Source organism: Pan troglodytes, chromosome 12 (genome assembly GCF_028858775.2).
Source record: "Pan troglodytes isolate AG18354 chromosome 12, NHGRI_mPanTro3-v2.0_pri, whole genome shotgun sequence".
NCBI lineage: Eukaryota > Metazoa > Chordata > Mammalia > Primates > Hominidae > Pan > Pan troglodytes.
This window is the reverse complement of record NC_072410.2, coordinates 30,458,341-30,746,698: the sequence shown is the minus strand read 5'-3', so window position 1 is coordinate 30,746,698 and position 288,358 is coordinate 30,458,341.

Here is a 288,358-nt window from a genome sequence, read left to right as displayed (position 1 = left end):
CCTGTGGTGGAAAAGGAAATATCTTCCCGTAGAAACTAGATAGAAGCATTCTCAGAAACTACTTTGGGATGATTGCATTCAAGTCACAGAGTGGAACATTCCCTTTGACAGAGCAGTTTGGAAACTCTCTTTTTGTAGAATCTGCAAGTGGAGATATGGACCGCTTGGAGGCCCATGGTAGTAAAGGAAATAACTTCATGTAAAACCTAGACAGTAGCATTCTCAGAACCTTCTTCGAGATGTTTGCATTCAACTCACAGTGTTGAACCATTCTTTGATAGTTCAGGTTTGAAACACTCTTTTTGTAGAAACTGCAAGTGGATAATTTGACCCCTCTGAGGATTTCGTTGGAAACGGGAAAAACCGCACCTCACTACACTGAAGCATTCTCAGAACTTTCTTCGTGATGTTTGTATTCAACTCACAGTGTTGAACCTTTCTTTGATAGTTCAGGTTTGAAACACTCTTTTTGTAGAAACTGCAAGTGGATACTTGGACCTCTCTGAGGATTTCGTTGGAAACGGGATAATTTCAGCTAACTAAACAGAAGCAGTCTCAGAATCTTCTTTGTGATGCTTGCGTTCAAATCCCAGATTTGAACCTTCCTTGGAAAGTTCAGGGTTGAAACACTCTTTTTGTAGAAACTGCAAGTGGATATTTGGACCTCTCTGAGGATTTCGTTGGAAACGGGATAAACCGCACCTCACTAAACAGAAGCATTCTCAGAACTTTCTTCGTGATGTTTGCATTCAACTCACAGTGTTGAACCTTTCTTTGATAGTTCAGGTTTGAAACACTCTTTTTGTAGAAACTGCAAGTGGATATTTGGACCTCTTTGAGGACTCTCGTAGTAAAGGAAATAACTTCATATAAAAACAAGACAGAAGCATTCTCAGAAAATTCTTTGGGATCATTGAGTTGAAGTCACAGAGCTGAACATTCCTTTGGATGGAGCGGGTTTGAAACACACTTTTTGTAGCATCTGCAAGTGGATATTTGGACCTCTCTGAGGATTTCGTTGGAAACGGGATAAACCGCACCTCACTAAACAGAAGCATTCTCAGAACTTTCTTCGTGATGTTTGCATTCAACTCACAGTGTTGAACCTTTCTTTGATAGTTCAGGTTTGAAACACTCTTTTTGTAGAAACTGCAAGTGGATATTTGGACCTGTTTGAGGACTCTCGTAGTAAAGGAAATAACTTCATATAAAAACAAGACAGAAGCATTCTCAGAAAATTCTTTGGGATCATTGAGTTGAAGTCACAGAGCTGAACATTCCTTTGGATGGAGCGGGTTTGAAACACACTTTTTGTAGCATCTGCAAGTGGATATTTGGACCTGTCTGAGGATTTCGTTGGAAACGGGATAACTGCACCTCACTAAACGGAAGCATTCTCAGAAACTTCTTTGTGATGTTTGCGTTCAAATCCCAGAGTTGAACCTTCCTTTGACAGTTCAGGTTTGAAACACTCTTTTTGTAGGATCTGCAAGTGGATATTTGGACCACTCTGTGGCCTTCGTTCGAAACGCGTATATCGTCACTTAAAATCTAGACGGAAGCCTTCTCAGAAACTTCTCTGTGATGATTGCATTCAACTCACAGAGCTGAACACTCCTATGGAGACAGCAGTTTTGAAACTCTCTTTCTGTGGAATCTGCAAGTGGATATGTGGACCTCTTTGAAGATTTCTTTGGAAACGGGAATATCTTCACATAAAAACTAAACAGAAGCATTCTCTGAAACTTCTCTGTGATGTTGGTGTTCAACTCACAGAGTTTCACACTGCTTTTCATAGAGCAGTTCTGAAACATTCTTTTCGTAGTGTCTGCAAGTGGACATTTGGAGAGCTTTCAGGCATGTGGTGGAAAACGAATTATCGTCACATAGAAACCAGAGAGAAGCATTGTCAGAAACTTCTTTGTGATGATTGCATTCACCTCACAGAGTTGAAGGTTCCTTTTCAAACAGCAGTTTCCAAACACTCTTTCTGTGGAATCTGCAAGTGGATATTTGGACCGCTTTGAAGATTTCGTTGGAAACGGGATACTCTTCACAGAAAAGCTAAACAGAAGCATTCTCAGAAACTTCTTTGTGATGTTTGCATTCAACTCACAGAGTTGAACTTTCCTTATGAGAGGGAAGCTTTGAAACACTCTTTTTCTAGAATCTGCAAGTGGACATTTGGAGGGCTTTGAGGCCTGTGGTGGAAAAGGAAATATCTTCCCGTAGAAACTAGATAGAAGCATTCTCAGAAACTACTTTGGGATGATTGCATTCAAGTCACAGAGTGGAACATTCCCTTTGACAGAGCAGTTTGGAAACTCTCTTTTTGTAGAATCTGCAAGTGGAGATATGGACCGCTTGGAGGCCCATGGTAGTAAAGGAAATAACTTCATGTAAAACCTAGACAGTAGCATTCTCAGAACCTTCTTCGAGATGTTTGCATTCAACTCACAGTGTTGAACCATTCTTTGATAGTTCAGGTTTGAAACACTCTTTTTGTAGAAACTGCAAGTGGATAATTTGACCCCTCTGAGGATTTCGTTGGAAACGGGAAAAACCGCACCTCACTAAACTGAAGCATTCTCAGAACTTTCTTCGTGATGTTTGTATTCAACTCACAGTGTTGAACCTTTCTTTGATAGTTCAGGTTTGAAACACTCTTTGTGTAGAAACTGCAAGTGGATATTTGGACCTCTCTGAGGATTTCGTTGGAAACGGGATAATTTCAGCTAACTAAACAGAAGCAGTCTCAGAATCTTCTTTGTGATGCTTGCGTTCAAATCCCAGATTTGAACCTTCCTTGGAAAGTTCAGGGTTGAAACACTCTTTTTGTAAAAACTGCAAGTGGATATTTGGACCTCTCTGAGGATTTCGTTGGAAACGGGATAAACCGCACCTCACTAAACAGAAGCATTCTCAGAACTTTCTTCGTGATGTTTGCATTCAACTCACAGTGTTGAACCTTTCTTTGATAGTTCAGGTTTGAAACACTCTTTTTGTAGAAACTGCAAGTGGATATTTGGACCTCTTTGAGGACTCTCGTAGTAAAGGAAATAACTTCATATAAAAACAAGACAGAAGCATTCTCAGAAAATTCTTTGGGATCATTGAGTTGAACTCACAGAGCTGAACATTCCTTTGGATGGAGCGGGTTTGAAACACACTTTTTGTAGCATCTGCAAGTGGATATTTGGACCTCTCTGAGGATTTCGTTGGAAACGGGATAAACCGCACCTCACTAAACAGAAGCATTCTCAGAACTTTCTTCGTGATGTTTGCATTCAACTCACAGTGTTGAACCTTTCTTTGATAGTTCAGGTTTGAAACACTCTTTTTGTAGAAACTGCAAGTGGATATTTGGACCTCTTTGAGGACTCTCGTAGTAAAGGAAATAACTTCATATAAAAACAAGACAGAAGCATTCTCAGAAAATTCTTTGGGATCATTGAGTTGAAGTCACAGAGCTGAACATTCCTTTGGATGGAGCGGGTTTGAAACACACTTTTTGTAGCATCTGCAAGTGGATATTTGGACCTGTCTGAGGATTTCGTTGGAAACGGGATAACTGCACCTACCTAAACGGAAGCATTCTCAGAAACTTCTTTGTGATGTTTGCGTTCAAATCCCAGAGTTGAACCTTCCTTTGACAGTTCAGGTTTGAAACACTCTTTTTGTAGGATCTGCAAGTGGATATTTGGACCACTCTGTGGCCTTCGTTCGAAACGCGTATATCGTCACTTAAAATCTAGACGGAAGCCTTCTCAGAAACTTCTCTGTGATGATTGCATTCAACTCACAGAGCTGAACACTCCTATGGAGACAGCAGTTTTGAAACTCTCTTTCTGTGGAATCTGCAAGTGGATATGTGGACCTCTTTGAAGATTTCTTTGGAAACGGGAATATCTTCACATAAAAACTAAACAGAAGCATTCTCTGAAACTTCTCTGTGATGTTGGTGTTCAACTCACAGAGTTTCACACTGCTTTTCATAGAGCAGTTCTGAAACATTCTTTTCGTAGTGTCTGCAAGTGGACATTTGGAGAGCTTTCAGGCATGTGGTGGAAAACGAATTATCGTCACATAGAAACCAGAGAGAAGCATTGTCAGAAACTTCTTTGTGATGATTGCATTCACCTCACAGAGTTGAAGGTTCCTTTTCAAACAGCAGTTTCCAAACACTCTTTCTGTGGAATCTGCAAGTGGATATTTGGACCGCTTTGAAGATTTCGTTGGAAACGGGATACTCTTCACAGAAAAGCTAAACAGAAGCATTCTCAGAAACTTCTTTGTGATGTTTGCATTCAACTCACAGAGTTGAACTTTCCTTATGAGAGGGAAGCTTTGAAACACTCTTTTTCTAGAATCTGCAAGTGGACATTTGGAGGGCTTTGAGGCCTGTGGTGGAAAAGGAAATATCTTCCCGTAGAAACTAGATAGAAGCATTCTCAGAAACTACTTTGGGATGATTGCATTCAAGTCACAGAGTGGAACATTCCCTTTGACAGAGCAGTTTGGAAACTCTCTTTTTGTAGAATCTGCAAGTGGAGATATGGACCGCTTGGAGGCCCATGGTAGTAAAGGAAATAACTTCATGTAAAACCTAGACAGTAGCATTCTCAGAACCTTCTTCGAGATGTTTGCATTCAACTCACAGTGTTGAACCATTCTTTGATAGTTCAGGTTTGAAACACTCTTTTTGTAGAAACTGCAAGTGGATAATTTGACCCCTCTGAGGATTTCGTTGGAAACGGGAAAAACCGCACCTCACTACACTGAAGCATTCTCAGAACTTTCTTCGTGATGTTTGTATTCAACTCACAGTGTTGAACCTTTCTTTGATAGTTCAGGTTTGAAACACTCTTTTTGTAGAAACTGCAAGTGGATATTTGGACCTCTCTGAGGATTTCGTTGGAAACGGGATAATTTCAGCTAACTAAACAGAAGCAGTCTCAGAATCTTCTTTGTGATGCTTGCGTTCAAATCCCAGATTTGAACCTTCCTTGGAAAGTTCAGGGTTGAAACACTCTTTTTGTAGAAACTGCAAGTGGATATTTGGACCTCTCTGAGGATTTCGTTGGAAACGGGATAAACCGCACCTCACTAAACAGAAGCATTCTCAGAACTTTCTTCGTGATGTTTGCATTCAACTCACAGTGTTGAACCTTTCTTTGATAGTTCAGGTTTGAAACACTCTTTTTGTAGAAACTGCAAGTGGATATTTGGACCTCTTTGAGGACTCTCGTAGTAAAGGAAATAACTTCATATAAAAACAAGACAGAAGCATTCTCAGAAAATTCTTTGGGATCATTGAGTTGAAGTCACAGAGCTGAACATTCCTTTGGATGGAGCGGGTTTGAAACACACTTTTTGTAGCATCTGCAAGTGGATATTTGGACCTGTCTGAGGATTTCGTTGGAAACGGGATAACTGCACCTAACTAAACGGAAGCATTCTCAGAAACTTCTTTGTGATGTTTGCGTTCAAATCCCAGAGTTGAACCTTCCTTTGACAGTTCAGGTTTGAAACACTCTTTTTGTAGGATCTGCAAGTGGATATTTGGACCACTCTGTGGCCTTCGTTCGAAACGCGTATATCGTCACTTAAAATCTAGACGGAAGCCTTCTCAGAAACTTCTCTGTGATGATTGCATTCAACTCACAGAGCTGAACACTCCTATGGAGACAGCACTTTTGAAACTCTCTTTCTGTGGAATCTGCAAGTGGATATGTGGACCTCTTTGAAGATTTCTTTGGAAACGGGAATATCTTCACATAAAAACTAAACAGAAGCATTCTCTGAAACTTCTCTGTGATGTTGGTGTTCAACTCACAGAGTTTCACACTGCTTTTCATAGAGCAGTTCTGAAACATTCTTTTCGTAGTGTCTGCAAGTGGACATTTGGAGAGCTTTCAGGCATGTGGTGGAAAACGAATTATCGTCACATAGAAACCAGAGAGAAGCATTGTCAGAAACTTCTTTGTGATGATTGCATTCACCTCACAGAGTTGAAGGTTCCTTTTCAAACAGCAGTTTCCAAACACTCTTTCTGTGGAATCTGCAAGTGGATATTTGGACCGCTTTGAAGATTTCGTTGGAAACGGGATACTCTTCACAGAAAAGCTAAACAGAAGCATTCTCAGAAACTTCTTTGTGATGTTTGCATTCAACTCACAGAGTTGAACTTTCCTTATGAGAGGGAAGCTTTGAAACACTCTTTTTCTAGAATCTGCAAGTGGACATTTGGAGGGCTTTGAGGCCTGTGGTGGAAAAGGAAATATCTTCCCGTAGAAACTAGATAGAAGCATTCTCAGAAACTACTTTGGGATGATTGCATTCAAGTCACAGAGTGGAACATTCCCTTTGACAGAGCAGTTTGGAAACTCTCTTTTTGTAGAATCTGCAAGTGGAGATATGGACCGCTTGGAGGCCCATGGTAGTAAAGGAAATAACTTCATGTAAAACCTAGACAGTAGCATTCTCAGAACCTTCTTCGAGATGTTTGCATTCAACTCACAGTGTTGAACCATTCTTTGATAGTTCAGGTTTGAAACACTCTTTTTGTAGAAACTGCAAGTGGATAATTTGACCCCTCTGAGGATTTCGTTGGAAACGGGAAAAACCGCACCTCACTAAACTGAAGCATTCTCAGAACTTTCTTCGTGATGTTTGTATTCAACTCACAGTGTTGAACCTTTCTTTGATAGTTCAGGTTTGAAACACTCTTTTTGTAGAAACTGCAAGTGGATATTTGGACCTCTCTGAGGATTTCGTTGGAAACGGGATAATTTCAGCTAACTAAACAGAAGCAGTCTCAGAATCTTCTTTGTGATGCTTGCGTTCAAATCCCAGATTTGAACCTTCCTTGGAAAGTTCAGGGTTGAAACACTCTTTTTGTAGAAACTGCAAGTGGATATTTGGACCTCTCTGAGGATTTCGTTGGAAACGGGATAAACCGCACCTCACTAAACAGAAGCATTCTCAGAACTTTCTTCGTGATGTTTGCATTCAACTCACAGTGTTGAACCTTTCTTTGATAGTTCAGGTTTGAAACACTCTTTTTGTAGAAACTGCAAGTGGATATTTGGACCTCTTTGAGGACTCTCGTAGTAAAGGAAATAACTTCATATAAAAACAAGACAGAAGCATTCTCAGAAAATTCTTTGGGATCATTGAGTTGAAGTCACAGAGCTGAACATTCCTTTGGATGGAGCGGGTTTGAAACACACTTTTTGTAGCATCTGCAAGTGGATATTTGGACCTGTCTGAGGATTTCGTTGGAAACGGGATAACTGCACCTAACTAAACGGAAGCATTCTCAGAAACTTCTTTGTGATGTTTGCGTTCAAATCCCAGAGTTGAACCTTCCTTTGACAGTTCAGGTTTGAAACACTCTTTTTGTAGGATCTGCAAGTGGATATTTGGACCACTCTGTGGCCTTCGTTCGAAACGCGTATATCGTCACTTAAAATCTAGACGGAAGCCTTCTCAGAAACTTCTCTGTGATGATTGCATTCAACTCACAGAGCTGAACACTCCTATGGAGACAGCACTTTTGAAACTCTCTTTCTGTGGAATCTGCAAGTGGATATGTGGACCTCTTTGAAGATTTCTTTGGAAACGGGAATATCTTCACATAAAAACTAAACAGAAGCATTCTCTGAAACTTCTCTGTGATGTTGGTGTTCAACTCACAGAGTTTCACACTGCTTTTCATAGAGCAGTTCTGAAACATTCTTTTCGTAGTGTCTGCAAGTGGACATTTGGAGAGCTTTCAGGCATGTGGTGGAAAACGAATTATCGTCACATAGAAACCAGAGAGAAGCATTGTCAGAAACTTCTTTGTGATGATTGCATTCACCTCACAGAGTTGAAGGTTCCTTTTCAAACAGCAGTTTCCAAACACTCTTTCTGTGGAATCTGCAAGTGGATATTTGGACCGCTTTGAAGATTTCGTTGGAAACGGGATACTCTTCACAGAAAAGCTAAACAGAAGCATTCTCAGAAACTTCTTTGTGATGTTTGCATTCAACTCACAGAGTTGAACTTTCCTTATGAGAGGGAAGCTTTGAAACACTCTTTTTCTAGAATCTGCAAGTGGACATTTGGAGGGCTTTGAGGCCTGTGGTGGAAAAGGAAATATCTTCCCGTAGAAACTAGATAGAAGCATTCTCAGAAACTACTTTGGGATGATTGCATTCAAGTCACAGAGTGGAACATTCCCTTTGACAGAGCAGTTTGGAAACTCTCTTTTTGTAGAATCTGCAAGTGGAGATATGGACCGCTTGGAGGCCCATGGTAGTAAAGGAAATAACTTCATGTAAAAGCTAGACAGTAGCATTCTCAGAACCTTCTTCGAGATGTTTGCATTCAACTCACAGTGTTGAACCATTCTTTGATAGTTCAGGCTTGAAACACTCTTTTTGTAGAAACTGCAAGTGGATAATTTGACCCCTCTGAGGATTTCGTTGGAAACGGGAAAAACCGCACCTCACTAAACTGAAGCATTCTCAGAACTTTCTTCGTGATGTTTGTATTCAACTCACAGTGTTGAACCTTTCTTTGATAGTTCAGGTTTGAAACACTCTTTTTGTAGAAACTGCAAGTGGATATTTGGACCTCTCTGAGGATTTCGTTGGAAACGGGATAATTTCAGCTAACTAAACAGAAGCAGTCTCAGAATCTTCTTTGTGATGCTTGCGTTCAAATCCCAGATTTGAACCTTCCTTGGAAAGTTCAGGGTTGAAACACTCTTTTTGTAGAAACTGCAAGTGGATATTTGGACCTCTCTGAGGATTTCGTTGGAAACGGGATAAACCGCACCTCACTAAACAGAAGCATTCTCAGAACTTTCTTCGTGATGTTTGCATTCAACTCACAGTGTTGAACCTTTCTTTGATAGTTCAGGTTTGAAACACTCTTTTTGTAGAAACTGCAAGTGGATATTTGGACCTCTTTGAGGACTCTCGTAGTAAAGGAAATAACTTCATATAAAAACAAGACAGAAGCATTCTCAGAAAATTCTTTGGGATCATTGAGTTGAAGTCACAGAGCTGAACATTCCTTTGGATGGAGCGGGTTTGAAACACACTTTTTGTAGCATCTGCAAGTGGATATTTGGACCTCTCTGAGGATTTCGTTGGAAACGGGATAAACCGCACCTCACTAAACAGAAGCATTCTCAGAACTTTCTTCGTGATGTTTGCATTCAACTCACAGTGTTGAACCTTTCTTTGATAGTTCAGGTTTGAAACACTCTTTTTGTAGAAACTGCAAGTGGATATTTGGACCTCTTTGAGGACTCTCGTAGTAAAGGAAATAACTTCATATAAAAACAAGACAGAAGCATTCTCAGAAAATTCTTTGGGATCATTGAGTTGAAGTCACAGAGCTGAACATTCCTTTGGATGGAGCGGGTTTGAAACACACTTTTTGTAGCATCTGCAAGTGGATATTTGGACCTGTCTGAGGATTTCGTTGGAAACGGGATAACTGCACCTAACTAAACGGAAGCATTCTCAGAAACTTCTTTGTGATGTTTGCGTTCAAATCCCAGAGTTGAACCTTCCTTTGACAGTTCATGTTTGAAACACTCTTTTTGTAGGATCTGCAAGTGGATATTTGGACCACTCTGTGGCCTTCGTTCGAAACGCGTATATCGTCACTTAAAATCTAGATGGAAGCCTTCTCAGAAACTTCTCTGTGATGATTGCATTCAACTCACAGAGCTGAACACTCCTATGGAGACAGCAGTTTTGAAACTCTCTTTCTGTGGAATCTGCAAGTGGATATGTGGACCTCTTTGAAGATTTCTTTGGAAACGGGAATATCTTCACATAAAAACTAAACAGAAGCATTCTCTGAAACTTCTCTGTGATGTTGGTGTTCAACTCACAGAGTTTCACACTGCTTTTCATAGAGCAGTTCTGAAACATTCTTTTCGTAGTGTCTGCAAGTGGACATTTGGAGAGCTTTCAGGCATGTGGTGGAAAACGAATTATCGTCACATAGAAACCAGAGAGAAGCATTGTCAGAAACTTCTTTGTGATGATTGCATTCACCTCACAGAGTTGAAGGTTCCTTTTCAAACAGCAGTTTCCAAACACTCTTTCTGTGGAATCTGCAAGTGGATATTTGGACCGCTTTGAAGATTTCGTTGGAAACGGGATACTCTTCACAGAAAAGCTAAACAGAAGCATTCTCAGAAACTTCTTTGTGATGTTTGCATTCAACTCACAGAGTTGAACTTTCCTTATGAGAGGGAAGCTTTGAAACACTCTTTTTCTAGAATCTGCAAGTGGACATTTGGAGGGCTTTGAGGCCTGTGGTGGAAAAGGAAATATCTTCCCGTAGAAACTAGATAGAAGCATTCTCAGAAACTACTTTGGGATGATTGCATTCAAGTCACAGAGTGGAAAATTCCCTTTGACAGAGCAGTTTGGAAACTCTCTTTTTGTAGAATCTGCAAGTGGAGATATGGACTGCTTGGAGGCCCATGGTAGTAAAGGAAATAACTTCATGTAAAAGCTAGACAGTAGCATTCTCAGAACCTCTTCGAGATGTTTGCATTCAACTCACAGTGTTGAACCATTCTTTGATAGTTCAGGTTTGAAACACTCTTTTTGTAGAAACTGCAAGTGGATAATTTGACCCCTCTGAGGATTTCGTTGGAAACGGGAAAAACCGCACCTCACTAAACTGAAGCATTCTCAGAACTTTCTTCGTGATGTTTGTATTCAACTCACAGTGTTGAACCTTTCTTTGATAGTTCAGGTTTGAAACACTCTTTTTGTAGAAACTGCAAGTGGATATTTGGACCTCTCTGAGGATTTCGTTGGAAACGGGATAATTTCAGCTAACTAAACAGAAGCAGTCTCAGAATCTTCTTTGTGATGCTTGCGTTCAAATCCCAGATTTGAACCTTCCTTGGAAAGTTCAGGGTTGAAACACTATTTTTGTAGAAACTGCAAGTGGATATTTGGACCTCTCTGAGGATTTCGTTGGAAACGGGATAAACCGCACCTCACTAAACAGAAGCATTCTCAGAACTTTCTTCGTGATGTTTGCATTCAACTCACAGTGTTGAACCTTTCTTTGATAGTTCAGGTTTGAAACACTCTTTTTGTAGAAACTGCAAGTGGATATTTGGACCTCTTTGTGGACTCTCGTAGTAAAGGAAATAACTTCATATAAAAACAAGACAGAAGCATTCTCAGAAAATTCTTTGGGATCATTGAGTTGAAGTCACAGAGCTGAACATTCCTTTGGATGGAGCGGGTTTGAAACACACTTTTTGTAGCATCTGCAAGTGGATATTTGGACCTGTCTGAGGATTTCGTTGGAAACGGGATAACTGCACCTAACTAAACGGAAGCATTCTCAGAAACTTCTTTGTGATGTTTGCGTTCAAATCCCAGAGTTGAACCTTCCTTTGACAGTTCAGGTTTGAAACACTCTTTTTGTAGGATCTGCAAGTGGATATTTGGACCACTCTGTGGCCTTCGTTCGAAACGCGTATATCGTCACTTAAAATCTAGACGGAAGCCTTCTCAGAAACTTCTCTGTGATGATTGCATTCAACTTACAGAGCTGAACACTCCTATGGAGACAGCAGTTTTGAAACTCTCTTTCTGTGGAATCTGCAAGTGGATATGTGGACCTCTTTGAAGATTTCTTTGGAAACGGGAATATCTTCACATAAAAACTAAACAGAAGCATTCTCTGAAACTTCTCTGTGATGTTGGTGTTCAACTCACAGAGTTTCACACTGCTTTTCATAGAGCAGTTCTGAAACATTCTTTTCGTAGTGTCTGCAAGTGGACATTTGGAGAGCTTTCAGGCATGTGGTGGAAAACGAATTATCGTCACATAGAAACCAGAGAGAAGCATTGTCAGAAACTTCTTTGTGATGATTGCATTCACCTCACAGAGTTGAAGGTTCCTTTTCAAACAGCAGTTTCCAAACACTCTTTCTGTGGAATCTGCAAGTGGATATTTGGACCGCTTTGAAGATTTCGTTGGAAACGGGATACTCTTCACAGAAAAGCTAAACAGAAGCATTCTCAGAAACATCTTTGTGATGTTTGCATTCAACTCACAGAGTTGAACTTTCCTTATGAGAGGGAAGCTTTGAAACACTCTTTTTCTAGAATCTGCAAGTGGACATTTGGAGGGCTTTGAGGCCTGTGGTGGAAAAGGAAATATCTTCCCGTAGAAACTAGATAGAAGCATTCTCAGAAACTACTTTGGGATGATTGCATTCAAGTCACAGAGTGGAACATTCCCTTTGACAGAGCAGTTTGGAAACTCTCTTTTTGTAGAATCTGCAAGTGGAGATATGGACCGCTTGGAGGCCCATGGTAGTAAAGGAAATAACTTCATGTAAAAGCTAGACAGTAGCATTCTCAGAACCTTCTTCGAGATGTTTGCATTCAACTCACAGTGTTGAACCATTCTTTGATAGTTCAGGTTTGAAACACTCTTTTTGTAGAAACTGCAAGTGGATAATTTGACCCCTCTGAGGATTTCGTTGGAAACGGGAAAAACCGCACCTCACTACACTGAAGCATTCTCAGAACTTTCTTCGTGATGTTTGTATTCAACTCACAGTGTTGAACCTTTCTTTGATAGTTCAGGTTTGAAACACTCTTTTTGTAGAAACTGCAAGTGGATATTTGGACCTCTCTGAGGATTTCGTTGGAAACGGGATAATTTCAGCTAACTAAACAGAAGCAGTCTCAGAATCTTCTTTGTGATGCTTGCGTTCAAATCCCAGATTTGAACCTTCCTTGGAAAGTTCAGGGTTGAAACACTCTTTTTGTAGAAACTGCAAGTGGATATTTGGACCTCTCTGAGGATTTCGTTGGAAACGGGATAAACCGCACCTCACTAAACAGAAGCATTCTCAGAACTTTCTTCGTGATGTTTGCATTCAACTCACAGTGTTGAACCTTTCTTTGATAGTTCAGGTTTGAAACACTCTTTTTGTAGAAACTGCAAGTGGATATTTGGACCTCTTTGAGGACTCTCGTAGTAAAGGAAATAACTTCATATAAAAACAAGACAGAAGCATTCTCAGAAAATTCTTTGGGATCATTGAGTTGAACTCACAGAGCTGAACATTCCTTTGGATGGAGCGGGTTTGAAACACACTTTTTGTAGCATCTGCAAGTGGATATTTGGACCTCTCTGAGGATTTCGTTGGAAACGGGATAAACCGCACCTCACTAAACAGAAGCATTCTCAGAACTTTCTTCGTGATGTTTGCATTCAACTCACAGTGTTGAACCTTTCTTTGATAGTTCAGGTTTGAAACACTCTTTTTGTAGAAACTGCAAGTGGATATTTGGACCTGTTTGAGGACTCTCGTAGTAAAGGAAATAACTTCATATAAAAACAAGACAGAAGCATTCTCAGAAAATTCTTTGGGATCATTGAGTTGAAGTCACAGAGCTGAACATTCCTTTGGATGGAGCGGGTTTGAAACACACTTTTTGTAGCATCTGCAAGTGGATATTTGGACCTGTCTGAGGATTTCGTTGGAAACGGGATAACTGCACCTAACTAAACGGAAGCATTCTCAGAAACTTCTTTGTGATGTTTGCGTTCAAATCCCAGAGTTGAACCTTCCTTTGACAGTTCAGGTTTGAAACACTCTTTTTGTAGGATCTGCAAGTGGATATTTGGACCACTCTGTGGCCTTCGTTCGAAACGCGTATATCGTCACTTAAAATCTAGACGGAAGCCTTCTCAGAAACTTCTCTGTGATGATTGCATTCAACTTACAGAGCTGAACACTCCTATGGAGACAGCAGTTTTGAAACTCTCTTTCTGTGGAATCTGCAAGTGGATATGTGGACCTCTTTGAAGATTTCTTTGGAAACGGGAATATCTTCACATAAAAACTAAACAGAAGCATTCTCTGAAACTTCTCTGTGATGTTGGTGTTCAACTCACAGAGTTTCACACTGCTTTTCATAGAGCAGTTCTGAAACATTCTTTTCGTAGTGTCTGCAAGTGGACATTTGGAGAGCTTTCAGGCATGTGGTGGAAAACGAATTATCGTCACATAGAAACCAGAGAGAAGCATTGTCAGAAACTTCTTTGTGATGATTGCATTCACCTCACAGAGTTGAAGGTTCCTTTTCAAACAGCAGTTTCCAAACACTCTTTCTGTGGAATCTGCAAGTGGATATTTGGACCGCTTTGAAGATTTCGTTGGAAACGGGATACTTTTCACAGAAAAGCTAAACAGAAGCATTCTCAGAAACATCTTTGTGATGTTTGCATTCAACTCACAGAGTTGAACTTTCCTTATGAGAGGGAAGCTTTGAAACACTCTTTTTCTAGAATCTGCAAGTGGACATTTGGAGGGCTTTGAGGCCTGTGGTGGAAAAGGAAATATCTTCCCGTAGAAACTAGATAGAAGCATTCTCAGAAACTACTTTGGGATGATTGCATTCAAGTCACAGAGTGGAACATTCCCTTTGACACAGCAGTTTGGAAACTCTCTTTTTGTAGAATCTGCAAGTGGAGATATGGACCGCTTGGAGGCCCATGGTAGTAAAGGAAATAACTTCATGTAAAAGCTAGACAGTAGCATTCTCAGAACCTTCTTCGAGATGTTTGCATTCAACTCACAGTGTTGAACCATTCTTTGATAGTTCAGGTTTGAAACACTCTTTTTGTAGAAACTGCAAGTGGATAATTTGACCCCTCTGAGGATTTCGTTGGAAACGGGAAAAACCGCACCTCACTACACTGAAGCATTCTCAGAACTTTCTTCGTGATGTTTGTATTCAACTCACAGTGTTGAACCTTTCTTTGATAGTTCAGGTTTGAAACACTCTTTTTGTAGAAACTGCAAGTGGATATTTGGACCTCTCTGAGGATTTCGTTGGAAACGGGATAATTTCAGCTAACTAAACAGAAGCAGTCTCAGAATCTTCTTTGTGATGCTTGCGTTCAAATCCCAGATTTGAACCTTCCTTGGAAAGTTCAGGGTTGAAACACTCTTTTTGTAGAAACTGCAAGTGGATATTTGGACCTCTCTGAGGATTTCGTTGGAAACGGGATAAACCGCACCTCACTAAACAGAAGCATTCTCAGAACTTTCTTCGTGATGTTTGCATTCAACTCACAGTGTTGAACCTTTCTTTGATAGTTCAGGTTTGAAACACTCTTTTTGTAGAAACTGCAAGTGGATATTTGGACCTCTTTGAGGACTCTCGTAGTAAAGGAAATAACTTCATATAAAAACAAGACAGAAGCATTCTCAGAAAATTCTTTGGGATCATTGAGTTGAAGTCACAGAGCTGAACATTCCTTTGGATGGAGCGGGTTTGAAACACACTTTTTGTAGCATCTGCAAGTGGATATTTGGACCTGTCTGAGGATTTCGTTGGAAACGGGATAACTGCACCTAACTAAACGGAAGCATTCTCAGAAACTTCTTTGTGATGTTTGCGTTCAAATCCCAGAGTTGAACCTTCCTTTGACAGTTCAGGTTTGAAACACTCTTTTTGTAGGATCTGCAAGTGGATATTTGGACCACTCTGTGGCCTTCGTTCGAAACGCGTATATCGTCACTTAAAATCTAGACGGAAGCCTTCTCAGAAACTTCTCTGTGATGATTGCATTCAACTTACAGAGCTGAACACTCCTATGGAGACAGCAGTTTTGAAACTCTCTTTCTGTGGAATCTGCAAGTGGATATGTGGACCTCTTTGAAGATTTCTTTGGAAACGGGAATATCTTCACATAAAAACTAAACAGAAGCATTCTCTGAAACTTCTCTGTGATGTTGGTGTTCAACTCACAGAGTTTCACACTGCTTTTCATAGAGCAGTTCTGAAACATTCTTTTCGTAGTGTCTGCAAGTGGACATTTGGAGAGCTTTCAGGCATGTGGTGGAAAACGAATTATCGTCACATAGAAACCAGAGAGAAGCATTGTCAGAAACTTCTTTGTGATGATTGCATTCACCTCACAGAGTTGAAGGTTCCTTTTCAAACAGCAGTTTCCAAACACTCTTTCTGTGGAATCTGCAAGTGGATATTTGGACCGCTTTGAAGATTTCGTTGGAAACGGGATACTCTTCACAGAAAAGCTAAACAGAAGCATTCTCAGAAACATCTTTGTGATGTTTGCATTCAACTCACAGAGTTGAACTTTCCTTATGAGAGGGAAGCTTTGAAACACTCTTTTTCTAGAATCTGCAAGTGGACATTTGGAGGGCTTTGAGGCCTGTGGTGGAAAAGGAAATATCTTCCCGTAGAAACTAGATAGAAGCATTCTCAGAAACTACTTTGGGATGATTGCATTCAAGTCACAGAGTGGAACATTCCCTTTGACAGAGCAGTTTGGAAACTCTCTTTTTGTAGAATCTGCAAGTGGAGATATGGACCGCTTGGAGGCCCATGGTAGTAAAGGAAATAACTTCATGTAAAAGCTAGACAGTAGCATTCTCAGAACCTTCTTCGAGATGTTTGCATTCAACTCACAGTGTTGAACCATTCTTTGATAGTTCAGGTTTGAAACACTCTTTTTGTAGAAACTGCAAGTGGATAATTTGACCCCTCTGAGGATTTCGTTGGAAACGGGAAAAACCGCACCTCACTACACTGAAGCATTCTCAGAACTTTCTTCGTGATGTTTGTATTCAACTCACAGTGTTGAACCTTTCTTTGATAGTTCAGGTTTGAAACACTCTTTTTGTAGAAACTGCAAGTGGATATTTGGACCTCTCTGAGGATTTCGTTGGAAACGGGATAATTTCAGCTAACTAAACAGAAGCAGTCTCAGAATCTTCTTTGTGATGCTTGCGTTCAAATCCCAGATTTGAACCTTCCTTGGAAAGTTCAGGGTTGAAACACTCTTTTTGTAGAAACTGCAAGTGGATATTTGGACCTCTCTGAGGATTTCGTTGGAAACGGGATAAACCGCACCTCACTAAACAGAAGCATTCTCAGAACTTTCTTCGTGATGTTTGCATTCAACTCACAGTGTTGAACCTTTCTTTGATAGTTCAGGTTTGAAACACTCTTTTTGTAGAAACTGCAAGTGGATATTTGGACCTCTTTGAGGACTCTCGTAGTAAAGGAAATAACTTCATATAAAAACAAGACAGAAGCATTCTCAGAAAGTTCTTTGGGATCATTGAGTTGAAGTCACAGAGCTGAACATTCCTTTGGATGGAGCGGGTTTGAAACACACTTTTTGTAGCATCTGCAAGTGGATATTTGGACCTGTCTGAGGATTTCGTTGGAAACGGGATAACTGCACCTAACTAAACGGAAGCATTCTCAGAAACTTCTTTGTGATGTTTGCGTTCAAATCCCAGAGTTGAACCTTCCTTTGACAGTTCAGGTTTGAAACACTCTTTTTGTAGGATCTGCAAGTGGATATTTGGACCACTCTGTGGCCTTCGTTCGAAACGCGTATATCGTCACTTAAAATCTAGACGGAAGCCTTCTCAGAAACTTCTCTGTGATGATTGCATTCAACTTACAGAGCTGAACACTCCTATGGAGACAGCAGTTTTGAAACTCTCTTTCTGTGGAATCTGCAAGTGGATATGTGGACCTCTTTGAAGATTTCTTTGGAAACGGGAATATCTTCACATAAAAACTAAACAGAAGCATTCTCTGAAACTTCTCTGTGATGTTGGTGTTCAACTCACAGAGTTTCACACTGCTTTTCATAGAGCAGTTCTGAAACATTCTTTTCGTAGTGTCTGCAAGTGGACATTTGGAGAGCTTTCAGGCATGTGGTGGAAAACGAATTATCGTCACATAGAAACCAGAGAGAAGCATTGTCAGAAACTTCTTTGTGATGATTGCATTCACCTCACAGAGTTGAAGGTTCCTTTTCAAACAGCAGTTTCCAAACACTCTTTCTGTGGAATCTGCAAGTGGATATTTGGACCGCTTTGAAGATTTCGTTGGAAACGGGATACTCTTCACAGAAAAGCTAAACAGAAGCATTCTCAGAAACTTCTTTGTGATGTTTGCATTCAACTCACAGAGTTGAACTTTCCTTATGAGAGGGAAGCTTTGAAACACTCTTTTTCTAGAATCTGCAAGTGGACATTTGGAGGGCTTTGAGGCCTGTGGTGGAAAAGGAAATATCTTCCCCTAGAAACTAGACAGAAGCATTCTCAGAAACTACTTTGGGATGATTGCATTCAAGTCACAGAGTGGAACATTCCCTTTGACAGAGCAGTTTGGAAACTCTCTTTTTGTAGAATCTGCAAGTGGAGATATGGACCGCTTGGAGGCCCATGGTAGTAAAGGAAATAACTTCATGTAAAAGCTAGACAGTAGCATTCTCAGAACCTTCTTCGAGATGTTTGCATTCAACTCACAGTGTTGAACCATTCTTTGATAGTTCAGGTTTGAAACACTCTTTTTGTAGAAACTGCAAGTGGATAATTTGACCCCTCTGAGGATTTCGTTGGAAACGGGAAAAACCGCACCTCACTACACTGAAGCATTCTCAGAACTTTCTTCGTGATGTTTGTATTCAACTCACAGTGTTGAACCTTTCTTTGATAGTTCAGGTTTGAAACACTCTTTTTGTAGAAACTGCAAGTGGATATTTGGACCTCTCTGAGGATTTCGTTGGAAACGGGATAATTTCAGCTAACTAAACAGAAGCAGTCTCAGAATCTTCTTTGTGATGCTTGCGTTCAAATCCCAGATTTGAACCTTCCTTGGAAAGTTCAGGGTTGAAACACTCTTTTTGTAGAAACTGCAAGTGGATATTTGGACCTCTCTGAGGATTTCGTTGGAAACGGGATAAACCGCACCTCACTAAACAGAAGCATTCTCAGAACTTTCTTCGTGATGTTTGCATTCAACTCACAGTGTTGAACCTTTCTTTGATAGTTCAGGTTTGAAACACTCTTTTTGTAGAAACTGCAAGTGGATATTTGGACCTCTTTGAGGACTCTCGTAGTAAAGGAAATAACTTCATATAAAAACAAGACAGAAGCATTCTCAGAAAATTCTTTGGGATCATTGAGTTGAACTCACAGAGCTGAACATTCCTTTGGATGGAGCGGGTTTGAAACACACTTTTTGTAGCATCTGCAAGTGGATATTTGGACCTCTCTGAGGATTTCGTTGGAAACGGGATAAACCGCACCTCACTAAACAGAAGCATTCTCAGAACTTTCTTCGTGATGTTTGCATTCAACTCACAGTGTTGAACCTTTCTTTGATAGTTCAGGTTTGAAACACTCTTTTTGTAGAAACTGCAAGTGGATATTTGGACCTGTTTGAGGACTCTCGTAGTAAAGGAAATAACTTCATATAAAAACAAGACAGAAGCATTCTCAGAAAATTCTTTGGGATCATTGAGTTGAAGTCACAGAGCTGAACATTCCTTTGGATGGAGCGGGTTTGAAACACACTTTTTGTAGCATCTGCAAGTGGATATTTGGACCTGTCTGAGGATTTCGTTGGAAACGGGATAACTGCACCTAACTAAACGGAAGCATTCTCAGAAACTTCTTTGTGATGTTTGCGTTCAAATCCCAGAGTTGAACCTTCCTTTGACAGTTCAGGTTTGAAACACTCTTTTTGTAGGATCTGCAAGTGGATATTTGGACCACTCTGTGGCCTTCGTTCGAAACGCGTATATCGTCACTTAAAATCTAGACGGAAGCCTTCTCAGAAACTTCTCTGTGATGATTGCATTCAACTCACAGAGCTGAACACTCCTATGGAGACAGCAGTTTTGAAACTCTCTTTCTGTGGAATCTGCAAGTGGATATGTGGACCTCTTTGAAGATTTCTTTGGAAACGGGAATATCTTCACATAAAAACTAAACAGAAGCATTCTCTGAAACTTCTCTGTGATGTTGGTGTTCAACTCACAGAGTTTCACACTGCTTTTCATAGAGCAGTTCTGAAACATTCTTTTCGTAGTGTCTGCAAGTGGACATTTGGAGAGCTTTCAGGCATGTGGTGGAAAACGAATTATCGTCACATAGAAACCAGAGAGAAGCATTGTCAGAAACTTCTTTGTGATGATTGCATTCACCTCACAGAGTTGAAGGTTCCTTTTCAAACAGCAGTTTCCAAACACTCTTTCTGTGGAATCTGCAAGTGGATATTTGGACCGCTTTGAAGATTTCGTTGGAAACGGGATACTCTTCACAGAAAAGCTAAACAGAAGCATTCTCAGAAACTTCTTTGTGATGTTTGCATTCAACTCACAGAGTTGAACTTTCCTTATGAGAGGGAAGCTTTGAAACACTCTTTTTCTAGAATCTGCAAGTGGACATTTGGAGGGCTTTGAGGCCTGTGGTGGAAAAGGAAATATCTTCCCGTAGAAACTAGATAGAAGCATTCTCAGAAACTACTTTGGGATGATTGCATTCAAGTCACAGAGTGGAACATTCCCTTTGACAGAGCAGTTTGGAAACTCTCTTTTTGTAGAATCTGCAAGTGGAGATATGGACCGCTTGGAGGCCCATGGTAGTAAAGGAAATAACTTCATGTAAAAGCTAGACAGTACCATTCTCAGAACCTTCTTCGAGATGTTTGCATTCAACTCACAGTGTTGAACCATTCTTTGATAGTTCAGGTTTGAAACACTCTTTTTGTAGAAACTGCAAGTGGATAATTTGACCCCTCTGAGGATTTCGTTGGAAACGGGAAAAACCGCACCTCACTACACTGAAGCATTCTCAGAACTTTCTTCGTGATGTTTGTATTCAACTCACAGTGTTGAACCTTTCTTTGATAGTTCAGGTTTGAAACACTCTTTTTGTAGAAACTGCAAGTGGATATTTGGACCTCTCTGAGGATTTTGTTGGAAACGGGATAATTTCAGCTAACTAAACAGAAGCAGTCTCAGAATCTTCTTTGTGATGCTTGCGTTCAAATCCCAGATTTGAACCTTCCTTGGAAAGTTCAGGGTTGAAACACTCTTTTTGTAGAAACTGCAAGTGGATATTTGGACCTCTCTGAGGATTTCGTTGGAAACGGGATAAACCGCACCTCACTAAACAGAAGCATTCTCAGAACTTTCTTCGTGATGTTTGCATTCAACTCACAGTGTTGAACCTTTCTTTGATAGTTCAGGTTTGAAACACTCTTTTTGTAGAAACTGCAAGTGGATATTTGGACCTCTTTGAGGACTCTCGTAGTAAAGGAAATAACTTCATATAAAAACAAGACAGAAGCATTCTCAGAAAATTCTTTGGGATCATTGAGTTGAACTCACAGAGCTGAACATTCCTTTGGATGGAGCGGGTTTGAAACACACTTTTTGTAGCATCTGCAAGTGGATATTTGGACCTGTCTGAGGATTTCGTTGGAAACGGGATAACTGCACCTAACTAAACGGAAGCATTCTCAGAAACTTCTTTGTGATGTTTGCGTTCAAATCCCAGAGTTGAACCTTCCTTTGACAGTTCAGGTTTGAAACACTCTTTTTGTAGGATCTGCAAGTGGATATTTGGACCACTCTGTGGCCTTCGTTCGAAACGCGTATATCGTCACTTAAAATCTAGACGGAAGCCTTCTCAGAAACTTCTCTGTGATGATTGCGTTCAACTGACAGAGCTGAACACTCCTATGGAGACAGCAGTTTTGAAACTCTCTTTCTGTGGAATCTGCAAGTGGATATGTGGACCTCTTTGAAGATTTCTTTGGAAACGGGAATATCTTCACATAAAAACTAAACAGAAGCATTCTCTGAAACTTCTCTGTGATGTTGGTGTTCAACTCACAGAGTTTCACACTGCTTTTCATAGAGCAGTTCTGAAACATTCTTTTCGTAGTGTCTGCAAGTGGACATTTGGAGAGCTTTCAGGCATGTGGTGGAAAACGAATTATCGTCACATAGAAACCAGAGAGAAGCATTGTCAGAAACTTCTTTGTGATGATTGCATTCACCTCACAGAGTTGAAGGTTCCTTTTCAAACAGCAGTTTCCAAACACTCTTTCTGTGGAATCTGCAAGTGGATATTTGGACCGCTTTGAAGATTTCGTTGGAAACGGGATACTCTTCACAGAAAAGCTAAACAGAAGCATTCTCAGAAACTTCTTTGTGATGTTTGCATTCAACTCACAGAGTTGAACTTTCCTTATGAGAGGGAAGCTTTGAAACACTCTTTTTCTAGAATCTGCAAGTGGACATTTGGAGGGCTTTGAGGCCTGTGGTGGAAAAGGAAATATCTTCCCGTAGAAACTAGATAGAAGCATTCTCAGAAACTACTTTGGGATGATTGCATTCAAGTCACAGAGTGGAACATTCCCTTTGACAGAGCAGTTTGGAAACTCTCTTTTTGTAGAATCTGCAAGTGGAGATATGGACCGCTTGGAGGCCCATGGTAGTAAAGGAAATAACTTCATGTAAAAGCTAGACAGTAGCATTCTCAGAACCTTCTTCGAGATGTTTGCATTCAACTCACAGTGTTGAACCATTCTTTGATAGTTCAGGTTTGAAACACTCTTTTTGTAGAAACTGCAAGTGGATAATTTGACCCCTCTGAGGATTTCGTTGGAAACGGGAAAAACCGCACCTCACTACACTGAAGCATTCTCAGAACTTTCTTCGTGATGTTTGTATTCAACTCACAGTGTTGAACCTTTCTTTGATAGTTCAGGTTTGAAACACTCTTTTTGTAGAAACTGCAAGTGGATATTTGGACCTCTCTGAGGATTTTGTTGGAAACGGGATAATTTCAGCTAACTAAACAGAAGCAGTCTCAGAATCTTCTTTGTGATGCTTGCGTTCAAATCCCAGATTTGAACCTTCCTTGGAAAGTTCAGGGTTGAAACACTCTTTTTGTAGAAACTGCAAGTGGATATTTGGACCTCTCTGAGGATTTCGTTGGAAACGGGATAAACCGCACCTCACTAAACAGAAGCATTCTCAGAACTTTCTTCGTGATGTTTGCATTCAACTCACAGTGTTGAACCTTTCTTTGATAGTTCAGGTTTGAAACACTCTTTTTGTAGAAACTGCAAGTGGATATTTGGACCTCTTTGAGGACTCTCGTAGTAAAGGAAATAACTTCATATAAAAACAAGACAGAAGCATTCTCAGAAAATTCTTTGGGATCATTGAGTTGAAGTCACAGAGCTGAACATTCCTTTGGATGGAGCGGGTTTGAAACACACTTTTTGTAGCATCTGCAAGTGGATATTTGGACCTGTCTGAGGATTTCGTTGGAAACGGGATAACTGCACCTAACTAAACGGAAGCATTCTCAGAAACTTCTTTGTGATGTTTGCGTTCAAATCCCAGAGTTGAACCTTCCTTTGACAGTTCAGGTTTGAAACACTCTTTTTGTAGGATCTGCAAGTGGATATTTGGACCACTCTGTGGCCTTCGTTCGAAACGCGTATATCGTCACTTAAAATCTAGACGGAAGCCTTCTCAGAAACTTCTCTGTGATGATTGCGTTCAACTGACAGAGCTGAACACTCCTATGGAGACAGCAGTTTTGAAACTCTCTTTCTGTGGAATCTGCAAGTGGATATGTGGACCTCTTTGAAGATTTCTTTGGAAACGGGAATATCTTCACATAAAAACTAAACAGAAGCATTCTCTGAAACTTCTCTGTGATGTTGGTGTTCAACTCACAGAGTTTCACACTGCTTTTCATAGAGCAGTTCTGAAACATTCTTTTCGTAGTGTCTGCAAGTGGACATTTGGAGAGCTTTCAGGCATGTGGTGGAAAACGAATTATCGTCACATAGAAACCAGAGAGAAGCATTGTCAGAAACTTCTTTGTGATGATTGCATTCACCTCACAGAGTTGAAGGTTCCTTTTCAAACAGCAGTTTCCAAACACTCTTTCTGTGGAATCTGCAAGTGGATATTTGGACCGCTTTGAAGATTTCGTTGGAAACGGGATACTCTTCACAGAAAAGCTAAACAGAAGCATTCTCAGAAACTTCTTTGTGATGTTTGCATTCAACTCACAGAGTTGAACTTTCCTTATGAGAGGGAAGCTTTGAAACACTCTTTTTCTAGAATCTGCAAGTGGACATTTGGAGGGCTTTGAGGCCTGTGGTGGAAAAGGAAATATCTTCCCGTAGAAACTAGATAGAAGCATTCTCAGAAACTACTTTGGGATGATTGCATTCAAGTCACAGAGTGGAACATTCCCTTTGACAGAGCAGTTTGGAAACTCTCTTTTTGTAGAATCTGCAAGTGGAGATATGGACCGCTTGGAGGCCCATGGTAGTAAAGGAAATAACTTCATGTAAAAGCTAGACAGTAGCATTCTCAGAACCTTCTTCGAGATGTTTGCATTCAACTCACAGTGTTGAACCATTCTTTGATAGTTCAGGTTTGAAACACTCTTTTTGTAGAAACTGCAAGTGGATAATTTGACCCCTCTGAGGATTTCGTTGGAAACGGGAAAAACCGCACCTCACTACACTGAAGCATTCTCAGAACTTTCTTCGTGATGTTTGTATTCAACTCACAGTGTTGAACCTTTCTTTGATAGTTCAGGTTTGAAACACTCTTTTTGTAGAAACTGCAAGTGGATATTTGGACCTCTCTGAGGATTTCGTTGGAAACGGGATAATTTCAGCTAACTAAACAGAAGCAGTCTCAGAATCTTCTTTGTGATGCTTGCGTTCAAATCCCAGATTTGAACCTTCCTTGGAAAGTTCAGGGTTGAAACACTCTTTTTGTAGAAACTGCAAGTGGATATTTGGACCTCTCTGAGGATTTCGTTGGAAACGGGATAAACCGCACCTCACTAAACAGAAGCATTCTCAGAACTTTCTTCGTGATGTTTGCATTCAACTCACAGTGTTGAACCTTTCTTTGATAGTTCAGGTTTGAAACACTCTTTTTGTAGAAACTGCAAGTGGATATTTGGACCTCTTTGAGGACTCTCGTAGTAAAGGAAATAACTTCATATAAAAACAAGACAGAAGCATTCTCAGAAAATTCTTTGGGATCATTGAGTTGAACTCACAGAGCTGAACATTCCTTTGGATGGAGCGGGTTTGAAACACACTTTTTGTAGCATCTGCAAGTGGATATTTGGACCTCTCTGAGGATTTCGTTGGAAACGGGATAAACCGCACCTCACTAAACAGAAGCATTCTCAGAACTTTCTTCGTGATGTTTGCATTCAACTCACAGTGTTGAAACTTTCTTTGATAGTTCAGGTTTGAAACACTCTTTTTGTAGAAACTGCAAGTGGATATTTGGACCTGTTTGAGGACTCTCGTAGTAAAGGAAATAACTTCATATAAAAACAAGACAGAAGCATTCTCAGAAAATTCTTTGGGATCATTGAGTTGAAGTCACAGAGCTGAACATTCCTTTGGATGGAGCGGGTTTGAAACACACTTTTTGTAGCATCTGCAAGTGGATATTTGGACCTGTCTGAGGATTTCGTTGGAAACGGGATAACTGCACCTACCTAAACGGAAGCATTCTCAGAAACTTCTTTGTGATGTTTGCGTTCAAATCCCAGAGTTGAACCTTCCTTTGACAGTTCAGGTTTGAAACACTCTTTTTGTAGGATCTGCAAGTGGATATTTGGACCACTCTGTGGCCTTCGTTCGAAACGCGTATATCGTCACTTAAAATCTAGACGGAAGCCTTCTCAGAAACTTCTCTGTGATGATTGCATTCAACTCACAGAGCTGAACACTCCTATGGAGACAGCAGTTTTGAAACTCTCTTTCTGTGGAATCTGCAAGTGGATATGTGGACCTCTTTGAAGATTTCTTTGGAAACGGGAATATCTTCACATAAAAACTAAACAGAAGCATTCTCTGAAACTTCTCTGTGATGTTGGTGTTCAACTCACAGAGTTTCACACTGCTTTTCATAGAGCAGTTCTGAAACATTCTTTTCGTAGTGTCTGCAAGTGGACATTTGGAGAGCTTTCAGGTATGTGGTGGAAAACGAATTATCGTCACATAGAAACCAGAGAGAAGCATTGTCAGAAACTTCTTTGTGATGATTGCATTCACCTCACAGAGTTGAAGGTTCCTTTTCAAACAGCAGTTTCCAAACACTCTTTCTGTGGAATCTGCAAGTGGATATTTGGACCGCTTTGAAGATTTCGTTGGAAACGGGATACTCTTCACAGAAAAGCTAAACAGAAGCATTCTCAGAAACATCTTTGTGATGTCTGCATTCAACTCACAGAGTTGAACTTTCCTTATGAGAGGGAAGCTTTGAAACACTCTTTTTCTAGAATCTGCAAGTGGACATTTGGAGGGCTTTGAGGCCTGTGGTGGAAAAGGAAATATCTTCCCGTAGAAACTAGATAGAAGCATTCTCAGAAACTACTTTGGGATGATTGCATTCAAGTCACAGAGTGGAACATTCCCTTTGACAGAGCAGTTTGGAAACTCTCTTTTTGTAGAATCTGCAAGTGGAGATATGGACCGCTTGGAGGCCCATGGTAGTAAAGGAAATAACTTCATGTAAAAGCTAGACAGTAGCATTCTCAGAACCTTCTTCGAGATGTTTGCATTCAACTCACAGTGTTGAACCATTCTTTGATAGTTCAGGTTTGAAACACTCTTTTTGTAGAAACTGCAAGTGGATAATTTGACCCCTCTGAGGATTTCGTTGGAAACGGGAAAAACCGCACCTCACTACACTGAAGCATTCTCAGAACTTTCTTCGTGATGTTTGTATTCAACTCACAGTGTTGAACCTTTCTTTGATAGTTCAGGTTTGAAACACTCTTTTTGTAGAAACTGCAAGTGGATATTTGGACCTCTCTGAGGATTTCGTTGGAAACGGGATAATTTCAGCTAACTAAACAGAAGCAGTCTCAGAATCTTCTTTGTGATGCTTGCGTTCAAATCCCAGATTTGAACCTTCCTTGGAAAGTTCAGGGTTGAAACACTCTTTTTGTAGAAACTGCAAGTGGATATTTGGACCTCTCTGAGGATTTCGTTGGAAACGGGATAAACCGCACCTCACTAAACAGAAGCATTCTCAGAACTTTCTTCGTGATGTTTGCATTCAACTCACAGTGTTGAACCTTTCTTTGATAGTTCAGGTTTGAAACACTCTTTTTGTAGAAACTGCAAGTGGATATTTGGACCTCTTTGAGGACTCTCGTAGTAAAGGAAATAACTTCATATAAAAACAAGACAGAAGCATTCTCAGAAAATTCTTTGGGATCATTGAGTTGAACTCACAGAGCTGAACATTCCTTTGGATGGAGCGGGTTTGAAACACACTTTTTGTAGCATCTGCAAGTGGATATTTGGACCTCTCTGAGGATTTCGTTGGAAACGGGATAAACCGCACCTCACTAAACAGAAGCATTCTCAGAACTTTCTTCGTGATGTTTGCATTCAACTCACAGTGTTGAAACTTTCTTTGATAGTTCAGGTTTGAAACACTCTTTTTGTAGAAACTGCAAGTGGATATTTGGACCTGTTTGAGGACTCTCGTAGTAAAGGAAATAACTTCATATAAAAACAAGACAGAAGCATTCTCAGAAAATTCTTTGGGATCATTGAGTTGAAGTCACAGAGCTGAACATTCCTTTGGATGGAGCGGGTTTGAAACACACTTTTTGTAGCATCTGCAAGTGGATATTTGGACCTGTCTGAGGATTTCGTTGGAAACGGGATAACTGCACCTAACTAAACGGAAGCATTCTCAGAAACTTCTTTGTGATGTTTGCGTTCAAATCCCAGAGTTGAACCTTCCTTTGACAGTTCAGGTTTGAAACACTCTTTTTGTAGGATCTGCAAGTGGATATTTGGACCACTCTGTGGCCTTCGTTCGAAACGCGTATATCGTCACTTAAAATCTAGACGGAAGCCTTCTCAGAAACTTCTCTGTGATGATTGCGTTCAACTGACAGAGCTGAACACTCCTATGGAGACAGCAGTTTTGAAACTCTCTTTCTGTGGAATCTGCAAGTGGATATGTGGACCTCTTTGAAGATTTCTTTGGAAACGGGAATATCTTCACATAAAAACTAAACAGAAGCATTCTCTGAAAATTCTCTGTGATGTTGGTGTTCAACTCACAGAGTTTCACACTGCTTTTCATAGAGCAGTTCTGAAACATTCTTTTCGTAGTGTCTGCAAGTGGACATTTGGAGAGCTTTCAGGCATGTGGTGGAAAACGAATTATCGTCACATAGAAACCAGAGAGAAGCATTGTCAGAAACTTCTTTGTGATGATTGCATTCACCTCACAGAGTTGAAGGTTCCTTTTCAAACAGCAGTTTCCAAACACTCTTTCTGTGGAATCTGCAAGTGGATATTTGGACCGCTTTGAAGATTTCGTTGGAAACGGGATACTCTTCACAGAAAAGCTAAACAGAAGCATTCTCAGAAACTTCTTTGTGATGTTTGCATTCAACTCACAGAGTTGAACTTTCCTTATGAGAGGGAAGCTTTGAAACACTCTTTTTCTAGAATCTGCAAGTGGACATTTGGAGGGCTTTGAGGCCTGTGGTGGAAAAGGAAATATCTTCCCGTAGAAACTAGATAGAAGCATTCTCAGAAACTACTTTGGGATGATTGCATTCAAGTCACAGAGTGGAACATTCCCTTTGACAGAGCAGTTTGGAAACTCTCTTTTTGTAGAATCTGCAAGTGGAGATATGGACCGCTTGGAGGCCCATGGTAGTAAAGGAAATAACTTCATGTAAAAGCTAGACAGTAGCATTCTCAGAACCTTCTTCGAGATGTTTGCATTCAACTCACAGTGTTGAACCATTCTTTGATAGTTCAGGTTTGAAACACTCTTTTTGTAGAAACTGCAAGTGGATAATTTGACCCCTCTGAGGATTTCGTTGGAAACGGGAAAAACCGCACCTCACTACACTGAAGCATTCTCAGAACTTTCTTCGTGATGTTTGTATTCAACTCACAGTGTTGAACCTTTCTTTGATAGTTCAGGTTTGAAACACTCTTTTTGTAGAAACTGCAAGTGGATATTTGGACCTCTCTGAGGATTTCGTTGGAAACGGGATAATTTCAGCTAACTAAACAGAAGCAGTCTCAGAATCTTCTTTGTGATGCTTGCGTTCAAATCCCAGATTTGAACCTTCCTTGGAAAGTTCAGGGTTGAAACACTCTTTTTGTAGAAACTGCAAGTGGATATTTGGACCTCTCTGAGGATTTCGTTGGAAACGGGATAAACCGCACCTCACTAAACAGAAGCATTCTCAGAACTTTCTTCGTGATGTTTGCATTCAACTCACAGTGTTGAACCTTTCTTTGATAGTTCAGGTTTGAAACACTCTTTTTGTAGAAACTGCAAGTGGATATTTGGACCTCTTTGAGGACTCTCGTAGTAAAGGAAATAACTTCATATAAAAACAAGACAGAAGCATTCTCAGAAAATTCTTTGGGATCATTGAGTTGAACTCACAGAGCTGAACATTCCTTTGGATGGAGCGGGTTTGAAACACACTTTTTGTAGCATCTGCAAGTGGATATTTGGACCTCTCTGAGGATTTCGTTGGAAACGGGATAAACCGCACCTCACTAAACAGAAGCATTCTCAGAACTTTCTTCGTGATGTTTGCATTCAACTCACAGTGTTGAAACTTTCTTTGATAGTTCAGGTTTGAAACACTCTTTTTGTAGAAACTGCAAGTGGATATTTGGACCTGTTTGAGGACTCTCGTAGTAAAGGAAATAACTTCATATAAAAACAAGACAGAAGCATTCTCAGAAAATTCTTTGGGATCATTGAGTTGAAGTCACAGAGCTGAACATTCCTTTGGATGGAGCGGGTTTGAAACACACTTTTTGTAGCATCTGCAAGTGGATATTTGGACCTGTCTGAGGATTTCGTTGGAAACGGGATAACTGCACCTAACTAAACGGAAGCATTCTCAGAAACTTCTTTGTGATGTTTGCGTTCAAATCCCAGAGTTGAACCTTCCTTTGACAGTTCAGGTTTGAAACACTCTTTTTGTAGGATCTGCAAGTGGATATTTGGACCACTCTGTGGCCTTCGTTCGAAACGCGTATATCGTCACTTAAAATCTAGACGGAAGCCTTCTCAGAAACTTCTCTGTGATGATTGCGTTCAACTGACAGAGCTGAACACTCCTATGGAGACAGCAGTTTTGAAACTCTCTTTCTGTGGAATCTGCAAGTGGATATGTGGACCTCTTTGAAGATTTCTTTGGAAACGGGAATATCTTCACATAAAAACTAAACAGAAGCATTCTCTGAAAATTCTCTGTGATGTTGGTGTTCAACTCACAGAGTTTCACACTGCTTTTCATAGAGCAGTTCTGAAACATTCTTTTCGTAGTGTCTGCAAGTGGACATTTGGAGAGCTTTCAGGCATGTGGTGGAAAACGAATTATCGTCACATAGAAACCAGAGAGAAGCATTGTCAGAAACTTCTTTGTGATGATTGCATTCACCTCACAGAGTTGAAGGTTCCTTTTCAAACAGCAGTTTCCAAACACTCTTTCTGTGGAATCTGCAAGTGGATATTTGGACCGCTTTGAAGATTTCGTTGGAAACGGGATACTCTTCACAGAAAAGCTAAACAGAAGCATTCTCAGAAACTTCTTTGTGATGTTTGCATTCAACTCACAGAGTTGAACTTTCCTTATGAGAGGGAAGCTTTGAAACACTCTTTTTCTAGAATCTGCAAGTGGACATTTGGAGGGCTTTGAGGCCTGTGGTGGAAAAGGAAATATCTTCCCGTAGAAACTAGATAGAAGCATTCTCAGAAACTACTTTGGGATGATTGCATTCAAGTCACAGAGTGGAACATTCCCTTTGACAGAGCAGTTTGGAAACTCTCTTTTTGTAGAATCTGCAAGTGGAGATATGGACCGCTTGGAGGCCCATGGTAGTAAAGGAAATAACTTCATGTAAAAGCTAGACAGTAGCATTCTCAGAACCTTCTTCGAGATGTTTGCATTCAACTCACAGTGTTGAACCATTCTTTGATAGTTCAGGTTTGAAACACTCTTTTTGTAGAAACTGCAAGTGGATAATTTGACCCCTCTGAGGATTTCGTTGGAAACGGGAAAAACCGCACCTCACTACACTGAAGCATTCTCAGAACTTTCTTCGTGATGTTTGTATTCAACTCACAGTGTTGAACCTTTCTTTGATAGTTCAGGTTTGAAACACTCTTTTTGTAGAAACTGCAAGTGGATATTTGGACCTCTCTGAGGATTTCGTTGGAAACGGGATAATTTCAGCTAACTAAACAGAAGCAGTCTCAGAATCTTCTTTGTGATGCTTGCGTTCAAATCCCAGATTTGAACCTTCCTTGGAAAGTTCAGGGTTGAAACACTCTTTTTGTAGAAACTGCAAGTGGATATTTGGACCTCTCTGAGGATTTCGTTGGAAACGGGATAAACCGCACCTCACTAAACAGAAGCATTCTCAGAACTTTCTTCGTGATGTTTGCATTCAACTCACAGTGTTGAACCTTTCTTTGATAGTTCAGGTTTGAAACACTCTTTTTGTAGAAACTGCAAGTGGATATTTGGACCTCTTTGAGGACTCTCGTAGTAAAGGAAATAACTTCATATAAAAACAAGACAGAAGCATTCTCAGAAAATTCTTTGGGATCATTGAGTTGAACTCACAGAGCTGAACATTCCTTTGGATGGAGCGGGTTTGAAACACACTTTTTGTAGCATCTGCAAGTGGATATTTGGACCTCTCTGAGGATTTCGTTGGAAACGGGATAAACCGCACCTCACTAAACAGAAGCATTCTCAGAACTTTCTTCGTGATGTTTGCATTCAACTCACAGTGTTGAAACTTTCTTTGATAGTTCAGGTTTGAAACACTCTTTTTGTAGAAACTGCAAGTGGATATTTGGACCTGTTTGAGGACTCTCGTAGTAAAGGAAATAACTTCATATAAAAACAAGACAGAAGCATTCTCAGAAAATTCTTTGGGATCATTGAGTTGAAGTCACAGAGCTGAACATTCCTTTGGATGGAGCGGGTTTGAAACACACTTTTTGTAGCATCTGCAAGTGGATATTTGGACCTGTCTGAGGATTTCGTTGGAAACGGGATAACTGCACCTAACTAAACGGAAGCATTCTCAGAAACTTCTTTGTGATGTTTGCGTTCAAATCCCAGAGTTGAACCTTCCTTTGACAGTTCAGGTTTGAAACACTCTTTTTGTAGGATCTGCAAGTGGATATTTGGACCACTCTGTGGCCTTCGTTCGAAACGCGTATATCGTCACTTAAAATCTAGACGGAAGCCTTCTCAGAAACTTCTCTGTGATGATTGCATTCAACTCACAGAGCTGAACACTCCTATGGAGACAGCAGTTTTGAAACTCTCTTTCTGTGGAATCTGCAAGTGGATATGTGGACCTCTTTGAAGATTTCTTTGGAAACGGGAATATCTTCACATAAAAACTAAACAGAAGCATTCTCTGAAACTTCTCTGTGATGTTGGTGTTCAACTCACAGAGTTTCACACTGCTTTTCATAGAGCAGTTCTGAAACATTCTTTTCGTAGTGTCTGCAAGTGGACATTTGGAGAGCTTTCAGGCATGTGGTGGAAAACGAATTATCGTCACATAGAAACCAGAGAGAAGCATTGTCAGAAACTTCTTTGTGATGATTGCATTCACCTCACAGAGTTGAAGGTTCCTTTTCAAACAGCAGTTTCCAAACACTCTTTCTGTGGAATCTGCAAGTGGATATTTGGACCGCTTTGAAGATTTCGTTGGAAACGGGATACTCTTCACAGAAAAGCTAAACAGAAGCATTCTCAGAAACATCTTTGTGATGTTTGCATTCAACTCACAGAGTTGAACTTTCCTTATGAGAGGGAAGCTTTGAAACACTCTTTTTCTAGAATCTGCAAGTGGACATTTGGAGGGCTTTGAGGCCTGTGGTGGAAAAGGAAATATCTTCCCGTAGAAACTAGATAGAAGCATTCTCAGAAACTACTTTGGGATGATTGCATTCAAGTCACAGAGTGGAACATTCCCTTTGACAGAGCAGTTTGGAAACTCTCTTTTTGTAGAATCTGCAAGTGGAGATATGGACCGCTTGGAGGCCCATGGTAGTAAAGGAAATAACTTCATGTAAAAGCTAGACAGTAGCATTCTCAGAACCTTCTTCGAGATGTTTGCATTCAACTCACAGTGTTGAACCATTCTTTGATAGTTCAGGTTTGAAACACTCTTTTTGTAGAAACTGCAAGTGGATAATTTGACCCCTCTGAGGATTTCGTTGGAAACGGGAAAAACCGCACCTCACTACACTGAAGCATTCTCAGAACTTTCTTCGTGATGTTTGTATTCAACTCACAGTGTTGAACCTTTCTTTGATAGTTCAGGTTTGAAACACTCTTTTTGTAGAAACTGCAAGTGGATATTTGGACCTCTCTGAGGATTTCGTTGGAAACGGGATAATTTCAGCTAACTAAACAGAAGCAGTCTCAGAATCTTCTTTGTGATGCTTGCGTTCAAATCCCAGATTTGAACCTTCCTTGGAAAGTTCAGGGTTGAAACACTCTTTTTGTAGAAACTGCAAGTGGATATTTGGACCTCTCTGAGGATTTCGTTGGAAACGGGATAAACCGCACCTCACTAAACAGAAGCATTCTCAGAACTTTCTTCGTGATGTTTGCATTCAACTCACAGTGTTGAACCTTTCTTTGATAGTTCAGGTTTGAAACACTCTTTTTGTAGAAACTGCAAGTGGATATTTGGACCTCTTTGAGGACTCTCGTAGTAAAGGAAATAACTTCATATAAAAACAAGACAGAAGCATTCTCAGAAAATTCTTTGGGATCATTGAGTTGAACTCACAGAGCTGAACATTCCTTTGGATGGAGCGGGTTTGAAACACACTTTTTGTAGCATCTGCAAGTGGATATTTGGACCTCTCTGAGGATTTCGTTGGAAACGGGATAAACCGCACCTCACTAAACAGAAGCATTCTCAGAACTTTCTTCGTGATGTTTGCATTCAACTCACAGTGTTGAAACTTTCTTTGATAGTTCAGGTTTGAAACACTCTTTTTGTAGAAACTGCAAGTGGATATTTGGACCTGTTTGAGGACTCTCGTAGTAAAGGAAATAACTTCATATAAAAACAAGACAGAAGCATTCTCAGAAAATTCTTTGGGATCATTGAGTTGAAGTCACAGAGCTGAACATTCCTTTGGATGGAGCGGGTTTGAAACACACTTTTTGTAGCATCTGCAAGTGGATATTTGGACCTGTCTGAGGATTTCGTTGGAAACGGGATAACTGCACCTAACTAAACGGAAGCATTCTCAGAAACTTCTTTGTGATGTTTGCGTTCAAATCCCAGAGTTGAACCTTCCTTTGACAGTTCAGGTTTGAAACACTCTTTTTGTAGGATCTGCAAGTGGATATTTGGACCACTCTGTGGCCTTCGTTCGAAACGCGTATATCGTCACTTAAAATCTAGACGGAAGCCTTCTCAGAAACTTCTCTGTGATGATTGCATTCAACTCACAGAGCTGAACACTCCTATGGAGACAGCAGTTTTGAAACTCTCTTTCTGTGGAATCTGCAAGTGGATATGTGGACCTCTTTGAAGATTTCTTTGGAAACGGGAATATCTTCACATAAAAACTAAACAGAAGCATTCTCTGAAACTTCTCTGTGATGTTGGTGTTCAACTCACAGAGTTTCACACTGCTTTTCATAGAGCAGTTCTGAAACATTCTTTTCGTAGTGTCTGCAAGTGGACATTTGGAGAGCTTTCAGGCATGTGGTGGAAAACGAATTATCGTCACATAGAAACCAGAGAGAAGCATTGTCAGAAACTTCTTTGTGATGATTGCATTCACCTCACAGAGTTGAAGGTTCCTTTTCAAACAGCAGTTTCCAAACACTCTTTCTGTGGAATCTGCAAGTGGATATTTGGACCGCTTTGAAGATTTCGTTGGAAACGGGATACTCTTCACAGAAAAGCTAAACAGAAGCATTCTCAGAAACTTCTTTGTGATGTTTGCATTCAACTCACAGAGTTGAACTTTCCTTATGAGAGGGAAGCTTTGAAACACTCTTTTTCTAGAATCTGCAAGTGGACATTTGGAGGGCTTTGAGGCCTGTGGTGGAAAAGGAAATATCTTCCCGTAGAAACTAGATAGAAGCATTCTCAGAAACTACTTTGGGATGATTGCATTCAAGTCACAGAGTGGAACATTCCCTTTGACAGAGCAGTTTGGAAACTCTCTTTTTGTAGAATCTGCAAGTGGAGATATGGACCGCTTGGAGGCCCATGGTAGTAAAGGAAATAACTTCATGTAAAAGCTAGAAAGTAGCATTCTCAGAACCTTCTTCGAGATGTTTGCATTCAACTCACAGTGTTGAACCATTCTTTGATAGTTCAGGTTTGAAACACTCTTTTTGTAGAAACTGCAAGTGGATAATTTGACCCCTCTGAGGATTTCGTTGGAAACGGGAAAAACCGCACCTCACTAAACTGAAGCATTCTCAGAACTTTCTTCGTGATGTTTGTATTCAACTCACAGTGTTGAACCTTTCTTTGATAGTTCAGGTTTGAAACACTCTTTTTGTAGAAACTGCAAGTGGATATTTGGACCTCTCTGAGGATTTCGTTGGAAACGGGATAATTTCAGCTAACTAAACAGAAGCAGTCTCAGAATCTTCTTTGTGATGCTTGCGTTCAAATCCCAGATTTGAACCTTCCTTGGAAAGTTCAGGGTTGAAACACTATTTTTGTAGAAACTGCAAGTGGATATTTGGACCTCTCTGAGGATTTCGTTGGAAACGGGATAAACCGCACCTCACTAAACAGAAGCATTCTCAGAACTTTCTTCGTGATGTTTGCATTCAACTCACAGTGTTGAACCTTTCTTTGATAGTTCAGGTTTGAAACACTCTTTTTGTAGAAACTGCAAGTGGATATTTGGACCTCTTTGAGGACTCTCGTAGTAAAGGAAATAACTTCATATAAAAACAAGACAGAAGCATTCTCAGAAAATTCTTTGGGATCATTGAGTTGAAGTCACAGAGCTGAACATTCCTTTGGATGGAGCGGGTTTGAAACACACTTTTTGTAGCATCTGCAAGTGGATATTTGGACCTGTCTGAGGATTTCGTTGGAAACGGGATAACTGCACCTAACTAAACGGAAGCATTCTCTGAAACTACTTTGTGATGTTTGCGTTCAAATCCCAGAGTTGAACCTTCCTTTGACAGTTCAGGTTTGAAACACTCTTTTTGTAGGATCTGCAAGTGGATATTTGGACCACTCTGTGGCCTTCGTTCGAAACGCGTATATCGTCACTTAAAATCTAGACGGAAGCCTTCTCAGAAACTTCTCTGTGATGATTGCATTCAACTCACAGAGCTGAACACTCCTATGGAGACAGCAGTTTTGAAACTCTCTTTCTGTGGAATCTGCAAGTGGATATGTGGACCTCTTTGAAGATTTCTTTGGAAACGGGAATATCTTCACATAAAAACTAAACAGAAGCATTCTCTGAAACTTCTCTGTGATGTTGGTGTTCAACTCACAGAGTTTCACACTGCTTTTCATAGAGCAGTTCTGAAACATTCTTTTCGTAGTGTCTGCAAGTGGACATTTGGAGAGCTTTCAGGCATGTGGTGGAAAACGAATTATCGTCACATAGAAACCAGAGAGAAGCATTGTCAGAAACTTCTTTGTGATGATTGCATTCACCTCACAGAGTTGAAGGTTCCTTTTCAAACAGCAGTTTCCAAACACTCTTTCTGTGGAATCTGCAAGTGGATATTTGGACCGCTTTGAAGATTTCGTTGGAAACGGGATACTCTTCACAGAAAAGCTAAACAGAAGCATTCTCAGAAACATCTTTGTGATGTTTGCATTCAACTCACAGAGTTGAACTTTCCTTATGAGAGGGAAGCTTTGAAACACTCTTTTTCTAGAATCTGCAAGTGGACATTTGGAGGGCTTTGAGGCCTGTGGTGGAAAAGGAAATATCTTCCCGTAGAAACTAGATAGAAGCATTCTCAGAAACTACTTTGGGATGATTGCATTCAAGTCACAGAGTGGAACATTCCCTTTGACAGAGCAGTTTGGAAACTCTCTTTTTGTAGAATCTGCAAGTGGAGATATGGACCGCTTGGAGGCCCATGGTAGTAAAGGAAATAACTTCATGTAAAAGCTAGACAGTAGCATTCTCAGAACCTTCTTCGAGATGTTTGCATTCAACTCACAGTGTTGAACCATTCTTTGATAGTTCAGGTTTGAAACACTCTTTTTGTAGAAACTGCAAGTGGATAATTTGACCCCTCTGAGGATTTCGTTGGAAACGGGAAAAACCGCACCTCACTACACTGAAGCATTCTCAGAACTTTCTTCGTGATGTTTGTATTCAACTCACAGTGTTGAACCTTTCTTTGATAGTTCAGGTTTGAAACACTCTTTTTGTAGAAACTGCAAGTGGATATTTGGACCTCTCTGAGGATTTCGTTGGAAACGGGATAATTTCAGCTAACTAAACAGAAGCAGTCTCAGAATCTTCTTTGTGATGCTTGCGTTCAAATCCCAGATTTGAACCTTCCTTGGAAAGTTCAGGGTTGAAACACTCTTTTTGTAGAAACTGCAAGTGGATATTTGGACCTCTCTGAGGATTTCGTTGGAAACGGGATAAACCGCACCTCACTAAACAGAAGCATTCTCAGAACTTTCTTCGTGATGTTTGCATTCAACTCACAGTGTTGAACCTTTCTTTGATAGTTCAGGTTTGAAACACTCTTTTTGTAGAAACTGCAAGTGGATATTTGGACCTCTTTGAGGACTCTCGTAGTAAAGGAAATAACTTCATATAAAAACAAGACAGAAGCATTCTCAGAAAATTCTTTGGGATCATTGAGTTGAACTCACAGAGCTGAACATTCCTTTGGATGGAGCGGGTTTGAAACACACTTTTTGTAGCATCTGCAAGTGGATATTTGGACCTCTCTGAGGATTTCGTTGGAAACGGGATAAACCGCACCTCACTAAACAGAAGCATTCTCAGAACTTTCTTCGTGATGTTTGCATTCAACTCACAGTGTTGAAACTTTCTTTGATAGTTCAGGTTTGAAACACTCTTTTTGTAGAAACTGCAAGTGGATATTTGGACCTGTTTGAGGACTCTCGTAGTAAAGGAAATAACTTCATATAAAAACAAGACAGAAGCATTCTCAGAAAATTCTTTGGGATCATTGAGTTGAAGTCACAGAGCTGAACATTCCTTTGGATGGAGCGGGTTTGAAACACACTTTTTGTAGCATCTGCAAGTGGATATTTGGACCTGTCTGAGGATTTCGTTGGAAACGGGATAACTGCACCTAACTAAACGGAAGCATTCTCAGAAACTTCTTTGTGATGTTTGCGTTCAAATCCCAGAGTTGAACCTTCCTTTGACAGTTCAGGTTTGAAACACTCTTTTTGTAGGATCTGCAAGTGGATATTTGGACCACTCTGTGGCCTTCGTTCGAAACGCGTATATCGTCACTTAAAATCTAGACGGAAGCCTTCTCAGAAACTTCTCTGTGATGATTGCATTCAACTGACAGAGCTGAACACTCCTATGGAGACAGCAGTTTTGAAACTCTCTTTCTGTGGAATCTGCAAGTGGATATGTGGACCTCTTTGAAGATTTCTTTGGAAACGGGAATATCTTCACATAAAAACTAAACAGAAGCATTCTCTGAAACTTCTCTGTGATGTTGGTGTTCAACTCACAGAGTTTCACACTGCTTTTCATAGAGCAGTTCTGAAACATTCTTTTCGTAGTGTCTGCAAGTGGACATTTGGAGAGCTTTCAGGCATGTGGTGGAAAACGAATTATCGTCACATAGAAACCAGAGAGAAGCATTGTCAGAAACTTCTTTGTGATGATTGCATTCACCTCACAGAGTTGAAGGTTCCTTTTCAAACAGCAGTTTCCAAACACTCTTTCTGTGGAATCTGCAAGTGGATATTTGGACCGCTTTGAAGATTTCGTTGGAAACGGGATACTCTTCACAGAAAAGCTAAACAGAAGCATTCTCAGAAACTTCTTTGTGATGTTTGCATTCAACTCACAGAGTTGAACTTTCCTTATGAGAGGGAAGCTTTGAAACACTCTTTTTCTAGAATCTGCAAGTGGACATTTGGAGGGCTTTGAGGCCTGTGGTGGAAAAGGAAATATCTTCCCGTAGAAACTAGATAGAAGCATTCTCAGAAACTACTTTGGGATGATTGCATTCAAGTCACAGAGTGGAACATTCCCTTTGACAGAGCAGTTTGGAAACTCTCTTTTTGTAGAATCTGCAAGTGGAGATATGGACCGCTTGGAGGCCCATGGTAGTAAAGGAAATAACTTCATGTAAAAGCTAGACAGTAGCATTCTCAGAACCTTCTTCGAGATGTTTGCATTCAACTCACAGTGTTGAACCATTCTTTGATAGTTCAGGTTTGAAACACTCTTTTTGTAGAAACTGCAAGTGGATAATTTGACCCCTCTGAGGATTTCGTTGGAAACGGGAAAAACCGCACCTCACTACACTGAAGCATTCTCAGAACTTTCTTCGTGATGTTTGTATTCAACTCACAGTGTTGAACCTTTCTTTGATAGTTCAGGTTTGAAACACTCTTTTTGTAGAAACTGCAAGTGGATATTTGGACCTCTCTGAGGATTTCGTTGGAAACGGGATAATTTCAGCTAACTAAACAGAAGCAGTCTCAGAATCTTCTTTGTGATGCTTGCGTTCAAATCCCAGATTTGAACCTTCCTTGGAAAGTTCAGGGTTGAAACACTCTTTTTGTAGAAACTGCAAGTGGATATTTGGACCTCTCTGAGGATTTCGTTGGAAACGGGATAAACCGCACCTCACTAAACAGAAGCATTCTCAGAACTTTCTTCGTGATGTTTGCATTCAACTCACAGTGTTGAACCTTTCTTTGATAGTTCAGGTTTGAAACACTCTTTTTGTAGAAACTGCAAGTGGATATTTGGACCTCTTTGAGGACTCTCGTAGTAAAGGAAATAACTTCATATAAAAACAAGACAGAAGCATTCTCAGAAAATTCTTTGGGATCATTGAGTTGAACTCACAGAGCTGAACATTCCTTTGGATGGAGCGGGTTTGAAACACACTTTTTGTAGCATCTGCAAGTGGATATTTGGACCTCTCTGAGGATTTCGTTGGAAACGGGATAAACCGCACCTCACTAAACAGAAGCATTCTCAGAACTTTCTTCGTGATGTTTGCATTCAACTCACAGTGTTGAAACTTTCTTTGATAGTTCAGGTTTGAAACACTCTTTTTGTAGAAACTGCAAGTGGATATTTGGACCTGTTTGAGGACTCTCGTAGTAAAGGAAATAACTTCATATAAAAACAAGACAGAAGCATTCTCAGAAAATTCTTTGGGATCATTGAGTTGAAGTCACAGAGCTGAACATTCCTTTGGATGGAGCGGGTTTGAAACACACTTTTTGTAGCATCTGCAAGTGGATATTTGGACCTGTCTGAGGATTTCGTTGGAAACGGGATAACTGCACCTAACTAAACGGAAGCATTCTCAGAAACTTCTTTGTGATGTTTGCGTTCAAATCCCAGAGTTGAACCTTCCTTTGACAGTTCAGGTTTGAAACACTCTTTTTGTAGGATCTGCAAGTGGATATTTGGACCACTCTGTGGCCTTCGTTCGAAACGCGTATATCGTCACTTAAAATCTAGACGGAAGCCTTCTCAGAAACTTCTCTGTGATGATTGCATTCAACTCACAGAGCTGAACACTCCTATGGAGACAGCAGTTTTGAAACTCTCTTTCTGTGGAATCTGCAAGTGGATATGTGGACCTATTTGAAGATTTCTTTGGAAACGGGAATATCTTCACATAAAAACTAAACAGAAGCATTCTCTGAAACTTCTCTGTGATGTTGGTGTTCAACTCACAGAGTTTCACACTGCTTTTCATAGAGCAGTTCTGAAACATTCTTTTCGTAGTGTCTGCAAGTGGACATTTGGAGAGCTTTCAGGCATGTGGTGGAAAACGAATTATCGTCACATAGAAACCAGAGAGAAGCATTGTCAGAAACTTCTTTGTGATGATTGCATTCACCTCACAGAGTTGAAGGTTCCTTTTCAAACAGCAGTTTCCAAACACTCTTTCTGTGGAATCTGCAAGTGGATATTTGGACCGCTTTGAAGATTTCGTTGGAAACGGGATACTCTTCACAGAAAAGCTAAACAGAAGCATTCTCAGAAACATCTTTGTGATGTTTGCATTCAACTCACAGAGTTGAACTTTCCTTATGAGAGGGAAGCTTTGAAACACTCTTTTTCTAGAATCTGCAAGTGCAAAGTGCAAAGTGCAAAGTGGAGGGCTTTGAGGCCTGTGGTGGAAAAGGAAATATCTTCCCGTAGAAACTAGATAGAAGCATTCTCAGAAACTACTTTGGGATGATTGCATTCAAGTCACAGAGTGGAACATTCCCTTTGACAGAGCAGTTTGGAAACTCTCTTTTTGTAGAATCTGCAAGTGGAGATATGGACCGCTTGGAGGCCCATGGTAGTAAAGGAAATAACTTCATGTAAAAGCTAGAAAGTAGCATTCTCAGAACCTTCTTCGAGATGTTTGCATTCAACTCACAGTGTTGAACCATTCTTGGATAGTTCAGGTTTGAAACACTCTTTTTGTAGAAACTGCAAGTGGATAATTTGACCCCTCTGAGGATTTCGTTGGAAACGGGAAAAACCGCACCTCACTACACTGAAGCATTCTCAGAACTTTCGTCGTGATGTTTGTATTCAACTCACAGTGTTGAACCTTTCTTTGATAGTTCAGGTTTGAAACACTCTTTTTGTAGAAACTGCAAGTGGATATTTGGACCTCTCTGAGGATTTCGTTGGAAACGGGATAATTTCAGCTAACTAAACAGAAGCAGTCTCAGAATCTTCTTTGTGATGCTTGCGTTCAAATCCCAGATTTGAACCTTCCTTGGAAAGTTCAGGGTTGAAACACTCTTTTTGTAGAAACTGCAAGTGGATATTTGGACCTCTCTGAGGATTTCGTTGGAAACGGGATAAACCGCACCTCACTAAACAGAAGCATTCTCAGAACTTTCTTCGTGATGTTTGCATTCAACTCACAGTGTTGAACCTTTCTTTGATAGTTCAGGTTTGAAACACTCTTTTTGTAGAAACTGCAAGTGGATATTTGGACCTCTTTGAGGACTCTCGTAGTAAAGGAAATAACTTCATATAAAAACAAGACAGAAGCATTCTCAGAAAATTCTTTGGGATCATTGAGTTGAACTCACAGAGCTGAACATTCCTTTGGATGGAGCGGGTTTGAAACACACTTTTTGTAGCATCTGCAAGTGGATATTTGGACCTCTCTGAGGATTTCGTTGGAAACGGGATAAACCGCACCTCACTAAACAGAAGCATTCTCAGAACTTTCTTCGTGATGTTTGCATTCAACTCACAGTGTTGAAACTTTCTTTGATAGTTCAGGTTTGAAACACTCTTTTTGTAGAAACTGCAAGTGGATATTTGGACCTGTTTGAGGACTCTCGTAGTAAAGGAAATAACTTCATATAAAAACAAGACAGAAGCATTCTCAGAAAATTCTTTGGGATCATTGAGTTGAAGTCACAGAGCTGAACATTCCTTTGGATGGAGCGGGTTTGAAACACACTTTTTGTAGCATCTGCAAGTGGATATTTGGACCTGTCTGAGGATTTCGTTGGAAACGGGATAACTGCACCTAACTAAACGGAAGCATTCTCAGAAACTTCTTTGTGATGTTTGCGTTCAAATCCCAGAGTTGAACCTTCCTTTGACAGTTCAGGTTTGAAACACTCTTTTTGTAGGATCTGCAAGTGGATATTTGGACCACTCTGTGGCCTTCGTTCGAAACGCGTATATCGTCACTTAAAATCTAGACGGAAGCCTTCTCAGAAACTTCTCTGTGATGATTGCATTCAACTCACAGAGCTGAACACTCCTATGGAGACAGCAGTTTTGAAACTCTCTTTCTGTGGAATCTGCAAGTGGATATGTGGACCTCTTTGAAGATTTCTTTGGAAACGGGAATATCTTCACATAAAAACTAAACAGAAGCATTCTCTGAAACTTCTCTGTGATGTTGGTGTTCAACTCACAGAGTTTCACACTGCTTTTCATAGAGCAGTTCTGAAACATTCTTTTCGTAGTGTCTGCAAGTGGACATTTGGAGAGCTTTCAGGCATGTGGTGGAAAACGAATTATCGTCACATAGAAACGAGAGAGAAGCATTGTCAGAAACTTCTTTGTGATGATTGCATTCACCTCACAGAGTTGAAGGTTCCTTTTCAAACAGCAGTTTCCAAACACTCTTTCTGTGGAATCTGCAAGTGGATATTTGGACCGCTTTGAAGATTTCGTTGGAAACGGGATACTCTTCACAGAAAAGCTAAACAGAAGCATTCTCAGAAACTTCTTTGTGATGTTTGCATTCAACTCACAGAGTTGAACTTTTCTTATGAGAGGGAAGCTTTGAAACACTCTTTTTCTAGAATCTGCAAGTGGACATTTGGAGGGCTTTGAGGCCTGTGGTGGAAAAGGAAATATCTTCCCGTAGAAACTAGATAGAAGCATTCTCAGAAACTACTTTGGGATGATTGCATTCAAGTCACAGAGTGGAACATTCCCTTTGACAGAGCAGTTTGGAAACTCTCTTTTTGTAGAATCTGCAAGTGGAGATATGGACCGCTTGGAGGCCCATGGTAGTAAAGGAAATAACTTCATGTAAAAGCTAGACAGTAGCATTCTCAGAACCTTCTTCGAGATGTTTGCATTCAACTCACAGTGTTGAACCATTCTTTGATAGTTCAGGTTTGAAACACTCTTTTTGTAGAAACTGCAAGTGGATAATTTGACCCCTCTGAGGATTTCGTTGGAAACGGGAAAAACCGCACCTCACTAAACTGAAGCATTCTCAGAACTTTCTTCGTGATGTTTGTATTCAACTCACAGTGTTGAACCTTTCTTTGATAGTTCAGGTTTGAAACACTCTTTTTGTAGAAACTGCAAGTGGATATTTGGACCTCTCTGAGGATTTCGTTGGAAACGGGATAATTTCAGCTAACTAAACAGAAGCAGTCTCAGAATATTCTTTGTGATGCTTGCGTTCAAATCCCAGATTTGAACCTTCCTTGGAAAGTTCAGGGTTGAAACACTCTTTTTGTAGAAACTGCAAGTGGATATTTGGACCTCTCTGAGGATTTCGTTGGAAACGGGATAATTTCAGCTAACTAAACAGAAGCAGTCTCAGAATCTTCTTTGTGATGCTTGCGTTCAAATCCCAGATTTGAACCTTCCTTGGAAAGTTCAGGGTTGAAACACTCTTTTTGTAGAAACTGCAAGTGGATATTTGGACCTCTCTGAGGATTTCGTTGGAAAAGGGATAAACCGCAACTCACTAAACAGAAGCATTCTCAGAACTTTCTTCGTGATGTTTGCATTCAACTCACAGTGTTGAACCTTTCTTTGATAGTTCAGGTTTGAAACACTCTTTTTGTAGAAACTGCAAGTGGATATTTGGACCTCTTTGAGGACTCTCGTAGTAAAGGAAATAACTTCATATAAAAACAAGACAGAAGCATTCTCAGAAAATTCTTTGGGATCATTGAGTTGAAGTCACAGAGCTGAACATTCCTTTGGATGGAGCGGGTTTGAAACACACTTTTTGTAGCATCTGCAAGTGGATATTTGGACCTCTCTGAGGATTTCGTTGGAAACGGGATAAACCGCACCTCACTAAACAGAAGCATTCTCAGAACTTTCTTCGTGATGTTTGCATTCAACTCACAGTGTTGAACCTTTCTTTGATAGTTCAGGTTTGAAACACTCTTTTTGTAGAAACTGCAAGTGGATATTTGGACCTCTTTGAGGACTCTCGTAGTAAAGGAAATAACTTCATATAAAAACAAGACAGAAGCATTCTCAGAAAATTCTTTGGGATCATTGAGTTGAAGTCACAGAGCTGAACATTCCTTTGGATGGAGCGGGTTTGAAACACACTTTTTGTAGCATCTGCAAGTGGATATTTGGACCTGTCTGAGGATTTCGTTGGAAACGGGATAACTGCACCTAACTAAACGGAAGCATTCTCAGAAACTTCTTTGTGATGTTTGCGTTCAAATCCCAGAGTTGAACCTTCCTTTGACAGTTCAGGTTTGAAACACACTTTTTGTAGGATCTGCAAGTGGATATTTGGACCACTCTGTGGCCTTCGTTCGAAACGCGTATATCGTCACTTAAAATCTAGACGGAAGCCTTCTCAGAAACTTCTCTGTGATGATTGCATTCAACTCACAGAGCTGAACACTCCTATGGAGACAGCAGTTTTGAAACTCTCTTTCTGTGGAATCTGCAAGTGGATATGTGGACCTCTTTGAAGATTTCTTTGGAAACGGGAATATCTTCACATAAAAACTAAACAGAAGCATTCTCTGAAACTTCTCTGTGATGTTGGTGTTCAACTCACAGAGTTTCACACTGCTTTTCATAGAGCAGTTCTGAAACATTCTTTTCGTAGTGTCTGCAAGTGGACATTTGGAGAGCTTTCAGGCATGTGGTGGAAAACGAATTATCGTCACATAGAAACCAGAGAGAAGCATTGTCAGAAACTTCTTTGTGATGATTGCATTCACCTCACAGAGTTGAAGGTTCCTTTTCAAACAGCAGTTTCCAAACACTCTTTCTGTGGAATCTGCAAGTGGATATTTGGACCGCTTTGAAGATTTCGTTGGAAACGGGATACTCTTCACAGAAAAGCTAAACAGAAGCATTCTCAGAAACTTCTTTGTGATGTTTGCATTCAACTCACAGAGTTGAACTTTCCTTATGAGAGGGAAGCTTTGAAACACTCTTTTTCTAGAATCTGCAAGTGTGTACATTTGGAGGGCTTTGAGGCCTGTGGTGGAAAAGGAAATATCTTCCCGTAGAAACTAGATAGAAGCATTCTCAGAAACTACTTTGGGATGATTGCATTCAAGTCACAGAGTGGAACATTCCCTTTGACAGAGCAGTTTGGAAACTCTCTTTTTGTAGAATCTGCAAGTGGAGATATGGACCGCTTGGAGGCCCATGGTAGTAAAGGAAATAACTTCATGTAAAACCTAGACAGTAGCATTCTCAGAACCTTCTTCGAGATGTTTGCATTCAACTCACAGTGTTGAACCATTCTTTGATAGTTCAGGTTTGAAACACTCTTTTTGTAGAAACTGCAAGTGGATAATTTGACCCCTCTGAGGATTTCGTTGGAAACGGGAAAAACCGCACCTCACTACACTGAAGCATTCTCAGAACTTTCTTCGTGATGTTTGTATTCAACTCACAGTGTTGAACCTTTCTTTGATAGTTCAGGTTTGAAACACTCTTTTTGTAGAAACTGCAAGTGGATATTTGGACCTCTCTGAGGATTTCGTTGGAAACGGGATAATTTCAGCTAACTAAACAGAAGCAGTCTCTGAATCTTCTTTGTGATGCTTGCGTTCAAATCCCAGATTTGAACCTTCCTTGGAAAGTTCAGGGTTGAAACACTCTTTTTGTAGAAACTGCAAGTGGATATTTGGACCTCTCTGAGGATTTCGTTTTAAACGGGATAAACCGCACCTCACTAAACAGAAGCATTCTCAGAACTTTCTTCGTGATGTTTGCATTCAACTCACAGTGTTGAACCTTTCTTTGATAGTTCAGGTTTGAAACACTCTTTTTGTAGAAACTGCAAGTGGATATTTGGACCTCTTTGAGGACTCTCGTAGTAAAGGAAATAACTTCATATAAAAACAAGACAGAAGCATTCTCAGAAAATTCTTTGGGATCATTGAGTTGAACTCACAGAGCTGAACATTCCTTTGGATGGAGCGGGTTTGAAACACACTTTTTGTAGCATCTGCAAGTGGATATTTGGACCTCTCTGAGGATTTCGTTGGAAACGGGATAAACCGCACCTCACTAAACAGAAGCATTCTCAGAACTTTCTTCGTGATGTTTGCATTCAACTCACAGTGTTGAAACTTTCTTTGATAGTTCAGGTTTGAAACACTCTTTTTGTAGAAACTGCAAGTGGATATTTGGACCTGTTTGAGGACTCTCGTAGTAAAGGAAATAACTTCATATAAAAACAAGACAGAAGCATTCTCAGAAAATTCTTTGGGATCTTTGAGTTGAAGTCACTGAGCTGAACATTCCTTTGGATGGAGCGGGTTTGAAACACACTTTTTGTAGCATCTGCAAGTGGATATTTGGACCTGTCTGAGGATTTCGTTGGAAACGGGATAACTGCACCTAACTAAACGGAAGCATTCTCAGAAACTTCTTTGTGATGTTTGCGTTCAAATCCCAGAGTTGAACCTTCCTTTGACAGTTCAGGTTTGAAACACTCTTTTTGTAGGATCTGCAAGTGGATATTTGGACCACTCTGTGGCCTTCGTTCAAAACGCGTATATCGTCACTTAAAATCTAGACGGAAGCCTTCTCAGAAACTTCTCTGTGATGATTGCATTCAACTGACAGAGCTGAACACTCCTATGGAGACAGCAGTTTTGAAACTCTCTTTCTGTGGAATCTGCAAGTGGATATGTGGACCTCTTTGAAGATTTCTTTGGAAACGGGAATATCTTCACATAAAAACTAAACAGAAGCATTCTCTGAAACTTCTCTGTGATGTTGGTGTTCAACTCACAGAGTTTCACACTGCTTTTCATAGAGCAGTTCTGAAACATTCTTTTCGTAGTGTCTGCAAGTGGACATTTGGAGAGCTTTCAGGCATGTGGTGGAAAACGAATTATCGTCACATAGAAACCAGAGAGAAGCATTGTCAGAAACTTCTTTGTGATGATTGCATTCACCTCACAGAGTTGAAGGTTCCTTTTCAAACAGCAGTTTCCAAACACTCTTTCTGTGGAATCTGCAAGTGGATATTTGGACCGCTTTGAAGATTTCGTTGGAAACGGGATACTCTTCACAGAAAAGCTAAACAGAAGCATTCTCAGAAACTTCTTTGTGATGTTTGCATTCAACTCACAGAGTTGAACTTTCCTTATGAGAGGGAAGCTTTGAAACACTCTTTTTCTAGAATCTGCAAGTGCACATTTGGAGGGCTTTGAGGCCTGTGGTGGAAAAGGAAATATCTTCCCGTAGAAACTAGATAGAAGCATTCTCAGAAACTACTTTGGGATGATTGCATTCAAGTCACAGAGTGGAACATTCCCTTTGACAGAGCAGTTTGGAAACTCTCTTTTTGTAGAATCTGCAAGTGGAGATATGGACCGCTTGGAGGCCCATGGTAGTAAAGGAAATAACTTCATGTAAAAGCTAGACAGTAGCATTCTCAGAACCTTCTTCGAGATGTTTGCATTCAACTCACAGTGTTGAACCATTCTTTGATAGTTCAGGTTTGAAACACTCTTTTTGTAGAAACTGCAAGTGGATAATTTGACCCCTCTGAGGATTTCGTTGGAAACGGGAAAAACCGCACCTCACTAAACTGAAGCATTCTCAGAACTTTCTTCGTGATGTTTGTATTCAACTCACAGTGTTGAACCTTTCTTTGATAGTTCAGGTTTGAAACACTCTTTTTGTAGAAACTGCAAGTGGATATTTGGACCTCTCTGAGGATTTCGTTGGAAACGGGATAATTTCAGCTAACTAAACAGAAGCAGTCTCAGAATCTTCTTTGTGATGCTTGCGTTCAAATCCCAGATTTGAACCTTCCTTGGAAAGTTCAGGGTTGAAACACTCTTTTTGTAGAAACTGCAAGTGGATATTTGGACCTGTCTGAGGATTTCGTTGGAAACGGGATAAACCGCACCTCACTAAACAGAAGCATTCTCAGAAACTTCTTTGTGATGTTTGCATTCAAATCCCAGAGTTGAACCTTCCTTTGACAGTTCAGGTTTGAAACACTCTTTTTGTAGGATCTGCAAGTGGATATTTGGACCACTCTGTGGCCTTGGTTCGAAACGCGTATATCGTCACTTAAAATCTAGACGGAAGCCTTCTCAGAAACTTCTCTGTGATGATTGCATTCAACTCACAGAGCTGAAGACTCCTATGGAGACAGCAGTTTTGAAACTCTCTTTCTGTGGAATCTGCAAGTGGATATGTGGACCTCTTTGAAGATTTCTTTGGAAACGGGAATATCTTCACATAAAAACTAAACAGAAGCATTCTCTGAAACTTCTCTGTGATGTTGGTGTTCAACTCACAGAGTTTCACACTGCTTTTCATAAAGCAGTTCTGAAACATTCTTTTCGTAGTGTCTGCAAGTGGACATTTGGAGAGCTTTCAGGCATGTGGTGGAAAACGAATTATCGTCACATAGAAACCAGAGAGAAGCATTGTCAGAAACTTCTTTGTGATGATTGCATTCACCTCACAGAGTTGAAGGTTCCTTTTCAAACAGCAGTTTCCAAACACTCTTTCTGTGGAATCTGCAAGTGGATATTTGGACCGCTTTGAAGATTTCGTTGGAAACGGGATACTCTTCACAGAAAAGCTAAACAGAAGCATTCTCAGAAACTTCTTTGTGATGTTTGCATTCAACTCACAGAGTTGAACTTTCCTTATGAGAGGGAAGCTTTGAAACACTCTTTTTCTAGAATCTGCAAGTGGACATTTGGAGGGCTTTGAGGCCTGTGGTGGAAAAGGAAATATCTTCCCGTAGAAACTAGATAGAAGCATTCTCAGAAACTACTTTGGGATGATTGCATTCAAGTCACAGAGTGGAACATTCCCTTTGACAGAGCAGTTTGGAAACTCTCTTTTTGTAGAATCTGCAAGTGGAGATATGGACCGCTTGGAGGCCCATGGTAGTAAAGGAAATAACTTCATGTAAAACCTAGACAGTAGCATTCTCAGAACCTTCTTCGAGATGTTTGCATTCAACTCACAGTGTTGAACCATTCTTTGATAGTTCAGGTTTGAAACACTCTTTTTGTAGAAACTGCAAGTGGATAATTTGACCCCTCTGAGGATTTCGTTGGAAACGGGAAAAACCGCACCTCACTAAACTGAAGCATTCTCAGAACTTTCTTCGTGATGTTTGTATTCAACTCACAGTGTTGAACCTTTCTTTGATAGTTCAGGTTTGAAACACTCTTTTTGTAGAAACTGCAAGTGGATATTTGGACCTCTCTGAGGATTTCGTTGGAAACGGGATAATTTCAGCTAACTAAACAGAAGCAGTCTCAGAATCTTCTTTGTGATGCTTGCGTTCAAATCCCAGATTTGAACCTTCCTTGGAAAGTTCAGGGTTGAAACACTCTTTTTGTAGAAACTGCAAGTGGATATTTGGACCTCTCTGAGGATTTCGTTGGAAACGGGATAAACCGCACCTCACTAAACAGAAGAATTCTCAGAACTTTCTTCGTGATGTTTGCATTCAACTCACAGTGTTGAACCTTTCTTTGATAGTTCAGGTTTGAAACACTCTTTTTGTAGAAACTGCAAGTGGATATTTGGACCTCTTTGAGGACTCTTGTAGTAAAGGAGATAACTTCATATAAAAACAAGACAGAAGCATTCTCAGAAAATTCTTTGGGATCATTGAGTTGAAGTCACAGAGCTGAACATTCCTTTGGATGGAGCGGGTTTGAAACACACTTTTTGTAGCATCTGCAAGTGGATATTTGGACCTGTCTGAGGATTTCGTTGGAAACGGGATAACTGCACCTAACTAAACGGAAGCATTCTCAGAAACTTCTTTGTGATGTTTGCGTTCAAATCCCAGAGTTGAACCTTCCTTTGACAGTTCAGGTTTGAAACACTCTTTTTGTAGGATCTGCAAGTGGATATTTGGACCACTCTGTGGCCTTCGTTCGAAACGCGTATATCGTCACTTAAAATCTAGACGGAAGCCTTCTCAGAAACTTCTCTGTGATGATTGCATTCAACTGACAGAGCTGAACACTCCTATGGAGACAGCAGTTTTGAAACTCTCCTTCTGTGGAATCTGCAAGTGGATATGTGGACCTCTTTGAAGATTTCTTTGGAAACGGGAATATCTTCACATAAAAACTAAACAGAAGCATTCTCTGAAACTTCTCTGTGATGTTGGTGTTCAACTCACAGAGTTTCACACTGCTTTTCATAGAGCAGTTCTGAAACATTCTTTTCGTAGTGTCTGCAAGTGGACATTTGGAGAGCTTTCAGGCATGTGGTGGAAAACGAATTATCGTCACATAGAAACCAGAGAGAAGCATTGTCAGAAACTTCTTTGTGATGATTGCATTCACCTCACAGAGTTGAAGGTTCCTTTTCAAACAGCAGTTTCCAAACACTCTTTCTGTGGAATCTGCAAGTGGATATTTGGACCGCTTTGAAGATTTCGTTGGAAACAGGATACTCTTCACAGAAAAGCTAAACAGAAGCATTCTCAGAAACATCTTTGTGATGTTTGCATTCAACTCACAGAGTTGAACTTTCCTTATGAGAGGGAAGCTTTGAAACACTCTTTTTCTAGAATCTGCAAGTGGACATTTGGAGGGCTTTGAGGCCTGTGGTGGAAAAGGAAATATCTTCCCGTAGAAACTAGATAGAAGCATTCTCAGAAACTACTTTCGGATGATTGCATTCAAGTCACAGAGTGGAACATTCCCTTTGACAGAGCAGTTTGGAAACTCTCTTTTTGTAGAATCTGCAAGTGGAGATATGGACCGCTTGGAGGCCCATGGTAGTAAAGGAAATAACTTCATGTAAAAGCTAGACAGTAGCATTCTCAGAACCTTCTTCGAGATGTTTGCATTCAACTCACAGTGTTGAACCATTCTTTGATAGTTCAGGTTTGAAACACTCTTTTTGTAGAAACTGCAAGTGGATAATTTGACCCCTCTGAGGATTTCGTTGGAAACGGGAAAAACCGCACCTCACTACACTGAAGCATTCTCAGAACTTTCTTCGTGATGTTTGTATTCAACTCACAGTGTTGAACCTTTCTTTGATAGTTCAGGTTTGAAACACTCTTTTTGTAGAAACTGCAAGTGGATATTTGGACCTCTCTGAGGATTTCGTTGGAAACGGGATAATTTCAGCTAACTAAACAGAAGCAGTCTCAGAATCTTCTTTGTGATGCTTGCGTTCAAATCCCAGATTTGAACCTTCCTTGGAAAGTTCAGGGTTGAAACACTCTTTTTGTAGAAACTGCAAGTGGATATTTTGACCTCTCTGAGGATTTCGTTGGAAATGGGATAAACCGCACCTCACTAAACAGAAGCATTCTCAGAACTTTCTTCGTGATGTTTGCATTCAACTCACAGTGTTGAACCTTTCTTTGATAGTTCAGGTTTGAAACACTCTTTTTGTAGAAACTGCAAGTGGATATTTGGACCTCTTTGAGGACTCTCGTAGTAAAGGAAATAACTTCATATAAAAACAAGACAGAAGCATTCTCAGAAAATTCTTTGGGATCATTGAGTTGAACTCACAGAGCTGAACATTCCTTTGGATGGAGCGGGTTTGAAACACACTTTTTGTAGCATCTGCAAGTGGATATTTGGACCTCTCTGAGGATTTCGTTGGAAACGGGATAAACCGCACCTCACTAAACAGAAGCATTCTCAGAACTTTCTTCGTGATGTTTGCATTCAACTCACAGTGTTGAAACTTTCTTTGATAGTTCAGGTTTGAAACACTCTTTTTGTAGAAACTGCAAGTGGATATTTGGACCTCTTTGAGGACTCTCGTAGTAAAGGAAATAACTTCATATAAAAACAAGACAGAAGCATTCTCAGAAAATTCTTTGGGATCATTGAGTTGAAGTCACAGAGCTGAACATTCCTTTGGATGGAGCGGGTTTGAAACACACTTTTTGTAGCATCTGCAAGTGGATATTTGGACCTGTCTGAGGATTTCGTTGGAAACGGGATAACTGCACCTAACTAAACGGAAGCATTCTCAGAAACTTCTTTGTGATGTTTGCGTTCAAATCCCAGAGTTGAACCTTCCTTTGACAGTTCAGGTTTGAAACACTCTTTTTGTAGGATCTGCAAGTGGATATTTGGACCACTCTGTGGCCTTCGTTCGAAACGCGTATATCGTCACTTAAAATCTAGACGGAAGCCTTCTCAGAAACTTCTCTGTGATGATTGCATTCAACTCACAGAGCTGAACACTCCTATGGAGACAGCAGTTTTGAAACTCTCTTTCTGTGGAATCTGCAAGTGGATATGTGGACCTCTTTGAAGATTTCTTTGGAAACGGGAATATCTTCACATAAAAACTAAACAGAAGCATTCTCTGAAACTTCTCTGTGATATTGGTGTTCAACTCACAGAGTTTCACACTGCTTTTCATAGAGCAGTTCTGAAACATTCTTTTCGTAGTGTCTGCAAGTGGACATTTGGAGAGCTTTCAGGCATGTGGTGGAAAACGAATTATCGTCACATAGAAACCAGAGAGAAGCATTGTCAGAAACTTCTTTGTGATGATTGCATTCACCTCACAGAGTTGAAGGTTCCTTTTCAAACAGCAGTTTCCAAACACTCTTTCTGTGGAATCTGCAAGTGGATATTTGGACCGCTTTGAAGATTTCGTTGGAAACGGGATACTCTTCACAGAAAAGCTAAACAGAAGCATTCTCAGAAACTTCTTTGTGATGTTTGCATTCAACTCACAGAGTTGAACTTTCCTTATGAGAGGGAAGCTTTGAAACACTCTTTTTCTAGAATCTGCAAGTGTGTACATTTGGAGGGCTTTGAGGCCTGTGGTGGAAAAGGAAATATCTTCCCGTAGAAACTAGATAGAAGCATTCTCAGAAACTACTTTGGGATGATTGCATTCAAGTCACAGAGTGGAACATTCCCTTTGACAGAGCAGTTTGGAAACTCTCTTTTTGTAGAATCTGCAAGTGGAGATATGGACCGCTTGGAGGCCCATGGTAGTAAAGGAAATAACTTCATGTAAAAGCTAGACAGTAGCATTCTCAGAACCTTCTTCGAGATGTTTGCATTCAACTCACAGTGTTGAACCATTCTTTGATAGTTCAGGTTTGAAACACTCTTTTTGTAGAAACTGCAAGTGGATAATTTGACCCCTCTGAGGATTTCGTTGGAAACGGGAAAAACCGCACCTCACTAAACTGAAGCATTCTCAGAACTTTCTTCGTGATGTTTGTATTCAACTCACAGTGTTGAACCTTTCTTTGATAGTTCAGGTTTGAAACACTCTTTTTGTAGAAACTGCAAGTGGATATTTGGACCTCTCTGAGGATTTCGTTGGAAACGGGATAATTTCAGCTAACTAAACAGAAGCAGTCTCAGAATCTTCTTTGTGATGCTTGCGTTCAAATCCCAGATTTGAACCTTCCTTGGAAAGTTCAGGGTTGAAACACTCTTTTTGTAGAAACTGCAAGTGGATATTTGGACCTCTCTGAGGATTTCGTTGGAAACGGGATAAACCGCACCTCACTAAACAGAAGAATTCTCAGAACTTTCTTCGTGATGTTTGCATTCAACTCACAGTGTTGAACCTTTCTTTGATAGTTCAGGTTTGAAACACTCTTTTTGTAGAAACTGCAAGTGGATATTTGGACCTCTTTGAGGACTCTCGTAGTAAAGGAAATAACTTCATATAAAAACAAGACAGAAGCATTCTCAGAAAATTCTTTGGGATCATTGAGTTGAAGTCACAGAGCTGAACATTCCTTTGGATGGAGCGGGTTTGAAACACACTTTTTGTAGCATCTGCAAGTGGATATTTGGACCTGTCTGAGGATTTCGTTGGAAACGGGATAACTGCACCTAACTAAACGGAAGCATTCTCAGAAACTTCTTTGTGATGTTTGCGTTCAAATCCCAGAGTTGAACCTTCCTTTGACAGTTCAGGTTTGAAACACTCTTTTTGTAGGATCTGCAAGTGGATATTTGGACCACTCTGTGGCCTTCGTTCGAAACGCGTATATCGTCACTTAAAATCTAGACGGAAGCCTTCTCAGAAACTTCTCTGTGATGATTGCATTCAACTCACAGAGCTGAACACTCCTATGGAGACAGCAGTTTTGAAACTCTCCTTCTGTGGAATCTGCAAGTGGATATGTGGACCTCTTTGAAGATTTCTTTGGAAACGGGAATATCTTCACATAAAAACTAAACAGAAGCATTCTCTGAAACTTCTCTGTGATGTTGGTGTTCAACTCACAGAGTTTCACACTGCTTTTCATAGAGCAGTTCTGAAACATTCTTTTCGTAGTGTCTGCAAGTGGACATTTGGAGAGCTTTCAGGCATGTGGTGGAAAACGAATTATCGTCACATAGAAACCAGAGAGAAGCATTGTCAGAAACTTCTTTGTGATGATTGCATTCACCTCACAGAGTTGAAGGTTCCTTTTCAAACAGCAGTTTCCAAACACTCTTTCTGTGGAATCTGCAAGTGGATATTTGGACCGCTTTGAAGATTTCGTTGGAAACGGGATACTCTTCACAGAAAAGCTAAACAGAAGCATTCTCAGAAACATCTTTGTGATGTTTGCATTCAACTCACGGAGTTGAACTTTCCTTATGAGAGGGAAGCTTTGAAACACTCTTTTTCTAGAATCTGCAAGTGGACATTTGGAGGGCTTTGAGGCCTGTGGTGGAAAAGGAAATATCTTCCCGTAGAAACTAGATAGAAGCATTCTCAGAAACTACTTTCGGATGATTGCATTCAAGTCACAGAGTGGAACATTCCCTTTGACAGAGCAGTTTGGAAACTCTCTTTTTGTAGAATCTGCAAGTGGAGATATGGACCGCTTGGAGGCCCATGGTAGTAAAGGAAATAACTTCATGTAAAAGCTAGACAGTAGCATTCTCAGAACCTTCTTCGAGATGTTTGCATTCAACTCACAGTGTTGAACCATTCTTTGATAGTTCAGGTTTGAAACACTCTTTTTGTAGAAACTGCAAGTGGATAATTTGACCCCTCTGAGGATTTCGTTGGAAACGGGAAAAACCGCACCTCACTACACTGAAGCATTCTCAGAACTTTCTTCGTGATGTTTGTATTCAACTCACAGTGTTGAACCTTTCTTTGATAGTTCAGGTTTGAAACACTCTTTTTGTAGAAACTGCAAGTGGATATTTGGACCTCTCTGAGGATTTCGTTGGAAACGGGATAATTTCAGCTAACTAAACAGAAGCAGTCTCAGAATCTTCTTTGTGATGCTTGCGTTCAAATCCCAGATTTGAACCTTCCTTGGAAAGTTCAGGGTTGAAACACTCTTTTTGTAGAAACTGCAAGTGGATATTTGGACCTCTCTGAGGATTTCGTTGGAAACGGGATAAACCGCACCTCACTAAACAGAAGCATTCTCAGAACTTTCTTCGTGATGTTTGCATTCAACTCACAGTGTTGAACCTTTCTTTGATAGTTCAGGTTTGAAACACTCTTTTTGTAGAAACTGCAAGTGGATATTTGGACCTCTTTGAGGACTCTCGTAGTAAAGGAAATAACTTCATATAAAAACAAGACAGAAGCATTCTCAGAAAATTCTTTGGGATCATTGAGTTGAACTCACAGAGCTGAACATTCCTTTGGATGGAGCGGGTTTGAAACACACTTTTTGTAGCATCTGCAAGTGGATATTTGGACCTCTCTGAGGATTTCGTTGGAAACGGGATAAACCGCACCTCACTAAACAGAAGCATTCTCAGAACTTTCTTCGTGATGTTTGCATTCAACTCACAGTGTTGAAACTTTCTTTGATAGTTCAGGTTTGAAACACTCTTTTTGTAGAAACTGCAAGTGGATATTTGAACCTCTTTGAGGACTCTCGTAGTAAAGGAAATAACTTCATATAAAAACAAGACAGAAGCATTCTCAGAAAATTCTTTGGGATCATTGAGTTGAAGTCACAGAGCTGAACATTCCTTTGGATGGAGCGGGTTTGAAACACACTTTTTGTAGCATCTGCAAGTGGATATTTGGACCTGTCTGAGGATTTCGTTGGAAACGGGATAACTGCACCTAACTAAACGGAAGCATTCTCAGAAACTTCTTTGTGATGTTTGCGTTCAAATCCCAGAGTTGAACCTTCCTTTGACAGTTCAGGTTTGAAACACTCTTTTTGTAGGATCTGCAAGTGGATATTTGGACCACTCTGTGGCCTTCGTTCGAAACGCGTATATCGTCACTTAAAATCTAGACGGAAGCCTTCTCAGAAACTTCTCTGTGATGATTGCATTCAACTCACAGAGCTGAACACTCCTATGGAGACAGCAGTTTTGAAACTCTCTTTCTGTGGAATCTGCAAGTGGATATGTGGACCTCTTTGAAGATTTCTTTGGAAACGGGAATATCTTCACATAAAAACTAAACAGAAGCATTCTCTGAAACTTCTCTGTGATGTTGGTGTTCAACTCACAGAGTTTCACACTGCTTTTCATAGAGCAGTTCTGAAACATTCTTTTCGTAGTGTCTGCAAGTGGACATTTGGAGAGCTTTCAGGCATGTGGTGGAAAACGAATTATCGTCACATAGAAACCAGAGAGAAGCATTGTCAGAAACTTCTTTGTGATGATTGCATTCACCTCACAGAGTTGAAGGTTCCTTTTCAAACAGCAGTTTCCAAACACTCTTTCTGTGGAATCTGCAAGTGGATATTTGGACCGCTTTGAAGATTTCGTTGGAAACGGGATACTCTTCACAGAAAAGCTAAACAGAAGCATTCTCAGAAACTTCTTTGTGATGTTTGCATTCAACTCACAGAGTTGAACTTTCCTTATGAGAGGGAAGCTTTGAAACACTCTTTTTCTAGAATCTGCAAGTGGACATTTGGAGGGCTTTGAGGCCTGTGGTGGAAAAGGAAATATCTTCCCGTAGAAACTAGATAGAAGCATTCTCAGAAACTACTTTGGGATGATTGCATTCAAGTCACAGAGTGGAACATTCCCTTTGACAGAGCAGTTTGGAAACTCTCTTTTTGTAGAATCTGCAAGTGGAGATATGGACCGCTTGGAGGCCCATGGTAGTAAAGGAAATAACTTCATGTAAAACCTAGACAGTAGCATTCTCAGAACCTTCTTCGAGATGTTTGCATTCAACTCACAGTGTTGAACCATTCTTTGATAGTTCAGGTTTGAAACACTCTTTTTGTAGAAACTGCAAGTGGATAATTTGACCCCTCTGAGGATTTCGTTGGAAACGGGAAAAACCGCACCTCATTAAACTGAAGCATTCTCAGAACTTTCTTCGTGATGTTTGTATTCAACTCACAGTGTTGAACCTTTCTTTGATAGTTCAGGTTTGAAACACTCTTTTTGTAGAAACTGCAAGTGGATATTTGGACCTCTCTGAGGATTTCGTTGGAAACGGGATAATTTCAGCTAACTAAACAGAAGCAGTCTCAGAATCTTCTTTGTGATGCTTGCGTTCAAATCCCAGATTTGAACCTTCCTTGGAAAGTTCAGGGTTGAAACACTCTTTTTGTAGAAACTGCAAGTGGATATTTGGACCTCTCTGAGGATTTCGTTGGAAACGGGATAAACCGCACCTCACTAAACAGAAGCATTCTCAGAACTTTCTTCGTGATGTTTGCATTCAACTCACAGTGTTGAACCTTTCTTTGATAGTTCAGGTTTGAAACACTCTTTTTGTAGAAACTGCAAGTGGATATTTGGACCTCTTTGAGGACTCTCGTAGTAAAGGAAATAACTTCATATAAAAACAAGACAGAAGCATTCTCAGAAAATTCTTTGGGATCATTGAGTTGAAGTCACAGAGCTGAACATTCCTTTGGATGGAGCGGGTTTGAAACACACTTTTTGTAGCATCTGCAAGTGGATATTTGGACCTGTCTGAGGATTTCGATGGAAACGGGATAACTGCACCTAACTAAACGGAAGCATTCTCAGAAACTTCTTTGTGATGTTTGCGTTCAAATCCCAGAGTTGAACCTTCCTTTGACAGTTCAGGTTTGAAACACTCTTTTTGTAGGATCTGCAAGTGGATATTTGGACCACTCTGTGGCCTTCGTTCGAAACGCGTATATCGTCACTTAAAATCTAGACGGAAGCCTTCTCAGAAACTTCTCTGTGATGATTGCATTCAACTCACAGAGCTGAACACTCCTATGGAGACAGCAGTTTTGAAACTCTCTTTCTGTGGAATCTGCAAGTGGATATGTGGACCTCTTTGAAGATTTCTTTGGAAACGGGAATATCTTCACATAAAAACTAAACAGAAGCATTCTCTGAAACTTCTCTGTGATGTTGGTGTTCAACTCACAGAGTTTCACACTGCTTTTCATAGAGCAGTTCTGAAACATTCTTTTCGTAGTGTCTGCAAGTGGACATTTGGAGAGCTTTCAGGCATGTGGTGGAAAACGAATTATCGTCACATAGAAACCAGAGAGAAGCATTGTCAGAAACTTCTTTGTGATGATTGCATTCACCTCACAGAGTTGAAGGTTCCTTTTCAAACAGCAGTTTCCAAACACTCTTTCTGTGGAATCTGCAAGTGGATATTTGGACCGCTTTGAAGATTTCGTTGGAAACGGGATACTCTTCACAGAAAAGCTAAACAGAAGCATTCTCAGAAACTTCTTTGTGATGTTTGCATTCAACTCACGGAGTTGAACTTTCCTTATGAGAGGGAAGCTTTGAAACACTCTTTTTCTAGAATCTGCAAGTGGACATTTGGAGGGCTTTGAGGCCTGTGGTGGAAAAGGAAATATCTTCCCGTAGAAACTAGATAGAAGCATTCTCAGAAACTACTTTCGGATGATTGCATTCAAGTCACAGAGTGGAACATTCCCTTTGACAGAGCAGTTTGGAAACTCTCTTTTTGTAGAATCTGCAAGTGGAGATATGGACCGCTTGGAGGCCCATGGTAGTAAAGGAAATAACTTCATGTAAAAGCTAGACAGTAGCATTCTCAGAACCTTCTTCGAGATGTTTGCATTCAACTCACAGTGTTGAACCATTCTTTGATAGTTCAGGTTTGAAACACTCTTTTTGTAGAAACTGCAAGTGGATAATTTGACCCCTCTGAGGATTTCGTTGGAAACGGGAAAAACCGCACCTCACTACACTGAAGCATTCTCAGAACTTTCTTCGTGATGTTTGTATTCAACTCACAGTGTTGAACCTTTCTTTGATAGTTCAGGTTTGAAACACTCTTTTTGTAGAAACTGCAAGTGGATATTTGGACCTCTCTGAGGATTTCGTTGGAAACGGGATAATTTCAGCTAACTAAACAGAAGCAGTCTCAGAATCTTCTTTGTGATGCTTGCGTTCAAATCCCAGATTTGAACCTTCCTTGGAAAGTTCAGGGTTGAAACACTCTTTTTGTAGAAACTGCAAGTGGATATTTGGACCTCTCTGAGGATTTCGTTGGAAACGGGATAAACCGCACCTCACTAAACAGAAGCATTCTCAGAACTTTCTTCGTGATGTTTGCATTCAACTCACAGTGTTGAACCTTTCTTTGATAGTTCAGGTTTGAAACACTCTTTTTGTAGAAACTGCAAGTGGATATTTGGACCTCTCTGAGGATTTCGTTGGAAACGGGATAATTTCAGCTAACTAAACAGAAGCAGTCTCAGAATCTTCTTTGTGATGCTTGCGTTCAAATCCCAGATTTGAACCTTCCTTGGAAAGTTCAGGGTTGAAACACTCTTTTTGTAGAAACTGCAAGTGGATATTTGGACCTCTCTGAGGATTTCGTTGGAAACGGGATAAACCGCACCTCACTAAACAGAAGCATTCTCAGAACTTTCTTCGTGATGTTTGCATTCAACTCACAGTGTTGAACCTTTCTTTGATAGTTCAGGTTTGAAACACTCTTTTTGTAGAAACTGCAAGTGGATATTTGGACCTCTTTGAGGACTCTCGTAGTAAAGGAAATAACTTCATATAAAAACAAGACAGAAGCATTCTCAGAAAATTCTTTGGGATCATTCAGTTGAACTCACAGAGCTGAACATTCCTTTGGATGGAGCGGGTTTGAAACACACTTTTTGTAGCATCTGCAAGTGGATATTTGGACCTCTCTGAGGATTTCGTTGGAAACGGGATAAACCGCACCTCACTAAACAGAAGCATTCTCAGAACTTTCTTCGTGATGTTTGCATTCAACTCACAGTGTTGAAACTTTCTTTGATAGTTCAGGTTTGAAACACTCTTTTTGTAGAAACTGCAAGTGGATATTTGGACCTCTTTGAGGACTCTCGTAGTAAAGGAAATAACTTCATATAAAAACAAGACAGAAGCATTCTCAGAAAATTCTTTGGGATCATTGAGTTGAAGTCACAGAGCTGAACATTCCTTTGGATGGAGCGGGTTTGAAACACACTTTTTGTAGCATCTGCAAGTGGATATTTGGACCTGTCTGAGGATTTCGTTGGAAACGGGATAACTGCACCTAACTAAACGGAAGCATTCTCAGAAACTTCTTTGTGATGTTTGCGTTCAAATCCCAGAGTTGAACCTTCCTTTGACAGTTCAGGTTTGAAACACTCTTTTTGTAGGATCTGCAAGTGGATATTTGGACCACTCTGTGGCCTTCGTTCGAAACGCGTATATCGTCACTTAAAATCTAGACGGAAGCCTTCTCAGAAACTTCTCTGTGATGATTGCATTCAACTCACAGAGCTGAACACTCCTATGGAGACAGCAGTTTTGAAACTCTCTTTCTGTGGAATCTGCAAGTGGATATGTGGACCTCTTTGAAGATTTCTTTGGAAACGGGAATATCTTCACATAAAAACTAAACAGAAGCATTCTCTGAAACTTCTCTGTGATGTTGGTGTTCAACTCACAGAGTTTCACACTGCTTTTCATAGAGCAGTTCTGAAACATTCTTTTCGTAGTGTCTGCAAGTGGACATTTGGAGAGCTTTCAGGCATGTGGTGGAAAACGAATTATCGTCACATAGAAACCAGAGAGAAGCATTGTCAGAAACTTCTTTGTGATTATTGCATTCACCTCACAGAGTTGAAGGTTCCTTTTCAAACAGCAGTTTCCAAACACTCTTTCTGTGGAATCTGCAAGTGGATATTTGGACCGCTTTGAAGATTTCGTTGGAAACGGGATACTCTTCACAGAAAAGCTAAACAGAAGCATTCTCAGAAACTTCTTTGTGATGTTTGCATTCAACTCACAGAGTTGAACTTTCCTTATGAGAGGGAAGCTTTGAAACACTCTTTTTCTAGAATCTGCAAGTGTGTACATTTGGAGGGCTTTGAGGCCTGTGGTGGAAAAGGAAATATCTTCCCGTAGAAACTAGATAGAAGCATTCTCAGAAACTACTTTGGGATGATTGCATTCAAGTCACAGAGTGGAACATTCCCTTTGACAGAGCAGTTTGGAAACTCTCTTTTTGTAGAATCTGCAAGTGGAGATATGGACCGCTTGGAGGCCCATGGTAGTAAAGGAAATAACTTCATGTAAAAGCTAGACAGTAGCATTCTCAGAACCTTCTTCGAGATGTTTGCATTCAACTCACAGTGTTGAACCATTCTTTGATAGTTCAGGTTTGAAACACTCTTTTTGTAGAAACTGCAAGTGGATAATTTGACCCCTCTGAGGATTTCGTTGGAAACGGGAAAAACCGCACCTCACTAAACTGAAGCATTCTCAGAACTTTCTTCGTGATGTTTGTATTCAACTCACAGTGTTGAACCTTTCTTTGATAGTTCAGGTTTGAAACACTCTTTTTGTAGAAACTGCAAGTGGATATTTGGACCTCTCTGAGGATTTCGTTGGAAACGGGATAATTTCAGCTAACTAAACAGAAGCAGTCTCAGAATCTTCTTTGTGATGCTTGCGTTCAAATCCCAGATTTGAACCTTCCTTGGAAAGTTCAGGGTTGAAACACTCTTTTTGTAGAAACTGCAAGTGGATATTTGGACCTCTCTGAGGATTTCGTTGGAAACGGGATAAACCGCACCTCACTAAACAGAAGCATTCTCAGAACTTTCTTCGTGATGTTTGCATTCAACTCACAGTGTTGAACCTTTCTTTGATAGTTCAGGTTTGAAACACTCTTTTTGTAGAAACTGCAAGTGGATATTTGGACCTCTTTGAGGACTCTCGTAGTAAAGGAAATAACTTCATATAAAAACAAGACAGAAGCATTCTCAGAAAATTCTTTGGGATCATTGAGTTGAAGTCACAGAGCTGAACATTCCTTTGGATGGAGCGGGTTTGAAACACACTTTTTGTAGCATCTGCAAGTGGATATTTGGACCTGTCTGAGGATTTCGTTGGAAACGGGATAACTGCACCTAACTAAACGGAAGCATTCTCAGAAACTTCTTTGTGATGTTTGCGTTCAAATCCCAGAGTTGAACCTTCCTTTGACAGTTCAGGTTTGAAACACTCTTTTTGTAGGATCTGCAAGTGGATATTTGGACCACTCTGTGGCCTTCGTTCGAAACGCGTATATCGTCACTTAAAATCTAGACGGAAGCCTTCTCAGAAACTTCTCTGTGATGATTGCATTCAACTGACAGAGCTGAACACTCCTATGGAGACAGCAGTTTTGAAACTCTCCTTCTGTGGAATCTGCAAGTGGATATGTGGACCTCTTTGAAGATTTCTTTGGAAACGGGAATATCTTCACATAAAAACTAAACAGAAGCATTCTCTGAAACTTCTCTGTGATGTTGGTGTTCAACTCACAGAGTTTCACACTGCTTTTCATAGAGCAGTTCTGAAACATTCTTTTCGTAGTGTCTGCAAGTGGACATTTGGAGAGCTTTCAGGCATGTGGTGGAAAACGAATTATCGTCACATAGAAACCAGAGAGAAGCATTGTCAGAAACTTCTTTGTGATGATTGCATTCACCTCACAGAGTTGAAGGTTCCTTTTCAAACAGCAGTTTCCAAACACTCTTTCTGTGGAATCTGCAAGTGGATATTTGGACCGCTTTGAAGATTTCGTTGGAAACGGGATACTCTTCACAGAAAAGCTAAACAGAAGCATTCTCAGAAACATCTTTGTGATGTTTGCATTCAACTCACGGAGTTGAACTTTCCTTATGAGAGGGAAGCTTTGAAACACTCTTTTTCTAGAATCTGCAAGTGGACATTTGGAGGGCTTTGAGGCCTGTGGTGGAAAAGGAAATATCTTCCCGTAGAAACTAGATAGAAGCATTCTCAGAAACTACTTTCGGATGATTGCATTCAAGTCACAGAGTGGAACATTCCCTTTGACAGAGCAGTTTGGAAACTCTCTTTTTGTAGAATCTGCAAGTGGAGATATGGACCGCTTGGAGGCCCATGGTAGTAAAGGAAATAACTTCATGTAAAAGCTAGACAGTAGCATTCTCAGAACCTTCTTCGAGATGTTTGCATTCAACTCACAGTGTTGAACCATTCTTTGATAGTTCAGGTTTGAAACACTCTTTTTGTAGAAACTGCAAGTGGATAATTTGACCCCTCTGAGGATTTCGTTGGAAACGGGAAAAACCGCACCTCACTACACTGAAGCATTCTCAGAACTTTCTTCGTGATGTTTGTATTCAACTCACAGTGTTGAACCTTTCTTTGATAGTTCAGGTTTGAAACACTCTTTTTGTAGAAACTGCAAGTGGATATTTGGACCTCTTTGAGGACTCTCGTAGTAAAGGAAATAACTTCATATAAAAACAAGACAGAAGCATTCTCAGAAAATTATTTGGGATCATTGAGTTGAACTCACAGAGCTGAACATTCCTTTGGATGGAGCGGGTTTGAAACACACTTTTTGTAGCATCTGCAAGTGGATATTTGGACCTCTCTGAGGATTTCGTTGGAAACGGGATAAACCGCACCTCACTAAACAGAAGCATTCTCAGAACTTTCTTCGTGATGTTTGCATTCAACTCACAGTGTTGAACCTTTCTTTGATAGTTCAGGTTTGAAACACTCTTTTTGTAGAAACTGCAAGTGGATATTTGGACCTCTTTGAGGACTCTCGTAGTAAAGGAAATAACTTCATATAAAAACAAGACAGAAGCATTCTCAGAAAATTCTTTGGGATCATTGAGTTGAAGTCACAGAGCTGAACATTCCTTTGGATGGAGCGGGTTTGAAACACACTTTTTGTAGCATCTGCAAGTGGATATTTGGACCTGTCTGAGGATTTCGTTGGAAACGGGATAACTGCACCTAACTAAACGGAAGCATTCTCAGAAACTTCTTTGTGATGTTTGCGTTCAAATCCCAGAGTTGAACCTTCCTTTGACAGTTCAGGTTTGAAACACTCTTTTTGTAGGATCTGCAAGTGGATATTTGGACCACTCTGTGGCCTTCGTTCGAAACGCGTATATCGTCACTTAAAATCTAGACGGAAGCCTTCTCAGAAACTTCTCTGTGATGATTGCATTCAACTTACAGAGCTGAACACTCCTATGGAGACAGCAGTTTTGAAACTCTCTTTCTGTGGAATCTGCAAGTGGATATGTGGACCTCTTTGAAGATTTCTTTGGAAACGGGAATATCTTCACATAAAAACTAAACAGAAGCATTCTCTGAAACTTCTCTGTGATGTTGGTGTTCAACTCACAGAGTTTCACACTGCTTTTCATAGAGCAGTTCTGAAACATTCTTTTCGTAGTGTCTGCAAGTGGACATTTGGAGAGCTTTCAGGCATGTGGTGGAAAACGAATTATCGTCACATAGAAACCAGAGAGAAGCATTGTCAGAAACTTCTTTGTGATGATTGCATTCACCTCACAGAGTTGAAGGTTCCTTTTCAAACAGCAGTTTCCAAACACTCTTTCTGTGGAATCTGCAAGTGGATATTTGGACCGCTTTGAAGATTTCGTTGGAAACGGGATACTCTTCACAGAAAAGCTAAACAGAAGCATTCTCAGAAACTTCTTTGTGATGTTTGCATTCAACTCACAGAGTTGAACTTTCCTTATGAGAGGGAAGCTTTGAAACACTCTTTTTCTAGAATCTGCAAGTGTGTACATTTGGAGGGCTTTGAGGCCTGTGGTGGAAAAGGAAATATCTTCCCGTAGAAACTAGATAGAAGCATTCTCAGAAACTACTTTGGGATGATTGCATTCAAGTCACAGAGTGGAACATTCCCTTTGACAGAGCAGTTTGGAAACTCTCTTTTTGTAGAATCTGCAAGTGGAGATATGGACCGCTTGGAGGCCCATGGTAGTAAAGGAAATAACTTCATGTAAAACCTAGACAGTAGCATTCTCAGAACCTTCTTCGAGATGTTTGCATTCAACTCACAGTGTTGAACCATTCTTTGATAGTTCAGGTTTGAAACACTCTTTTTGTAGAAACTGCAAGTGGATAATTTGACCCCTCTGAGGATTTCGTTGGAAACGGGAAAAACCGCACCTCACTACACTGAAGCATTCTCAGAACTTTCTTCGTGATGTTTGTATTCAACTCACAGTGTTGAACCTTTCTTTGATAGTTCAGGTTTGAAACACTCTTTTTGTAGACACTGCAAGTGGATATTTGGACCTCTCTGAGGATTTCGTTGGAAACGGGATAATTTCAGCTAACTAAACAGAAGCAGTCTCTGAATCTTCTTTGTGATGCTTGCGTTCAAATCCCAGATTTGAACCTTCCTTGGAAAGTTCAGGGTTGAAACACTCTTTTTGTAGAAACTGCAAGTGGATATTTGGACCTCTATGAGGATTTCGTTTTAAACGGGATAAACCGCACCTCACTAAACAGAAGCATTCTCAGAACTTTCTTCGTGATGTTTGCATTCAACTCACAGTGTTGAACCTTTCTTTGATAGTTCAGGTTTGAAACACTCTTTTTGTAGAAACTGCAAGTGGATATTTGGACCTCTTTGAGGACTCTCGTAGTAAAGGAAATGACTTCATATAAAAACAAGACAGAAGCATTCTCAGAAAATTCTTTGGGATCATTGAGTTGAAGTCACAGAGCTGAACATTCCTTTGGATGGAGCGGGTTTGAAACACACTTTTTGTAGCATCTGCAAGTGGATATTTGGACCTGTCTGAGGATTTCGTTGGAAACGGGATAACTGCACCTAACTAAACGGAAGCATTCTCAGAAACTTCTTTGTGATGTTTGCGTTCAAATCCCAGAGTTGAACCTTCCTTTGACAGTTCAGGTTTGAAACACTCTTTTTGTAGGATCTGCAAGTGGATATTTGGACCACTCTGTGGCCTTCGTTCGAAACGCGTATATCGTCACTTGAAATCTAGACGGAAGCCTTCTCAGAAACTTCTCTGTGATGATTGCATTCAACTCACAGAGCTGAACACTCCTATGGAGACAGCAGTTTTGAAACTCTCTTTCTGTGGAATCTGCAAGTGGATATGTGGACCTCTTTGAAGATTTCTTTGGAAACGGGAATATCTTCACATAAAAACTAAACAGAAGCATTCTCTGAAACTTCTCTGTGATGTTGGTGTTCAACTCACAGAGTTTCACACTGCTTTTCATAGAGCAGTTCTGAAACATTCTTTTCGTAGTGTCTGCAAGTGGACATTTGGAGAGCTTTCAGGCATGTGGTGGAAAACGAATTATCGTCACATAGAAACCAGAGAGAAGCATTGTCAGAAACTTCTTTGTGATGATTGCATTCACCTCACAGAGTTGAAGGTTCCTTTTCAAACAGCAGTTTCCAAACACTCTTTCTGTGGAATCTGCAAGTGGATATTTGGACCGCTTTGAAGATTTCGTTGGAAACGGGATACTCTTCACAGAAAAGCTAAACAGAAGCATTCTCAGAAACTTCTTTGTGATGTTTGCATTCAACTCACAGAGTTGAACTTTCCTTATGAGAGGGAAGCTTTGAAACACTCTTTTTCTAGAATCTGCAAGTGTGTACATTTGGAGGGCTTTGAGGCCTGTGGTGGAAAAGGAAATATCTTCCCGTAGAAACTAGATAGAAGCATTCTCAGAAACTACTTTGGGATGATTGCATTCAAGTCACAGAGTGGAACATTCCCTTTGACAGAGCAGTTTGGAAACTCTCTTTTTGTAGAATCTGCAAGTGGAGATATGGACCGCTTGGAGGCCCATGGTAGTAAAGGAAATAACTTCATGTAAAACCTAGACGGTAGCATTCTCAGAACCTTCTTCGAGATGTTTGCATTCAACTCACAGTGTTGAACCATTCTTTGATAGTTCAGGTTTGAAACACTCTTTTTGTAGAAACTGCAAGTGGATAATTTGACCCCTCTGAGGATTTCGTTGGAAACGGGAAAAACCGCACCTCACTACACTGAAGCATTCTCAGAACTTTCTTCGTGATGTTTGTATTCAACTCACAGTGTTGAACCTTTCTTTGATAGTTCAGGTTTGAAACACTCTTTTTGTAGAAACTGCAAGTGGATATTTGGACCTCTCTGAGGATTTCGTTGGAAACGGGATAATTTCAGCTAACTAAACAGAAGCAGTCTCTGAATCTTCTTTGTGATGCTTGCGTTCAAATCCCAGATTTGAACCTTCCTTGGAAAGTTCAGGGTTGAAACACTCTTTTTGTAGAAACTGCAAGTGGATATTTGGACCTCTCTGAGGATTTCGTTTTAAACGGGATAAACCGCACCTCACTAAACAGAAGCATTCTCAGAACTTTCTTCGTGATGTTTGCATTCAACTCACAGTGTTGAACCTTTCTTTGATAGTTCAGGTTTGAAACACTCTTTTTGTAGAAACTGCAAGTGGATATTTGGACCTCTTTGAGGACTCTCGTAGTAAAGGAAATAACTTCATATAAAAACAAGACAGAAGCATTCTCAGAAAATTCTTTGGGATCATTGAGTTGAACTCACAGAGCTGAACATTCCTTTGGATGGAGCGGGTTTGAAACACACTTTTTGTAGCATCTGCAAGTGGATATTTGGACCTCTCTGAGGATTTCGTTGGAAACGGGATAAACCGCACCTCACTAAACAGAAGCATTCTCAGAACTTTCTTCGTGATGTTTGCATTCAACTCACAGTGTTGAAACTTTCTTTGATAGTTCAGGTTTGAAACACTCTTTTTGTAGAAACTGCAAGTGGATATTTGGACCTCTTTGAGGACTCTCGTAGTAAAGGAAATAACTTCATATAAAAACAAGACAGAAGCATTCTCAGAAAATTCTTTGGGATCATTGAGTTGAAGTCACAGAGCTGAACATTCCTTTGGATGGAGCGGGTTTGAAACACACTTTTTGTAGCATCTGCAAGTGGATATTTGGACCTGACTGAGGATTTCGTTGGAAATGGGATAACTGCACCTAACTAAACGGAAGCATTCTCAGAAACTTCTTTGTGATGTTTGCGTTCAAATCCCAGAGTTGAACCTTCCTTTGACAGTTCAGGTTTGAAACACTCTTTTTGTAGGATCTGCAAGTGGATATTTGGACCACTCTGTGGCCTTCGTTCGAAACGCGTATATCGTCACTTAAAATCTAGACGGAAGCCTTCTCAGAAACTTCTCTGTGATGATTGCATTCAACTCACAGAGCTGAACACTCCTATGGAGACAGCAGTTTTGAAACTCTCTTTCTGTGGAATCTGCAAGTGGATATGTGGACCTCTTTGAAGATTTCTTTGGAAACGGGAATATCTTCACATAAAAACTAAACAGAAGCATTCTCTGAAACTTCTCTGTGATGTTGGTGTTCAACTCACAGAGTTTCACACTGCTTTTCATAGAGCAGTTCTGAAACATTCTTTTCGTAGTGTCTGCAAGTGGACATTTGGAGAGCTTTCAGGCATGTGGTGGAAAACGAATTATCGTCACATAGAAACCAGAGAGAAGCATTGTCAGAAACTTCTTTGTGATGATTGCATTCACCTCACAGAGTTGAAGGTTCCTTTTCAAACAGCAGTTTCCAAACACTCTTTCTGTGGAATCTGCAAGTGGATATTTGGACCGCTTTGAAGATTTCGTTGGAAACGGGATACTCTTCACAGAAAAGCTAAACAGAAGCATTCTCAGAAACTTCTTTGTGATGTTTGCATTCAACTCACAGAGTTGAACTTTCCTTATGAGAGGGAAGCTTTGAAACACTCTTTTTCTAGAATCTGCAAGTGTGTACATTTGGAGGGCTTTGAGGCCTGTGGTGGAAAAGGAAATATCTTCCCGTAGAAACTAGATAGAAGCATTCTCAGAAACTACTTTGGGATGATTGCATTCAAGTCACAGAGTGGAACATTCCCTTTGACAGAGCAGTTTGGAAACTCTCTTTTTGTAGAATCTGCAAGTGGAGATATGGACCGCTTGGAGGCCCATGGTAGTAAAGGAAATAACTTCATGTAAAACCTAGACAGTAGCATTCTCAGAACCTTCTTCGAGATGTTTGCATTCAACTCACAGTGTTGAACCATTCTTTGATAGTTCAGGTTTGAAACACTCTTTTTGTAGAAACTGCAAGTGGATAATTTGACCCCTCTGAGGATTTCGTTGGAAACGGGAAAAACCGCACCTCACTACACTGAAGCATTCTCAGAACTTTCTTCGTGATGTTTGTATTCAACTCACAGTGTTGAACCTTTCTTTGATAGTTCAGGTTTGAAACACTCTTTTTGTAGAAACTGCAAGTGGATATTTGGACCTCTCTGAGGATTTCGTTGGAAACGGGATAATTTCAGCTAACTAAACAGAAGCAGTCTCTGAATCTTCTTTGTGATGCTTGCGTTCAAATCCCAGATTTGAACCTTCCTTGGAAAGTTCAGGGTTGAAACACTCTTTTTGTAGAAACTGCAAGTGGATATTTGGACCTCTCTGAGGATTTCGTTTTAAACGGGATAAACCGCACCTCACTAAACAGAAGCATTCTCAGAACTTTCTTCGTGATGTTTGCATTCAACTCACAGTGTTGAACCTTTCTTTGATAGTTCAGGTTTGAAACACTCTTTTTGTAGAAACTGCAAGTGGATATTTGGACCTCTTTGAGGACTCTCGTAGTAAAGGAAATAACTTCATATAAAAACAAGACAGAAGCATTCTCAGAAAATTCTTTGGGATCATTGAGTTGAACTCACAGAGCTGAACATTCCTTTGGATGGAGCGGGTTTGAAACACACTTTTTGTAGCATCTGCAAGTGGATATTTGGACCTCTCTGAGGATTTCGTTGGAAACGGGATAAACCGCACCTCACTAAACAGAAGCATTCTCAGAACTTTCTTCGTGATGTTTGCATTCAACTCACAGTGTTGAACCTTTCTTTGATAGTTCAGGTTTGAAACACTCTTTTTGTAGAAACTGCAAGTGGATATTTGGACCTCTTTGAGGACTCTCGTAGTAAAGGAAATAACTTCATATAAAAACAAGACAGAAGCATTCTCAGAAAATTATTTGGGATCATTGAGTTGAACTCACAGAGCTGAACATTCCTTTGGATGGAGCGGGTTTGAAACACACTTTTTGTAGCATCTGCAAGTGGATATTTGGACCTGTCTGAGGATTTCGTTGGAAACGGGATAACTGCACCTAACTAAACGGAAGCATTCTCAGAAACTTCTTTGTGATGTTTGCGTTCAAATCCCAGAGTTGAACCTTCCTTTGACAGTTCAGGTTTGAAACACTCTTTTTGTAGGATCTGCAAGTGGATATTTGGACCACTCTGTGGCCTTCGTTCGAAACGCGTATATCGTCACTTAAAATCTAGACGGAAGCCTTCTCAGAAACTTCTCTGTGATGATTGCATTCAACTCACAGAGCTGAACACTCCTATGGAGACAGCAGTTTTGAAACTCTCTTTCTGTGGAATCTGCAAGTGGATATGTGGACCTCTTTGAAGATTTCTTTGGAAACGGGAATATCTTCACATAAAAACTAAACAGAAGCATTCTCTGAAACTTCTCTGTGATGTTGGTGTTCAACTCACAGAGTTTCACACTGCTTTTCATAGAGCAGTTCTGAAACATTCTTTTCGTAGTGTCTGCAAGTGGACATTTGGAGAGCTTTCAGGCATGTGGTGGAAAACGAATTATCGTCACATAGAAACCAGAGAGAAGCATTGTCAGAAACTTCTTTGTGATGATTGCATTCACCTCACAGAGTTGAAGGTTCCTTTTCAAACAGCAGTTTCCAAACACTCTTTCTGTGGAATCTGCAAGTGGATATTTGGACCGCTTTGAAGATTTCGTTGGAAACGGGATACTCTTCACAGAAAAGCTAAACAGAAGCATTCTCAGAAACTTCTTTGTGATGTTTGCATTCAACTCACAGAGTTGAACTTTCCTTATGAGAGGGAAGCTTTGAAACACTCTTTTTCTAGAATCTGCAAGTGTGTACATTTGGAGGGCTTTGAGGCCTGTGGTGGAAAAGGAAATATCTTCCCGTAGAAACTAGATAGAAGCATTCTCAGAAACTACTTTGGGATGATTGCATTCAAGTCACAGAGTGGAACATTCCCTTTGACAGAGCAGTTTGGAAACTCTCTTTTTGTAGAATCTGCAAGTGGAGATATGGACCGCTTGGAGGCCCATGGTAGTAAAGGAAATAACTTCATGTAAAACCTAGACAGTAGCATTCTCAGAACCTTCTTCGAGATGTTTGCATTCAACTCACAGTGTTGAACCATTCTTTGATAGTTCAGGTTTGAAACACTCTTTTTGTAGAAACTGCAAGTGGATAATTTGACCCCTCTGAGGATTTCGTTGGAAACGGGAAAAACCGCACCTCACTACACTGAAGCATTCTCAGAACTTTCTTCGTGATGTTTGTATTCAACTCACAGTGTTGAACCTTTCTTTGATAGTTCAGGTTTGAAACACTCTTTTTGTAGAAACTGCAAGTGGATATTTGGACCTCTCTGAGGATTTCGTTGGAAACGGGATAATTTCAGCTAACTAAACAGAAGCAGTCTCTGAATCTTCTTTGTGATGCTTGCGTTCAAATCCCAGATTTGAACCTTCCTTGGAAAGTTCAGGGTTGAAACACTCTTTTTGTAGAAACTGCAAGTGGATATTTGGACCTCTCTGAGGATTTCGTTTTAAACGGGATAAACCGCACCTCACTAAACAGAAGCATTCTCAGAACTTTCTTCGTGATGTTTGCATTCAACTCACAGTGTTGAACCTTTCTTTGATAGTTCAGGTTTGAAACACTCTTTTTGTAGAAACTGCAAGTGGATATTTGGACCTCTTTGAGGACTCTCGTAGTAAAGGAAATAACTTCATATAAAAACAAGACAGAAGCATTCTCAGAAAATTATTTGGGATCATTGAGTTGAACTCACAGAGCTGAACATTCCTTTGGATGGAGCGGGTTTGAAACACACTTTTTGTAGCATCTGCAAGTGGATATTTGGACCTCTCTGAGGATTTCGTTGGAAACGGGATAAACCGCACCTCACTAAACAGAAGCATTCTCAGAACTTTCTTCGTGATGTTTGCATTCAACTCACAGTGTTGAACCTTTCTTTGATAGTTCAGGTTTGAAACACTCTTTTTGTAGAAACTGCAAGTGGATATTTGGACCTCTTTGAGGACTCTCGTAGTAAAGGAAATAACTTCATATAAAAACAAGACAGAAGCATTCTCAGAAAATTCTTTGGGATCATTGAGTTGAAGTCACAGAGCTGAACATTCCTTTGGATGGAGCGGGTTTGAAACACACTTTTTGTAGCATCTGCAAGTGGATATTTGGACCTGTCTGAGGATTTCGTTGGAAACGGGATAACTGCACCTAACTAAACGGAAGCATTCTCAGAAACTTCTTTGTGATGTTTGCGTTCAAATCCCAGAGTTGAACCTTCCTTTGACAGTTCAGGTTTGAAACACTCTTTTTGTAGGATCTGCAAGTGGATATTTGGACCACTCTGTGGCCTTCGTTCGAAACGCGTATATCGTCACTTAAAATCTAGACGGAAGCCTTCTCAGAAACTTCTCTGTGATGATTGCATTCAACTCACAGAGCTGAACACTCCTATGGAGACAGCAGTTTTGAAACTCTCTTTCTGTGGAATCTGCAAGTGGATATGTGGACCTCTTTGAAGATTTCTTTGGAAACGGGAATATCTTCACATAAAAACTAAACAGAAGCATTCTCTGAAACTTCTCTGTGATGTTGGTGTTCAACTCACAGAGTTTCACACTGCTTTTCATAGAGCAGTTCTGAAACATTCTTTTCGTAGTGTCTGCAAGTGGACATTTGGAGAGCTTTCAGGCATGTGGTGGAAAACGAATTATCGTCACATAGAAACCAGAGAGAAGCATTGTCAGAAACTTCTTTGTGATGATTGCATTCACCTCACAGAGTTGAAGGTTCCTTTTCAAACAGCAGTTTCCAAACACTCTTTCTGTGGAATCTGCAAGTGGATATTTGGACCGCTTTGAAGATTTCGTTGGAAACGGGATACTCTTCACAGAAAAGCTAAACAGAAGCATTCTCAGAAACTTCTTTGTGATGTTTGCATTCAACTCACAGAGTTGAACTTTCCTTATGAGAGGGAAGCTTTGAAACACTCTTTTTCTAGAATCTGCAAGTGGACATTTGGAGGGCTTTGAGGCCTGTGGTGGAAAAGGAAATATCTTCCCGTAGAAACTAGATAGAAGCATTCTCAGAAACTACTTTGGGATGATTGCATTCAAGTCACAGAGTGGAACATTCCCTTTGACAGAGCAGTTTGGAAACTCTCTTTTTGTAGAATCTGCAAGTGGAGATATGGACCGCTTGGAGGCCCATGGTAGTAAAGGAAATAACTTCATGTAAAACCTAGACAGTAGCATTCTCAGAACCTTCTTCGAGATGTTTGCATTCAACTCACAGTGTTGAACCATTCTTTGATAGTTCAGGTTTGAAACACTCTTTTTGTAGAAACTGCAAGTGGATAATTTGACCCCTCTGAGGATTTCGTTGGAAACGGGAAAAACCGCACCTCATTAAACTGAAGCATTCTCAGAACTTTCTTCGTGATGTTTGTATTCAACTCACAGTGTTGAACCTTTCTTTGATAGTTCAGGTTTGAAACACTCTTTTTGTAGAAACTGCAAGTGGATATTTGGACCTCTCTGAGGATTTCGTTGGAAACGGGATAATTTCAGCTAACTAAACAGAAGCAGTCTCAGAATCTTCTTTGTGATGCTTGCGTTCAAATCCCAGATTTGAACCTTCCTTGGAAAGTTCAGGGTTGAAACACTCTTTTTGTAGAAACTGCAAGTGGATATTTGGACCTCTCTGAGGATTTCGTTGGAAACGGGATAAACCGCACCTCACTAAACAGAAGCATTCTCAGAACTTTCTTCGTGATGTTTGCATTCAACTCACAGTGTTGAACCTTTCTTTGATAGTTCAGGTTTGAAACACTCTTTTTGTAGAAACTGCAAGTGGATATTTGGACCTCTTTGAGGACTCTCGTAGTAAAGGAAATAACTTCATATAAAAACAAGACAGAAGCATTCTCAGAAAATTCTTTGGGATCATTGAGTTGAAGTCACAGAGCTGAACATTCCTTTGGATGGAGCGGGTTTGAAACACACTTTTTGTAGCATCTGCAAGTGGATATTTGGACCTGTCTGAGGATTTCGTTGGAAACGGGATAACTGCACCTAACTAAACGGAAGCATTCTCAGAAACTTCTTTGTGATGTTTGCGTTCAAATCCCAGAGTTGAACCTTCCTTTGACAGTTCAGGTTTGAAACACTCTTTTTGTAGGATCTGCAAGTGGATATTTGGACCACTCTGTGGCCTTGGTTCGAAACGCGTATATCGTCACTTAAAATCTAGACGGAAGCCTTCTCAGAAACTTCTCTGTGATGATTGCATTCAACTCACAGAGCTGAACACTCCTATGGAGACAGCAGTTTTGAAACTCTCTTTCTGTGGAATCTGCAAGTGGATATGTGGACCTCTTTGAAGATTTCTTTGGAAACGGGAATATCTTCACATAAAAACTAAACAGAAGCATTCTCTGAAACTTCTCTGTGATGTTGGTGTTCAACTCACAGAGTTTCACACTGCTTTTCATAGAGCAGTTCTGAAACATTCTTTTCGTAGTGTCTGCAAGTGGACATTTGGAGAGCTTTCAGGCATGTGGTGGAAAACGAATTATCGTCACATAGAAACCAGAGAGAAGCATTGTCAGAAACTTCTTTGTGATGATTGCATTCACCTCACAGAGTTGAAGGTTCCTTTTCAAACAGCAGTTTCCAAACACTCTTTCTGTGGAATCTGCAAGTGGATATTTGGACCGCTTTGAAGATTTCGTTGGAAACGGGATACTCTTCACAGAAAAGCTAAACAGAAGCATTCTCAGAAACTTCTTTGTGATGTTTGCATTCAACTCACAGAGTTGAACTTTCCTTATGAGAGGGAAGCTTTGAAACACTCTTTTTCTAGAATCTGCAAGTGTGTACATTTGGAGGGCTTTGAGGCCTGTGGTGGAAAAGGAAATATCTTCCCGTAGAAACTAGATAGAAGCATTCTCAGAAACTACTTTGGGATGATTGCATTCAAGTCACAGAGTGGAACATTCCCTTTGACAGAGCAGTTTGGAAACTCTCTTTTTGTAGAATCTGCAAGTGGAGATATGGACCGCTTGGAGGCCCATGGTAGTAAAGGAAATAACTTCATGTAAAACCTAGACAGTAGCATTCTCAGAACCTTCTTCGAGATGTTTGCATTCAACTCACAGTGTTGAACCATTCTTTGATAGTTCAGGTTTGAAACACTCTTTTTGTAGAAACTGCAAGTGGATAATTTGACCCCTCTGAGGATTTCGTTGGAAACGGGAAAAACCGCACCTCACTACACTGAAGCATTCTCAGAACTTTCTTCGTGATGTTTGTATTCAACTCACAGTGTTGAACCTTTCTTTGATAGTTCAGGTTTGAAACACTCTTTTTGTAGAAACTGCAAGTGGATATTTGGACCTCTCTGAGGATTTCGTTGGAAACGGGATAATTTCAGCTAACTAAACAGAAGCAGTCTCTGAATCTTCTTTGTGATGCTTGCGTTCAAATCCCAGATTTGAACCTTCCTTGGAAAGTTCAGGGTTGAAACACTCTTTTTGTAGAAACTGCAAGTGGATATTTGGACCTCTCTGAGGATTTCGTTTTAAACGGGATAAACCGCACCTCACTAAACAGAAGCATTCTCAGAACTTTCTTCGTGATGTTTGCATTCAACTCACAGTGTTGAACCTTTCTTTGATAGTTCAGGTTTGAAACACTCTTTTTGTAGAAACTGCAAGTGGATATTTGGACCTCTTTGAGGACTCTCGTAGTAAAGGAAATAACTTCATATAAAAACAAGACAGAAGCATTCTCAGAAAATTATTTGGGATCATTGAGTTGAACTCACAGAGCTGAACATTCCTTTGGATGGAGCGGGTTTGAAACACACTTTTTGTAGCATCTGCAAGTGGATATTTGGACCTCTCTGAGGATTTCGTTGGAAACGGGATAAACCGCACCTCACTAAACAGAAGCATTCTCAGAACTTTCTTCGTGATGTTTGCATTCAACTCACAGTGTTGAACCTTTCTTTGATAGTTCAGGTTTGAAACACTCTTTTTGTAGAAACTGCAAGTGGATATTTGGACCTCTTTGAGGACTCTCGTAGTAAAGGAAATAACTTCATATAAAAACAAGACAGAAGCATTCTCAGAAAATTCTTTGGGATCATTGAGTTGAAGTCACAGAGCTGAACATTCCTTTGGATGGAGCGGGTTTGAAACACACTTTTTGTAGCATCTGCAAGTGGATATTTGGACCTGTCTGAGGATTTCGTTGGAAACGGGATAACTGCACCTAACTAAACGGAAGCATTCTCAGAAACTTCTTTGTGATGTTTGCGTTCAAATCCCAGAGTTGAACCTTCCTTTGACAGTTCAGGTTTGAAACACTCTTTTTGTAGGATCTGCAAGTGGATATTTGGACCACTCTGTGGCCTTCGTTCGAAACGCGTATATCGTCACTTAAAATCTAGACGGAAGCCTTCTCAGAAACTTCTCTGTGATGATTGCATTCAACTCACAGAGCTGAACACTCCTATGGAGACAGCAGTTTTGAAACTCTCTTTCTGTGGAATCTGCAAGTGGATATGTGGACCTCTTTGAAGATTTCTTTGGAAACGGGAATATCTTCACATAAAAACTAAACAGAAGCATTCTCTGAAACTTCTCTGTGATGTTGGTGTTCAACTCACAGAGTTTCACACTGCTTTTCATAGAGCAGTTCTGAAACATTCTTTTCGTAGTGTCTGCAAGTGGACATTTGGAGAGCTTTCAGGCATGTGGTGGAAAACGAATTATCGTCACATAGAAACCAGAGAGAAGCATTGTCAGAAACTTCTTTGTGATGATTGCATTCACCTCACAGAGTTGAAGGTTCCTTTTCAAACAGCAGTTTCCAAACACTCTTTCTGTGGAATCTGCAAGTGGATATTTGGACCGCTTTGAAGATTTCGTTGGAAACGGGATACTCTTCACAGAAAAGCTAAACAGAAGCATTCTCAGAAACTTCTTTGTGATGTTTGCATTCAACTCACAGAGTTGAACTTTCCTTATGAGAGGGAAGCTTTGAAACACTCTTTTTCTAGAATCTGCAAGTGTGTACATTTGGAGGGCTTTGAGGCCTGTGGTGGAAAAGGAAATATCTTCCCGTAGAAACTAGATAGAAGCATTCTCAGAAACTACTTTGGGATGATTGCATTCAAGTCACAGAGTGGAACATTCCCTTTGACAGAGCAGTTTGGAAACTCTCTTTTTGTAGAATCTGCAAGTGGAGATATGGACCGCTTGGAGGCCCATGGTAGTAAAGGAAATAACTTCATGTAAAACCTAGACAGTAGCATTCTCAGAACCTTCTTCGAGATGTTTGCATTCAACTCACAGTGTTGAACCATTCTTTGATAGTTCAGGTTTGAAACACTCTTTTTGTAGAAACTGCAAGTGGATAATTTGACCCCTCTGAGGATTTCGTTGGAAACGGGAAAAACCGCACCTCACTACACTGAAGCATTCTCAGAACTTTCTTCGTGATGTTTGTATTCAACTCACAGTGTTGAACCTTTCTTTGATAGTTCAGGTTTGAAACACTCTTTTTGTAGAAACTGCAAGTGGATATTTGGACCTCTCTGAGGATTTCGTTGGAAACGGGATAATTTCAGCTAACTAAACAGAAGCAGTCTCTGAATCTTCTTTGTGATGCTTGCGTTCAAATCCCAGATTTGAACCTTCCTTGGAAAGTTCAGGGTTGAAACACTCTTTTTGTAGAAACTGCAAGTGGATATTTGGACCTCTCTGAGGATTTCGTTGGAAACGGGATAAACCGCACCTCACTAAACAGAAGCATTCTCAGAACTTTCTTCGTGATGTTTGCATTCAACTCACAGTGTTGAACCTTTCTTTGATAGTTCAGGTTTGAAACACTCTTTTTGTAGAAACTGCAAGTGGATATTTGGACCTCTTTGAGGACTCTCGTAGTAAAGGAAATAACTTCATATAAAAACAAGACAGAAGCATTCTCAGAAAATTCTTTGGGATCATTGAGTTGAAGTCACAGAGCTGAACATTCCTTTGGATGGAGCGGGTTTGAAACACACTTTTTGTAGCATCTGCAAGTGGATATTTGGACCTGTCTGAGGATTTCGTTGGAAACGGGATAACTGCACCTAACTAAACGGAAGCATTCTCAGAAACTTCTTTGTGATGTTTGCGTTCAAATCCCAGAGTTGAACCTTCCTTTGACAGTTCAGGTTTGAAACACTCTTTTTGTAGGATCTGCAAGTGGATATTTGGACCACTCTGTGGCCTTCGTTCGAAACGCGTATATCGTCACTTAAAATCTAGACGGAAGCCTTCTCAGAAACTTCTCTGTGATGATTGCATTCAACTCACAGAGCTGAACACTCCTATGGAGACAGCAGTTTTGAAACTCTCTTTCTGTGGAATCTGCAAGTGGATATGTGGACCTCTTTGAAGATTTCTTTGGAAACGGGAATATCTTCACATAAAAACTAAACAGAAGCATTCTCTGAAACTTCTCTGTGATGTTGGTGTTCAACTCACAGAGTTTCACACTGCTTTTCATAGAGCAGTTCTGAAACATTCTTTTCGTAGTGTCTGCAAGTGGACATTTGGAGAGCTTTCAGGCATGTGGTGGAAAACGAATTATCGTCACATAGAAACCAGAGAGAAGCATTGTCAGAAACTTCTTTGTGATGATTGCATTCACCTCACAGAGTTGAAGGTTCCTTTTCAAACAGCAGTTTCCAAACACTCTTTCTGTGGAATCTGCAAGTGGATATTTGGACCGCTTTGAAGATTTCGTTGGAAACGGGATACTCTTCACAGAAAAGCTAAACAGAAGCATTCTCAGAAACTTCTTTGTGATGTTTGCATTCAACTCACAGAGTTGAACTTTCCTTATGAGAGGGAAGCTTTGAAACACTCTTTTTCTAGAATCTGCAAGTGTGTACATTTGGAGGGCTTTGAGGCCTGTGGTGGAAAAGGAAATATCTTCCCGTAGAAACTAGATAGAAGCATTCTCAGAAACTACTTTGGGATGATTGCATTCAAGTCACAGAGTGGAACATTCCCTTTGACAGAGCAGTTTGGAAACTCTCTTTTTGTAGAATCTGCAAGTGGAGATATGGACCGCTTGGAGGCCCATGGTAGTAAAGGAAATAACTTCATGTAAAACCTAGACAGTAGCATTCTCAGAACCTTCTTCGAGATGTTTGCATTCAACTCACAGTGTTGAACCATTCTTTGATAGTTCAGGTTTGAAACACTCTTTTTGTAGAAACTGCAAGTGGATAATTTGACCCCTCTGAGGATTTCGTTGGAAACGGGAAAAACCGCACCTCACTACACTGAAGCATTCTCAGAACTTTCTTCGTGATGTTTGTATTCAACTCACAGTGTTGAACCTTTCTTTGATAGTTCAGGTTTGAAACACTCTTTTTGTAGAAACTGCAAGTGGATATTTGGACCTCTCTGAGGATTTCGTTGGAAACGGGATAATTTCAGCTAACTAAACAGAAGCAGTCTCTGAATCTTCTTTGTGATGCTTGCGTTCAAATCCCAGATTTGAACCTTCCTTGGAAAGTTCAGGGTTGAAACACTCTTTTTGTAGAAACTGCAAGTGGATATTTGGACCTCTCTGAGGATTTCGTTGGAAACGGGATAAACCGCACCTCACTAAACAGAAGCATTCTCAGAACTTTCTTCGTGATGTTTGCATTCAACTCACAGTGTTGAACCTTTCTTTGATAGTTCAGGTTTGAAACACTCTTTTTGTAGAAACTGCAAGTGGATATTTGGACCTCTTTGAGGACTCTCGTAGTAAAGGAAATAACTTCATATAAAAACAAGACAGAAGCATTCTCAGAAAATTCTTTGGGATCATTGAGTTGAACTCACAGAGCTGAACATTCCTTTGGATGGAGCGGGTTTGAAACACACTTTTTGTAGCATCTGCAAGTGGATATTTGGACCTCTCTGAGGATTTCGTTGGAAACGGGATAAACCGCACCTCACTAAACGGAAGCATTCTCAGAACTTTCTTCGTGATGTTTGCATTCAACTCACAGTGTTGAACCTTTCTTTGATAGTTCAGGTTTGAAACACTCTTTTTGTAGAAACTGCAAGTGGATATTTGGACCTCTTTGAGGACTCTCGTAGTAAAGGAAATAACTTCATATAAAAACAAGACAGAAGCATTCTCAGAAAATTCTTTGGGATCATTGAGTTGAAGTCACAGAGCTGAACATTCCTTTGGATGGAGCGGGTTTGAAACACACTTTTTGTAGCATCTGCAAGTGGATATTTGGACCTGTCTGAGGATTTCGTTGGAAACGGGATAACTGCACCTAACTAAACGGAAGCATTCTCAGAAACTTCTTTGTGATGTTTGCGTTCAAATCCCAGAGTTGAACCTTCCTTTGACAGTTCAGGTTTGAAACACTCTTTTTGTAGGATCTGCAAGTGGATATTTGGACCACTCTGTGGCCTTCGTTCGAAACGCGTATATCGTCACTTAAAATCTAGACGGAAGCCTTCTCAGAAACTTCTCTGTGATGATTGCATTCAACTCACAGAGCTGAACACTCCTATGGAGACAGCAGTTTTGAAACTCTCTTTCTGTGGAATCTGCAAGTGGATATGTGGACCTCTTTGAAGATTTCTTTGGAAACGGGAATATCTTCACATAAAAACTAAACAGAAGCATTCTCTGAAACTTCTCTGTGATGTTGGTGTTCAACTCACAGAGTTTCACACTGCTTTTCATAGAGCAGTTCTGAAACATTCTTTTCGTAGTGTCTGCAAGTGGACATTTGGAGAGCTTTCAGGCATGTGGTGGAAAACGAATTATCGTCACATAGAAACCAGAGAGAAGCATTGTCAGAAACTTCTTTGTGATGATTGCATTCACCTCACAGAGTTGAAGGTTCCTTTTCAAACAGCAGTTTCCAAACACTCTTTCTGTGGAATCTGCAAGTGGATATTTGGACCGCTTTGAAGATTTCGTTGGAAACGGGATACTCTTCACAGAAAAGCTAAACAGAAGCATTCTCAGAAACTTCTTTGTGATGTTTGCATTCAACTCACAGAGTTGAACTTTCCTTATGAGAGGGAAGCTTTGAAACACTCTTTTTCTAGAATCTGCAAGTGTGTACATTTGGAGGGCTTTGAGGCCTGTGGTGGAAAAGGAAATATCTTCCCGTAGAAACTAGATAGAAGCATTCTCAGAAACTACTTTGGGATGATTGCATTCAAGTCACAGAGTGGAACATTCCCTTTGACAGAGCAGTTTGGAAACTCTCTTTTTGTAGAATCTGCAAGTGGAGATATGGACCGCTTGGAGGCCCATGGTAGTAAAGGAAATAACTTCATGTAAAACCTAGACAGTAGCATTCTCAGAACCTTCTTCGAGATGTTTGCATTCAACTCACAGTGTTGAACCATTCTTTGATAGTTCAGGTTTGAAACACTCTTTTTGTAGAAACTGCAAGTGGATAATTTGACCCCTCTGAGGATTTCGTTGGAAACGGGAAAAACCGCACCTCACTACACTGAAGCATTCTCAGAACTTTCTTCGTGATGTTTGTATTCAACTCACAGTGTTGAACCTTTCTTTGATAGTTCAGGTTTGAAACACTCTTTTTGTAGAAACTGCAAGTGGATATTTGGACCTCTCTGAGGATTTCGTTGGAAACGGGATAATTTCAGCTAACTAAACAGAAGCAGTCTCTGAATCTTCTTTGTGATGCTTGCGTTCAAATCCCAGATTTGAACCTTCCTTGGAAAGTTCAGGGTTGAAACACTCTTTTTGTAGAAACTGCAAGTGGATATTTGGACCTCTCTGAGGATTTCGTTGGAAACGGGATAAACCGCACCTCACTAAACAGAAGCATTCTCAGAACTTTCTTCGTGATGTTTGCATTCAACTCACAGTGTTGAACCTTTCTTTGATAGTTCAGGTTTGAAACACTCTTTTTGTAGAAACTGCAAGTGGATATTTGGACCTCTTTGAGGACTCTCGTAGTAAAGGAAATAACTTCATATAAAAACAAGACAGAAGCATTCTCAGAAAATTATTTGGGATCATTGAGTTGAACTCACAGAGCTGAACATTCCTTTGGATGGAGCGGGTTTGAAACACACTTTTTGTAGCATCTGCAAGTGGATATTTGGACCTCTCTGAGGATTTCGTTGGAAACGGGATAAACCACACCTCACTAAACGGAAGCATTCTCAGAACTTTCTTCGTGATGTTTGCATTCAACTCACAGTGTTGAACCTTTCTTTGATAGTTCAGGTTTGAAACACTCTTTTTGTAGAAACTGCAAGTGGATATTTGGACCTCTTTGAGGACTCTCGTAGTAAAGGAAATAACTTCATATAAAAACAAGACAGAGGCATTCTCAGAAAATTCTTTGGGATCACTGAGTTGAAGTCACAGAGCTGAACATTCCTTTGGATGGAGCGGGTTTGAAACACACTTTTTGTAGCATCTGCAAGTGGATATTTGGACCTGTCTGAGGATTTCGTTGGAAACGGGATAACTGCACCTAACTAAACGGAAGCATTCTCAGAAACTTCTTTGTGATGTTTGCGTTCAAATCCCAGAGTTGAACCTTCCTTTGACAGTTCAGGTTTGAAACACTCTTTTTGTAGGATCTGCAAGTGGATATTTGGACCACTCTGTGGCCTTCGTTCGAAACGCGTATATCGTCACTTAAAATCTAGACGGAAGCCTTCTCAGAAACTTCTCTGTGATGATTGCATTCAACTCACAGAGCTGAACACTCCTATGGAGACAGCAGTTTTGAAACTCTCTTTCTGTGGAATCTGCAAGTGGATATGTGGACCTCTTTGAAGATTTCTTTGGAAACGGGAATATCTTCACATAAAAACTAAACAGAAGCATTCTCTGAAACTTCTCTGTGATGTTGGTGTTCAACTCACAGAGTTTCACACTGCTTTTCATAGAGCAGTTCTGAAACATTCTTTTCGTAGTGTCTGCAAGTGGACATTTGGAGAGCTTTCAGGCATGTGGTGGAAAACGAATTATCGTCACATAGAAACCAGAGAGAAGCATTGTCAGAAACTTCTTTGTGATGATTGCATTCACCTCACAGAGTTGAAGGTTCCTTTTCAAACAGCAGTTTCCAAACACTCTTTCTGTGGAATCTGCAAGTGGATATTTGGACCGCTTTGAAGATTTCGTTGGAAACGGGATACTCTTCACAGAAAAGCTAAACAGAAGCATTCTCAGAAACTTCTTTGTGATGTTTGCATTCAACTCACAGAGTTGAACTTTCCTTATGAGAGGGAAGCTTTGAAACACTCTTTTTCTAGAATCTGCAAGTGGACATTTGGAGGGCTTTGAGGCCTGTGGTGGAAAAGGAAATATCTTCCCGTAGAAACTAGATAGAAGCATTCTCAGAAACTACTTTGGGATGATTGCATTCAAGTCACAGAGTGGAACATTCCCTTTGACAGAGCAGTTTGGAAACTCTCTTTTTGTAGAATCTGCAAGTGGAGATATGGACCGCTTGGAGGCCCATGGTAGTAAAGGAAATAACTTCATGTAAAAGCTAGACAGTAGCATTCTCAGAACCTTCTTCGAGATGTTTGCATTCAACTCACAGTGTTGAACCATTCTTTGATAGTTCAGGTTTGAAACACTCTTTTTGTAGAAACTGCAAGTGGATAATTTGACCCCTCTGAGGATTTCGTTGGAAACGGGAAAAACCGCACCTCACTACACTGAAGCATTCTCAGAACTTTCTTCGTGATGTTTGTATTCAACTCACAGTGTTGAACCTTTCTTTGATAGTTCAGGTTTGAAACACTCTTTTTGTAGAAACTGCAAGTGGATATTTGGACCTCTCTGAGGATTTCGTTGGAAACGGGATAATTTCAGCTAACTAAACAGAAGCAGTCTCAGAATCTTCTTTGTGATGCTTGCGTTAAAATCCCAGATTTGAACCTTCCTTGGAAAGTTCAGGGTTGAAACACTCTTTTTGTAGAAACTGCAAGTGGATATTTGGACCTGTCTGAGGATTTCGTTGGAAACGGGATAAACCGCACCTCACTAAACAGAAGCATTCTCAGAAACTTCTTTGTGATGTTTGCGTTCAAATCCCAGAGTTGAACCTTCCTTTGACAGTTCAGGTTTGAAACACTCTTTTTGTAGGATCTGCAAGTGGATTTTTGGACCACTCTGTGGCCTTCGTTCGAAACGCGTATATCGTCACTTAAAATCTAGACGGAAGCCTTCTCAGAAACTTCTCTGTGATGATTGCATTCAACTCACAGAGCTGAACACTCCTATGGAGACAGCAGTTGTGAAACTCTCTTTCTGTGGAATCTGCAAGTGGATATGTGGACCTCTTTGAAGATTTCTTTGGAAACGGGAATATCTTCACATAAAAACTAAACAGAAGCATTCTCTGAAACTTCTCTGTGATGTTGGTGTTCAACTCACAGAGTTTCACACTGCTTTTCATAGAGCAGTTCTGAAACATTCTTTTCGTAGTGTCTGCAAGTGGACATTTGGAGAGCTTTCAGGCATGTGGTGGAAAACGAATTATCGTCACATAGAAACCAGAGAGAAGCATTGTCAGAAACTTCTTTGTGATGATTGCATTCACCTCACAGAGTTGAAGGTTCCTTTTCAAACAGCAGTTTCCAAACACTCTTTCTGTGGAATCTGCAAGTGGATATTTGGACCGCTTTGAAGATTTCGTTGGAAACGGGATACTCTTCACAGAAAAGCTAAACAGAAGCATTCTCAGAAACTTCTTTGTGATGTTTGCATTCAACTCACAGAGTTGAACTTTCCTTATGAGAGGGAAGCTTTGAAACACTCTTTTTCTAGAATCTGCAAGTGGACATTTGGAGGGCTTTGAGGCCTGTGGTGGAAAAGGAAATATCTTCCCGTAGAAACTAGATAGAAGCATTCTCAGAAACTACTTTGGGATGATTGCATTCAAGTCACAGAGTGGAACATTCCCTTTGACAGAGCAGTTTGGAAACTCTCTTTTTGTAGAATCTGCAAGTGGAGATATGGACCGCTTGGAGGCCCATGGTAGTAAAGGAAATAACTTCATGTAAAACCTAGACAGTAGCATTCTCAGAACATTCTTCGAGATGTTTGCATTCAACTCACAGTGTTGAACCATTCTTTGATAGTTCAGGTTTGAAACACTCTTTTTGTAGAAACTGCAAGTGGATAATTTGACCCCTCTGAGGATTTCGTTGGAAACGGGAAAAACCGCACCTCACTAAACTGAAGCATTGTCAGAACTTTCTTCGTGATGTTTGTATTCAACTCACAGTGTTGAACCTTTCTTTGATAGTTCAGGTTTGAAACACTCTTTTTGTAGAAACTGCAAGTGGATATTTGGACCTCTCTGAGGATTTCGTTGGAAACGGGATAATTTCAGCTAACTAAACAGAAGCAGTCTCAGAATCTTCTTTGTGATGCTTGCGTTCAAATCCCAGATTTGAACCTTCCTTGGAAAGTTCAGGGTTGAAACACTATTTTTGTAGAAACTGCAAGTGGATATTTGGACCTCTCTGAGGATTTCGTTGGAAACGGGATAAACCGCACCTCACTAAACAGAAGAATTCTCAGAACTTTCTTCGTGATGTTTGCATTCAACTCACAGTGTTGAACCTTTCTTTGATAGTTCAGGTTTGAAACACTCTTTTTGTAGAAACTGCAAGTGGATATTTGGACCTCTTTGAGGACTCTCGTAGTAAAGGAAATAACTTCATATAAAAACAAGACAGAGGCATTCTCAGAAAATTCTTTGGGATCATTGAGTTGAAGTCACAGAGCTGAACATTCCTTTGGATGGAGCGGGTTTGAAACACACTTTTTGTAGCATCTGCAAGTGGATATTTGGACCTGTCTGAGGATTTCGTTGGAAACGGGATAACTGCACCTAACTAAACGGAAGCATTCTCAGAAACTTCTTTGTGATGTTTGCGTTCAAATCCCAGAGTTGAACCTTCCTTTGACAGTTCAGGTTTGAAACACTCTTTTTGTAGGATCTGCAAGTGGATATTTGGACCACTCTGTGGCCTTCGTTCGAAACGCGTATATCGTCACTTAAAATCTAGACGGAAGCCTTCTCAGAAACTTCTCTGTGATGATTGCATTCAACTCACAGAGCTGAAGACTCCTATGGAGACAGCAGTTTTGAAACTCTCTTTCTGTGGAATCTGCAAGTGGATATGTGGACCTCTTTGAAGATTTCTTTGGAAACGGGAATATCTTCACATAAAAACTAAACAGAAGCATTCTCTGAAACTTCTCTGTGATGTTGGTGTTCAACTCACAGAGTTTCACACTGCTTTTCATAGAGCAGTTCTGAAACATTCTTTTCGTAGTGTCTGCAAGTGGACATTTGGAGAGCTTTCAGGCATGTGGTGGAAAACGAATTATCGTCACATAGAAACCAGAGAGAAGCATTGTCAGAAACTTCTTTGTGATGATTGCATTCACCTCACAGAGTTGAAGGTTCCTTTTCAAACAGCAGTTTCCAAACACTCTTTCTGTGGAATCTGCAAGTGGATATTTGGACCGCTTTGAAGATTTCGTTGGAAACGGGATACTCTTCACAGAAAAGCTAAACAGAAGCATTCTCAGAAACTTCTTTGTGATGTTTGCATTCAACTCACAGAGTTGAACTTTCCTTATGAGAGGGAAGCTTTGAAACACTCTTTTTCTAGAATCTGCAAGTGGACATTTGGAGGGCTTTGAGGCCTGTGGTGGAAAAGGAAATATCTTCCCGTAGAAACTAGATAGAAGCATTCTCAGAAACTACTTTGGGATGATTGCATTCAAGTCACAGAGTGGAACATTCCCTTTGACAGAACAGTTTGGAAACTCTCTTTTTGTAGAATCTGCAAGTGGAGATATGGACCGCTTGGAGGCCCATGGTAGTAAAGGAAATAACTTCATGTAAAACCTAGACAGTAGCATTCTCAGAACCTTCTTCGAGATGTTTGCATTCAACTCACAGTGTTGAACCATTCTTTGATAGTTCAGGTTTGAAACACTCTTTTTGTAGAAACTGCAAGTGGATAATTTGACCCCTCTGAGGATTTCGTTGGAAACGGGAAAAACCGCACCTCACTAAACTGAAGCATTCTCAGAACTTTCTTCGTGATGTTTGTATTCAACTCACAGTGTTGAACCTTTCTTTGATAGTTCAGGTTTGAAACACTCTTTTTGTAGAAACTGCAAGTGGGTATTTGGACCTCTCTGAGGATTTCGTTGGAAACGGGATAATTTCAGCTAACTAAACAGAAGCAGTCTCAGAATCTTCTTTGTGATGCTTGCGTTCAAATCCCAGATTTGAACCTTCCTTGGAAAGTTCAGGGTTGAAACACTCTTTTTGTAGAAACTGCAAGTGGATATTTGGACCTGTCTGAGGATTTCGTTGGAAACGGGATAAACCGCACCTCACTAAACAGAAGCATTCTCAGAAACTTCTTTGTGATGTTTGCATTCAAATCCCAGAGTTGAACCTTCCTTTGACAGTTCAGGTTTGAAACACTCTTTTTGTAGGATCTGCAAGTGGATATTTGGACCACTCTGTGGCCTTGGTTCGAAACGCGTATATCGTCACTTAAAATCTAGACGGAAGCCTTCTCAGAAACTTCTCTGTGATGATTGCATTCAACTCACAGAGCTGAAGACTCCTATGGAGACAGCAGTTTTCAAACTCTCTTTCTGTGGAATCTGCAAGTGGATATGTGGACCTCTTTGAAGATTTCTTTGGAAACGGGAATATCTTCACATAAAAACTAAACAGAAGCATTCTCTGAAACTTCTCTGTGATGTTGGTGTTCAACTCACAGAGTTTCACACTGCTTTTCATAGAGCAGTTCTGAAACATTCTTTTCGTAGTGTCTGCAAGTGGACATTTGGAGAGCTTTCAGGCATGTGGTGGAAAACGAATTATCGTCACATAGAAACCAGAGAGAAGCATTGTCAGAAACTTCTTTGTGATGATTGCATTCACCTCACAGAGTTGAAGGTTCCTTTTCAAACAGCAGTTTCCAAACACTCTTTCTGTGGAATCTGCAAGTGGATATTTGGACCGCTTTGAAGATTTCGTTGGAAACGGGATACTCTTCACAGAAAAGCTAAACAGAAGCATTCTCAGAAACTTCTTTGTGATGTTTGCATTCAACTCACAGAGTTGAACTTTCCTTATGAGAGGGAAGCTTTGAAACACTCTTTTTCTAGAATCTGCAAGTGGACATTTGGAGGGCTTTGAGGCCTGTGGTGGAAAAGGAAATATCTTCCCGTAGAAACTAGATAGAAGCATTCTCAGAAACTACTTTGGGATGATTGCATTCAAGTCACAGAGTGGAACATTCCCTTTGACAGAGCAGTTTGGAAACTCTCTTTTTGTAGAATCTGCAAGTGGAGATATGGACCGCTTGGAGGCCCATGGTAGTAAAGGAAATAACTTCATGTAAAACCTAGACAGTAGCATTCTCAGAACCTTCTTCGAGATGTTTGCATTCAACTCACAGTGTTGAACCATTCTTTGATAGTTCAGGTTTGAAACACTCTTTTTGTAGAAACTGCAAGTGGATAATTTGACCCCTCTGAGGATTTCGTTGGAAACGGGAAAAACCGCACCTCACTAAACTGAAGCATTCTCAGAACTTTCTTCGTGATGTTTGTATTCAACTCACAGTGTTGAACCTTTCTTTGATAGTTCAGGTTTGAAACACTCTTTTTGTAGAAACTGCAAGTGGATATTTGGACCTCTCTGAGGATTTCGTTGGAAACGGGATAATTTCAGCTAACTAAACAGAAGCAGTCTCAGAATCTTCTTTGTGATGCTTGCGTTCAAATCCCAGATTTGAACCTTCCTTGGAAAGTTCAGGGTTGAAACACTCTTTTTGTAGAAACTGAAAGTGGATATTTGGACCTGTCTGAGGATTTCGTTGGAAACGGGATAAACCGCACCGCACTAAACAGAAGCATTCTCAGAAACTTCTTTGTGATGTTTGCATTCAAATCCCAGAGTTGAACCTTCCTTTGACAGTTCAGGTTTGAAACACTCTTTTTGTAGGATCTGCAAGTGGATATTTGGACCACTCTGTGGCCTTCGTTCGAAACGCGTATATCGTCACTTAAAATCTAGACGGAAGCCTTCTCAGAAACTTCTCTGTGATGATTGCATTCAACTCACAGAGCTGAACACTCCTATGGAGACAGCAGTTTTGAAACTCTCTTTCTGTGGAATCTGCAAGTGGATATGTGGACCTCTTTGAAGATTTCTTTGGAAACGGGAATATCTTCACATAAAAACTAAACAGAAGCATTCTCTGAAACTTCTCTGTGATGTTGGTGTTCAACTCACAGAGTTTCACACTGCTTTTCATAGAGCAGTTCTGAAACATTCTTTTCGTAGTGTCTGCAAGTGGACATTTGGAGAGCTTTCAGGCATGTGGTGGAAAACGAGTTATCGTCACATAGAAACCAGAGAGAAGCATTGTCAGAAACTTCTTTGTGATGATTGCATTCACCTCACAGAGTTGAAGGTTCCTTTTCAAACAGCAGTTTCCAAACACTCTTTCTGTGGAATCTGCAAGTGGATATTTGGACCGCTTTGAAGATTTCGTTGGAAACGGGATACTCTTCACAGAAAAGCTAAACAGAAGCATTCTCAGAAACTTCTTTGTGATGTTTGCATTCAACTCACAGAGTTGAACTTTCCTTATGAGAGGGAAGCTTTGAAACACTCTTTTTCTAGAATCTGCAAGTGGACATTTGGAGGGCTTTGAGGCCTGTGGTGGAAAAGGAAATATCTTCCCGTAGAAACTAGATAGAAGCATTCTCAGAAACTACTTTGGGATGATTGCATTCAAGTCACAGAGTGGAACATTCCCTTTGACAGAGCAGTTTGGAAACTCTCTTTTTGTAGAATCTGCAAGTGGAGATATGGACCGCTTGGAGGCCCATGGTAGTAAAGGAAATAACTTCATGTAAAAGCTAGACAGTAGCATTCTCAGAACCTTCTTCGAGATGTTTGCATTCAACTCACAGTGTTGAACCATTCTTTGATAGTTCAGGTTTGAAACACTCTTTTTGTAGAAACTGCAAGTGGATAATTTGACCCCTCTGAGGATTTCGTTGGAAACGGGAAAAACCGCACCTCACTAAACTGAAGCATTCTCAGAACTTTCTTCGTGATGTTTGTATTCAACTCACAGTGTTGAACCTTTCTTTGATAGTTCAGGTTTGAAACACTCTTTTTGTAGAAACTGCAAGTGGATATTTGGACCTCTCTGAGGATTTCGTTGGAAACAGGATAATTTCAGCTAACTAAACAGAAGCAGTCTCAGAATCTTCTTTGTGATGCTTGCGTTAAAATCCCAGATTTGAACCTTCCTTGGAAAGTTCAGGGTTGAAACACTCTTTTTGTAGAAACTGCAAGTGGATATTTGGACCTCTCTGAGGATTTCGTTGGAAACGGGATAAACCGCACCTCACTAAACAGAAGCATTCTCAGAAACTTCTTTGTGATGTTTGCGTTCAAATCCCAGAGTTGAACCTTCCTTTGACAGTTCAGGTTTGAAACACTCTTTTTGTAGGATCTGCAAGTGGATATTTGGACCACTCTGTGGCCTTCGTTCGAAACGCGTATATCGTCACTTAAAATCTAGACGGAAGCCTTCTCAGAAACTTCTCTGTGATGATTGCATTCAACTCACAGAGCTGAACACTCCTATGGAGACAGCAGTTTTGAAACTCTCTTTCTGTGGAATCTGCAAGTGGATATGTGGACCTCTTTGAAGATTTCTTTGGAAACGGGAATATCTTCACATAAAAACTAAACAGAAGCATTCTCTGAAACTTCTCTGTGATGTTGGTGTTCAACTCACAGAGTTTCACACTGCTTTTCATAGAGCAGTTCTGAAACATTCTTTTCGTAGTGTCTGCAAGTGGACATTTGGAGAGCTTTCAGGCATGTGGTGGAAAACGAATTATCGTCACATAGAAACCAGAGAGAAGCATTGTCAGAAACTTCTTTGTGATGATTGCATTCACCTCACAGAGTTGAAGGTTCCTTTTCAAACAGCAGTTTCCAAACACTCTTTCTGTGGAATCTGCAAGTGGATATTTGGACCGCTTTGAAGATTTCGTTGGAAATGGGATACTCTTCACAGAAAAGCTAAACAGAAGCATTCTCAGAAACTTCTTTGTGATGTTTGCATTCAACTCACAGAGTTGAACTTTCCTTATGAGAGGGAAGCTTTGAAACACTCTTTTTCTAGAATCTGCAAGTGGACATTTGGAGGGCTTTGAGGCCTGTGGTGGAAAAGGAAATATCTTCCCGTAGAAACTAGATAGAAGCATTCTCAGAAACTACTTTGGGATGATTGCATTCAAGTCACAGAGTGGAACATTCCCTTTGACAGAGCAGTTTGGAAACTCTCTTTTTGTAGAATCTGCAAGTGGAGATATGGACCGCTTGGAGGCCCATGGTAGTAAAGGAAATAACTTCATGTAAAAGCTAGACAGTAGCATTCTCAGAACCTTCTTCGAGATGTTTGCATTCAACTCACAGTGTTGAACCATTCTTTGATAGTTCAGGTTTGAAACACTCTTTTTGTAGAAACTGCAAGTGGATAATTTGACCCCTCTGAGGATTTCGTTGGAAACGGGAAAAACCGCACCTCACTACACTGAAGCATTCTCAGAACTTTCTTCGTGATGTTTGTATTCAACTCACAGTGTTGAACCTTTCTTTGATAGTTCAGGTTTGAAACACTCTTTTTGTAGAAACTGCAAGTGGATATTTGGACCTCTCTGAGGATTTCGTTGGAAACGGGATAATTTCAGCTAACTAAACAGAAGCAGTCTCAGAATCTTCTTTGTGATGCTTGCGTTCAAATCCCAGATTTGAACCTTCCTTGGAAAGTTCAGGGTTGAAACACTCTTTTTGTAGAAACTGCAAGTGGATATTTGGACCTCTCTGAGGATTTCGTTGGAAACGGGATAAACCGCACCTCACTAAACAGAAGCATTCTCAGAACTTTCTTCGTGATGTTTGCATTCAACTCACAGTGTTGAACCTTTCTTTGATAGTTCAGGTTTGAAACACTCTTTTTGTAGAAACTGCAAGTGGATATTTGGACCTCTTTGAGGACTCTCGTAGTAAAGGAAATAACTTCATATAAAAACAAGACAGAAGCATTCTCAGAAAATTCTTTGGGATCATTGAGTTGAAGTCACAGAGCTGAACATTCCTTTGGATGGAGCGGGTTTGAAACACACTTTTTGTAGCATCTGCAAGTGGATATTTGGACCTGTCTGAGGATTTCGTTGGAAACGGGATAACTGCACCTAACTAAACGGAAGCATTCTCAGAACTTTCTTCGTGATGTTTCCGTTCAAATCCCAGAGTTGAACCTTCCTTTGACAGTTCAGGTTTGAAACACTCTTTTTGTAGGATCTGCAAGTGGATATTTGGACCACTCTGTGGCCTTCGTTCGAAACGCGTATATCGTCACTTAAAATCTAGACGGAAGCCTTCTGAGAAACTTCTCTGTGATGATTGCATTCAACTCACAGAGCTGAAGACTCCTATGGAGACAGCAGTTTTCAAACTCTCTTTCTGTGGAATCTGCAAGTGGATATGTGGACCTCTTTGAAGATTTCTTTGGAAACGGGAATATCTTCACATAAAAACTAAACAGAAGCATTCTCTGAAACTTCTCTGTGATGTTGGTGTTCAACTCACAGAGTTTCACACTGCTTTTCATAGAGCAGTTCTGAAACATTCTTTTCGTAGTGTCTGCAAGTGGACATTTGGAGAGCTTTCAGGCATGTGGTGGAAAACGAATTATCGTCACATAGAAACCAGAGAGAAGCATTGTCAGAAACTTCTTTGTGATGATTGCATTCACCTCACAGAGTTGAAGGTTCCTTTTCAAACAGCAGTTTCCAAACACTCTTTCTGTGGAATCTGCAAGTGGATATTTGGACCGCTTTGAAGATTTCGTTGGAAACGGGATACTCTTCACAGAAAAGCTAAACAGAAGCATTCTCAGAAACTTCTTTGTGATGTTTGCATTCAACTCACAGAGTTGAACTTTCCTTATGAGAGGGAAGCTTTGAAACACTCTTTTTCTAGAATCTGCAAGTGGACATTTGGAGGGCTTTGAGGCCTGTGGTGGAAAAGGAAATATCTTCCCGTAGAAACTAGATAGAAGCATTCTCAGAAACTACTTTGGGATGATTGCATTCAAGTCACAGAGTGGAACATTCCCTTTGACAGAGCAGTTTGGAAACTCTCTTTTTGTAGAATCTGCAAGTGGAGATATGGACCGCTTGGAGGCCCATGGTAGTAAAGGAAATAACTTCATGTAAAAGCTAGACAGTAGCATTCTCAGAACCTTCTTCGAGATGTTTGCATTCAACTCACAGTGTTGAACCATTCTTTGATAGTTCAGGTTTGAAACACTCTTTTTGTAGAAACTGCAAGTGGATAATTTGACCCCTCTGAGGATTTCGTTGGAAACGGGAAAAACCGCACCTCACTAAACTGAAGCATTCTCAGAACTTTCTTCGTGATGTTTGTATTCAACTCACAGTGTTGAACCTTTCTTTGATAGTTCAGGTTTGAAACACTCTTTTTGTAGAAACTGCAAGTGGATATTTGGACCTCTCTGAGGATTTCGTTGGAAACGGGATAATTTCAGCTAACTAAACAGAAGCAGTCTCAGAATTTTCTTTGTGATGCTTGCGTTCAAATCCCAGATTTGAACCTTCCTTGGAAAGTTCAGGGTTGAAACACTCTTTTTGTAGAAACTGCAAGTGGATATTTGGACCTCTCTGAGGATTTCGTTGGAAACGGGATAAACCGCACCTCACTAAACAGAAGCATTCTCAGAAACTTCTTTGTGATGTTTGCGTTCAAATCCCAGAGTTGAACCTTCCTTTGACAGTTCAGGTTTGAAACACTCTTTTTGTAGGATCTGCAAGTGGATTTTTGGACCACTCTGTGGCCTTCGTTCGAAACGCGTATATCGTCACTTAAAATCTAGACGGAAGCCTTCTCAGAAACTTCTCTGTGATGATTGCATTCAACTCACAGAGCTGAAGACTCCTATGGAGACAGCAGTTTTCAAACTCTCTTTCTGTGGAATCTGCAAGTGGATATGTGGACCTCTTTGAAGATTTCTTTGGAAACGGGAATATCTTCACATAAAAACTAAACAGAAGCATTCTCTGAAACTTCTCTGTGATGTTGGTGTTCAACTCACAGAGTTTCACACTGCTTTTCATAGAGCAGTTCTGAAACATTCTTTTCGTAGTGTCTGCAAGTGGACATTTGGAGAGCTTTCAGGCATGTGGTGGAAAACGAATTATCGTCACATAGAAACCAGAGAGAAGCATTGTCAGAAACTTCTTTGTGATGATTGCATTCACCTCACAGAGTTGAAGGTTCCTTTTCAAACAGCAGTTTCCAAACACTCTTTCTGTGGAATCTGCAAGTGGATATTTGGACCGCTTTGAAGATTTCGTTGGAAACGGGATACTCTTCACAGAAAAGCTAAACAGAAGCATTCTCAGAAACTTCTTTGTGATGTTTGCATTCAACTCACAGAGTTGAACTTTCCTTATGAGAGGGAAGCTTTGAAACACTCTTTTTCTAGAATCTGCAAGTGGACATTTGGAGGGCTTTGAGGCCTGTGGTGGAAAAGGAAATATCTTCCCGTAGAAACTAGATAGAAGCATTCTCAGAAACTACTTTGGGATGATTGCATTCAAGTCACAGAGTGGAACATTCCCTTTGACAGAGCAGTTTGGAAACTCTCTTTTTGTAGAATCTGCAAGTGGAGATATGGACCGCTTGGAGGCCCATGGTAGTAAAGGAAATAACTTCATGTAAAAGCTAGACAGTAGCATTCTCAGAACCTTCTTCGAGATGTTTGCATTCAACTCACAGTGTTGAACCATTCTTTGATAGTTCAGGTTTGAAACACTCTTTTTGTAGAAACTGCAAGTGGATAATTTGACCCCTCTGAGGATTTCGTTGGAAACGGGAAAAACCGCACCTCACTACACTGAAGCATTCTCAGAACTTTCTTCGTGATGTTTGTATTCAACTCACAGTGTTGAACCTTTCTTTGATAGTTCAGGTTTGAAACACTCTTTTTGTAGAAACTGCAAGTGGATATTTGGACCTCTCTGAGGATTTCGTTGGAAACGGGATAATTTCAGCTAACTAAACAGAAGCAGTCTCAGAATCTTCTTTGTGATGCTTGCGTTCAAATCCCAGATTTGAACCTTCCTTGGAAAGTTCAGGGTTGAAACACTCTTTTTGTAGAAACTGCAAGTGGATATTTGGACCTCTCTGAGGATTTCGTTGGAAACGGGATAAACCGCACCTCACTAAACAGAAGCATTCTCAGAACTTTCTTCGTGATGTTTGCATTCAACTCACAGTGTTGAACCTTTCTTTGATAGTTCAGGTTTGAAACACTCTTTTTGTAGAAACTGCAAGTGGATATTTGGACCTCTTTGAGGACTCTCGTAGTAAAGGAAATAACTTCATATAAAAACAAGACAGAAGCATTCTCAGAAAATTCTTTGGGATCATTGAGTTGAAGTCACAGAGCTGAACATTCCTTTGGATGGAGCGGGTTTGAAACACACTTTTTGTAGCATCTGCAAGTGGATATTTGGACCTGTCTGAGGATTTCGTTGGAAACGGGATAACTGCACCTAACTAAACGGAAGCATTCTCAGAACTTTCTTCGTGATGTTTCCGTTCAAATCCCAGAGTTGAACCTTCCTTTGACAGTTCAGGTTTGAAACACTCTTTTTGTAGGATCTGCAAGTGGATATTTGGACCACTCTGTGGCCTTCGTTCGAAACGCGTATATCGTCACTTAAAATCTAGACGGAAGCCTTCTGAGAAACTTCTCTGTGATGATTGCATTCAACTCACAGAGCTGAAGACTCCTATGGAGACAGCAGTTTTGAAACTCTCTTTCTGTGGAATCTGCAAGTGGATATGTGGACCTCTTTGAAGATTTCTTTGGAAACGGGAATATCTTCACATAAAAACTAAACAGAAGCATTCTCTGAAACTTCTCTGTGATGTTGGTGTTCAACTCACAGAGTTTCACACTGCTTTTCATAGAGCAGTTCTGAAACATTCTTTTCGTAGTGTCTGCAAGTGGACATTTGGAGAGCTTTCAGGCATGTGGTGGAAAACGAATTATCGTCACATAGAAACCAGAGAGAAGCATTGTCAGAAACTTCTTTGTGATGATTGCATTCACCTCACAGAGTTGAAGGTTCCTTTTCAAACAGCAGTTTCCAAACACTCTTTCTGTGGAATCTGCAAGTGGATATTTGGACCGCTTTGAAGATTTCGTTGGAAACGGGATACTCTTCACAGAAAAGCTAAACAGAAGCATTCTCAGAAACTTCTTTGTGATGTTTGCATTCAACTCACAGAGTTGAACTTTCCTTATGAGAGGGAAGCTTTGAAACACTCTTTTTCTAGAATCTGCAAGTGGACATTTGGAGGGCTTTGAGGCCTGTGGTGGAAAAGGAAATATCTTCCCGTAGAAACTAGATAGAAGCATTCTCAGAAACTACTTTGGGATGATTGCATTCAAGTCACAGAGTGGAACATTCCCTTTGACAGAGCAGTTTGGAAACTCTCTTTTTGTAGAATCTGCAAGTGGAGATATGGACCGCTTGGAGGCCCATGGTAGTAAAGGAAATAACTTCATGTAAAAGCTAGACAGTAGCATTCTCAGAACCTTCTTCGAGATGTTTGCATTCAACTCACAGTGTTGAACCATTCTTTGATAGTTCAGGTTTGAAACACTCTTTTTGTAGAAACTGCAAGTGGATAATTTGACCCCTCTGAGGATTTCGTTGGAAACGGGAAAAACCGCACCTCACTAAACTGAAGCATTCTCAGAACTTTCTTCGTGATGTTTGTATTCAACTCACAGTGTTGAACCTTTCTTTGATAGTTCAGGTTTGAAACACTCTTTTTGTAGAAACTGCAAGTGGATATTTGGACCTCTCTGAGGATTTCGTTGGAAACGGGATAATTTCAGCTAACTAAACAGAAGCAGTCTCAGAATTTTCTTTGTGATGCTTGCGTTCAAATCCCAGATTTGAACCTTCCTTGGAAAGTTCAGGGTTGAAACACTCTTTTTGTAGAAACTGCAAGTGGATATTTGGACCTCTCTGAGGATTTCGTTGGAAACGGGATAAACCGCACCTCACTAAACAGAAGCATTCTCAGAAACTTCTTTGTGATGTTTGCGTTCAAATCCCAGAGTTGAACCTTCCTTTGACAGTTCAGGTTTGAAACACTCTTTTTGTAGGATCTGCAAGTGGATTTTTGGACCACTCTGTGGCCTTCGTTCGAAACGCGTATATCGTCACTTAAAATCTAGACGGAAGCCTTCTCAGAAACTTCTCTGTGATGATTGCATTCAACTCACAGAGCTGAAGACTCCTATGGAGACAGCAGTTTTCAAACTCTCTTTCTGTGGAATCTGCAAGTGGATATGTGGACCTCTTTGAAGATTTCTTTGGAAACGGGAATATCTTCACATAAAAACTAAACAGAAGCATTCTCTGAAACTTCTCTGTGATGTTGGTGTTCAACTCACAGAGTTTCACACTGCTTTTCATAGAGCAGTTCTGAAACATTCTTTTCGTAGTGTCTGCAAGTGGACATTTGGAGAGCTTTCAGGCATGTGGTGGAAAACGAATTATCGTCACATAGAAACCAGAGAGAAGCATTGTCAGAAACTTCTTTGTGATGATTGCATTCACCTCACAGAGTTGAAGGTTCCTTTTCAAACAGCAGTTTCCAAACACTCTTTCTGTGGAATCTGCAAGTGGATATTTGGACCGCTTTGAAGATTTCGTTGGAAACGGGATACTCTTCACAGAAAAGCTAAACAGAAGCATTCTCAGAAACTTCTTTGTGATGTTTGCATTCAACTCACAGAGTTGAACTTTCCTTATGAGAGGGAAGCTTTGAAACACTCTTTTTCTAGAATCTGCAAGTGGACATTTGGAGGGCTTTGAGGCCTGTGGTGGAAAAGGAAATATCTTCCCGTAGAAACTAGATAGAAGCATTCTCAGAAACTACTTTGGGATGATTGCATTCAAGTCACAGAGTGGAACATTCCCTTTGACAGAGCAGTTTGGAAACTCTCTTTTTGTAGAATCTGCAAGTGGAGATATGGACCGCTTGGAGGCCCATGGTAGTAAAGGAAATAACTTCATGTAAAAGCTAGACAGTAGCATTCTCAGAACCTTCTTCGAGATGTTTGCATTCAACTCACAGTGTTGAACCATTCTTTGATAGTTCAGGTTTGAAACACTCTTTTTGTAGAAACTGCAAGTGGATAATTTGACCCCTCTGAGGATTTCGTTGGAAACGGGAAAAACCGCACCTCACTACACTGAAGCATTCTCAGAACTTTCTTCGTGATGTTTGTATTCAACTCACAGTGTTGAACCTTTCTTTGATAGTTCAGGTTTGAAACACTCTTTTTGTAGAAACTGCAAGTGGATATTTGGACCTCTCTGAGGATTTCGTTGGAAACGGGATAATTTCAGCTAACTAAACAGAAGCAGTCTCAGAATCTTCTTTGTGATGCTTGCGTTCAAATCCCAGATTTGAACCTTCCTTGGAAAGTTCAGGGTTGAAACACTCTTTTTGTAGAAACTGCAAGTGGATATTTGGACCTCTCTGAGGATTTCGTTGGAAACGGGATAAACCGCACCTCACTAAACAGAAGCATTCTCAGAACTTTCTTCGTGATGTTTGCATTCAACTCACAGTGTTGAAACTTTCTTTGATAGTTCAGGTTTGAAACACTCTTTTTGTAGAAACTGCAAGTGGATATTTGGACCTCTTTGAGGACTCTCGTAGTAAAGGAAATAACTTCATATAAAAACAAGACAGAAGCATTCTCAGAAAATTCTTTGGGATCATTGAGTTGAAGTCACAGAGCTGAACATTCCTTTGGATGGAGCGGGTTTGAAACACACTTTTTGTAGCATCTGCAAGTGGATATTTGGACCTGTCTGAGGATTTCGTTGGAAACGGGATAACTGCACCTAACTAAACGGAAGCATTCTCAGAAACTTCTTTGTGATGTTTGCGTTCAAATCCCAGAGTTGAACCTTCCTTTGACAGTTCAGGTTTGAAACACTCTTTTTGTAGGATCTGCAAGTGGATATTTGGACCACTCTGTGGCCTTCGTTCGAAACGCGTATATCGTCACTTAAAATCTAGACGGAAGCCTTCTCAGAAACTTCTCTGTGATGATTGCATTCAACTCACAGAGCTGAACACTCCTATGGAGACAGCAGTTTTGAAACTCTCTTTCTGTGGAATCTGCAAGTGGATATGTGGACCTCTTTGAAGATTTCTTTGGAAACGGGAATATCTTCACATAAAAACTAAACAGAAGCATTCTCTGAAACTTCTCTGTGATGTTGGTGTTCAACTCACAGAGTTTCACACTGCTTTTCATAGAGCAGTTCTGAAACATTCTTTTCGTAGTGTCTGCAAGTGGACATTTGGAGAGCTTTCAGGCATGTGGTGGAAAACGAATTATCGTCACATAGAAACCAGAGAGAAGCATTGTCAGAAACTTCTTTGTGATGATTGCATTCACCTCACAGAGTTGAAGGTTCCTTTTCAAACAGCAGTTTCCAAACACTCTTTCTGTGGAATCTGCAAGTGGATATTTGGACCGCTTTGAAGATTTCGTTGGAAACGGGATACTCTTCACAGAAAAGCTAAACAGAAGCATTCTCAGAAACTTCTTTGTGATGTTTGCATTCAACTCACAGAGTTGAACTTTCCTTATGAGAGGGAAGCTTTGAAACACTCTTTTTCTAGAATCTGCAAGTGGACATTTGGAGGGCTTTGAGGCCTGTGGTGGAAAAGGAAATATCTTCCCGTAGAAACTAGATAGAAGCATTCTCAGAAACTACTTTGGGATGATTGCATTCAAGTCACAGAGTGGAACATTCCCTTTGACAGAGCAGTTTGGAAACTCTCTTTTTGTAGAATCTGCAAGTGGAGATATGGACCGCTTGGAGGCCCATGGTAGTAAAGGAAATAACTTCATGTAAAACCTAGACAGTAGCATTCTCAGAACCTTCTTCGAGATGTTTGCATTCAACTCACAGTGTTGAACCATTCTTTGATAGTTCAGGTTTGAAACACTCTTTTTGTAGAAACTGCAAGTGGATAATTTGACCCCTCTGAGGATTTCGTTGGAAACGGGAAAAATCGCACCTCACTAAACTGAAGCATTCTCAGAACTTTCTTCGTGATGTTTGTATTCAACTCACAGTGTTGAACCTTTCTTTGATAGTTCAGGTTTGAAACACTCTTTTTGTAGAAACTGCAAGTGGATATTTGGACCTCTCTGAGGATTTCGTTGGAAACGGGATAATTTCAGCTAACTAAACAGAAGCAGTCTCAGAATCTTCTTTGTGATGCTTGCGTTCAAATCCCAGATTTGAACCTTCCTTGGAAAGTTCAGGGTTGAAACACTCTTTTTGTAGAAACTGCAAGTGGATATTTGGACCTGTCTGAGGATTTCGTTGGAAACGGGATAAACCGCACCTCACTAAACAGAAGCATTCTCAGAAACTTCTTTGTGATGTTTGCATTCAAATCCCAGAGTTGAACCTTCCTTTGACTGTTCAGGTTTGAAACACTCTTTTTGTAGGATCTGCAAGTGGATATTTGGACCACTCTGTGGCCTTGGTTCGAAACGCGTATATCGTCACTTAAAATCTAGACGGAAGCCTTCTCAGAAACTTCTCTGTGATGATTGCATTCAACTCACAGAGCTGAACACTCCTATGGAGACAGCAGTTTTCAAACTCTCTTTCTGTGGAATCTGCAAGTGGATATGTGGACCTCTTTGAAGATTTCTTTGGAAACGGGAATATCTTCACATAAAAACTAAACAGAAGCATTCTCTGAAACTTCTCTGTGATGTTGGTGTTCAACTCACAGAGTTTCACACTGCTTTTCATAGAGCAGTTCTGAAACATTCTTTTCGTAGTGTCTGCAAGTGGACATTTGGAGAGCTTTCAGGCATGTGGTGGAAAACGAATTATCGTCACATAGAAACGAGAGAGAAGCATTGTCAGAAACTTCTTTGTGATGATTGCATTCACCTCACAGAGTTGAAGGTTCCTTTTCAAACAGCAGTTTCCAAACACTCTTTCTGTGGAATCTGCAAGTGGATATTTGGACCGCTTTGAAGATTTCGTTGGAAACGGGATACTCTTCACAGAAAAGCTAAACAGAAGCATTCTCAGAAACTTCTTTGTGATGTTTGCATTCAACTCACAGAGTTGAACTTTCCTTATGAGAGGGAAGCTTTGAAACACTCTTTTTCTAGAATCTGCAAGTGGACATTTGGAGGGCTTTGAGGCCTGTGGTGGAAAAGGAAATATCTTCCCGTAGAAACTAGATAGAAGCATTCTCAGAAACTACTTTGGGATGATTGCATTCAAGTCACAGAGTGGAACATTCCCTTTGACAGAGCAGTTTGGAAACTCTCTTTTTGTAGAATCTGCAAGTGGAGATATGGACCGCTTGGAGGCCCATGGTAGTAAAGGAAATAACTTCATGTAAAAGCTAGACAGTAGCATTCTCAGAACCTTCTTCGAGATGTTTGCATTCAACTCACAGTGTTGAACCATTCTTTGATAGTTCAGGTTTGAAACACTCTTTTTGTAGAAACTGCAAGTGGATAATTTGACCCCTCTGAGGATTTCGTTGGAAACGGGAAAAACCGCACCTCACTAAACGGAAGCATTCTCAGAACTTTCTTCGTGATGTTTGTATTCAACTCACAGTGTTGAACCTTTCTTTGATAGTTCAGGTTTGAAACACTCTTTTTGTAGAAACTGCAAGTGGATATTTGGACCTCTCTGAGGATTTCGTTGGAAACGGGATAATTTCAGCTAACTAAACAGAAGCAGTCTCAGAATCTTCTTTGTGATGCTTGCGTTCAAATCCCAGATTTGAACCTTCCTTGGAAAGTTCAGGGTTGAAACACTCTTTTTGTAGAAACTGCAAGTGGATATTTGGACCTGTCTGAGGATTTCGTTGGAAACGGGATAAACCGCACCTCACTAAACAGAAGCATTCTCAGAAACTTCTTTGTGATGTTTGCATTCAAATCCCAGAGTTGAACCTTCCTTTGACAGTTCAGGTTTGAAACACTCTTTTTGTAGGATCTGCAAGTGGATATTTGGACCACTCTGTGGCCTTGGTTCGAAACGCGTATATCGTCACTTAAAATCTAGACGGAAGCCTTCTCAGAAACTTCTCTGTGATGATTGCATTCAACTCACAGAGCTGAACACTCCTATGGAGACAGCAGTTTTGAAACTCTCTTTCTGTGGAATCTGCAAGTGGATATGTGGACCTCTTTGAAGATTTCTTTGGAAACGGGAATATCTTCACATAAAAACTAAACAGAAGCATTCTCTGAAACTTCTCTGTGATGTTGGTGTTCAACTCACAGAGTTTCACACTGCTTTTCATAGAGCAGTTCTGAAACATTCTTTTCGTAGTGTCTGCAAGTGGACATTTGGAGAGCTTTCAGGCATGTGGTGGAAAACGAGTTATCGTCACATAGAAACCAGAGAGAAGCATTGTCAGAAACTTCTTTGTGATGATTGCATTCACCTCACAGAGTTGAAGGTTCCTTTTCAAACAGCAGTTTCCAAACACTCTTTCTGTGGAATCTGCAAGTGGATATTTGGACCGCTTTGAAGATTTCGTTGGAAACGGGATACTCTTCACAGAAAAGCTAAACAGAAGCATTCTCAGAAACTTCTTTGTGATGTTTGCATTCAACTCACAGAGTTGAACTTTCCTTATGAGAGGGAAGCTTTGAAACACTCTTTTTCTAGAATCTGCAAGTGGACATTTGGAGGGCTTTGAGGCCTGTGGTGGAAAAGGAAATATCTTCCCGTAGAAACTAGATAGAAGCATTCTCAGAAACTACTTTGGGATGATTGCATTCAAGTCACAGAGTGGAACATTCCCTTTGACAGAGCAGTTTGGAAACTCTCTTTTTGTAGAATCTGCAAGTGGAGATATGGACCGCTTGGAGGCCCATGGTAGTAAAGGAAATAACTTCATGTAAAAGCTAGACAGTAGCATTCTCAGAACCTTCTTCGAGATGTTTGCATTCAACTCACAGTGTTGAACCATTCTTTGATAGTTCAGGTTTGAAACACTCTTTTTGTAGAAACTGCAAGTGGATAATTTGACCCCTCTGAGGATTTCGTTGGAAACGGGAAAAACCGCACCTCACTAAACTGAAGCATTCTCAGAACTTTCTTCGTGATGTTTGTATTCAACTCACAGTGTTGAACCTTTCTTTGATAGTTCAGGTTTGAAACACTCTTTTTGTAGAAACTGCAAGTGGATATTTGGACCTCTCTGAGGATTTCGTTGGAAACGGGATAATTTCAGCTAACTAAACAGAAGCAGTCTCAGAATCTTCTTTGTGATGCTTGCGTTCAAATCCCAGATTTGAACCTTCCTTGGAAAGTTCAGGGTTGAAACACTCTTTTTGTAGAAACTGCAAGTGGATATTTGGACCTGTCTGAGGATTTCGTTGGAAACGGGATAAACCGCACCTCACTAAACAGAAGCATTCTCAGAAACTTCTTTGTGATGTTTGCATTCAAATCCCAGAGTTGAACCTTCCTTTGACAGTTCAGGTTTGAAACACTCTTTTTGTAGGATCTGCAAGTGGATATTTGGACCACTCTGTGGCCTTGGTTCGAAACGCGTATATCGTCACTTAAAATCTAGACGGAAGCCTTCTCAGAAACTTCTCTGTGATGATTGCATTCAACTCACAGAGCTGAACACTCCTATGGAGACAGCAGTTTTGAAACTCTCTTTCTGTGGAATCTGCAAGTGGATATGTGGACCTCTTTGAAGATTTCTTTGGAAACGGGAATATCTTCACATAAAAACTAAACAGAAGCATTCTCTGAAACTTCTCTGTGATGTTGGTGTTCAACTCACAGAGTTTCACACTGCTTTTCATAGAGCAGTTCTGAAACATTCTTTTCGTAGTGTCTGCAAGTGGACATTTGGAGAGCTTTCAGGCATGTGGTGGAAAACGAATTATCGTCACATAGAAACCAGAGAGAAGCATTGTCAGAAACTTCTTTGTGATGATTGCATTCACCTCACAGAGTTGAAGGTTCCTTTTCAAACAGCAGTTTCCAAACACTCTTTCTGTGGAATCTGCAAGTGGATATTTGGACCGCTTTGAAGATTTCGTTGGAAACGGGATACTCTTCACAGAAAAGCTAAACAGAAGCATTCTCAGAAACTTCTTTGTGATGTTTGCATTCAACTCACAGAGTTGAACTTTCCTTATGAGAGGGAAGCTTTGAAACACTCTTTTTCTAGAATCTGCAAGTGGACATTTGGAGGGCTTTGAGGCCTGTGGTGGAAAAGGAAATATCTTCCCGTAGAAACTAGATAGAAGCATTCTCAGAAACTACTTTGGGATGATTGCATTCAAGTCACAGAGTGGAACATTCCCTTTGACAGAGCAGTTTGGAAACTCTCTTTTTGTAGAATCTGCAAGTGGAGATATGGACCGCTTGGAGGCCCATGGTAGTAAAGGAAATAACTTCATGTAAAAGCTAGACAGTAGCATTCTCAGAACCTTCTTCGAGATGTTTGCATTCAACTCACAGTGTTGAACCATTCTTTGATAGTTCAGGTTTGAAACACTCTTTTTGTAGAAACTGCAAGTGGATAATTTGACCCCTCTGAGGATTTCGTTGGAAACGGGAAAAACCGCACCTCACTAAACTGAAGCATTCTCAGAACTTTCTTCGTGATGTTTGTATTCAACTCACAGTGTTGAACCTTTCTTTGATAGTTCAGGTTTGAAACACTCTTTTTGTAGAAACTGCAAGTGGATATTTGGACCTCTCTGAGGATTTCGTTGGAAACGGGATAATTTCAGCTAACTAAACAGAAGCAGTCTCAGAATCTTCTTTGTGATGCTTGCGTTCAAATCCCAGATTTGAACCTTCCTTGGAAAGTTCAGGGTTGAAACACTCTTTTTGTAGAAACTGCAAGTGGATATTTGGACCTGTCTGAGGATTTCGTTGGAAACGGGATAAACCGCACCTCACTAAACAGAAGCATTCTCAGAAACTTCTTTGTGATGTTTGCATTCAAATCCCAGAGTTGAACCTTCCTTTGACAGTTCAGGTTTGAAACACTCTTTTTGTAGGATCTGCAAGTGGATATTTGGACCACTCTGTGGCCTTGGTTCGAAACGCGTATATCGTCACTTAAAATCTAGACGGAAGCCTTCTCAGAAACTTCTCTGTGATGATTGCATTCAACTCACAGAGCTGAACACTCCTATGGAGACAGCAGTTTTGAAACTCTCTTTCTGTGGAATCTGCAAGTGGATATGTGGACCTCTTTGAAGATTTCTTTGGAAACGGGAATATCTTCACATAAAAACTAAACAGAAGCATTCTCTGAAACTTCTCTGTGATGTTGGTGTTCAACTCACAGAGTTTCACACTGCTTTTCATAGAGCAGTTCTGAAACATTCTTTTCGTAGTGTCTGCAAGTGGACATTTGGAGAGCTTTCAGGCATGTGGTGGAAAACGAGTTATCGTCACATAGAAACCAGAGAGAAGCATTGTCAGAAACTTCTTTGTGATGATTGCATTCACCTCACAGAGTTGAAGGTTCCTTTTCAAACAGCAGTTTCCAAACACTCTTTCTGTGGAATCTGCAAGTGGATATTTGGACCGCTTTGAAGATTTCGTTGGAAACGGGATACTCTTCACAGAAAAGCTAAACAGAAGCATTCTCAGAAACTTCTTTGTGATGTTTGCATTCAACTCACAGAGTTGAACTTTCCTTATGAGAGGGAAGCTTTGAAACACTCTTTTTCTAGAATCTGCAAGTGGACATTTGGAGGGCTTTGAGGCCTGTGGTGGAAAAGGAAATATCTTCCCGTAGAAACTAGATAGAAGCATTCTCAGAAACTACTTTGGGATGATTGCATTCAAGTCACAGAGTGGAACATTCCCTTTGACAGAGCAGTTTGGAAACTCTCTTTTTGTAGAATCTGCAAGTGGAGATATGGACCGCTTGGAGGCCCATGGTAGTAAAGGAAATAACTTCATGTAAAAGCTAGACAGTAGCATTCTCAGAACCTTCTTCGAGATGTTTGCATTCAACTCACAGTGTTGAACCATTCTTTGATAGTTCAGGTTTGAAACACTCTTTTTGTAGAAACTGCAAGTGGATAATTTGACCCCTCTGAGGATTTCGTTGGAAACGGGAAAAACCGCACCTCACTAAACTGAAGCATTCTCAGAACTTTCTTCGTGATGTTTGTATTCAACTCACAGTGTTGAACCTTTCTTTGATAGTTCAGGTTTGAAACACTCTTTTTGTAGAAACTGCAAGTGGATATTTGGACCTCTCTGAGGATTTCGTTGGAAACGGGATAATTTCAGCTAACTAAACAGAAGCAGTCTCAGAATCTTCTTTGTGATGCTTGCGTTCAAATCCCAGATTTGAACCTTCCTTGGAAAGTTCAGGGTTGAAACACTCTTTTTGTAGAAACTGCAAGTGGATATTTGGACCTCTCTGAGGATTTCGTTGGAAACGGGATAAACCGCACCTCACTAAACAGAAGCATTCTCAGAACTTTCTTCGTGATGTTTGCATTCAACTCACAGTGTTGAAACTTTCTTTGATAGTTCAGGTTTGAAACACTCTTTTTGTAGAAACTGCAAGTGGATATTTGGACCTCTTTGAGGACTCTCGTAGTAAAGGAAATAACTTCATATAAAAACAAGACAGAAGCATTCTCAGAAAATTCTTTGGGATCATTGAGTTGAACTCACAGAGCTGAACATTCCTTTGGATGGAGCGGGTTTGAAACACACTTTTTGTAGCATCTGCAAGTGGATATTTGGACCTGTCTGAGGATTTCGTTGGAAACGGGATAACTGCACCTAACTAAACGGAAGCATTCTCAGAAACTTCTTTGTGATGTTTGCGTTCAAATCCCAGAGTTGAACCTTCCTTTGACAGTTCAGGTTTGAAACACTCTTTTTGTAGCATCTGCAAGTGGATATTTGGACCACTCTGTGGCCTTCGTTTGAAACGCGTATATCGTCACTTAAAATCTAGACGGAAGCCTTCTCAGAAACTTCTCTGTGATGATTGCATTCAACTCACAGAGCTGAACACTCCTATGGAGACAGCAGTTTTGAAACTCTCTTTCTGTGGAATCTGCAAGTGGATATGTGGACCTCTTTGAAGATTTCTTTGGAAACGGGAATATCTTCACATAAAAACTAAACAGAAGCATTCTCTGAAACTTCTCTGTGATATTGGTGTTCAACTCACAGAGTTTCACACTGCTTTTCATAGAGCAGTTCTGAAACATTCTTTTCGTAGTGTCTGCAAGTGGACATTTGGAGAGCTTTCAGGCATGTGGTGGAAAACGAGTTATCGTCACATAGAAACCAGAGAGAAGCATTGTCAGAAACTTCTTTGTGATGATTGCATTCACCTCACAGAGTTGAAGGTTCCTTTTCAAACAGCAGTTTCCAAACACTCTTTCTGTGGAATCTGCAAGTGGATATTTGGACCGCTTTGAAGATTTCGTTGGAAACGGGATACTCTTCACAGAAAAGCTAAACAGAAGCATTCTCAGAAACTTCTTTGTGATGTTTGCATTCAACTCACAGAGTTGAACTTTCCTTATGAGAGGGAAGCTTTGAAACACTCTTTTTCTAGAATCTGCAAGTGGACATTTGGAGGGCTTTGAGGCCTGTGGTGGAAAAGGAAATATCTTCCCGTAGAAACTAGATAGAAGCATTCTCAGAAACTACTTTGGGATGATTGCATTCAAGTCACAGAGTGGAACATTCCCTTTGACAGAGCAGTTTGGAAACTCTCTTTTTGTAGAATCTGCAAGTGGAGATATGGACCGCTTGGAGGCCCATGGTAGTAAAGGAAATAACTTCATGTAAAAGCTAGACAGTAGCATTCTCAGAACCTTCTTCGAGATGTTTGCATTCAACTCACAGTGTTGAACCATTCTTTGATAGTTCAGGTTTGAAACACTCTTTTTGTAGAAACTGCAAGTGGATAATTTGACCCCTCTGAGGATTTCGTTGGAAACGGGAAAAACCGCACCTCACTAAACTGAAGCATTCTCAGAACTTTCTTCGTGATGTTTGTATTCAACTCAAAGTGTTGAACCTTTCTTTGATAGTTCAGGTTTGAAACACTCTTTTTGTAGAAACTGCAAGTGGATATTTGGACCTCTCTGAGGATTTCGTTGGAAACGGGATAATTTCAGCTAACTAAACAGAAGCAGTCTCAGAATCTTCTTTGTGATGCTTGCGTTCAAATCCCAGATTTGAACCTTCCTTGGAAAGTTCAGGGTTGAAACACTCTTTTTGTAGAAACTGCAAGTGGATATTTGGACCTCTCTGAGGATTTCGTTGGAAACGGGATAAACCGCACCTCACTAAACAGAAGCATTCTCAGAACTTTCTTCGTGATGTTTGCATTCAACTCACAGTGTTGAAACTTTCTTTGATAGTTCAGGTTTGAAACACTCTTTTTGTAGAAACTGCAAGTGGATATTTGGACCTCTTTGAGGACTCTCGTAGTAAAGGAAATAACTTCATATAAAAACAAGACAGAAGCATTCTCAGAAAATTCTTTGGGATCATTGAGTTGAACTCACAGAGCTGAACATTCCTTTGGATGGAGCGGGTTTGAAACACACTTTTTGTAGCATCTGCAAGTGGATATTTGGACCTGTCTGAGGATTTCGTTGGAAACGGGATAACTGCACCTAACTAAACGGAAGCATTCTCAGAAACTTCTTTGTGATGTTTGCGTTCAAATCCCAGAGTTGAACCTTCCTTTGACAGTTCAGGTTTGAAACACACTTTTTGTAGCATCTGCAAGTGGATATTTGGACCACTCTGTGGCCTTCGTTTGAAACGCGTATATCGTCACTTAAAATCTAGACGGAAGCCTTCTCAGAAACTTCTCTGTGATGATTGCATTCAACTCACAGAGCTGAACACTCCTATGGAGACAGCAGTTTTGAAACTCTCTTTCTGTGGAATCTGCAAGTGGATATGTGGACCTCTTTGAAGATTTCTTTGGAAACGGGAATATCTTCACATAAAAACTAAACAGAAGCATTCTCTGAAACTTCTCTGTGATGTTGGTGTTCAACTCACAGAGTTTCACACTGCTTTTCATAGAGCAGTTCTGAAACATTCTTTTCGTAGTGTCTGCAAGTGGACATTTGGAGAGCTTTCAGGCATGTGGTGGAAAACGAGTTATCGTCACATAGAAACCAGAGAGAAGCATTGTCAGAAACTTCTTTGTGATGATTGCATTCACCTCACAGAGTTGAAGGTTCCTTTTCAAACAGCAGTTTCCAAACACTCTTTCTGTGGAATCTGCAAGTGGATATTTGGACCGCTTTGAAGATTTCGTTGGAAACGGGATACTCTTCACAGAAAAGCTAAACAGAAGCATTCTCAGAAACTTCTTTGTGATGTTTGCATTCAACTCACAGAGTTGAACTTTCCTTATGAGAGGGAAGCTTTGAAACACTCTTTTTCTAGAATCTGCAAGTGGACATTTGGAGGGCTTTGAGGCCTGTGGTGGAAAAGGAAATATCTTCCCGTAGAAACTAGATAGAAGCATTCTCAGAAACTACTTTGGGATGATTGCATTCAAGTCACAGAGTGGAACATTCCCTTTGACAGAGCAGTTTGGAAACTCTCTTTTTGTAGAATCTGCAAGTGGAGATATGGACCGCTTGGAGGCCCATGGTAGTAAAGGAAATAACTTCATGTAAAAGCTAGACAGTAGCATTCTCAGAACCTTCTTCGAGATGTTTGCATTCAACTCACAGTGTTGAACCATTCTTTGATAGTTCAGGTTTGAAACACTCTTTTTGTAGAAACTGCAAGTGGATAATTTGACCCCTCTGAGGATTTCGTTGGAAACGGGAAAAACCGCACCTCACTAAACTGAAGCATTCTCAGAACTTTCTTCGTGATGTTTGTATTCAACTCAAAGTGTTGAACCTTTCTTTGATAGTTCAGGTTTGAAACACTCTTTTTGTAGAAACTGCAAGTGGATATTTGGACCTCTCTGAGGATTTCGTTGGAAACGGGATAATTTCAGCTAACTAAACAGAAGCAGTCTCAGAATCTTCTTTGTGATGCTTGCGTTAAAATCCCAGATTTGAACCTTCCTTGGAAAGTTCAGGGTTGAAACACTCTTTTTGTAGAAACTGCAAGTGGATATTTGGACCTCTCTGAGGATTTCGTTGGAAACGGGATAAACCGCACCTCACTAAACAGAAGCATTCTCAGAAACTTCTTTGTGATGTTTGCGTTCAAATCCCAGAGTTGAACCTTCCTTTGACAGTTCAGGTTTGAAACACTCTTTTTGTAGGATCTGCAAGTGGATATTTGGACCACTCTGTGGCCTTCGTTCGAAACGCGTATATCGTCACTTAAAATCTAGACGGAAGCCTTCTCAGAAACTTCTCTGTGATGATTGCATTCAACTCACAGAGCTGAACACTCCTATGGAGACAGCAGTTTTGAAACTCTCTTTCTGTGGAATCTGCAAGTGGATATGTGGACCTCTTTGAAGATTTCTTTGGAAACGGGAATATCTTCACATAAAAACTAAACAGAAGCATTCTCTGAAACTTCTCTGTGATGTTGGTGTTCAACTCACAGAGTTTCACACTGCTTTTCATAGAGCAGTTCTGAAACATTCTTTTCGTAGTGTCTGCAAGTGGACATTTGGAGAGCTTTCAGGCATGTGGTGGAAAACGAATTATCGTCACATAGAAACCAGAGAGAAGCATTGTCAGAAACTTCTTTGTGATGATTGCATTCACCTCACAGAGTTGAAGGTTCCTTTTCAAACAGCAGTTTCCAAACACTCTTTCTGTGGAATCTGCAAGTGGATATTTGGACCGCTTTGAAGATTTCGTTGGAAACGGGATACTCTTCACAGAAAAGCTAAACAGAAGCATTCTCAGAAACTTCTTTGTGATGTTTGCATTCAACTCACAGAGTTGAACTTTCCTTATGAGAGGGAAGCTTTGAAACACTCTTTTTCTAGAATCTGCAAGTGGACATTTGGAGGGCTTTGAGGCCTGTGGTGGAAAAGGAAATATCTTCCCGTAGAAACTAGATAGAAGCATTCTCAGAAACTACTTTGGGATGATTGCATTCAAGTCACAGAGTGGAACATTCCCTTTGACAGAGCAGTTTGGAAACTCTCTTTTTGTAGAATCTGCAAGTGGAGATATGGACCGCTTGGAGGCCCATGGTAGTAAAGGAAATAACTTCATGTAAAAGCTAGACAGTAGCATTCTCAGAACCTTCTTCGAGATGTTTGCATTCAACTCACAGTGTTGAACCATTCTTTGATAGTTCAGGTTTGAAACACTCTTTTTGTAGAAACTGCAAGTGGATAATTTGACCCCTCTGAGGATTTCGTTGGAAACGGGAAAAACCGCACCTCACTACACTGAAGCATTCTCAGAACTTTCTTCGTGATGTTTGTATTCAACTCACAGTGTTGAACCTTTCTTTGATAGTTCAGGTTTGAAACACTCTTTTTGTAGAAACTGCAAGTGGATATTTGGACCTCTCTGAGGATTTCGTTGGAAACGGGATAATTTCAGCTAACTAAACAGAAGCAGTCTCAGAATCTTCTTTGTGATGCTTGCGTTCAAATCCCAGATTTGAACCTTCCTTGGAAAGTTCAGGGTTGAAACACTCTTTTTGTAGAAACTGCAAGTGGATATTTGGACCTCTCTGAGGATTTCGTTGGAAACGGGATAAACCGCACCTCACTAAACAGAAGCATTCTCAGAACTTTCTTCGTGATGTTTGCATTCAACTCACAGTGTTGAACCTTTCTTTGATAGTTCAGGTTTGAAACACTCTTTTTGTAGAAACTGCAAGTGGATATTTGGACCTCTTTGAGGACTCTCGTAGTAAAGGAAATAACTTCATATAAAAACAAGACAGAAGCATTCTCAGAAAATTCTTTGGGATCATTGAGTTGAAGTCACAGAGCTGAACATTCCTTTGGATGGAGCGGGTTTGAAACACACTTTTTGTAGCATCTGCAAGTGGATATTTGGACCTGTCTGAGGATTTCGTTGGAAACGGGATAACTGCACCTAACTAAACGGAAGCATTCTCAGAACTTTCTTCGTGATGTTTCCGTTCAAATCCCAGAGTTGAACCTTCCTTTGACAGTTCAGGTTTGAAACACTCTTTTTGTAGGATCTGCAAGTGGATATTTGGACCACTCTGTGGCCTTCGTTCGAAACGCGTATATCGTCACTTAAAATCTAGACGGAAGCCTTCTGAGAAACTTCTCTGTGATGATTGCATTCAACTCACAGAGCTGAACACTCCTATGGAGACAGCAGTTTTGAAACTCTCTTTCTGTGGAATCTGCAAGTGGATATGTGGACCTCTTTGAAGATTTCTTTGGAAACGGGAATATCTTCACATAAAAACTAAACAGAAGCATTCTCTGAAACTTCTCTGTGATGTTGGTGTTCAACTCACAGAGTTTCACACTGCTTTTCATAGAGCAGTTCTGAAACATTCTTTTCGTAGTGTCTGCAAGTGGACATTTGGAGAGCTTTCAGGCATGTGGTGGAAAACGAATTATCGTCACATAGAAACCAGAGAGAAGCATTGTCAGAAACTTCTTTGTGATGATTGCATTCACCTCACAGAGTTGAAGGTTCCTTTTCAAACAGCAGTTTCCAAACACTCTTTCTGTGGAATCTGCAAGTGGATATTTGGACCGCTTTGAAGATTTCGTTGGAAACGGGATACTCTTCACAGAAAAGCTAAACAGAAGCATTCTCAGAAACTTCTTTGTGATGTTTGCATTCAACTCACAGAGTTGAACTTTCCTTATGAGAGGGAAGCTTTGAAACACTCTTTTTCTAGAATCTGCAAGTGGACATTTGGAGGGCTTTGAGGCCTGTGGTGGAAAAGGAAATATCTTCCCGTAGAAACTAGATAGAAGCATTCTCAGAAACTACTTTGGGATGATTGCATTCAAGTCACAGAGTGGAACATTCCCTTTGACAGAGCAGTTTGGAAACTCTCTTTTTGTAGAATCTGCAAGTGGAGATATGGACCGCTTGGAGGCCCATGGTAGTAAAGGAAATAACTTCATGTAAAACCTAGACAGTAGCATTCTCAGAACCTTCTTCGAGATGTTTGCATTCAACTCACAGTGTTGAACCATTCTTTGATAGTTCAGGTTTGAAACACTCTTTTTGTAGAAACTGCAAGTGGATAATTTGACCCCTCTGAGGATTTCGTTGGAAACGGGAAAAACCGCACCTCACTACACTGAAGCATTCTCAGAACTTTCTTCGTGATGTTTGTATTCAACTCACAGTGTTGAACCTTTCTTTGATAGTTCAGGTTTGAAACACTCTTTTTGTAGAAACTGCAAGTGGATATTTGGACCTCTCTGAGGATTTCGTTGGAAACGGGATAATTTCAGCTAACTAAACAGAAGCAGTCTCAGAATTTTCTTTGTGATGCTTGCGTTCAAATCCCAGATTTGAACCTTCCTTGGAAAGTTCAGGGTTGAAACACTCTTTTTGTAGAAACTGCAAGTGGATATTTGGACCTCTCTGAGGATTTCGTTGGAAACGGGATAAACCGCACCTCACTAAACAGAAGCATTCTCAGAAACTTCTTTGTGATGTTTGCGTTCAAATCCCAGAGTTGAACCTTCCTTTGACAGTTCAGGTTTGAAACACTCTTTTTGTAGGATCTGCAAGTGGATTTTTGGACCACTCTGTGGCCTTCGTTCGAAACGCGTATATCGTCACTTAAAATCTAGACGGAAGCCTTCTCAGAAACTTCTCTGTGATGATTGCATTCAACTCACAGAGCTGAAGACTCCTATGGAGACAGCAGTTTTCAAACTCTCTTTCTGTGGAATCTGCAAGTGGATATGTGGACCTCTTTGAAGATTTCTTTGGAAACGGGAATATCTTCACATAAAAACTAAACAGAAGCATTCTCTGAAACTTCTCTGTGATGTTGGTGTTCAACTCACAGAGTTTCACACTGCTTTTCATAGAGCAGTTCTGAAACATTCTTTTCGTAGTGTCTGCAAGTGGACATTTGGAGAGCTTTCAGGCATGTGGTGGAAAACGAATTATCGTCACATAGAAACCAGAGAGAAGCATTGTCAGAAACTTCTTTGTGATGATTGCATTCACCTCACAGAGTTGAAGGTTCCTTTTCAAACAGCAGTTTCCAAACACTCTTTCTGTGGAATCTGCAAGTGGATATTTGGACCGCTTTGAAGATTTCGTTGGAAACGGGATACTCTTCACAGAAAAGCTAAACAGAAGCATTCTCAGAAACTTCTTTGTGATGTTTGCATTCAACTCACAGAGTTGAACTTTCCTTATGAGAGGGAAGCTTTGAAACACTCTTTTTCTAGAATCTGCAAGTGGACATTTGGAGGGCTTTGAGGCCTGTGGTGGAAAAGGAAATATCTTCCCGTAGAAACTAGATAGAAGCATTCTCAGAAACTACTTTGGGATGATTGCATTCAAGTCACAGAGTGGAACATTCCCTTTGACAGAGCAGTTTGGAAACTCTCTTTTTGTAGAATCTGCAAGTGGAGATATGGACCGCTTGGAGGCCCATGGTAGTAAAGGAAATAACTTCATGTAAAAGCTAGACAGTAGCATTCTCAGAACCTTCTTCGAGATGTTTGCATTCAACTCACAGTGTTGAACCATTCTTTGATAGTTCAGGTTTGAAACACTCTTTTTGTAGAAACTGCAAGTGGATAATTTGACCCCTCTGAGGATTTCGTTGGAAACGGGAAAAACCGCACCTCACTACACTGAAGCATTCTCAGAACTTTCTTCGTGATGTTTGTATTCAACTCACAGTGTTGAACCTTTCTTTGATAGTTCAGGTTTGAAACACTCTTTTTGTAGAAACTGCAAGTGGATATTTGGACCTCTCTGAGGATTTCGTTGGAAACGGGATAATTTCAGCTAACTAAACAGAAGCAGTCTCAGAATCTTCTTTGTGATGCTTGCGTTCAAATCCCAGATTTGAACCTTCCTTGGAAAGTTCAGGGTTGAAACACTCTTTTTGTAGAAACTGCAAGTGGATATTTGGACCTCTCTGAGGATTTCGTTGGAAACGGGATAAACCGCACCTCACTAAACAGAAGCATTCTCAGAACTTTCTTCGTGATGTTTGCATTCAACTCACAGTGTTGAAACTTTCTTTGATAGTTCAGGTTTGAAACACTCTTTTTGTAGAAACTGCAAGTGGATATTTGGACCTCTTTGAGGACTCTCGTAGTAAAGGAAATAACTTCATATAAAAACAAGACAGAAGCATTCTCAGAAAATTCTTTGGGATCATTGAGTTGAACTCACAGAGCTGAACATTCCTTTGGATGGAGCGGGTTTGAAACACACTTTTTGTAGCATCTGCAAGTGGATATTTGGACCTGTCTGAGGATTTCGTTGGAAACGGGATAACTGCACCTAACTAAACGGAAGCATTCTCAGAAACTTCTTTGTGATGTTTGCGTTCAAATCCCAGAGTTGAACCTTCCTTTGACAGTTCAGGTTTGAAACACTCTTTTTGTAGGATCTGCAAGTGGATATTTGGACCACTCTGTGGCCTTCGTTCGAAACGCGTATATCGTCACTTAAAATCTAGACGGAAGCCTTCTCAGAAACTTCTCTGTGATGATTGCATTCAACTCACAGAGCTGAACACTCCTATGGAGACAGCAGTTTTGAAACTCTCTTTCTGTGGAATCTGCAAGTGGATATGTGGACCTCTTTGAAGATTTCTTTGGAAACGGGAATATCTTCACATAAAAACTAAACAGAAGCATTCTCTGAAACTTCTCTGTGATGTTGGTGTTCAACTCACAGAGTTTCACACTGCTTTTCATAGAGCAGTTCTGAAACATTCTTTTCGTAGTGTCTGCAAGTGGACATTTGGAGAGCTTTCAGGCATGTGGTGGAAAACGAATTATCGTCACATAGAAACCAGAGAGAAGCATTGTCAGAAACTTCTTTGTGATGATTGCATTCACCTCACAGAGTTGAAGGTTCCTTTTCAAACAGCAGTTTCCAAACACTCTTTCTGTGGAATCTGCAAGTGGATATTTGGACCGCTTTGAAGATTTCGTTGGAAACGGGATACTCTTCACAGAAAAGCTAAACAGAAGCATTCTCAGAAACTTCTTTGTGATGTTTGCATTCAACTCACAGAGTTGAACTTTCCTTATGAGAGGGAAGCTTTGAAACACTCTTTTTCTAGAATCTGCAAGTGGACATTTGGAGGGCTTTGAGGCCTGTGGTGGAAAAGGAAATATCTTCCCGTAGAAACTAGATAGAAGCATTCTCAGAAACTACTTTGGGATGATTGCATTCAAGTCACAGAGTGGAACATTCCCTTTGACAGAGCAGTTTGGAAACTCTCTTTTTGTAGAATCTGCAAGTGGAGATATGGACCGCTTGGAGGCCCATGGTAGTAAAGGAAATAACTTCATGTAAAACCTAGACAGTAGCATTCTCAGAACCTTCTTCGAGATGTTTGCATTCAACTCACAGTGTTGAACCATTCTTTGATAGTTCAGGTTTGAAACACTCTTTTTGTAGAAACTGCAAGTGGATAATTTGACCCCTCTGAGGATTTCGTTGGAAACGGGAAAAATCGCACCTCACTAAACTGAAGCATTCTCAGAACTTTCTTCGTGATGTTTGTATTCAACTCACAGTGTTGAACCTTTCTTTGATAGTTCAGGTTTGAAACACTCTTTTTGTAGAAACTGCAAGTGGATATTTGGACCTCTCTGAGGATTTCGTTGGAAACGGGATAATTTCAGCTAACTAAACAGAAGCAGTCTCAGAATCTTCTTTGTGATGCTTGCGTTCAAATCCCAGATTTGAACCTTCCTTGGAAAGTTCAGGGTTGAAACACTCTTTTTGTAGAAACTGCAAGTGGATATTTGGACCTGTCTGAGGATTTCGTTGGAAACGGGATAAACCGCACCTCACTAAACAGAAGCATTCTCAGAAACTTCTTTGTGATGTTTGCATTCAAATCCCAGAGTTGAACCTTCCTTTGACTGTTCAGGTTTGAAACACTCTTTTTGTAGGATCTGCAAGTGGATATTTGGACCACTCTGTGGCCTTGGTTCGAAACGCGTATATCGTCACTTAAAATCTAGACGGAAGCCTTCTCAGAAACTTCTCTGTGATGATTGCATTCAACTCACAGAGCTGAACACTCCTATGGAGACAGCAGTTTTGAAACTCTCTTTCTGTGGAATCTGCAAGTGGATATGTGGACCTCTTTGAAGATTTCTTTGGAAACGGGAATATCTTCACATAAAAACTAAACAGAAGCATTCTCTGAAACTTCTCTGTGATGTTGGTGTTCAACTCACAGAGTTTCACACTGCTTTTCATAGAGCAGTTCTGAAACATTCTTTTCGTAGTGTCTGCAAGTGGACATTTGGAGAGCTTTCAGGCATGTGGTGGAAAACGAGTTATCGTCACATAGAAACCAGAGAGAAGCATTGTCAGAAACTTCTTTGTGATGATTGCATTCACCTCACAGAGTTGAAGGTTCCTTTTCAAACAGCAGTTTCCAAACACTCTTTCTGTGGAATCTGCAAGTGGATATTTGGACCGCTTTGAAGATTTCGTTGGAAACGGGATACTCTTCACAGAAAAGCTAAACAGAAGCATTCTCAGAAACTTCTTTGTGATGTTTGCATTCAACTCACAGAGTTGAACTTTCCTTATGAGAGGGAAGCTTTGAAACACTCTTTTTCTAGAATCTGCAAGTGGACATTTGGAGGGCTTTGAGGCCTGTGGTGGAAAAGGAAATATCTTCCCGTAGAAACTAGATAGAAGCATTCTCAGAAACTACTTTGGGATGATTGCATTCAAGTCACAGAGTGGAACATTCTCTTTGACAGAGCAGTTTGGAAACTCTCTTTTTGTAGAATCTGCAAGTGGAGATATGGACCGCTTGGAGGCCCATGGTAGTAAAGGAAATAACTTCATGTAAAAGCTAGACAGTAGCATTCTCAGAACCTTCTTCGAGATGTTTGCATTCAACTCACAGTGTTGAACCATTCTTTGATAGTTCAGGTTTGAAACACTCTTTTTGTAGAAACTGCAAGTGGATAATTTGACCCCTCTGAGGATTTCGTTGGAAACGGGAAAAACCGCACCTCACTAAACTGAAGCATTCTCAGAACTTTCTTCGTGATGTTTGTATTCAACTCAAAGTGTTGAACCTTTCTTTGATAGTTCAGGTTTGAAACACTCTTTTTGTAGAAACTGCAAGTGGATATTTGGACCTCTCTGAGGATTTCGTTGGAAACGGGATAATTTCAGCTAACTAAACAGAAGCAGTCTCAGAATCTTCTTTGTGATGCTTGCGTTAAAATCCCAGATTTGAACCTTCCTTGGAAAGTTCAGGGTTGAAACACTCTTTTTGTAGAAACTGCAAGTGGATATTTGGACCTCTCTGAGGATTTCGTTGGAAACGGGATAAACCGCACCTCACTAAACAGAAGCATTCTCAGAAACTTCTTTGTGATGTTTGCGTTCAAATCCCAGAGTTGAACCTTCCTTTGACAGTTCAGGTTTGAAACACTCTTTTTGTAGGATCTGCAAGTGGATATTTGGACCACTCTGTGGCCTTCGTTCGAAACGCGTATATCGTCACTTAAAATCTAGACGGAAGCCTTCTCAGAAACTTCTCTGTGATGATTGCATTCAACTCACAGAGCTGAACACTCCTATGGAGACAGCAGTTTTGAAACTCTCTTTCTGTGGAATCTGCAAGTGGATATGTGGACCTCTTTGAAGATTTCTTTGGAAACGGGAATATCTTCACATAAAAACTAAACAGAAGCATTCTCTGAAACTTCTCTGTGATGTTGGTGTTCAACTCACAGAGTTTCACACTGCTTTTCATAGAGCAGTTCTGAAACATTCTTTTCGTAGTGTCTGCAAGTGGACATTTGGAGAGCTTTCAGGCATGTGGTGGAAAACGAATTATCGTCACATAGAAACCAGAGAGAAGCATTGTCAGAAACTTCTTTGTGATGATTGCATTCACCTCACAGAGTTGAAGGTTCCTTTTCAAACAGCAGTTTCCAAACACTCTTTCTGTGGAATCTGCAAGTGGATATTTGGACCGCTTTGAAGATTTCGTTGGAAACGGGATACTCTTCACAGAAAAGCTAAACAGAAGCATTCTCAGAAACTTCTTTGTGATGTTTGCATTCAACTCACAGAGTTGAACTTTCCTTATGAGAGGGAAGCTTTGAAACACTCTTTTTCTAGAATCTGCAAGTGGACATTTGGAGGGCTTTGAGGCCTGTGGTGGAAAAGGAAATATCTTCCCGTAGAAACTAGATAGAAGCATTCTCAGAAACTACTTTGGGATGATTGCATTCAAGTCACAGAGTGGAACATTCCCTTTGACAGAGCAGTTTGGAAACTCTCTTTTTGTAGAATCTGCAAGTGGAGATATGGACCGCTTGGAGGCCCATGGTAGTAAAGGAAATAACTTCATGTAAAAGCTAGACAGTAGCATTCTCAGAACCTTCTTCGAGATGTTTGCATTCAACTCACAGTGTTGAACCATTCTTTGATAGTTCAGGTTTGAAACACTCTTTTTGTAGAAACTGCAAGTGGATAATTTGACCCCTCTGAGGATTTCGTTGGAAACGGGAAAAACCGCACCTCACTACACTGAAGCATTCTCAGAACTTTCTTCGTGATGTTTGTATTCAACTCACAGTGTTGAACCTTTCTTTGATAGTTCAGGTTTGAAACACTCTTTTTGTAGAAACTGCAAGTGGATATTTGGACCTCTCTGAGGATTTCGTTGGAAACGGGATAATTTCAGCTAACTAAACAGAAGCAGTCTCAGAATCTTCTTTGTGATGCTTGCGTTCAAATCCCAGATTTGAACCTTCCTTGGAAAGTTCAGGGTTGAAACACTCTTTTTGTAGAAACTGCAAGTGGATATTTGGACCTCTCTGAGGATTTCGTTGGAAACGGGATAAACCGCACCTCACTAAACAGAAGCATTCTCAGAACTTTCTTCGTGATGTTTGCATTCAACTCACAGTGTTGAAACTTTCTTTGATAGTTCAGGTTTGAAACACTCTTTTTGTAGAAACTGCAAGTGGATATTTGGACCTCTTTGAGGACTCTCGTAGTAAAGGAAATAACTTCATATAAAAACAAGACAGAAGCATTCTCAGAAAATTCTTTGGGATCATTGAGTTGAACTCACAGAGCTGAACATTCCTTTGGATGGAGCGGGTTTGAAACACACTTTTTGTAGCATCTGCAAGTGGATATTTGGACCTGTCTGAGGATTTCGTTGGAAACGGGATAACTGCACCTAACTAAACGGAAGCATTCTCAGAAACTTCTTTGTGATGTTTGCGTTCAAATCCCAGAGTTGAACCTTCCTTTGACAGTTCAGGTTTGAAACACACTTTTTGTAGCATCTGCAAGTGGATATTTGGACCACTCTGTGGCCTTCGTTTGAAACGCGTATATCGTCACTTAAAATCTAGACGGAAGCCTTCTCAGAAACTTCTCTGTGATGATTGCATTCAACTCACAGAGCTGAACACTCCTATGGAGACAGCAGTTTTGAAACTCTCTTTCTGTGGAATCTGCAAGTGGATATGTGGACCTCTTTGAAGATTTCTTTGGAAACGGGAATATCTTCACATAAAAACTAAACAGAAGCATTCTCTGAAACTTCTCTGTGATGTTGGTGTTCAACTCACAGAGTTTCACACTGCTTTTCATAGAGCAGTTCTGAAACATTCTTTTCGTAGTGTCTGCAAGTGGACATTTGGAGAGCTTTCAGGCATGTGGTGGAAAACGAGTTATCGTCACATAGAAACCAGAGAGAAGCATTGTCAGAAACTTCTTTGTGATGATTGCATTCACCTCACAGAGTTGAAGGTTCCTTTTCAAACAGCAGTTTCCAAACACTCTTTCTGTGGAATCTGCAAGTGGATATTTGGACCGCTTTGAAGATTTCGTTGGAAACGGGATACTCTTCACAGAAAAGCTAAACAGAAGCATTCTCAGAAACTTCTTTGTGATGTTTGCATTCAACTCACAGAGTTGAACTTTCCTTATGAGAGGGAAGCTTTGAAACACTCTTTTTCTAGAATCTGCAAGTGGACATTTGGAGGGCTTTGAGGCCTGTGGTGGAAAAGGAAATATCTTCCCGTAGAAACTAGATAGAAGCATTCTCAGAAACTACTTTGGGATGATTGCATTCAAGTCACAGAGTGGAACATTCCCTTTGACAGAGCAGTTTGGAAACTCTCTTTTTGTAGAATCTGCAAGTGGAGATATGGACCGCTTGGAGGCCCATGGTAGTAAAGGAAATAACTTCATGTAAAAGCTAGACAGTAGCATTCTCAGAACCTTCTTCGAGATGTTTGCATTCAACTCACAGTGTTGAACCATTCTTTGATAGTTCAGGTTTGAAACACTCTTTTTGTAGAAACTGCAAGTGGATAATTTGACCCCTCTGAGGATTTCGTTGGAAACGGGAAAAACCGCACCTCACTAAACTGAAGCATTCTCAGAACTTTCTTCGTGATGTTTGTATTCAACTCAAAGTGTTGAACCTTTCTTTGATAGTTCAGGTTTGAAACACTCTTTTTGTAGAAACTGCAAGTGGATATTTGGACCTCTCTGAGGATTTCGTTGGAAACGGGATAATTTCAGCTAACTAAACAGAAGCAGTCTCAGAATCTTCTTTGTGATGCTTGCGTTAAAATCCCAGATTTGAACCTTCCTTGGAAAGTTCAGGGTTGAAACACTCTTTTTGTAGAAACTGCAAGTGGATATTTGGACCTCTCTGAGGATTTCGTTGGAAACGGGATAAACCGCACCTCACTAAACAGAAGCATTCTCAGAAACTTCTTTGTGATGTTTGCGTTCAAATCCCAGAGTTGAACCTTCCTTTGACAGTTCAGGTTTGAAACACTCTTTTTGTAGGATCTGCAAGTGGATATTTGGACCACTCTGTGGCCTTCGTTCGAAACGCGTATATCGTCACTTAAAATCTAGACGGAAGCCTTCTCAGAAACTTCTCTGTGATGATTGCATTCAACTCACAGAGCTGAACACTCCTATGGAGACAGCAGTTTTGAAACTCTCTTTCTGTGGAATCTGCAAGTGGATATGTGGACCTCTTTGAAGATTTCTTTGGAAACGGGAATATCTTCACATAAAAACTAAACAGAAGCATTCTCTGAAACTTCTCTGTGATGTTGGTGTTCAACTCACAGAGTTTCACACTGCTTTTCATAGAGCAGTTCTGAAACATTCTTTTCGTAGTGTCTGCAAGTGGACATTTGGAGAGCTTTCAGGCATGTGGTGGAAAACGAATTATCGTCACATAGAAACCAGAGAGAAGCATTGTCAGAAACTTCTTTGTGATGATTGCATTCACCTCACAGAGTTGAAGGTTCCTTTTCAAACAGCAGTTTCCAAACACTCTTTCTGTGGAATCTGCAAGTGGATATTTGGACCGCTTTGAAGATTTCGTTGGAAACGGGATACTCTTCACAGAAAAGCTAAACAGAAGCATTCTCAGAAACTTCTTTGTGATGTTTGCATTCAACTCACAGAGTTGAACTTTCCTTATGAGAGGGAAGCTTTGAAACACTCTTTTTCTAGAATCTGCAAGTGGACATTTGGAGGGCTTTGAGGCCTGTGGTGGAAAAGGAAATATCTTCCCGTAGAAACTAGATAGAAGCATTCTCAGAAACTACTTTGGGATGATTGCATTCAAGTCACAGAGTGGAACATTCCCTTTGACAGAGCAGTTTGGAAACTCTCTTTTTGTAGAATCTGCAAGTGGAGATATGGACCGCTTGGAGGCCCATGGTAGTAAAGGAAATAACTTCATGTAAAAGCTAGACAGTAGCATTCTCAGAACCTTCTTCGAGATGTTTGCATTCAACTCACAGTGTTGAACCATTCTTTGATAGTTCAGGTTTGAAACACTCTTTTTGTAGAAACTGCAAGTGGATAATTTGACCCCTCTGAGGATTTCGTTGGAAACGGGAAAAACCGCACCTCACTACACTGAAGCATTCTCAGAACTTTCTTCGTGATGTTTGTATTCAACTCACAGTGTTGAACCTTTCTTTGATAGTTCAGGTTTGAAACACTCTTTTTGTAGAAACTGCAAGTGGATATTTGGACCTCTCTGAGGATTTCGTTGGAAACGGGATAATTTCAGCTAACTAAACAGAAGCAGTCTCAGAATCTTCTTTGTGATGCTTGCGTTCAAATCCCAGATTTGAACCTTCCTTGGAAAGTTCAGGGTTGAAACACTCTTTTTGTAGAAACTGCAAGTGGATATTTGGACCTCTCTGAGGATTTCGTTGGAAACGGGATAAACCGCACCTCACTAAACAGAAGCATTCTCAGAACTTTCTTCGTGATGTTTGCATTCAACTCACAGTGTTGAACCTTTCTTTGATAGTTCAGGTTTGAAACACTCTTTTTGTAGAAACTGCAAGTGGATATTTGGACCTCTTTGAGGACTCTCGTAGTAAAGGAAATAACTTCATATAAAAACAAGACAGAAGCATTCTCAGAAAATTCTTTGGGATCATTGAGTTGAAGTCACAGAGCTGAACATTCCTTTGGATGGAGCGGGTTTGAAACACACTTTTTGTAGCATCTGCAAGTGGATATTTGGACCTGTCTGAGGATTTCGTTGGAAACGGGATAACTGCACCTAACTAAACGGAAGCATTCTCAGAACTTTCTTCGTGATGTTTCCGTTCAAATCCCAGAGTTGAACCTTCCTTTGACAGTTCAGGTTTGAAACACTCTTTTTGTAGGATCTGCAAGTGGATATTTGGACCACTCTGTGGCCTTCGTTCGAAACGCGTATATCGTCACTTAAAATCTAGACGGAAGCCTTCTGAGAAACTTCTCTGTGATGATTGCATTCAACTCACAGAGCTGAACACTCCTATGGAGACAGCAGTTTTGAAACTCTCTTTCTGTGGAATCTGCAAGTGGATATGTGGACCTCTTTGAAGATTTCTTTGGAAACGGGAATATCTTCACATAAAAACTAAACAGAAGCATTCTCTGAAACTTCTCTGTGATGTTGGTGTTCAACTCACAGAGTTTCACACTGCTTTTCATAGAGCAGTTCTGAAACATTCTTTTCGTAGTGTCTGCAAGTGGACATTTGGAGAGCTTTCAGGCATGTGGTGGAAAACGAATTATCGTCACATAGAAACCAGAGAGAAGCATTGTCAGAAACTTCTTTGTGATGATTGCATTCACCTCACAGAGTTGAAGGTTCCTTTTCAAACAGCAGTTTCCAAACACTCTTTCTGTGGAATCTGCAAGTGGATATTTGGACCGCTTTGAAGATTTCGTTGGAAACGGGATACTCTTCACAGAAAAGCTAAACAGAAGCATTCTCAGAAACTTCTTTGTGATGTTTGCATTCAACTCACAGAGTTGAACTTTCCTTATGAGAGGGAAGCTTTGAAACACTCTTTTTCTAGAATCTGCAAGTGGACATTTGGAGGGCTTTGAGGCCTGTGGTGGAAAAGGAAATATCTTCCCGTAGAAACTAGATAGAAGCATTCTCAGAAACTACTTTGGGATGATTGCATTCAAGTCACAGAGTGGAACATTCCCTTTGACAGAGCAGTTTGGAAACTCTCTTTTTGTAGAATCTGCAAGTGGAGATATGGACCGCTTGGAGGCCCATGGTAGTAAAGGAAATAACTTCATGTAAAACCTAGACAGTAGCATTCTCAGAACCTTCTTCGAGATGTTTGCATTCAACTCACAGTGTTGAACCATTCTTTGATAGTTCAGGTTTGAAACACTCTTTTTGTAGAAACTGCAAGTGGATAATTTGACCCCTCTGAGGATTTCGTTGGAAACGGGAAAAACCGCACCTCACTACACTGAAGCATTCTCAGAACTTTCTTCGTGATGTTTGTATTCAACTCACAGTGTTGAACCTTTCTTTGATAGTTCAGGTTTGAAACACTCTTTTTGTAGAAACTGCAAGTGGATATTTGGACCTCTCTGAGGATTTCGTTGGAAACGGGATAATTTCAGCTAACTAAACAGAAGCAGTCTCAGAATCTTCTTTGTGATGCTTGCGTTCAAATCCCAGATTTGAACCTTCCTTGGAAAGTTCAGGGTTGAAACACTCTTTTTGTAGAAACTGCAAGTGGATATTTGGACCTGTCTGAGGATTTCGTTGGAAACGGGATAAACCGCACCTCACTAAACAGAAGCATTCTCAGAAACTTCTTTGTGATGTTTGCATTCAAATCCCAGAGTTGAACCTTCCTTTGACAGTTCAGGTTTGAAACACTCTTTTTGTAGGATCTGCAAGTGGATATTTGGACCACTCTGTGGCCTTGGTTCGAAACGCGTATATCGTCACTTAAAATCTAGACGGAAGCCTTCTCAGAAACTTCTCTGTGATGATTGCATTCAACTCACAGAGCTGAACACTCCTATGGAGACAGCAGTTTTGAAACTCTCTTTCTGTGGAATCTGCAAGTGGATATGTGGACCTCTTTGAAGATTTCTTTGGAAACGGGAATATCTTCACATAAAAACTAAACAGAAGCATTCTCTGAAACTTCTCTGTGATGTTGGTGTTCAACTCACAGAGTTTCACACTGCTTTTCATAGAGCAGTTCTGAAACATTCTTTTCGTAGTGTCTGCAAGTGGACATTTGGAGAGCTTTCAGGCATGTGGTGGAAAACGAGTTATCGTCACATAGAAACCAGAGAGAAGCATTGTCAGAAACTTCTTTGTGATGATTGCATTCACCTCACAGAGTTGAAGGTTCCTTTTCAAACAGCAGTTTCCAAACACTCTTTCTGTGGAATCTGCAAGTGGATATTTGGACCGCTTTGAAGATTTCGTTGGAAACGGGATACTCTTCACAGAAAAGCTAAACAGAAGCATTCTCAGAAACTTCTTTGTGATGTTTGCATTCAACTCACAGAGTTGAACTTTCCTTATGAGAGGGAAGCTTTGAAACACTCTTTTTCTAGAATCTGCAAGTGGACATTTGGAGGGCTTTGAGGCCTGTGGTGGAAAAGGAAATATCTTCCCGTAGAAACTAGATAGAAGCATTCTCAGAAACTACTTTGGGATGATTGCATTCAAGTCACAGAGTGGAACATTCTCTTTGACAGAGCAGTTTGGAAACTCTCTTTTTGTAGAATCTGCAAGTGGAGATATGGACCGCTTGGAGGCCCATGGTAGTAAAGGAAATAACTTCATGTAAAAGCTAGACAGTAGCATTCTCAGAACCTTCTTCGAGATGTTTGCATTCAACTCACAGTGTTGAACCATTCTTTGATAGTTCAGGTTTGAAACACTCTTTTTGTAGAAACTGCAAGTGGATAATTTGACCCCTCTGAGGATTTCGTTGGAAACGGGAAAAACCGCACCTCACTAAACTGAAGCATTCTCAGAACTTTCTTCGTGATGTTTGTATTCAACTCACAGTGTTGAACCTTTCTTTGATAGTTCAGGTTTGAAACACTCTTTTTGTAGAAACTGCAAGTGGATATTTGGACCTCTCTGAGGATTTCGTTGGAAACGGGATAATTTCAGCTAACTAAACAGAAGCAGTCTCAGAATCTTCTTTGTGATGCTTGCGTTCAAATCCCAGATTTGAACCTTCCTTGGAAAGTTCAGGGTTGAAACACTCTTTTTGTAGAAACTGCAAGTGGATATTTGGACCTCTCTGAGGATGTCGTTGGAAACGGGATAAACCGCACCTCACTAAACAGAAGCATTCTCAGAACTTTCTTCGTGATGTTTGCATTCAACTCACAGTGTTGAAACTTTCTTTGATAGTTCAGGTTTGAAACACTCTTTTTGTAGAAACTGCAAGTGGATATTTGGACCTCTTTGAGGACTCTCGTAGTAAAGGAAATAACTTCATATAAAAACAAGACAGAAGCATTCTCAGAAAATTCTTTGGGATCATTGAGTTGAACTCACAGAGCTGAACATTCCTTTGGATGGAGCGGGTTTGAAACACACTTTTTGTAGCATCTGCAAGTGGATATTTGGACCTGTCTGAGGATTTCGTTGGAAACGGGATAACTGCACCTAACTAAACGGAAGCATTCTCAGAAACTTCTTTGTGATGTTTGCGTTCAAATCCCAGAGTTGAACCTTCCTTTGACAGTTCAGGTTTGAAACACACTTTTTGTAGCATCTGCAAGTGGATATTTGGACCACTCTGTGGCCTTCGTTTGAAACGCGTATATCGTCACTTAAAATCTAGACGGAAGCCTTCTCAGAAACTTCTCTGTGATGATTGCATTCAACTCACAGAGCTGAACACTCCTATGGAGACAGCAGTTTTGAAACTCTCTTTCTGTGGAATCTGCAAGTGGATATGTGGACCTCTTTGAAGATTTCTTTGGAAACGGGAATATCTTCACATAAAAACTAAACAGAAGCATTCTCTGAAACTTCTCTGTGATGTTGGTGTTCAACTCACAGAGTTTCACACTGCTTTTCATAGAGCAGTTCTGAAACATTCTTTTCGTAGTGTCTGCAAGTGGACATTTGGAGAGCTTTCAGGCATGTGGTGGAAAACGAATTATCGTCACATAGAAACCAGAGAGAAGCATTGTCAGAAACTTCTTTGTGATGATTGCATTCACCTCACAGAGTTGAAGGTTCCTTTTCAAACAGCAGTTTCCAAACACTCTTTCTGTGGAATCTGCAAGTGGATATTTGGACCGCTTTGAAGATTTCGTTGGAAACGGGATACTCTTCACAGAAAAGCTAAACAGAAGCATTCTCAGAAACTTCTTTGTGATGTTTGCATTCAACTCACAGAGTTGAACTTTCCTTATGAGAGGGAAGCTTTGAAACACTCTTTTTCTAGAATCTGCAAGTGGACATTTGGAGGGCTTTGAGGCCTGTGGTGGAAAAGGAAATATCTTCCCGTAGAAACTAGATAGAAGCATTCTCAGAAACTACTTTGGGATGATTGCATTCAAGTCACAGAGTGGAACATTCCCTTTGACAGAGCAGTTTGGAAACTCTCTTTTTGTAGAATCTGCAAGTGGAGATATGGACCGCTTGGAGGCCCATGGTAGTAAAGGAAATAACTTCATGTAAAAGCTAGACAGTAGCATTCTCAGAACCTTCTTCGAGATGTTTGCATTCAACTCACAGTGTTGAACCATTCTTTGATAGTTCAGGTTTGAAACACTCTTTTTGTAGAAACTGCAAGTGGATAATTTGACCCCTCTGAGGATTTCGTTGGAAACGGGAAAAACCGCACCTCACTAAACTGAAGCATTCTCAGAACTTTCTTCGTGATGTTTGTATTCAACTCAAAGTGTTGAACCTTTCTTTGATAGTTCAGGTTTGAAACACTCTTTTTGTAGAAACTGCAAGTGGATATTTGGACCTCTCTGAGGATTTCGTTGGAAACGGGATAATTTCAGCTAACTAAACAGAAGCAGTCTCAGAATCTTCTTTGTGATGCTTGCGTTAAAATCCCAGATTTGAACCTTCCTTGGAAAGTTCAGGGTTGAAACACTCTTTTTGTAGAAACTGCAAGTGGATATTTGGACCTCTCTGAGGATTTCGTTGGAAACGGGATAAACCGCACCTCACTAAACAGAAGCATTCTCAGAAACTTCTTTGTGATGTTTGCGTTCAAATCCCAGAGTTGAACCTTCCTTTGACAGTTCAGGTTTGAAACACTCTTTTTGTAGGATCTGCAAGTGGATATTTGGACCACTCTGTGGCCTTCGTTCGAAACGCGTATATCGTCACTTAAAATCTAGACGGAAGCCTTCTCAGAAACTTCTCTGTGATGATTGCATTCAACTCACAGAGCTGAACACTCCTATGGAGACAGCAGTTTTGAAACTCTCTTTCTGTGGAATCTGCAAGTGGATATGTGGACCTCTTTGAAGATTTCTTTGGAAACGGGAATATCTTCACATAAAAACTAAACAGAAGCATTCTCTGAAACTTCTCTGTGATGTTGGTGTTCAACTCACAGAGTTTCACACTGCTTTTCATAGAGCAGTTCTGAAACATTCTTTTCGTAGTGTCTGCAAGTGGACATTTGGAGAGCTTTCAGGCATGTGGTGGAAAACGAATTATCGTCACATAGAAACCAGAGAGAAGCATTGTCAGAAACTTCTTTGTGATGATTGCATTCACCTCACAGAGTTGAAGGTTCCTTTTCAAACAGCAGTTTCCAAACACTCTTTCTGTGGAATCTGCAAGTGGATATTTGGACCGCTTTGAAGATTTCGTTGGAAACGGGATACTTTCACAGAAAAGCTAAACAGAAGCATTCTCAGAAACTTCTTTGTGATGTTTGCATTCAACTCACAGAGTTGAACTTTCCTTATGAGAGGGAAGCTTTGAAACACTCTTTTTCTAGAATCTGCAAGTGGACATTTGGAGGGCTTTGAGGCCTGTGGTGGAAAAGGAAATATCTTCCCGTAGAAACTAGATAGAAGCATTCTCAGAAACTACTTTGGGATGATTGCATTCAAGTCACAGAGTGGAACATTCCCTTTGACAGAGCAGTTTGGAAACTCTCTTTTTGTAGAATCTGCAAGTGGAGATATGGACCGCTTGGAGGCCCATGGTAGTAAAGGAAATAACTTCATGTAAAACCTAGACAGTAGCATTCTCAGAACCTTCTTCGAGATGTTTGCATTCAACTCACAGTGTTGAACCATTCTTTGATAGTTCAGGTTTGAAACACTCTTTTTGTAGAAACTGCAAGTGGATAATTTGACCCCTCTGAGGATTTCGTTGGAAACGGGAAAAACCGCACCTCACTACACTGAAGCATTCTCAGAACTTTCTTCGTGATGTTTGTATTCAACTCACAGTGTTGAACCTTTCTTTGATAGTTCAGGTTTGAAACACTCTTTTTGTAGAAACTGCAAGTGGATATTTGGACCTCTCTGAGGATTTCGTTGGAAACGGGATAATTTCAGCTAACTAAACAGAAGCAGTCTCAGAATCTTCTTTGTGATGCTTGCGTTCAAATCCCAGATTTGAACCTTCCTTGGAAAGTTCAGGGTTGAAACACTCTTTTTGTAGAAACTGCAAGTGGATATTTGGACCTCTCTGAGGATTTCGTTGGAAACGGGATAAACCGCACCTCACTAAACAGAAGCATTCTCAGAACTTTCTTCGTGATGTTTGCATTCAACTCACAGTGTTGAACCTTTCTTTGATAGTTCAGGTTTGAAACACTCTTTTTGTAGAAACTGCAAGTGGATATTTGGACCTCTTTGAGGACTCTCGTAGTAAAGGAAATAACTTCATATAAAAACAAGACAGAAGCATTCTCAGAAAATTCTTTGGGATCATTGAGTTGAAGTCACAGAGCTGAACATTCCTTTGGATGGAGCGGGTTTGAAACACACTTTTTGTAGCATCTGCAAGTGGATATTTGGACCTGTCTGAGGATTTCGTTGGAAACGGGATAACTGCACCTAACTAAACGGAAGCATTCTCAGAACTTTCTTCGTGATGTTTCCGTTCAAATCCCAGAGTTGAACCTTCCTTTGACAGTTCAGGTTTGAAACACTCTTTTTGTAGGATCTGCAAGTGGATATTTGGACCACTCTGTGGCCTTCGTTCGAAACGCGTATATCGTCACTTAAAATCTAGACGGAAGCCTTCTGAGAAACTTCTCTGTGATGATTGCATTCAACTCACAGAGCTGAACACTCCTATGGAGACAGCAGTTTTGAAACTCTCTTTCTGTGGAATCTGCAAGTGGATATGTGGACCTCTTTGAAGATTTCTTTGGAAACGGGAATATCTTCACATAAAAACTAAACAGAAGCATTCTCTGAAACTTCTCTGTGATGTTGGTGTTCAACTCACAGAGTTTCACACTGCTTTTCATAGAGCAGTTCTGAAACATTCTTTTCGTAGTGTCTGCAAGTGGACATTTGGAGAGCTTTCAGGCATGTGGTGGAAAACGAATTATCGTCACATAGAAACCAGAGAGAAGCATTGTCAGAAACTTCTTTGTGATGATTGCATTCACCTCACAGAGTTGAAGGTTCCTTTTCAAACAGCAGTTTCCAAACACTCTTTCTGTGGAATCTGCAAGTGGATATTTGGACCGCTTTGAAGATTTCGTTGGAAACGGGATACTCTTCACAGAAAAGCTAAACAGAAGCATTCTCAGAAACTTCTTTGTGATGTTTGCATTCAACTCACAGAGTTGAACTTTCCTTATGAGAGGGAAGCTTTGAAACACTCTTTTTCTAGAATCTGCAAGTGGACATTTGGAGGGCTTTGAGGCCTGTGGTGGAAAAGGAAATATCTTCCCGTAGAAACTAGATAGAAGCATTCTCAGAAACTACTTTGGGATGATTGCATTCAAGTCACAGAGTGGAACATTCCCTTTGACAGAGCAGTTTGGAAACTCTCTTTTTGTAGAATCTGCAAGTGGAGATATGGACCGCTTGGAGGCCCATGGTAGTAAAGGAAATAACTTCATGTAAAAGCTAGACAGTAGCATTCTCAGAACCTTCTTCGAGATGTTTGCATTCAACTCACAGTGTTGAACCATTCTTTGATAGTTCAGGTTTGAAACACTCTTTTTGTAGAAACTGCAAGTGGATAATTTGACCCCTCTGAGGATTTCGTTGGAAACGGGAAAAACCGCACCTCACTAAACTGAAGCATTCTCAGAACTTTCTTCGTGATGTTTGTATTCAACTCACAGTGTTGAACCTTTCTTTGATAGTTCAGGTTTGAAACACTCTTTTTGTAGAAACTGCAAGTGGATATTTGGACCTCTATGAGGATTTCGTTGGAAACGGGATAATTTCAGCTAACTAAACAGAAGCAGTCTCTGAATCTTCTTTGTGATGCTTGCGTTCAAATCCCAGATTTGAACCTTCCTTGGAAAGTTCAGGGTTGAAACACTCTTTTTGTAGAAACTGCAAGTGGATATTTGGACCTCTCTGAGGATTTCGTTGGAAACGGGATAAACCGCACCTCACTAAACAGAAGCATTCTCAGAACTTTCTTCGTGATGTTTGCATTCAACTCACAGTGTTGAACCTTTCTTTGATAGTTCAGGTTTGAAACACTCTTTTTGTAGAAACTGCAAGTGGATATTTGGACCTCTTTGAGGACTCTCGTAGTAAAGGAAATAACTTCATATAAAAACAAGACAGAAGCATTCTCAGAAAATTCTTTGGGATCATTGAGTTGAACTCACAGAGCTGAACATTCCTTTGGATGGAGCGGGTTTGAAACACACTTTTTGTAGCATCTGCAAGTGGATATTTGGACCTGTCTGAGGATTTCGTTGGAAACGGGATAACTGCACCTAACTAAACGGAAGCATTCTCAGAAACTTCTTTGTGATGTTTGCGTTCAAATCCCAGAGTTGAACCTTCCTTTGACAGTTCAGGTTTGAAACACACTTTTTGTAGCATCTGCAAGTGGATATTTGGACCACTCTGTGGCCTTCGTTTGAAACGCGTATATCGTCACTTAAAATCTAGACGGAAGCCTTCTCAGAAACTTCTCTGTGATGATTGCATTCAACTCACAGAGCTGAACACTCCTATGGAGACAGCAGTTTTGAAACTCTCTTTCTGTGGAATCTGCAAGTGGATATGTGGACCTCTTTGAAGATTTCTTTGGAAACGGGAATATCTTCACATAAAAACTAAACAGAAGCATTCTCTGAAACTTCTCTGTGATGTTGGTGTTCAACTCACAGAGTTTCACACTGCTTTTCATAGAGCAGTTCTGAAACATTCTTTTCGTAGTGTCTGCAAGTGGACATTTGGAGAGCTTTCAGGCATGTGGTGGAAAACGAATTATCGTCACATAGAAACCAGAGAGAAGCATTGTCAGAAACTTCTTTGTGATGATTGCATTCACCTCACAGAGTTGAAGGTTCCTTTTCAAACAGCAGTTTCCAAACACTCTTTCTGTGGAATCTGCAAGTGGATATTTGGACCGCTTTGAAGATTTCGTTGGAAACGGGATACTCTTCACAGAAAAGCTAAACAGAAGCATTCTCAGAAACTTCTTTGTGATGTTTGCATTCAACTCACAGAGTTGAACTTTCCTTATGAGAGGGAAGCTTTGAAACACTCTTTTTCTAGAATCTGCAAGTGGACATTTGGAGGGCTTTGAGGCCTGTGGTGGAAAAGGAAATATCTTCCCGTAGAAACTAGATAGAAGCATTCTCAGAAACTACTTTGGGATGATTGCATTCAAGTCACAGAGTGGAACATTCCCTTTGACAGAGCAGTTTGGAAACTCTCTTTTTGTAGAATCTGCAAGTGGAGATATGGACCGCTTGGAGGCCCATGGTAGTAAAGGAAATAACTTCATGTAAAAGCTAGACAGTAGCATTCTCAGAACCTTCTTCGAGATGTTTGCATTCAACTCACAGTGTTGAACCATTCTTTGATAGTTCAGGTTTGAAACACTCTTTTTGTAGAAACTGCAAGTGGATAATTTGACCCCTCTGAGGATTTCGTTGGAAACGGGAAAAACCGCACCTCACTACACTGAAGCATTCTCAGAACTTTCTTCGTGATGTTTGCATTCAACTCACAGTGTTGAACCTTTCTTTGATAGTTCAGGTTTGAAACACTCTTTTTGTAGAAACTGCAAGTGGATATTTGGACCTCTCTGAGGATTTCGTTGGAAACGGGATAATTTCAGCTAACTAAACAGAAGCAGTCTCAGAATCTTCTTTGTGATGCTTGCGTTCAAATCCCAGATTTGAACCTTCCTTGGAAAGTTCAGGGTTGAAACACTCTTTTTGTAGAAACTGCAAGTGGATATTTGGACCTCTCTGAGGATTTCGTTGGAAACGGGATAAACCGCACCTCACTAAACAGAAGCATTCTCAGAACTTTCTTCGTGATGTTTGCATTCAACTCACAGTGTTGAACCTTTCTTTGATAGTTCAGGTTTGAAACACTCTTTTTCTAGAAACTGCAAGTGGATATTTGGACCTCTTTGAGGACTCTCGTAGTAAAGGAAATAACTTCATATAAAAACAAGACAGAAGCATTCTCAGAAAATTCTTTGGGATCATTGAGTTGAAGTCACAGAGCTGAACATTCCTTTGGATGGAGCGGGTTTGAAACACACTTTTTGTAGCATCTGCAAGTGGATATTTGGACCTGTCTGAGGATTTCGTTGGAAACGGGATAACTGCACCTAACTAAACGGAAGCATTCTCAGAACTTTCTTCGTGATGTTTCCGTTCAAATCCCAGAGTTGAACCTTCCTTTGACAGTTCAGGTTTGAAACACTCTTTTTGTAGGATCTGCAAGTGGATATTTGGACCACTCTGTGGCCTTCGTTCGAAACGCGTATATCGTCACTTAAAATCTAGACGGAAGCCTTCTGAGAAACTTCTCTGTGATGATTGCATTCAACTCACAGAGCTGAACACTCCTATGGAGACAGCAGTTTTGAAACTCTCTTTCTGTGGAATCTGCAAGTGGATATGTGGACCTCTTTGAAGATTTCTTTGGAAACGGGAATATCTTCACATAAAAACTAAACAGAAGCATTCTCTGAAACTTCTCTGTGATGTTGGTGTTCAACTCACAGAGTTTCACACTGCTTTTCATAGAGCAGTTCTGAAACATTCTTTTCGTAGTGTCTGCAAGTGGACATTTGGAGAGCTTTCAGGCATGTGGTGGAAAACGAATTATCGTCACATAGAAACCAGAGAGAAGCATTGTCAGAAACTTCTTTGTGATGATTGCATTCACCTCACAGAGTTGAAGGTTCCTTTTCAAACAGCAGTTTCCAAACACTCTTTCTGTGGAATCTGCAAGTGGATATTTGGACCGCTTTGAAGATTTCGTTGGAAACGGGATACTCTTCACAGAAAAGCTAAACAGAAGCATTCTCAGAAACTTCTTTGTGATGTTTGCATTCAACTCACAGAGTTGAACTTTCCTTATGAGAGGGAAGCTTTGAAACACTCTTTTTCTAGAATCTGCAAGTGGACATTTGGAGGGCTTTGAGGCCTGTGGTGGAAAAGGAAATATCTTCCCGTAGAAACTAGATAGAAGCATTCTCAGAAACTACTTTGGGATGATTGCATTCAAGTCACAGAGTGGAACATTCCCTTTGACAGAGCAGTTTGGAAACTCTCTTTTTGTAGAATCTGCAAGTGGAGATATGGACCGCTTGGAGGCCCATGGTAGTAAAGGAAATAACTTCATGTAAAAGCTAGACAGTAGCATTCTCAGAACCTTCTTCGAGATGTTTGCATTCAACTCACAGTGTTGAACCATTCTTTGATAGTTCAGGTTTGAAACACTCTTTTTGTAGAAACTGCAAGTGGATAATTTGACCCCTCTGAGGATTTCGTTGGAAACGGGAAAAACCGCACCTCACTAAACTGAAGCATTCTCAGAACTTTCTTCGTGATGTTTGTATTCAACTCACAGTGTTGAACCTTTCTTTGATAGTTCAGGTTTGAAACACTCTTTTTGTAGAAACTGCAAGTGGATATTTGGACCTCTCTGAGGATTTCGTTGGAAACGGGATAATTTCAGCTAACTAAACAGAAGCAGTCTCTGAATCTTCTTTGTGATGCTTGCGTTCAAATCCCAGATTTGAACCTTCCTTGGAAAGTTCAGGGTTGAAACACTCTTTTTGTAGAAACTGCAAGTGGATATTTGGACCTCTCTGAGGATTTCGTTGGAAACGGGATAAACCGCACCTCACTAAACAGAAGCATTCTCAGAACTTTCTTCGTGATGTTTGCATTCAACTCACAGTGTTGAACCTTTCTTTGATAGTTCAGGTTTGAAACACTCTTTTTGTAGAAACTGCAAGTGGATATTTGGACCTCTTTGAGGACTCTCGTAGTAAAGGAAATAACTTCATATAAAAACAAGACAGAAGCATTCTCAGAAAATTCTTTGGGATCATTGAGTTGAAGTCACAGAGCTGAACATTCCTTTGGATGGAGCGGGTTTGAAACACACTTTTTGTAGCATCTGCAAGTGGATATTTGGACCTGTCTGAGGATTTCGTTGGAAACGGGATAACTGCACCTAACTAAACGGAAGCATTCTCAGAAACTTCTTTGTGATGTTTGCGTTCAAATCCCAGAGTTGAACCTTCCTTTGACAGTTCAGGTTTGAAACACTCTTTTTGTAGGATCTGCAAGTGGATATTTGGACCACTCTGTGGCCTTCGTTCGAAACGCGTATATCGTCACTTAAAATCTAGACGGAAGCCTTCTCAGAAACTTCTCTGTGATGATTGCATTCAACTCACAGAGCTGAACACTCCTATGGAGACAGCAGTTTTGAAACTCTCTTTCTGTGGAATCTGCAAGTGGATATGTGGACCTCTTTGAAGATTTCTTTGGAAACGGGAATATCTTCACATAAAAACTAAACAGAAGCATTCTCTGAAACTTCTCTGTGATGTTGGTGTTCAACTCACAGAGTTTCACACTGCTTTTCATAGAGCAGTTCTGAAACATTCTTTTCGTAGTGTCTGCAAGTGGACATTTGGAGAGCTTTCAGGCATGTGGTGGAAAACGAATTATCGTCACATAGAAACCAGAGAGAAGCATTGTCAGAAACTTCTTTGTGATGATTGCATTCACCTCACAGAGTTGAAGGTTCCTTTTCAAACAGCAGTTTCCAAACACTCTTTCTGTGGAATCTGCAAGTGGATATTTGGACCGCTTTGAAGATTTCGTTGGAAACGGGATACTCTTCACAGAAAAGCTAAACAGAAGCATTCTCAGAAACTTCTTTGTGATGTTTGCATTCAACTCACAGAGTTGAACTTTCCTTATGAGAGGGAAGCTTTGAAACACTCTTTTTCTAGAATCTGCAAGTGGACATTTGGAGGGCTTTGAGGCCTGTGGTGGAAAAGGAAATATCTTCCCGTAGAAACTAGATAGAAGCATTCTCAGAAACTACTTTGGGATGATTGCATTCAAGTCACAGAGTGGAACATTCCCTTTGACAGAGCAGTTTGGAAACTCTCTTTTTGTAGAATCTGCAAGTGGAGATATGGACCGCTTGGAGGCCCATGGTAGTAAAGGAAATAACTTCATGTAAAACCTAGACAGTAGCATTCTCAGAACCTTCTTCGAGATGTTTGCATTCAACTCACAGTGTTGAACCATTCTTTGATAGTTCAGGTTTGAAACACTCTTTTTGTAGAAACTGCAAGTGGATAATTTGACCCCTCTGAGGATTTCGTTGGAAACGGGAAAAACCGCACCTCACTAAACTGAAGCATTCTCAGAACTTTCTTCGTGATGTTTGTATTCAACTCAAAGTGTTGAACCTTTCTTTGATAGTTCAGGTTTGAAACACTCTTTTTGTAGAAACTGCAAGTGGATATTTGGACCTCTCTGAGGATTTCGTTGGAAACGGGATAATTTCAGCTAACTAAACAGAAGCAGTCTCAGAATCTTCTTTGTGATGCTTGCGTTCAAATCCCAGATTTGAACCTTCCTTGGAAAGTTCAGGGTTGAAACACTCTTTTTGTAGAAACTGCAAGTGGATATTTGGACCTCTCTGAGGATTTCGTTGGAAACGGGATAATTTCAGCTAACGAAACAGAAGCAGTCTCAGAATCTTCTTTGTGATGCTTGCGTTCAAATCCCAGATTTGAACCTTCCTTGGAAAGTTCAGGGTTGAAACACTCTTTTTGTAGAAACTGCAAGTGGATATTTGGACCTCTCTGAGGATTTCGTTGGAAACGGGATAAACCGCACCTCACTAAACAGAAGCATTCTCAGAACTTTCTTCGTGATGTTTGCATTCAACTCACAGTGTTGAACCTTTCTTTGATAGTTCAGGTTTGAAACACTCTTTTTGTAGAAACTGCAAGTGGATATTTGGACCTCTTTGAGGACTCTCGTAGTAAAGGAAATAACTTCATATAAAAACAAGACAGAAGCATTCTCAGAAAATTCTTTGGGATCATTGAGTTGAAGTCACAGAGCTGAACATTCCTTTGGATGGAGCGGGTTTGAAACACACTTTTTGTAGCATCTGCAAGTGGATATTTGGACCTGTCTGAGGATTTCGTTGGAAACGGGATAACTGCACCTAACTAAACGGAAGCATTCTCAGAAACTTCTTTGTGATGTTTGCGTTCAAATCCCAGAGTTGAACCTTCCTTTGACAGTTCAGGTTTGAAACACTCTTTTTGTAGGATCTGCAAGTGGATATTTGGACCACTCTGTGGCCTTCGTTCGAAACGCGTATATCGTCACTTAAAATCTAGACGGAAGCCTTCTCAGAAACTTCTCTGTGATGATTGCATTCAACTCACAGAGCTGAACACTCCTATGGAGACAGCAGTTTTGAAACTCTCTTTCTGTGGAATCTGCAAGTGGATATGTGGACCTCTTTGAAGATTTCTTTGGAAACGGGAATATCTTCACATAAAAACTAAACAGAAGCATTCTCTGAAACTTCTCTGTGATGTTGGTGTTCAACTCACAGAGTTTCACACTGCTTTTCATAGAGCAGTTCTGAAACATTCTTTTCGTAGTGTCTGCAAGTGGACATTTGGAGAGCTTTCAGGCATGTGGTGGAAAACGAATTATCGTCACATAGAAACCAGAGAGAAGCATTGTCAGAAACTTCTTTGTGATGATTGCATTCACCTCACAGAGTTGAAGGTTCCTTTTCAAACAGCAGTTTCCAAACACTCTTTCTGTGGAATCTGCAAGTGGATATTTGGACCGCTTTGAAGATTTCGTTGGAAACGGGATACTCTTCACAGAAAAGCTAAACAGAAGCATTCTCAGAAACTTCTTTGTGATGTTTGCATTCAACTCACAGAGTTGAACTTTCCTTATGAGAGGGAAGCTTTGAAACACTCTTTTTCTAGAATCTGCAAGTGGACATTTGGAGGGCTTTGAGGCCTGTGGTGGAAAAGGAAATATCTTCCCGTAGAAACTAGATAGAAGCATTCTCAGAAACTACTTTGGGATGATTGCATTCAAGTCACAGAGTGGAACATTCCCTTTGACAGAGCAGTTTGGAAACTCTCTTTTTGTAGAATCTGCAAGTGGAGATATGGACCGCTTGGAGGCCCATGGTAGTAAAGGAAATAACTTCATGTAAAACCTAGACAGTAGCATTCTCAGAACCTTCTTCGAGATGTTTGCATTCAACTCACAGTGTTGAACCATTCTTTGATAGTTCAGGTTTGAAACACTCTTTTTGTAGAAACTGCAAGTGGATAATTTGACCCCTCTGAGGATTTCGTTGGAAACGGGAAAAACCGCACCTCACTAAACTGAAGCATTCTCAGAACTTTCTTCGTGATGTTTGTATTCAACTCACAGTGTTGAACCTTTCTTTGATAGTTCAGGTTTGAAACACTCTTTTTGTAGAAACTGCAAGTGGATATTTGGACTTCTCTGAGGATTTCGTTGGAAACGGGATAATTTCAGCTAACTAAACAGAAGCAGTCTCAGAATCTTCTTTGTGATGCTTGCGTTCAAATCCCAGATTTGAACCTTCCTTGGAAAGTTCAGGGTTGAAACACTCTTTTTGTAGAAACTGCAAGTGGATATTTGGACCTCTCTGAGGATTTCGTTGGAAACGGGATAAACCGCACCTCACTAAACAGAAGCATTCTCAGAACTTTCTTCGTGATGTTTGCATTCAACTCACAGTGTTGAACCTTTCTTTGATAGTTCAGGTTTGAAACACTCTTTTTGTAGAAACTGCAAGTGGATATTTGGACCTCTTTGAGGACTCTCGTAGTAAAGGAAATAACTTCATATAAAAACAAGACAGAAGCATTCTCAGAAAATTCTTTGGGATCATTGAGTTGAATCATTGAGTTGAAGTCACAGAGCTGAACATTCCTTTGGATGGAGCGGGTTTGAAACACACTTTTTGTAGCATCTGCAAGTGGATATTTGGACCTCTCTGAGGATTTCGTTGGAAACGGGATAAACCGCACCTCACTAAACGGAAGCATTCTCAGAACTTTCTTCGTGATGTTTGCATTCAACTCACAGTGTTGAACCTTTCTTTGATAGTTCAGGTTTGAAACACTCTTTTTGTAGAAACTGCAAGTGGATATTTGGACCTCTTTGAGGACTCTCGTAGTAAAGGAAATAACTTCATATAAAAACAAGACAGAAGCATTCTCAGAAAATTCTTTGGGATCATTGAGTTGAAGTCACAGAGCTGAACATTCCTTTGGATGGAGCGGGTTTGAAACACACTTTTTGTAGCATCTGCAAGTGGATATTTGGACCTGTCTGAGGATTTCGTTGGAAACGGGATAACTGCACCTAACTAAACGGAAGCATTCTCAGAAACTTCTTTGTGATGTTTGCGTTCAAATCCCAGAGTTGAACCTTCCTTTGACAGTTCAGGTTTGAAACACTCTTTTTGTAGGATCTGCAAGTGGATATTTGGACCACTCTGTGGCCTTCGTTCGAAACGCGTATATCGTCACTTAAAATCTAGACGGAAGCCTTCTCAGAAACTTCTCTGTGATGATTGCATTCAACTCACAGAGCTGAACACTCCTATGGAGACAGCAGTTTTGAAATTCTCTTTCTGTGGAATCTGCAAGTGGATATGTGGACCTCTTTGAAGATTTCTTTGGAAACGGGAATATCTTCACATAAAAACTAAACAGAAGCATTCTCTGAAACTTCTCTGTGATGTTGGTGTTCAACTCACAGAGTTTCACACTGCTTTTCATAGAGCAGTTCTGAAACATTCTTTTCGTAGTGTCTGCAAGTGGACATTTGGAGAGCTTTCAGGCATGTGGTGGAAAACGAATTATCGTCACATAGAAACCAGAGAGAAGCATTGTCAGAAACTTCTTTGTGATGATTGCATTCACCTCACAGAGTTGAAGGTTCCTTTTCAAACAGCAGTTTCCAAACACTCTTTCTGTGGAATCTGCAAGTGGATATTTGGACCGCTTTGAAGATTTCGTTGGAAACGGGATACTCTTCACAGAAAAGCTAAACAGAAGCATTCTCAGAAACTTCTTTGTGATGTTTGCATTCAACTCACAGAGTTGAACTTTCCTTATGAGAGGGAAGCTTTGAAACACTCTTTTTCTAGAATCTGCAAGTGGACATTTGGAGGGCTTTGAGGCCTGTGGTGGAAAAGGAAATATCTTCCCGTAGAAACTAGATAGAAGCATTCTCAGAAACTACTTTGGGATGATTGCATTCAAGTCACAGAGTGGAACATTCCCTTTGACAGAGCAGTTTGGAAACTCTCTTTTTGTAGAATCTGCAAGTGGAGATATGGACCGCTTGGAGGCCCATGGTAGTAAAGGAAATAACTTCATGTAAAAGCTAGACAGTAGCATTCTCAGAACCTTCTTCGAGATGTTTGCATTCAACTCACAGTGTTGAACCATTCTTTGATAGTTCAGGTTTGAAACACTCTTTTTGTAGAAACTGCAAGTGGATAATTTGACCCCTCTGAGGATTTCGTTGGAAACGGGAAAAACCGCACCTCACTAAACTGAAGCATTCTCAGAACTTTCTTCGTGATGTTTGTATTCAACTCACAGTGTTGAACCTTTCTTTGATAGTTCAGGTTTGAAACACTCTTTTTGTAGAAACTGCAAGTGGATATTTGGACCTCTCTGAGGATTTCGTTGGAAACGGGATAATTTCAGCTAACTAAACAGAAGCAGTCTCAGAATCTTCTTTGTGATGCTTGCGTTCAAATCCCAGAGTTGAACCTTCCTTGGAAAGTTCAGGGTTGAAACACTCTTTTTGTAGAAACTGCAAGTGGATATTTGGACCTCTCTGAGGATTTCGTTGGAAACGGGAAAAACCGCACCTCACTAAACAGAAGCATTCTCAGAACTTTCTTCGTGATGTTTGCATTCAACTCACAGTGTTGAACCTTTCTTTGATAGTTCAGGTTTGAAACACTCTTTTTGTAGAAACTGCAAGTGGATATTTGGACCTCTTTGAGGACTCTCGTAGTAAAGGAAATAACTTCATATAAAAACAAGACAGAAGCATTCTCAGAAAATTCTTTGGGATCATTGAGTTGAATCATTGAGTTGAAGTCACAGAGCTGAACATTCCTTTGGATGGAGCGGGTTTGAAACACACTTTTTGTAGCATCTGCAAGTGGATATTTGGACCTCTCTGAGGATTTCGTTGGAAACGGGATAAACCGCACCTCACTAAACGGAAGCATTCTCAGAACTTTCTTCGTGATGTTTGCATTCAACTCACAGTGTTGAACCTTTCTTTGATAGTTCAGGTTTGAAACACTCTTTTTGTAGAAACTGCAAGTGGATATTTGGACCTCTTTGAGGACTCTCGTAGTAAAGGAAATAACTTCATATAAAAACAAGACAGAAGCATTCTCAGAAAATTCTTTGGGATCATTGAGTTGAAGTCACAGAGCTGAACATTCCTTTGGATGGAGCGGGTTTGAAACACACTTTTTGTAGCATCTGCAAGTGGATATTTGGACCTGTCTGAGGATTTCGTTGGAAACGGGATAACTGCACCTAACTAAACGGAAGCATTCTCAGAAACTTCTTTGTGATGTTTGCGTTCAAATCCCAGAGTTGAACCTTCCTTTGACAGTTCAGGTTTGAAACACTCTTTTTGTAGGATCTGCAAGTGGATATTTGGACCACTCTGTGGCCTTCGTTCGAAACGCGTATATCGTCACTTAAAATCTAGACGGAAGCCTTCTCAGAAACTTCTCTGTGATGATTGCATTCAACTCACAGAGCTGAACACTCCTATGGAGACAGCAGTTTTGAAACTCTCTTTCTGTGGAATCTGCAAGTGGATATGTGGACCTCTTTGAAGATTTCTTTGGAAACGGGAATATCTTCACATAAAAACTAAACAGAAGCATTCTCTGAAACTTCTCTGTGATGTTGGTGTTCAACTCACAGAGTTTCACACTGCTTTTCATAGAGCAGTTCTGAAACATTCTTTTCGTAGTGTCTGCAAGTGGACATTTGGAGAGCTTTCAGGCATGTGGTGGAAAACGAATTATCGTCACATAGAAACCAGAGAGAAGCATTGTCAGAAACTTCTTTGTGATGATTGCATTCACCTCACAGAGTTGAAGGTTCCTTTTCAAACAGCAGTTTCCAAACACTCTTTCTGTGGAATCTGCAAGTGGATATTTGGACCGCTTTGAAGATTTCGTTGGAAACGGGATACTCTTCACAGAAAAGCTAAACAGAAGCATTCTCAGAAACTTCTTTGTGATGTTTGCATTCAACTCACAGAGTTGAACTTTCCTTATGAGAGGGAAGCTTTGAAACACTCTTTTTCTAGAATCTGCAAGTGGACATTTGGAGGGCTTTGAGGCCTGTGGTGGAAAAGGAAATATCTTCCCGTAGAAACTAGATAGAAGCATTCTCAGAAACTACTTTGGGATGATTGCATTCAAGTCACAGAGTGGAACATTCCCTTTGACAGAGCAGTTTGGAAACTCTCTTTTTGTAGAATCTGCAAGTGGAGATATGGACCGCTTGGAGGCCCATGGTAGTAAAGGAAATAACTTCATGTAAAAGCTAGACAGTAGCATTCTCAGAACCTTCTTCGAGATGTTTGCATTCAACTCACAGTGTTGAACCATTCTTTGATAGTTCAGGTTTGAAACACTCTTTTTGTAGAAACTGCAAGTGGATAATTTGACCCCTCTGAGGATTTCGTTGGAAACGGGAAAAACCGCACCTCACTAAACTGAAGCATTCTCAGAACTTTCTTCGTGATGTTTGTATTCAACTCACAGTGTTGAACCTTTCTTTGATAGTTCAGGTTTGAAACACTCTTTTTGTAGAAACTGCAAGTGGATATTTGGACCTCTCTGAGGATTTCGTTGGAAACGGGATAATTTCAGCTAACTAAACAGAAGCAGTCTCAGAATCTTCTTTGTGATGCTTGCGTTCAAATCCCAGAGTTGAACCTTCCTTGGAAAGTTCAGGGTTGAAACACTCTTTTTGTAGAAACTGCAAGTGGATATTTGGACCTCTCTGAGGATTTCGTTGGAAACGGGAAAAACCGCACCTCACTAAACAGAAGCATTCTCAGAACTTTCTTCGTGATGTTTGCATTCAACTCACAGTGTTGAACCTTTCTTTGATAGTTCAGGTTTGAAACACTCTTTTTGTAGAAACTGCAAGTGGATATTTGGACCCCTTTGAGGACTCTCGTAGTAAAGGAAATAACTTCATATAAAAACAAGACAGAAGCATTCTCAGAAAATTCTTTGGGATCATTGAGTTGAATCATTGAGTTGAAGTCACAGAGCTGAACATTCCTTTGGATGGAGCGGGTTTGAAACACACTTTTTGTAGCATCTGCAAGTGGATATTTGGACCTCTCTGAGGATTTCGTTGGAAACGGGATAAACCGCACCTCACTAAACGGAAGCATTCTCAGAACTTTCTTCGTGATGTTTGCATTCAACTCACAGTGTTGAACCTTTCTTTGATAGTTCAGGTTTGAAACACTCTTTTTGTAGAAACTGCAAGTGGATATTTGGACCTCTTTGAGGACTCTCGTAGTAAAGGAAATAACTTCATATAAAAACAAGACAGAAGCATTCTCAGAAAATTCTTTGGGATCATTGAGTTGAAGTCACAGAGCTGAACATTCCTTTGGATGGAGCGGGTTTGAAACACACTTTTTGTAGCATCTGCAAGTGGATATTTGGACCTGTCTGAGGATTTCGTTGGAAACGGGATAACTGCACCTAACTAAACGGAAGCATTCTCAGAAACTTCTTTGTGATGTTTGCGTTCAAATCCCAGAGTTGAACCTTCCTTTGACAGTTCAGGTTTGAAACACTCTTTTTGTAGGATCTGCAAGTGGATATTTGGACCACTCTGTGGCCTTCGTTCGAAACGCGTATATCGTCACTTAAAATCTAGACGGAAGCCTTCTCAGAAACTTCTCTGTGATGATTGCATTCAACTCACAGAGCTGAACACTCCTATGGAGACAGCAGTTTTGAAACTCTCTTTCTGTGGAATCTGCAAGTGGATATGTGGACCTCTTTGAAGATTTCTTTGGAAACGGGAATATCTTCACATAAAAACTAAACAGAAGCATTCTCTGAAACTTCTCTGTGATGTTGGTGTTCAACTCACAGAGTTTCACACTGCTTTTCATAGAGCAGTTCTGAAACATTCTTTTCGTAGTGTCTGCAAGTGGACATTTGGAGAGCTTTCAGGCATGTGGTGGAAAACGAATTATCGTCACATAGAAACCAGAGAGAAGCATTGTCAGAAACTTCTTTGTGATGATTGCATTCACCTCACAGAGTTGAAGGTTCCTTTTCAAACAGCAGTTTCCAAACACTCTTTCTGTGGAATCTGCAAGTGGATATTTGGACCGCTTTGAAGATTTCGTTGGAAACGGGATACTCTTCACAGAAAAGCTAAACAGAAGCATTCTCAGAAACTTCTTTGTGATGTTTGCATTCAACTCACAGAGTTGAACTTTCCTTATGAGAGGGAAGCTTTGAAACACTCTTTTTCTAGAATCTGCAAGTGGACATTTGGAGGGCTTTGAGGCCTGTGGTGGAAAAGGAAATATCTTCCCGTAGAAACTAGATAGAAGCATTCTCAGAAACTACTTTGGGATGATTGCATTCAAGTCACAGAGTGGAACATTCCCTTTGACAGAGCAGTTTGGAAACTCTCTTTTTGTAGAATCTGCAAGTGGAGATATGGACCGCTTGGAGGCCCATGGTAGTAAAGGAAATAACTTCATGTAAAAGCTAGACAGTAGCATTCTCAGAACCTTCTTCGAGATGTTTGCATTCAACTCACAGTGTTGAACCATTCTTTGATAGTTCAGGTTTGAAACACTCTTTTTGTAGAAACTGCAAGTGGATAATTTGACCCCTCTGAGGATTTCGTTGGAAACGGGAAAAACCGCACCTCACTAAACTGAAGCATTCTCAGAACTTTCTTCGTGATGTTTGTATTCAACTCACAGTGTTGAACCTTTCTTTGATAGTTCAGGTTTGAAACACTCTTTTTGTAGAAACTGCAAGTGGATATTTGGACCTCTCTGAGGATTTCGTTGGAAACGGGATAATTTCAGCTAACTAAACAGAAGCAGTCTCAGAATCTTCTTTGTGATGCTTGCGTTCAAATCCCAGAGTTGAACCTTCCTTGGAAAGTTCAGGGTTGAAACACTCTTTTTGTAGAAACTGCAAGTGGATATTTGGACCTCTCTGCGGATTTCGTTGGAAATGGGATAAACCGCACCTCACTAAACAGAAGCATTCTCAGAAACTTCTTTGTGATGTTTGCGTTCAAATCCCAGAGTTGAACCTTCCTTTGACAGTTCAGGTTTGAAACACTCTTTTTGTAGGATCTGCAAGTGGATATTTGGACCACTCTGTGGCCTTCGTTCGAAACGCGTGTATCGTCACTTAAAATCTAGACGGAAGCCTTCTCAGAAACTTCTCTGTGATGATTGCATTCAACTCACAGAGCTGAACACTCCTATGGAGACAGCAGTTTTGAAACTCTCTTTCTGTGGAATCTGCAAGTGGATATGTGGACCTCTTTGAAGATTTCTTTGGAAACGGGAATATCTTCACATAAAAACTAAACAGAAGCATTCTCTGAAACTTCTCTGTGATGTTGGTGTTCAACTCACAGAGTTTCACACTGCTTTTCATAGAGCAGTTCTGAAACATTCTTTTCGTAGTGTCTGCAAGTGGACATTTGGAGAGCTTTCAGGCATGTGGTGGAAAACGAATTATCGTCACATAGAAACCAGAGAGAAGCATTGTCAGAAACTTCTTTGTGATGATTGCATTCACCTCACAGAGTTGAAGGTTCCTTTTCAAACAGCAGTTTCCAAACACTCTTTCTGTGGAATCTGCAAGTGGATATTTGGACCGCTTTGAAGATTTCGTTGGAAACGGGATACTCTTCACAGAAAAGCTAAACAGAAGCATTCTCAGAAACTTCTTTGTGATGTTTGCATTCAACTCACAGAGTTGAACTTTCCTTATGAGAGGGAAGCTTTGAAACACTCTTTTTCTAGAATCTGCAAGTGGACATTTGGAGGGCTTTGAGGCCTGTGGTGGAAAAGGAAATATCTTCCCGTAGAAACTAGATAGAAGCATTCTCAGAAACTACTTTGGGATGATTGCATTCAAGTCACAGAGTGGAACATTCCCTTTGACAGAGCAGTTTGGAAACTCTCTTTTTGTAGAATCTGCAAGTGGAGATATGGACCGCTTGGAGGCCCATGGTAGTAAAGGAAATAACTTCATGTAAAAGCTAGACAGTAGCATTCTCAGAACCTTCTTCGAGATGTTTGCATTCAACTCACAGTGTTGAACCATTCTTTGATAGTTCAGGTTTGAAACACTCTTTTTGTAGAAACTGCAAGTGGATAATTTGACCCCTCTGAGGATTTCGTTGGAAACGGGAAAAACCGCACCTCACTAAACTGAAGCATTCTCAGAACTTTCTTCGTGATGTTTGTATTCAACTCACAGTGTTGAACCTTTCTTTGATAGTTCAGGTTTGAAACGCTCTTTTTGTAGAAACTGCAAGTGGATATTTGGACCTCTCTGAGGATTTCGTTGGAAACGGGATAATTTCAGCTAACTAAACAGAAGCAGTCTCAGAATCTTCTTTGTGATGCTTGCGTTCAAATCCCAGATTTGAACCTTCCTTGGAAAGTTCAGGGTTGAAACACTCTTTTTGTAGAAACTGCAAGTGGATATTTGGACCTCTTTGAGGACTCTCGTAGTAAAGGAAATAACTTCATATAAAAACAAGACAGAAGCATTCTCAGAAAATTCTTTGGGATCATTGAGTTGAAGTCACAGAGCTGAACATTCCTTTGGATGGAGCGGGTTTGAAACACACTTTTTGTAGCATCTGCAAGTGGATATTTGGACCTCTCTGAGGATTTCGTTGGAAACGGGAGAAACCGCACCTCACTAAACAGAAGCATTCTCAGAACTTTCTTCGTGATGTTTGCATTCAACTCACAGTGTTGAACCTTTCTTTGATAGTTCAGGTTTGAAACACTCTTTTTGTAGAAACTGCAAGTGGATATTTGGACCTCTTTGAGGACTCTCGTAGTAAAGGAAATAACTTCATATAAAAACAAGACAGAAGCATTCTCAGAAAATTCTTTGGGATCATTGAGTTGAAGTCACAGAGCTGAACATTCCTTTGGATGGAGCGGGTTTGAAACACACTTTTTGTAGCATCTGCAAGTGGATATTTGGACCTGTCTGAGGATTTCGTTGGAAACGGGATAACTGCACCTAACTAAACGGAAGCATTCTCAGAACTTTCTTCGTGATGTTTCCGTTCAAATCCCAGAGTTGATCCTTCCTTTGACAGTTCAGGTTTGAAACACTCTTTTTGTAGGATCTGCAAGTGGATATTTGGACCACTCTGTGGCCTTCGTTCGAAACGCGTATATCGTCACTTAAAATCTAGACGGAAGCCTTCTCAGAAACTTCTCTGTGATGATTGCATTCAACTCACAGAGCTGAACACTCCTATGGAGACAGCAGTTTTGAAACTCTCTTTCTGTGGAATCTGCAAGTGGATATGTGGACCTCTTTGAAGATTTCTTTGGAAACGGGAATATCTTCACATAAAAACTAAACAGAAGCATTCTCTGAAACTTCTCTGTGATGTTGGTGTTCAACTCACAGAGTTTCACACTGCTTTTCATAGAGCAGTTCTGAAACATTCTTTTCGTAGTGTCTGCAAGTGGACATTTGGAGAGCTTTCAGGCATGTGGTGGAAAACGAATTATCGTCACATAGAAACCAGAGAGAAGCATTGTCAGAAACTTCTTTGTGATGATTGCATTCACCTCACAGAGTTGAAGGTTCCTTTTCAAACAGCAGTTTCCAAACACTCTTTCTGTGGAATCTGCAAGTGGATATTTGGACCGCTTTGAAGATTTCGTTGGAAACGGGATACTCTTCACAGAAAAGCTAAACAGAAGCATTCTCAGAAACTTCTTTGTGATGTTTGCATTCAACTCACAGAGTTGAACTTTCCTTATGAGAGGGAAGCTTTGAAACACTCTTTTTCTAGAATCTGCAAGTGGACATTTGGAGGGCTTTGAGGCCTGTGGTGGAAAAGGAAATATCTTCCCGTAGAAACTAGATAGAAGCATTCTCAGAAACTACTTTGGGATGATTGCATTCAAGTCACAGAGTGGAACATTCCCTTTGACAGAGCAGTTTGGAAACTCTCTTTTTGTAGAATCTGCAAGTGGAGATATGGACCGCTTGGAGGCCCATGGTAGTAAAGGAAATAACTTCATGTAAAACCTAGACAGTAGCATTCTCAGAACCTTCTTCGAGATGTTTGCATTCAACTCACAGTGTTGAACCATTCTTTGATAGTTCAGGTTTGAAACACTCTTTTTGTAGAAACTGCAAGTGGATAATTTGACCCCTCTGAGGATTTCGTTGGAAACGGGAAAAACCGCACCTCACTAAACTGAAGCATTCTCAGAACTTTCTTCGTGATGTTTGTATTCAACTCAAAGTGTTGAACCTTTCTTTGATAGTTCAGGTTTGAAACACTCTTTTTGTAGAAACTGCAAGTGGATATTTGGACCTCTCTGAGGATTTCGTTGGAAACGGGATAATTTCAGCTAACTAAACAGAAGCAGTCTCAGAATCTTCTTTGTGATGCTTGCGTTCAAATCCCAGATTTGAACCTTCCTTGGAAAGTTCAGGGTTGAAACACTCTTTTTGTAGAAACTGCAAGTGGATATTTGGACCTCTCTGAGGATTTCGTTGGAAACGGGATAATTTCAGCTAACGAAACAGAAGCAGTCTCAGAATCTTCTTTGTGATGCTTGCGTTCAAATCCCAGATTTGAACCTTCCTTGGAAAGTTCAGGGTTGAAACACTCTTTTTGTAGAAACTGCAAGTGGATATTTGGACCTCTCTGAGGATTTCGTTGGAAACGGGATAAACCGCACCTCACTAAACAGAAGCATTCTCAGAACTTTCTTCGTGATGTTTGCATTCAACTCACAGTGTTGAACCTTTCTTTGATAGTTCAGGTTTGAAACACTCTTTTTGTAGAAACTGCAAGTGGATATTTGGACCTCTTTGAGGACTCTCGTAGTAAAGGAAATAACTTCATATAAAAACAAGACAGAAGCATTCTCAGAAAATTCTTTGGGATCATTGAGTTGAAGTCACAGAGCTGAACATTCCTTTGGATGGAGCGGGTTTGAAACACACTTTTTGTAGCATCTGCAAGTGGATATTTGGACCTGTCTGAGGATTTCGTTGGAAACGGGATAACTGCACCTAACTAAACGGAAGCATTCTCAGAAACTTCTTTGTGATGTTTGCGTTCAAATCCCAGAGTTGAACCTTCCTTTGACAGTTCAGGTTTGAAACACTCTTTTTGTAGGATCTGCAAGTGGATATTTGGACCACTCTGTGGCCTTCGTTCGAAACGCGTATATCGTCACTTAAAATCTAGACGGAAGCCTTCTCAGAAACTTCTCTGTGATGATTGCATTCAACTCACAGAGCTGAACACTCCTATGGAGACAGCAGTTTTGAAACTCTCTTTCTGTGGAATCTGCAAGTGGATATGTGGACCTCTTTGAAGATTTCTTTGGAAACGGGAATATCTTCACATAAAAACTAAACAGAAGCATTCTCTGAAACTTCTCTGTGATGTTGGTGTTCAACTCACAGAGTTTCACACTGCTTTTCATAGAGCAGTTCTGAAACATTCTTTTCGTAGTGTCTGCAAGTGGACATTTGGAGAGCTTTCAGGCATGTGGTGGAAAACGAATTATCGTCACATAGAAACCAGAGAGAAGCATTGTCAGAAACTTCTTTGTGATGATTGCATTCACCTCACAGAGTTGAAGGTTCCTTTTCAAACAGCAGTTTCCAAACACTCTTTCTGTGGAATCTGCAAGTGGATATTTGGACCGCTTTGAAGATTTCGTTGGAAACGGGATACTCTTCACAGAAAAGCTAAACAGAAGCATTCTCAGAAACTTCTTTGTGATGTTTGCATTCAACTCACAGAGTTGAACTTTCCTTATGAGAGGGAAGCTTTGAAACACTCTTTTTCTAGAATCTGCAAGTGGACATTTGGAGGGCTTTGAGGCCTGTGGTGGAAAAGGAAATATCTTCCCGTAGAAACTAGATAGAAGCATTCTCAGAAACTACTTTGGGATGATTGCATTCAAGTCACAGAGTGGAACATTCCCTTTGACAGAGCAGTTTGGAAACTCTCTTTTTGTAGAATCTGCAAGTGGAGATATGGACCGCTTGGAGGCCCATGGTAGTAAAGGAAATAACTTCATGTAAAACCTAGACAGTAGCATTCTCAGAACCTTCTTCGAGATGTTTGCATTCAACTCACAGTGTTGAACCATTCTTTGATAGTTCAGGTTTGAAACACTCTTTTTGTAGAAACTGCAAGTGGATAATTTGACCCCTCTGAGGATTTCGTTGGAAACGGGAAAAACCGCACCTCACTAAACTGAAGCATTCTCAGAACTTTCTTCGTGATGTTTGTATTCAACTCACAGTGTTGAACCTTTCTTTGATAGTTCAGGTTTGAAACACTCTTTTTGTAGAAACTGCAAGTGGATATTTGGACTTCTCTGAGGATTTCGTTGGAAACGGGATAATTTCAGCTAACTAAACAGAAGCAGTCTCAGAATCTTCTTTGTGATGCTTGCGTTCAAATCCCAGATTTGAACCTTCCTTGGAAAGTTCAGGGTTGAAACACTCTTTTTGTAGAAACTGCAAGTGGATATTTGGACCTCTCTGAGGATTTCGTTGGAAACGGGATAAACCGCACCTCACTAAACAGAAGCATTCTCAGAACTTTCTTCGTGATGTTTGCATTCAACTCACAGTGTTGAACCTTTCTTTGATAGTTCAGGTTTGAAACACTCTTTTTGTAGAAACTGCAAGTGGATATTTGGACCTCTTTGAGGACTCTCGTAGTAAAGGAAATAACTTCATATAAAAACAAGACAGAAGCATTCTCAGAAAATTCTTTGGGATCATTGAGTTGAATCATTGAGTTGAAGTCACAGAGCTGAACATTCCTTTGGATGGAGCGGGTTTGAAACACACTTTTTGTAGCATCTGCAAGTGGATATTTGGACCTCTCTGAGGATTTCGTTGGAAACGGGATAAACCGCACCTCACTAAACGGAAGCATTCTCAGAACTTTCTTCGTGATGTTTGCATTCAACTCACAGTGTTGAACCTTTCTTTGATAGTTCAGGTTTGAAACACTCTTTTTGTAGAAACTGCAAGTGGATATTTGGACCTCTTTGAGGACTCTCGTAGTAAAGGAAATAACTTCATATAAAAACAAGACAGAAGCATTCTCAGAAAATTCTTTGGGATCATTGAGTTGAAGTCACAGAGCTGAACATTCCTTTGGATGGAGCGGGTTTGAAACACACTTTTTGTAGCATCTGCAAGTGGATATTTGGACCTGTCTGAGGATTTCGTTGGAAACGGGATAACTGCACCTAACTAAACGGAAGCATTCTCAGAAACTTCTTTGTGATGTTTGCGTTCAAATCCCAGAGTTGAACCTTCCTTTGACAGTTCAGGTTTGAAACACTCTTTTTGTAGGATCTGCAAGTGGATATTTGGACCACTCTGTGGCCTTCGTTCGAAACGCGTATATCGTCACTTAAAATCTAGACGGAAGCCTTCTCAGAAACTTCTCTGTGATGATTGCATTCAACTCACAGAGCTGAACACTCCTATGGAGACAGCAGTTTTGAAATTCTCTTTCTGTGGAATCTGCAAGTGGATATGTGGACCTCTTTGAAGATTTCTTTGGAAACGGGAATATCTTCACATAAAAACTAAACAGAAGCATTCTCTGAAACTTCTCTGTGATGTTGGTGTTCAACTCACAGAGTTTCACACTGCTTTTCATAGAGCAGTTCTGAAACATTCTTTTCGTAGTGTCTGCAAGTGGACATTTGGAGAGCTTTCAGGCATGTGGTGGAAAACGAATTATCGTCACATAGAAACCAGAGAGAAGCATTGTCAGAAACTTCTTTGTGATGATTGCATTCACCTCACAGAGTTGAAGGTTCCTTTTCAAACAGCAGTTTCCAAACACTCTTTCTGTGGAATCTGCAAGTGGATATTTGGACCGCTTTGAAGATTTCGTTGGAAACGGGATACTCTTCACAGAAAAGCTAAACAGAAGCATTCTCAGAAACTTCTTTGTGATGTTTGCATTCAACTCACAGAGTTGAACTTTCCTTATGAGAGGGAAGCTTTGAAACACTCTTTTTCTAGAATCTGCAAGTGGACATTTGGAGGGCTTTGAGGCCTGTGGTGGAAAAGGAAATATCTTCCCGTAGAAACTAGATAGAAGCATTCTCAGAAACTACTTTGGGATGATTGCATTCAAGTCACAGAGTGGAACATTCCCTTTGACAGAGCAGTTTGGAAACTCTCTTTTTGTAGAATCTGCAAGTGGAGATATGGACCGCTTGGAGGCCCATGGTAGTAAAGGAAATAACTTCATGTAAAAGCTAGACAGTAGCATTCTCAGAACCTTCTTCGAGATGTTTGCATTCAACTCACAGTGTTGAACCATTCTTTGATAGTTCAGGTTTGAAACACTCTTTTTGTAGAAACTGCAAGTGGATAATTTGACCCCTCTGAGGATTTCGTTGGAAACGGGAAAAACCGCACCTCACTAAACTGAAGCATTCTCAGAACTTTCTTCGTGATGTTTGTATTCAACTCACAGTGTTGAACCTTTCTTTGATAGTTCAGGTTTGAAACACTCTTTTTGTAGAAACTGCAAGTGGATATTTGGACCTCTCTGAGGATTTCGTTGGAAACGGGATAATTTCAGCTAACTAAACAGAAGCAGTCTCAGAATCTTCTTTGTGATGCTTGCGTTCAAATCCCAGATTTGAACCTTCCTTGGAAAGTTCAGGGTTGAAACACTCTTTTTGTAGAAACTGCAAGTGGATATTTGGACCTCTCTGAGGATTTCGTTGGAAACGGGATAAACCGCACCTCACTAAACAGAAGCATTCTCAGAACTTTCTTCGTGATGTTTGCATTCAACTCACAGTGTTGAACCTTTCTTTGATAGTTCAGGTTTGAAACACTCTTTTTGTAGAAACTGCAAGTGGATATTTGGACCTCTTTGAGGACTCTCGTAGTAAAGGAAATAACTTCATATAAAAACAAGACAGAAGCATTCTCAGAAAATTCTTTGGGATCATTGAGTTGAATCATTGAGTTGAAGTCACAGAGCTGAACATTCCTTTGGATGGAGCGGGTTTGAAACACACTTTTTGTAGCATCTGCAAGTGGATATTTGGACCTCTCTGAGGATTTCGTTGGAAACGGGATAAACCGCACCTCACTAAACGGAAGCATTCTCAGAACTTTCTTCGTGATGTTTGCATTCAACTCACAGTGTTGAACCTTTCTTTGATAGTTCAGGTTTGAAACACTCTTTTTGTAGAAACTGCAAGTGGATATTTGGACCTCTTTGAGGACTCTCGTAGTAAAGGAAATAACTTCATATAAAAACAAGACAGAAGCATTCTCAGAAAATTCTTTGGGATCATTGAGTTGAAGTCACAGAGCTGAACATTCCTTTGGATGGAGCGGGTTTGAAACACACTTTTTGTAGCATCTGCAAGTGGATATTTGGACCTGTCTGAGGATTTCGTTGGAAACGGGATAACTGCACCTAACTAAACGGAAGCATTCTCAGAAACTTCTTTGTGATGTTTGCGTTCAAATCCCAGAGTTGAACCTTCCTTTGACAGTTCAGGTTTGAAACACTCTTTTTGTAGGATCTGCAAGTGGATATTTGGACCACTCTGTGGCCTTCGTTCGAAACGCGTATATCGTCACTTAAAATCTAGACGGAAGCCTTCTCAGAAACTTCTCTGTGATGATTGCATTCAACTCACAGAGCTGAACACTCCTATGGAGACAGCAGTTTTGAAACTCTCTTTCTGTGGAATCTGCAAGTGGATATGTGGACCTCTTTGAAGATTTCTTTGGAAACGGGAATATCTTCACATAAAAACTAAACAGAAGCATTCTCTGAAACTTCTCTGTGATGTTGGTGTTCAACTCACAGAGTTTCACACTGCTTTTCATAGAGCAGTTCTGAAACATTCTTTTCGTAGTGTCTGCAAGTGGACATTTGGAGAGCTTTCAGGCATGTGGTGGAAAACGAATTATCGTCACATAGAAACCAGAGAGAAGCATTGTCAGAAACTTCTTTGTGATGATTGCATTCACCTCACAGAGTTGAAGGTTCCTTTTCAAACAGCAGTTTCCAAACACTCTTTCTGTGGAATCTGCAAGTGGATATTTGGACCGCTTTGAAGATTTCGTTGGAAACGGGATACTCTTCACAGAAAAGCTAAACAGAAGCATTCTCAGAAACTTCTTTGTGATGTTTGCATTCAACTCACAGAGTTGAACTTTCCTTATGAGAGGGAAGCTTTGAAACACTCTTTTTCTAGAATCTGCAAGTGGACATTTGGAGGGCTTTGAGGCCTGTGGTGGAAAAGGAAATATCTTCCCGTAGAAACTAGATAGAAGCATTCTCAGAAACTACTTTGGGATGATTGCATTCAAGTCACAGAGTGGAACATTCCCTTTGACAGAGCAGTTTGGAAACTCTCTTTTTGTAGAATCTGCAAGTGGAGATATGGACCGCTTGGAGGCCCATGGTAGTAAAGGAAATAACTTCATGTAAAAGCTAGACAGTAGCATTCTCAGAACCTTCTTCGAGATGTTTGCATTCAACTCACAGTGTTGAACCATTCTTTGATAGTTCAGGTTTGAAACACTCTTTTTGTAGAAACTGCAAGTGGATAATTTGACCCCTCTGAGGATTTCGTTGGAAACGGGAAAAACCGCACCTCACTAAACTGAAGCATTCTCAGAACTTTCTTCGTGATGTTTGTATTCAACTCACAGTGTTGAACCTTTCTTTGATAGTTCAGGTTTGAAACACTCTTTTTGTAGAAACTGCAAGTGGATATTTGGACCTCTCTGAGGATTTCGTTGGAAACGGGATAATTTCAGCTAACTAAACAGAAGCAGTCTCAGAATCTTCTTTGTGATGCTTGCGTTCAAATCCCAGAGTTGAACCTTCCTTGGAAAGTTCAGGGTTGAAACACTCTTTTTGTAGAAACTGCAAGTGGATATTTGGACCTCTCTGCGGATTTCGTTGGAAATGGGATAAACCGCACCTCACTAAACAGAAGCATTCTCAGAAACTTCTTTGTGATGTTTGCGTTCAAATCCCAGAGTTGAACCTTCCTTTGACAGTTCAGGTTTGAAACACTCTTTTTGTAGGATCTGCAAGTGGATATTTGGACCACTCTGTGGCCTTCGTTCGAAACGCGTATATCGTCACTTAAAATCTAGACGGAAGCCTTCTCAGAAACTTCTCTGTGATGATTGCATTCAACTCACAGAGCTGAACACTCCTATGGAGACAGCAGTTTTGAAACTCTCTTTCTGTGGAATCTGCAAGTGGATATGTGGACCTCTTTGAAGATTTCTTTGGAAACGGGAATATCTTCACATAAAAACTAAACAGAAGCATTCTCTGAAACTTCTCTGTGATGTTGGTGTTCAACTCACAGAGTTTCACACTGCTTTTCATAGAGCAGTTCTGAAACATTCTTTTCGTAGTGTCTGCAAGTGGACATTTGGAGAGCTTTCAGGCATGTGGTGGAAAACGAATTATCGTCACATAGAAACCAGAGAGAAGCATTGTCAGAAACTTCTTTGTGATGATTGCATTCACCTCACAGAGTTGAAGGTTCCTTTTCAAACAGCAGTTTCCAAACACTCTTTCTGTGGAATCTGCAAGTGGATATTTGGACCGCTTTGAAGATTTCGTTGGAAACGGGATACTCTTCACAGAAAAGCTAAACAGAAGCATTCTCAGAAACTTCTTTGTGATGTTTGCATTCAACTCACAGAGTTGAACTTTCCTTATGAGAGGGAAGCTTTGAAACACTCTTTTTCTAGAATCTGCAAGTGGACATTTGGAGGGCTTTGAGGCCTGTGGTGGAAAAGGAAATATCTTCCCGTAGAAACTAGATAGAAGCATTCTCAGAAACTACTTTGGGATGATTGCATTCAAGTCACAGAGTGGAACATTCCCTTTGACAGAGCAGTTTGGAAACTCTCTTTTTGTAGAATCTGCAAGTGGAGATATGGACCGCTTGGAGGCCCATGGTAGTAAAGGAAATAACTTCATGTAAAAGCTAGACAGTAGCATTCTCAGAACCTTCTTCGAGATGTTTGCATTCAACTCACAGTGTTGAACCATTCTTTGATAGTTCAGGTTTGAAACACTCTTTTTGTAGAAACTGCAAGTGGATAATTTGACCCCTCTGAGGATTTCGTTGGAAACGGGAAAAACCGCACCTCACTAAACTGAAGCATTCTCAGAACTTTCTTCGTGATGTTTGTATTCAACTCACAGTGTTGAACCTTTCTTTGATAGTTCAGGTTTGAAACGCTCTTTTTGTAGAAACTGCAAGTGGATATTTGGACCTCTCTGAGGATTTCGTTGGAAACGGGATAATTTCAGCTAACTAAACAGAAGCAGTCTCAGAATCTTCTTTGTGATGCTTGCGTTCAAATCCCAGATTTGAACCTTCCTTGGAAAGTTCAGGGTTGAAACACTCTTTTTGTAGAAACTGCAAGTGGATATTTGGACCTCTTTGAGGACTCTCGTAGTAAAGGAAATAACTTCATATAAAAACAAGACAGAAGCATTCTCAGAAAATTCTTTGGGATCATTGAGTTGAAGTCACAGAGCTGAACATTCCTTTGGATGGAGCGGGTTTGAAACACACTTTTTGTAGCATCTGCAAGTGGATATTTGGACCTCTCTGAGGATTTCGTTGGAAACGGGATAAACCGCACCTCACTAAACAGAAGCATTCTCAGAACATTCTTCGTGATGTTTGCATTCAACTCACAGTGTTGAACCTTTCTTTGATAGTTCAGGTTTGAAACACTCTTTTTGTAGAAACTGCAAGTGGATATTTGGACCTCTTTGAGGACTCTCGTAGTAAAGGAAATAACTTCATATAAAAACAAGACAGAAGCATTCTCAGAAAATTCTTTGGGATCATTGAGTTGAAGTCACAGAGCTGAACATTCCTTTGGATGGAGCGGGTTTGAAACACACTTTTTGTAGCATCTGCAAGTGGATATTTGGACCTGTCTGAGGATTTCGTTGGAAACGGGATAACTGCACCTAACTAAACGGAAGCATTCTCAGAACTTTCTTCGTGATGTTTCCGTTCAAATCCCAGAGTTGATCCTTCCTTTGACAGTTCAGGTTTGAAACACTCTTTTTGTAGGATCTGCAAGTGGATATTTGGACCACTCTGTGGCCTTCGTTCGAAACGCGTATATCGTCACTTAAAATCTAGACGGAAGCCTTCTCAGAAACTTCTCTGTGATGATTGCATTCAACTCACAGAGCTGAACACTCCTATGGAGACAGCAGTTTTGAAACTCTCTTTCTGTGGAATCTGCAAGTGGATATGTGGACCTCTTTGAAGATTTCTTTGGAAACGGGAATATCTTCACATAAAAACTAAACAGAAGCATTCTCTGAAACTTCTCTGTGATGTTGGTGTTCAACTCACAGAGTTTCACACTGCTTTTCATAGAGCAGTTCTGAAACATTCTTTTCGTAGTGTCTGCAAGTGGACATTTGGAGAGCTTTCAGGCATGTGGTGGAAAACGAATTATCGTCACATAGAAACCAGAGAGAAGCATTGTCAGAAACTTCTTTGTGATGATTGCATTCACCTCACAGAGTTGAAGGTTCCTTTTCAAACAGCAGTTTCCAAACACTCTTTCTGTGGAATCTGCAAGTGGATATTTGGACCGCTTTGAAGATTTCGTTGGAAACGGGATACTCTTCACAGAAAAGCTAAACAGAAGCATTCTCAGAAACTTCTTTGTGATGTTTGCATTCAACTCACAGAGTTGAACTTTCCTTATGAGAGGGAAGCTTTGAAACACTCTTTTTCTAGAATCTGCAAGTGGACATTTGGAGGGCTTTGAGGCCTGTGGTGGAAAAGGAAATATCTTCCCGTAGAAACTAGATAGAAGCATTCTCAGAAACTACTTTGGGATGATTGCATTCAAGTCACAGAGTGGAACATTCCCTTTGACAGAGCAGTTTGGAAACTCTCTTTTTGTAGAATCTGCAAGTGGAGATATGGACCGCTTGGAGGCCCATGGTAGTAAAGGAAATAACTTCATGTAAAACCTAGACAGTAGCATTCTCAGAACCTTCTTCGAGATGTTTGCATTCAACTCACAGTGTTGAACCATTCTTTGATAGTTCAGGTTTGAAACACTCTTTTTGTAGAAACTGCAAGTGGATAATTTGACCCCTCTGAGGATTTCGTTGGAAACGGGAAAAACCGCACCTCACTAAACTGAAGCATTCTCAGAACTTTCTTCGTGATGTTTGTATTCAACTCACAGTGTTGAACCTTTCTTTGATAGTTCAGGTTTGAAACACTCTTTTTGTAGAAACTGCAAGTGGATATTTGGACCTCTCTGAGGATTTCGTTGGAAACGGGATAATTTCAGCTAACTAAACAGAAGCAGTCTCAGAATCTTCTTTGTGATGCTTGCGTTCAAATCCCAGAGTTGAACCTTCCTTGGAAAGTTCAGGGTTGAAACACTCTTTTTGTAGAAACTGCAAGTGGATATTTGGACCTCTCTGAGGATTTCGTTGGAAACGGGATAAACCGCACCTCACTAAACAGAAGCATTCTCAGAACTTTCTTCGTGATGTTTGCATTCAACTCACAGTGTTGAACCTTTCTTTGATAGTTCAGGTTTGAAACACTCTTTTTGTAGAAACTGCAAGTGGATATTTGGACCTCTTTGAGGACTCTCGTAGTAAAGGAAATAACTTCATATAAAAACAAGACAGAAGCATTCTCAGAAAATTCTTTGGGATCATTGAGTTGAAGTCACAGAGCTGAACATTCCTTTGGATGGAGCGGGTTTGAAACACACTTTTTGTAGCATCTGCAAGTGGATATTTGGACCTGTCTGAGGATTTCGTTGGAAACGGGATAACTGCACCTAACTAAACGGAAGCATTCTCAGAAACTTCTTTGTGATGTTTGCGTTCAAATCCCAGAGTTGATCCTTCCTTTGACAGTTCAGGTTTGAAACACTCTTTTTGTAGGATCTGCAAGTGGATATTTGGACCACTCTGTGGCCTTCGTTCGAAACGCGTATATCGTCACTTAAAATCTAGACGGAAGCCTTCTCAGAAACTTCTCTGTGATGATTGCATTCAACTCACAGAGCTGAACACTCCTATGGAGACAGCAGTTTTGAAACTCTCTTTCTGTGGAATCTGCAAGTGGATATGTGGACCTCTTTGAAGATTTCTTTGGAAACGGGAATATCTTCACATAAAAACTAAACAGAAGCATTCTCTGAAACTTCTCTGTGATGTTGGTGTTCAACTCACAGAGTTTCACACTGCTTTTCATAGAGCAGTTCTGAAACATTCTTTTCGTAGTGTCTGCAAGTGGACATTTGGAGAGCTTTCAGGCATGTGGTGGAAAACGAATTATCGTCACATAGAAACCAGAGAGAAGCATTGTCAGAAACTTCTTTGTGATGATTGCATTCACCTCACAGAGTTGAAGGTTCCTTTTCAAACAGCAGTTTCCAAACACTCTTTCTGTGGAATCTGCAAGTGGATATTTGGACCGCTTTGAAGATTTCGTTGGAAACGGGATACTCTTCACAGAAAAGCTAAACAGAAGCATTCTCAGAAACTTCTTTGTGATGTTTGCATTCAACTCACAGAGTTGAACTTTCCTTATGAGAGGGAAGCTTTGAAACACTCTTTTTCTAGAATCTGCAAGTGGACATTTGGAGGGCTTTGAGGCCTGTGGTGGAAAAGGAAATATCTTCCCGTAGAAACTAGATAGAAGCATTCTCAGAAACTACTTTGGGATGATTGCATTCAAGTCACAGAGTGGAACATTCCCTTTGACAGAGCAGTTTGGAAACTCTCTTTTTGTAGAATCTGCAAGTGGAGATATGGACCGCTTGGAGGCCCATGGTAGTAAAGGAAATAACTTCATGTAAAAGCTAGACAGTAGCATTCTCAGAACCTTCTTCGAGATGTTTGCATTCAACTCACAGTGTTGAACCATTCTTTGATAGTTCAGGTTTGAAACACTCTTTTTGTAGAAACTGCAAGTGGATAATTTGACCCCTCTGAGGATTTCGTTGGAAACGGGAAAAACCGCACCTCACTAAACTGAAGCATTCTCAGAACTTTCTTCGTGATGTTTGTATTCAACTCACAGTGTTGAACCTTTCTTTGATAGTTCAGGTTTGAAACACTCTTTTTGTAGAAACTGCAAGTGGATATTTGGACCTCTCTGAGGATTTCGTTGGAAACGGGATAATTTCAGCTAACTAAACAGAAGCAGTCTCAGAATCTTCTTTGTGATGCTTGCGTTCAAATCCCAGATTTGAACCTTCCTTGGAAAGTTCAGGGTTGAAACACTCTTTTTGTAGAAACTGCAAGTGGATATTTGGACCTCTTTGAGGACTCTCGTAGTAAAGGAAATAACTTCATATAAAAACAAGACAGAAGCATTCTCAGAAAATTCTTTGGGATCATTGAGTTGAAGTCACAGAGCTGAACATTCCTTTGGATGGAGCGGGTTTGAAACACACTTTTTGTAGCATCTGCAAGTGGATATTTGGACCTCTCTGAGGATTTCTTTGGAAACGGGATAAACCGCACCTCACTAAACAGAAGCATTCTCAGAACTTTCTTCGTGATGTTTGCATTCAACTCACAGTGTTGAACCTTTCTTTGATAGTTCAGGTTTGAAACACTCTTTTTGTAGAAACTGCAAGTGGATATTTGGACCTCTTTGAGGACTCTCGTAGTAAAGGAAATAACTTCATATAAAAACAAGACAGAAGCATTCTCAGAAAATTCTTTGGGATCATTGAGTTGAAGTCACAGAGCTGAACATTCCTTTGGATGGAGCGGGTTTGAAACACACTTTTTGTAGCATCTGCAAGTGGATATTTGGACCTGTCTGAGGATTTCGTTGGAAACGGGATAACTGCACCTAACTAAACGGAAGCATTCTCAGAACTTTCTTCGTGATGTTTCCGTTCAAATCCCAGAGTTGATCCTTCCTTTGACAGTTCAGGTTTGAAACACTCTTTTTGTAGGATCTGCAAGTGGATATTTGGACCACTCTGTGGCCTTCGTTCGAAACGCGTATATCGTCACTTAAAATCTAGACGGAAGCCTTCTCAGAAACTTCTCTGTGATGATTGCATTCAACTCACAGAGCTGAACACTCCTATGGAGACAGCAGTTTTGAAACTCTCTTTCTGTGGAATCTGCAAGTGGATATGTGGACCTCTTTGAAGATTTCTTTGGAAACGGGAATATCTTCACATAAAAACTAAACAGAAGCATTCTCTGAAACTTCTCTGTGATGTTGGTGTTCAACTCACAGAGTTTCACACTGCTTTTCATAGAGCAGTTCTGAAACATTCTTTTCGTAGTGTCTGCAAGTGGACATTTGGAGAGCTTTCAGGCATGTGGTGGAAAACGAATTATCGTCACATAGAAACCAGAGAGAAGCATTGTCAGAAACTTCTTTGTGATGATTGCATTCACCTCACAGAGTTGAAGGTTCCTTTTCAAACAGCAGTTTCCAAACACTCTTTCTGTGGAATCTGCAAGTGGATATTTGGACCGCTTTGAAGATTTCGTTGGAAACGGGATACTCTTCACAGAAAAGCTAAACAGAAGCATTCTCAGAAACTTCTTTGTGATGTTTGCATTCAACTCACAGAGTTGAACTTTCCTTATGAGAGGGAAGCTTTGAAACACTCTTTTTCTAGAATCTGCAAGTGGACATTTGGAGGGCTTTGAGGCCTGTGGTGGAAAAGGAAATATCTTCCCGTAGAAACTAGATAGAAGCATTCTCAGAAACTACTTTGGGATGATTGCATTCAAGTCACAGAGTGGAACATTCCCTTTGACAGAGCAGTTTGGAAACTCTCTTTTTGTAGAATCTGCAAGTGGAGATATGGACCGCTTGGAGGCCCATGGTAGTAAAGGAAATAACTTCATGTAAAAGCTAGACAGTAGCATTCTCAGAACCTTCTTCGAGATGTTTGCATTCAACTCACAGTGTTGAACCATTCTTTGATAGTTCAGGTTTGAAACACTCTTTTTGTAGAAACTGCAAGTGGATAATTTGACCCCTCTGAGGATTTCGTTGGAAACGGGAAAAACCGCACCTCACTAAACTGAAGCATTCTCAGAACTTTCTTCGTGATGTTTGTATTCAACCCACAGTGTTGAACCTTTCTTTGATAGTTCAGGTTTGAAACACTCTTTTTGTAGAAACTGCAAGTGGATATTTGGACCTCTCTGAGGATTTCGTTGGAAACGGGATAATTTCAGCTAACTAAACAGAAGCAGTCTCAGAATCTTCTTTGTGATGCTTGCGTTCAAATCCCAGATTTGAACCTTCCTTGGAAAGTTCAGGGTTGAAACACTCTTTTTGTAGAAACTGCAAGTGGATATTTGGACCTCTCTGAGGATTTCGTTGGAAACGGGATAAACCGCACCTCACTAAACAGAAGCATTCTCAGAACTTTCTTCGTGATGTTTGCATTCAACTCACAGTGTTGAACCTTTCTTTGATAGTTCAGGTTTGAAACACTCTTTTTGTAGAAACTGCAAGTGGATATTTGGACCTCTTTGAGGACTCTCGTAGTAAAGGAAATAACTTCATATAAAAACAAGACAGAAGCATTCTCAGAAAATTCTTTGGGATCATTGAGTTGAAGTCACAGAGCTGAACATTCCTTTGGATGGAGCGGGTTTGAAACACACTTTTTGTAGCATCTGCAAGTGGATATTTGGACCTGTCTGAGGATTTCGTTGGAAACGGGATAACTGCACCTAACTAAACGGAAGCATTCTCAGAAACTTCTTTGTGATGTTTGCGTTCAAATCCCAGAGTTGAACCTTCCTTTGACAGTTCAGGTTTGAAACACTCTTTTTGTAGGATCTGCAAGTGGATATTTGGACCACTCTGTGGCCTTCGTTCGAAACGCGTATATCGTCACTTAAAATCTAGACGGAAGCCTTCTCAGAAACTTCTCTGTGATGATTGCATTCAACTCACAGAGCTGAACACTCCTATGGAGACAGCAGTTTTGAAACTCTCTTTCTGTGGAATCTGCAAGTGGATATGTGGACCTCTTTGAAGATTTCTTTGGAAACGGGAATATCTTCACATAAAAACTAAACAGAAGCATTCTCTGAAACTTCTCTGTGATGTTGGTGTTCAACTCACAGAGTTTCACACTGCTTTTCATAGAGCAGTTCTGAAACATTCTTTTCGTAGTGTCTGCAAGTGGACATTTGGAGAGCTTTCAGGCATGTGGTGGAAAACGAATTATCGTCACATAGAAACCAGAGAGAAGCATTGTCAGAAACTTCTTTGTGATGATTGCATTCACCTCACAGAGTTGAAGGTTCCTTTTCAAACAGCAGTTTCCAAACACTCTTTCTGTGGAATCTGCAAGTGGATATTTGGACCGCTTTGAAGATTTCGTTGGAAACGGGATACTCTTCACAGAAAAGCTAAACAGAAGCATTCTCAGAAACTTCTTTGTGATGTTTGCATTCAACTCACAGAGTTGAACTTTCCTTATGAGAGGGAAGCTTTGAAACACTCTTTTTCTAGAATCTGCAAGTGGACATTTGGAGGGCTTTGAGGCCTGTGGTGGAAAAGGAAATATCTTCCCGTAGAAACTAGATAGAAGCATTCTCAGAAACTACTTTGGGATGATTGCATTCAAGTCACAGAGTGGAACATTCCCTTTGACAGAGCAGTTTGGAAACTCTCTTTTTGTAGAATCTGCAAGTGGAGATATGGACCGCTTGGAGGCCCATGGTAGTAAAGGAAATAACTTCATGTAAAAGCTAGACAGTAGCATTCTCAGAACCTTCTTCGAGATGTTTGCATTCAACTCACAGTGTTGAACCATTCTTTGATAGTTCAGGTTTGAAACACTCTTTTTGTAGAAACTGCAAGTGGATAATTTGACCCCTCTGAGGATTTCGTTGGAAACGGGAAAAACCGCACCTCACTAAACTGAAGCATTCTCAGAACTTTCTTCGTGATGTTTGTATTCAACTCACAGTGTTGAACCTTTCTTTGATAGTTCAGGTTTGAAACACTCTTTTTGTAGAAACTGCAAGTGGATATTTGGACCTCTCTGAGGATTTCGTTGGAAACGGGATAATTTCAGCTAACTAAACAGAAGCAGTCTCAGAATCTTCTTTGTGATGCTTGCGTTCAAATCCCAGATTTGAACCTTCCTTGGAAAGTTCAGGGTTGAAACACTCTTTTTGTAGAAACTGCAAGTGGATATTTGGACCTCTTTGAGGACTCTCGTAGTAAAGGAAATAACTTCATATAAAAACAAGACAGAAGCATTCTCAGAAAATTCTTTGGGATCATTGAGTTGAAGTCACAGAGCTGAACATTCCTTTGGATGGAGCGGGTTTGAAACACACTTTTTGTAGCATCTGCAAGTGGATATTTGGACCTCTCTGAGGATTTCGTTGGAAACGGGATAAACCGCACCTCACTAAACAGAAGCATTCTCAGAACTTTCTTCGTGATGTTTGCATTCAACTCACAGTGTTGAACCTTTCTTTGATAGTTCAGGTTTGAAACACTCTTTTTGTAGAAACTGCAAGTGGATATTTGGACCTCTTTGAGGACTCTCGTAGTAAAGGAAATAACTTCATATAAAAACAAGACAGAAGCATTCTCAGAAAATTCTTTGGGATCATTGAGTTGAAGTCACAGAGCTGAACATTCCTTTGGATGGAGCGGGTTTGAAACACACTTTTTGTAGCATCTGCAAGTGGATATTTGGACCTGTCTGAGGATTTCGTTGGAAACGGGATAACTGCACCTAACTAAACGGAAGCATTCTCAGAACTTTCTTCGTGATGTTTCCGTTCAAATCCCAGAGTTGAACCTTCCTTTGACAGTTCAGGTTTGAAACACTCTTTTTGTAGGATCTGCAAGTGGATATTTGGACCACTCTGTGGCCTTCGTTCGAAACGCGTATATCGTCACTTAAAATCTAGACGGAAGCCTTCTCAGAAACTTCTCTGTGATGATTGCATTCAACTCACAGAGCTGAACACTCCTATGGAGACAGCAGTTTTGAAACTCTCTTTCTGTGGAATCTGCAAGTGGATATGTGGACCTCTTTGAAGATTTCTTTGGAAACGGGAATATCTTCACATAAAAACTAAACAGAAGCATTCTCTGAAACTTCTCTGTGATGTTGGTGTTCAACTCACAGAGTTTCACACTGCTTTTCATAGAGCAGTTCTGAAACATTCTTTTCGTAGTGTCTGCAAGTGGACATTTGGAGAGCTTTCAGGCATGTGGTGGAAAACGAATTATCGTCACATAGAAACCAGAGAGAAGCATTGTCAGAAACTTCTTTGTGATGATTGCATTCACCTCACAGAGTTGAAGGTTCCTTTTCAAACAGCAGTTTCCAAACACTCTTTCTGTGGAATCTGCAAGTGGATATTTGGACCGCTTTGAAGATTTCGTTGGAAACGGGATACTCTTCACAGAAAAGCTAAACAGAAGCATTCTCAGAAACTTCTTTGTGATGTTTGCATTCAACTCACAGAGTTGAACTTTCCTTATGAGAGGGAAGCTTTGAAACACTCTTTTTCTAGAATCTGCAAGTGGACATTTGGAGGGCTTTGAGGCCTGTGGTGGAAAAGGAAATATCTTCCCGTAGAAACTAGATAGAAGCATTCTCAGAAACTACTTTGGGATGATTGCATTCAAGTCACAGAGTGGAACATTCCCTTTGACAGAGCAGTTTGGAAACTCTATTTTTGTAGAATCTGCAAGTGGAGATATGGACCGCTTGGAGGCCCATGGTAGTAAAGGAAATAACTTCATGTAAAAGCTAGACAGTAGCATTCTCAGAACCTTCTTCGAGATGTTTGCATTCAACTCACAGTGTTGAACCATTCTTTGATAGTTCAGGTTTGAAACACTCTTTTTGTAGAAACTGCAAGTGGATAATTTGACCCCTCTGAGGATTTCGTTGGAAACGGGAAAAACCGCACCTCACTAAACTGAAGCATTCTCAGAACTTTCTTCGTGATGTTTGTATTCAACTCACAGTGTTGAACCTTTCTTTGATAGTTCAGGTTTCAAACACTCTTTGTGTAGAAACTGCAAGTGGATATTTGGACCTCTCTGAGGATTTCGTTGGAAACGGGATAATTTCAGCTAACTAAACAGAAGCAGTCTCAGAATCTTCTTTGTGATGCTTGCGTTCAAATCCCAGATTTGAACCTTCCTTGGAAAGTTCAGGGTTGAAACACTCTTTTTGTAGAAACTGCAAGTGGATATTTGGACCTCTCTGAGGATTTCGTTGGAAACGGGATAAACCGCACCTCACTAAACAGAAGCATTCTCAGAACTTTCTTCGTGATGTTTGCATTCAACTCACAGTGTTGAACCTTTCTTTGATAGTTCAGGTTTGAAACACTCTTTTTGTAGAAACTGCAAGTGGATATTTGGACCTCTTTGAGGACTCTCGTAGTAAAGGAAATAACTTCATATAAAAACAAGACAGAAGCATTCTCAGAAAATTCTTTGGGATCATTGAGTTGAAGTCACAGAGCTGAACATTCCTTTGGATGGAGCGGGTTTGAAACACACTTTTTGTAGCATCTGCAAGTGGATATTTGGACCTGTCTGAGGATTTCGTTGGAAACGGGATAACTGCACCTAACTAAACGGAAGCATTCTCAGAAACTTCTTTGTGATGTTTGCGTTCAAATCCCAGAGTTGAACCTTCCTTTGACAGTTCAGGTTTGAAACACTCTTTTTGTAGGATCTGCAAGTGGATATTTGGACCACTCTGTGGCCTTCGTTCGAAACGCGTATATCGTCACTTAAAATCTAGACGGAAGCCTTCTCAGAAACTTCTCTGTGATGATTGCATTCAACTCACAGAGCTGAACACTCCTATGGAGACAGCAGTTTTGAAACTCTCTTTCTGTGGAATCTGCAAGTGGATATGTGGACCTCTTTGAAGATTTCTTTGGAAACGGGAATATCTTCACATAAAAACTAAACAGAAGCATTCTCTGAAACTTCTCTGTGATGTTGGTGTTCAACTCACAGAGTTTCACACTGCTTTTCATAGAGCAGTTCTGAAACATTCTTTTCGTAGTGTCTGCAAGTGGACATTTGGAGAGCTTTCAGGCATGTGGTGGAAAACGAATTATCGTCACATAGAAACCAGAGAGAAGCATTGTCAGAAACTTCTTTGTGATGATTGCATTCACCTCACAGAGTTGAAGGTTCCTTTTCAAACAGCAGTTTCCAAACACTCTTTCTGTGGAATCTGCAAGTGGATATTTGGACCGCTTTGAAGATTTCGTTGGAAACGGGATACTCTTCACAGAAAAGCTAAACAGAAGCATTCTCAGAAACTTCTTTGTGATGTTTGCATTCAACTCACAGAGTTGAACTTTCCTTATGAGAGGGAAGCTTTGAAACACTCTTTTTCTAGAATCTGCAAGTGGACATTTGGAGGGCTTTGAGGCCTGTGGTGGAAAAGGAAATATCTTCCCGTAGAAACTAGATAGAAGCATTCTCAGAACCTACTTTGGGATGATTGCATTCAAGTCACAGAGTGGAACATTCCCTTTGACAGAGCAGTTTGGAAACTCTCTTTTTGTAGAATCTGCAAGTGGAGATATGGACCGCTTGGAGGCCCATGGTAGTAAAGGAAATAACTTCATGTAAAAGCTAGACAGTAGCATTCTCAGAACCTTCTTCGAGATGTTTGCATTCAACTCACAGTGTTGAACCATTCTTTGATAGTTCAGGTTTGAAACACTCTTTTTGTAGAAACTGCAAGTGGATAATTTGACCCCTCTGAGGATTTCGTTGGAAACGGGAAAAACCGCACCTCACTAAACTGAAGCATTCTCAGAACTTTCTTCGTGATGTTTGTATTCAACTCACAGTGTTGAACCTTTCTTTGATAGTTCAGGTTTGAAACACTCTTTTTGTAGAAACTGCAAGTGGATATTTGGACCTCTCTGAGGATTTCGTTGGAAACGGGATAATTTCAGCTAACTAAACAGAAGCAGTCTCAGAATCTTCTTTGTGATGCTTGCGTTCAAATCCCAGATTTGAACCTTCCTTGGAAAGTTCAGGGTTGAAACACTCTTTTTGTAGAAACTGCAAGTGGATATTTGGACCTCTTTGAGGACTCTCGTAGTAAAGGAAATAACTTCATATAAAAACAAGACAGAAGCATTCTCAGAAAATTCTTTGGGATCATTGAGTTGAAGTCACAGAGCTGAACATTCCTTTGGATGGAGCGGGTTTGAAACACACTTTTTGTAGCATCTGCAAGTGGATATTTGGACCTCTCTGAGGATTTCGTTGGAAACGGGAGAAACCGCACCTCACTAAACAGAAGCATTCTCAGAACTTTCTTCGTGATGTTTGCATTCAACTCACAGTGTTGAACCTTTCTTTGATAGTTCAGGTTTGAAACACTCTTTTTGTAGAAACTGCAAGTGGATATTTGGACCTCTTTGAGGACTCTCGTAGTAAAGGAAATAACTTCATATAAAAACAAGACAGAAGCATTCTCAGAAAATTCTTTGGGATCATTGAGTTGAAGTCACAGAGCTGAACATTCCTTTGGATGGAGCGGGTTTGAAACACACTTTTTGTAGCATCTGCAAGTGGATATTTGGACCTGTCTGAGGATTTCGTTGGAAACGGGATAACTGCACCTAACTAAACGGAAGCATTCTCAGAACTTTCTTCGTGATGTTTCCGTTCAAATCCCAGAGTTGAACCTTCCTTTGACAGTTCAGGTTTGAAACACTCTTTTTGTAGGATCTGCAAGTGGATATTTGGACCACTCTGTGGCCTTCGTTCGAAACGCGTATATCGTCACTTAAAATCTAGACGGAAGCCTTCTCAGAAACTTCTCTGTGATGATTGCATTCAACTCACAGAGCTGAACACTCCTATGGAGACAGCAGTTTTGAAACTCTCTTTCTGTGGAATCTGCAAGTGGATATGTGGACCTCTTTGAAGATTTCTTTGGACACGGGAATATCTTCACATAAAAACTAAACAGAAGCATTCTCTGAAACTTCTCTGTGATGTTGGTGTTCAACTCACAGAGTTTCACACTGCTTTTCATAGAGCAGTTCTGAAACATTCTTTTCGTAGTGTCTGCAAGTGGACATTTGGAGAGCTTTCAGGCATGTGGTGGAAAACGAATTATCGTCACATAGAAACCAGAGAGAAGCATTGTCAGAAACTTCTTTGTGATGATTGCATTCACCTCACAGAGTTGAAGGTTCCTTTTCAAACAGCAGTTTCCAAACACTCTTTCTGTGGAATCTGCAAGTGGATATTTGGACCGCTTTGAAGATTTCGTTGGAAACGGGATACTCTTCACAGAAAAGCTAAACAGAAGCATTCTCAGAAACTTCTTTGTGATGTTTGCATTCAACTCACAGAGTTGAACTTTCCTTATGAGAGGGAAGCTTTGAAACACTCTTTTTCTAGAATCTGCAAGTGGACATTTGGAGGGCTTTGAGGCCTGTGGTGGAAAAGGAAATATCTTCCCGTAGAAACTAGATAGAAGCATTCTCAGAAACTACTTTGGGATGATTGCATTCAAGTCACAGAGTGGAACATTCCCTTTGACAGAGCAGTTTGGAAACTCTCTTTTTGTAGAATCTGCAAGTGGAGATATGGACCGCTTGGAGGCCCATGGTAGTAAAGGAAATAACTTCATGTAAAAGCTAGACAGTAGCATTCTCAGAACCTTCTTCGAGATGTTTGCATTCAACTCACAGTGTTGAACCATTCTTTGATAGTTCAGGTTTGAAACACTCTTTTTGTAGAAACTGCAAGTGGATAATTTGACCCCTCTGAGGATTTCGTTGGAAACGGGAAAAACCGCACCTCACTAAACTGAAGCATTCTCAGAACTTTCTTCGTGATGTTTGTATTCAACTCAAAGTGTTGAACCTTTCTTTGATAGTTCAGGTTTGAAACACTCTTTTTGTAGAAACTGCAAGTGGATATTTGGACCTCTCTGAGGATTTCGTTGGAAACGGGATAATTTCAGCTAACTAAACAGAAGCAGTCTCAGAATCTTCTTTGTGATGCTTGCGTTCAAATCCCAGATTTGAACCTTCCTTGGAAAGTTCAGGGTTGAAACACTCTTTTTGTAGAAACTGCAAGTGGATATTTGGACCTCTCTGAGGATTTCGTTGGAAACGGGATAAACCGCACCTCACTAAACAGAAGCATTCTCAGAAACTTCTTTGTGATGTTTGCGTTCAAATCCCAGAGTTGAACCTTCCTTTGACAGTTCAGGTTTGAAACACTCTTTTTGTAGGATCTGCAAGTGGATATTTGGACCACTCTGTGGCCTTCGTTCGAAACGCGTATATCGTCACTTAAAATCTAGACGGAAGCCTTCTCAGAAACTTCTCTGTGATGATTGCATTCAACTCACAGAGCTGAACACTCCTATGGAGACAGCAGTTTTGAAACTCTCTTTCTGTGGAATCTGCAAGTGGATATGTGGACCTCTTTGAAGATTTCTTTGGAAACGGGAATATCTTCACATAAAAACTAAACAGAAGCATTCTCTGAAACTTCTCTGTGATGTTGGTGTTCAACTCACAGAGTTTCACACTGCTTTTCATAGAGCAGTTCTGAAACATTCTTTTCGTAGTGTCTGCAAGTGGACATTTGGAGAGCTTTCAGGCATGTGGTGGAAAACGAATTATCGTCACATAGAAACCAGAGAGAAGCATTGTCAGAAACTTCTTTGTGATGATTGCATTCACCTCACAGAGTTGAAGGTTCCTTTTCAAACAGCAGTTTCCAAACACTCTTTCTGTGGAATCTGCAAGTGGATATTTGGACCGCTTTGAAGATTTCGTTGGAAACGGGATACTCTTCACAGAAAAGCTAAACAGAAGCATTCTCAGAAACTTCTTTGTGATGTTTGCATTCAACTCACAGAGTTGAACTTTCCTTATGAGAGGGAAGCTTTGAAACACTCTTTTTCTAGAATCTGCAAGTGGACATTTGGAGGGCTTTGAGGCCTGTGGTGGAAAAGGAAATATCTTCCCGTAGAAACTACATAGAAGCATTCTCAGAAACTACTTTGGGATGATTGCATTCAAGTCACAGAGTGGAACATTCCCTTTGACAGAGCAGTTTGGAAACTCTCTTTTTGTAGAATCTGCAAGTGGAGATATGGACCGCTTGGAGGCCCATGGTAGTAAAGGAAATAACTTCATGTAAAACCTAGACAGTAGCATTCTCAGAACCTTCTTCGAGATGTTTGCATTCAACTCACAGTGTTGAACCATTCTTTGATAGTTCAGGTTTGAAACACTCTTTTTGTAGAAACTGCAAGTGGATAATTTGACCCCTCTGAGGATTTCGTTGGAAACGGGAAAAACCGCACCTCACTAAACTGAAGCATTCTCAGAACTTTCTTCGTGATGTTTGTATTCAACTCACAGTGTTGAACCTTTCTTTGATAGTTCAGGTTTGAAACACTCTTTTTGTAGAAACTGCAAGTGGATATTTGGACCTCTCTGAGGATTTCGTTGGAAACGGGATAATTTCAGCTAACTAAACAGAAGCAGTCTCAGAATCTTCTTTGTGATGCTTGCGTTCAAATCCCAGATTTGAACCTTCCTTGGAAAGTTCAGGGTTGAAACACTCTTTTTGTAGAAACTGCAAGTGGATATTTGGACCTCTTTGAGGACTCTCGTAGTAAAGGAAATAACTTCATATAAAAACAAGACAGAAGCATTCTCAGAAAATTCTTTGGGATCATTGAGTTGAACTCACAGAGCTGAACATTCCTTTGGATGGAGCGGGTTTGAAACACACTTTTTGTAGCATCTGCAAGTGCATATTTGGACCTCTCTGAGGATTTCGTTGGAAACGGGAAAAACCGCACCTCACTAAACAGAAGCATTCTCAGAACTTTCTTCGTGATGTTTGCATTCAACTCACAGTATTGAACCTTTCTTTGATAGTTCAGGTTTGAAACACTCTTTTCGTAGAAACTGCAAGTGGATATTTGGACCTCTTTGAGGACTCTCGTAGTAAAGGAAATAACTTCATATAAAAACAAGACAGAAGCATTCTCAGAAAATTCTTTGGGATCATTGAGTTGAAGTCACAGAGCTGAACATTCCTTTGGATGGAGCGGGTTTGAAACACACTTTTTGTAGCATCTGCAAGTGGATATTTGGACCTGTCTGAGGATTTCGTTGGAAACGGGATAACTGCACCTAACTAAACGGAAGCATTCTCAGAACTTTCTTCGTGATGTTTCCGTTCAAATCCCAGAGTTGAACCTTCCTTTGACAGTTCAGGTTTGAAACACTCTTTTTGTAGGATCTGCAAGTGGATATTTGGACCACTCTGTGGCCTTCGTTCGAAACGCGTATATCGTCACTTAAAATCTAGACGGAAGCCTTCTCAGAAACTTCTCTGTGATGATTGCATTCAACTCACAGAGCTGAACACTCCTATGGAGACAGCAGTTTTGACACTCTCTTTCTGTGGAATCTGCAAGTGGATATGTGGACCTCTTTGAAGATTTCTTTGGAAACGGGAATATCTTCACATAAAAACTAAACAGAAGCATTCTCTGAAACTTCTCTGTGATGTTGGTGTTCAACTCACAGAGTTTCACACTGCTTTTCATAGAGCAGTTCTGAAACATTCTTTTCGTAGTGTCTGCAAGTGGACATTTGGAGAGCTTTCAGGCATGTGGTGGAAAACGAATTATCGTCACATAGAAACCAGAGAGAAGCATTGTCAGAAACTTCTTTGTGATGATTGCATTCACCTCACAGAGTTGAAGGTTCCTTTTCAAACAGCAGTTTCCAAACACTCTTTCTGTGGAATCTGCAAGTGGATATTTGGACCGCTTTGAAGATTTCGTTGGAAACGGGATACTCTTCACAGAAAAGCTAAACAGAAGCATTCTCAGAAACTTCTTTGTGATGTTTGCATTCAACTCACAGAGTTGAACTTTCCTTATGAGAGGGAAGCTTTGAAACACTCTTTTTCTAGAATCTGCAAGTGGACATTTGGAGGGCTTTGAGGCCTGTGGTGGAAAAGGAAATATCTTCCCGTAGAAACTAGATAGAAGCATTCTCAGAAACTACTTTGGGATGATTGCATTCAAGTCACAGAGTGGAACATTCCCTTTGACAGAGCAGTTTGGAAACTCTCTTTTTGTAGAATCTGCAAGTGGAGATATGGACCGCTTGGAGGCCCATGGTAGTAAAGGAAATAACTTCATGTAAAAGCTAGACAGTAGCATTCTCAGAACCTTCTTCGAGATGTTTGCATTCAACTCACAGTGTTGAACCATTCTTTGATAGTTCAGGTTTGAAACACTCTTTTTGTAGAAACTGCAAGTGGATAATTTGACCCCTCTGAGGATTTCGTTGGAAACGGGAAAAACCGCACCTCACTAAACTGAAGCATTCTCAGAACTTTCTTCGTGATGTTTGTATTCAACTCACAGTGTTGAACCTTTCTTTGATAGTTCAGGTTTGAAACACTCTTTTTGTAGAAACTGCAAGTGGATATTTGGACCTCTCTGAGGATTTCGTTGGAAACGGGATAATTTCAGCTAACTAAACAGAAGCAGTCTCAGAATCTTCTTTGTGATGCTTGCGTTCAAATCCCAGATTTGAACCTTCCTTGGAAAGTTCAGGGTTGAAACACTCTTTTTGTAGAAACTGCAAGTGGATATTTGGACCTCTTTGAGGACTCTCGTAGTAAAGGAAATAACTTCATATAAAAACAAGACAGAAGCATTCTCAGAAAATTCTTTGGGATCATTGAGTTGAAGTCACAGAGCTGAACATTCCTTTGGATGGAGCGGGTTTGAAACACACTTTTTGTAGCATCTGCAAGTGGATATTTGGACCTCTCTGAGGATTTCGTTGGAAACGGGATAAACCGCACCTCACTAAACAGAAGCATTCTCAGAACTTTCTTCGTGATGTTTGCATTCAACTCACAGTGTTGAACCTTTCTTTGATAGTTCAGGTTTGAAACACTCTTTTTGTAGAAACTGCAAGTGGATATTTGGACCTCTTTGAGGACTCTCGTAGTAAAGGAAATAACTTCATATAAAAACAAGACAGAAGCATTCTCAGAAAATTCTTTGGGATCATTGAGTTGAAGTCACAGAGCTGAACATTCCTTTGGATGGAGCGGGTTTGAAACACACTTTTTGTAGCATCTGCAAGTGGATATTTGGACCTGTCTGAGGATTTCGTTGGAAACGGGATAACTGCACCTAACTAAACGGAAGCATTCTCAGAACTTTCTTCGTGATGTTTCCGTTCAAATCCCAGAGTTGAACCTTCCTTTGACAGTTCAGGTTTGAAACACTCTTTTTGTAGGATCTGCAAGTGGATATTTGGACCACTCTGTGGCCTTCGTTCGAAACGCGTATATCGTCACTTAAAATCTAGACGGAAGCCTTCTCAGAAACTTCTCTGTGATGATTGCATTCAACTCACAGAGCTGAACACTCCTATGGAGACAGCAGTTTTGAAACTCTCTTTCTGTGGAATCTGCAAGTGGATATGTGGACCTCTTTGAAGATTTCTTTGGAAACGGGAATATCTTCACATAAAAACTAAACAGAAGCATTCTCTGAAACTTCTCTGTGATGTTGGTGTTCAACTCACAGAGTTTCACACTGCTTTTCATAGAGCAGTTCTGAAACATTCTTTTCGTAGTGTCTGCAAGTGGACATTTGGAGAGCTTTCAGGCATGTGGTGGAAAACGAATTATCGTCACATAGAAACCAGAGAGAAGCATTGTCAGAAACTTCTTTGTGATGATTGCATTCACCTCACAGAGTTGAAGGTTCCTTTTCAAACAGCAGTTTCCAAACACTCTTTCTGTGGAATCTGCAAGTGGATATTTGGACCGCTTTGAAGATTTCGTTGGAAACGGGATACTCTTCACAGAAAAGCTAAACAGAAGCATTCTCAGAAACTTCTTTGTGATGTTTGCATTCAACTCACAGAGTTGAACTTTCCTTATGAGAGGGAAGCTTTGAAACACTCTTTTTCTAGAATCTGCAAGTGGACATTTGGAGGGCTTTGAGGCCTGTGGTGGAAAAGGAAATATCTTCCCGTAGAAACTAGATAGAAGCATTCTCAGAAACTACTTTGGGATGATTGCATTCAAGTCACAGAGTGGAACATTCCCTTTGACAGAGCAGTTTGGAAACTCTCTTTTTGTAGAATCTGCAAGTGGAGATATGGACCGCTTGGAGGCCCATGGTAGTAAAGGAAATAACTTCATGTAAAAGCTAGACAGTAGCATTCTCAGAACCTTCTTCGAGATGTTTGCATTCAACTCACAGTGTTGAACCATTCTTTGATAGTTCAGGTTTGAAACACTCTTTTTGTAGAAACTGCAAGTGGATAATTTGACCCCTCTGAGGATTTCGTTGGAAACGGGAAAAACCGCACCTCACTAAACTGAAGCATTCTCAGAACTTTCTTCGTGATGTTTGTATTCAACTCACAGTGTTGAACCTTTCTTTGATAGTTCAGGTTTGAAACACTCTTTTTGTAGAAACTGCAAGTGGATATTTGGACCTCTCTGAGGATTTCGTTGGAAACGGGATAATTTCAGCTAACTAAACAGAAGCAGTCTCAGAATCTTCTTTGTGATGCTTGCGTTCAAATCCCAGATTTGAACCTTCCTTGGAAAGTTCAGGGTTGAAACACTCTTTTTGTAGAAACTGCAAGTGGATATTTGGACCTCTCTGAGGATTTCGTTGGAAAGGGGATAAACCGCACCTCACTAAACAGAAGCATTCTCAGAAACTTCTTTGTGATGTTTGCGTTCAAATCCCAGAGTTGAACCTTCCTTTGACAGTTCAGGTTTGAAACACTCTTTTTGTAGGATCTGCAAGTGGATATTTGGACCACTCTGTGGCCTTCGTTCGAAACGCGTATATCGTCACTTAAAATCTAGACGGAAGCCTTCTCAGAAACTTCTCTGTGATGATTGCATTCAACTCACAGAGCTGAACACTCCTATGGAGACAGCAGTTTTGAAACTCTCTTTCTGTGGAATCTGCAAGTGGATATGTGGACCTCTTTGAAGATTTCTTTGGAAACGGGAATATCTTCACATAAAAACTAAACAGAAGCATTCTCTGAAACTTCTCTGTGATGTTGGTGTTCAACTCACAGAGTTTCACACTGCTTTTCATAGAGCAGTTCTGAAACATTCTTTTCGTAGTGTCTGCAAGTGGACATTTGGAGAGCTTTCAGGCATGTGGTGGAAAACGAATTATCGTCACATAGAAACCAGAGAGAAGCATTGTCAGAAACTTCTTTGTGATGATTGCATTCACCTCACAGAGTTGAAGGTTCCTTTTCAAACAGCAGTTTCCAAACACTCTTTCTGTGGAATCTGCAAGTGGATATTTGGACCGCTTTGAAGATTTCGTTGGAAACGGGATACTCTTCACAGAAAAGCTAAACAGAAGCATTCTCAGAAACTTCTTTGTGATGTTTGCATTCAACTCACAGAGTTGAACTTTCCTTATGAGAGGGAAGCTTTGAAACACTCTTTTTCTAGAATCTGCAAGTGGACATTTGGAGGGCTTTGAGGCCTGTGGTGGAAAAGGAAATATCTTCCCGTAGAAACTAGATAGAAGCATTCTCAGAAACTACTTTGGGATGATTGCATTCAAGTCACAGAGTGGAACATTCCCTTTGACAGAGCAGTTTGGAAACTCTCTTTTTGTAGAATCTGCAAGTGGAGATATGGACCGCTTGGAGGCCCATGGTAGTAAAGGAAATAACTTCATGTAAAACCTAGACAGTAGCATTCTCAGAACCTTCTTCGAGATGTTTGCATTCAACTCACAGTGTTGAACCATTCTTTGATAGTTCAGGTTTGAAACACTCTTTTTGTAGAAACTGCAAGTGGATAATTTGACCCCTCTGAGGATTTCGTTGGAAACGGGAAAAACCGCACCTCACTAAACTGAAGCATTCTCAGAACTTTCTTCGTGATGTTTGTATTCAACTCACAGTGTTGAACCTTTCTTTGATAGTTCAGGTTTGAAACACTCTTTTTGTAGAAACTGCAAGTGGATATTTGGACCTCTCTGAGGATTTCGTTGGAAACGGGATAATTTCAGCTAACTAAACAGAAGCAGTCTCAGAATCTTCTTTGTGATGCTTGCGTTCAAATCCCAGATTTGAACCTTCCTTGGAAAGTTCAGGGTTGAAACACTCTTTTTGTAGAAACTGCAAGTGGATATTTGGACCTCTTTGAGGACTCTCGTAGTAAAGGAAATAACTTCATATAAAAACAAGACAGAAGCATTCTCAGAAAATTCTTTGGGATCATTGAGTTGAACTCACAGAGCTGAACATTCCTTTGGATGGAGCGGGTTTGAAACACACTTTTTGTAGCATCTGCAAGTGCATATTTGGACCTCTCTGAGGATTTCGTTGGAAACGGGAAAAACCGCACCTCACTAAACAGAAGCATTCTCAGAACTTTCTTCGTGATGTTTGCATTCAACTCACAGTATTGAACCTTTCTTTGATAGTTCAGGTTTGAAACACTCTTTTCGTAGAAACTGCAAGTGGATATTTGGACCTCTTTGAGGACTCTCGTAGTAAAGGAAATAACTTCATATAAAAACAAGACAGAAGCATTCTCAGAAAATTCTTTGGGATCATTGAGTTGAAGTCACAGAGCTGAACATTCCTTTGGATGGAGCGGGTTTGAAACACACTTTTTGTAGCATCTGCAAGTGGATATTTGGACCTGTCTGAGGATTTCGTTGGAAACGGGATAACTGCACCTAACTAAACGGAAGCATTCTCAGAACTTTCTTCGTGATGTTTCCGTTCAAATCCCAGAGTTGAACCTTCCTTTGACAGTTCAGGTTTGAAACACTCTTTTTGTAGGATCTGCAAGTGGATATTTGGACCACTCTGTGGCCTTCGTTCGAAACGCGTATATCGTCACTTAAAATCTAGACGGAAGCCTTCTCAGAAACTTCTCTGTGATGATTGCATTCAACTCACAGAGCTGAACACTCCTATGGAGACAGCAGTTTTGAAACTCTCTTTCTGTGGAATCTGCAAGTGGATATGTGGACCTCTTTGAAGATTTCTTTGGAAACGGGAATATCTTCACATAAAAACTAAACAGAAGCATTCTCTGAAACTTCTCTGTGATGTTGGTGTTCAACTCACAGAGTTTCACACTGCTTTTCATAGAGCAGTTCTGAAACATTCTTTTCGTAGTGTCTGCAAGTGGACATTTGGAGAGCTTTCAGGCATGTGGTGGAAAACGAATTATCGTCACATAGAAACCAGAGAGAAGCATTGTCAGAAACTTCTTTGTGATGATTGCATTCACCTCACAGAGTTGAAGGTTCCTTTTCAAACAGCAGTTTCCAAACACTCTTTCTGTGGAATCTGCAAGTGGATATTTGGACCGCTTTGAAGATTTTGTTGGAAACGGGATACTCTTCACAGAAAAGCTAAACAGAAGCATTCTCAGAAACTTCTTTGTGATGTTTGCATTCAACTCACAGAGTTGAACTTTCCTTATGAGAGGGAAGCTTTGAAACACTCTTTTTCTAGAATCTGCAAGTGGACATTTGGAGGGCTTTGAGGCCTGTGGTGGAAAAGGAAATATCTTCCCGTAGAAACTAGATAGAAGCATTCTCAGAACCTACTTTGGGATGATTGCATTCAAGTCACAGAGTGGAACATTCCCTTTGACAGAGCAGTTTGGAAACTCTCTTTTTGTAGAATCTGCAAGTGGAGATATGGACCGCTTGGAGGCCCATGGTAGTAAAGGAAATAACTTCATGTAAAAGCTAGACAGTAGCATTCTCAGAACCTTCTTCGAGATGTTTGCATTCAACTCACAGTGTTGAACCATTCTTTGATAGTTCAGGTTTGAAACACTCTTTTTGTAGAAACTGCAAGTGGATAATTTGACCCCTCTGAGGATTTCGTTGGAAACGGGAAAAACCGCACCTCACTAAACTGAAGCATTCTCAGAACTTTCTTCGTGATGTTTGTATTCAACTCACAGTGTTGAACCTTTCTTTGATAGTTCAGGTTTGAAACACTCTTTTTGTAGAAACTGCAAGTGGATATTTGGACCTCTCTGAGGATTTCGTTGGAAACGGGATAATTTCAGCTAACTAAACAGAAGCAGTCTCAGAATCTTCTTTGTGATGCTTGCGTTCAAATCCCAGATTTGAACCTTCCTTGGAAAGTTCAGGGTTGAAACACTCTTTTTGTAGAAACTGCAAGTGGATATTTGGACCTCTTTGAGGACTCTCGTAGTAAAGGAAATAACTTCATATAAAAACAAGACAGAAGCATTCTCAGAAAATTCTTTGGGATCATTGAGTTGAAGTCACAGAGCTGAACATTCCTTTGGATGGAGCGGGTTTGAAACACACTTTTTGTAGCATCTGCAAGTGGATATTTGGACCTCTCTGAGGATTTCGTTGGAAACGGGAGAAACCGCACCTCACTAAACAGAAGCATTCTCAGAACTTTCTTCGTGATGTTTGCATTCAACTCACAGTGTTGAACCTTTCTTTGATAGTTCAGGTTTGAAACACTCTTTTTGTAGAAACTGCAAGTGGATATTTGGACCTCTTTGAGGACTCTCGTAGTAAAGGAAATAACTTCATATAAAAACAAGACAGAAGCATTCTCAGAAAATTCTTTGGGATCATTGAGTTGAAGTCACAGAGCTGAACATTCCTTTGGATGGAGCGGGTTTGAAACACACTTTTTGTAGCATCTGCAAGTGGATATTTGGACCTGTCTGAGGATTTCGTTGGAAACGGGATAACTGCACCTAACTAAACGGAAGCATTCTCAGAACTTTCTTCGTGATGTTTCCGTTCAAATCCCAGAGTTGAACCTTCCTTTGACAGTTCAGGTTTGAAACACTCTTTTTGTAGGATCTGCAAGTGGATATTTGGACCACTCTGTGGCCTTCGTTCGAAACGCGTATATCGTCACTTAAAATCTAGACGGAAGCCTTCTCAGAAACTTCTCTGTGATGATTGCATTCAACTCACAGAGCTGAACACTCCTATGGAGACAGCAGTTTTGAAACTCTCTTTCTGTGGAATCTGCAAGTGGATATGTGGACCTCTTTGAAGATTTCTTTGGACACGGGAATATCTTCACATAAAAACTAAACAGAAGCATTCTCTGAAACTTCTCTGTGATGTTGGTGTTCAACTCACAGAGTTTCACACTGCTTTTCATAGAGCAGTTCTGAAACATTCTTTTCGTAGTGTCTGCAAGTGGACATTTGGAGAGCTTTCAGGCATGTGGTGGAAAACGAATTATCGTCACATAGAAACCAGAGAGAAGCATTGTCAGAAACTTCTTTGTGATGATTGCATTCACCTCACAGAGTTGAAGGTTCCTTTTCAAACAGCAGTTTCCAAACACTCTTTCTGTGGAATCTGCAAGTGGATATTTGGACCGCTTTGAAGATTTCGTTGGAAACGGGATACTCTTCACAGAAAAGCTAAACAGAAGCATTCTCAGAAACTTCTTTGTGATGTTTGCATTCAACTCACAGAGTTGAACTTTCCTTATGAGAGGGAAGCTTTGAAACACTCTTTTTCTAGAATCTGCAAGTGGACATTTGGAGGGCTTTGAGGCCTGTGGTGGAAAAGGAAATATCTTCCCGTAGAAACTAGATAGAAGCATTCTCAGAAACTACTTTGGGATGATTGCATTCAAGTCACAGAGTGGAACATTCCCTTTGACAGAGCAGTTTGGAAACTCTCTTTTTGTAGAATCTGCAAGTGGAGATATGGACCGCTTGGAGGCCCATGGTAGTAAAGGAAATAACTTCATGTAAAAGCTAGACAGTAGCATTCTCAGAACCTTCTTCGAGATGTTTGCATTCAACTCACAGTGTTGAACCATTCTTTGATAGTTCAGGTTTGAAACACTCTTTTTGTAGAAACTGCAAGTGGATAATTTGACCCCTCTGAGGATTTCGTTGGAAACGGGAAAAACCGCACCTCACTAAACTGAAGCATTCTCAGAACTTTCTTCGTGATGTTTGTATTCAACTCAAAGTGTTGAACCTTTCTTTGATAGTTCAGGTTTGAAACACTCTTTTTGTAGAAACTGCAAGTGGATATTTGGACCTCTCTGAGGATTTCGTTGGAAACGGGATAATTTCAGCTAACTAAACAGAAGCAGTCTCAGAATCTTCTTTGTGATGCTTGCGTTCAAATCCCAGATTTGAACCTTCCTTGGAAAGTTCAGGGTTGAAACACTCTTTTTGTAGAAACTGCAAGTGGATATTTGGACCTCTCTGAGGATTTCGTTGGAAACGGGATAAACCGCACCTCACTAAACAGAAGCATTCTCAGAAACTTCTTTGTGATGTTTGCGTTCAAATCCCAGAGTTGAACCTTCCTTTGACAGTTCAGGTTTGAAACACTCTTTTTGTAGGATCTGCAAGTGGATATTTGGACCACTCTGTGGCCTTCGTTCGAAACGCGTATATCGTCACTTAAAATCTAGACGGAAGCCTTCTCAGAAACTTCTCTGTGATGATTGCATTCAACTCACAGAGCTGAACACTCCTATGGAGACAGCAGTTTTGAAACTCTCTTTCTGTGGAATCTGCAAGTGGATATGTGGACCTCTTTGAAGATTTCTTTGGACACGGGAATATCTTCACATAAAAACTAAACAGAAGCATTCTCTGAAACTTCTCTGTGATGTTGGTGTTCAACTCACAGAGTTTCACACTGCTTTTCATAGAGCAGTTCTGAAACATTCTTTTCGTAGTGTCTGCAAGTGGACATTTGGAGAGCTTTCAGGCATGTGGTGGAAAACGAATTATCGTCACATAGAAACCAGAGAGAAGCATTGTCAGAAACTTCTTTGTGATGATTGCATTCACCTCACAGAGTTGAAGGTTCCTTTTCAAACAGCAGTTTCCAAACACTCTTTCTGTGGAATCTGCAAGTGGATATTTGGACCGCTTTGAAGATTTCGTTGGAAACGGGATACTCTTCACAGAAAAGCTAAACAGAAGCATTCTCAGAAACTTCTTTGTGATGTTTGCATTCAACTCACAGAGTTGAACTTTCCTTATGAGAGGGAAGCTTTGAAACACTCTTTTTCTAGAATCTGCAAGTGGACATTTGGAGGGCTTTGAGGCCTGTGGTGGAAAAGGAAATATCTTCCCGTAGAAACTACATAGAAGCATTCTCAGAAACTACTTTGGGATGATTGCATTCAAGTCACAGAGTGGAACATTCCCTTTGACAGAGCAGTTTGGAAACTCTCTTTTTGTAGAATCTGCAAGTGGAGATATGGACCGCTTGGAGGCCCATGGTAGTAAAGGAAATAACTTCATGTAAAAGCTAGACAGTAGCATTCTCAGAACCTTCTTCGAGATGTTTGCATTCAACTCACAGTGTTGAACCATTCTTTGATAGTTCAGGTTTGAAACACTCTTTTTGTAGAAACTGCAAGTGGATAATTTGACCCCTCTGAGGATTTCGTTGGAAACGGGAAAAACCGCACCTCACTAAACTGAAGCATTCTCAGAACTTTCTTCGTGATGTTTGTATTCAACTCACAGTGTTGAACCTTTCTTTGATAGTTCAGGTTTGAAACACTCTTTTTGTAGAAACTGCAAGTGGATATTTGGACCTCTCTGAGGATTTCGTTGGAAACGGGATAATTTCAGCTAACTAAACAGAAGCAGTCTCAGAATCTTCTTTGTGATGCTTGCGTTCAAATCCCAGATTTGAACCTTCCTTGGAAAGTTCAGGGTTGAAACACTCTTTTTGTAGAAACTGCAAGTGGATATTTGGACCTCTTTGAGGACTCTCGTAGTAAAGGAAATAACTTCATATAAAAACAAGACAGAAGCATTCTCAGAAAATTCTTTGGGATCATTGAGTTGAACTCACAGAGCTGAACATTCCTTTGGATGGAGCGGGTTTGAAACACACTTTTTGTAGCATCTGCAAGTGCATATTTGGACCTCTCTGAGGATTTCGTTGGAAACGGGAAAAACCGCACCTCACTAAACAGAAGCATTCTCAGAACTTTCTTCGTGATGTTTGCATTCAACTCACAGTATTGAACCTTTCTTTGATAGTTCAGGTTTGAAACACTCTTTTCGTAGAAACTGCAAGTGGATATTTGGACCTCTTTGAGGACTCTCGTAGTAAAGGAAATAACTTCATATAAAAACAAGACAGAAGCATTCTCAGAAAATTCTTTGGGATCATTGAGTTGAAGTCACAGAGCTGAACATTCCTTTGGATGGAGCGGGTTTGAAACACACTTTTTGTAGCATCTGCAAGTGGATATTTGGACCTGTCTGAGGATTTCGTTGGAAACGGGATAACTGCACCTAACTAAACGGAAGCATTCTCAGAACTTTCTTCGTGATGTTTCCGTTCAAATCCCAGAGTTGAACCTTCCTTTGACAGTTCAGGTTTGAAACACTCTTTTTGTAGGATCTGCAAGTGGATATTTGGACCACTCTGTGGCCTTCGTTCGAAACGCGTATATCGTCACTTAAAATCTAGACGGAAGCCTTCTCAGAAACTTCTCTGTGATGATTGCATTCAACTCACAGAGCTGAACACTCCTATGGAGACAGCAGTTTTGAAACTCTCTTTCTGTGGAATCTGCAAGTGGATATGTGGACCTCTTTGAAGATTTCTTTGGAAACGGGAATATCTTCACATAAAAACTAAACAGAAGCATTCTCTGAAACTTCTCTGTGATGTTGGTGTTCAACTCACAGAGTTTCACACTGCTTTTCATAGAGCAGTTCTGAAACATTCTTTTCGTAGTGTCTGCAAGTGGACATTTGGAGAGCTTTCAGGCATGTGGTGGAAAACGAATTATCGTCACATAGAAACCAGAGAGAAGCATTGTCAGAAACTTCTTTGTGATGATTGCATTCACCTCACAGAGTTGAAGGTTCCTTTTCAAACAGCAGTTTCCAAACACTCTTTCTGTGGAATCTGCAAGTGGATATTTGGACCGCTTTGAAGATTTCGTTGGAAACGGGATACTCTTCACAGAAAAGCTAAACAGAAGCATTCTCAGAAACTTCTTTGTGATGTTTGCATTCAACTCACAGAGTTGAACTTTCCTTATGAGAGGGAAGCTTTGAAACACTCTTTTTCTAGAATCTGCAAGTGGACATTTGGAGGGCTTTGAGGCCTGTGGTGGAAAAGGAAATATCTTCCCGTAGAAACTAGATAGAAGCATTCTCAGAAACTACTTTGGGATGATTGCATTCAAGTCACAGAGTGGAACATTCCCTTTGACAGAGCAGTTTGGAAACTCTCTTTTTGTAGAATCTGCAAGTGGAGATATGGACCGCTTGGAGGCCCATGGTAGTAAAGGAAATAACTTCATGTAAAAGCTAGACAGTAGCATTCTCAGAACCTTCTTCGAGATGTTTGCATTCAACTCACAGTGTTGAACCATTCTTTGATAGTTCAGGTTTGAAACACTCTTTTTGTAGAAACTGCAAGTGGATAATTTGACCCCTCTGAGGATTTCGTTGGAAACGGGAAAAACCGCACCTCACTAAACTGAAGCATTCTCAGAACTTTCTTCGTGATGTTTGTATTCAACTCACAGTGTTGAACCTTTCTTTGATAGTTCAGGTTTGAAACACTCTTTTTGTAGAAACTGCAAGTGGATATTTGGACCTCTCTGAGGATTTCGTTGGAAACGGGATAATTTCAGCTAACTAAACAGAAGCAGTCTCAGAATCTTCTTTGTGATGCTTGCGTTCAAATCCCAGATTTGAACCTTCCTTGGAAAGTTCAGGGTTGAAACACTCTTTTTGTAGAAACTGCAAGTGGATATTTGGACCTCTTTGAGGACTCTCGTAGTAAAGGAAATAACTTCATATAAAAACAAGACAGAAGCATTCTCAGAAAATTCTTTGGGATCATTGAGTTGAAGTCACAGAGCTGAACATTCCTTTGGATGGAGCGGGTTTGAAACACACTTTTTGTAGCATCTGCAAGTGGATATTTGGACCTCTCTGAGGATTTCGTTGGAAACGGGATAAACCGCACCTCACTAAACAGAAGCATTCTCAGAACTTTCTTCGTGATGTTTGCATTCAACTCACAGTGTTGAACCTTTCTTTGATAGTTCAGGTTTGAAACACTCTTTTTGTAGAAACTGCAAGTGGATATTTGGACCTCTTTGAGGACTCTCGTAGTAAAGGAAATAACTTCATATAAAAACAAGACAGAAGCATTCTCAGAAAATTCTTTGGGATCATTGAGTTGAAGTCACAGAGCTGAACATTCCTTTGGATGGAGCGGGTTTGAAACACACTTTTTGTAGCATCTGCAAGTGGATATTTGGACCTGTCTGAGGATTTCGTTGGAAACGGGATAACTGCACCTAACTAAACGGAAGCATTCTCAGAACTTTCTTCGTGATGTTTCCGTTCAAATCCCAGAGTTGAACCTTCCTTTGACAGTTCAGGTTTGAAACACTCTTTTTGTAGGATCTGCAAGTGGATATTTGGACCACTCTGTGGCCTTCGTTCGAAACGCGTATATCGTCACTTAAAATCTAGACGGAAGCCTTCTCAGAAACTTCTCTGTGATGATTGCATTCAACTCACAGAGCTGAACACTCCTATGGAGACAGCAGTTTTGAAACTCTCTTTCTGTGGAATCTGCAAGTGGATATGTGGACCTCTTTGAAGATTTCTTTGGAAACGGGAATATCTTCACATAAAAACTAAACAGAAGCATTCTCTGAAACTTCTCTGTGATGTTGGTGTTCAACTCACAGAGTTTCACACTGCTTTTCATAGAGCAGTTCTGAAACATTCTTTTCGTAGTGTCTGCAAGTGGACATTTGGAGAGCTTTCAGGCATGTGGTGGAAAACGAATTATCGTCACATAGAAACCAGAGAGAAGCATTGTCAGAAACTTCTTTGTGATGATTGCATTCACCTCACAGAGTTGAAGGTTCCTTTTCAAACAGCAGTTTCCAAACACTCTTTCTGTGGAATCTGCAAGTGGATATTTGGACCGCTTTGAAGATTTCGTTGGAAACGGGATACTCTTCACAGAAAAGCTAAACAGAAGCATTCTCAGAAACTTCTTTGTGATGTTTGCATTCAACTCACAGAGTTGAACTTTCCTTATGAGAGGGAAGCTTTGAAACACTCTTTTTCTAGAATCTGCAAGTGGACATTTGGAGGGCTTTGAGGCCTGTGGTGGAAAAGGAAATATCTTCCCGTAGAAACTAGATAGAAGCATTCTCAGAAACTACTTTGGGATGATTGCATTCAAGTCACAGAGTGGAACATTCCCTTTGACAGAGCAGTTTGGAAACTCTCTTTTTGTAGAATCTGCAAGTGGAGATATGGACCGCTTGGAGGCCCATGGTAGTAAAGGAAATAACTTCATGTAAAAGCTAGACAGTAGCATTCTCAGAACCTTCTTCGAGATGTTTGCATTCAACTCACAGTGTTGAACCATTCTTTGATAGTTCAGGTTTGAAACACTCTTTTTGTAGAAACTGCAAGTGGATAATTTGACCCCTCTGAGGATTTCGTTGGAAACGGGAAAAACCGCACCTCACTAAACTGAAGCATTCTCAGAACTTTCTTCGTGATGTTTGTATTCAACTCAAAGTGTTGAACCTTTCTTTGATAGTTCAGGTTTGAAACACTCTTTTTGTAGAAACTGCAAGTGGATATTTGGACCTCTCTGAGGATTTCGTTGGAAACGGGATAATTTCAGCTAACTAAACAGAAGCAGTCTCAGAATCTTCTTTGTGATGCTTGCGTTCAAATCCCAGATTTGAACCTTCCTTGGAAAGTTCAGGGTTGAAACACTCTTTTTGTAGAAACTGCAAGTGGATATTTGGACCTCTCTGAGGATTTCGTTGGAAACGGGATAAACCGCACCTCACTAAACAGAAGCATTCTCAGAAACTTCTTTGTGATGTTTGCGTTCAAATCCCAGAGTTGAACCTTCCTTTGACAGTTCAGGTTTGAAACACTCTTTTTGTAGGATCTGCAAGTGGATATTTGGACCACTCTGTGGCCTTCGTTCGAAACGCGTATATCGTCACTTAAAATCTAGACGGAAGCCTTCTCAGAAACTTCTCTGTGATGATTGCATTCAACTCACAGAGCTGAACACTCCTATGGAGACAGCAGTTTTGAAACTCTCTTTCTGTGGAATCTGCAAGTGGATATGTGGACCTCTTTGAAGATTTCTTTGGAAACGGGAATATCTTCACATAAAAACTAAACAGAAGCATTCTCTGAAACTTCTCTGTGATGTTGGTGTTCAACTCACAGAGTTTCACACTGCTTTTCATAGAGCAGTTCTGAAACATTCTTTTCGTAGTGTCTGCAAGTGGACATTTGGAGAGCTTTCAGGCATGTGGTGGAAAACGAATTATCGTCACATAGAAACCAGAGAGAAGCATTGTCAGAAACTTCTTTGTGATGATTGCATTCACCTCACAGAGTTGAAGGTTCCTTTTCAAACAGCAGTTTCCAAACACTCTTTCTGTGGAATCTGCAAGTGGATATTTGGACCGCTTTGAAGATTTCGTTGGAAACGGGATACTCTTCACAGAAAAGCTAAACAGAAGCATTCTCAGAAACTTCTTTGTGATGTTTGCATTCAACTCACAGAGTTGAACTTTCCTTATGAGAGGGAAGCTTTGAAACACTCTTTTTCTAGAATCTGCAAGTGGACATTTGGAGGGCTTTGAGGCCTGTGGTGGAAAAGGAAATATCTTCCCGTAGAAACTAGATAGAAGCATTCTCAGAAACTACTTTGGGATGATTGCATTCAAGTCACAGAGTGGAACATTCCCTTTGACAGAGCAGTTTGGAAACTCTCTTTTTGTAGAATCTGCAAGTGGAGATATGGACCGCTTGGAGGCCCATGGTAGTAAAGGAAATAACTTCATGTAAAACCTAGACAGTAGCATTCTCAGAACCTTCTTCGAGATGTTTGCATTCAACTCACAGTGTTGAACCATTCTTTGATAGTTCAGGTTTGAAACACTCTTTTTGTAGAAACTGCAAGTGGATAATTTGACCCCTCTGAGGATTTCGTTGGAAACGGGAAAAACCGCACCTCACTAAACTGAAGCATTCTCAGAACTTTCTTCGTGATGTTTGTATTCAACTCACAGTGTTGAACCTTTCTTTGATAGTTCAGGTTTGAAACACTCTTTTTGTAGAAACTGCAAGTGGATATTTGGACCTCTCTGAGGATTTCGTTGGAAACGGGATAATTTCAGCTAACTAAACAGAAGCAGTCTCAGAATCTTCTTTGTGATGCTTGCGTTCAAATCCCAGATTTGAACCTTCCTTGGAAAGTTCAGGGTTGAAACACTCTTTTTGTAGAAACTGCAAGTGGATATTTGGACCTCTTTGAGGACTCTCGTAGTAAAGGAAATAACTTCATATAAAAACAAGACAGAAGCATTCTCAGAAAATTCTTTGGGATCATTGAGTTGAACTCACAGAGCTGAACATTCCTTTGGATGGAGCGGGTTTGAAACACACTTTTTGTAGCATCTGCAAGTGCATATTTGGACCTCTCTGAGGATTTCGTTGGAAACGGGAAAAACCGCACCTCACTAAACAGAAGCATTCTCAGAACTTTCTTCGTGATGTTTGCATTCAACTCACAGTATTGAACCTTTCTTTGATAGTTCAGGTTTGAAACACTCTTTTCGTAGAAACTGCAAGTGGATATTTGGACCTCTTTGAGGACTCTCGTAGTAAAGGAAATAACTTCATATAAAAACAAGACAGAAGCATTCTCAGAAAATTCTTTGGGATCATTGAGTTGAAGTCACAGAGCTGAACATTCCTTTGGATGGAGCGGGTTTGAAACACACTTTTTGTAGCATCTGCAAGTGGATATTTGGACCTGTCTGAGGATTTCGTTGGAAACGGGATAACTGCACCTAACTAAACGGAAGCATTCTCAGAACTTTCTTCGTGATGTTTCCGTTCAAATCCCAGAGTTGAACCTTCCTTTGACAGTTCAGGTTTGAAACACTCTTTTTGTAGGATCTGCAAGTGGATATTTGGACCACTCTGTGGCCTTCGTTCGAAACGCGTATATCGTCACTTAAAATCTAGACGGAAGCCTTCTCAGAAACTTCTCTGTGATGATTGCATTCAACTCACAGAGCTGAACACTCCTATGGAGACAGCAGTTTTGAAACTCTCTTTCTGTGGAATCTGCAAGTGGATATGTGGACCTCTTTGAAGATTTCTTTGGAAACGGGAATATCTTCACATAAAAACTAAACAGAAGCATTCTCTGAAACTTCTCTGTGATGTTGGTGTTCAACTCACAGAGTTTCACACTGCTTTTCATAGAGCAGTTCTGAAACATTCTTTTCGTAGTGTCTGCAAGTGGACATTTGGAGAGCTTTCAGGCATGTGGTGGAAAACGAATTATCGTCACATAGAAACGAGAGAGAAGCATTGTCAGAAACTTCTTTGTGATGATTGCATTCACCTCACAGAGTTGAAGGTTCCTTTTCAAACAGCAGTTTCCAAACACTCTTTCTGTGGAATCTGCAAGTGGATATTTGGACCGCTTTGAAGATTTCGTTGGAAACGGGATACTCTTCACAGAAAAGCTAAACAGAAGCATTCTCAGAAACTTCTTTGTGATGTTTGCATTCAACTCACAGAGTTGAACTTTCCTTATGAGAGGGAAGCTTTGAAACACTCTTTTTCTAGAATCTGCAAGTGGACATTTGGAGGGCTTTGAGGCCTGTGGTGGAAAAGGAAATATCTTCCCGTAGAAACTAGATAGAAGCATTCTCAGAAACTACTTTGGGATGATTGCATTCAAGTCACAGAGTGGAACATTCCCTTTGACAGAGCAGTTTGGAAACTCTCTTTTTGTAGAATCTGCAAGTGGAGATATGGACCGCTTGGAGGCCCATGGTAGTAAAGGAAATAACTTCATGTAAAAGCTAGACAGTAGCATTCTCAGAACCTTCTTCGAGATGTTTGCATTCAACTCACAGTGTTGAACCATTCTTTGATAGTTCAGGTTTGAAACACTCTTTTTGTAGAAACTGCAAGTGGATAATTTGACCCCTCTGAGGATTTCGTTGGAAACGGGAAAAACCGCACCTCACTAAACTGAAGCATTCTCAGAACTTTCTTCGTGATGTTTGTATTCAACTCACAGTGTTGAACCTTTCTTTGATAGTTCAGGTTTCAAACACTCTTTGTGTAGAAACTGCAAGTGGATATTTGGACCTCTCTGAGGATTTCGTTGGAAACGGGATAATTTCAGCTAACTAAACAGAAGCAGTCTCAGAATCTTCTTTGTGATGCTTGCGTTCAAATCCCAGATTTGAACCTTCCTTGGAAAGTTCAGGGTTGAAACACTCTTTTTGTAGAAACTGCAAGTGGATATTTGGACCTCTTTGAGGACTCTCGTAGTAAAGGAAATAACTTCATATAAAAACAAGACAGAAGCATTCTCAGAAAATTCTTTGGGATCATTGAGTTGAAGTCACAGAGCTGAACATTCCTTTGGATGGAGCGGGTTTGAAACACACTTTTTGTAGCATCTGCAAGTGCATATTTGGACCTCTCTGAGGATTTCGTTGGAAACGGGATAAACCGCACCTCACTAAACAGAAGCATTCTCAGAACTTTCTTCGTGATGTTTGCATTCAACTCACAGTGTTGAACCTTTCTTTGATAGTTCAGGTTTGAAACACTCTTTTTGTAGAAACTGCAAGTGGATATTTGGACCTCTTTGAGGACTCTCGTAGTAAAGGAAATAACTTCATATAAAAACAAGACAGAAGCATTCTCAGAAAATTCTTTGGGATCATTGAGTTGAAGTCACAGAGCTGAACATTCCTTTGGATGGAGCGGGTTTGAAACACACTTTTTGTAGCATCTGCAAGTGGATATTTGGACCTGTCTGAGGATTTCGTTGGAAACGGGATAACTGCACCTAACTAAACGGAAGCATTCTCAGAACTTTCTTCGTGATGTTTCCGTTCAAATCCCAGAGTTGAACCTTCCTTTGACAGTTCAGGTTTGAAACACTCTTTTTGTAGGATCTGCAAGTGGATATTTGGACCACTCTGTGGCCTTCGTTCGAAACGCGTATATCGTCACTTAAAATCTAGACGGAAGCCTTCTCAGAAACTTCTCTGTGATGATTGCATTCAACTCACAGAGCTGAACACTCCTATGGAGACAGCAGTTTTGAAACTCTCTTTCTGTGGAATCTGCAAGTGGATATGTGGACCTCTTTGAAGATTTCTTTGGAAACGGGAATATCTTCACATAAAAACTAAACAGAAGCATTCTCTGAAACTTCTCTGTGATGTTGGTGTTCAACTCACAGAGTTTCACACTGCTTTTCATAGAGCAGTTCTGAAACATTCTTTTCGTAGTGTCTGCAAGTGGACATTTGGAGAGCTTTCAGGCATGTGGTGGAAAACGAATTATCGTCACATAGAAACCAGAGAGAAGCATTGTCAGAAACTTCTTTGTGATGATTGCATTCACCTCACAGAGTTGAAGGTTCCTTTTCAAACAGCAGTTTCCAAACACTCTTTCTGTGGAATCTGCAAGTGGATATTTGGACCGCTTTGAAGATTTCGTTGGAAACGGGATACTCTTCACAGAAAAGCTAAACAGAAGCATTCTCAGAAACTTCTTTGTGATGTTTGCATTCAACTCACAGAGTTGAACTTTCCTTATGAGAGGGAAGCTTTGAAACACTCTTTTTCTAGAATCTGCAAGTGGACATTTGGAGGGCTTTGAGGCCTGTGGTGGAAAAGGAAATATCTTCCCGTAGAAACTAGATAGAAGCATTCTCAGAAACTACTTTGGGATGATTGCATTCAAGTCACAGAGTGGAACATTCCCTTTGACAGAGCAGTTTGGAAACTCTCTTTTTGTAGAATCTGCAAGTGGAGATATGGACCGCTTGGAGGCCCATGGTAGTAAAGGAAATAACTTCATGTAAAAGCTAGACAGTAGCATTCTCAGAACCTTCTTCGAGATGTTTGCATTCAACTCACAGTGTTGAACCATTCTTTGATAGTTCAGGTTTGAAACACTCTTTTTGTAGAAACTGCAAGTGGATAATTTGACCCCTCTGAGGATTTCGTTGGAAACGGGAAAAACCGCACCTCACTAAACTGAAGCATTCTCAGAACTTTCTTCGTGATGTTTGTATTCAACTCACAGTGTTGAACCTTTCTTTGATAGTTCAGGTTTCAAACACTCTTTGTGTAGAAACTGCAAGTGGATATTTGGACCTCTCTGAGGATTTCGTTGGAAACGGGATAATTTCAGCTAACTAAACAGAAGCAGTCTCAGAATCTTCTTTGTGATGCTTGCGTTCAAATCCCAGATTTGAACCTTCCTTGGAAAGTTCAGGGTTGAAACACTCTTTTTGTAGAAACTGCAAGTGGATATTTGGACCTCTCTGAGGATTTCGTTGGAAACAGGATAAACCGCACCTCACTAAACAGAAGCATTCTCAGAACTTTCTTCGTGATGTTTGCATTCAACTCACAGTGTTGAACCTTTCTTTGATAGTTCAGGTTTGAAACACTCTTTTTGTAGAAACTGCAAGTGGATATTTGGACCTCTTTGAGGACTCTCGTAGTAAAGGAAATAACTTCATATAAAAACAAGACAGAAGCATTCTCAGAAAATTCTTTGGGATCATTGAGTTGAAGTCACAGAGCTGAACATTCCTTTGGATGGAGCGGGTTTGAAACACACTTTTTGTAGCATCTGCAAGTGGATATTTGGACCTGTCTGAGGATTTCGTTGGAAACGGGATAACTGCACCTAACTAAACGGAAGCATTCTCAGAAACTTCTTTGTGATGTTTGCGTTCAAATCCCAGAGTTGAACCTTCCTTTGACAGTTCAGGTTTGAAACACTCTTTTTGTAGGATCTGCAAGTGGATATTTGGACCACTCTGTGGCCTTCGTTCGAAACGCGTATATCGTCACTTAAAATCTAGACGGAAGCCTTCTCAGAAACTTCTCTGTGATGATTGCATTCAACTCACAGAGCTGAACACTCCTATGGAGACAGCAGTTTTGAAACTCTCTTTCTGTGGAATCTGCAAGTGGATATGTGGACCTCTTTGAAGATTTCTTTGGAAACGGGAATATCTTCACATAAAAACTAAACAGAAGCATTCTCTGAAACTTCTCTGTGATGTTGGTGTTCAACTCACAGAGTTTCACACTGCTTTTCATAGAGCAGTTCTGAAACATTCTTTTCGTAGTGTCTGCAAGTGGACATTTGGAGAGCTTTCAGGCATGTGGTGGAAAACGAATTATCGTCACATAGAAACCAGAGAGAAGCATTGTCAGAAACTTCTTTGTGATGATTGCATTCACCTCACAGAGTTGAAGGTTCCTTTTCAAACAGCAGTTTCCAAACACTCTTTCTGTGGAATCTGCAAGTGGATATTTGGACCGCTTTGAAGATTTCGTTGGAAACGGGATACTCTTCACAGAAAAGCTAAACAGAAGCATTCTCAGAAACTTCTTTGTGATGTTTGCATTCAACTCACAGAGTTGAACTTTCCTTATGAGAGGGAAGCTTTGAAACACTCTTTTTCTAGAATCTGCAAGTGGACATTTGGAGGGCTTTGAGGCCTGTGGTGGAAAAGGAAATATCTTCCCGTAGAAACTAGATAGAAGCATTCTCAGAAACTACTTTGGGATGATTGCATTCAAGTCACAGAGTGGAACATTCCCTTTGACAGAGCAGTTTGGAAACTCTCTTTTTGTAGAATCTGCAAGTGGAGATATGGACCGCTTGGAGGCCCATGGTAGTAAAGGAAATAACTTCATGTAAAAGCTAGACAGTAGCATTCTCAGAACCTTCTTCGAGATGTTTGCATTCAACTCACAGTGTTGAACCATTCTTTGATAGTTCAGGTTTGAAACACTCTTTTTGTAGAAACTGCAAGTGGATAATTTGACCCCTCTGAGGATTTCGTTGGAAACGGGAAAAACCGCACCTCACTAAACTGAAGCATTCTCAGAACTTTCTTCGTGATGTTTGTATTCAACTCACAGTGTTGAACCTTTCTTTGATAGTTCAGGTTTCAAACACTCTTTGTGTAGAAACTGCAAGTGGATATTTGGACCTCTCTGAGGATTTCGTTGGAAACGGGATAATTTCAGCTAACTAAACAGAAGCAGTCTCAGAATCTTCTTTGTGATGCTTGCGTTCAAATCCCAGATTTGAACCTTCCTTGGAAAGTTCAGGGTTGAAACACTCTTTTTGTAGAAACTGCAAGTGGATATTTGGACCTCTCTGAGGATTTCGTTGGAAACAGGATAAACCGCACCTCACTAAACAGAAGCATTCTCAGAACTTTCTTCGTGATGTTTGCATTCAACTCACAGTGTTGAACCTTTCTTTGATAGTTCAGGTTTGAAACACTCTTTTTGTAGAAACTGCAAGTGGATATTTGGACCTCTTTGAGGACTCTCGTAGTAAAGGAAATAACTTCATATAAAAACAAGACAGAAGCATTTTCAGAAAATTCTTTGGGATCATTGAGTTGAAGTCACAGAGCTGAACATTCCTTTGGATGGAGCGGGTTTGAAACACACTTTTTGTATCATCTGCAAGTGGATATTTGGACCTCTCTGAGGATTTCGTTGGAAACGGGATAACTGCACCTAACTAAACGGAAGCATTCTCAGAAACTTCTTTGTGATGTTTGCGTTCAAATCCCAGAGTTGAACCTTCCTTTGACAGTTCAGGTTTGAAACACTCTTTTTGTAGGATCTGCAAGTGGATATTTGGACCACTCTGTGGCCTTCGTTCGAAACGCGTATATCGTCACTTAAAATCTAGACGGAAGCCTTCTCAGAAACTTCTCTGTGATGATTGCATTCAACTCACAGAGCTGAACACTCCTATGGAGACAGCAGTTTTGAAACTCTCTTTCTGTGGAATCTGCAAGTGGATATGTGGACCTCTTTGAAGATTTCTTTGGAAACGGGAATATCTTCACATAAAAACTAAACAGAAGCATTCTCTGAAACTTCTCTGTGATGTTGGTGTTCAACTCACAGAGTTTCACACTGCTTTTCATAGAGCAGTTCTGAAACATTCTTTTCGTAGTGTCTGCAAGTGGACATTTGGAGAGCTTTCAGGCATGTGGTGGAAAACGAATTATCGTCACATAGAAACCAGAGAGAAGCATTGTCAGAAACTTCTTTGTGATGATTGCATTCACCTCACAGAGTTGAAGGTTCCTTTTCAAACAGCAGTTTCCAAACACTCTTTCTGTGGAATCTGCAAGTGGATATTTGGACCGCTTTGAAGATTTCGTTGGAAACGGGATACTCTTCACAGAAAAGCTAAACAGAAGCATTCTCAGAAACTTCTTTGTGATGTTTGCATTCAACTCACAGAGTTGAACTTTCCTTATGAGAGGGAAGCTTTGAAACACTCTTTTTCTAGAATCTGCAAGTGGACATTTGGAGGGCTTTGAGGCCTGTGGTGGAAAAGGAAATATCTTCCCGTAGAAACTAGATAGAAGCATTCTCAGAAACTACTTTGGGATGATTGCATTCAAGTCACAGAGTGGAACATTCCCTTTGACAGAGCAGTTTGGAAACTCTCTTTTTGTAGAATCTGCAAGTGGAGATATGGACCGCTTGGAGGCCCATGGTAGTAAAGGAAATAACTTCATGTAAAAGCTAGACAGTAGCATTCTCAGAACCTTCTTCGAGATGTTTGCATTCAACTCACAGTGTTGAACCATTCTTTGATAGTTCAGGTTTGAAACACTCTTTTTGTAGAAACTGCAAGTGGATAATTTGACCCCTCTGAGGATTTCGTTGGAAACGGGAAAAACCGCACCTCACTAAACTGAAGCATTCTCAGAACTTTCTTCGTGATGTTTGTATTCAACTCACAGTGTTGAACCTTTCTTTGATAGTTCAGGTTTCAAACACTCTTTGTGTAGAAACTGCAAGTGGATATTTGGACCTCTCTGAGGATTTCGTTGGAAACGGGATAATTTCAGCTAACTAAACAGAAGCAGTCTCAGAATCTTCTTTGTGATGCTTGCGTTCAAATCCCAGATTTGAACCTTCCTTGGAAAGTTCAGGGTTGAAACACTCTTTTTGTAGAAACTGCAAGTGGATATTTGGACCTCTCTGAGGATTTCGTTGGAAACAGGATAAACCGCACCTCACTAAACAGAAGCATTCTCAGAACTTTCTTCGTGATGTTTGCATTCAACTCACAGTGTTGAACCTTTCTTTGATAGTTCAGGTTTGAAACACTCTTTTTGTAGAAACTGCAAGTGGATATTTGGACCTCTTTGAGGACTCTCGTAGTAAAGGAAATAACTTCATATAAAAACAAGACAGAAGCATTCTCAGAAAATTCTTTGGGATCATTGAGTTGAAGTCACAGAGCTGAACATTCCTTTGGATGGAGCGGGTTTGAAACACACTTTTTGTAGCATCTGCAAGTGGATATTTGGACCTGTCTGAGGATTTCGTTGGAAACGGGATAACTGCACCTAACTAAACGGAAGCATTCTCAGAAACTTCTTTGTGATGTTTGCGTTCAAATCCCAGAGTTGAACCTTCCTTTGACAGTTCAGGTTTGAAACACTCTTTTTGTAGGATCTGCAAGTGGATATTTGGACCACTCTGTGGCCTTCGTTCGAAACGCGTATATCGTCACTTAAAATCTAGACGGAAGCCTTCTCAGAAACTTCTCTGTGATGATTGCATTCAACTCACAGAGCTGAACACTCCTATGGAGACAGCAGTTTTGAAACTCTCTTTCTGTGGAATCTGCAAGTGGATATGTGGACCTCTTTGAAGATTTCTTTGGAAACGGGAATATCTTCACATAAAAACTAAACAGAAGCATTCTCTGAAACTTCTCTGTGATGTTGGTGTTCAACTCACAGAGTTTCACACTGCTTTTCATAGAGCAGTTCTGAAACATTCTTTTCGTAGTGTCTGCAAGTGGACATTTGGAGAGCTTTCAGGCATGTGGTGGAAAACGAATTATCGTCACATAGAAACCAGAGAGAAGCATTGTCAGAAACTTCTTTGTGATGATTGCATTCACCTCACAGAGTTGAAGGTTCCTTTTCAAACAGCAGTTTCCAAACACTCTTTCTGTGGAATCTGCAAGTGGATATTTGGACCGCTTTGAAGATTTCGTTGGAAACGGGATACTCTTCACAGAAAAGCTAAACAGAAGCATTCTCAGAAACTTCTTTGTGATGTTTGCATTCAACTCACAGAGTTGAACTTTCCTTATGAGAGGGAAGCTTTGAAACACTCTTTTTCTAGAATCTGCAAGTGGACATTTGGAGGGCTTTGAGGCCTGTGGTGGAAAAGGAAATATCTTCCCGTAGAAACTAGATAGAAGCATTCTCAGAAACTACTTTGGGATGATTGCATTCAAGTCACAGAGTGGAACATTCCCTTTGACAGAGCAGTTTGGAAACTCTCTTTTTGTAGAATCTGCAAGTGGAGATATGGACCGCTTGGAGGCCCATGGTAGTAAAGGAAATAACTTCATGTAAAAGCTAGACAGTAGCATTCTCAGAACCTTCTTCGAGATGTTTGCATTCAACTCACAGTGTTGAACCATTCTTTGATAGTTCAGGTTTGAAACACTCTTTTTGTAGAAACTGCAAGTGGATAATTTGACCCCTCTGAGGATTTCGTTGGAAACGGGAAAAACCGCACCTCACTAAACTGAAGCATTCTCAGAACTTTCTTCGTGATGTTTGTATTCAACTCACAGTGTTGAACCTTTCTTTGATAGTTCAGGTTTGAAACACTCTTTTTGTAGAAACTGCAAGTGGATATTTGGACCTCTCTGAGGATTTCGTTGGAAACGGGATAATTTCAGCTAACTAAACAGAAGCAGTCTCAGAATCTTCTTTGTGATGCTTGCGTTCAAATCCCAGATTTGAACCTTCCTTGGAAAGTTCAGGGTTGAAACACTCTTTTTGTAGAAACTGCAAGTGGATATTTGGACCTCTTTGAGGACTCTCGTAGTAAAGGAAATAACTTCATATAAAAACAAGACAGAAGCATTCTCAGAAAATTCTTTGGGATCATTGAGTTGAAGTCAGAGAGCTGAACATTCCTTTGGATGGAGCGGGTTTGAAACACACTTTTTGTAGCATCTGCAAGTGGATATTTGGACCTCTCTGAGGATTTCGTTGGAAACGGGATAAACCGCACCTCACTAAACAGAAGCATTCTCAGAACTTTCTTCGTGATGTTTGCATTCAACTCACAGTGTTGAACCTTTCTTTGATAGTTCAGGTTTGAAACACTCTTTTTGTAGAAACTGCAAGTGGATATTTGGACCTCTTTGAGGACTCTCGTAGTAAAGGAAATAACTTCATATAAAAACAAGACAGAAGCATTCTCAGAAAATTCTTTGGGATCATTGAGTTGAAGTCACAGAGCTGAACATTCCTTTGGATGGAGCGGGTTTGAAACACACTTTTTGTAGCATCTGCAAGTGGATATTTGGACCTGTCTGAGGATTTCGTTGGAAACGGGATAACTGCACCTAACTAAACGGAAGCATTCTCAGAACTTTCTTCGTGATGTTTCCGTTCAAATCCCAGAGTTGAACCTTCCTTTGACAGTTCAGGTTTGAAACACTCTTTTTGTAGGATCTGCAAGTGGATATTTGGACCACTCTGTGGCCTTCGTTCGAAACGCGTATATCGTCACTTAAAATCTAGACGGAAGCCTTCTCAGAAACTTCTCTGTGATGATTGCATTCAACTCACAGAGCTGAACACTCCTATGGAGACAGCAGTTTTGAAACTCTCTTTCTGTGGAATCTGCAAGTGGATATGTGGACCTCTTTGAAGATTTCTTTGGAAACGGGAATATCTTCACATAAAAACTAAACAGAAGCATTCTCTGAAACTTCTCTGTGATGTTGGTGTTCAACTCACAGAGTTTCACACTGCTTTTCATAGAGCAGTTCTGAAACATTCTTTTCGTAGTGTCTGCAAGTGGACATTTGGAGAGCTTTCAGGCATGTGGTGGAAAACGAATTATCGTCACATAGAAACCAGAGAGAAGCATTGTCAGAAACTTCTTTGTGATGATTGCATTCACCTCACAGAGTTGAAGGTTCCTTTTCAAACAGCAGTTTCCAAACACTCTTTCTGTGGAATCTGCAAGTGGATATTTGGACCGCTTTGAAGATTTCGTTGGAAACGGGATACTCTTCACAGAAAAGCTAAACAGAAGCATTCTCAGAAACTTCTTTGTGATGTTTGCATTCAACTCACAGAGTTGAACTTTCCTTATGAGAGGGAAGCTTTGAAACACTCTTTTTCTAGAATCTGCAAGTGGACATTTGGAGGGCTTTGAGGCCTGTGGTGGAAAAGGAAATATCTTCCCGTAGAAACTAGATAGAAGCATTCTCAGAAACTACTTTGGGATGATTGCATTCAAGTCACAGAGTGGAACATTCCCTTTGACAGAGCAGTTTGGAAACTCTCTTTTTGTAGAATCTGCAAGTGGAGATATGGACCGCTTGGAGGCCCATGGTAGTAAAGGAAATAACTTCATGTAAAAGCTAGACAGTAGCATTCTCAGAACCTTCTTCGAGATGTTTGCATTCAACTCACAGTGTTGAACCATTCTTTGATAGTTCAGGTTTGAAACACTCTTTTTGTAGAAACTGCAAGTGGATAATTTGACCCCTCTGAGGATTTCGTTGGAAACGGGAAAAACCGCACCTCACTAAACTGAAGCATTCTCAGAACTTTCTTCGTGATGTTTGTATTCAACTCACAGTGTTGAACCTTTCTTTGATAGTTCAGGTTTGAAACACTCTTTTTGTAGAAACTGCAAGTGGATATTTGGACCTCTCTGAGGATTTCGTTGGAAACGGGATAATTTCAGCTAACTAAACAGAAGCAGTCTCAGAATCTTCTTTGTGATGCTTGCGTTAAAATCCCAGATTTGAACCTTCCTTGGAAAGTTCAGGGTTGAAACACTCTTTTTGTAGAAACTGCAAGTGGATATTTGGACCTCTCTGAGGATTTCGTTGGAAACGGGATAAACCGCACCTCACTAAACAGAAGCATTCTCAGAAACTTCTTTGTGATGTTTGCGTTCAAATCCCAGAGTTGAACCTTCCTTTGACAGTTCAGGTTTGAAACACTCTTTTTGTAGGATCTGCAAGTGGATATTTGGACCACTCTGTGGCCTTCGTTCGAAACGCGTATATCGTCACTTAAAATCTAGACGGAAGCCTTCTCAGAAACTTCTCTGTGATGATTGCATTCAACTCACAGAGCTGAACACTCCTATGGAGACAGCAGTTTTGAAACTCTCTTTCTGTGGAATCTGCAAGTGGATATGTGGACCTCTTTGAAGATTTCTTTGGAAACGGGAATATCTTCACATAAAAACTAAACAGAAGCATTCTCTGAAACTTCTCTGTGATGTTGGTGTTCAACTCACAGAGTTTCACACTGCTTTTCATAGAGCAGTTCTGAAACATTCTTTTCGTAGTGTCTGCAAGTGGACATTTGGAGAGCTTTCAGGCATGTGGTGGAAAACGAATTATCGTCACATAGAAACCAGAGAGAAGCATTGTCAGAAACTTCTTTGTGATGATTGCATTCACCTCACAGAGTTGAAGGTTCCTTTTCAAACAGCAGTTTCCAAACACTCTTTCTGTGGAATCTGCAAGTGGATATTTGGACCGCTTTGAAGATTTCGTTGGAAACGGGATACTCTTCACAGAAAAGCTAAACAGAAGCATTCTCAGAAACTTCTTTGTGATGTTTGCATTCAACTCACAGAGTTGAACTTTCCTTATGAGAGGGAAGCTTTGAAACACTCTTTTTCTAGAATCTGCAAGTGGACATTTGGAGGGCTTTGAGGCCTGTGGTGGAAAAGGAAATATCTTCCCGTAGAAACTAGATAGAAGCATTCTCAGAAACTACTTTGGGATGATTGCATTCAAGTCACAGAGTGGAACATTCCCTTTGACAGAGCAGTTTGGAAACTCTCTTTTTGTAGAATCTGCAAGTGGAGATATGGACCGCTTGGAGGCCCATGGTAGTAAAGGAAATAACTTCATGTAAAAGCTAGACAGTAGCATTCTCAGAACCTTCTTCGAGATGTTTGCATTCAACTCACAGTGTTGAACCATTCTTTGATAGTTCAGGTTTGAAACACTCTTTTTGTAGAAACTGCAAGTGGATAATTTGACCCCTCTGAGGATTTCGTTGGAAACGGGAAAAACCGCACCTCACTAAACTGAAGCATTCTCAGAACTTTCTTCGTGATGTTTGTATTCAACTCACAGTGTTGAACCTTTCTTTGATAGTTCAGGTTTGAAACACTCTTTTTGTAGAAACTGCAAGTGGATATTTGGACCTCTCTGAGGATTTCGTTGGAAACGGGATAATTTCAGCTAACTAAACAGAAGCAGTCTCAGAATCTTCTTTGTGATGCTTGCGTTCAAATCCCAGATTTGAACCTTCCTTGGAAAGTTCAGGGTTGAAACACTCTTTTTGTAGAAACTGCAAGTGGATATTTGGACCTCTTTGAGGACTCTCGTAGTAAAGGAAATAACTTCATATAAAAACAAGACAGAAGCATTCTCAGAAAATTCTTTGGGATCATTGAGTTGAACTCACAGAGCTGAACATTCCTTTGGATGGAGCGGGTTTGAAACACACTTTTTGTAGCATCTGCAAGTGCATATTTGGACCTCTCTGAGGATTTCGTTGGAAACGGGAAAAACCGCACCTCACTAAACAGAAGCATTCTCAGAACTTTCTTCGTGATGTTTGCATTCAACTCACAGTATTGAACCTTTCTTTCATAGTTCAGGTTTGAAACACTCTTTTCGTAGAAACTGCAAGTGGATATTTGGACCTCTTTGAGGACTCTCGTAGTAAAGGAAATAACTTCATATAAAAACAAGACAGAAGCATTCTCAGAAAATTCTTTGGGATCATTGAGTTGAAGTCACAGAGCTGAACATTCCTTTGGATGGAGCGGGTTTGAAACACACTTTTTGTAGCATATGCCAGTGGATATTTGGACCTGTCTGAGGATTTCGTTGGAAACGGGATAACTGCACCTAACTAAACGGAAGCATTCTCAGAACTTTCTTCGTGATGTTTCCGTTCAAATCCCAGAGTTGAACCTTCCTTTGACAGTTCAGGTTTGAAACACTCTTTTTGTAGGATCTGCAAGTGGATATTTGGACCACTCTGTGGCCTTCGTTCGAAACGCGTATATCGTCACTTAAAATCTAGACGGAAGCCTTCTCAGAAACTTCTCTGTGATGATTGCATTCAACTCACAGAGCTGAACACTCCTATGGAGACAGCAGTTTTGACACTCTCTTTCTGTGGAATCTGCAAGTGGATATGTGGACCTCTTTGAAGATTTCTTTGGAAACGGGAATATCTTCACATAAAAACTAAACAGAAGCATTCTCTGAAACTTCTCTGTGATGTTGGTGTTCAACTCACAGAGTTTCACACTGCTTTTCATAGAGCAGTTCTGAAACATTCTTTTCGTAGTGTCTGCAAGTGGACATTTGGAGAGCTTTCAGGCATGTGGTGGAAAACGAATTATCGTCACATAGAAACCAGAGAGAAGCATTGTCAGAAACTTCTTTGTGATGATTGCATTCACCTCACAGAGTTGAAGGTTCCTTTTCAAACAGCAGTTTCCAAACACTCTTTCTGTGGAATCTGCAAGTGGATATTTGGACCGCTTTGAAGATTTCGTTGGAAACGGGATACTCTTCACAGAAAAGCTAAACAGAAGCATTCTCAGAAACTTCTTTGTGATGTTTGCATTCAACTCACAGAGTTGAACTTTCCTTATGAGAGGGAAGCTTTGAAACACTCTTTTTCTAGAATCTGCAAGTGGACATTTGGAGGGCTTTGAGGCCTGTGGTGGAAAAGGAAATATCTTCCCGTAGAAACTAGATAGAAGCATTCTCAGAAACTACTTTGGGATGATTGCATTCAAGTCACAGAGTGGAACATTCCCTTTGACAGAGCAGTTTGGAAACTCTCTTTTTGTAGAATCTGCAAGTGGAGATATGGACCGCTTGGAGGCCCATGGTAGTAAAGGAAATAACTTCATGTAAAAGCTAGACAGTAGCATTCTCAGAACCTTCTTCGAGATGTTTGCATTCAACTCACAGTGTTGAACCATTCTTTGATAGTTCAGGTTTGAAACACTCTTTTTGTAGAAACTGCAAGTGGATAATTTGACCCCTCTGAGGATTTCGTTGGAAACGGGAAAAACCGCACCTCACTAAACTGAAGCATTCTCAGAACTTTCTTCGTGATGTTTGTATTCAACTCACAGTGTTGAACCTTTCTTTGATAGTTCAGGTTTGAAACACTCTTTGTGTAGAAACTGCAAGTGGATATTTGGACCTCTCTGAGGATTTCGTTGGAAACGGGATAATTTCAGCTAACTAAACAGAAGCAGTCTCAGAATCTTCTTTGTGATGCTTGCGTTCAAATCCCAGATTTGAACCTTCCTTGGAAAGTTCAGGGTTGAAACACTCTTTTTGTAGAAACTGCAAGTGGATATTTGGACCTCTTTGAGGACTCTCGTAGTAAAGGAAATAACTTCATATAAAAACAAGACAGAAGCATTCTCAGAAAATTCTTTGGGATCATTGAGTTGAACTCACAGAGCTGAACATTCCTTTGGATGGAGCGGGTTTGAAACACACTTTTTGTAGCATCTGCAAGTGCATATTTGGACCTCTCTGAGGATTTCGTTGGAAACGGGAAAAACCGCACCTCACTAAACAGAAGCATTCTCAGAACTTTCTTCGTGATGTTTGCATTCAACTCACAGTATTGAACCTTTCTTTCATAGTTCAGGTTTGAAACACTCTTTTCGTAGAAACTGCAAGTGGATATTTGGACCTCTTTGAGGACTCTCGTAGTAAAGGAAATAACTTCATATAAAAACAAGACAGAAGCATTCTCAGAAAATTCTTTGGGATCATTGAGTTGAAGTCACAGAGCTGAACATTCCTTTGGATGGAGCGGGTTTGAAACACACTTTTTGTAGCATATGCCAGTGGATATTTGGACCTGTCTGAGGATTTCGTTGGAAACGGGATAACTGCACCTAACTAAACGGAAGCATTCTCAGAACTTTCTTCGTGATGTTTCCGTTCAAATCCCAGAGTTGAACCTTCCTTTGACAGTTCAGGTTTGAAACACTCTTTTTGTAGGATCTGCAAGTGGATATTTGGACCACTCTGTGGCCTTCGTTCGAAACGCGTATATCGTCACTTAAAATCTAGACGGAAGCCTTCTCAGAAACTTCTCTGTGATGATTGCATTCAACTCACAGAGCTGAACACTCCTATGGAGACAGCAGTTTTGAAACTCTCTTTCTGTGGAATCTGCAAGTGGATATGTGGACCTCTTTGAAGATTTCTTTGGAAACGGGAATATCTTCACATAAAAACTAAACAGAAGCATTCTCTGAAACTTCTCTGTGATGTTGGTGTTCAACTCACAGAGTTTCACACTGCTTTTCATAGAGCAGTTCTGAAACATTCTTTTCGTAGTGTCTGCAAGTGGACATTTGGAGAGCTTTCAGGCATGTGGTGGAAAACGAATTATCGTCACATAGAAACCAGAGAGAAGCATTGTCAGAAACTTCTTTGTGATGATTGCATTCACCTCACAGAGTTGAAGGTTCCTTTTCAAACAGCAGTTTCCAAACACTCTTTCTGTGGAATCTGCAAGTGGATATTTGGACCGCTTTGAAGATTTCGTTGGAAACGGGATACTCTTCACAGAAAAGCTAAACAGAAGCATTCTCAGAAACTTCTTTGTGATGTTTGCATTCAACTCACAGAGTTGAACTTTCCTTATGAGAGGGAAGCTTTGAAACACTCTTTTTCTAGAATCTGCAAGTGGACATTTGGAGGGCTTTGAGGCCTGTGGTGGAAAAGGAAATATCTTCCCGTAGAAACTAGATAGAAGCATTCTCAGAAACTACTTTGGGATGATTGCATTCAAGTCACAGAGTGGAACATTCCCTTTGACAGAGCAGTTTGGAAACTCTCTTTTTGTAGAATCTGCAAGTGGAGATATGGACCGCTTGGAGGCCCATGGTAGTAAAGGAAATAACTTCATGTAAAAGCTAGACAGTAGCATTCTCAGAACCTTCTTCGAGATGTTTGCATTCAACTCACAGTGTTGAACCATTCTTTGATAGTTCAGGTTTGAAACACTCTTTTTGTAGAAACTGCAAGTGGATAATTTGACCCCTCTGAGGATTTCGTTGGAAACGGGAAAAACCGCACCTCACTAAACTGAAGCATTCTCAGAACTTTCTTCGTGATGTTTGTATTCAACTCAAAGTGTTGAACCTTTCTTTGATAGTTCAGGTTTGAAACACTCTTTTTGTAGAAACTGCAAGTGGATATTTGGACCTCTCTGAGGATTTCGTTGGAAACGGGATAATTTCAGCTAACTAAACAGAAGCAGTCTCAGAATCTTCTTTGTGATGCTTGCGTTCAAATCCCAGATTTGAACCTTCCTTGGAAAGTTCAGGGTTGAAACACTCTTTTTGTAGAAACTGCAAGTGGATATTTGGACCTCTCTGAGGATTTCGTTGGAAACGGGATAAACCGCACCTCACTAAACAGAAGCATTCTCAGAAACTTCTTTGTGATGTTTGCGTTCAAATCCCAGAGTTGAACCTTCCTTTGACAGTTCAGGTTTGAAACACTCTTTTTGTAGGATCTGCAAGTGGATATTTGGACCACTCTGTGGCCTTCGTTCGAAACGCGTATATCGTCACTTAAAATCTAGACGGAAGCCTTCTCAGAAACTTCTCTGTGATGATTGCATTCAACTCACAGAGCTGAACACTCCTATGGAGACAGCAGTTTTGAAACTCTCTTTCTGTGGAATCTGCAAGTGGATATGTGGACCTCTTTGAAGATTTCTTTGGAAACGGGAATATCTTCACATAAAAACTAAACAGAAGCATTCTCTGAAACTTCTCTGTGATGTTGGTGTTCAACTCACAGAGTTTCACACTGCTTTTCATAGAGCAGTTCTGAAACATTCTTTTCGTAGTGTCTGCAAGTGGACATTTGGAGAGCTTTCAGGCATGTGGTGGAAAACGAATTATCGTCACATAGAAACCAGAGAGAAGCATTGTCAGAAACTTCTTTGTGATGATTGCATTCACCTCACAGAGTTGAAGGTTCCTTTTCAAACAGCAGTTTCCAAACACTCTTTCTGTGGAATCTGCAAGTGGATATTTGGACCGCTTTGAAGATTTCGTTGGAAACGGGATACTCTTCACAGAAAAGCTAAACAGAAGCATTCTCAGAAACTTCTTTGTGATGTTTGCATTCAACTCACAGAGTTGAACTTTCCTTATGAGAGGGAAGCTTTGAAACACTCTTTTTCTAGAATCTGCAAGTGGACATTTGGAGGGCTTTGAGGCCTGTGGTGGAAAAGGAAATATCTTCCCGTAGAAACTAGATAGAAGCATTCTCAGAAACTACTTTGGGATGATTGCATTCAAGTCACAGAGTGGAACATTCCCTTTGACAGAGCAGTTTGGAAACTCTCTTTTTGTAGAATCTGCAAGTGGAGATATGGACCGCTTGGAGGCCCATGGTAGTAAAGGAAATAACTTCATGTAAAACCTAGACAGTAGCATTCTCAGAACCTTCTTCGAGATGTTTGCATTCAACTCACAGTGTTGAACCATTCTTTGATAGTTCAGGTTTGAAACACTCTTTTTGTAGAAACTGCAAGTGGATAATTTGACCCCTCTGAGGATTTCGTTGGAAACGGGAAAAACCGCACCTCACTAAACTGAAGCATTCTCAGAACTTTCTTCGTGATGTTTGTATTCAACTCACAGTGTTGAACCTTTCTTTGATAGTTCAGGTTTGAAACACTCTTTTTGTAGAAACTGCAAGTGGATATTTGGACCTCTCTGAGGATTTCGTTGGAAACGGGATAATTTCAGCTAACTAAACAGAAGCAGTCTCAGAATCTTCTTTGTGATGCTTGCGTTCAAATCCCAGATTTGAACCTTCCTTGGAAAGTTCAGGGTTGAAACACTCTTTTTGTAGAAACTGCAAGTGGATATTTGGACCTCTTTGAGGACTCTCGTAGTAAAGGAAATAACTTCATATAAAAACAAGACAGAAGCATTCTCAGAAAATTCTTTGGGATCATTGAGTTGAACTCACAGAGCTGAACATTCCTTTGGATGGAGCGGGTTTGAAACACACTTTTTGTAGCATCTGCAAGTGCATATTTGGACCTCTCTGAGGATTTCGTTGGAAACGGGAAAAACCGCACCTCACTAAACAGAAGCATTCTCAGAACTTTCTTCGTGATGTTTGCATTCAACTCACAGTATTGAACCTTTCTTTGATAGTTCAGGTTTGAAACACTCTTTTCGTAGAAACTGCAAGTGGATATTTGGACCTCTTTGAGGACTCTCGTAGTAAAGGAAATAACTTCATATAAAAACAAGACAGAAGCATTCTCAGAAAATTCTTTGGGATCATTGAGTTGAAGTCACAGAGCTGAACATTCCTTTGGATGGAGCGGGTTTGAAACACACTTTTTGTAGCATCTGCAAGTGGATATTTGGACCTGTCTGAGGATTTCGTTGGAAACGGGATAACTGCACCTAACTAAACGGAAGCATTCTCAGAACTTTCTTCGTGATGTTTCCGTTCAAATCCCAGAGTTGAACCTTCCTTTGACAGTTCAGGTTTGAAACACTCTTTTTGTAGGATCTGCAAGTGGATATTTGGACCACTCTGTGGCCTTCGTTCGAAACGCGTATATCGTCACTTAAAATCTAGACGGAAGCCTTCTCAGAAACTTCTCTGTGATGATTGCATTCAACTCACAGAGCTGAACACTCCTATGGAGACAGCAGTTTTGAAACTCTCTTTCTGTGGAATCTGCAAGTGGATATGTGGACCTCTTTGAAGATTTCTTTGGAAACGGGAATATCTTCACATAAAAACTAAACAGAAGCATTCTCTGAAACTTCTCTGTGATGTTGGTGTTCAACTCACAGAGTTTCACACTGCTTTTCATAGAGCAGTTCTGAAACATTCTTTTCGTAGTGTCTGCAAGTGGACATTTGGAGAGCTTTCAGGCATGTGGTGGAAAACGAATTATCGTCACATAGAAACGAGAGAGAAGCATTGTCAGAAACTTCTTTGTGATGATTGCATTCACCTCACAGAGTTGAAGGTTCCTTTTCAAACAGCAGTTTCCAAACACTCTTTCTGTGGAATCTGCAAGTGGATATTTGGACCGCTTTGAAGATTTCGTTGGAAACGGGATACTCTTCACAGAAAAGCTAAACAGAAGCATTCTCAGAAACTTCTTTGTGATGTTTGCATTCAACTCACAGAGTTGAACTTTCCTTATGAGAGGGAAGCTTTGAAACACTCTTTTTCTAGAATCTGCAAGTGGACATTTGGAGGGCTTTGAGGCCTGTGGTGGAAAAGGAAATATCTTCCCGTAGAAACTAGATAGAAGCATTCTCAGAAACTACTTTGGGATGATTGCATTCAAGTCACAGAGTGGAACATTCCCTTTGACAGAGCAGTTTGGAAACTCTCTTTTTGTAGAATCTGCAAGTGGAGATATGGACCGCTTGGAGGCCCATGGTAGTAAAGGAAATAACTTCATGTAAAAGCTAGACAGTAGCATTCTCAGAACCTTCTTCGAGATGTTTGCATTCAACTCACAGTGTTGAACCATTCTTTGATAGTTCAGGTTTGAAACACTCTTTTTGTAGAAACTGCAAGTGGATAATTTGACCCCTCTGAGGATTTCGTTGGAAACGGGAAAAACCGCACCTCACTAAACTGAAGCATTCTCAGAACTTTCTTCGTGATGTTTGTATTCAACTCACAGTGTTGAACCTTTCTTTGATAGTTCAGGTTTCAAACACTCTTTGTGTAGAAACTGCAAGTGGATATTTGGACCTCTCTGAGGATTTCGTTGGAAACGGGATAATTTCAGCTAACTAAACAGAAGCAGTCTCAGAATCTTCTTTGTGATGCTTGCGTTCAAATCCCAGATTTGAACCTTCCTTGGAAAGTTCAGGGTTGAAACACTCTTTTTGTAGAAACTGCAAGTGGATATTTGGACCTCTTTGAGGACTCTCGTAGTAAAGGAAATAACTTCATATAAAAACAAGACAGAAGCATTCTCAGAAAATTCTTTGGGATCATTGAGTTGAAGTCACAGAGCTGAACATTCCTTTGGATGGAGCGGGTTTGAAACACACTTTTTGTAGCATCTGCAAGTGCATATTTGGACCTCTCTGAGGATTTCGTTGGAAACGGGATAAACCGCACCTCACTAAACAGAAGCATTCTCAGAACTTTCTTCGTGATGTTTGCATTCAACTCACAGTGTTGAACCTTTCTTTGATAGTTCAGGTTTGAAACACTCTTTTTGTAGAAACTGCAAGTGGATATTTGGACCTCTTTGAGGACTCTCGTAGTAAAGGAAATAACTTCATATAAAAACAAGACAGAAGCATTCTCAGAAAATTCTTTGGGATCATTGAGTTGAAGTCACAGAGCTGAACATTCCTTTGGATGGAGCGGGTTTGAAACACACTTTTTGTAGCATCTGCAAGTGGATATTTGGACCTGTCTGAGGATTTCGTTGGAAACGGGATAACTGCACCTAACTAAACGGAAGCATTCTCAGAACTTTCTTCGTGATGTTTCCGTTCAAATCCCAGAGTTGAACCTTCCTTTGACAGTTCAGGTTTGAAACACTCTTTTTGTAGGATCTGCAAGTGGATATTTGGACCACTCTGTGGCCTTCGTTCGAAACGCGTATATCGTCACTTAAAATCTAGACGGAAGCCTTCTCAGAAACTTCTCTGTGATGATTGCATTCAACTCACAGAGCTGAACACTCCTATGGAGACAGCAGTTTTGAAACTCTCTTTCTGTGGAATCTGCAAGTGGATATGTGGACCTCTTTGAAGATTTCTTTGGAAACGGGAATATCTTCACATAAAAACTAAACAGAAGCATTCTCTGAAACTTCTCTGTGATGTTGGTGTTCAACTCACAGAGTTTCACACTGCTTTTCATAGAGCAGTTCTGAAACATTCTTTTCGTAGTGTCTGCAAGTGGACATTTGGAGAGCTTTCAGGCATGTGGTGGAAAACGAATTATCGTCACATAGAAACCAGAGAGAAGCATTGTCAGAAACTTCTTTGTGATGATTGCATTCACCTCACAGAGTTGAAGGTTCCTTTTCAAACAGCAGTTTCCAAACACTCTTTCTGTGGAATCTGCAAGTGGATATTTGGACCGCTTTGAAGATTTCGTTGGAAACGGGATACTCTTCACAGAAAAGCTAAACAGAAGCATTCTCAGAAACTTCTTTGTGATGTTTGCATTCAACTCACAGAGTTGAACTTTCCTTATGAGAGGGAAGCTTTGAAACACTCTTTTTCTAGAATCTGCAAGTGGACATTTGGAGGGCTTTGAGGCCTGTGGTGGAAAAGGAAATATCTTCCCGTAGAAACTAGATAGAAGCATTCTCAGAAACTACTTTGGGATGATTGCATTCAAGTCACAGAGTGGAACATTCCCTTTGACAGAGCAGTTTGGAAACTCTCTTTTTGTAGAATCTGCAAGTGGAGATATGGACCGCTTGGAGGCCCATGGTAGTAAAGGAAATAACTTCATGTAAAAGCTAGACAGTAGCATTCTCAGAACCTTCTTCGAGATGTTTGCATTCAACTCACAGTGTTGAACCATTCTTTGATAGTTCAGGTTTGAAACACTCTTTTTGTAGAAACTGCAAGTGGATAATTTGACCCCTCTGAGGATTTCGTTGGAAACGGGAAAAACCGCACCTCACTAAACTGAAGCATTCTCAGAACTTTCTTCGTGATGTTTGTATTCAACTCACAGTGTTGAACCTTTCTTTGATAGTTCAGGTTTCAAACACTCTTTGTGTAGAAACTGCAAGTGGATATTTGGACCTCTCTGAGGATTTCGTTGGAAACGGGATAATTTCAGCTAACTAAACAGAAGCAGTCTCAGAATCTTCTTTGTGATGCTTGCGTTCAAATCCCAGATTTGAACCTTCCTTGGAAAGTTCAGGGTTGAAACACTCTTTTTGTAGAAACTGCAAGTGGATATTTGGACCTCTCTGAGGATTTCGTTGGAAACAGGATAAACCGCACCTCACTAAACAGAAGCATTCTCAGAACTTTCTTCGTGATGTTTGCATTCAACTCACAGTGTTGAACCTTTCTTTGATAGTTCAGGTTTGAAACACTCTTTTTGTAGAAACTGCAAGTGGATATTTGGACCTCTTTGAGGACTCTCGTAGTAAAGGAAATAACTTCATATAAAAACAAGACAGAAGCATTCTCAGAAAATTCTTTGGGATCATTGAGTTGAAGTCACAGAGCTGAACATTCCTTTGGATGGAGCGGGTTTGAAACACACTTTTTGTAGCATCTGCAAGTGGATATTTGGACCTGTCTGAGGATTTCGTTGGAAACGGGATAACTGCACCTAACTAAACGGAAGCATTCTCAGAAACTTCTTTGTGATGTTTGCGTTCAAATCCCAGAGTTGAACCTTCCTTTGACAGTTCAGGTTTGAAACACTCTTTTTGTAGGATCTGCAAGTGGATATTTGGACCACTCTGTGGCCTTCGTTCGAAACGCGTATATCGTCACTTAAAATCTAGACGGAAGCCTTCTCAGAAACTTCTCTGTGATGATTGCATTCAACTCACAGAGCTGAACACTCCTATGGAGACAGCAGTTTTGAAACTCTCTTTCTGTGGAATCTGCAAGTGGATATGTGGACCTCTTTGAAGATTTCTTTGGAAACGGGAATATCTTCACATAAAAACTAAACAGAAGCATTCTCTGAAACTTCTCTGTGATGTTGGTGTTCAACTCACAGAGTTTCACACTGCTTTTCATAGAGCAGTTCTGAAACATTCTTTTCGTAGTGTCTGCAAGTGGACATTTGGAGAGCTTTCAGGCATGTGGTGGAAAACGAATTATCGTCACATAGAAACCAGAGAGAAGCATTGTCAGAAACTTCTTTGTGATGATTGCATTCACCTCACAGAGTTGAAGGTTCCTTTTCAAACAGCAGTTTCCAAACACTCTTTCTGTGGAATCTGCAAGTGGATATTTGGACCGCTTTGAAGATTTCGTTGGAAACGGGATACTCTTCACAGAAAAGCTAAACAGAAGCATTCTCAGAAACTTCTTTGTGATGTTTGCATTCAACTCACAGAGTTGAACTTTCCTTATGAGAGGGAAGCTTTGAAACACTCTTTTTCTAGAATCTGCAAGTGGACATTTGGAGGGCTTTGAGGCCTGTGGTGGAAAAGGAAATATCTTCCCGTAGAAACTACATAGAAGCATTCTCAGAAACTACTTTGGGATGATTGCATTCAAGTCACAGAGTGGAACATTCCCTTTGACAGAGCAGTTTGGAAACTCTCTTTTTGTAGAATCTGCAAGTGGAGATATGGACCGCTTGGAGGCCCATGGTAGTAAAGGAAATAACTTCATGTAAAAGCTAGACAGTAGCATTCTCAGAACCTTCTTCGAGATGTTTGCATTCAACTCACAGTGTTGAACCATTCTTTGATAGTTCAGGTTTGAAACACTCTTTTTGTAGAAACTGCAAGTGGATAATTTGACCCCTCTGAGGATTTCGTTGGAAACGGGAAAAACCGCACCTCACTAAACTGAAGCATTCTCAGAACTTTCTTCGTGATGTTTGTATTCAACTCACAGTGTTGAACCTTTCTTTGATAGTTCAGGTTTGAAACACTCTTTTTGTAGAAACTGCAAGTGGATATTTGGACCTCTCTGAGGATTTCGTTGGAAACGGGATAATTTCAGCTAACTAAACAGAAGCAGTCTCAGAATCTTCTTTGTGATGCTTGCGTTAAAATCCCAGATTTGAACCTTCCTTGGAAAGTTCAGGGTTGAAACACTCTTTTTGTAGAAACTGCAAGTGGATATTTGGACCTCTCTGAGGATTTCGTTGGAAACGGGATAAACCGCACCTCACTAAACAGAAGCATTCTCAGAAACTTCTTTGTGATGTTTGCGTTCAAATCCCAGAGTTGAACCTTCCTTTGACAGTTCAGGTTTGAAACACTCTTTTTGTAGGATCTGCAAGTGGATATTTGGACCACTCTGTGGCCTTCGTTCGAAACGCGTATATCGTCACTTAAAATCTAGACGGAAGCCTTCTCAGAAACTTCTCTGTGATGATTGCATTCAACTCACAGAGCTGAACACTCCTATGGAGACAGCAGTTTTGAAACTCTCTTTCTGTGGAATCTGCAAGTGGATATGTGGACCTCTTTGAAGATTTCTTTGGAAACGGGAATATCTTCACATAAAAACTAAACAGAAGCATTCTCTGAAACTTCTCTGTGATGTTGGTGTTCAACTCACAGAGTTTCACACTGCTTTTCATAGAGCAGTTCTGAAACATTCTTTTCGTAGTGTCTGCAAGTGGACATTTGGAGAGCTTTCAGGCATGTGGTGGAAAACGAATTATCGTCACATAGAAACCAGAGAGAAGCATTGTCAGAAACTTCTTTGTGATGATTGCATTCACCTCACAGAGTTGAAGGTTCCTTTTCAAACAGCAGTTTCCAAACACTCTTTCTGTGGAATCTGCAAGTGGATATTTGGACCGCTTTGAAGATTTCGTTGGAAACGGGATACTCTTCACAGAAAAGCTAAACAGAAGCATTCTCAGAAACTTCTTTGTGATGTTTGCATTCAACTCACAGAGTTGAACTTTCCTTATGAGAGGGAAGCTTTGAAACACTCTTTTTCTAGAATCTGCAAGTGGACATTTGGAGGGCTTTGAGGCCTGTGGTGGAAAAGGAAATATCTTCCCGTAGAAACTAGATAGAAGCATTCTCAGAAACTACTTTGGGATGATTGCATTCAAGTCACAGAGTGGAACATTCCCTTTGACAGAGCAGTTTGGAAACTCTCTTTTTGTAGAATCTGCAAGTGGAGATATGGACCGCTTGGAGGCCCATGGTAGTAAAGGAAATAACTTCATGTAAAAGCTAGACAGTAGCATTCTCAGAACCTTCTTCGAGATGTTTGCATTCAACTCACAGTGTTGAACCATTCTTTGATAGTTCAGGTTTGAAACACTCTTTTTGTAGAAACTGCAAGTGGATAATTTGACCCCTCTGAGGATTTCGTTGGAAACGGGAAAAACCGCACCTCACTAAACTGAAGCATTCTCAGAACTTTCTTCGTGATGTTTGTATTCAACTCACAGTGTTGAACCTTTCTTTGATAGTTCAGGTTTGAAACACTCTTTTTGTAGAAACTGCAAGTGGATATTTGGACCTCTCTGAGGATTTCGTTGGAAACGGGATAATTTCAGCTAACTAAACAGAAGCAGTCTCAGAATCTTCTTTGTGATGCTTGCGTTCAAATCCCAGATTTGAACCTTCCTTGGAAAGTTCAGGGTTGAAACACTCTTTTTGTAGAAACTGCAAGTGGATATTTGGACCTCTTTGAGGACTCTCGTAGTAAAGGAAATAACTTCATATAAAAACAAGACAGAAGCATTCTCAGAAAATTCTTTGGGATCATTGAGTTGAAGTCAGAGAGCTGAACATTCCTTTGGATGGAGCGGGTTTGAAACACACTTTTTGTAGCATCTGCAAGTGGATATTTGGACCTCTCTGAGGATTTCGTTGGAAACGGGATAAACCGCACCTCACTAAACAGAAGCATTCTCAGAACTTTCTTCGTGATGTTTGCATTCAACTCACAGTGTTGAACCTTTCTTTGATAGTTCAGGTTTGAAACACTCTTTTTGTAGAAACTGCAAGTGGATATTTGGACCTCTTTGAGGACTCTCGTAGTAAAGGAAATAACTTCATATAAAAACAAGACAGAAGCATTCTCAGAAAATTCTTTGGGATCATTGAGTTGAAGTCACAGAGCTGAACATTCCTTTGGATGGAGCGGGTTTGAAACACACTTTTTGTAGCATCTGCAAGTGGATATTTGGACCTGTCTGAGGATTTCGTTGGAAACGGGATAACTGCACCTAACTAAACGGAAGCATTCTCAGAACTTTCTTCGTGATGTTTCCGTTCAAATCCCAGAGTTGAACCTTCCTTTGACAGTTCAGGTTTGAAACACTCTTTTTGTAGGATCTGCAAGTGGATATTTGGACCACTCTGTGGCCTTCGTTCGAAACGCGTATATCGTCACTTAAAATCTAGACGGAAGCCTTCTCAGAAACTTCTCTGTGATGATTGCATTCAACTCACAGAGCTGAACACTCCTATGGAGACAGCAGTTTTGAAACTCTCTTTCTGTGGAATCTGCAAGTGGATATGTGGACCTCTTTGAAGATTTCTTTGGAAACGGGAATATCTTCACATAAAAACTAAACAGAAGCATTCTCTGAAACTTCTCTGTGATGTTGGTGTTCAACTCACAGAGTTTCACACTGCTTTTCATAGAGCAGTTCTGAAACATTCTTTTCGTAGTGTCTGCAAGTGGACATTTGGAGAGCTTTCAGGCATGTGGTGGAAAACGAATTATCGTCACATAGAAACCAGAGAGAAGCATTGTCAGAAACTTCTTTGTGATGATTGCATTCACCTCACAGAGTTGAAGGTTCCTTTTCAAACAGCAGTTTCCAAACACTCTTTCTGTGGAATCTGCAAGTGGATATTTGGACCGCTTTGAAGATTTCGTTGGAAACGGGATACTCTTCACAGAAAAGCTAAACAGAAGCATTCTCAGAAACTTCTTTGTGATGTTTGCATTCAACTCACAGAGTTGAACTTTCCTTATGAGAGGGAAGCTTTGAAACACTCTTTTTCTAGAATCTGCAAGTGGACATTTGGAGGGCTTTGAGGCCTGTGGTGGAAAAGGAAATATCTTCCCGTAGAAACTAGATAGAAGCATTCTCAGAAACTACTTTGGGATGATTGCATTCAAGTCACAGAGTGGAACATTCCCTTTGACAGAGCAGTTTGGAAACTCTCTTTTTGTAGAATCTGCAAGTGGAGATATGGACCGCTTGGAGGCCCATGGTAGTAAAGGAAATAACTTCATGTAAAAGCTAGACAGTAGCATTCTCAGAACCTTCTTCGAGATGTTTGCATTCAACTCACAGTGTTGAACCATTCTTTGATAGTTCAGGTTTGAAACACTCTTTTTGTAGAAACTGCAAGTGGATAATTTGACCCCTCTGAGGATTTCGTTGGAAACGGGAAAAACCGCACCTCACTAAACTGAAGCATTCTCAGAACTTTCTTCGTGATGTTTGTATTCAACTCAAAGTGTTGAACTTTCTTTGATAGTTCAGGTTTGAAACACTCTTTTTGTAGAAACTGCAAGTGGATATTTGGACCTCTCTGAGGATTTCGTTGGAAACGGGATAATTTCAGCTAACTAAACAGAAGCAGTCTCAGAATCTTCTTTGTGATGCTTGCGTTAAAATCCCAGATTTGAACCTTCCTTGGAAAGTTCAGGGTTGAAACACTCTTTTTGTAGAAACTGCAAGTGGATATTTGGACCTCTCTGAGGATTTCGTTGGAAACGGGATAAACCGCACCTCACTAAACAGAAGCATTCTCAGAAACTTCTTTGTGATGTTTGCGTTCAAATCCCAGAGTTGAACCTTCCTTTGACAGTTCAGGTTTGAAACACTCTTTTTGTAGGATCTGCAAGTGGATATTTGGACCACTCTGTGGCCTTCGTTCGAAACGCGTATATCGTCACTTAAAATCTAGACGGAAGCCTTCTCAGAAACTTCTCTGTGATGATTGCATTCAACTCACAGAGCTGAACACTCCTATGGAGACAGCAGTTTTGAAACTCTCTTTCTGTGGAATCTGCAAGTGGATATGTGGACCTCTTTGAAGATTTCTTTGGAAACGGGAATATCTTCACATAAAAACTAAACAGAAGCATTCTCTGAAACTTCTCTGTGATGTTGGTGTTCAACTCACAGAGTTTCACACTGCTTTTCATAGAGCAGTTCTGAAACATTCTTTTCGTAGTGTCTGCAAGTGGACATTTGGAGAGCTTTCAGGCATGTGGTGGAAAACGAATTATCGTCACATAGAAACCAGAGAGAAGCATTGTCAGAAACTTCTTTGTGATGATTGCATTCACCTCACAGAGTTGAAGGTTCCTTTTCAAACAGCAGTTTCCAAACACTCTTTCTGTGGAATCTGCAAGTGGATATTTGGACCGCTTTGAAGATTTCGTTGGAAACGGGATACTCTTCACAGAAAAGCTAAACAGAAGCATTCTCAGAAACTTCTTTGTGATGTTTGCATTCAACTCACAGAGTTGAACTTTCCTTATGAGAGGGAAGCTTTGAAACACTCTTTTTCTAGAATCTGCAAGTGGACATTTGGAGGGCTTTGAGGCCTGTGGTGGAAAAGGAAATATCTTCCCGTAGAAACTAGATAGAAGCATTCTCAGAAACTACTTTGGGATGATTGCATTCAAGTCACAGAGTGGAACATTCCCTTTGACAGAGCAGTTTGGAAACTCTCTTTTTGTAGAATCTGCAAGTGGAGATATGGACCGCTTGGAGGCCCATGGTAGTAAAGGAAATAACTTCATGTAAAAGCTAGACAGTAGCATTCTCAGAACCTTCTTCGAGATGTTTGCATTCAACTCACAGTGTTGAACCATTCTTTGATAGTTCAGGTTTGAAACACTCTTTTTGTAGAAACTGCAAGTGGATAATTTGACCCCTCTGAGGATTTCGTTGGAAACGGGAAAAACCGCACCTCACTAAACTGAAGCATTCTCAGAACTTTCTTCGTGATGTTTGTATTCAACTCACAGTGTTGAACCTTTCTTTGATAGTTCAGGTTTGAAACACTCTTTTTGTAGAAACTGCAAGTGGATATTTGGACCTCTCTGAGGATTTCGTTGGAAACGGGATAATTTCAGCTAACTAAACAGAAGCAGTCTCAGAATCTTCTTTGTGATGCTTGCGTTCAAATCCCAGATTTGAACCTTCCTTGGAAAGTTCAGGGTTGAAACACTCTTTTTGTAGAAACTGCAAGTGGATATTTGGACCTCTTTGAGGACTCTCGTAGTAAAGGAAATAACTTCATATAAAAACAAGACAGAAGCATTCTCAGAAAATTCTTTGGGATCATTGAGTTGAACTCACAGAGCTGAACATTCCTTTGGATGGAGCGGGTTTGAAACACACTTTTTGTAGCATCTGCAAGTGCATATTTGGACCTCTCTGAGGATTTCGTTGGAAACGGGAAAAACCGCACCTCACTAAACAGAAGCATTCTCAGAACTTTCTTCGTGATGTTTGCATTCAACTCACAGTATTGAACCTTTCTTTGATAGTTCAGGTTTGAAACACTCTTTTCGTAGAAACTGCAAGTGGATATTTGGACCTCTTTGAGGACTCTCGTAGTAAAGGAAATAACTTCATATAAAAACAAGACAGAAGCATTCTCAGAAAATTCTTTGGGATCATTGAGTTGAAGTCACAGAGCTGAACATTCCTTTGGATGGAGCGGGTTTGAAACACACTTTTTGTAGCATATGCCAGTGGATATTTGGACCTGTCTGAGGATTTCGTTGGAAACGGGATAACTGCACCTAACTAAACGGAAGCATTCTCAGAACTTTCTTCGTGATGTTTCCGTTCAAATCCCAGAGTTGAACCTTCCTTTGACAGTTCAGGTTTGAAACACTCTTTTTGTAGGATCTGCAAGTGGATATTTGGACCACTCTGTGGCCTTCGTTCGAAACGCGTATATCGTCACTTAAAATCTAGACGGAAGCCTTCTCAGAAACTTCTCTGTGATGATTGCATTCAACTCACAGAGCTGAACACTCCTATGGAGACAGCAGTTTTGACACTCTCTTTCTGTGGAATCTGCAAGTGGATATGTGGACCTCTTTGAAGATTTCTTTGGAAACGGGAATATCTTCACATAAAAACTAAACAGAAGCATTCTCTGAAACTTCTCTGTGATGTTGGTGTTCAACTCACAGAGTTTCACACTGCTTTTCATAGAGCAGTTCTGAAACATTCTTTTCGTAGTGTCTGCAAGTGGACATTTGGAGAGCTTTCAGGCATGTGGTGGAAAACGAATTATCGTCACATAGAAACCAGAGAGAAGCATTGTCAGAAACTTCTTTGTGATGATTGCATTCACCTCACAGAGTTGAAGGTTCCTTTTCAAACAGCAGTTTCCAAACACTCTTTCTGTGGAATCTGCAAGTGGATATTTGGACCGCTTTGAAGATTTCGTTGGAAACGGGATACTCTTCACAGAAAAGCTAAACAGAAGCATTCTCAGAAACTTCTTTGTGATGTTTGCATTCAACTCACAGAGTTGAACTTTCCTTATGAGAGGGAAGCTTTGAAACACTCTTTTTCTAGAATCTGCAAGTGGACATTTGGAGGGCTTTGAGGCCTGTGGTGGAAAAGGAAATATCTTCCCGTAGAAACTAGATAGAAGCATTCTCAGAAACTACTTTGGGATGATTGCATTCAAGTCACAGAGTGGAACATTCCCTTTGACAGAGCAGTTTGGAAACTCTCTTTTTGTAGAATCTGCAAGTGGAGATATGGACCGCTTGGAGGCCCATGGTAGTAAAGGAAATAACTTCATGTAAAAGCTAGACAGTAGCATTCTCAGAACCTTCTTCGAGATGTTTGCATTCAACTCACAGTGTTGAACCATTCTTTGATAGTTCAGGTTTGAAACACTCTTTTTGTAGAAACTGCAAGTGGATAATTTGACCCCTCTGAGGATTTCGTTGGAAACGGGAAAAACCGCACCTCACTAAACTGAAGCATTCTCAGAACTTTCTTCGTGATGTTTGTATTCAACTCACAGTGTTGAACCTTTCTTTGATAGTTCAGGTTTCAAACACTCTTTGTGTAGAAACTGCAAGTGGATATTTGGACCTCTCTGAGGATTTCGTTGGAAACGGGATAATTTCAGCTAACTAAACAGAAGCAGTCTCAGAATCTTCTTTGTGATGCTTGCGTTCAAATCCCAGATTTGAACCTTCCTTGGAAAGTTCAGGGTTGAAACACTCTTTTTGTAGAAACTGCAAGTGGATATTTGGACCTCTCTGAGGATTTCGTTGGAAACGGGATAAACCGCACCTCACTAAACAGAAGCATTCTCAGAACTTTCTTCGTGATGTTTGCATTCAACTCACAGTGTTGAACCTTTCTTTGATAGTTCAGGTTTGAAACACTCTTTTTGTAGAAACTGCAAGTGGATATTTGGACCTCTTTGAGGACTCTCGTAGTAAAGGAAATAACTTCATATAAAAACAAGACAGAAGCATTCTCAGAAAATTCTTTGGGATCATTGAGTTGAAGTCACAGAGCTGAACATTCCTTTGGATGGAGCGGGTTTGAAACACACTTTTTGTAGCATCTGCAAGTGGATATTTGGACCTGTCTGAGGATTTCGTTGGAAACGGGATAACTGCACCTAACTAAACGGAAGCATTCTCAGAAACTTCTTTGTGATGTTTGCGTTCAAATCCCAGAGTTGAACCTTCCTTTGACAGTTCAGGTTTGAAACACTCTTTTTGTAGGATCTGCAAGTGGATATTTGGACCACTCTGTGGCCTTCGTTCGAAACGCGTATATCGTCACTTAAAATCTAGACGGAAGCCTTCTCAGAAACTTCTCTGTGATGATTGCATTCAACTCACAGAGCTGAACACTCCTATGGAGACAGCAGTTTTGAAACTCTCTTTCTGTGGAATCTGCAAGTGGATATGTGGACCTCTTTGAAGATTTCTTTGGAAACGGGAATATCTTCACATAAAAACTAAACAGAAGCATTCTCTGAAACTTCTCTGTGATGTTGGTGTTCAACTCACAGAGTTTCACACTGCTTTTCATAGAGCAGTTCTGAAACATTCTTTTCGTAGTGTCTGCAAGTGGACATTTGGAGAGCTTTCAGGCATGTGGTGGAAAACGAATTATCGTCACATAGAAACCAGAGAGAAGCATTGTCAGAAACTTCTTTGTGATGATTGCATTCACCTCACAGAGTTGAAGGTTCCTTTTCAAACAGCAGTTTCCAAACACTCTTTCTGTGGAATCTGCAAGTGGATATTTGGACCGCTTTGAAGATTTCGTTGGAAACGGGATACTCTTCACAGAAAAGCTAAACAGAAGCATTCTCAGAAACTTCTTTGTGATGTTTGCATTCAACTCACAGAGTTGAACTTTCCTTATGAGAGGGAAGCTTTGAAACACTCTTTTTCTAGAATCTGCAAGTGGACATTTGGAGGGCTTTGAGGCCTGTGGTGGAAAAGGAAATATCTTCCCGTAGAAACTAGATAGAAGCATTCTCAGAAACTACTTTGGGATGATTGCATTCAAGTCACAGAGTGGAACATTCCCTTTGACAGAGCAGTTTGGAAACTCTCTTTTTGTAGAATCTGCAAGTGGAGATATGGACCGCTTGGAGGCCCATGGTAGTAAAGGAAATAACTTCATGTAAAAGCTAGACAGTAGCATTCTCAGAACCTTCTTCGAGATGTTTGCATTCAACTCACAGTGTTGAACCATTCTTTGATAGTTCAGGTTTGAAACACTCTTTTTGTAGAAACTGCAAGTGGATAATTTGACCCCTCTGAGGATTTCGTTGGAAACGGGAAAAACCGCACCTCACTAAACTGAAGCATTCTCAGAACTTTCTTCGTGATGTTTGTATTCAACTCACAGTGTTGAACCTTTCTTTGATAGTTCAGGTTTGAAACACTCTTTTTGTAGAAACTGCAAGTGGATATTTGGACCTCTCTGAGGATTTCGTTGGAAACGGGATAATTTCAGCTAACTAAACAGAAGCAGTCTCAGAATCTTCTTTGTGATGCTTGCGTTCAAATCCCAGATTTGAACCTTCCTTGGAAAGTTCAGGGTTGAAACACTCTTTTTGTAGAAACTGCAAGTGGATATTTGGACCTCTTTGAGGACTCTCGTAGTAAAGGAAATAACTTCATATAAAAACAAGACAGAAGCATTCTCAGAAAATTCTTTGGGATCATTGAGTTGAAGTCAGAGAGCTGAACATTCCTTTGGATGGAGCGGGTTTGAAACACACTTTTTGTAGCATCTGCAAGTGGATATTTGGACCTCTCTGAGGATTTCGTTGGAAACGGGATAAACCGCACCTCACTAAACAGAAGCATTCTCAGAACTTTCTTCGTGATGTTTGCATTCAACTCACAGTGTTGAACCTTTCTTTGATAGTTCAGGTTTGAAACACTCTTTTTGTAGAAACTGCAAGTGGATATTTGGACCTCTTTGAGGACTCTCGTAGTAAAGGAAATAACTTCATATAAAAACAAGACAGAAGCATTCTCAGAAAATTCTTTGGGATCATTGAGTTGAAGTCACAGAGCTGAACATTCCTTTGGATGGAGCGGGTTTGAAACACACTTTTTGTAGCATCTGCAAGTGGATATTTGGACCTGTCTGAGGATTTCGTTGGAAACGGGATAACTGCACCTAACTAAACGGAAGCATTCTCAGAACTTTCTTCGTGATGTTTCCGTTCAAATCCCAGAGTTGAACCTTCCTTTGACAGTTCAGGTTTGAAACACTCTTTTTGTAGGATCTGCAAGTGGATATTTGGACCACTCTGTGGCCTTCGTTCGAAACGCGTATATCGTCACTTAAAATCTAGACGGAAGCCTTCTCAGAAACTTCTCTGTGATGATTGCATTCAACTCACAGAGCTGAACACTCCTATGGAGACAGCAGTTTTGAAACTCTCTTTCTGTGGAATCTGCAAGTGGATATGTGGACCTCTTTGAAGATTTCTTTGGAAACGGGAATATCTTCACATAAAAACTAAACAGAAGCATTCTCTGAAACTTCTCTGTGATGTTGGTGTTCAACTCACAGAGTTTCACACTGCTTTTCATAGAGCAGTTCTGAAACATTCTTTTCGTAGTGTCTGCAAGTGGACATTTGGAGAGCTTTCAGGCATGTGGTGGAAAACGAATTATCGTCACATAGAAACCAGAGAGAAGCATTGTCAGAAACTTCTTTGTGATGATTGCATTCACCTCACAGAGTTGAAGGTTCCTTTTCAAACAGCAGTTTCCAAACACTCTTTCTGTGGAATCTGCAAGTGGATATTTGGACCGCTTTGAAGATTTCGTTGGAAACGGGATACTCTTCACAGAAAAGCTAAACAGAAGCATTCTCAGAAACTTCTTTGTGATGTTTGCATTCAACTCACAGAGTTGAACTTTCCTTATGAGAGGGAAGCTTTGAAACACTCTTTTTCTAGAATCTGCAAGTGGACATTTGGAGGGCTTTGAGGCCTGTGGTGGAAAAGGAAATATCTTCCCGTAGAAACTAGATAGAAGCATTCTCAGAAACTACTTTGGGATGATTGCATTCAAGTCACAGAGTGGAACATTCCCTTTGACAGAGCAGTTTGGAAACTCTCTTTTTGTAGAATCTGCAAGTGGAGATATGGACCGCTTGGAGGCCCATGGTAGTAAAGGAAATAACTTCATGTAAAAGCTAGACAGTAGCATTCTCAGAACCTTCTTCGAGATGTTTGCATTCAACTCACAGTGTTGAACCATTCTTTGATAGTTCAGGTTTGAAACACTCTTTTTGTAGAAACTGCAAGTGGATAATTTGACCCCTCTGAGGATTTCGTTGGAAACGGGAAAAACCGCACCTCACTAAACTGAAGCATTCTCAGAACTTTCTTCGTGATGTTTGTATTCAACTCAAAGTGTTGAACCTTTCTTTGATAGTTCAGGTTTGAAACACTCTTTTTGTAGAAACTGCAAGTGGATATTTGGACCTCTCTGAGGATTTCGTTGGAAACGGGATAATTTCAGCTAACTAAACAGAAGCAGTCTCAGAATCTTCTTTGTGATGCTTGCGTTAAAATCCCAGATTTGAACCTTCCTTGGAAAGTTCAGGGTTGAAACACTCTTTTTGTAGAAACTGCAAGTGGATATTTGGACCTCTCTGAGGATTTCGTTGGAAACGGGATAAACCGCACCTCACTAAACAGAAGCATTCTCAGAAACTTCTTTGTGATGTTTGCGTTCAAATCCCAGAGTTGAACCTTCCTTTGACAGTTCAGGTTTGAAACACTCTTTTTGTAGGATCTGCAAGTGGATATTTGGACCACTCTGTGGCCTTCGTTCGAAACGCGTATATCGTCACTTAAAATCTAGACGGAAGCCTTCTCAGAAACTTCTCTGTGATGATTGCATTCAACTCACAGAGCTGAACACTCCTATGGAGACAGCAGTTTTGAAACTCTCTTTCTGTGGAATCTGCAAGTGGATATGTGGACCTCTTTGAAGATTTCTTTGGAAACGGGAATATCTTCACATAAAAACTAAACAGAAGCATTCTCTGAAACTTCTCTGTGATGTTGGTGTTCAACTCACAGAGTTTCACACTGCTTTTCATAGAGCAGTTCTGAAACATTCTTTTCGTAGTGTCTGCAAGTGGACATTTGGAGAGCTTTCAGGCATGTGGTGGAAAACGAATTATCGTCACATAGAAACCAGAGAGAAGCATTGTCAGAAACTTCTTTGTGATGATTGCATTCACCTCACAGAGTTGAAGGTTCCTTTTCAAACAGCAGTTTCCAAACACTCTTTCTGTGGAATCTGCAAGTGGATATTTGGACCGCTTTGAAGATTTCGTTGGAAACGGGATACTCTTCACAGAAAAGCTAAACAGAAGCATTCTCAGAAACTTCTTTGTGATGTTTGCATTCAACTCACAGAGTTGAACTTTCCTTATGAGAGGGAAGCTTTGAAACACTCTTTTTCTAGAATCTGCAAGTGGACATTTGGAGGGCTTTGAGGCCTGTGGTGGAAAAGGAAATATCTTCCCGTAGAAACTAGATAGAAGCATTCTCAGAAACTACTTTGGGATGATTGCATTCAAGTCACAGAGTGGAACATTCCCTTTGACAGAGCAGTTTGGAAACTCTCTTTTTGTAGAATCTGCAAGTGGAGATATGGACCGCTTGGAGGCCCATGGTAGTAAAGGAAATAACTTCATGTAAAAGCTAGACAGTAGCATTCTCAGAACCTTCTTCGAGATGTTTGCATTCAACTCACAGTGTTGAACCATTCTTTGATAGTTCAGGTTTGAAACACTCTTTTTGTAGAAACTGCAAGTGGATAATTTGACCCCTCTGAGGATTTCGTTGGAAACGGGAAAAACCGCACCTCACTAAACTGAAGCATTCTCAGAACTTTCTTCGTGATGTTTGTATTCAACTCACAGTGTTGAACCTTTCTTTGATAGTTCAGGTTTGAAACACTCTTTTTGTAGAAACTGCAAGTGGATATTTGGACCTCTCTGAGGATTTCGTTGGAAACGGGATAATTTCAGCTAACTAAACAGAAGCAGTCTCAGAATCTTCTTTGTGATGCTTGCGTTCAAATCCCAGATTTGAACCTTCCTTGGAAAGTTCAGGGTTGAAACACTCTTTTTGTAGAAACTGCAAGTGGATATTTGGACCTCTTTGAGGACTCTCGTAGTAAAGGAAATAACTTCATATAAAAACAAGACAGAAGCATTCTCAGAAAATTCTTTGGGATCATTGAGTTGAACTCACAGAGCTGAACATTCCTTTGGATGGAGCGGGTTTGAAACACACTTTTTGTAGCATCTGCAAGTGCATATTTGGACCTCTCTGAGGATTTCGTTGGAAACGGGAAAAACCGCACCTCACTAAACAGAAGCATTCTCAGAACTTTCTTCGTGATGTTTGCATTCAACTCACAGTATTGAACCTTTCTTTGATAGTTCAGGTTTGAAACACTCTTTTCGTAGAAACTGCAAGTGGATATTTGGACCTCTTTGAGGACTCTCGTAGTAAAGGAAATAACTTCATATAAAAACAAGACAGAAGCATTCTCAGAAAATTCTTTGGGATCATTGAGTTGAAGTCACAGAGCTGAACATTCCTTTGGATGGAGCGGGTTTGAAACACACTTTTTGTAGCATATGCCAGTGGATATTTGGACCTGTCTGAGGATTTCGTTGGAAACGGGATAACTGCACCTAACTAAACGGAAGCATTCTCAGAACTTTCTTCGTGATGTTTCCGTTCAAATCCCAGAGTTGAACCTTCCTTTGACAGTTCAGGTTTGAAACACTCTTTTTGTAGGATCTGCAAGTGGATATTTGGACCACTCTGTGGCCTTCGTTCGAAACGCGTATATCGTCACTTAAAATCTAGACGGAAGCCTTCTCAGAAACTTCTCTGTGATGATTGCATTCAACTCACAGAGCTGAACACTCCTATGGAGACAGCAGTTTTGACACTCTCTTTCTGTGGAATCTGCAAGTGGATATGTGGACCTCTTTGAAGATTTCTTTGGAAACGGGAATATCTTCACATAAAAACTAAACAGAAGCATTCTCTGAAACTTCTCTGTGATGTTGGTGTTCAACTCACAGAGTTTCACACTGCTTTTCATAGAGCAGTTCTGAAACATTCTTTTCGTAGTGTCTGCAAGTGGACATTTGGAGAGCTTTCAGGCATGTGGTGGAAAACGAATTATCGTCACATAGAAACCAGAGAGAAGCATTGTCAGAAACTTCTTTGTGATGATTGCATTCACCTCACAGAGTTGAAGGTTCCTTTTCAAACAGCAGTTTCCAAACACTCTTTCTGTGGAATCTGCAAGTGGATATTTGGACCGCTTTGAAGATTTCGTTGGAAACGGGATACTCTTCACAGAAAAGCTAAACAGAAGCATTCTCAGAAACTTCTTTGTGATGTTTGCATTCAACTCACAGAGTTGAACTTTCCTTATGAGAGGGAAGCTTTGAAACACTCTTTTTCTAGAATCTGCAAGTGGACATTTGGAGGGCTTTGAGGCCTGTGGTGGAAAAGGAAATATCTTCCCGTAGAAACTAGATAGAAGCATTCTCAGAAACTACTTTGGGATGATTGCATTCAAGTCACAGAGTGGAACATTCCCTTTGACAGAGCAGTTTGGAAACTCTCTTTTTGTAGAATCTGCAAGTGGAGATATGGACCGCTTGGAGGCCCATGGTAGTAAAGGAAATAACTTCATGTAAAAGCTAGACAGTAGCATTCTCAGAACCTTCTTCGAGATGTTTGCATTCAACTCACAGTGTTGAACCATTCTTTGATAGTTCAGGTTTGAAACACTCTTTTTGTAGAAACTGCAAGTGGATAATTTGACCCCTCTGAGGATTTCGTTGGAAACGGGAAAAAACGCACCTCACTAAACTGAAGCATTCTCAGAACTTTCTTCGTGATGTTTGTATTCAACTCACAGTGTTGAACCTTTCTTTGATAGTTCAGGTTTGAAACACTCTTTTTGTAGAAACTGCAAGTGGATATTTGGACCTCTCTGAGGATTTCGTTGGAAACGGGATAATTTCAGCTAACTAAACAGAAGCAGTCTCAGAATCTTCTTTGTGATGCTTGCGTTCAAATCCCAGAGTTGAACCTTCCTTGGAAAGTTCAGGGTTGAAACACTCTTTTTGTAGAAACTGCAAGTGGATATTTGGACCTCTCTGAGGATTTCGTTGGAAACGGGATAAACCGCACCTCACTAAACAGAAGCATTCTCAGAAACTTCTTTGTGATGTTTGCGTTCAAATCCCAGAGTTGAACCTTCCTTTGACAGTTCAGGTTTGAAACACTCTTTTTGTAGGATCTGCAAGTGGATATTTGGACCACTCTGTGGCCTTCGTTCGAAACGCGTATATCGTCACTTAAAATCTAGACGGAAGCCTTCTCAGAAACTTCTCTGTGATGATTGCATTCAACTCACAGAGCTGAACACTCCTATGGAGACAGCAGTTTTGAAACTCTCTTTCTGTGGAATCTGCAAGTGGATATGTGGACCTCTTTGAAGATTTCTTTGGAAACGGGAATATCTTCACATAAAAACTAAACAGAAGCATTCTCTGAAACTTCTCTGTGATGTTGGTGTTCAACTCACAGAGTTTCACACTGCTTTTCATAGAGCAGTTCTGAAACATTCTTTTCGTAGTGTCTGCAAGTGGACATTTGGAGAGCTTTCAGGCATGTGGTGGAAAACGAATTATCGTCACATAGAAACCAGAGAGAAGCATTGTCAGAAACTTCTTTGTGATGATTGCATTCACCTCACAGAGTTGAAGGTTCCTTTTCAAACAGCAGTTTCCAAACACTCTTTCTGTGGAATCTGCAAGTGGATATTTGGACCGCTTTGAAGATTTCGTTGGAAACGGGATACTCTTCACAGAAAAGCTAAACAGAAGCATTCTCAGAAACTTCTTTGTGATGTTTGCATTCAACTCACAGAGTTGAACTTTCCTTATGAGAGGGAAGCTTTGAAACACTCTTTTTCTAGAATCTGCAAGTGGACATTTGGAGGGCTTTGAGGCCTGTGGTGGAAAAGGAAATATCTTCCCGTAGAAACTAGATAGAAGCATTCTCAGAAACTACTTTGGGATGATTGCATTCAAGTCACAGAGTGGAACATTCCCTTTGACAGAGCAGTTTGGAAACTCTCTTTTTGTAGAATCTGCAAGTGGAGATATGGACCGCTTGGAGGCCCATGGTAGTAAAGGAAATAACTTCATGTAAAAGCTAGACAGTAGCATTCTCAGAACCTTCTTCGAGATGTTTGCATTCAACTCACAGTGTTGAACCATTCTTTGATAGTTCAGGTTTGAAACACTCTTTTTGTAGAAACTGCAAGTGGATAATTTGACCCCTCTGAGGATTTCGTTGGAAACGGGAAAAACCGCACCTCACTAAACTGAAGCATTCTCAGAACTTTCTTCGTGATGTTTGTATTCAACTCACAGTGTTGAACCTTTCTTTGATAGTTCAGGTTTGAAACACTCTTTTTGTAGAAACTGCAAGTGGATATTTGGACCTCTCTGAGGATTTCGTTGGAAACGGGATAATTTCAGCTAACTAAACAGAAGCAGTCTCAGAATCTTCTTTGTGATGCTTGCGTTCAAATCCCAGATTTGAACCTTCCTTGGAAAGTTCAGGGTTGAAACACTCTTTTTGTAGAAACTGCAAGTGGATATTTGGACCTCTTTGAGGACTCTCGTAGTAAAGGAAATAACTTCATATAAAAACAAGACAGAAGCATTCTCAGAAAATTCTTTGGGATCATTGAGTTGAACTCACAGAGCTGAACATTCCTTTGGATGGAGCGGGTTTGAAACACACTTTTTGTAGCATCTGCAAGTGCATATTTGGACCTCTCTGAGGATTTCGTTGGAAACGGGAAAAACCGCACCTCACTAAACAGAAGCATTCTCAGAACTTTCTTCGTGATGTTTGCATTCAACTCACAGTATTGAACCTTTCTTTGATAGTTCAGGTTTGAAACACTCTTTTCGTAGAAACTGCAAGTGGATATTTGGACCTCTTTGAGGACTCTCGTAGTAAAGGAAATAACTTCATATAAAAACAAGACAGAAGCATTCTCAGAAAATTCTTTGGGATCATTGAGTTGAAGTCACAGAGCTGAACATTCCTTTGGATGGAGCGGGTTTGAAACACACTTTTTGTAGCATATGCCAGTGGATATTTGGACCTGTCTGAGGATTTCGTTGGAAACGGGATAACTGCACCTAACTAAACGGAAGCATTCTCAGAACTTTCTTCGTGATGTTTCCGTTCAAATCCCAGAGTTGAACCTTCCTTTGACAGTTCAGGTTTGAAACACTCTTTTTGTAGGATCTGCAAGTGGATATTTGGACCACTCTGTGGCCTTCGTTCGAAACGCGTATATCGTCACTTAAAATCTAGACGGAAGCCTTCTCAGAAACTTCTCTGTGATGATTGCATTCAACTCACAGAGCTGAACACTCCTATGGAGACAGCAGTTTTGACACTCTCTTTCTGTGGAATCTGCAAGTGGATATGTGGACCTCTTTGAAGATTTCTTTGGAAACGGGAATATCTTCACATAAAAACTAAACAGAAGCATTCTCTGAAACTTCTCTGTGATGTTGGTGTTCAACTCACAGAGTTTCACACTGCTTTTCATAGAGCAGTTCTGAAACATTCTTTTCGTAGTGTCTGCAAGTGGACATTTGGAGAGCTTTCAGGCATGTGGTGGAAAACGAATTATCGTCACATAGAAACCAGAGAGAAGCATTGTCAGAAACTTCTTTGTGATGATTGCATTCACCTCACAGAGTTGAAGGTTCCTTTTCAAACAGCAGTTTCCAAACACTCTTTCTGTGGAATCTGCAAGTGGATATTTGGACCGCTTTGAAGATTTCGTTGGAAACGGGATACTCTTCACAGAAAAGCTAAACAGAAGCATTCTCAGAAACTTCTTTGTGATGTTTGCATTCAACTCACAGAGTTGAACTTTCCTTATGAGAGGGAAGCTTTGAAACACTCTTTTTCTAGAATCTGCAAGTGGACATTTGGAGGGCTTTGAGGCCTGTGGTGGAAAAGGAAATATCTTCCCGTAGAAACTAGATAGAAGCATTCTCAGAAACTACTTTGGGATGATTGCATTCAAGTCACAGAGTGGAACATTCCCTTTGACAGAGCAGTTTGGAAACTCTCTTTTTGTAGAATCTGCAAGTGGAGATATGGACCGCTTGGAGGCCCATGGTAGTAAAGGAAATAACTTCATGTAAAAGCTAGACAGTAGCATTCTCAGAACCTTCTTCGAGATGTTTGCATTCAACTCACAGTGTTGAACCATTCTTTGATAGTTCAGGTTTGAAACACTCTTTTTGTAGAAACTGCAAGTGGATAATTTGACCCCTCTGAGGATTTCGTTGGAAACGGGAAAAAACGCACCTCACTAAACTGAAGCATTCTCAGAACTTTCTTCGTGATGTTTGTATTCAACTCACAGTGTTGAACCTTTCTTTGATAGTTCAGGTTTGAAACACTCTTTTTGTAGAAACTGCAAGTGGATATTTGGACCTCTCTGAGGATTTCGTTGGAAACGGGATAATTTCAGCTAACTAAACAGAAGCAGTCTCAGAATCTTCTTTGTGATGCTTGCGTTCAAATCCCAGAGTTGAACCTTCCTTGGAAAGTTCAGGGTTGAAACACTCTTTTTGTAGAAACTGCAAGTGGATATTTGGACCTCTCTGAGGATTTCGTTGGAAACGGGATAAACCGCACCTCACTAAACAGAAGAATTCTCAGAACTTTCTTCGTGATGTTTGCATTCAACTCACAGTGTTGAACCTTTCTTTGATAGTTCAGGTTTGAAACACTCTTTTTGTAGAAACTGCAAGTGGATATTTGGACCTCTTTGAGGACTCTCGTAGTAAAGGAAATAACTTCATATAAAAACAAGACAGAAGCATTCTCAGAAAATTCTTTGGGATCATTGAGTTGAAGTCACAGAGCTGAACATTCCTTTGGATGGAGCGGGTTTGAAACACACTTTTTGTAGCATCTGCAAGTGGATATTTGGACCTGTCTGAGGATTTCGTTGGAAACGGGATAACTGCACCTAACTAAACGGAAGCATTCTCAGAAACTTCTTTGTGATGTTTGCTTTCAAATCCCAGAGTTGAACCTTCCTTTGACAGTTCAGGTTTGAAACACTCTTTTTGTAGGATCTGCAAGTGGATATTTGGACCACTCTGTGGCCTTCGTTCGAAACGCGTATATCGTCACTTAAAATCTAGACGGAAGCCTTCTCAGAAACTTCTCTGTGATGATTGCATTCAACTCACAGAGCTGAACACTCCTATGGAGACAGCAGTTTTGAAACTCTCTTTCTGTGGAATCTGCAAGTGGATATGTGGACCTCTTTGAAGATTTCTTTGGAAACGGGAATATCTTCACATAAAAACTAAACAGAAGCATTCTCTGAAACTTCTCTGTGATGTTGGTGTTCAACTCACAGAGTTTCACACTGCTTTTCATAGAGCAGTTCTGAAACATTCTTTTCGTAGTGTCTGCAAGTGGACATTTGGAGAGCTTTCAGGCATGTGGTGGAAAACGAATTATCGTCACATAGAAACCAGAGAGAAGCATTGTCAGAAACTTCTTTGTGATGATTGCATTCACCTCACAGAGTTGAAGGTTCCTTTTCAAACAGCAGTTTCCAAACACTCTTTCTGTGGAATCTGCAAGTGGATATTTGGACCGCTTTGAAGATTTCGTTGGAAACGGGATACTCTTCACAGAAAAGCTAAACAGAAGCATTCTCAGAAACTTCTTTGTGATGTTTGCATTCAACTCACAGAGTTGAACTTTCCTTATGAGAGGGAAGCTTTGAAACACTCTTTTTCTAGAATCTGCAAGTGGACATTTGGAGGGCTTTGAGGCCTGTGGTGGAAAAGGAAATATCTTCCCGTAGAAACTAGATAGAAGCATTCTCAGAAACTACTTTGGGATGATTGCATTCAAGTCACAGAGTGGAACATTCCCTTTGACAGAGCAGTTTGGAAACTCTCTTTTTGTAGAATCTGCAAGTGGAGATATGGACCGCTTGGAGGCCCATGGTAGTAAAGGAAATAACTTCATGTAAAAGCTAGACAGTAGCATTCTCAGAACCTTCTTCGAGATGTTTGCATTCAACTCACAGTGTTGAACCATTCTTTGATAGTTCAGGTTTGAAACACTCTTTTTGTAGAAACTGCAAGTGGATAATTTGACCCCTCTGAGGATTTCGTTGGAAACGGGAAAAACCGCACCTCACTAAACTGAAGCATTCTCAGAACTTTCTTCGTGATGTTTGTATTCAACTCACAGTGTTGAACCTTTCTTTGATAGTTCAGGTTTGAAACACTCTTTTTGTAGAAACTGCAAGTGGATATTTGGACCTCTCTGAGGATTTCGTTGGAAACGGGATAATTTCAGCTAACTAAACAGAAGCAGTCTCAGAATCTTCTTTGTGATGCTTGCGTTCAAATCCCAGATTTGAACCTTCCTTGGAAAGTTCAGGGTTGAAACACTCTTTTTGTAGAAACTGCAAGTGGATATTTGGACCTCTTTGAGGACTCTCGTAGTAAAGGAAATAACTTCATATAAAAACAAGACAGAAGCATTCTCAGAAAATTCTTTGGGATCATTGAGTTGAAGTCACAGAGCTGAACATTCCTTTGGATGGAGCGGGTTTGAAACACACTTTTTGTAGCATCTGCAAGTGGATATTTGGACCTCTCTGAGGATTTCGTTGGAAACGGGATAAACCGCACCTCACTAAACAGAAGCATTCTCAGAACTTTCTTCGTGATGTTTGCATTCAACTCACAGTATTGAACCTTTCTTTGATAGTTCAGGTTTGAAACACTCTTTTTGTAGAAACTGCAAGTGGATATTTGGACCTCTTTGAGGACTCTCGTAGTAAAGGAAATAACTTCATATAAAAACAAGACAGAAGCATTCTCAGAAAATTCTTTGGGATCATTGAGTTGAAGTCAAAGAGCTGAACATTCCTTTGGATGGAGCGGGTTTGAAACACACTTTTTGTAGCATCTGCAAGTGGATATTTGGACCTGTCTGAGGATTTCGTTGGAAACGGGATAACTGCACCTAACTAAACGGAAGCATTCTCAGAACTTTCTTCGTGATGTTTCCGTTCAAATCCCAGAGTTGAACCTTCCTTTGACAGTTCAGGTTTGAAACACTCTTTTTGTAGGATCTGCAAGTGGATATTTGGACCACTCTGTGGCCTTCGTTCGAAACGCGTATATCGTCACTTAAAATCTAGACGGAAGCCTTCTCAGAAACTTCTCTGTGATGATTGCATTCAACTCACAGAGCTGAACACTCCTATGGAGACAGCAGTTTTGAAACTCTCTTTCTGTGGAATCTGCAAGTGGATATGTGGACCTCTTTGAAGATTTCTTTGGAAACGGGAATATCTTCACATAAAAACTAAACAGAAGCATTCTCTGAAACTTCTCTGTGATGTTGGTGTTCAACTCACAGAGTTTCACACTGCTTTTCATAGAGCAGTTCTGAAACATTCTTTTCGTAGTGTCTGCAAGTGGACATTTGGAGAGCTTTCAGGCATGTGGTGGAAAACGAATTATCGTCACATAGAAACCAGAGAGAAGCATTGTCAGAAACTTCTTTGTGATGATTGCATTCACCTCACAGAGTTGAAGGTTCCTTTTCAAACAGCAGTTTCCAAACACTCTTTCTGTGGAATCTGCAAGTGGATATTTGGACCGCTTTGAAGATTTCGTTGGAAACGGGATACTCTTCACAGAAAAGCTAAACAGAAGCATTCTCAGAAACTTCTTTGTGATGTTTGCATTCAACTCACAGAGTTGAACTTTCCTTATGAGAGGGAAGCTTTGAAACACTCTTTTTCTAGAATCTGCAAGTGGACATTTGGAGGGCTTTGAGGCCTGTGGTGGAAAAGGAAATATCTTCCCGTAGAAACTAGATAGAAGCATTCTCAGAAACTACTTTGGGATGATTGCATTCAAGTCACAGAGTGGAACATTCCCTTTGACAGAGCAGTTTGGAAACTCTCTTTTTGTAGAATCTGCAAGTGGAGATATGGACCGCTTGGAGGCCCATGGTAGTAAAGGAAATAACTTCATGTAAAACCTAGACAGTAGCATTCTCAGAACCTTCTTCGAGATGTTTGCATTCAACTCACAGTGTTGAACCATTCTTTGATAGTTCAGGTTTGAAACACTCTTTTTGTAGAAACTGCAAGTGGATAATTTGACCCCTCTGAGGATTTCGTTGGAAACGGGAAAAACCGCACCTCACTAAACTGAAGCATTCTCAGAACTTTCTTCGTGATGTTTGTATTCAACTCACAGTGTTGAACCTTTCTTTGATAGTTCAGGTTTGAAACACTCTTTTTGTAGAAACTGCAAGTGGATATTTGGACCTCTCTGAGGATTTCGTTGGAAACGGGATAATTTCAGCTAACTAAACAGAAGCAGTCTCAGAATCTTCTTTGTGATGCTTGCGTTCAAATCCCAGAGTTGAACCTTCCTTGGAAAGTTCAGGGTTGAAACACTCTTTTTGTAGAAACTGCAAGTGGATATTTGGACCTCTCTGAGGATTTCGTTGGAAACGGGATAAACCGCACCTCACTAAACAGAAGAATTCTCAGAACTTTCTTCGTGATGTTTGCATTCAACTCACAGTGTTGAACCTTTCTTTGATAGTTCAGGTTTGAAACACTCTTTTTGTAGAAACTGCAAGTGGATATTTGGACCTCTTTGAGGACTCTCGTAGTAAAGGAAATAACTTCATATAAAAACAAGACAGAAGCATTCTCAGAAAATTCTTTGGGATCATTGAGTTGAAGTCACAGAGCTGAACATTCCTTTGGATGGAGCGGGTTTGAAACACACTTTTTGTAGCATCTGCAAGTGGATATTTGGACCTGTCTGAGGATTTCGTTGGAAACGGGATAACTGCACCTAACTAAACGGAAGCATTCTCAGAAACTTCTTTGTGATGTTTGCGTTCAAATCCCAGAGTTGAACCTTCCTTTGACAGTTCAGGTTTGAAACACTCTTTTTGTAGGATCTGCAAGTGGATATTTGGACCACTCTGTGGCCTTCGTTCGAAACGCGTATATCGTCACTTAAAATCTAGACGGAAGCCTTCTCAGAAACTTCTCTGTGATGATTGCATTCAACTCACAGAGCTGAACACTCCTATGGAGACAGCAGTTTTGAAACTCTCTTTCTGTGGAATCTGCAAGTGGATATGTGGACCTCTTTGAAGATTTCTTTGGAAACGGGAATATCTTCACATAAAAACTAAACAGAAGCATTCTCTGAAACTTCTCTGTGATGTTGGTGTTCAACTCACAGAGTTTCACACTGCTTTTCATAGAGCAGTTCTGAAACATTCTTTTCGTAGTGTCTGCAAGTGGACATTTGGAGAGCTTTCAGGCATGTGGTGGAAAACGAATTATCGTCACATAGAAACCAGAGAGAAGCATTGTCAGAAACTTCTTTGTGATGATTGCATTCACCTCACAGAGTTGAAGGTTCCTTTTCAAACAGCAGTTTCCAAACACTCTTTCTGTGGAATCTGCAAGTGGATATTTGGACCGCTTTGAAGATTTCGTTGGAAACGGGATACTCTTCACAGAAAAGCTAAACAGAAGCATTCTCAGAAACTTCTTTGTGATGTTTGCATTCAACTCACAGAGTTGAACTTTCCTTATGAGAGGGAAGCTTTGAAACACTCTTTTTCTAGAATCTGCAAGTGGACATTTGGAGGGCTTTGAGGCCTGTGGTGGAAAAGGAAATATCTTCCCGTAGAAACTAGATAGAAGCATTCTCAGAAACTACTTTGGGATGATTGCATTCAAGTCACAGAGTGGAACATTCCCTTTGACAGAGCAGTTTGGAAACTCTCTTTTTGTAGAATCTGCAAGTGGAGATATGGACCGCTTGGAGGCCCATGGTAGTAAAGGAAATAACTTCATGTAAAAGCTAGACAGTAGCATTCTCAGAACCTTCTTCGAGATGTTTGCATTCAACTCACAGTGTTGAACCATTCTTTGATAGTTCAGGTTTGAAACACTCTTTTTGTAGAAACTGCAAGTGGATAATTTGACCCCTCTGAGGATTTCGTTGGAAACGGGAAAAACCGCACCTCACTAAACTGAAGCATTCTCAGAACTTTCTTCGTGATGTTTGTATTCAACTCACAGTGTTGAACCTTTCTTTGATAGTTCAGGTTTGAAACACTCTTTTTGTAGAAACTGCAAGTGGATATTTGGACCTCTCTGAGGATTTCGTTGGAAACGGGATAATTTCAGCTAACTAAACAGAAGCAGTCTCAGAATCTTCTTTGTGATGCTTGCGTTCAAATCCCAGAGTTGAACCTTCCTTGGAAAGTTCAGGGTTGAAACACTCTTTTTGTAGAAACTGCAAGTGGATATTTGGACCTCTTTGAGGACTCTCGTAGTAAAGGAAATAACTTCATATAAAAACAAGACAGAAGCATTCTCAGAAAATTCTTTGGGATCATTGAGTTGAAGTCACAGAGCTGAACATTCCTTTGGATGGAGCGGGTTTGAAACACACTTTTTGTAGCATCTGCAAGTGGATATTTGGACCTCTCTGAGGATTTCGTTGGAAACGGGATAAACCGCACCTCACTAAACAGAAGCATTCTCATAACTTTCTTCGTGATGTTTGCATTCAACTCACAGTATTGAACCTTTCTTTGATAGTTCAGGTTTGAAACACTCTTTTTGTAGAAACTGCAAGTGGATATTTGGACCTCTTTGAGGACTCTCGTAGTAAAGGAAATAACTTCATATAAAAACAAGACAGAAGCATTCTCAGAAAATTCTTTGGGATCATTGAGTTGAAGTCAAAGAGCTGAACATTCCTTTGGATGGAGCGGGTTTGAAACACACTTTTTGTAGCATCTGCAAGTGGATATTTGGACCTGTCTGAGGATTTCGTTGGAAACGGGATAACTGCACCTAACTAAACGGAAGCATTCTCAGAACTTTCTTCGTGATGTTTCCGTTCAAATCCCAGAGTTGAACCTTCCTTTGACAGTTCAGGTTTGAAACACTCTTTTTGTAGGATCTGCAAGTGGATATTTGGACCACTCTGTGGCCTTCGTTCGAAACGCGTATATCGTCACTTAAAATCTAGACGGAAGCCTTCTCAGAAACTTCTCTGTGATGATTGCATTCAACTCACAGAGCTGAACACTCCTATGGAGACAGCAGTTTTGAAACTCTCTTTCTGTGGAATCTGCAAGTGGATATGTGGACCTCTTTGAAGATTTCTTTGGAAACGGGAATATCTTCACATAAAAACTAAACAGAAGCATTCTCTGAAACTTCTCTGTGATGTTGGTGTTCAACTCACAGAGTTTCACACTGCTTTTCATAGAGCAGTTCTGAAACATTCTTTTCGTAGTGTCTGCAAGTGGACATTTGGAGAGCTTTCAGGCATGTGGTGGAAAACGAATTATCGTCACATAGAAACCAGAGAGAAGCATTGTCAGAAACTTCTTTGTGATGATTGCATTCACCTCACAGAGTTGAAGGTTCCTTTTCAAACAGCAGTTTCCAAACACTCTTTCTGTGGAATCTGCAAGTGGATATTTGGACCGCTTTGAAGATTTCGTTGGAAACGGGATACTCTTCACAGAAAAGCTAAACAGAAGCATTCTCAGAAACTTCTTTGTGATGTTTGCATTCAACTCACAGAGTTGAACTTTCCTTATGAGAGGGAAGCTTTGAAACACTCTTTTTCTAGAATCTGCAAGTGGACATTTGGAGGGCTTTGAGGCCTGTGGTGGAAAAGGAAATATCTTCCCGTAGAAACTAGATAGAAGCATTCTCAGAAACTACTTTGGGATGATTGCATTCAAGTCACAGAGTGGAACATTCCCTTTGACAGAGCAGTTTGGAAACTCTCTTTTTGTAGAATCTGCAAGTGGAGATATGGACCGCTTGGAGGCCCATGGTAGTAAAGGAAATAACTTCATGTAAAAGCTAGACAGTAGCATTCTCAGAACCTTCTTCGAGATGTTTGCATTCAACTCACAGTGTTGAACCATTCTTTGATAGTTCAGGTTTGAAACACTCTTTTTGTAGAAACTGCAAGTGGATAATTTGACCCCTCTGAGGATTTCGTTGGAAACGGGAAAAACCGCACCTCACTAAACTGAAGCATTCTCAGAACTTTCTTCGTGATGTTTGTATTCAACTCACAGTGTTGAACCTTTCTTTGATAGTTCAGGTTTGAAACACTCTTTTTGTAGAAACTGCAAGTGGATATTTGGACCTCTCTGAGGATTTCGTTGGAAACGGGATAATTTCAGCTAACTAAACAGAAGCAGTCTCAGAATCTTCTTTGTGATGCTTGCGTTCAAATCCCAGAGTTGAACCTTCCTTGGAAAGTTCAGGGTTGAAACACTCTTTTTGTAGAAACTGCAAGTGGATATTTGGACCTCTCTGAGGATTTCGTTGGAAACGGGATAAACCGCACCTCACTAAACAGAAGAATTCTCAGAACTTTCTTCGTGATGTTTGCATTCAACTCACAGTGTTGAACCTTTCTTTGATAGTTCAGGTTTGAAACACTCTTTTTGTAGAAACTGCAAGTGGATATTTGGACCTCTTTGAGGACTCTCGTAGTAAAGGAAATAACTTCATATAAAAACAAGACAGAAGCATTCTCAGAAAATTCTTTGGGATCATTGAGTTGAAGTCACAGAGCTGAACATTCCTTTGGATGGAGCGGGTTTGAAACACACTTTTTGTAGCATCTGCAAGTGGATATTTGGACCTGTCTGAGGATTTCGTTGGAAACGGGATAACTGCACCTAACTAAACGGAAGCATTCTCAGAAACTTCTTTGTGATGTTTGCGTTCAAATCCCAGAGTTGAACCTTCCTTTGACAGTTCAGGTTTGAAACACTCTTTTTGTAGGATCTGCAAGTGGATATTTGGACCACTCTGTGGCCTTCGTTCGAAACGCGTATATCGTCACTTAAAATCTAGACGGAAGCCTTCTCAGAAACTTCTCTGTGATGATTGCATTCAACTCACAGAGCTGAACACTCCTATGGAGACAGCAGTTTTGAAACTCTCTTTCTGTGGAATCTGCAAGTGGATATGTGGACCTCTTTGAAGATTTCTTTGGAAACGGGAATATCTTCACATAAAAACTAAACAGAAGCATTCTCTGAAACTTCTCTGTGATGTTGGTGTTCAACTCACAGAGTTTCACACTGCTTTTCATAGAGCAGTTCTGAAACATTCTTTTCGTAGTGTCTGCAAGTGGACATTTGGAGAGCTTTCAGGCATGTGGTGGAAAACGAATTATCGTCACATAGAAACCAGAGAGAAGCATTGTCAGAAACTTCTTTGTGATGATTGCATTCACCTCACAGAGTTGAAGGTTCCTTTTCAAACAGCAGTTTCCAAACACTCTTTCTGTGGAATCTGCAAGTGGATATTTGGACCGCTTTGAAGATTTCGTTGGAAACGGGATACTCTTCACAGAAAAGCTAAACAGAAGCATTCTCAGAAACTTCTTTGTGATGTTTGCATTCAACTCACAGAGTTGAACTTTCCTTATGAGAGGGAAGCTTTGAAACACTCTTTTTCTAGAATCTGCAAGTGGACATTTGGAGGGCTTTGAGGCCTGTGGTGGAAAAGGAAATATCTTCCCGTAGAAACTAGATAGAAGCATTCTCAGAAACTACTTTGGGATGATTGCATTCAAGTCACAGAGTGGAACATTCCCTTTGACAGAGCAGTTTGGAAACTCTCTTTTTGTAGAATCTGCAAGTGGAGATATGGACCGCTTGGAGGCCCATGGTAGTAAAGGAAATAACTTCATGTAAAAGCTAGACAGTAGCATTCTCAGAACCTTCTTCGAGATGTTTGCATTCAACTCACAGTGTTGAACCATTCTTTGATAGTTCAGGTTTGAAACACTCTTTTTGTAGAAACTGCAAGTGGATAATTTGACCCCTCTGAGGATTTCGTTGGAAACGGGAAAAACCGCACCTCACTAAACTGAAGCATTCTCAGAACTTTCTTCGTGATGTTTGTATTCAACTCACAGTGTTGAACCTTTCTTTGATAGTTCAGGTTTGAAACACTCTTTTTGTAGAAACTGCAAGTGGATATTTGGACCTCTCTGAGGATTTCGTTGGAAACGGGATAATTTCAGCTAACTAAACAGAAGCAGTCTCAGAATCTTCTTTGTGATGCTTGCGTTCAAATCCCAGAGTTGAACCTTCCTTGGAAAGTTCAGGGTTGAAACACTCTTTTTGTAGAAACTGCAAGTGGATATTTGGACCTCTTTGAGGACTCTCGTAGTAAAGGAAATAACTTCATATAAAAACAAGACAGAAGCATTCTCAGAAAATTCTTTGGGATCATTGAGTTGAAGTCACAGAGCTGAACATTCCTTTGGATGGAGCGGGTTTGAAACACACTTTTTGTAGCATCTGCAAGTGGATATTTGGACCTCTCTGAGGATTTCGTTGGAAACGGGATAAACCGCACCTCACTAAACAGAAGCATTCTCATAACTTTCTTCGTGATGTTTGCATTCAACTCACAGTATTGAACCTTTCTTTGATAGTTCAGGTTTGAAACACTCTTTTTGTAGAAACTGCAAGTGGATATTTGGACCTCTTTGAGGACTCTCGTAGTAAAGGAAATAACTTCATATAAAAACAAGACAGAAGCATTCTCAGAAAATTCTTTGGGATCATTGAGTTGAAGTCAAAGAGCTGAACATTCCTTTGGATGGAGCGGGTTTGAAACACACTTTTTGTAGCATCTGCAAGTGGATATTTGGACCTGTCTGAGGATTTCGTTGGAAACGGGATAACTGCACCTAACTAAACGGAAGCATTCTCAGAACTTTCTTCGTGATGTTTCCGTTCAAATCCCAGAGTTGAACCTTCCTTTGACAGTTCAGGTTTGAAACACTCTTTTTGTAGGATCTGCAAGTGGATATTTGGACCACTCTGTGGCCTTCGTTCGAAACGCGTATATCGTCACTTAAAATCTAGACGGAAGCCTTCTCAGAAACTTCTCTGTGATGATTGCATTCAACTCACAGAGCTGAACACTCCTATGGAGACAGCAGTTTTGAAACTCTCTTTCTGTGGAATCTGCAAGTGGATATGTGGACCTCTTTGAAGATTTCTTTGGATACGGGAATATCTTCACATAAAAACTAAACAGAAGCATTCTCTGAAACTTCTCTGTGATGTTGGTGTTCAACTCACAGAGTTTCACACTGCTTTTCATAGAGCAGTTCTGAAACATTCTTTTCGTAGTGTCTGCAAGTGGACATTTGGAGAGCTTTCAGGCATGTGGTGGAAAACGAATTATCGTCACATAGAAACCAGAGAGAAGCATTGTCAGAAACTTCTTTGTGATGATTGCATTCACCTCACAGAGTTGAAGGTTCCTTTTCAAACAGCAGTTTCCAAACACTCTTTCTGTGGAATCTGCAAGTGGATATTTGGACCGCTTTGAAGATTTCGTTGGAAACGGGATACTCTTCACAGAAAAGCTAAACAGAAGCATTCTCAGAAACTTCTTTGTGATGTTTGCATTCAACTCACAGAGTTGAACTTTCCTTATGAGAGGGAAGCTTTGAAACACTCTTTTTCTAGAATCTGCAAGTGGACATTTGGAGGGCTTTGAGGCCTGTGGTGGAAAAGGAAATATCTTCCCGTAGAAACTAGATAGAAGCATTCTCAGAAACTACTTTGGGATGATTGCATTCAAGTCACAGAGTGGAACATTCCCTTTGACAGAGCAGTTTGGAAACTCTCTTTTTGTAGAATCTGCAAGTGGAGATATGGACCGCTTGGAGGCCCATGGTAGTAAAGGAAATAACTTCATGTAAAACCTAGACAGTAGCATTCTCAGAACCTTCTTCGAGATGTTTGCATTCAACTCACAGTGTTGAACCATTCTTTGATAGTTCAGGTTTGAAACACTCTTTTTGTAGAAACTGCAAGTGGATAATTTGACCCCTCTGAGGATTTCGTTGGAAAAGGGAAAAACCGCACCTCACTAAACTGAAGCATTCTCAGAACTTTCTTCGTGATGTTTGTATTCAACTCACAGTGTTGAACCTTTCTTTGATAGTTCAGGTTTGAAACACTCTTTTTGTAGAAACTGCAAGTGGATATTTGGACCTCTCTGAGGATTTCGTTGGAAACGGGATAATTTCAGCTAACTAAACAGAAGCAGTCTCAGAATCTTCTTTGTGATGCTTGCGTTCAAATCCCAGATTTGAACCTTCCTTGGAAAGTTCAGGGTTGAAACACTCTTTTTGTAGAAACTGCAAGTGGATATTTGGACCTCTCTGAGGATTTCGTTGGAAACGGGATAAACCGCACCTCACTAAACAGAAGAATTCTCAGAACTTTCTTCGTGATGTTTGCATTCAACTCACAGTGTTGAACCTTTCTTTGATAGTTCAGGTTTGAAACACTCTTTTTGTAGAAACTGCAAGTGGATATTTGGACCTCTTTGAGGACTCTCGTAGTAAAGGAAATAACTTCATATAAAAACAAGACAGAAGCATTCTCAGAAAATTCTTTGGGATCATTGAGTTGAAGTCACAGAGCTGAACATTCCTTTGGATGGAGCGGGTTTGAAACACACTTTTTGTAGCATCTGCAAGTGGATATTTGGACCTGTCTGAGGATTTCGTTGGAAACGGGATAACTGCACCTAACTAAACGGAAGCATTCTCAGAAACTTCTTTGTGATGTTTGCGTTCAAATCCCAGAGTTGAACCTTCCTTTGACAGTTCAGGTTTGAAACACTCTTTTTGTAGGATCTGCAAGTGGATATTTGGACCACTCTGTGGCCTTCGTTCGAAACGCGTATATCGTCACTTAAAATCTAGACGGAAGCCTTCTCAGAAACTTCTCTGTGATGATTGCATTCAACTCACAGAGCTGAACACTCCTATGGAGACAGCAGTTTTGAAACTCTCTTTCTGTGGAATCTGCAAGTGGATATGTGGACCTCTTTGAGGATTTCTTTGGAAACGGGAATATCTTCACATAAAAACTAAACAGAAGCATTCTCTGAAACTTCTCTGTGATGTTGGTGTTCAACTCACAGAGTTTCACACTGCTTTTCATAGAGCAGTTCTGAAACATTCTTTTCGTAGTGTCTGCAAGTGGACATTTGGAGAGCTTTCAGGCATGTGGTGGAAAACGAATTATCGTCACATAGAAACCAGAGAGAAGCATTGTCAGAAACTTCTTTGTGATGATTGCATTCACCTCACAGAGTTGAAGGTTCCTTTTCAAACAGCAGTTTCCAAACACTCTTTCTGTGGAATCTGCAAGTGGATATTTGGACCGCTTTGAAGATTTCATTGGAAACGGGATACTCTTCACAGAAAAGCTAAACAGAAGCATTCTCAGAAACTTCTTTGTGATGTTTGCATTCAACTCACAGAGTTGAACTTTCCTTATGAGAGGGAAGCTTTGAAACACTCTTTTTCTAGAATCTGCAAGTGGACATTTGGAGGGCTTTGAGGCCTGTGGTGGAAAAGGAAATATCTTCCCGTAGAAACTAGATAGAAGCATTCTCAGAAACTACTTTGGGATGATTGCATTCAAGTCACAGAGTGGAACATTCCCTTTGACAGAGCAGTTTGGAAACTCTCTTTTTGTAGAATCTGCAAGTGGAGATATGGACCGCTTGGAGGCCCATGGTAGTAAAGGAAATAACTTCATGTAAAACCTAGACAGTAGCATTCTCAGAACCTTCTTCGAGATGTTTGCATTCAACTCACAGTGTTGAACCATTCTTTGATAGTTCAGGTTTGAAACACTCTTTTTGTAGAAACTGCAAGTGGATAATTTGACCCCTCTGAGGATTTCGTTGGAAACGGGAAAAACCGCACCTCACTAAACTGAAGCATTCTCAGAACTTTCTTCGTGATGTTTGTATTCAACTCACAGTGTTGAACCTTTCTTTGATAGTTCAGGTTTGAAACACTCTTTTTGTAGAAACTGCAAGTGGATATTTGGACCTCTCTGAGGATTTCGTTGGAAACGGGATAATTTCAGCTAACTAAACAGAAGCAGTCTCAGAATCTTCTTTGTGATGCTTGCGTTCAAATCCCAGATTTGAACCTTCCTTGGAAAGTTCAGGGTTGAAACACTCTTTTTGTAGAAACTGCAAGTGGATATTTGGACCTCTTTGAGGACTCTCGTAGTAAAGGAAATAACTTCATATAAAAACAAGACAGAAGCATTCTCAGAAAGTTCTTTGGGATCATTGAGTTGAAGTCACAGAGCTGAACATTCCTTTGGATGGAGCGGGTTTGAAACACACTTTTTGTAGCATCTGCAAGTGGATATTTGGACCTCTCTGAGGATTTCGTTGGAAACGGGATAAACCGCACCTCACTAAACAGAAGCATTCTCAGAACTTTCTTCGTGATGTTTGCATTCAACTCACAGTATTGAACCTTTCTTTGATAGTTCAGGTTTGAAACACTCTTTTTGTAGAAACTGCAAGTGGATATTTGGACCTCTTTGAGGACTCTCGTAGTAAAGGAAATAACTTCATATAAAAACAAGACAGAAGCATTCTCAGAAAATTCTTTGGGATCATTGAGTTGAAGTCAAAGAGCTGAACATTCCTTTGGATGGAGCGGGTTTGAAACACACTTTTTGTAGCATCTGCAAGTGGATATTTGGACCTGTCTGAGGATTTCGTTGGAAACGGGATAACTGCACCTAACTAAACGGAAGCATTCTCAGAACTTTCTTCGTGATGTTTCCGTTCAAATCCCAGAGTTGAACCTTCCTTTGACAGTTCAGGTTTGAAACACTCTTTTTGTAGGATCTGCAAGTGGATATTTGGACCACTCTGTGGCCTTCGTTCGAAACGCGTATATCGTCACTTAAAATCTAGACGGAAGCCTTCTCAGAAACTTCTCTGTGATGATTGCATTCAACTCACAGAGCTGAACACTCCTATGGAGACAGCAGTTTTGAAACTCTCTTTCTGTGGAATCTGCAAGTGGATATGTGGACCTCTTTGAAGATTTCTTTGGATACGGGAATATCTTCACATAAAAACTAAACAGAAGCATTCTCTGAAACTTCTCTGTGATGTTGGTGTTCAACTCACAGAGTTTCACACTGCTTTTCATAGAGCAGTTCTGAAACATTCTTTTCGTAGTGTCTGCAAGTGGACATTTGGAGAGCTTTCAGGCATGTGGTGGAAAACGAATTATCGTCACATAGAAACCAGAGAGAAGCATTGTCAGAAACTTCTTTGTGATGATTGCATTCACCTCACAGAGTTGAAGGTTCCTTTTCAAACAGCAGTTTCCAAACACTCTTTCTGTGGAATCTGCAAGTGGATATTTGGACCGCTTTGAAGATTTCGTTGGAAACGGGATACTCTTCACAGAAAAGCTAAACAGAAGCATTCTCAGAAACTTCTTTGTGATGTTTGCATTCAACTCACAGAGTTGAACTTTCCTTATGAGAGGGAAGCTTTGAAACACTCTTTTTCTAGAATCTGCAAGTGGACATTTGGAGGGCTTTGAGGCCTGTGGTGGAAAAGGAAATATCTTCCCGTAGAAACTAGATAGAAGCATTCTCAGAAACTACTTTGGGATGATTGCATTCAAGTCACAGAGTGGAACATTCCCTTTGACAGAGCAGTTTGGAAACTCTCTTTTTGTAGAATCTGCAAGTGGAGATATGGACCGCTTGGAGGCCCATGGTAGTAAAGGAAATAACTTCATGTAAAACCTAGACAGTAGCATTCTCAGAACCTTCTTCGAGATGTTTGCATTCAACTCACAGTGTTGAACCATTCTTTGATAGTTCAGGTTTGAAACACTCTTTTTGTAGAAACTGCAAGTGGATAATTTGACCCCTCTGAGGATTTCGTTGGAAACGGGAAAAACCGCACCTCACTAAACTGAAGCATTCTCAGAACTTTCTTCGTGATGTTTGTATTCAACTCACAGTGTTGAACCTTTCTTTGATAGTTCAGGTTTGAAACACTCTTTTTGTAGAAACTGCAAGTGGATATTTGGACCTCTCTGAGGATTTCGTTGGAAACGGGATAATTTCAGCTAACTAAACAGAAGCAGTCTCAGAATCTTCTTTGTGATGCTTGCGTTCAAATCCCAGATTTGAACCTTCCTTGGAAAGTTCAGGGTTGAAACACTCTTTTTGTAGAAACTGCAAGTGGATATTTGGACCTCTCTGAGGATTTCGTTGGAAACGGGATAAACCGCACCTCACTAAACAGAAGAATTCTCAGAACTTTCTTCGTGATGTTTGCATTCAACTCACAGTGTTGAACCTTTCTTTGATAGTTCAGGTTTGAAACACTCTTTTTGTAGAAACTGCAAGTGGATATTTGGACCTCTTTGAGGACTCTCGTAGTAAAGGAAATAACTTCATATAAAAACAAGACAGAAGCATTCTCAGAAAATTCTTTGGGATCATTGAGTTGAAGTCACAGAGCTGAACATTCCTTTGGATGGAGCGGGTTTGAAACACACTTTTTGTAGCATCTGCAAGTGGATATTTGGACCTGTCTGAGGATTTCGTTGGAAACGGGATAACTGCACCTAACTAAACGGAAGCATTCTCAGAAACTTCTTTGTGATGTTTGCGTTCAAATCCCAGAGTTGAACCTTCCTTTGACAGTTCAGGTTTGAAACACTCTTTTTGTAGGATCTGCAAGTGGATATTTGGACCACTCTGTGGCCTTCGTTCGAAACGCGTATATCGTCACTTAAAATCTAGACGGAAGCCTTCTCAGAAACTTCTCTGTGATGATTGCATTCAACTCACAGAGCTGAACACTCCTATGGAGACAGCAGTTTTGAAACTCTCTTTCTGTGGAATCTGCAAGTGGATATGTGGACCTCTTTGAAGATTTCTTTGGAAACGGGAATATCTTCACATAAAAACTAAACAGAAGCATTCTCTGAAACTTCTCTGTGATGTTGGTGTTCAACTCACAGAGTTTCACACTGCTTTTCATAGAGCAGTTCTGAAACATTCTTTTCGTAGTGTCTGCAAGTGGACATTTGGAGAGCTTTCAGGCATGTGGTGGAAAACGAATTATCGTCACATAGAAACCAGAGAGAAGCATTGTCAGAAACTTCTTTGTGATGATTGCATTCACCTCACAGAGTTGAAGGTTCCTTTTCAAACAGCAGTTTCCAAACACTCTTTCTGTGGAATCTGCAAGTGGATATTTGGACCGCTTTGAAGATTTCGTTGGAAACGGGATATTCTTCACAGAAAAGCTAAACAGAAGCATTCTCAGAAACTTCTTTGTGATGTTTGCATTCAACTCACAGAGTTGAACTTTCCTTATTAGAGGGAAGCTTTGAAACACTCTTTTTCTAGAATCTGCAAGTGGACATTTGGAGGGCTTTGAGGCCTGTGGTGGAAAAGGAAATATCTTCCCGTAGAAACTAGATAGAAGCATTCTCAGAAACTACTTTGGGATGATTGCATTCAAGTCACAGAGTGGAACATTCCCTTTGACAGAGCAGTTTGGAAACTCTCTTTTTGTAGAATCTGCAAGTGGAGATATGGACCGCTTGGAGGCCCATGGTAGTAAAGGAAATAACTTCATGTAAAACCTAGACAGTAGCATTCTCAGAACCTTCTTCGAGATGTTTGCATTCAACTCACAGTGTTGAACCATTCTTTGATAGTTCAGGTTTGAAACACTCTTTTTGTAGAAACTGCAAGTGGATAATTTGACCCCTCTGAGGATTTCGTTGGAAACGGGAAAAACCGCACCTCACTAAACTGAAGCATTCTCAGAACTTTCTTCGTGATGTTTGTATTCAACTCACAGTGTTGAACCTTTCTTTGATAGTTCAGGTTTGAAACACTCTTTTTGTAGAAACTGCAAGTGGATATTTGGACCTCTCTGAGGATTTCGTTGGAAACGGGATAATTTCAGCTAACTAAACAGAAGCAGTCTCAGAATCTTCTTTGTGATGCTTGCGTTCAAATCCCAGATTTGAACCTTCCTTGGAAAGTTCAGGGTTGAAACACTCTTTTTGTAGAAACTGCAAGTGGATATTTGGACCTCTTTGAGGACTCTCGTAGTAAAGGAAATAACTTCATATAAAAACAAGACAGAAGCATTCTCAGAAAATTCTTTGGGATCATTGAGTTGAACTCACAGAGCTGAACATTCCTTTGGATGGAGCGGGTTTGAAACACACTTTTTGTAGCATCTGCAAGTGGATATTTGGACCTCTCTGAGGATTTCGTTGGAAACGGGATAAACCGCACCTCACTAAACAGAAGCATTCTCAGAACTTTCTTCGTGATGTTTGCATTCAACTCACAGTATTGAACCTTTCTTTGATAGTTCAGGTTTGAAACACTCTTTTTGTAGAAACTGCAAGTGGATATTTGGACCTCTTTGAGGACTCTCGTAGTAAAGGAAATAACTTCATATAAAAACAAGACAGAAGCATTCTCAGAAAATTCTTTGGGATCATTGAGTTGAAGTCAAAGAGCTGAACATTCCTTTGGATGGAGCGGGTTTGAAACACACTTTTTGTAGCATCTGCAAGTGGATATTTGGACCTGTCTGAGGATTTCGTTGGAAACGGGATAACTGCACCTAACTAAACGGAAGCATTCTCAGAACTTTCTTCGTGATGTTTCCGTTCAAATCCCAGAGTTGAACCTTCCTTTGACAGTTCAGGTTTGAAACACTCTTTTTGTAGGATCTGCAAGTGGATATTTGGACCACTCTGTGGCCTTCGTTCGAAACGCGTATATCGTCACTTAAAATCTAGACGGAAGCCTTCTCAGAAACTTCTCTGTGATGATTGCATTCAACTCACAGAGCTGAACACTCCTATGGAGACAGCAGTTTTGAAACTCTCTTTCTGTGGAATCTGCAAGTGGATATGTGGACCTCTTTGAAGATTTCTTTGGATACGGGAATATCTTCACATAAAAACTAAACAGAAGCATTCTCTGAAACTTCTCTGTGATGTTGGTGTTCAACTCACAGAGTTTCACACTGCTTTTCATAGAGCAGTTCTGAAACATTCTTTTCGTAGTGTCTGCAAGTGGACATTTGGAGAGCTTTCAGGCATGTGGTGGAAAACGAATTATCGTCACATAGAAACCAGAGAGAAGCATTGTCAGAAACTTCTTTGTGATGATTGCATTCACCTCACAGAGTTGAAGGTTCCTTTTCAAACAGCAGTTTCCAAACACTCTTTCTGTGGAATCTGCAAGTGGATATTTGGACCGCTTTGAAGATTTCGTTGGAAACGGGATACTCTTCACAGAAAAGCTAAACAGAAGCATTCTCAGAAACTTCTTTGTGATGTTTGCATTCAACTCACAGAGTTGAACTTTCCTTATGAGAGGGAAGCTTTGAAACACTCTTTTTCTAGAATCTGCAAGTGGACATTTGGAGGGCTTTGAGGCCTGTGGTGGAAAAGGAAATATCTTCCCGTAGAAACTAGATAGAAGCATTCTCAGAAACTACTTTGGGATGATTGCATTCAAGTCACAGAGTGGAACATTCCCTTTGACAGAGCAGTTTGGAAACTCTCTTTTTGTAGAATCTGCAAGTGGAGATATGGACCGCTTGGAGGCCCATGGTAGTAAAGGAAATAACTTCATGTAAAACCTAGACAGTAGCATTCTCAGAACCTTCTTCGAGATGTTTGCATTCAACTCACAGTGTTGAACCATTCTTTGATAGTTCAGGTTTGAAACACTCTTTTTGTAGAAACTGCAAGTGGATAATTTGACCCCTCTGAGGATTTCGTTGGAAACGGGAAAAACCGCACCTCACTAAACTGAAGCATTCTCAGAACTTTCTTCGTGATGTTTGTATTCAACTCACAGTGTTGAACCTTTCTTTGATAGTTCAGGTTTGAAACACTCTTTTTGTAGAAACTGCAAGTGGATATTTGGACCTCTCTGAGGATTTCGTTGGAAACGGGATAATTTCAGCTAACTAAACAGAAGCAGTCTCAGAATCTTCTTTGTGATGCTTGCGTTCAAATCCCAGATTTGAACCTTCCTTGGAAAGTTCAGGGTTGAAACACTCTTTTTGTAGAAACTGCAAGTGGATATTTGGACCTCTCTGAGGATTTCGTTGGAAACGGGATAAACCGCACCTCACTAAACAGAAGCATTCTCAGAAACTTCTTTGTGATGTTTGCGTTCAAATACCAGAGTTGAACCTTCCTTTGACAGTTCAGGTTTGAAACACTCTTTTTGTAGGATCTGCAAGTGGATATTTGGACCACTCTGTGGCCTTCGTTCGAAACGCGTATATCGTCACTTAAAATCTAGACGGAAGCCTTCTCAGAAACTTCTCTGTGATGATTGCATTCAACTCACAGAGCTGAACACTCCTATGGAGACAGCAGTTGTGAAACTCTCTTTCTGTGGAATCTGCAAGTGGATATGTGGACCTCTTTGAAGATTTCTTTGGAAACGGGAATATCTTCACATAAAAACTAAACAGAAGCATTCTCTGAAACTTCTCTGTGATGTTGGTGTTCAACTCACAGAGTTTCACACTGCTTTTCATAGAGCAGTTCTGAAACATTCTTTTCGTAGTGTCTGCAAGTGGACATTTGGAGAGCTTTCAGGCATGTGGTGGAAAACGAATTATCGTCACATAGAAACCAGAGAGAAGCATTGTCAGAAACTTCTTTGTGATGATTGCATTCACCTCACAGAGTTGAAGGTTCCTTTTCAAACAGCAGTTTCCAAACACTCTTTCTGTGGAATCTGCAAGTGGATATTTGGACCGCTTTGAAGATTTCGTTGGAAACGGGATACTCTTCACAGAAAAGCTAAACAGAAGCATTCTCAGAAACTTCTTTGTGATGTTTGCATTCAACTCACAGAGTTGAACTTTCCTTATGAGAGGGAAGCTTTGAAACACTCTTTTTCTAGAATCTGCAAGTGGACATTTGGAGGGCTTTGAGGCCTGTGGTGGAAAAGGAAATATCTTCCCGTAGAAACTAGATAGAAGCATTCTCAGAAACTACTTTGGGATGATTGCATTCAAGTCACAGAGTGGAACATTCCCTTTGACAGAGCAGTTTGGAAACTCTCTTTTTGTAGAATCTGCAAGTGGAGATATGGACCGCTTGGAGGCCCATGGTAGTAAAGGAAATAACTTCATGTAAAACCTAGACAGTAGCATTCTCAGAACCTTCTTCGAGATGTTTGCATTCAACTCACAGTGTTGAACCATTCTTTGATAGTTCAGGTTTGAAACACTCTTTTTGTAGAAACTGCAAGTGGATAATTTGACCCCTCTGAGGATTTCGTTGGAAACGGGAAAAACCGCACCTCACTAAACTGAAGCATTCTCAGAACTTTCTTCGTGATGTTTGTATTCAACTCACAGTGTTGAACCTTTCTTTGATAGTTCAGGTTTGAAACACTCTTTTTGTAGAAACTGCAAGTGGATATTTGGACCTCTCTGAGGATTTCGTTGGAAACGGGATAATTTCAGCTAACTAAACAGAAGCAGTCTCAGAATCTTCTTTGTGATGCTTGCGTTCAAATCCCAGATTTGAATCTTCCTTGGAAAGTTCAGGGTTGAAACACTCTTTTTGTAGAAACTGCAAGTGGATATTTGGACCTCTCTGAGGATTTCGTTGGAAACGGGATAAACCGCACCTCACTAAACAGAAGAATTCTCAGAACTTTCTTCGTGATGTTTGCATTCAACTCACAGTGTTGAACCTTTCTTTGATAGTTCAGGTTTGAAACACTCTTTTTGTAGAAACTGCAAGTGGATATTTGGATCTCTTTGAGGACTCTCGTAGTAAAGGAAATAACTTCATATAAAAACAAGACAGAAGCATTCTCAGAAAATTCTTTGGGATCATTGAGTTGAAGTCACAGAGCTGAACATTCCTTTGGATGGAGCGGGTTTGAAACACACTTTTTGTAGCATCTGCAAGTGGATATTTGGACCTGTCTGAGGATTTCGTTGGAAACGGGATAACTGCACCTAACTAAACGGAAGCATTCTCAGAAACTTCTTTGTGATGTTTGCGTTCAAATCCCAGAGTTGAACCTTCCTTTGACAGTTCAGGTTTGAAACACTCTTTTTGTAGGATCTGCAAGTGGATATTTGGACCACTCTGTGGCCTTCGTTCGAAACGCGTATATCGTCACTTAAAATCTAGACGGAAGCCTTCTCAGAAACTTCTCTGTGATGATTGCATTCAACTCACAGAGCTGAACACTCCTATGGAGACAGCAGTTTTGAAACTCTCTTTCTGTGGAATCTGCAAGTGGATATGTGGACCTCTTTGAAGATTTCTTTGGAAACGGGAATATCTTCACATAAAAACTAAACAGAAGCATTCTCTGAAACTTCTCTGTGATGTTGGTGTTCAACTCACAGAGTTTCACACTGCTTTTCATAGAGCAGTTCTGAAACATTCTTTTCGTAGTGTCTGCAAGTGGACATTTGGAGAGCTTTCAGGCATGTGGTGGAAAACGAATTATCGTCACATAGAAACCAGAGAGAAGCATTGTCAGAAACTTCTTTGTGATGATTGCATTCACCTCACAGAGTTGAAGGTTCCTTTTCAAACAGCAGTTTCCAAACACTCTTTCTGTGGAATCTGCAAGTGGATATTTGGACCGCTTTGAAGATTTCGTTGGAAACGGGATACTCTTCACAGAAAAGCTAAACAGAAGCATTCTCAGAAACTTCTTTGTGATGTTTGCATTCAACTCACAGAGTTGAACTTTCCTTATGAGAGGGAAGCTTTGAAACACTCTTTTTCTAGAATCTGCAAGTGGACATTTGGAGGGCTTTGAGGCCTGTGGTGGAAAAGGAAATATCTTCCCGTAGAAACTAGATAGAAGCATTCTCAGAAACTACTTTGGGATGATTGCATTCAAGTCACAGAGTGGAACATTCCCTTTGACAGAGCAGTTTGGAAACTCTCTTTTTGTAGAATCTGCAAGTGGAGATATGGACCGCTTGGAGGCCCATGGTAGTAAAGGAAATAACTTCATGTAAAAGCTAGACAGTAGCATTCTCAGAACCTTCTTCGAGATGTTTGCATTCAACTCACAGTGTTGAACCATTCTTTGATAGTTCAGGTTTGAAACACTCTTTTTGTAGAAACTGCAAGTGGATAATTTGACCCCTCTGAGGATTTCGTTGGAAACGGGAAAAACCGCACCTCACTAAACTGAAGCATTCTCAGAACTTTCTTCGTGATGTTTGTATTCAACTCACAGTGTTGAACCTTTCTTTGATAGTTCAGGTTTGAAACACTCTTTTTGTAGAAACTGCAAGTGGATATTTGGACCTCTCTGAGGATTTCGTTGGAAACGGGATAATTTCAGCTAACTAAACAGAAGCAGTCTCAGAATCTTCTTTGTGATGCTTGCGTTCAAATCCCAGATTTGAACCTTCCTTGGAAAGTTCAGGGTTGAAACACTCTTTTTGTAGAAACTGCAAGTGGATATTTGGACCTCTTTGAGGACTCTCGTAGTAAAGGAAATAACTTCATATAAAAACAAGACAGAAGCATTCTCAGAAAATTCTTTGGGATCATTGAGTTGAAGTCACAGAGCTGAACATTCCTTTGGATGGAGCGGGTTTGAAACACACTTTTTGTAGCATCTGCAAGTGGATATTTGGACCTCTCTGAGGATTTCGTTGGAAACGGGATAAACCGCACCTCACTAAACAGAAGCATTCTCAGAACTTTCTTCGTGATGTTTGCATTCAACTCACAGTATTGAACCTTTCTTTGATAGTTCAGGTTTGAAACACTCTTTTTGTAGAAACTGCAAGTGGATATTTGGACCTCTTTGAGGACTCTCGTAGTAAAGGAAATAACTTCATATAAAAACAAGACAGAAGCATTCTCAGAAAATTCTTTGGGATCATTGAGTTGAAGTCAAAGAGCTGAACATTCCTTTGGATGGAGCGGGTTTGAAACACACTTTTTGTAGCATCTGCAAGTGGATATTTGGACCTGTCTGAGGATTTCGTTGGAAACGGGATAACTGCACCTAACTAAACGGAAGCATTCTCAGAACTTTCTTCGTGATGTTTCCGTTCAAATCCCAGAGTTGAACCTTCCTTTGACAGTTCAGGTTTGAAACACTCTTTTTGTAGGATCTGCAAGTGGATATTTGGACCACTCTGTGGCCTTCGTTCGAAACGCGTATATCGTCACTTAAAATCTAGACGGAAGCCTTCTCAGAAACTTCTCTGTGATGATTGCATTCAACTCACAGAGCTGAACACTCCTATGGAGACAGCAGTTTTGAAACTCTCTTTCTGTGGAATCTGCAAGTGGATATGTGGACCTCTTTGAAGATTTCTTTGGATACGGGAATATCTTCACATAAAAACTAAACAGAAGCATTCTCTGAAACTTCTCTGTGATGTTGGTGTTCAACTCACAGAGTTTCACACTGCTTTTCATAGAGCAGTTCTGAAACATTCTTTTCGTAGTGTCTGCAAGTGGACATTTGGAGAGCTTTCAGGCATGTGGTGGAAAACGAATTATCGTCACATAGAAACCAGAGAGAAGCATTGTCAGAAACTTCTTTGTGATGATTGCATTCACCTCACAGAGTTGAAGGTTCCTTTTCAAACAGCAGTTTCCAAACACTCTTTCTGTGGAATCTGCAAGTGGATATTTGGACCGCTTTGAAGATTTCGTTGGAAACGGGATACTCTTCACAGAAAAGCTAAACAGAAGCATTCTCAGAAACTTCTTTGTGATGTTTGCATTCAACTCACAGAGTTGAACTTTCCTTATGAGAGGGAAGCTTTGAAACACTCTTTTTCTAGAATCTGCAAGTGGACATTTGGAGGGCTTTGAGGCCTGTGGTGGAAAAGGAAATATCTTCCCGTAGAAACTAGATAGAAGCATTCTCAGAAACTACTTTGGGATGATTGCATTCAAGTCACAGAGTGGAACATTCCCTTTGACAGAGCAGTTTGGAAACTCTCTTTTTGTAGAATCTGCAAGTGGAGATATGGACCGCTTGGAGGCCCATGGTAGTAAAGGAAATAACTTCATGTAAAACCTAGACAGTAGCATTCTCAGAACCTTCTTCGAGATGTTTGCATTCAACTCACAGTCTTGAACCATTCTTTGATAGTTCAGGTTTGAAACACTCTTTTTGTAGAAACTGCAAGTGGATAATTTGACCCCTCTGAGGATTTCGTTGGAAAAGGGAAAAACCGCACCTCACTAAACTGAAGCATTCTCAGAACTTTCTTCGTGATGTTTGTATTCAACTCACAGTGTTGAACCTTTCTTTGATAGTTCAGGTTTGAAACACTCTTTTTGTAGAAACTGCAAGTGGATATTTGGACCTCTCTGAGGATTTCGTTGGAAACGGGATAATTTCAGCTAACTAAACAGAAGCAGTCTCAGAATCTTCTTTGTGATGCTTGCGTTCAAATCCCAGATTTGAACCTTCCTTGGAAAGTTCAGGGTTGAAACACTCTTTTTGTAGAAACTGCAAGTGGATATTTGGACCTCTCTGAGGATTTCGTTGGAAACGGGATAAACCGCACCTCACTAAACAGAAGCATTCTCAGAACTTTCTTCGTGATGTTTGCATTCAACTCACAGTGTTGAACCTTTCTTTGATAGTTCAGGTTTGAAACACTCTTTTTGTAGAAACTGCAAGTGGATATTTGGACCTCTTTGAGGACTCTCGTAGTAAAGGAAATAACTTCATATAAAAACAAGACAGAAGCATTCTCAGAAAATTCTTTGGGATCATTGAGTTGAAGTCACAGAGCTGAACATTCCTTTGGATGGAGCGGGTTTGAAACACACTTTTTGTAGCATCTGCAAGTGGATATTTGGACCTGTCTGAGGATTTCGTTGGAAACGGGATAACTGCACCTAACTAAACGGAAGCATTCTCAGAAACTTCTTTGTGATGTTTGCGTTCAAATCCCAGAGTTGAACCTTCCTTTGACAGTTCAGGTTTGAAACACTCTTTTTGTAGGATCTGCAAGTGGATATTTGGACCACTCTGTGGCCTTCGTTCGAAACGCGTATATCGTCACTTAAAATCTAGACGGAAGCCTTCTCAGAAACTTCTCTGTGATGATTGCACTCAACTCACAGAGCTGAACACTCCTATGGAGACAGCAGTTTTGAAACTCTCTTTCTGTGGAATCTGCAAGTGGATATGTGGACCTCTTTGAAGATTTCTTTGGAAACGGGAATATCTTCACATAAAAACTAAACAGAAGCATTCTCTGAAACTTCTCTGTGATGTTGGTGTTCAACTCACAGAGTTTCACACTGCTTTTCATAGAGCAGTTCTGAAACATTCTTTTCGTAGTGTCTGCAAGTGGACATTTGGAGAGCTTTCAGGCATGTGGTGGAAAACGAATTATCGTCACATAGAAACCAGAGAGAAGCATTGTCAGAAACTTCTTTGTGATGATTGCATTCACCTCACAGAGTTGAAGGTTCCTTTTCAAACAGCAGTTTCCAAACACTCTTTCTGTGGAATCTGCAAGTGGATATTTGGACCGCTTTGAAGATTTCGTTGGAAACGGGATACTCTTCACAGAAAAGCTAAACAGAAGCATTCTCAGAAACTTCTTTGTGATGTTTGCATTCAACTCACAGAGTTGAACTTTCCTTATGAGAGGGAAGCTTTGAAACACTCTTTTTCTAGAATCTGCAAGTGGACATTTGGAGGGCTTTGAGGCCTGTGGTGGAAAAGGAAATATCTTCCCGTAGAAACTAGATAGAAGCATTCTCAGAAACTACTTTGGGATGATTGCATTCAAGTCACAGAGTGGAACATTCCCTTTGACAGAGCAGTTTGGAAACTCTCTTTTTGTAGAATCTGCAAGTGGAGATATGGACCGCTTGGAGGCCCATGGTAGTAAAGGAAATAACTTCATGTAAAACCTAGACAGTAGCATTCTCAGAACCTTCTTCGAGATGTTTGCATTCAACTCACAGTGTTGAACCATTCTTTGATAGTTCAGGTTTGAAACACTCTTTTTGTAGAAACTGCAAGTGGATAATTTGACCCCTCTGAGGATTTCGTTGGAAACGGGAAAAACCGCACCTCACTAAACTGAAGCATTCTCAGAACTTTCTTCGTGATGTTTGTATTCAACTCACAGTGTTGAACCTTTCTTTGATAGTTCAGGTTTGAAACACTCTTTTTGTAGAAACTGCAAGTGGATATTTGGACCTCTCTGAGGATTTCGTTGGAAACGGGATAATTTCAGCTAACTAAACAGAAGCAGTCTCAGAATCTTCTTTGTGATGCTTGCGTTCAAATCCCAGATTTGAACCTTCCTTGGAAAGTTCAGGGTTGAAACACTCTTTTTGTAGAAACTGCAAGTGGATATTTGGACCTCTTTGAGGACTCTCGTAGTAAAGGAAATAACTTCATATAAAAACAAGACAGAAGCATTCTCAGAAAATTCTTTGGGATCATTGAGTTGAAGTCACAGAGCTGAACATTCCTTTGGATGGAGCGGGTTTGAAACACACTTTTTGTAGCATCTGCAAGTGGATATTTGGACCTCTCTGAGGATTTCGTTGGAAACGGGATAAACCGCACCTCACTAAACAGAAGCATTCTCAGAACTTTCTTCGTGATGTTTGCATTCAACTCACAGTATTGAACCTTTCTTTGATAGTTCAGGTTTGAAACACTCTTTTTGTAGAAACTGCAAGTGGATATTTGGACCTCTTTGAGGACTCTCGTAGTAAAGGAAATAACTTCATATAAAAACAAGACAGAAGCATTCTCAGAAAATTCTTTGGGATCATTGAGTTGAAGTCAAAGAGCTGAACATTCCTTTGGATGGAGCGGGTTTGAAACACACTTTTTGTAGCATCTGCAAGTGGATATTTGGACCTGTCTGAGGATTTCGTTGGAAACGGGATAACTGCACCTAACTAAACGGAAGCATTCTCAGAACTTTCTTCATGATGTTTCCGTTCAAATCCCAGAGTTGAACCTTCCTTTGACAGTTCAGGTTTGAAACACTCTTTTTGTAGGATCTGCAAGTGGATATTTGGACCACTCTGTGGCCTTCGTTCGAAACGCGTATATCGTCACTTAAAATCTAGACGGAAGCCTTCTCAGAAACTTCTCTGTGATGATTGCATTCAACTCACAGAGCTGAACACTCCTATGGAGACAGCAGTTTTGAAACTCTCTTTCTGTGGAATCTGCAAGTGGATATGTGGACCTCTTTGAAGATTTCTTTGGATACGGGAATATCTTCACATAAAAACTAAACAGAAGCATTCTCTGAAACTTCTCTGTGATGTTGGTGTTCAACTCACAGAGTTTCACACTGCTTTTCATAGAGCAGTTCTGAAACATTCTTTTCGTAGTGTCTGCAAGTGGACATTTGGAGAGCTTTCAGGCATGTGGTGGAAAACGAATTATCGTCACATAGAAACCAGAGAGAAGCATTGTCAGAAACTTCTTTGTGATGATTGCATTCACCTCACAGAGTTGAAGGTTCCTTTTCAAACAGCAGTTTCCAAACACTCTTTCTGTGGAATCTGCAAGTGGATATTTGGACCGCTTTGAAGATTTCGTTGGAAACGGGATACTCTTCACAGAAAAGCTAAACAGAAGCATTCTCAGAAACTTCTTTGTGATGTTTGCATTCAACTCACAGAGTTGAACTTTCCTTATGAGAGGGAAGCTTTGAAACACTCTTTTTCTAGAATCTGCAAGTGGACATTTGGAGGGCTTTGAGGCCTGTGGTGGAAAAGGAAATATCTTCCCGTAGAAACTAGATAGAAGCATTCTCAGAAACTACTTTGGGATGATTGCATTCAAGTCACAGAGTGGAACATTCCCTTTGACAGAGCAGTTTGGAAACTCTCTTTTTGTAGAATCTGCAAGTGGAGATATGGACCGCTTGGAGGCCCATGGTAGTAAAGGAAATAACTTCATGTAAAAGCTAGACAGTAGCATTCTCAGAACCTTCTTCGAGATGTTTGCATTCAACTCACAGTGTTGAACCATTCTTTGATAGTTCAGGTTTGAAACACTCTTTTTGTAGAAACTGCAAGTGGATAATTTGACCCCTCTGAGGATTTCGTTGGAAACGGGAAAAACCGCACCTCACTAAACTGAAGCATTCTCAGAACTTTCTTCGTGATGTTTGTATTCAACTCACAGTGTTGAACCTTTCTTTGATAGTTCAGGTTTGAAACACTCTTTTTGTAGAAACTGCAAGTGGATATTTGGACCTCTCTGAGGATTTCGTTGGAAACGGGATAATTTCAGCTAACTAAACAGAAGCAGTCTCAGAATCTTCTTTGTGATGCTTGCGTTCAAATCCCAGATTTGAACCTTCCTTGGAAAGTTCAGGGTTGAAACACTCTTTTTGTAGAAACTGCAAGTGGATATTTGGACCTGTCTGAGGATTTCGTTGGAAACGGGATAAACCGCACCTCACTAAACAGAAGCATTCTCAGAAACTTCTTTGTGATGTTTGCGTTCAAATCCCAGAGTTGAACCTTCCTTTGACAGTTCAGGTTTGAAACACTCTTTTTGTAGGATCTGCAAGTGGATATTTGGACCACTCTGTGGCCTTCGTTCGAAACGCGTATATCGTCACTTAAAATCTAGACGGAAGCCTTCTCAGAAACTTCTCTGTGATGATTGCATTCAACTCACAGAGCTGAACACTCCTATGGAGACAGCAGTTTTGAAACTCTCTTTCTGTGGAATCTGCAAGTGGATATGTGGACCTCTTTGAAGATTTCTTTGGAAACGGGAATATCTTCACATAAAAACTAAACAGAAGCATTCTCTGAAACTTCTCTGTGATGTTGGTGTTCAACTCACAGAGTTTCACACTGCTTTTCATAGAGCAGTTCTGAAACATTCTTTTCGTAGTGTCTGCAAGTGGACATTTGGAGAGCTTTCAGGCATGTGGTGGAAAACGAATTATCGTCACATAGAAACCAGAGAGAAGCATTGTCAGAAACTTCTTTGTGATGATTGCATTCACCTCACAGAGTTGAAGGTTCCTTTTCAAACAGCAGTTTCCAAACACTCTTTCTGTGGAATCTGCAAGTGGATATTTGGACCGCTTTGAAGATTTCGTTGGAAACGGGATACTCTTCACAGAAAAGCTAAACAGAAGCATTCTCAGAAACTTCTTTGTGATGTTTGCATTCAACTCACAGAGTTGAACTTTCCTTATGAGAGGGAAGCTTTGAAACACTCTTTTTCTAGAATCTGCAAGTGGATATTTGGAGGGCTTTGAGGCCTGTGGTGGAAAAGGAAATATCTTCCCGTAGAAACTAGATAGAAGCATTCTCAGAAACTACTTTGGGATGATTGCATTCAAGTCACAGAGTGGAACATTCCCTTTGACAGAGCAGTTTGGAAACTCTCTTTTTGTAGAATCTGCAAGTGGAGATATGGACCGCTTGGAGGCCCATGGTAGTAAAGGAAATAACTTCATATAAAAGCTAGACAGTAGCATTCTCAGAACCTTCTTCGAGATGTTTACATTCAACTCACAGTGTTGAACCATTCTTTGATAGTTCAGGTTTGAAACACTCTTTTTGTAGAAACTGCAAGTGGATAATTTGACCCCTCTGAGGATTTCGTTGGAAACGGGAAAAACCGCACCTCACTAAACTGAAGCATTCTCAGAACTTTCTTCGTGATGTTTGTATTCAACTCACAGTGTTGAACCTTTCTTTGATAGTTCAGGTTTGAAACACTCTTTTTGTAGAAACTGCAAGTGGATATTTGGACCTCTCTGAGGATTTCGTTGGAAACGGGATAATTTCAGCTAACTAAACAGAAGCAGTCTCAGAATCTTCTTTGTGATGCTTGCGTTCAAATCCCAGATTTGAACCTTCCTTGGAAAGTTCAGGGTTGAAACACTCTTTTTGTAGAAACTGCAAGTGGATATTTGGACCTCTCTGAGGATTTCGTTGGAAAAGGGATAAACCGCACCTCACTAAACAGAAGAATTCTCAGAACTTTCTTCGTGATGTTTGCATTCAACTCACAGTGTTGAACCTTTCTTTGATAGTTCAGGTTTGAAACACTCTTTTTGTAGAAACTGCAAGTGGATATTTGGACCTCTTTGAGGACTCTCGTAGTAAAGGAAATAACTTCATATAAAAACAAGACAGAAGCATTCTCAGAAAATTCTTTGGGATCATTGAGTTGAAGTCACAGAGCTGAACATTCCTTTGGATGGAGCGGGTTTGAAACACACTTTTTGTAGCATCTGCAAGTGGATATTTGGACCTGTCTGAGGATTTCGTTGGAAACGGGATAACTGCACCTAACTAAACGGAAGCATTCTCAGAAACTTCTTTGTGATGTTTGCGTTCAAATCCCAGAGTTGAACCTTCCTTTGACAGTTCAGGTTTGAAACACTCTTTTTGTAGCATCTGCAAGTGGATATTTGGACCACTCTGTGGCCTTCGTTCGAAACGCGTATATCGTCACTTAAAATCTAGACGGAAGCCTTCTCAGAAACTTCTCTGTGATGATTGCATTCAACTCAGAGAGCTGAACACTCCTATGGAGACAGCAGTTTTGAAACTCTCTTTCTGTGGAATCTGCAAGTGGATATGTGGACCTCTTTGAAGATTTCTTTGGAAACGGGAATATCTTCACATAAAAACTAAACAGAAGCATTCTCTGAAACTTCTCTGTGATGTTGGTGTTCAACTCACAGAGTTTCACACTGCTTTTCATAGAGCAGTTCTGAAACATTCTTTTCGTAGTGTCTGCAAGTGGACATTTGGAGAGCTTTCAGGCATGTGGTGGAAAACGAATTATCGTCACATAGAAACCAGAGAGAAGCATTGTCAGAAACTTCTTTGTGATGATTGCATTCACCTCACAGAGTTGAAGGTTCCTTTTCAAACAGCAGTTTCCAAACACTCTTTCTGTGGAATCTGCAAGTGGATATTTGGACCGCTTTGAAGATTTCGTTGGAAACGGGATACTCTTCACAGAAAAGCTGAACAGAAGCATTCTCAGAAACTTCTTTGTGATGTTTGCATTCAACTCACAGAGTTGAACTTTCCTTATGAGAGGGAAGCTTTGAAACACTCTTTTTCTAGAATCTGCAAGTGGACATTTGGAGGGCTTTGAGGCCTGTGGTGGAAAAGGAAATATCTTCCCGTAGAAACTAGATAGAAGCATTCTCAGAAACTACTTTGGGATGATTGCATTCAAGTCACAGAGTGGAACATTCCCTTTGACAGAGCAGTTTGGAAACTCTCTTTTTGTAGAATCTGCAAGTGGAGATATGGACCGCTTGGAGGCCCATGGTAGTAAAGGAAATAACTTCATGTAAAACCTAGACAGTAGCATTCTCAGAACCTTCTTCGAGATGTTTGCATTCAACTCACAGTGTTGAACCATTCTTTGATAGTTCAGGTTTGAAACACTCTTTTTGTAGAAACTGCAAGTGGATAATTTGACCCCTCTGAGGATTTCGTTGGAAACGGGAAAAACCGCACCTCACTAAACTGAAGCATTCTCAGAACTTTCTTCGTGATGTTTGTATTCAACTCACAGTGTTGAATCTTTCTTTGATAGTTCAGGTTTGAAACACTCTTTTTGTAGAAACTGCAAGTGGATATTTGGACCTCTCTGAGGATTTCGTTGGAAACGGGATAATTTCAGCTAACTAAACAGAAGCAGTCTCAGAATCTTCTTTGTGATGCTTGCGTTCAAATCCCAGATTTGAACCTTCCTTGGAAACTTCAGGGTTGAAACACTCTTTTTGTAGAAACTGCAAGTGGATATTTGGACCTCTCTGAGGATTTCGTTGGAAACGGGATAAACCGCACCTCACTAAACAGAAGCATTCTCAGAAACTTCTTTGTGATGTTTGCGTTCAAATCCCAGAGTTGAACCTTCCTTTGACAGTTCAGGTTTGAAACACTCTTTTTGTAGGATCTGCAAGTGGATATTTGGACCACTCTGTGGCCTTCGTTCGAAACGCGTATATCGTCACTTAAAATCTAGACGGAAGCCTTCTCAGAAACTTCTCTGTGATGATTGCATTCAACTCACAGAGCTGAACACTCCTATGGAGACAGCAGTTTTGAAACTCTCTTTCTGTGGAATCTGCAAGTGGATATGTGGACCTCTTTGAAGATTTCTTTGGAAACGGGAATATCTTCACATAAAAACTAAACAGAAGCATTCTCTGAAACTTCTCTGTGATGTTGGTGTTCAACTCACAGAGTTTCACACTGCTTTTCATAGAGCAGTTCTGAAACATTCTTTTCGTAGTGTCTGCAAGTGGACATTTGGAGAGCTTTCAGGCATGTGGTGGAAAACGAATTATCGTCACATAGAAACCAGAGAGAAGCATTGTCAGAAACTTCTTTGTGATGATTGCATTCACCTCACAGAGTTGAAGGTTCCTTTTCAAACAGCAGTTTCCAAACACTCTTTCTGTGGAATCTGCAAGTGGATATTTGGACCGCTTTGAAGATTTCGTTGGAAACGGGATACTCTTCACAGAAAAGCTAAACAGAAGCATTCTCAGAAACTTCTTTGTGATGTTTGCATTCAACTCACAGAGTTGAACTTTCCTTATGAGAGGGAAGCTTTGAAACACTCTTTTTCTAGAATCTGCAAGTGGACATTTGGAGGGCTTTGAGGCCTGTGGTGGAAAAGGAAATATCTTCCCGTAGAAACTAGATAGAAGCATTCTCAGAAACTACTTTGGGATGATTGCATTCAAGTCACAGAGTGGAACATTCCCTTTGACAGAGCAGTTTGGAAACTCTCTTTTTGTAGAATCTGCAAGTGGAGATATGGACCGCTTGGAGGCCCATGGTAGTAAAGGAAATAACTTCATGTAAAAGCTAGACAGTAGCATTCTCAGAACCTTCTTCGAGATGTTTGCATTCAACTCACAGTGTTGAACCATTCTTTGATAGTTCAGGTTTGAAACACTCTTTTTGTAGAAACTGCAAGTGGATAATTTGACCCCTCTGAGGATTTCGTTGGAAACGGGAAAAACCGCACCTCACTAAACTGAAGCATTCTCAGAACTTTCTTCGTGATGTTTGTATTCAACTCACAGTGTTGAACCTTTCTTTGATAGTTCAGGTTTGAAACACTCTTTTTGTAGAAACTGCAAGTGGATATTTGGACCTCTCTGAGGATTTCGTTGGAAACGGGATAATTTCAGCTAACTAAACAGAAGCAGTCTCAGAATCTTCTTTGTGATGCTTGCGTTCAAATCCCAGATTTGAACCTTCCTTGGAAAGTTCAGGGTTGAAACACTCTTTTTGTAGAAACTGCAAGTGGATATTTGGACCTCTCTGAGGATTTCGTTGGAAACGGGATAAACCGCACCTCACTAAACAGAAGCATTCTCAGAACTTTCTTCGTGATGTTTGCATTCAACTCACAGTGTTGAACCTTTCTTTGATAGTTCAGGTTTGAAACACTCTTTTTGTAGAAACTGCAAGTGGATATTTGGACCTCTTTGAGGACTCTCGTAGTAAAGGAAATAACTTCATATAAAAACAAGACAGAAGCATTCTCAGAAAATTCTTTGGGATCATTGAGTTGAAGTCACAGAGCTGAACATTCCTTTGGATGGAGCGGGTTTGAAACACACTTTTTGTAGCATCTGCAAGTGGATATTTGGACCTGTCTGAGGATTTCGTTGGAAACGGGATAACTGCACCTAACTAAACGGAAGTATTCTCAGAACTTTCTTCGTGATGTTTGCGTTCAAATCCCAGAGTTGAACCTTCCTTTGACAGTTCAGGTTTGAAACACTCTTTTTGTAGGATCTGCAAGTGGATATTTGGACCACTCTGTGGCCTTCGTTCGAAACGCGTATATCGTCACTTAAAATCTAGACGGAAGCCTTCTCAGAAACTTCTCTGTGATGATTGCATTCAACTCACAGAGCTGAACACTCCTATGGAGACAGCAGTTTTGAAACTCTCTTTCTGTGGAATCTGCAAGTGGATATGTGGACCTCTTTGAAGATTTCTTTGGATACGGGAATATCTTCACATAAAAACTAAACAGAAGCATTCTCTGAAACTTCTCTGTGATGTTGGTGTTCAACTCACAGAGTTTCACACTGCTTTTCATAGAGCAGTTCTGAAACATTCTTTTCGTAGTGTCTGCAAGTGGACATTTGGAGAGCTTTCAGGCATGTGGTGGAAAACGAATTATCGTCACATAGAAACCAGAGAGAAGCATTGTCAGAAACTTCTTTGTGATGATTGCATTCACCTCACAGAGTTGAAGGTTCCTTTTCAAACAGCAGTTTCCAAACACTCTTTCTGTGGAATCTGCAAGTGGATATTTGGACCGCTTTGAAGATTTCGTTGGAAACGGGATACTCTTCACAGAAAAGCTAAACAGAAGCATTCTCAGAAACTTCTTTGTGATGTTTGCATTCAACTCACAGAGTTGAACTTTCCTTATGAGAGGGAAGCTTTGAAACACTCTTTTTCTAGAATCTGCAAGTGGACATTTGGAGGGCTTTGAGGCCTGTGGTGGAAAAGGAAATATCTTCCCGTAGAAACTAGATAGAAGCATTCTCAGAAACTACTTTGGGATGATTGCATTCAAGTCACAGAGTGGAACATTCCCTTTGACAGAGCAGTTTGGAAACTCTCTTTTTGTAGAATCTGCAAGTGGAGATATGGACCGCTTGGAGGCCCATGGTAGTAAAGGAAATAACTTCATGTAAAACCTAGACAGTAGCATTCTCAGAACCTTCTTCGAGATGTTTGCATTCAACTCACAGTGTTGAACCATTCTTTGATAGTTCAGGTTTGAAACACTCTTTTTGTAGAAACTGCAAGTGGATAATTTGACCCCTCTGAGGATTTCGTTGGAAACGGGAAAAACCGCACCTCACTAAACTGAAGCATTCTCAGAACTTTCTTCGTGATGTTTGTATTCAACTCACAGTGTTGAACCTTTCTTTGATAGTTCAGGTTTGAAACACTCTTTTTGTAGAAACTGCAAGTGGATATTTGGACCTCTCTGAGGATTTCGTTGGAAACGGGATAATTTCAGCTAACTAAACAGAAGCAGTCTCAGAATCTTCTTTGTGATGCTTGCGTTCAAATCCCAGATTTGAACCTTCCTTGGAAAGTTCAGGGTTGAAACACTCTTTTTGTAGAAACTGCAAGTGGATATTTGGACCTCTCTGAGGATTTCGTTGGAAACGGGATAAACCGCACCTCACTAAACAGAAGCATTCTCAGAAACTTCTTTGTGATGTTTGCGTTCAAATCCCAGAGTTGAACCTTCCTTTGACAGTTCAGGTTTGAAACACTCTTTTTGTAGGATCTGCAAGTGGATATTTGGACCACTCTGTGGCCTTCGTTCGAAACGCGTATATCGTCACTTAAAATCTAGACGGAAGCCTTCTCAGAAACTTCTCTGTGATGATTGCATTCAACTCACAGAGCTGAACACTCCTATGGAGACAGCAGTTTTGAAACTCTCTTTCTGTGGAATCTGCAAGTGGATATGTGGACCTCTTTGAAGATTTCTTTGGAAACGGGAATATCTTCACATAAAAACTAAACAGAAGCATTCTCTGAAACTTCTCTGTGATGTTGGTGTTCAACTCACAGAGTTTCACACTGCTTTTCATAGAGCAGTTCTGAAACATTCTTTTCGTAGTGTCTGCAAGTGGACATTTGGAGAGCTTTCAGGCATGTGGTGGAAAACGAATTATCGTCACATAGAAACCAGAGAGAAGCATTGTCAGAAACTTCTTTGTGATGATTGCATTCACCTCACAGAGTTGAAGGTTCCTTTTCAAACAGCAGTTTCCAAACACTCTTTCTGTGGAATCTGCAAGTGGATATTTGGACCGCTTTGAAGATTTCGTTGGAAACGGGATACTCTTCACAGAAAAGCTAAACAGAAGCATTCTCAGAAACTTCTTTGTGATGTTTGCATTCAACTCACAGAGTTGAACTTTCCTTATGAGAGGGAAGCTTTGAAACACTCTTTTTCTAGAATCTGCAAGTGGACATTTGGAGGGCTTTGAGGCCTGTGGTGGAAAAGGAAATATCTTCCCGTAGAAACTAGATAGAAGCATTCTCAGAAACTACTTTGGGATGATTGCATTCAAGTCACAGAGTGGAACATTCCCTTTGACAGAGCAGTTTGGAAACTCTCTTTTTGTAGAATCTGCAAGTGGAGATATGGACCGCTTGGAGGCCCATGGTAGTAAAGGAAATAACTTCATGTAAAACCTAGACAGTAGCATTCTCAGAACCTTCTTCGAGATGTTTGCATTCAACTCACAGTGTTGAACCATTCTTTGATAGTTCAGGTTTGAAACACTCTTTTTGTAGAAACTGCAAGTGGATAATTTGACCCCTCTGAGGATTTCGTTGGAAACGGGAAAAACCGCACCTCACTAAACTGAAGCATTCTCAGAACTTTCTTCGTGATGTTTGTATTCAACTCACAGTGTTGAACCTTTCTTTGATAGTTCAGGTTTGAAACACTCTTTTTGTAGAAACTGCAAGTGGATATTTGGACCTCTCTGAGGATTTCGTTGGAAACGGGATAATTTCAGCTAACTAAACAGAAGCAGTCTCAGAATCTTCTTTGTGATGCTTGCGTTCAAATCCCAGATTTGAACCTTCCTTGGAAAGTTCAGGGTTGAAACACTCTTTTTGTAGAAACTGCAAGTGGATATTTGGACCTCTCTGAGGATTTCGTTGGAAACGGGATAAACCGCACCTCACTAAACAGAAGCATTCTCAGAACTTTCTTCGTGATGTTTGCATTCAACTCACAGTGTTGAACCTTTCTTTGATAGTTCAGGTTTGAAACACTCTTTTTGTAGAAACTGCAAGTGGATATTTGGACCTCTTTGAGGACTCTCGTAGTAAAGGAAATAACTTCATATAAAAACAACACAGAAGCATTCTCAGAAAATTCTTTGGGATCATTGAGTTGAAGTCACAGAGCTGAACATTCCTTTGGATGGAGCGGGTTTGAAACACACTTTTTGTAGCATCTGCAAGTGGATATTTGGACCTGTCTGAGGATTTCGTTGGAAACGGGATAACTGCACCTAACTAAACGGAAGCATTCTCAGAAACTTCTTTGTGATGTTTGCGTTGAAATCCCAGAGTTGAACCTTCCTTTGACAGTTCAGGTTTGAAACACTCTTTTTGTAGCATCTGCAAGTGGATATTTGGACCACTCTGTGGCCTTCGTTCGAAACGCGTATATCGTCACTTAAAATCTAGACGGAAGCCTTCTCAGAAACTTCTCTGTGATGATTGCATTCAACTCAGAGAGCTGAACACTCCTATGGAGACAGCAGTTTTGAAACTCTCTTTCTGTGGAATCTGCAAGTGGATATGTGGACCTCTTTGAAGATTTCTTTGGAAACGGGAATATCTTCACATAAAAACTAAACAGAAGCATTCTCTGAAACTTCTCTGTGATGTTGGTGTTCAACTCACAGAGTTTCACACTGCTTTTCATAGAGCAGTTCTGAAACATTCTTTTCGTAGTGTCTGCAAGTGGACATTTGGAGAGCTTTCAGGCATGTGGTGGAAAACGAATTATCGTCACATAGAAACCAGAGAGAAGCATTGTCAGAAACTTCTTTGTGATGATTGCATTCACCTCACAGAGTTGAAGGTTCCTTTTCAAACAGCAGTTTCCAAACACTCTTTCTGTGGAATCTGCAAGTGGATATTTGGACCGCTTTGAAGATTTCGTTGGAAACGGGATACTCTTCACAGAAAAGCTGAACAGAAGCATTCTCAGAAACTTCTTTGTGATGTTTGCATTCAACTCACAGAGTTGAACTTTCCTTATGAGAGGGAAGCTTTGAAACACTCTTTTTCTAGAATCTGCAAGTGGACATTTGGAGGGCTTTGAGGCCTGTGGTGGAAAAGGAAATATCTTCCCGTAGAAACTAGATAGAAGCATTCTCAGAAACTACTTTGGGATGATTGCATTCAAGTCACAGAGTGGAACATTCCCTTTGACAGAGCAGTTTGGAAACTCTCTTTTTGTAGAATCTGCAAGTGGAGATATGGACCGCTTGGAGGCCCATGGTAGTAAAGGAAATAACTTCATGTAAAACCTAGACAGTAGCATTCTCAGAACCTTCTTCGAGATGTTTGCATTCAACTCACAGTGTTGAACCATTCTTTGATAGTTCAGGTTTGAAACACTCTTTTTGTAGAAACTGCAAGTGGATAATTTGACCCCTCTGAGGATTTCGTTGGAAACGGGAAAAACCGCACCTCACTAAACTGAAGCATTCTCAGAACTTTCTTCGTGATGTTTGTATTCAACTCACAGTGTTGAATCTTTCTTTGATAGTTCAGGTTTGAAACACTCTTTTTGTAGAAACTGCAAGTGGATATTTGGACCTCTCTGAGGATTTCGTTGGAAACGGGATAATTTCAGCTAACTAAACAGAAGCAGTCTCAGAATCTTCTTTGTGATGCTTGCGTTCAAATCCCAGATTTGAACCTTCCTTGGAAACTTCAGGGTTGAAACACTCTTTTTGTAGAAACTGCAAGTGGATATTTGGACCTCTCTGAGGATTTCGTTGGAAACGGGATAAACCGCACCTCACTAAACAGAAGCATTCTCAGAAACTTCTTTGTGATGTTTGCGTTCAAATCCCAGAGTTGAACCTTCCTTTGACAGTTCAGGTTTGAAACACTCTTTTTGTAGGATCTGCAAGTGGATATTTGGACCACTCTGTGGCCTTCGTTCGAAACGCGTATATCGTCACTTAAAATCTAGACGGAAGCCTTCTCAGAAACTTCTCTGTGATGATTGCATTCAACTCACAGAGCTGAACACTCCTATGGAGACAGCAGTTTTGAAACTCTCTTTCTGTGGAATCTGCAAGTGGATATGTGGACCTCTTTGAAGATTTCTTTGGAAACGGGAATATCTTCACATAAAAACTAAACAGAAGCATTCTCTGAAACTTCTCTGTGATGTTGGTGTTCAACTCACAGAGTTTCACACTGCTTTTCATAGAGCAGTTCTGAAACATTCTTTTCGTAGTGTCTGCAAGTGGACATTTGGAGAGCTTTCAGGCATGTGGTGGAAAACGAATTATCGTCACATAGAAACCAGAGAGAAGCATTGTCAGAAACTTCTTTGTGATGATTGCATTCACCTCACAGAGTTGAAGGTTCCTTTTCAAACAGCAGTTTCCAAACACTCTTTCTGTGGAATCTGCAAGTGGATATTTGGACCGCTTTGAAGATTTCGTTGGAAACGGGATACTCTTCACAGAAAAGCTAAACAGAAGCATTCTCAGAAACTTCTTTGTGATGTTTGCATTCAACTCACAGAGTTGAACTTTCCTTATGAGAGGGAAGCTTTGAAACACTCTTTTTCTAGAATCTGCAAGTGGACATTTGGAGGGCTTTGAGGCCTGTGGTGGAAAAGGAAATATCTTCCCGTAGAAACTAGATAGAAGCATTCTCAGAAACTACTTTGGGATGATTGCATTCAAGTCACAGAGTGGAACATTCCCTTTGACAGAGCAGTTTGGAAACTCTCTTTTTGTAGAATCTGCAAGTGGAGATATGGACCGCTTGGAGGCCCATGGTAGTAAAGGAAATAACTTCATGTAAAAGCTAGACAGTAGCATTCTCAGAACCTTCTTCGAGATGTTTGCATTCAACTCACAGTGTTGAACCATTCTTTGATAGTTCAGGTTTGAAACACTCTTTTTGTAGAAACTGCAAGTGGATAATTTGACCCCTCTGAGGATTTCGTTGGAAACGGGAAAAACCGCACCTCACTAAACTGAAGCATTCTCAGAACTTTCTTCGTGATGTTTGTATTCAACTCACAGTGTTGAACCTTTCTTTGATAGTTCAGGTTTGAAACACTCTTTTTGTAGAAACTGCAAGTGGATATTTGGACCTCTCTGAGGATTTCGTTGGAAACGGGATAATTTCAGCTAACTAAACAGAAGCAGTCTCAGAATCTTCTTTGTGATGCTTGCGTTCAAATCCCAGATTTGAACCTTCCTTGGAAAGTTCAGGGTTGAAACACTCTTTTTGTAGAAACTGCAAGTGGATATTTGGACCTCTCTGAGGATTTCGTTGGAAACGGGATAAACCGCACCTCACTAAACAGAAGCATTCTCAGAACTTTCTTCGTGATGTTTGCATTCAACTCACAGTGTTGAACCTTTCTTTGATAGTTCAGGTTTGAAACACTCTTTTTGTAGAAACTGCAAGTGGATATTTGGACCTCTTTGAGGACTCTCGTAGTAAAGGAAATAACTTCATATAAAAACAAGACAGAAGCATTCTCAGAAAATTCTTTGGGATCATTGAGTTGAAGTCACAGAGCTGAACATTCCTTTGGATGGAGCGGGTTTGAAACACACTTTTTGTAGCATCTGCAAGTGGATATTTGGACCTGTCTGAGGATTTCGTTGGAAACGGGATAACTGCACCTAACTAAACGGAAGCATTCTCAGAACTTTCTTCGTGATGTTTGCGTTCAAATCCCAGAGTTGAACCTTCCTTTGACAGTTCAGGTTTGAAACACTCTTTTTGTAGGATCTGCAAGTGGATATTTGGACCACTCTGTGGCCTTCGTTCGAAACGCGTATATCGTCACTTAAAATCTAGACGGAAGCCTTCTCAGAAACTTCTCTGTGATGATTGCATTCAACTCACAGAGCTGAACACTCCTATGGAGACAGCAGTTTTGAAACTCTCTTTCTGTGGAATCTGCAAGTGGATATGTGGACCTCTTTGAAGATTTCTTTGGATACGGGAATATCTTCACATAAAAACTAAACAGAAGCATTCTCTGAAACTTCTCTGTGATGTTGGTGTTCAACTCACAGAGTTTCACACTGCTTTTCATAGAGCAGTTCTGAAACATTCTTTTCGTAGTGTCTGCAAGTGGACATTTGGAGAGCTTTCAGGCATGTGGTGGAAAACGAATTATCGTCACATAGAAACCAGAGAGAAGCATTGTCAGAAACTTCTTTGTGATGATTGCATTCACCTCACAGAGTTGAAGGTTCCTTTTCAAACAGCAGTTTCCAAACACTCTTTCTGTGGAATCTGCAAGTGGATATTTGGACCGCTTTGAAGATTTCGTTGGAAACGGGATACTCTTCACAGAAAAGCTAAACAGAAGCATTCTCAGAAACTTCTTTGTGATGTTTGCATTCAACTCACAGAGTTGAACTTTCCTTATGAGAGGGAAGCTTTGAAACACTCTTTTTCTAGAATCTGCAAGTGGACATTTGGAGGGCTTTGAGGCCTGTGGTGGAAAAGGAAATATCTTCCCGTAGAAACTAGATAGAAGCATTCTCAGAAACTACTTTGGGATGATTGCATTCAAGTCACAGAGTGGAACATTCCCTTTGACAGAGCAGTTTGGAAACTCTCTTTTTGTAGAATCTGCAAGTGGAGATATGGACCGCTTGGAGGCCCATGGTAGTAAAGGAAATAACTTCATGTAAAACCTAGACAGTAGCATTCTCAGAACCTTCTTCGAGATGTTTGCATTCAACTCACAGTGTTGAACCATTCTTTGATAGTTCAGGTTTGAAACACTCTTTTTGTAGAAACTGCAAGTGGATAATTTGACCCCTCTGAGGATTTCGTTGGAAACGGGAAAAACCGCACCTCACTAAACTGAAGCATTCTCAGAACTTTCTTCGTGATGTTTGTATTCAACTCACAGTGTTGAACCTTTCTTTGATAGTTCAGGTTTGAAACACTCTTTTTGTAGAAACTGCAAGTGGATATTTGGACCTCTCTGAGGATTTCGTTGGAAACGGGATAATTTCAGCTAACTAAACAGAAGCAGTCTCAGAATCTTCTTTGTGATGCTTGCGTTCAAATCCCAGATTTGAACCTTCCTTGGAAAGTTCAGGGTTGAAACACTCTTTTTGTAGAAACTGCAAGTGGATATTTGGACCTCTCTGAGGATTTCGTTGGAAACGGGATAAACCGCACCTCACTAAACAGAAGCATTCTCAGAAACTTCTTTGTGATGTTTGCGTTCAAATCCCAGAGTTGAACCTTCCTTTGACAGTTCAGGTTTGAAACACTCTTTTTGTAGGATCTGCAAGTGGATATTTGGACCACTCTGTGGCCTTCGTTCGAAACGCGTATATCGTCACTTAAAATCTAGACGGAAGCCTTCTCAGAAACTTCTCTGTGATGATTGCATTCAACTCACAGAGCTGAACACTTCTATGGAGACAGCAGTTTTGAAACTCTCTTTCTGTGGAATCTGCAAGTGGATATGTGGACCTCTTTGAAGATTTCTTTGGAAACGGGAATATCTTCACATAAAAACTAAACAGAAGCATTCTCTGAAACTTCTCTGTGATGTTGGTGTTCAACTCACAGAGTTTCACACTGCTTTTCATAGAGCAGTTCTGAAACATTCTTTTCGTAGTGTCTGCAAGTGGACATTTGGAGAGCTTTCAGGCATGTGGTGGAAAACGAATTATCGTCACATAGAAACCAGAGAGAAGCATTGTCAGAAACTTCTTTGTGATGATTGCATTCACCTCACAGAGTTGAAGGTTCCTTTTCAAACAGCAGTTTCCAAACACTCTTTCTGTGGAATCTGCAAGTGGATATTTGGACCGCTTTGAAGATTTCGTTGGAAACGGGATACTCTTCACAGAAAAGCTAAACAGAAGCATTCTCAGAAACTTCTTTGTGATGTTTGCATTCAACTCACAGAGTTGAACTTTCCTTATGAGAGGGAAGCTTTGAAACACTCTTTTTCTAGAATCTGCAAGTGGACATTTGGAGGGCTTTGAGGCCTGTGGTGGAAAAGGAAATATCTTCCCGTAGAAACTAGATAGAAGCATTCTCAGAAACTACTTTGGGATGATTGCATTCAAGTCACAGAGTGGAACATTCCCTTTGACAGAGCAGTTTGGAAACTCTCTTTTTGTAGAATCTGCAAGTGGAGATATGGACCGCTTGGAGGCCCATGGTAGTAAAGGAAATAACTTCATGTAAAACCTAGACAGTAGCATTCTCAGAACCTTCTTCGAGATGTTTGCATTCAACTCACAGTGTTGAACCATTCTTTGATAGTTCAGGTTTGAAACACTCTTTTTGTAGAAACTGCAAGTGGATAATTTGACCCCTCTGAGGATTTCGTTGGAAACGGGAAAAACCGCACCTCACTAAACTGAAGCATTCTCAGAACTTTCTTCGTGATGTTTGTATTCAACTCACAGTGTTGAACCTTTCTTTGATAGTTCAGGTTTGAAACACTCTTTTTGTAGAAACTGCAAGTGGATATTTGGACCTCTCTGAGGATTTCGTTGGAAACGGGATAATTTCAGCTAACTAAACAGAAGCAGTCTCAGAATCTTCTTTGTGATGCTTGCGTTCAAATCCCAGATTTGAACCTTCCTTGGAAAGTTCAGGGTTGAAACACTCTTTTTGTAGAAACTGCAAGTGGATATTTGGACCTCTCTGAGGATTTCGTTGGAAACGGGATAAACCGCACCTCACTAAACAGAAGCATTCTCAGAACTTTCTTCGTGATGTTTGCATTCAACTCACAGTGTTGAACCTTTCTTTGATAGTTCAGGTTTGAAACACTCTTTTTGTAGAAACTGCAAGTGGATATTTGGACCTCTTTGAGGACTCTCGTAGTAAAGGAAATAACTTCATATAAAAACAAGACAGAAGCATTCTCAGAAAATTCTTTGGGATCATTGAGTTGAAGTCACAGAGCTGAACATTCCTTTGGATGGAGCGGGTTTGAAACACACTTTTTGTAGCATCTGCAAGTGGATATTTGGACCTGTCTGAGGATTTCGTTGGAAACGGGATAACTGCACCTAACTAAACGGAAGCATTCTCAGAACTTTCTTCGTGATGTTTGCGTTCAAATCCCAGAGTTGAACCTTCCTTTGACAGTTCAGGTTTGAAACACTCTTTTTGTAGGATCTGCAAGTGGATATTTGGACCACTCTGTGGCCTTCGTTCGAAACGCGTATATCGTCACTTAAAATCTAGACGGAAGCCTTCTCAGAAACTTCTCTGTGATGATTGCATTCAACTCACAGAGCTGAACACTCCTATGGAGACAGCAGTTTTGAAACTCTCTTTCTGTGGAATCTGCAAGTGGATATGTGGACCTCTTTGAAGATTTCTTTGGATACGGGAATATCTTCACATAAAAACTAAACAGAAGCATTCTCTGAAACTTCTCTGTGATGTTGGTGTTCAACTCACAGAGTTTCACACTGCTTTTCATAGAGCAGTTCTGAAACATTCTTTTCGTAGTGTCTGCAAGTGGACATTTGGAGAGCTTTCAGGCATGTGGTGGAAAACGAATTATCGTCACATAGAAACCAGAGAGAAGCATTGTCAGAAACTTCTTTGTGATGATTGCATTCACCTCACAGAGTTGAAGGTTCCTTTTCAAACAGCAGTTTCCAAACACTCTTTCTGTGGAATCTGCAAGTGGATATTTGGACCGCTTTGAAGATTTCGTTGGAAACGGGATACTCTTCACAGAAAAGCTAAACAGAAGCATTCTCAGAAACTTCTTTGTGATGTTTGCATTCAACTCACAGAGTTGAACTTTCCTTATGAGAGGGAAGCTTTGAAACACTCTTTTTCTAGAATCTGCAAGTGGACATTTGGAGGGCTTTGAGGCCTGTGGTGGAAAAGGAAATATCTTCCCGTAGAAACTAGATAGAAGCATTCTCAGAAACTACTTTGGGATGATTGCATTCAAGTCACAGAGTGGAACATTCCCTTTGACAGAGCAGTTTGGAAACTCTCTTTTTGTAGAATCTGCAAGTGGAGATATGGACCGCTTGGAGGCCCATGGTAGTAAAGGAAATAACTTCATGTAAAACCTAGACAGTAGCATTCTCAGAACCTTCTTCGAGATGTTTGCATTCAACTCACAGTGTTGAACCATTCTTTGATAGTTCAGGTTTGAAACACTCTTTTTGTAGAAACTGCAAGTGGATAATTTGACCCCTCTGAGGATTTCGTTGGAAACGGGAAAAACCGCACCTCACTAAACTGAAGCATTCTCAGAACTTTCTTCGTGATGTTTGTATTCAACTCACAGTGTTGAACCTTTCTTTGATAGTTCAGGTTTGAAACACTCTTTTTGTAGAAACTGCAAGTGGATATTTGGACCTCTCTGAGGATTTCGTTGGAAACGGGATAATTTCAGCTAACTAAACAGAAGCAGTCTCAGAATCTTCTTTGTGATGCTTGCGTTCAAATCCCAGATTTGAATCTTCCTTGGAAAGTTCAGGGTTGAAACACTCTTTTTGTAGAAACTGCAAGTGGATATTTGGACCTCTCTGAGGATTTCGTTGGAAACGGGATAATTTCAGCTAACTAAACAGAAGCAGTCTCAGAATCTTCTTTGTGATGCTTGCGTTCAAATCCCAGATTTGAACCTTCCTTGGAAAGTTCAGGGTTGAAACACTCTTTTTGTAGAAACTGCAAGTGGATATTTGGACCTCTCTGCGGATTTCGTTGGAAATGGGATAAACCGCACCTCACTAAACAGAAGCATTCTCAGAAACTTCTTTGTGATGTTTGCGTTCAAATCCCAGAGTTGAACCTTCCTTTGACAGTTCAGGTTTGAAACACTCTTTTTGTAGGATCTGCAAGTGGATATTTGGACCACTCTGTGGCCTTCGTTCGAAACGCGTATATCGTCACTTAAAATCTAGACGGAAGCCTTCTCAGAAACTTCTCTGTGATGATTGCATTCAACTCACAGAGCTGAACACTCCTATGGAGACAGCAGTTTTGAAACTCTCTTTCTGTGGAATCTGCAAGTGGATATGTGGACCTCTTTGAAGATTTCTTTGGAAACGGGAATATCTTCACATAAAAACTAAACAGAAGCATTCTCTGAAACTTCTCTGTGATGTTGGTGTTCAACTCACAGAGTTTCACACTGCTTTTCATAGAGCAGTTCTGAAACATTCTTTTCGTAGTGTCTGCAAGTGGACATTTGGAGAGCTTTCAGGCATGTGGTGGAAAACGAATTATCGTCACATAGAAACCAGAGAGAAGCATTGTCAGAAACTTCTTTGTGATGATTGCATTCACCTCACAGAGTTGAAGGTTCCTTTTCAAACAGCAGTTTCCAAACACTCTTTCTGTGGAATCTGCAAGTGGATATTTGGACCGCTTTGAAGATTTCGTTGGAAACGGGATACTCTTCACAGAAAAGCTAAACAGAAGCATTCTCAGAAACTTCTTTGTGATGTTTGCATTCAACTCACAGAGTTGAACTTTCCTTATGAGAGGGAAGCTTTGAAACACTCTTTTTCTAGAATCTGCAAGTGGACATTTGGAGGGCTTTGAGGCCTGTGGTGGAAAAGGAAATATCTTCCCGTAGAAACTAGATAGAAGCATTCTCAGAAACTACTTTGGGATGATTGCATTCAAGTCACAGAGTGGAACATTCCCTTTGACAGAGCAGTTTGGAAACTCTCTTTTTGTAGAATCTGCAAGTGGAGATATGGACCGCTTGGAGGCCCATGGTAGTAAAGGAAATAACTTCATGTAAAACCTAGACAGTAGCATTCTCAGAACCTTCTTCGAGATGTTTGCATTCAACTCACAGTGTTGAACCATTCTTTGATAGTTCAGGTTTGAAACACTCTTTTTGTAGAAACTGCAAGTGGATAATTTGAACCCTCTGAGGATTTCGTTGGAAACGGGAAAAACCGCACCTCACTAAACTGAAGCATTCTCAGAACTTTCTTCGTGATGTTTGTATTCAACTCACAGTGTTGAACCTTTCTTTGATAGTTCAGTTTTGAAACACTCTTTTTGTAGAAACTGCAAGTGGATATTTGGACCTCTCTGAGGATTTCGTTGGAAACGGGATAATTTCAGCTAACTAAACAGAAGCAGTCTCAGAATCTTCTTTGTGATGCTTGCATTCAAATCCCAGATTTGAACCTTCCTTGGAAAGTTCAGGGTTGAAACACTCTTTTTGTAGAAACTGCAAGTGGATATTTGGACCTCTTTGAGGACTCTCGTAGTAAAGGAAATAACTTCATATAAAAACAAGACAGAAGCATTCTCAGAAAATTCTTTGGGATCACTGAGTTGAAGTCACAGAGCTGAACATTCCTTTGGATGGAGCGGGTTTGAAACACACTTTTTGTAGCATCTGCAAGTGGATATTTGGACCTCTCTGAGGATTTCGTTGGAAACGGGATAAACCGCACCTCACTAAACAGAAGCATTCTCAGAACTTTCTTCGTGATGTTTGCATTCAACTCACAGTGTTGAACCTTTCTTTGATAGTTCAGGTTTGAAACACTCTTTTTGTAGAAACTGCAAGTGGATATTTGGACCTCTTTGAGGACTCTCGTAGTAAAGGAAATAACTTCATATAAAAACAAGACAGAAGCATTCTCAGAAAATTCTTTGGGATCATTGAGTTGAAGTCACAGAGCTGAACATTCCTTTGGATGGAGCGGGTTTGAAACACACTTTTTGTAGCATCTGCAAGTGGATATTTGGACCTGTCTGAGGATTTCGTTGGAAACGGGATAACTGCACCTAACTAAACGGAAGCATTCTCAGAACTTTCTTCGTGATGTTTCCGTTCAAATCCCAGAGTTGAACCTTCCTTTGACAGTTCAGGTTTGAAACACTCTTTTTGTAGGATCTGCAAGTGGATATTTGGACCACTCTGTGGCCTTCGTTCGAAACGCGTATATCGTCACTTAAAATCTAGACGGAAGCCTTCTCAGAAACTTCTCTGTGATGAGTGCATTCAACTCACAGAGCTGAACACTCCTATGGAGACAGCAGTTTTGAAACTCTCTTTCTGTGGAATCTGCAAGTGGATATGTGGACCTCTTTGAAGATTTCTTTGGATACGGGAATATCTTCACATAAAAACTAAACAGAAGCATTCTCTGAAACTTCTCTGTGATGTTGGTGTTCAACTCACAGAGTTTCACACTGCTTTTCATAGAGCAGTTCTGAAACATTCTTTTCGTAGTGTCTGCAAGTGGACATTTGGAGAGCTTTCAGGCATGTGGTGGAAAACGAATTATCGTCACATAGAAACCAGAGAGAAGCATTGTCAGAAACTTCTTTGTGATGATTGCATTCACCTCACAGAGTTGAAGGTTCCTTTTCAAACAGCAGTTTCCAAACACTCTTTCTGTGGAATCTGCAAGTGGATATTTGGACCGCTTTGAAGATTTCGTTGGAAACGGGATACTCTTCACAGAAAAGCTAAACAGAAGCATTCTCAGAAACTTCTTTGTGATGTTTGCATTCAACTCACAGAGTTGAACTTTCCTTATGAGAGGGAAGCTTTGAAACACTCTTTTTCTAGAATCTGCAAGTGGACATTTGGAGGGCTTTGAGGCCTGTGGTGGAAAAGGAAATATCTTCCCGTAGAAACTAGATAGAAGCATTCTCAGAAACTACTTTGGGATGATTGCATTCAAGTCACAGAGTGGAACATTCCCTTTGACAGAGCAGTTTGGAGACTCTCTTTTTGTAGAATCTGCAAGTGGAGATATGGACCGCTTGGAGGCCCATGGTAGTAAAGGAAATAACTTCATGTAAAACCTAGACAGTAGCATTCTCAGAACCTTCTTCGAGATGTTTGCATTCAACTCACAGTGTTGAACCATTCTTTGATAGTTCAGGTTTGAAACACTCTTTTTGTAGAAACTGCAAGTGGATAATTTGACCCCTCTGAGGATTTCGTTGGAAACGGGAAAAACCGCACCTCACTAAACTGAAGCATTCTCAGAACTTTCTTCGTGATGTTTGTATTCAACTCACAGTGTTGAACCTTTCTTTGATAGTTCAGGTTTGAAACACTCTTTTTGTAGAAACTGCAAGTGGATATTTGGACCTCTCTGAGGATTTCGTTGGAAACGGGATAATTTCAGCTAACTAAACAGAAGCAGTCTCAGAATCTTCTTTGTGATGCTTGCGTTCAAATCCCAGATTTGAACCTTCCTTGGAAAGTTCAGGGTTGAAACACTCTTTTTGTAGAAACTGCAAGTGGATATTTGGACCTCTCTGAGGATTTCGTTGGAAACGGGATAAACCGCACCTCACTAAACTGAAGCATTCTCAGAACTTTCTTCGTGATGTTTGCATTCAACTCACAGTGTTGAACCTTTCTTTGATAGTTCAGGTTTGAAACACTCTTTTTGTAGAAACTGCAAGTGGATATTTGGACCTCTTTGAGGACTCTCGTAGTAAAGGAAATAACTTCATATAAAAACAAGACAGAAGCATTCTCAGAAAATTCTTTGGGATCATTGAGTTGAACTCACAGAGCTGAACATTCCTTTGGATGGAGCGGGTTTGAAACACACTTTTTGTAGCATCTGCAAGTGGATATTTGGACCTCTCTGAGGATTTCGTTGGAAACGGGATAAACCGCACCTCACTAAACAGAAGCATTCTCAGAACTTTCTTCGTGATGTTTGCATTCAACTCACAGTGTTGAACCTTTCTTTGATAGTTCAGGTTTGAAACACTCTTTTTGTAGAAACTGCAAGTGGATATTTGGACCTCTTTGAGGACTCTCGTAGTAAAGGAAATAACTTCATATAAAAACAAGACAGAAGCATTCTCAGAAAGTTCTTTGGGATCATTGAGTTGAAGTCACAGAGCTGAACATTCCTTTGGATGGAGCGGGTTTGAAACACACTTTTTGTAGCATCTGCAAGTGGATATTTGGACCTGTCTGAGGATTTCGTTGGAAACGGGATAACTGCACCTAACTAAACGGAAGCATTCTCAGAAACTTCTTTGTGATGTTTGCGTTCAAATCCCAGAGTTGAACCTTCCTTTGACAGTTCAGGTTTGAAACACTCTTTTTGTAGGATCTGCAAGTGGATATTTGGACCACTCTGTGGCCTTCGTTCGAAACGCGTATATCGTCACTTAATATCTAGACGGAAGCCTTCTCAGAAACTTCTCTGTGATGATTGCATTCAACTCACAGAGCTGAAGACTCCTATGGAGACAGCAGTTTTGAAACTCTCTTTCTGTGGAATCTGCAAGTGGATATGTGGACCTCTTTGAAGATTTCTTTGGAAACGGGAATATCTTCACATAAAAACTAAACAGAAGCATTCTCTGAAACTTCTCTGTGATGTTGGTGTTCAACTCACAGAGTTTCACACTGCTTTTCATAGAGCAGTTCTGAAACATTCTTTTCGTAGTGTCTGCAAGTGGACATTTGGAGAGCTTTCAGGCATGTGGTGGAAAACGAATTATCGTCACATAGAAACCAGAGAGAAGCATTGTCAGAAACTTCTTTGTGATGATTGCATTCACCTCACAGAGTTGAAGGTTCCTTTTCAAACAGCAGTTTCCAAACACTCTTTCTGTGGAATCTGCAAGTGGATATTTGGACCGCTTTGAAGATTTCGTTGGAAATGGGATACTCTTCACAGAAAAGCTAAACAGAAGCATTCTCAGAAACTTCTTTGTGATGTTTGCATTCAACTCACAGAGTTGAACTTTCCTTATGAGAGGGAAGCTTTGAAACACTCTTTTTCTAGAATCTGCAAGTGGACATTTGGAGGGCTTTGAGGCCTGTGGTGGAAAAGGAAATATCTTCCCGTAGAAACTAGATAGAAGCATTCTCAGAAACTACTTTGGGATGATTGCATTCAAGTCACAGAGTGGAACATTCCCTTTGACAGAGCAGTTTGGAAACTCTCTTTTTGTAGAATCTGCAAGTGGAGATATGGACCGCTTGGAGGCCCATGGTAGTAAAGGAAATAACTTCATGTAAAAGCTAGACAGTAGCATTCTCAGAACCTTCTTCGAGATGTTTGCATTCAACTCACAGTGTTGAACCATTCTTTGATAGTTCAGGTTTGAAACACTCTTTTTGTAGAAACTGCAAGTGGATAATTTGACCCCTCTGAGGATTTCGTTGGAAACGGGAAAAACCGCACCTCACTAAACTGAAGCATTCTCAGAACTTTCTTCGTGATGTTTGTATTCAACTCACAGTGTTGAACCTTTCTTTGATAGTTCAGGTTTGAAACACTCTTTTTGTAGAAACTGCAAGTGGATATTTGGACCTCTCTGAGGATTTCGTTGGAAACGGGATAATTTCAGCTAACTAAACAGAAGCAGTCTCAGAATCTTCTTTGTGATGCTTGCGTTCAAATCCCAGATTTGAACCTTCCTTGGAAAGTTCAGGGTTGAAACACTCTTTTTGTAGAAACTGCAAGTGGATATTTGGACCTCTCTGAGGATTTCGTTGGAAACGGGAAAAACCGCACCTCACTAAACTGAAGCATTCTCAGAACTTTCTTCGTGATGTTTGCATTCAACTCACAGTGTTGAACCTTTCTTTGATAGTTCAGGTTTGAAACACTCTTTTTGTAGAAACTGCAAGTGGATATTTGGACCTCTTTGAGGACTCTCGTAGTAAAGGAAATAACTTCATATAAAAACAAGACAGAAGCATTCTCAGAAAGTTCTTTGGGATCATTGAGTTGAAGTCACAGAGCTGAACATTCCTTTGGATGGAGCGGGTTTGAAACACACTTTTTGTAGCATCTGCAAGTGGATATTTGGACCTGTCTGAGGATTTCGTTGGAAACGGGATAACTGCACCTAACTAAACGGAAGCATTCTCAGAAACTTCTTTGTGATGTTTGCGTTCAAATCCCAGAGATGAACCTTCCTTTGACAGTTCAGGTTTGAAACACTCTTTTTGTAGGATCTGCAAGTGGATATTTGGACCACTCTGTGGCCTTCGTTCGAAACGCGTATATCGTCACTTAAAATCTAGACGGAAGCCTTCTCAGAAACTTCTCTGTGATGATTGCATTCAACTCACAGAGCTGAACACTCCTATGGAGACAGCAGTTGTGAAACTCTCTTTCTGTGGAGTCTGCAAGTGGATATGTGGACCTCTTTGAAGATTTCTTTGGAAACGGGAATATCTTCACATAAAAACTAAACAGAAGCATTCTCTGAAACTTCTCTGTGATGTTGGTGTTTAACTCACAGAGTTTCACACTGCTTTTCATAGAGCAGTTCTGAAACATTCTTTTCGTAGTGTCTGCAAGTGGACATTTGGAGAGCTTTCAGGCATGTGGTGGAAAACGAATTATCGTCACATAGAAACCAGAGAGAAGCATTGTCAGAAACTTCTTTGTGATGATTGCATTCACCTCACAGAGTTGAAGGTTCCTTTTCAAACAGCAGTTTCCAAACACTCTTTCTGTGGAATCTGCAAGTGGATATTTGGACCGCTTTGAAGATTTCGTTGGAAACGGGATACTCTTCACAGAAAAGCTAAACAGAAGCATTCTCAGAAACTTCTTTGTGATGTTTGCATTCAACTCACAGAGTTGAACTTTCCTTATGAGAGGGAAGCTTTGAAACACTCTTTTTCTAGAATCTGCAAGTGGACATTTGGAGGGCTTTGAGGCCTGTGGTGGAAAAGGAAATATCTTCCCGTAGAAACTAGATAGAAGCATTCTCAGAAACTACTTTGGGATGATTGCATTCAAGTCACAGAGTGGAACATTCCCTTTGACAGAGCAGTTTGGAAACTCTCTTTTTGTAGAATCTGCAAGTGGAGATATGGACCGCTTGGAGGCCCATGGTAGTAAAGGAAATAACTTCATGTAAAAGCTAGACAGTAGCATTCTCAGAACCTTCTTCGAGATGTTTGCATTCAACTCACAGTGTTGAACCATTCTTTGATAGTTCAGGTTTGAAACACTCTTTTTGTAGAAACTGCAAGTGGATAATTTGACCCCTCTGAGGATTTCGTTGGAAACGGGAAAAACCGCACCTCACTAAACTGAAGCATTCTCAGAACTTTCTTCGTGATGTTTGTATTCAACTCACAGTGTTGAACCTTTCTTTGATAGTTCAGGTTTGAAACACTCTTTTTGTAGAAACTGCAAGTGGATATTTGGACCTCTCTGAGGATTTCGTTGGAAACGGGATAATTTCACCTAACTAAACAGAAGCAGTCTCAGAATCTTCTTTGTGATGCTTGCGTTCAAATCCCAGATTTGAACCTTCCTTGGAAAGTTCAGGGTTGAAACACTCTTTTTGTAGAAACTGCAAGTGGATATTTGGACCTCTCTGAGGATTTCGTTGGAAACGGGAAAAACCGCACCTCACTAAACTGAAGCATTCTCAGAACTTTCTTCGTGATGTTTGCATTCAACTCACAGTGTTGAACCTTTCTTTGATAGTTCAGGTTTGAAACACTCTTTTTGTAGAAACTGCAAGTGGATATTTGGACCTCTTTGAGGACTCTCGTAGTAAAGGAAATAACTTCATATAAAAACAAGACAGAAGCATTCTCAGAAAATTCTTTGGGATCATTGAGTTGAAGTCACAGAGCTGAACATTCCTTTGGATGGAGCGGGTTTGAAACACACTTTTTGTAGCATCTGCAAGTGGATATTTGGACCTGTCTGAGGATTTCGTTGGAAACGGGATAACTGCACCTAACTAAACGGAAGCATTCTCAGAAACTTCTTTGTGATGTTTGCGTTCAAATCCCAGAGTTGAACCTTCCTTTGACAGTTCAGGTTTGAAACACTCTTTTTGTAGGATCTGCAAGTGGATATTTGGACCACTCTGTGGCCTTCGTTCGAAACGCGTATATCGTCACTTAAAATCTAGACGGAAGCCTTCTCAGAAACTTCTCTGTGATGATTGCATTCAACTC